Raw genomic sequence first — 214,918 nt, forward strand, 5'->3', positions numbered from 1 at the left:
TTTATATTCTTCCATCTGATTATGCAACTTAAAGAAGCAAAACACTCTTGAAGCTCTGACTTTACCGGTTACCATGACGACCCTCTTGGATAAAACATTAACTTAGCAACCATGCAGCTGCAGAACTGATTCATTTCTCCTTTTCTTGCAATTAGCTTAACTACGAATAATGTAGTATAAATGCCAGGTTATATGCGTGACTCCTACAGACGTGCTCAAATTTGTTGGTACCCTTACAGCTCATTGAAATAATGCTTCATTCCTCCTGAAAAGTGATGAAATTAAAAGCTATTTTATCATGTATACTTGCATGCCTTTGGTATGTCATAGAATAAAGCAAAGAAGCTGTGAAAAGAGATGAATTATTGCTTATTCTACAAAGATATTCTAAAATGGCCTGGACACATTTGTTGGTACCCCTTAGAAAAGATAATAAATAATTGGATTATAGTGATATTTCAAACTAATTAGTTTCTTTAATTAGTATCACACATGTCTCCAATCTTGTAATCAGTCATTCAGCCTATTTAAATGGAGAAAAGTAGTCACTGTGCTGTTTGGTATCATTGTGTGCACCACACTGAACATGGACCAGAGAAAGCAAAGGAGAGAGTTGTCTGAGGAGATCAGAAAGAAAATAATAGACAAGCATGATAAAGGCAAAGGCTACAAGACCATCTCCAAGCAGCTTGATGTTCCTGTGACAACAGTTGCAAATATTATTAAGAAGTTTAAGGTCCATGGAACTGTAGCCAACCTCCCTGGGCGCGGCCGCAAGAGGAAAATCGACCCCAGATTGAACAGAAGGATAGTGCGAATGGTAGAAAAAGAACCAAGGATAACTGCCAAAGAGATACAAGCTGAACTCCGAGGTGAAGGTACGTCAGTTTCTGATCGCACCATCCGTTGCTTTTTGAGCGAAAGTGGGCTCCATGGAAGAAGACCCAGGAGGACTCCACTTTTGAAAGAAAAACATAAAAAAGCCAGACTGGAATTTGCTAAAATGCATATTGACAAGCCACAATCCTTCTGGGAGAATGTCCTTTGGACAGATGAGTCAAAACTGAAGCTTTTTGGCAAGTCACATCAGCTCTATGTTCACAGACGAAAAAATGAAGCTTTCAAAGAAAAGAACACCATACCTACAGTGAAACATGGAGGAGGCTCGGTTATGTTTTGGGGCTGCTTTGCTGCGCCTGGCACAGGGTGCCTTGAATCTGTGCAGGGCACAATGACATCTCAAGACTATCAAGGCATTCTGGAGCGAAACGTACTGCCCAGTGTCAGAAAGCTCTGTCTCAGTCGCAGGTCATGGGTCCTCCAACAGGATAATGGCCCAAAACACACAGCTAAAAGCACCCAAGAATGGATAAGAACAAAACATTGGACTATTCTGAAGTGGCCTTCTATGAGTCCTGATCTGAATCCTATCGAACATCTATGGAAAGAGCTGAAACTTGCAGTCTGGAGAAGGCACCCATCAAACCTGAGACAGCTGGAGCAGTTTGCTCAGGAAGATTGGGCCAAACTACCTGTTAACAGGTGCAGAAGTCTCATTGAGAGCTACAGAAAATGTTTGATTGCAGTGATTGCCTCTGGGCTGCCCTGGGCTATAACATCACTGCAAAGAGCCATGCCTGCTACACAATGTGCAATGTGAGTGGGTGCTGAGGAGTCCTGAGTCAGCGACCCTCAGCAGCACAGCAAGAAAAAGAATCGATCATTCTGGAGAAGGGACAGAAAGGAGGTGTGCAAATCTCAAGACACTGTTCTGAGTTGTCAGGTTGAAAGTGAAAAAGTGGAAAATGGTTGAGCTACCAGTTTGTAAGCACCCTCCGTATTTACCTCTTTCATTTTCCTACTTGAATTAACTAGTGAATCAACGAATCAGCTATTTCAAATGACTATGACAGAATGTGAAAGGGGCATGCTTTTCAAAGATCACAAGAATAAATACTGTTTGGTCGATGATGATACCTTAGTGCAGGGGTGGCCAAACCTGGTCCTGGAGAACCACAATCCAGCAGGTTTTACCCTTAAATCATAAGTTTCTGAAGAATGTAAGTTGTTGATCAATTTATCAAGTTCATGTGTTCAATTAAATCAGGAGTGGTCAGCTCTGGTCCATGAGAGCTGCAGGGTGTTCAGGTTTTTGTCAATTACTTAACTGAACAAACTACTACTTAAATTGAAAAAATACTGCTTAACTAGTCAAAATGAAAGTGTTCCAAGTCTTTAGAAATTGATGATTAAGGGTTACCTATAAAACCTGCTGGACTGTGGCTCTCCAGGACCAGGGATGGCCACCCCTGACTTAGTGCATTATATAGATTATTTAAATACATTGGATTGTGCAGCTGGACTGGAACACAATGTTAAATAATGTGTATAGTACTGGAGTAAGAGATTATCTTTGCATTATGAATACAGTACACTTCAAGTATGAATGAAAGATATTTTTGTGGTTTCAAATGACTTATCACATTGAAACAGTCTGAAGTCCCTGGTTCAACTCCCCAAAGACTAATTACCTGTCAGTGTCAGAAGCTGAAAGAACTTGCCTTCCACCAGACTGGCAAACTCTTAGGTAAATATATAAAAAGGAAATCTTTAGTGAGAATAAGATTTCAAAAATGTCATTTAATAACCCACTGATGCCAGTGTCCATGCTACACATCTAATACAGTACAGTACGTTATCGCTCTTGTAACATTGTGGTGGTTATGCTGAAGACTGGAGACATTATTATTATTATTCTTTTTTTTTTTTTTTTTTGCTGGGCACAGGTTTGTTTTAAGAATATAAATTAATATAGAAAATCGTGTGTGGACATTTTATAAGTAACATATCCTCTGTCTTTGTCACACCACTGTCACTCTTGTATTAAGGTCTTGAACGGCCACTATTATGTATAGAAGCAAATATCTGTCATGCTTTGATATGATATAGATAGCCCCCAGGTTTGGGGCTTATCTTTTGTCTGCATTTCCTTGCTCCTCAACCTCTGCAACAGTGTTTTGCTCTGCGGGTCCTTACCTATCTGAGGGCGTCTCTCCACTGGCTAACGTCTAGCTAATGCCTTGTGAATAATATTAATACATTTAAATGTAGTTCTTCTGGTTACATGGTTTAATATAACTGGAGCACTAACATTATTATCAAATGCCGAGTGGCATTTACAACAACTCTATTAGAGGTAAAGGTTACAAGCTTTGCCTTTTTGTTAATATCTGCTATATGAGTCTCAAAATGGATGGCATTAAGCATATACAGTATTATACAATATGCATATCTCAGTCATAAAGCTGGTCTATTTTAATTTAGTATCCATTGTTTTGATAATGGGGTGTGTGCATTGAATGTGTTGTATAATCCAATTATGGGTAATGGAGAGACTTCTGTATAGACATGCACTTGCCTTAGACAATATCGAAATGATATGTAAAAAATGAATCTGTTTTCTGATAGTTTAACTTCATACAGGCGTTGCTGTTGGTCTTTTGTTCCATTGATCTGCACCTGTTAGTGTTTATTCTTGACCGAGACGATTACATAGGATTGCATAACGCACCAGTATCTGCGAAAATGCTCCATTAAAGTCAAGTCTTTCAAAACATGTTCCCAGGCAGTGTTCATTCACTAGAGAGCAGCTACTGTACATGTCCTGTCCATTCCTTTTAGGATCTCTGTGAGGTTTATCAGCTGAATTTACTTGTCAGCAGAGACAGGACTAGCTATCTGAAACAAAATAGAACACATGGATATTGATTGAGAGCCCACGTGGCAAGAGCAGAGATTGAAAGCCATCGCTGTAGTACCCAAGGCTGGCTGTATCAGATCCCTGGCATGGCACCGAACTAACAAATAAAACAATGTAATATACAGTATTTATATGAAAAAATGGCTGTACTGTACACTATACATTTTTTGACCTACAGTGCATAATATATTTAAGATCACAAAACCATTAATACAGATTCCATCACGCTTGACTTGTTGCAAACTACGTATTCAGATCTTGTTCCATTTGCCAACATTGTCAGTGGGTGTATACCGCATGTTTCTCAAACGAGATAATCAGCTCTTAGTGTTGTTGAAATTTGTTTGGGGTAACACATTTCATGAGACTCCACTTGATTGTGGTTAACTGCGACACAAATAGTTTACAGAGCTGTACAGTATTTGAGCATTCCCTAGACTGCTTTATTGGTCTGACATTTTCCCCCTGTTTTCGTCCAGATATGAAATCCCCAGTTTCACTGCTTCAAACCATGACTCTTTCAATCGAGCACACCCAAGCAGAGGATGTTGCCAAGTTACTAAAACCCCAGAGGTCTGACATTTTGAGTAAAGTTACCGTTCTTACCTCTAACCAATCTGCTTTGTTAAAAACAAAGAGACATATTGATCCCAAACCAGCTCCGCCTAAGAATGGCACTGTTTGCATTAGATGGGTTAAGAGCACAGGAGGGAGCCATTATTGTAACAGTTCTTAACAATGAGGACCCTGGAGAAATGGAAGTAGATGGAAATTCTCTTCCGTTTACCTCCTTTTAATATCCACTACCACTCCATTAGCTTGTCTGTCTCAAGCTTCTCAATTATACATCTTATACGATATATGTGTCTGACGCATCAAGCATCTTGTGAATACATGTCCCTATTTAGTGATATACACTGCCTTATACACATTTTAAAGGGGGGATCAGTTAACCCTATGAAATGTTACACAGCGATTCAGAATGTTGCCTGTGCTTCTAAGAATTCGCTGTAACGTTTTTCATAGTGCTTCAGAGTGGAGTGTATGCTGTTGTGAGGTAGTCAGCAATCAGTGCTTGTTTAAAATGAATCCTGTTTGATTCTTCCACTTTACACTAGCTCCTAGATATTCTCTTCACATACATTCTAATCTACCCATTATAAAACAGTAATTTAATGAATTATGCACAGTACAGGATTCTGTTTATTGGAATCCTTCAGGATTCAAGTGGGGATGCTATGGTTCAGGAGAACAGCAGCAACTTCTTTGAAGAGCATTATTCCTACTACTTCGTACAATAATTCTTTAAGACCTGAGATTGAATATTGCTTCAATTTAAGATATATATTGAATGCCAGTAAAAAAATACAGTACCTTTAACAGATAAAAATCCCCAAATCCTTGAAGCGTAGCCTTCTACTAGAATTCTCTATTGTGTCATTGTTGAGTGCGGATCCACCAGTCAGTCTACCACTGCTGATCTTTCCAAATCAGTAATAAAAGGTATACAGAATGAGATTAAAGTGCTCCCGCTACATTGAATAATGAAACTGGCCAATATGATTTCCATAGACTGTCACTTATATAACCTATGTAACAGGGCGGGCTGAGGACCACACACTCCGATGGGCATCTTAACCACTGCATAACAGAACTAGGCTCATTTAATGTGTCTATAAAAAATTTTTAAAAAGTTTGCATGTTTTACTAAAGTTTAGTTTAATGCATATAGTATGTGCTGTATATGCTGTCACAGTTTCATGGATGCAATTATTTAAGACAAATAGACAACAACAAAAACAAAAACGAATAGGATTGAGTTCCCCGACATAAATGTATTTGTGCTGATTATTAGTCTTCTGTGTTTGGAACATCATACATTTGATTCTAGAAAGTCAACAGTATTGCCTCTTCTGATTTGTGTTTATAAAACAGAAGCATTCCTCTTAAGCGCTTTAGCTGTTGATCCAATAAAGCTTTGAGATGATGTATGGTACATCTTACACTGTACCCACGCTAAAGACGAAACCTCCAAACCTCCCCATTTTTTCTTCAACTAGCGTTCTGTATTAAACTACTGATTGCCTGGGGGAAGGTAGATTAGACTTCAGATTTATATTTACATCATCCTGACAATCAATGATTTATTCGTTTTATATAAGAAAAAAATTACCTGTCCAATGTAATACAATATAGATTTAACTTGTGGCACAGCATCTTTTTTTTTTTTTTTTTTTTTTTTGTGTGATTAAAGCCGGATCCCTGAGCCATCTGTCTCGGAAAAATATCAACTCCAAATCTCATTTCAGAGACATCCATTCTGCATCATTGTAGCAGAAGCGGCAGCGGAAAAGCACTGGGAACCTGTATTTGCCATCACTCATTGAGTTAGAATGAAAGAATAGTGCTGATTGCAATGTTAAGCATGTTTGGAGGGGACGAAGCAGTCAGAATCATTTATTAAGAATAGGTGTCAGGTTATTTTTACGTTTGAGTGTGCAATGATCCAAGCCCCTTTGGTATGCAGAGGGAAAAACAGTAACAATAAATAGTGAGAGTAGAATGCAGATTCGTTGACTGGTACAATAAGTATAAGAAAATACCTTTACAACCTGGCCTAGTCCTGTCCTTGTTTTTTTCTGGATAGATGACATGGTTTGTATAGTTATTGACATCGCAATATATCCCTCTATTTATTAAAACCTTTTTTTAACACACATTTGTGCTCTACATTGTAAGCCCTCAGTTCTCCCTTAGACAAAAGGCATGTCTTTGAGAAGCCTGTGACGATCTGTAGGTAATGTCTATCTTTTCATAGAATCAAGACATCCAACTATAAAATATGGTGCAAAAGGTCATGAAAATGTGTTTAAGCACCAAAAACAGATCTAGTGCAGTTCCAAAGAGTACATGTGACAATCGTTTACAGCTCTCAAAACGCATTTATTTTCTTGAATAAAAAGTCCATCTTCTGTACAGTGAAAAGTGCTACACAAATTCAGTGCTTGTTGGATTAAAGTGACGTTGGTTGAAAATGTTGCAATTGAACGTCTCTTTATAGCTTGTACATGAAAACAGTGATATGCATCAGCAGTGTTGTTTGTTTACAGTCCATAAATACCAAACATTTCAAAGCATGCAATAAATGACACCTTTTTTTAGTAGTCACCCCCGCTCAACTGAGTTAAGGTGCAAGAAACTGGTAGTTTATCTTGCAAAAACACGGCTCACAAAAAGGCCAAAGGCAATGCAAAGCTCTTGAAGAAAGTATATCCTTCCGAGATGGCCGAAATATATATAACCATTCTTTCAAGTAATAACCCCAATGGTCACCCAGGATTAGAAAATTCCACTGCATCGTATTCTAGTTTTATTCTTCAAAGTAACTTTAGTTATTTTTCCTTTAGTGCAAATATAACATTTAATGTCTACTAGTCATGTACTCTTTGTGCATCATTCAATTAAAGTACTGCATTGACATTCCAAAACATACTTTCAAAATAAACTGCAGGTTATGTTCTACACTTTACACAGATCTGCTGAAGGTATCAAATGCTCGATTAGGTTTTTCCGACAAATGAAAAGCACATTACATTGCCTTTCGCTTTTATAATACAAATATATACTTTGTGCTTCACCTTGTAGAACAAAATAACTCATAAAAGATCATTCTTCCTCTTCTGCTTCCCTGCTACATGACCCCAACAAGCAACCAGTGGTTTCAGCGTGACAGACACTGAGCTGAAAACAGCCACCTTTTCTAAAACATTTGCCTGCCTACAATGCACACAATGCCATTATGCTTGATGTGTACAAATATTCTATGTGTGTATTAATCATAATTACTTTGGTTGGATTGGTAAAAAAAAACAAAAACAAAAAAAAACACACAAAAACTAAACCAGCTAAAATAGTATAGCTAAAATAGTATAGTAAAAAAGTTAGACCGAAGCCAATATTGTGGGATACATCTGGGCTGCCTAAATATTCCCATTGAGGTTGCTGTTGCAAGCTGTTGTTCAAAAAAGTTGGCTTAAAAGAGCAGAGCAGGCTTAATGTAATCCTGTTTGAACCAAGAACCACTGATAAAACAGTGTAGCCTCATTGTTATCTATCTTGATTTCCTAATGCTCAGAGGACCAAATGAAGCCTAAAAATCCATATATGAAACCCTTTGGGAGTATTGCAAGGAGACAAAAAATAATTTAGCTGTAAGAGAATCCTGGAGAAAAAAGGGAGTTCATGGGGTAGTACATCATATTAGTCTTTAGTGCAAAATACCAATACAAAATATTATCAATGCAATATTAAAATGACACAACATGTGACATGCATTACTAATCCTTTCAAAATGCTGAGCTGTGTGCATAGCGCTCAAGACAAGAACAATGATTCCAACATACCTGTGGCGTTCTTTACCTAACCCTTCAGGGCAGTTTCATTTCTTCACTGCTCTGAGGATCGAAAAGGATTTTCATTCAGCCTGAGGTCTTCGGGACCCTTGGCTCATAAAGATACCTCAGGTCACACCCTAAATTATTCAATACACATAGACTTTAATAAACATGTTACATCTAGTCTCTAAATATATAGTGTTAAACTATAAATTCTCCTTCTTATCTGCATGCAGTCAACTGCATAATTTACAAGCATTCTTGAATATGATTTTTTGGGCAGGCCAGAATCCAGCTGGACATGCAAAACATATTTACAGGACATTTAGTTTTTTTTAAACTGTTCTCTCAATACAAGACGAAAGTTAAATAAACTGAAAATTCAAAACTGTACGTCGTCCTTTTCAGAGTCAGGAGTTACGGGCCTCGAGACGGTGAAAATGTCCTGGCATTTTATTTTGGCTTTCGGGGTTGAAGTTTGCGGCACCCCTGACTTTTCAGACAGCAGTTTTAAGATTTCGGCTACTTGTGTCTCTAGCGTAGCCATCCTGTTGCTAAGCAACTGAATGTCTTCTTTTAGTTCTAGTTTGACTTCCTGTAAAGTGGTCTGCAAGGCCTGCTCGGGGATGGGGTAGAAAGGGTGCTTCACTTCTACTTGAAGGGGGCTGTGTTCAAAGGGACTGCGTGCCTCCCCAGCTTTATCTATCCGGAGGTCACTCTTGGTGATCCCACTGTCACACGAGTCTGTTTTCCTCAGGGGGTTCTTTTTCACCCCAACGTCCGACTCTTGGCTTCTTGAGTCTTCCGAAAGCAACTCCATGGATTCCGCTTTCGTTACATTGTTCCACTCTTCCTTTTTTTCCTCTCGAGACCCTTGGTTTTTCAGCCGGATCCAGCCCCTGTTATTGACAGGTTTCATCCTCATGGGACTGTTGACCTTGAGACACTTTTGGTCACTAACGCAGTTTGGCTTCAGCTCCATTATATCCCGGTTGTTCTGCTTGTTCGGTTCACTGGTCTTCACGTAGACCAGGGAGTTCTGAAGGGGGGTGATCTGGGATACGGTCACTACACTGGTCCCAGTGGTGGAGGCCCCGTTCTGCAAGGGGTGATTCTCCATGTGAAACTGGTTCTTCTCGGGGTCGTGGTGCGAGGAGCCCTGGTTCCGCATCTCCTTCTGCTGCTTGAACTTCTGGAAAAGCTTCCTGACCGGATGGTCCACTGGAATACTGAGGGTCACCTCGTTCTTTTGCCTCTGACGTTCTTCTTCCTCCTTTTTTACATCACTTATTTTCCTGAAAATTATCTGGGAGGAAAAAGAAGAAACAATTAGTATACTGGAACAATCGTACAGTAAACTACTGAATAAGAACTGATGATAAACAGGGTACACAGGATACAAAACAGACTAGTCCATCTATAAATCTAATGATTTAGCACAGGAAACACATAGAGGATACACCATGAACTGATAATCTGACTGGTTATCAGTTGTTATTTTAATACATTGTGTTACATATAGCATATTGCTTGTTGACCAGATCACTTTATTCCATAATAACAGGATCTGTATAAACTCTAATAAAGACTTTACAACGGCTCACACCTTAGTCTCTTTAGACAATTCCCCCTATTTTGTTATTGAAATGGGTTTAAAATATCCGACATAAATCTGCCTGAGATGCATTCTCTCCTAACGGAGGGGCCCCAGTGGTCACAGCTTCAGATTATAGAGATGAGTTTCACTGAATGATGCAGATGCTAAATCTTCTAAGGTGCCATTAACCCCTTCTTGCTTCTGCATGCTCATTATATGCGATGAGTGTGTGTCACATGGATTCCAGCTTAGACACCAGAAGGCCACGTTTGAAGATCATCAGTATCCAAATGCTGGATAAGAGTCATGTGGGATCAGAAAGAGAACAATGTGTTTCTGATGGTGATTGCAACAGCACTTAAATAGGTGGAGTGTCTGATTATTAACATTTTATATTTCTATCTTTTACCTATCTTTTGAATATCTTTAGAAAATGTTCTGAATTGAAAGCTGACCACATATGTAGAATTCTCTTCACTGCTCGTCTTGTATTAGCTTAAAACATTTAGTAAACGACTGATACCTTTAGAAATTCTGCATATCTTGATCTTTGTTTAACTTAAAATTATAATGGCCGGGCAAGAAATACCATTGTTATAAGATATTACAAAGTAATTCTGTAATACTTTATTAGCCCCAGCCTAAACCAAATAGCTTTCACATGTCAGCTCCTCATTAATCTGTAATGCTAAGGTAATTATACAGTGGGGTAAGTTCTTATGTACAGTTGACACTGTGGTCTCTGACTTTTATGGAGGTATTAAGTATGTATTTGAATAGATACAGTATATGGTACATATTCCATGGAGGTTTGTTAGTTCAGTTATTTTTTAACAGAGTTAGGTCTATTTTATATATATATATATATATTCCTTGTAATTAGAGTTTTATGCCTCTGTTAAATCTCTGGAAATTACTTTACTCTCAGTGGGATTTCCCCAATGTTAAATTAACACAATTAAATACATGAAAAGACACATACTAGTTGTGATCCACTTGCTTAAACGTGGCTGCAAAGGAATATTGTATGTTTATCCATTGTAATATAATATCAAATATAAATAGTAGAAAGCTGTAGAGTGCCCTCACTATCCCCACAGTCCCCACTTAATATTTCTGAGGGAAATGATTTGTTTAATTATACATCAGCACTGTTAATTATTTAAGTTAAGATATTTCACTGCAAGCATATTCTCAAGATGTGCTTATATAGGTTGGTGGTAAGGTTTCATATCACTTAACATATCACTGCTTCGTGAGAAACTGCTATAATCTTGTCACCATGTAATATATTAAAACATTCCCCTTTCAAATTGAATATCCTCCCAAAGACAGTTTAATATGACATTCCAGAAACATTATCCCCCCACCATAAATGTATACATTGATCACGGTCCTGTAAAGAACAATCTGATTAATTCCTGAATAAACAGCGGATAATAAATGAAGAAATAAATGTACGATGCCATAGCTGAGCCTGAATCCCCCGCTTGAAATCTGCACTCTATCACTCTGCTCTGTCAGTCAAATAGTATGAGGCTTTGAATGACATTCAAGCTTTGTAAAGTGTGTCCCAGAAAGCATTGCTGGCCATGATTTATTTGTAGTGTTATTAACCTTTAAATAATAGATAACATGTTACAACAAATGTGGTTCTTTTTTATCAAAGGTTAAATAGTATATATAGTTGTAAACTATTTATAAAATAATAAAAAGGCTAGTTAAACTGTCCAGCAGTCATTGGAGCCTTACTTTGCAATTATCGGCTCCAAACAGGGTTAATTTGCTTAAAGGCACAGCACGGTCCCAATGACAGTTTGGACTGTACAGTGTGTAATTACACAGTGAGTAATTAATATAAAAAGCAATGTGCATGTTTGTGGAATTGGGCGGGTCACCCCCTACCTAACATTCAGAACAGGCATTCCCATTGAAAGTACTGTTGAATGTACTGAAATTCCATTATTTGAATTACTGAAATGCCTGAATAATAATAGGCTGTTCTCTTGTGATTAGGATCAAAGGAATGCAGAGGTTTCAGAGGAAGTAAATGTCAGCAGTGCCTGTACTGACAGATCAGAGGAAGATTTAATTGAACAAGATACATCGGTACTAAGAACTCCTCCAAGTACAGACACTCCCTGGAAATCATCCACAGAAACAACAGGCTCTCAGATTAAAGAGTTTCTTCACTTTCTACTAGGCACTGCACTTGATGTAAATGTGCCATACTTCTTGACATTCACCGAATGGATTATTTATTTATTTTTCCAATTGAAGGTACTCAGCTAAACAAATTCTACAGCAACTTCACCTACTTCAACGTTTATATTATTTTCACCTTAAACATGCTACATTTATTTTGTAATAATTGACACTGTTTTCCAGCAGGATTCACGGAAGAAAAAGCAAAGCATTCTTATTTAGGGCAGGAGACCAGGACTCCTTAGGGCTACAAACTGGTACTAATCCTCATTCTTGTCAGGGCCCCCCTCCCCACTTTTGACAAATAAAAAAAACAATTTACAGTCGGGCCTACATTCGCATGCTTCTCTTTCTTGCCAAGATTTTGGCCTGAATGGTAATACAATATTAAATATCATGCTAACTGATAAGCTGCAAGTAATGTGATTCACTTTACTTTCCTGTTTTACTTTCATAACTCCAGTATTGTCTGAAAGTGAGGTCTGTGTTGTATTGTCACAAAGACAGCTGGAGTGGGTGGCGTCAGACCAGAAAGGAATACACAGACAGACGGTGGTGATGAGAAGCTGAGTGCAAATGGTAGCACTCAGCCTTTATTAACAAAGTAAAAGGTTTAAACAGAACACAAAACAGGACACGGCACTGGAGCCAAAATAAACAGACAAACAAAAACGTACTAACACACAAAACAAGTGGACGAACGTTAACAAGTACCGTGCTGGCACTTCCAGCACGCTGTAGCAGTTGTTATCTTTTTAGTTTCTTTTTAGTTCTCCTCCTCTCTCTCCCGTTCTCCACTCACGAACACCCAACCCAGAGTGAGTCAAACGTGCGTCTATATATACTGTTGTGCTGGGATTCAATTACTAATTAATTATTCACTTGAATCCCAGCACGTGAATTAATTCTGTGCAACCCCGTGCTCACATACTATACTTTAAATGCACGTGAAGTGATAGTGCAATCCCGTGCCTAAATATAATTATACAATTTAAATACTCGTGCTGCACACACCCATTTATATCCCGTGTACCAACTACAATACACCAACATTTAACACACCACACACAACATACAACATATAACACACACATGCACACAGGGGCGGGGCACATTGCCACATGTATCCTAATGATAAAGTTGACTAAAATGTAATTTAAAAATGGACGTCTTTGCCGCATGCAACAGCAGTATTGGCACTTATGTGGTGTTGCTATATTGAAGAATGGGGGAATACCAGTGAAGGTGGAATGTGAGTCATTGGTGGGGTAAGAAGAACTAAATCATTTTAACATTGGTCTGAATTTCTAAATAGTAAATTGCTTGCGCAATTGTTTGTCCAATAACTTGTCACCACGTCCACAGAAAATTAAAAAAACGTGCTGTACTTTGTTGTTTCAGGCAGAGATCTATTTTATAACTTATGATACAAAGAGATGACATCTATAAAGTGAGGACATTTAGGAGGAAAGCTACAACGTGACCACCTGAAAATCAACCTCTGTTTTTGCTTGCTTCTTTTCTTTAAGCAGTGTCTGGTGAGGAAATGGTAAAGTATAATAATTATTTCATGAAGAAGTTAAAATGTGGTCATTTCACGCAAAACTGCTCAGAAACGTCTTCTTTTTGGACAAGGACCCAACTCAATAATGCTGGCAGGTGTCAAGCAATAGATATTGTATCGGTGCACATTTTTAATAACACTCTGCTGCTGTGGGGGTCAGCAATTCAATATTCTTTCTGTTATAAAAAAATCTGTCACTGACTGGAAACAGCTTTGCTCTGGGATTTAGGTAAAAAGGAGCACTTGCAAAGACTCATGGTCCCAAGATCTATCTAAAAAATATGTGTGAAGCTCTAACCAAGTGGTTCTGCTACAGAAGACCAAGTCCACTTTTGTAGGAAAATATCTTCAAAACACAAGAATACATTTCCAAAATGAACGATGCATAGCTCCAAGGGAAACACAACCAGGCTACTTCAGTATGAATGCATCTACGTCATACATCTTAGAAATCTTACATATCAAAGACATCCATGTCAAATTAACAGCGAGCCCTCCAGGTCGGCACCCTAAACATCTCATTTTAATTGGTCACTTTTGTATAGCTACAGTGCAGACAGGACTAATCATAAAGTTACAACGTGACGAATATGAAACCCAGTTCAGTCAAGTCTACAAAGAGATTGAAATGGCATTGTTTTAACTGAATAATAACTTTATAGTTGTATTTTAACATTTGCTTTTGCTCATCCCAGGACCCCCTAAAGTCCTCACGGGGACTAACAACTATTTTGTAAAATATATAAATAAAGAAAATAAACTTAGTAAATGGCGTTGTTGCTTACAGAGCTGTTACGTGGATATTGAGCTGTCTTTGGGTGTGAATTTGTAGTTGTGTTACCAGTTGCTCCCATTAATTTTTTTCTAAGCAGTGAAAAGATGAATTCAGCGATTACTGCAGCAGAGCAATGTAAGCTCAGCTGGTGGGTGTCTCCTGGCTGTCGTACTTAAAGGTTCCCCCCGTTTCACTCATAATTCCTTTGAGTTACCGTCATGCATCTTGGAGAGGCTATAATGGAGTCAGGAATACTTAAATACCAGAACATTGGAAATGATTCATCTTTATACAGCTTCCAATTTATGTTTTTTACCTACACCATTTTTTAAACAATCTCCACTAAGAACGTGTTACCCAAGCAAAGCTGCACAAGCCAAATGTCTTCAGCAGTTATTTCAGTCAGATTTGCCCTTTCTGTCTTGTTATGTGACAATGGCAAGCACTTTAACACTCTTGGCAATATTCTTCCTACAATGCCCTTGCAAAGCCCATGGGAGTATAATAATATGTTTTCCCCAATGAAAAAACAATCGCCTCCGTCCCCAGAATTAATTTTGTGGTCTGGTCAGACTTCAGGAGCCTGAAGATTCTTAGGATAATCGCTCTTACTAAGTCTTGCAATTTTCTCCAGCAATATCCCCACATCATCACGCAAACTCTGCCTTGCTTTAAAGCATCTAACACACAGTGACCTGAAATTTATTTTTTATTGAGGTGGCTGCACCTCATATTAAATCTATTGCATCCTGCGAAAAAGGCTCCGGGCATTTCTCAGAAGCGGCACTCTGAACTGAAGGGGACACAAGATATTGCAAAAAAAAAAAAAGAAAAAAGCAGACAGAGGTTGTAGGAATTAAGCTTCCCAGTAAAATCGAACTATTAAGAAAAATCTCTGTAGTACACCATCTCCCTGATATTTAAACAGGGAACTGTCCTATCAGTTGTGTAAACCAGTTGAGAGAGAGCCTGGAAGAATTGAAGAAGTAATTATTCATTTCTGTCAAATAAAAGATTAATTGGTTGTTGTTGTTGTTTTTTTATTTATTTTTTTATCTCCACACAATTTAAAAAAAGGTAAAAGAAAGGATGACATTTCCCATGTCAGCTCCATTTATGCACTCCTGTCAGAACAGTAATGTCTGGCAGGTTTGTTGTCAAGGCAGATAAAAGGTCAGAAGTGTCACACACTGCACTGAATGTCCCCTGGAAGTCTTTGTTTTTGTTCACAAGTATACCATAGTGTACAGGCCATTCATGGTATGTTACTGTATTTGTATATCATGAGTAATATGTGTAATGTAAATGTGCCCAATAGCCCTAACCCTCCCAAAGTCTACAGAATATTTTAAACTGCATTTTTTTCTCTTTTCTTTAAAGGTTATGCAGAAAGGTAAAAGCATGATTCAATTGTGCTACAGAAAAGTAAGAGTGCTGGTAGGCATGAGGCTGTCAGAGCTCGATGCTAGATACCGAACACGCGCCACAAAGCAAGATCACAGGAACAGATCAGAAACCTCCCAAGGAGATCCCATTAATAAGAAGCAGAAAGATTCAAAGATGAATGTACATATTACATGCATTATGTTCAAAATCATTTATTTTACAAAAGACAAATGTAAATGTAAAACATTTCCAAAACTGCGGGCACTGCATTTTTTGAGCTAAGGAATTTTCTGTCTAGGTGTCTGAAAAGACAGATATCCAGTGCACACTACCTATCTGCACCACTACAGTATGTTAGGTTCAACGCAATGCAAAGCTAGAGGACTGTATACACCTGTAGATTACGAAATAAAGGCCAGGGGCCATATTTTCAAAGCTTTTTCCTTCATTCTTTAATTAACTGAATTCACACGAAGGGGCAGAGTTCAGGTGTTATATAGTGAAAGTTACACTATGATTACTGAGGAAGTAAGCAAGGTATCTGTGCATATGTCTATGAATATTGACAAGCAAGAAATTAAAATTACTGTTCCCCAACTATAGGCATGATTATATATATATATATATATATATATATATATATATATATATATATATATATATATATATATATATATATATATATATATATATAATCTGATAGGCACATTTAGTTGAAAGGTTGGCAGTGCTTTTGGGCATGATTGTAAAAATATAAAGGTCATGCATTTACAAATGAAGCAACTGTACAAACTGATGTATGAAAATTTATAGCATTTAGGATGCATGTTTTTCTGATATTCTGCCATCCATGTTTCCCATGTTCTCTGCCGCTTGCTCTTCATCTCTGATTAGATGGCTCAAGTCCGCATAAACAATGCCAAATACCAACCCTATCATCAAGCTACAAAAGTAATTAACTCAATAAATGTTATCGATTACAAGCATTATCAATCCCAACAGAAATGAAAGACATTCAAATTTGGTCGCGCTGCTTGGCCAATGAAGACATTTTCTGGTTAACTGCCAAAGCCAACACATGTACATTAAAACATTAAGCGACTGCCATGCTCAGCGGTTTTTTCATTTAAATATGGCCAATCAGCAACTTAACAAATTCCACGAGAAGCACATTTTATATTTGATACTTAAGAGTCAATAATAGCAAAGCTTAATAGCATTCATTGGCAGTCAACCATCCAATTTATTTCCCTCTTAACGAAGACCTTCAGTTCTGAATATTTAGCGATTTACAGATGTACAAACGTCTGCAAAAAAAACACAAAAAAACCGCTCAATTTAGCTAAAAGCTACCTTCAGGATACTCTGCTATAACAAGACAGAAACTAAATCTGACCAGGCTACAAACTCTTCTAAAGCACATCTCATTCTGAACGTGAAATATCCCTCTTTTTCTACAGTGGTTTCGTACACTAGTCACCTGTTTTCGTGATTCATTTTGGTTTTTACTACTCCTTCCAGTCATCTAATATGATCCTTGTTCAAGTGTTTAACAACTTCACCATTGCTGGCCCACATCTTGCATACATTTTTTATCTAGCATACAGTCATACATCAAATAACTGATTATATTTTATTCAGAAAGACCTAATTGTCCTAGACGTGTAAAACAGAATATACAGTACTACCACTTCAAGTACTTTAAATAGAGGAGGAAAGAAGAACAGAACACTCAGCTATTCAAGCAGTGCATGGAGGAACTGGGGATTCATTATGGTTCAACAATGGCATGTTAATTCAATCTCACTGCTTCAAATTTGAAATTTATTATATTAACTTATATATTTTTCACAGAATGCTTTCCTTTTCCCAGGAAACAGTTTTATTGAATCTGGCACAGTGCCACCCTTATTTTAGGAACTCTGAAACACCAAGTTCATTAGCTGTGCATTTGAAGTTTCGATTTTATACCCAGTTGTACTAGTAGCCGATGAAGAGACTCTGAGTCTGCTATCCACAGTAATACCTGTCATGTACAGCTCTATAGGCAAGGGACAAGGGACTGGTTTAGAAAAATTATATCAAACAAATTCATCAGTGTTCTTATCTCCAGGTCGCTACCTGTCATAGTCTTTTAAAATGCAACATTGTCTCTCTGTGCAGGAGCTTCCCACAAGATGACTAAACTGTGGAATCTGAAAAAACAAAAATAAATATGTCACCTCGCGTATGTGATACTCGCTCCATTATTTAGCAGAAAGGAATGGAAAAAAGTGTTTGCTGCTTCACTGATCTCTCCCTCTTTTCTCCAGAACAGCTAAGCATTTAATGCTCGGAGTTATTACTCATTTCTTTGCCTCCAGGGTCCTTTAATTTCCTTCAGGCTGGGCCTGCAAGTTTATTCCATTTCACTGCTGTTAAGGTGACAGACACATGGCAGGAACCTTAAGTGGTTAGATTAACGAGTCTCTCGTATTGGGGTCTGTGTCTGCAAAATCGCCCCTGTATCAACTTGCTGTGCCAGTAACCATCACTCACCTGAGTGCTCTACCTCTTTCTTATGGGACTGTCTATAGTTACGAATCACCAAGTTTTGACATTTGAAATGTTTTGCCCAGAGCCAGTGACACAGTATAAAAAGAAACAGCAGCAATTCCTCTTATTAATTACATCGAATTCTACAGTCATCGCAATTCTACATCATCTTTTTTTTCAGAGCAGTTATCTTATTGATACCCTGCCCCGTGCAAAAGAGAGAAAAAAAAACACGGTTTTCGTGAAATCTATTTTTAAAAAGGAAAGTTAAATACTTGGCTCTCTAATGCAGAAAATGTAGGTTACTTTTTTGCTATTTAAAGCCTTAAAGCCCCTCCATATGTCGGGGGTACCTGTATACTCTAGAATTACTGTATGTGGTATGTGGGCTGACTCTAAACACTCTCTCAAGCCAACGTTCAAGATTTATTGACAGCATTTCCATTTCTGCTATGTTTTCTCCATTCAGAAAAAACAGTTATTCTTTTCTGAAAAGCACAATACATCCATATTATTATCTTTAATTGAAGGTTTACAACAACCAAGGTAGTAAAAGCACTGTTATCGCTAAAGGAAAACCCTTCAATACACCACATAGATATTCCATTCCCATGTTTAAAGAGTGATTTGCTGCAAATGTAGGTTAGAATGCGGTCTGTAAAATGCGACTTAGGAAAAGGGTTCTTAAAAACTGTTAATGAAAAAGTCATGTGTAAATAATGCATTATGGGCTTTATTCCCAAAGCTTTCCATGCAGTGGGCATAGTCCATCTATTTGAGGTTTCCACTTGGAAACCTTAATCCACACAGTCCGCAGGCACCCTGCTGTTAGTCTGGAGGGCTGCCTTTCACTGCTGTGAATCACTCAGAATAATCTGAAGCAATTCTGCCATGCAGAGCCTAGGGATCTCACCAAGCTGGGTGCATGCTTTTAATTACAACATCAAAAATCTGAAATCCACGCTTAACTATTTGTCATCAAGCAAGTTGATGATTTGTATTATTTAAAGGGAAACCATTATAAATGATTAATACAGAGTAACACAGGACTCCGGCCACGGATATATGTAGTTTTAAATGTAACACGCTTGAAGCTCTTAAAATATCTGACAAAGTTGCTGGATTGCTGGGCTTGCTTATTAATACATTGAGCATTTGTTGCTTTTCAAGGGGAAACAGGTCAGTCGAATTGCTAATTTTCAGCAGGGTGCTCTGTTTGGTATTCATGAGTTACTGTAACGTGGTTTATGAATCTAATTAATCTAACTATTATTACTTATTCATGACAACCGTTTGAAATACCTAGTTATTCCTGATTTACCCAAAAGCTATGTTTTAAAAAGCACAAGCGCATTCTTATTGAATCAGAAACCTATATTGGACTATTCCCCTTAACTTACGAAACTTTTGTAACCGTATTCTTTCCCCAATGTGCTTGATTCTAATGTAATTCTTATTGCTAGTTAATGCATCTATTACTTGCAGTTGCAGCTTTTGTCATTCAACATACACTGTAAAAGGGGTATTAACTGAATGTATAGACATGACCCTTAAGCTTCTTTTCTATCTATGAGGACAGATACAGTATAGAATCCTGAATTCACTGCTAAATCCCCAGAAGGCACACTTTAGGTACATGCCCAGGCAATCAGGAAGAGTGGAAATAGATCATCTTTACTTCAGTGAGGAAAGAGATGACTTAAGGATAAAGCTGCTGCACTAGGAGCTAAAAATCTGAAAATTGAGATATTAGCTCCGCCTCTGCACATATCAGCAAGTAATTCTGAAAACGGGTGAGAATGCAGACTGGGTATTTATGAAAAGAACACACGAAATGCTGCACACATTTTTAAGCGTCTCTAATTGCTTCTCATTGACGGTGCTGTAAGAAAACTTGCTAACGCTGATGCTTGCGTGCGGATTTATGTGCGTTTGTAGGCATATTTCATTAGTGAAGTGTTATTTACAGAATGAATATCATTCTTTGATAACAGTTCTGTAGAACAGTAACATACTTCTCAGTGGAGTACCATCTTGAAGTATTCTTTATTTCAACATAAACGTTTTATAATGAAGGTTGAATATGATAATACTCTATGATATGAATGAGCTTTACATTACTATAGAAAAGTGGTCCTGAAATGTGTCAACCTTTGAATACAACATGGGCTTAGAATAATATATAATACTGAAGTATATTATATGGCTCTGACCTATTCGAGTGTAACCGAAGCCGGTTTTCGCTGGCTTATTTTAATCAAAGATGACTTTTCAAAGCAAATAAATAATAGGAGTTCAAAGACAGCAGATAATGCCTCAGGCCCTTGACCTCCAAATGCATGCTTTCTAGACCCTAGACAGGCCAATTTTCCTGACAGGTTCCCCACAGACAGTCAGCATTGAATGCTACCCTTTAACTTTTGGGTGTACTAGAAATAATATTTTAATTCTTCTCCACAGCTACCAATAAAATATTTTCTGCATGCGATACAGCAATTGGAATAGTTGTGACAATCCCCCAAAATTCTTGTAAACTTTGCTCCTGTATATAGTCCATGTTATATATTTCACTCAATAAAATAATTAGTTTTAATCAGAACTTGGATGGATTCCCTACCACGACTCTATATGTAGTTTATGGGTTCTGAAGAGAGGCTCAAGCCCTGCAGATACTATTAGACACCGGGAAGAAATAGAGTAGCCTCTAGCTGCCACCATAGGTGCCTTCAGCATTGATTTACTCGGAACTGGAAACAGTAAGTGTTCAGCTGTAAATCACTTTCAAAGAAGCATACTTCACTCTTGCAGTTTTTATGGCTGCATGCTAACACAGTGGAGGCTGGGTACGAACCGGCAACCACACACACCTCAAGGATCTCTAGAAACGGAATGCCACAGTACTCTTTACCATTATTCAAAACAGCCAGGCACACTGGATTAATTAATTAGTCATTTAGCAGATGCTTTTATCCAAAGCGACTTACAGAGGCTAGGGGGTGAACTATGCATCACAACTGCTGCTGCAGAGTCACTTACAATAGGTCCTTGGTTTTACGTCTCATCCGAAGGTCGGAGCACAAGGAGGTTAAGTGACTTGCTCAGGGTTACACACAGTGAGTCAGTGGCTGAGCTGGGATTGAACTGGGAACCTCTTGGTAACAAGCCCCTTTCTGTAACCACTGGACCACCAAGATTACAAAAGGCTTTCAGAATCAGGATCCTATAATGAAGGTTGAAAACAATTGTACTCTGAAATGGTTTATATTCTATAGAGAAGTAGTCATCAAGCTGCTTCAGGGGTGCAATGATATGCTGTAATTGACACTTTAAAACCTGAAATACCCACGCTACATCGATGCATTTGACATGAGGTAGGCCAAGGTTTTGCTTGCCAGCCTTTGAATAAAACGTGGGCATAACAAAGGATGAGAGTCCTGTTAGTCACTGATCTAACTTGTCAGCACAGAGCACAGAATGAGGCTGTGATAAAATGTAATTAACACTTTAATAATTTAGAGATCTTATTATACCCAAAGCTAGCTGGATCAATAAAGTTATTTCAATATTTTTTGCTCTTCGTGTCTCCACAATTTTTGAAGAAAAGTGTGTTTTTTTTAAACAGACGAGGCAGGACATTCATTTAGATTTATAAAGCAGTCTAAAAAAGTTTTAAAATATAAAATTATATTGCAAAAATCCGTCATAATAGTAGTACAGTATTTCATGTTAGATTTTGAAATGTTTTTGTCAGTTAAGCATATGGAAAACTACAAAGCGGTATGTAATTCAATATGTTAATGTAACATTATTCAGCAGGTTTCATTCAACTGAACGAAGCAAAATTAGTTAATTCTATAGGGGGATACAAAACTTTTGGCCATAGATGTAGGTCTGTGAAACCAGCCAAAAATATGCAGTTTGAAAACTAAACCCAAAGAACAACTCAAGTGTCTATCTTTAATTAGGTATGATATCATTTTTAATTTAAAAGCACAATCCCCATGGGAATAGTTTACACCCAGAAGGTTCCCTCTTAGTTCCTCAGATTAACTAAAACACATTGCGGAAAGTTTACACTTGTGCTATCTTCTGTTACACATCCCATTGGGCTCTCAATACAAAAATATGTGTCTTTAACATTTATGGAAGTCTGTCAAAATGACTTTATAGTATAGTATTACAGAAGTATACATTTGTTTTCAAAGGTGCATACACTGCTTTCTACCTGCAATACTTTTTATAAATGAGAAAAAATAGATACTGGAAATGCTTAAAGTAAATGGAGCATCAGAACTCAAACTAAGCCTCATACAAACCCATAGTAAAGGTTAATGAAATAAAGCATTCAATCGCAATACAGCACTGCAATGTGTGTGCCAAGGGAACTGTCTAAACTCACCCTCTTCCGCAAGCTGCAGGTGAGAATGAGGTTGCGTGAGAAAGAGTTGGCAAAGGCAGTGTAGAACTCCAGCACTTTGAGCAAGGCATCCCGCTTGATAATGTGCAGGTCACAGTAAGTCAGCGCCCTCACGTTGGCACAGGCGTGAGCTATAGTTGTTTCTTTCCAAAATACATCCCCAAATACGTCCCCCTTACCTGGAAGTGAAAATAATCAGAAGGAAAAATGGTAAATGGACAATGGGTCTTGTTTTACATTTACAATAGGCTGTGCCAGACTTTTTTTAAGCAAGTACAAAGCCAAACTTTCTGAGAATAATGAAACAACTTCTAGTCAATTTGCCTTTGTGCTTCCTGACAAAGGTTTGAATAGCTTTACTGTAACATACGGTGCACATTTGGCTGACATGTGACAGGTACTGCACAGTTACCTGCTGAGCCCTGCAAATCACTATTACCTTTCTTTTTTTTTTTAATCTGATGACAGGATTTTTTAATGTGCAGCACTTATTTAAGTCTTGCTGGATCTTGTTCAAAGCTATTAAATTCAAAGCCATTATTGCTAGATCTGCTTCATGTCAGCATTCTCCAAAAATTACAAATCACTTAAATTAATTTTTGGGCACAACAGATGAAGACATGGCCAGATTATCACTGACAGGATAACACTAATTTAATTCTATTTATGGGCACAGACAGGCACAGGATGATACCCACAAACGACCAGTCAAAATGGGCACTGTGGGTGGCAGTGGTAATCAATTCTTGGTATGTAGAGGAATGCTGAAAACAAAGCAAATTTGGTAACACTTTACAACGTGTCTCTAATTACTATGTATTTACATAGTAAATATATGTGCACTTACACATAATTACAATGTTATTATTCATACTTAACAGGCTCCAACTGGCTCTACAGCAGATTGCACACCAGCAGATCAGCTTATTGTACACCAGGTACCAAAGCAGGCCATGTTTTTGTTACAACCAGATAGGGCATACTTCCTGGAATTTTAATACTTTGTCGGTTTCTAGTTTTGAAAAAAAAAAATATATATATATATATATATATATATATATATATATATATATATCTTTTTTTATCACAGAGTAAAAAACAAAACTTGAAAATAATGCATCATATATTCTTTTAAAATGCGCTTTGGTTTTTAGTGTACAGCACGTTAGAGCTCAGGGTTTATCTTGGTGAAGTAAGAATGATATCATTGATTAACTAATCAATCCATGCATATGAGGGTATCATATTTTTATTAGGGTCCTCATTCAATGTATGGCGAGCACAATATAACTGCCTTGAATTTGCTGTCATAGTTGCTGAACCAATACAGATAAAACCTAAACTATAATGACAGCGATTTCTCATAGTACACATACAACTCTCTCAACTATAATAAACTGTACAAACCATAAAAGTATATCTCTACAAGAGTGCACCTCCACACATGCAGTGTTTTCAATGGCATTGTGAGTCCTTGTGCTCCATACTGTACTACCTTTGACACAGGGGCATATCAGCACAATTCCACTAAAGATACTGCTGCTACGTTTAAAAATGAGCTGTTGGCTGGTGCTGGCTACCTAAAGTGTTTGTTTATCACAATGTGGATCACGCTCGAAAAATCAAAAGCAAGTGGATACGGTTCTGCTGGGATCAATGAGATCAATGCCAACTGTAGCTGTCGTTCCCCATGGCTCCATGCTTGTGTCACTTATTTCGAATTTATTTTATGGCCCTGGCAGTCTTGAGTTTACCACAGCTCTTTCTATATGACAATTGATAAATTCAATTATTATTTCAGGGATGCAATGAAAAGCGTTACATGTAAGCCTTTTCTATATTCATATAATACATTTAAATCAGTCTCCAACTTGTAAAATCCAACGGCAATTCTTCCGAGATAAAATGCAGCATTTTTCTCTTTTCAGTGGTTTATTGCAAACAAAACGGCCACCAAGACAAAATAAAATGTTTTCCGTTCTTCTGAAGATAAAACAAATCGAGTTAAATATTATTGCAAAAAGCGAGAAACTTAGTTGCGTATACAAGCATTAATTTGTTTGAGTGATAGAAAAGTTTTCTTCAAAAATAGGTCCCAAAATCAGGCAGCTTTTACCCTGGTATTGCAAAATACTTCAGGTGTACAAGGATATCATGGTCTGTCAGAAATCTCCTATCATTAGCCATCACTGTTATCAATTTGAGCTGTGATTAAAATACTCAACTGAATCCCCCTTTAACCCATTTTACATTGTATTATGGCTGCAATTAGCTTCCTGAAAGGAAATGGAAAAAAAACAAGGTCAATTTTGAAGAAAAAGAGTTTACAGCTGAGCTCACAATTCTTCTGCCCATGGGAACTGGCACAAATTGACCAGAATATGACAGGTATATGTGGGCAGCAATCAAACTACAATCACTAGTCATCTTAGTGTCCTGCTAATAGCTAAACATGTTTTTTTTTTTTTACTGTATGTCCTTGAGAAATATTATGATATGCCTAAGGTTAAGAATGTGGTTATCCATTTCTGCAGAATTTTGCAATTTGCTACAATTATGTCTTATTTATGAATCCCATTGCAGCAGAAATCGGAAGGGAAAAATCTTTACATCTGCTCAAGAGACCATAGAATGTTTTTTTCAGCCCCAACATAATGTCTCCTTTACCAAATGGACAACAAATTACCAGTCTGCTTCATTAAAAGGCTAAGTTGATGCATTTACACCATAATGAAACCTCTAAGTGCACAACAATCAGGAAATACAATTACAAATGATTAAGTGCTGATTATAAAGTTGTAGTAAATAGTTGCAGCAGAGAAAGGGGGGGCGGGGGTGCACATATTTTATTTTGGTTAATTCTTACTTTATAATAGTAATACAAATAATAGGAACAAGTACATGGAAATGAGCTATACAGTTAAACCTTTATTATCCAAACTAATTGGGACTGTGGGGGGTGGGGGGGTGGGGGGGTGGGGGGGGGGGGGTGGGAAGGACTGTAAAATAGATTTGTTTGGATCCTGTCAAAATGCTATTACTTATGTATGTCTTTCCCAATCATGAAAGCAGCAGACATATATGCAATACAACCGCTGTGCTTTTAAAAATAAATAATCATACAAAAATCATACTTTTCTTAAAAGTACATTTGAAATTTGGAACCCCAGTTTATCCTTTCAGACTCTGAGCCAGAGTCTGCAGCTTGTTTAGTTAGCTAGCTTTAAGCGATACTGTAGAGTGCTTGTGTACTAATGGCAAGTTTAACATACAGGACAGAACAATTCCCTTGGAGAAGATTTGATAAAAGTGAACAAAGACTAATGATATCATAGGGGCGTTCAATCCAGCCTTCACCATCTAGCACTTACTAGACGTTCATTTACAGGTTGGGAAAATAAGCCTGCAAAAGGCGTGGAAGGTATGCAAATTAAAACAGCAGCTCCATGAACCGAGCTAGCAGAGGTACCTCATGTTGTCACGTACTCCTTCCACCGAAGCAGAGGCACAATAATCAGCATCAGGAACCTCTATTTGACATGTTATACTACATACATTTTTTTTTTAACCTTAGGCAACACTGACAGTTCCTCAAATTTCAATATATAATTGCCAGTGCAGCGGTGAGTTTCAAATCCGTGATCCCCTGATTTGTAGGCAAACGCTCTGACAAGTTAGCAGAGGTATAGAGTACTTTATATGGTTCGCCGTGGGAGGAAAAGCAGCTCATATTAAGTCTAGAAGGCAAAGGGCTATAATTTACGCCCAACGAAGTCCAGCAGTATCTTGGTTATCTTTCACCTAACATATCCTATTGGGATGGAAAAACGTCTAAGTGATTAGATACATTTCAATAGTACATATAACACCGCAAGGCAGTGCTTCAGTATTTCCTTTCACTCTTTGCAAAGAAAATCAGTTTTCTTCATACCGTGGGATCCCTGAGGCTGTTATTAATAAAAATGGATTAAAAATGCCTTGGGAAGCTAAAACTCTAGCTCAGTGCTCATGGCTCTTGTGAGTGATTGCAAAGGCAGAATAAGCAACACATTTAAGCATTAATCCGATTATTCTGTGTGACAGTGGCATTTGTGCACACATCGTTAATGAAGCTGCAGGGCCACAGACAAAATAAAATGAAGTATATACAGTACTATATAGAGGAATACATAACAAATTGGTTATGGCTAGGGCATCTGCCAAATTCATTTCAGTCCAATTTACTTTTATTACATTTCCAGCTACAGCAAAATCCTTTTCACAGCATTACAGATATGTACATAAGGTAATTATCACTGTGCAACAAAATAACTCTTGGCTAAATGGCACTTAACACACCTCAATTAATCCCTGAAAACAGCCTTATGAGCATTATGATAAGGGGTAAGTTTTGAGCAGTTTAAAACAGGTGCAGGCATGTTCAGGTTAGCAGTTCCTGGATGGTTTTTGTTTTGGAAGCTCTAAACTCTATTGGCAGAGTATTCTCAATATAACCGCAAACATGCGCCCACTGTAAAGAGCAAAGAATATCAAAACCTGGTTATCTTGTAATAATAACTCATTTGAATGTGTATCTGTTTTCTAGGAACCAATCAACGCATATTGGAAAACCAAGCGATATCTGAGCTGCTTGACTCAAGTTCAAATGGAAAGCCTTCGGGTCTCCTGTTAAAATGCAGCTCAAGTTCACCCTTACCGAGAATAGCTATAACCTCGTCGTCTTGAATGACCTCCAGTGACCCCGAGACCACAAAGCACAGCGAATCCAGGCTCTCTCCGGAGTGATAGATGAGGTCGCCCGGGGCGCAGTGGGTGGTCTGGAACTCGACGGCCAGGGAGCGGAGGCAGCCGTCGCTGGCCAGCCGGAAGGCAGGGTGCTCGTTGAAGACTTCCCGGTTCAAGTGCACACAGATATCGGCCCTCATGTCCTTGGGGCAGATGGAGAGAACCTGCAGAGTGGAGAGCAGGACAACTGGTTGTAAACTTTTTAAAATCCTGTGTATCACTGTCTCTTAAAAGGAAAATCAAATCCACATAGCACTACAATGTCACCAACACATGAAGGTGGGAGATGGAAGATGAAGACTTCTCGTTGAAATGTTTGTCTTGTATAGCCAAAATGTGTGTACCGGTATAGACAAAGGGTTTGCATCGCCCTATAGAATTAACACATTTTGCTTCATAATGTCGAATGACACTGACTGAATAATGTTATGTTAACACATTGAATTACATACCGCTTTGTAGTTTCCCATATACTTAATGAAAAACGGACACAAATTGAAAAATGTAACATTTCGAAATCTAAAATGAAATACTGTACTATTACGGCTTCTGGTAGACTTTTGTGATATAATTTTGTTGTTTCTTTAATTACATGATGTAAAATAAAAGATCTAAATTCTGTTCATATATTTTAGTTTTTTTTTTTTTTTAATTATGTCTCAATCCTAAGAGTCTAGGTGATGCAAAACTTTTGGCCACAGCTGCACACTATAGTTTCATATAGCTTTACCTTGAGCTGACATAAAACCTTCGGTCTGCATCAAAACCTTCAATCTGTATCAGCTTGCTAACCATGTGTTTAAAGTAGTGGAAATCAAGCAAGCACTCCCGCTTTTGCTTTCTTAAATTGCTCATAACTGTACAACCAGCCTTGTGTATTTTTGATCAGCTGGTGAGCAGGGACACTGGAAGACTGAGGCTTGCTGACAGCCCAAGTAGAATACTGCAAGCTCCCTGACATTGTGAAGATTCTGCCGATGGGGGCGGTGTGCTGTAATTGAATATGCCTGAAGAAAGTAAGTGTCTTGCCTCCTCCCTGTTTCGGGTCTAATGGCTTGACTCCTGCATGAAGGGGGCAGTAATGGATCAATTTTTCATGCACTGTCAGATTTTGTGGGCTACAATAATGTAAAAATAAATACATACAACCCTGCATACAGTAGTTTGCAGCAAGCAGATGGTTTAAAACTTATTAGAGATTGAAGCGATAAGATCATTAATCAGCAGCTATTGAAAGGCGGGTTGACTGTTTCTCCTCAGACACACTCCTGTCCTAACCATACTGGCGGTGAACTCACTCGAGTAGTTTTTTATCTTTCCAATCATCGAGTGACTCAATTGTCATACATTTTTATGCTCTTCAAAAATATATACTGTACAAAACACATAATATAATATAATATAATATATTATATAATATAATAAATATTAACTCAATATGGTGTATATCGGTATACCTAAACATCATTTTTGTTTTACTAAACCAACCATAAGACTGCTGCTGGATATTATTGTAGCTTTCTAACCAGGAATATAATTCACCAGGAATTATAATCAGTCAGCATCCATTTTGAGAGTAACACAATGAGCTCAGACACAGAGCTGTAGTTTTGGAGAACAAAAAACCTCTGAAACTCACTTCAGTTACAGATGTTTCTCCATTCACATGCTAATTCAATACATTAACCTGTCACATTCTTTAGTTATAGATTATAGATAATAAGGACTTAAGTTTAATAGAAAAACCTGGTCCCAGTAAGTATTTTTTAAATGTATATTATTTAACACGCACAGTATTAGATGTTAACCCTTGCTGTCCAGTGTCCAATACATCTGACATTGAGAAAATAAACATTAAATAGGTATGGGGACCTACCCAGGGCAATAAATGGCTTCTTTTTTTTCTGGCTACAGAGATTCAAACTGTCAGCATTTGCTGTACTTTTTTGTCTTGCAATGCGTCCTTGTTACTTTCAGGGCGTGGGTCAATTAAGCAGAAAAACAGCTAACCAGATTGCTAACACCCTTGTCCAGTAACATTTTCTTTAGAGCCATGAAGGGAACATAACACCCTTGTCTGCATGACCCCACACTTTTACCAGAAACATGTAGCAAGGAACAACTGATATGCATGTACAGCTAAACATGGCCACAGCGGAGATGTTAAGATGTACTGCAACAATGCATAAGCACTTTCTACCTTTTCCGTGTCAATGCCTTTTGACATGGACCATGTGGACACAATGTAATCCATGACGCGCTCACTGAGGCCCTTGGGGACCTGGTAGAGCTTGAGGAAGTCCCGCACATTGTTCAGCATCTCGTGGTAGCGGTTGGTGTTGGCATACATTTGCTGGAAGATGGTGGTGACATTTCCGAAAATGGTTGCATACAGGAGAGCTGCAAAAAGAAGAAGAAGAAGAAGAAGAAGAATTCTGCGTTTAAATAAGGATCAGGGCAGATGGTTTGCAACAGAAATATGTCAGCAATTATTTCCATAGGATGTCTGAAGAGGTTAATTCGAGACTTTCTGATTCACCTAAAGTTTTTTTTTATTTTTTTAACAGAAGTAATACGCTGTATACATGTTTAATCTCGATAACCATTGGGCCCTTATTAATTATTAAAACAGTGGCAGTGTTGAGATCCACTGTACTTCAGAGCTATACCCCTTTGCTCCAAAAATATGCCTGTAGTCAAATGCATCTAAAATTCAAGCCATCTGGAAGGAAAGAGAAGTGCTATTTTTACAACTCCTGCGCCTAAAAATACTTTAATATCAAAATAACAAAATAATATTCAGAAACAGCACTTGAGTGTTAAAGCTAACTTAAGAGTCTTTTCTCTGCGTAGATTAAAGTGAGCACCAACACAGGCCCTATTTCACTCGCATGCACAGTTAGAGATGTTGGTTTTCACAACCTAAGTACATAAAGGTGTTTATTTTAAGTGTAAGCAGTATTTTGATCTGACGCTGTTTAGAGCTAATGTATTGGGCTAAGAGGTTTTTTAAGAGTGCAGCAGGATATTTCTGATGTTTTGATATTTCACAATCAAAGCAGCTTTCTGGGGTTTATTAGTCTTATTCAGATGCAATAAGTATTGCTAAGTCATTACTTCAAACTCTCTTTTGGCAAGCAACCCCCACAAATAAGTGTAGCTGTCTACTTTGCCTAGCACATGTATTTTTTACTTCCACATTTATACAATATTCCAGTATCCACTTCTGCTGCAAAAAGACTTGGATGTTTATTCTTAGCTTCCACAGTCGCGTTGACTGACACTTACACTGAATAAAGACACAGTTCCCCTGGGCAATGTTGCCATAGAAACAGAACCCAAAATAGTTCCTAAAATAATTCCGCTATTTTCTAATGTGAACGAGCTTAAAGAAGCAGTATTGGCGCGCTGTTAAGTGCTCAATTTATCTCTGTCAATGGTGCAATAAAGGCAGGTTAACAATTTATGAAGGCTATACAGCTATGGAATTATTGATTCACTTTGTTCATAACTATGTAGACTGGGAATACCAATTATAATATTTAAGATGTTTCTTCTGTGGCCCTAATCAAAGTTTTTTTATTATAAATGAAGATTGATATTCATGGTAATTCAGTCAAACTGCAGACATTCCTTTGGTTATATTACTGTAACTACAATTAAATGACATTATTGGTGGTGTACTATAATTATTCAGTTCAGGTTAAATGCACATACTGTGCAGTGAGTCATGTATGGTCCACAATTAGCAGCACAATTGTAAAATTAATGCGCAAATGAGCTTCTGCTAGAGGTAATGATCAGGTGAGTGTACCGTATTTAATGTGAATGAGTATTCTGGCTACAGTGTTTCATGCAAATAATTGCAGCTGGTCTGGTCTGTTATCAACCAAACAATTTTCAGAAAACGGAATATGTTAAAATGTTCCATAATAGTTTTTGAAGAGGAAACGAATAGCCCTGTTATGTCTCTATTATTAATTGCTCATTGAGCAAAACAAAAAAAATGAAATTTAAGTTCCAACAAATGCAACGGATAGTTTTGAGTAAATGTACTTCGAATGAACTGGCAGAGTTTTGAAAATCAAGCCTTAAGTTGTCAGGGTTTTTCTTGTTAGTTTTATACCATCATTGTTGTTTTTATTTCTCTCAGATGTGCCTTTTGCCCATCGAAACAGGGTCCTCTGTCACTGTTTTGCTTGTATATCCTCCAAGACATTGCCTGGCAGCATTATATTTTCTCTTGTGGTATTACAAACTGGGAAAATCAGACTTCAGTAGATCAAAGCTAATCCCACATCTCCTGCTGCATATTTCAATATGCTAGAGCCGTTTACATTACTGCAAAAAAGGAAACAATCTATGAAGCCATGCTCCTGGTGATCAAGGGCTACAAGAATGACAGGAGGTCAAAATTGACAATTTGCAAGAAGTAGCCTTGCAGACTGCCTTGGACGCTGTCAATTTAATTAACAGTGGGGTATGGATTTACAGAGTTTGTATTTAAAGACCCTGGAAAAACCACAAGAAAAACGTACAGATACTGAAGACTGAAACTGAAGTACCATATCTTATTAGCCATTCAGTACGGTGTGTAAGTGCACATTTATTATCGGTTATTAACAACCGTAGGATAATGCAATCACATCTAATGTGTATGAATTTTAATGGCATGGTCATTTTCATTGAAGGATTTGTGGCCATTACGTTATCAGTAGTGCACACTGTAAGTGGAAAATGTATGTATAATTTAAACTGTTCACGTGTTGTACAATAAAACCAGTTTATGCTGTCCTTGTATCATGCCTGTGGTATGCAGGGTTGTATTACAATTAGAGAGTATTACACCAACCATTAGAACGGATTCTTCTATTGAAATTTCATTACAATCCCCCAGGCCATTGTTTTTACAATAAGTGAGCTAAATCATTAGCGCTTTTTGTAACACAACACTCCCTTATTAAATTTGACAATCTTTACTCCTACTTTTATAATGACTACATTTTAATAGCTAATGTAATCTAATGTGTTAAAATGCACTGAGAATAGTTTACTAATACTTAGTTTTTAGGCATCTTGTTAAAATTAAAAACCAGTGAAAGGAATGCCTTTGGAAGCGTGTTGTATTGTGATTTGTCGCACCCAATCAGAATGCATAACAATCTGTTATTATTATATTATATTATATGTTCATAATTTATGTCTATGATTGCTTTGATCAGCATAGCAAGGATTCAATTCAGTAACAATTTCTATGAGACAAAAGTTATTTATTTTAATGTCATTTAATATTCTGATCTGACTGTAGATCACTGTAAACTACCTGAGTCATTAAATTAAATGCACCCATGTGAATTAATTAATACAATGTTACAATGCAACAGTGGTTGAAAAAATAAATTATTACCCCAAGCAAATAATGCATAAAAAGCATTGACTGGACTGAAAATACATTAAGATTAATCAAATTGAATGTTTATTCTAAGTCAGACTAAAGGTCTCATTTTGGTGGTATTTGTAAATCATATTCAAAAAGTGGTCCCTATCACACACAGACACAGTAACATTTATTAAAACTGAAATACAATATTCATCTGTATTACTGGATCTTGAAAGCATAAGCTTTGGGAGCTAATTAAGGGTAATCACCCCAATTTAAAATGGACCATAACAAACACCACATTAGTGTTGAAACTACAGAACCCAACGTGATCTGGAGAGTCCTTATAGCATTTTACAGCAAGGCTAAAATAGAAAATACATATCAAGTGGTATCTCAATATTACGTAGAATTTGATTTTATTTTTTTTTAACAGTAACATATACAGTACATATAGTTACAGTCAGCAGTGTGCAGGAAGGGGAAATTAGAGTTTCTATATAGAGCTCCCCCTCCCCTTCATTCCTGCAGCAGCCTCTGTTTGACATGGTGGCATGGTGCCAGTTGTGTCGTGTGGTGGTTGCTTATTGATTTGGACTAATATCCACTAGGAGCAAAGCTGAGATCATCAAAGAAGAGCTGGGCTAGGGCCTCCACAGATGAAGCACATGAAAGGCTGGTGAATTAGCCTGTCCTGCATCCTTGCCCATGGCGCAGGGAGATGCATTTCTCAAAGCTCACACACTCTTTATCAATGCCGAATAATTCATTGTATTTAAATGCGCCTCATCTTGCCTTCAAATTTACACCTCTACCAACCATCAGTCATTTCTTAGTTTTAAAGAGAATTTTGCTCTTTATCCAGTGAGCATAACACAGTACAGGCTGCTAAGATGGTGCTCCACAGTCATGTTACAACACACACTACTCGCAAGAAAACAAAAAAGAGGTTCTTATGACATTCAAGTTTATTCACTGTGTCAAATAGCCACTGAGGGCGACCACGCAACATTACAAAAATAAAATCAAGACCATGCTCATTCATATTCTGCTGAATGTAAAGTCTGAACTATAACTAACATATATCTATATCCATATACTTAATGTGCCTGTGTTGGTCCTTTAAGTTTTCAAAAAGTAAACATAAGAAACAGTGCACAGACATTAGGAGTAATGGGTTGTTAAGCAAAAAAAAAATACACTAAGGAAAGATATTAATTTTACATTATAAAGTTAACTGTGCATGACTTGGCACAGTCTGGAAAAATGATTGCAGAAGCTGGAAGCCTATTTGGCTCATAAACACGTTCCTAGAAACTTGACCATTTCTAACCCCCTGGAAGAAACTGACTGGGTGGCATTTTAATCCCATTATAATGATGTAATTCTTGCTGTCAGTACCATGCATAATAAAACTGTAGCTAGTTTAAGATTAAGCTGTTGTCATTGGTTTGTCAAATACAAAGCATAGAGTTAAGTGATTTAGACAGTCCAAGGTTCCTGATTTGCACTTGTGTCTGTGTTTGTGTTTTTTCCCCTCTTTTCTTGGTTGTTATGAGATTAGAGCAAAATTCAAATCCAGACACTTGGGAAATGAGGCTCTTTACAATGGGGTTACTGACTTTCAATAGGTGCTTTTGTTGACAGTCATACTTCTGAACAATAAGGCTGACAGAAATATGCTCAAATTTCAAGAGCACAGCAGTTTTTACCTGACAATCTGACCATGAAACATTTTCAGGGAAGAGTAAAACAATTGTAATGGTATAAACTTGCGATAAGGAGCAATTGAATCATTGTTCTCATTAGCTTCTTTGATAGCGTTCAGATTGAGGCACGGTAAAATAAAATGATGGTTTCCATCCATCTGTTTTTCCATTCTTTACATTCTGTATCTCGTAAACTAAGCAAGTCATGGAGATCACTGTCACAGAATATATATATATATATATATATATATATATATATATACACAGTGCTCCCTCGCTATAACGCGGATCACGGGGGACACACAATATGAGCGTTATAACTGAAGAGCGTTATAAACGGGGGAGGGGGTGGGGGGCGCCACAGGACACATAACACACATCTGACTAAAATACAAAATAAAATAACTCCCTCTCTAGAATGCACATATAGTGAAGCAAAAATGTAACTTTCTGTGAATTAACGATGCATAAAGCACCACCAGTTGGTCACTGCATGGTCTTCTAAACCACACCAGCTTTCCAGGATTGACAGACCTGTAAGCAAGTACTTATAGTGGAACAAACCACAAGGGAAGAACATGGTAGAAATTGTAAAACAAACCTGGTAACACATCCCAAGAAGCATGGGATTTTGAGTTGTGCAAGAAGCCTCTAAGGAGGAGTCTATCTCTTAGCTGAACAGGTTATATGCCTTTTTGCTAATAATACATTGGGGAAGTCTGGAGCTCCTATATCCACATCCAGACCTTTAACGTAATCCTAACCTTAATGTCCAAATCAGATTGCACATTTGCAGTATACTGGACACATACATTGGAAAATGAAGAACTTAAAATGTTTTTGCTGTATCTCATTGTTTACTGTACAGGATGTGTTTTTGGTTTGGAAAACAGAGTAACTGGGGTTTGAAGACGTCCTCCATTAAAAAACACTACTGGTTTGTGTACGAAGTGTCTTTGAACGGAACAAGTTGACCAAAAAACTTATCATCTATGACAACCACAGAGGACATCTTCAAACCTCAGCTCAAAGTTATGCTGTTTTCTCATTAGAATCAATGTTAAAGCCAGGTTGCCTAGAGCCAAGTTTCAAACACAGTACATGCTACAGAAGTTATTGACATCAATTTATTATTTTCTGTGAAGGGCAAATTGTTAACCATCAGTTGACATACATAGTGAGAGTTTTCAAGAAATTCATTTTTTAAACCTGTCCTGGGCCACAAAAATACTTTATTGGCACTCATTCGGGGATGCTAATCAATTAAAATGCCCACTGTGAAGCAAAAACACACACACACACACACTGATATTCGTATTGCATGTAACCAAAAATCATTAATCTTACTGTACTGCACAACAAATGTAAGTTCTTACAAAGGTCACAAATCAGTCTAATGGAAAATGTAACAGCTGTGTCATTTTTTTGCTCCTATATTGCTGGGCGGAAATTACATTTCAAAAGAAACAAGAAAAAAAAGACAAGTCATTTCAAAACACTACTCTCAATGTTAGGAAGACAGTAGTGAAGAGACTTGTTACACAGTTTTTCATTTGCAATCTGGCCATTCAATAACATGGTTCATGGTTCAAACCCACAAAAGATTGCATTAGTGATTGTGAAAGGGTAGAGTCACTGGCAGGACTGGTTACTGGCAGGAGGGAGATTCAGAGACAGAGAGCTGCAGTTAAAACAGAGAATTCACCTTCACTAAACCATCTCTCAAGTAAAGTATTTGGTTCCCCTTTATACCATGTGGCTGGGTCTTGAGTGATGATTAATTATTCAATCAAGACCCAGCCATATTCCACATGTGGATTTGGCAGGGATGGAATTAACCCCAGCCCTGCCAAACTTAAATTCAAAATAATAAATCTTTATTGAAAAACAAAACACCATTTACAGGCAAGGATTCTGCCCTGTTACAGTCATAAAAACCTTAAAGCTTCATCGTGACAAGAAATCATAGCTACTATGCTGTTCAGATGTCATCGTATTTCATTGTGGTTGTTTAACAGCAACGTCAATGTGCATAACTTAAGTGGTGACTAAATCATTTTAGAATGTAGTTGGTGGCAGTGATTCATAAAGCGAGCATGCCACTTCTAATTGTTTTTCTGTGGATTTTGATAAATACTGGCAGGAACAACATCGGCACTCGCACTATCTGGGACTCTTGGAGGGGCATCCTTTAAAATGAGTTCATGCAGCATTTGAAAGGAAAGTTACATTATCACAGAGGAACGTGAGGATCGGAGCAGGAGTGGACAGAAGCTGAGCCATGAATCCCCTGTAAGCTGCTGGTGACGGTGGCTATGGTACACCGCTATGGGAGAAAGTAAAAATGATTGATGGCTTACCTAAACTGTTGATAAAGGACACAATGCACAATCCTGCACAATCCCATCAATTCCGTAGTTCCTGGGGGCTGTTTTTTAAAATCAAACTGCAGCAATAGATACCCATGCTTGACGTCCCTGACTTGGCTACTAGGCAGTAGTTTGTGCATGTCTAAATCCTCCTGTATTAAGTGGAATCAGACAGTTCCACACATTTAAATATATCATGGAGGAATGTCAATAAATCAGCAGAGATTGAACCTTCTTGGCAGGACAACCAAAGCCCAGAAAAGGAAGAGATCAGCACTCTTTACTTGATGTATGTATGGTATTTAAGCTAATTAAACGAGCGTGTAAAAAGTGAAAAGGTGGCGGGAATCCTACTATGGTTTCTACTAACAGGCTTTACTTTGCACTGAACCACAGAACATGTTTTTCTTTTCTTTTCTTTTTTTTAATAAGGAAAAATATACGCCATGTTACACCCTTTTTTGTTTTTGTTTTTAACCAACTGAAAAAACACTAGCATATTACTCCTATAACATCCATACTTACTTACATGATCATACAGGCTTACAGTATAGAATCATATACTAGATTTTAACTGTGTGCCCATCCAGCCTTCTCCTGGAGCACATTATCTTGACTCTCCATGAAATATGAATTCGTAAAAGGCTGTTTCCAAACAAAAAGGTCTTCTGCTTTTATAGGTCAAGTGTCAAGATGTATTACCTTCATCAAGAAGTTCTGAAAAATATGACAGCTTTAAAAAAAAAACACATCAACGGAACATTTTCATTTTACAGTCTTGATTTATAATCTAAGATGACACAAAGGTAAAATGTTCAAGAGCTTTAAGAAAATACTTGTCTAAACTGTCACTTAATTAAGACATACATTTTTTTAGAGATTAAACATTTTAACTCATGTTAATCGCATTGCTGTGTCTTGAGCCTCTCGGAACACTGTACTTCAATCCCGGCCGCGGCAACATTGGATTGAGTTTTTAATGTTCTGACAGCTCACTGGACAGAAAGACACTTAGGCCAGTTTCAGACGGACTCAATGGGTACATTTCCTGGTTAAATAAATACATAAATAAATATATTTTAAACTGTATTTACAGTTAAGGATAATAACAATAATAGCATCAGTAATAAAACTACTGTAATACAACTACAGTACAAACAGCTCTACAGTCATGTTAAAGATCGTTACTTCTTACTGTAGCGTGTTTGTGCGGCAATAAAAACAAAAATTTCCATTTTTGGCTCCTCAGGAGCTTTTTTTGAGCTGCTCCAACAGGTGCTCCCAGAACCGCCGCCCCCCCCACTCCCCCCCCCCCCACACACACACACACATGCACGCTAATCATATCACCATCACCTCCCAAAGAACCCCCAAACACAAAGACTGCAGTTCAAATTGCAGTAAAAAGAGATATTTGTATAGAGAGAACGTTATACTGTTGAAAATATATATTCATGTTTAGATTAAATAGGAAATTTAATCTAAACATGAATATTTCCTAGATTAAATAGGAAATCAAGCCGTTGATGAATTGAGCCCTACAGATTTAAGTAGGTTGTGATTCATAAGTTATTTAGCAGAAAAACCTGAATGAGGTCAGATATTTTAATAAGTCTGTTTTATTAGGGTGACCTTTTTAGGGTAAGCAGCTGGAGGTAACAGATTCGCTTGTTGACTGTTTGGAATTGCATCCAATTATAACTCGTCCTATCAACTGTGCATTCATATTGCAAAGGTTCTGCACTTTATTTTATGGTCATTCTTGACATATACAGTACCTAACAGTGACATGTAACTGTAACTACAAACCCTACAAAAACACAAGGCATTGTCCAGTATAGAAGGCAAACCCTGAATAGGTACTTGACACCCTAGGGAGCACTGAGCAAGGAAATGCAACTCATGTTTTACATTGCTTTGAAATGACAGCCAAAGGATGACAGATGATATTTAGACACGGTTTGCTCTGGTGACCTTCTTGGGTAGAGCTCAGGGGTCTGAAATACTTACTTCTGGCACAACCTGCCTGTCATTTGGTATCTTGGTTGGTGCAAAAGTGAGTGTGACAATTACACAGTATACAATTACATTAAGGCAAAATCTGTGGTGACAAGATATAAAGAAAAAAAGGTCACTGTATTTCACTACAGCATGAATGGTGTTCTCAAGCACTAGCCTAGAATCAGGCAGAAATCCATAGCTCTAATTACATGGCATTTACAGTAACATTATTTGTGGTAGACTAAGGGAGGGGGGATCCATTTCACCAAGGCTTCAAACAAACTTTGCTTTCCTTAGTTTAATTGAAGCTAACCATTGCCAGCCATTGACGCAGCAATGTGTATATTACAGCATTTTAAAGGATTTAGATTTAAATAGAGAGATTTTCATTAGTTTAAGAAGCTTTGTGTATAATCTGCCATGTGATAAATATGATACAGCTTCTACAGGCACACGTAGGCTTGTTTTTTTTTTTTAGATGAGCTTTGAAAGTGCTCTTATATTATTATGGTGAAAACCATCATATATTTCTAATATATTGTTTGAAATGCAGAATGCATCATATAGACAGCCTGCCTGATTCATATAGGTGTCTGTGGGAGCTCTTGGTGTTCCAGGGAGCACTGTGTCTTTGAAATGAACAACTCTGCAGTCAACTGAATAACATTCTTCTGCACAAAACTAAAAATAACTCCGAACAGCACACAGGTTTAGCTGACATTTTATAAAAGCTGGCTTACTTGTCACCAGTATTAAGGATCAGTTTATATAACCGATGCGTTACAAAGATGTGTTATTAGGTACCTTAACTCCAAATGACTAAGTTTGACATATACTGTATAAGCTAAGTGAGACCATTGTCTTTGTATTCAAGGTAAAGCCTGAGAGAAGGGCTAAAGTGTATGTTTGACTTGTAACAGGGTGCTGGGTCCAATTTAGCAAACAAACCATGGCACATACAGTACATAATTGAACTGCTTTATGCCTCTACAGTGAAATAAAAGAAATAACAAAACAAAAAGCATGTATGGAAGTGCGCCAGTCACATAAAAAAGCCCAATTTCTCCAAGGTTCCTCTTTAATCAGAGCTCTGAGGATTTCAACAGACCAGGTTCAGAAACGAGAGCTGCCTAAATCAAAGGAAGCAACGGAGCAAGCTTTTCAGAAAAATGCTATTCAAAAGGAAATTGCAAATGAGCAAAATAGCATTGGCTAAAACTGAAGCTATGCAGAAAACTACAGTTGCCTGCGAGATGAAGATTCATAATTGTAGAATTACAGGGTAACAGCAAAACATAGATTGTTATTTGGCTGAGTGGGACTAGAATCAGTTGTTAGATAGCGGTGTCATGCTGCAGTGACTGGTGATCAAAGAGTGGCTGGTTGAGTCGTACAGCCGTGGGGCAATCAGAAACAATTATGGAAGAAATGTAAGCCAATTAGCCCCTGGAGGAGGTGAGTTACTGTTTTAATGAGCCAGCCATTAAGCAAGGTCTATATAACTGACAACAACAACAACAACAACAACAACAACAACAACAACAACAACAACAACAACAACAAGTAATCAGAAGAAAGTTAGCAAAACATTTTAAAGATTTCCTTCCATAATTATAATATGTTAAAATTGTTTCCAGTTATAGGTAGACATTTTTTTTTACTTTGCAGTATAAGCGAAGAGGGCCATTCCACTCCTGGTTTAACTCCATGAACAGCTTGTGTCAGGTTATATAGGTAAAACATGAACATGGATTTTACGCCTGATGTGGAATTTGAGATATTTGTGTTCTGGGATAGTTTTTGTAAATGTTATTAAAACATGTCCAGCAGCAATTTGTGTAATTTGATGGCAGTACTTGCTGAGAATACAATCCCTCAATTTAACTGCAGCAGGTAGTACAGTGGTTGCCAAGCTGGCCAGAACCATGTTAAACACTGGTTCCTCACATAGCTGTTGGTTTTCCCATTTGAGCCTTTGGTGATGCTTTAACTGCATTGCTGTTAGTTGCTATAGAAAGTGCTGCACCATATAACCCTATCACTTCAGGGCTGCTTTTGTAAGCACATATTGTTATTTAGATTGAAAATGAATCCCTGCGAGTCTGTCGAAGTGTTTGGCTGGAGCCTTGCCAAAAAAGCTTTGCTGTTTGAGTATTGCAGCATTTCTCTCAAGGAACACAGTTGTTTCATAAAGGGATTTCAGAGAGGTCATGCATGGGTTCAGCCTGGGTGGTCCCACATGCATATATTTAATTCTGCGCTTGATTTCATTCAAATCACGCACTCCACACTTATTTTGTATTTAAACTATTCAATGGCTATAGTACAGAATCTGCACTCTTCTGTAAACCGACAAATATACAGGTTGCCAGTGATATCGGTAATTTAAAACACCAATTGCAATACGAATGTGTTTTATAAAATAGCAAGGAAACAGTTTTGTCGATGGCTTGTAAGGAAGAATGAGACGATTTTGAATGCTGTGTGTTATTCCCTCTTAGAGCAGCTTGCTATCAGTATGAACAATCACAGTTATCTTAACTAATGTATTCTTCTCCTTGTTTAGGTTCACTTTGTATATCATTTTCTGGTTCTATCATCACACTCTAGTTGCCTCAAGAGGGTCTTTTCATGTCTTTTCTCTGCGATCAGCTGTTAGTGTATCCATTAACCTGGAGAAGGGGGACAGTCCATTCACTGCAAACTGACCTGATGACCTGGTCAACTGCTGCCAATGTAAGCTCAAGTTACATTGCCATAGCTTACAGCAAATCTCTTCTGAGATCAGCCTGCTCATGCCATGTGAGTTCTCATTCAGTTTGCAGACAATACAACACAGAAGAAATGAAGAAGATCTCTTATGCTCGTGTGCTGCAGGCGACACAACCGCAAACAGCACAGCCACGCAGTACATGTCCTCAGTGTTGAATTCCGAGTGACAACATTATGAGTTTTAATAATGTCTCAGTAGACAAATAAAAGCAGTACCTTCTAACAAGTTTAACTTAATATCACCAAAACAAAATCTTGCACAAATGAAAAATAAAAGCAAATATTACCTAGGAGTTGTGTAGTTCTGAACAGCTAAAGTTTTCTAATTAAAACTAATGAAACCTGTCATTACTCATCTTTATATTGATGCGTGCCACATATAAAAAAGGCATGCTCTGTCTATTGTTTATACCTAACAGCACTCTGGGACAATTTAATTGAATGTAAGGTACCTGACACAACTTAACCACGCATTTGTATTGAGTCTTCCTAGAGCCTGCAGATTGCTTCACATTAAAGTTAATTCTTGGCAAAAGTTGTGGATTCACAAGAACAGAACACATCATGTATGGGTCTTATATTGGTCAGTAAACGTTAAAGCACCAGGTCTAGGGTTTCATTGAATATCTGAGTAATACAAAACAGGATAATGTCTGTCCACACACTACCTGTGAACTGCAGGATTTCGAGTCACCGTTGGATCCAAAATCTATAAAGTAAAAAAAAACCTCAAAAAACTTAACCAATGCAGACTAAACAACTGTTGACTGGACATCACATACTAGAATCAGATACTAACAAAAAAAAAAAAAAATCACAATTAAAAAAAATTGGAGAAAATATACTTACAGCCCACCATCATCATGGCCACAGAGAATATCTTTTCCCCATCAGTGGTTGGTGCAATATTTCCAAATCCAATTGTGGTAAGGCTTGTCATTGTAAAGTAAAGGGAGGATATGTACAAGGAGTCTTTGCTTGGTCCTCCTTCCCACTGCCCTGAGCCACTCGCATTGTACCGATACGGGGACCCAATGCTCTCGGCCAACTGGCACAGCCAACTGTCAGTCTTGATGGTGTTGGTCACTTCATCTATGACCTCATAGTCCCCGATGCTGTACCATATGCATGCCAGCCAGTGAGCCACCAGCCCAAACACGCAGACGAGGAGAACAAGCACTGCAGCTCCATATTCCAGGTAATGGTCAAGCTTCCTGGCAACTCGGCCCAGTCTTAATAGCCGGACCACCTTTAAGGAACTGAAGAGGCTGCTTATACCCTGAAAGGACATAGGAAAAAAAACAACAGGTATCAGTATTGCATATAGCACAGGCTTTCATTAGATTGTTAGTGCCGACCAGAGAACCAAATCCGGTTTAGTTTCATCTCATGTGCTTGTAATAATAACCGCTTATAATTGTGCTAATAAGTAATTATTAGCATGACATTATACATCTGCTGTGTGAGACCCAGAACCATTGGGCTCATTATTTATTATGTATGTATGTATGTATTTATTTATTTATTTATTTATTTATTTATTTACACACTTCAAGGATTACCATATTAAAATGTATCCATTTACCAAGTGGGGCTAACATCAACATCATAAAAACCTTGGATTTAATGTTTATATATAAGAACTATTTTTAAAAAATATACTGTTTGCATAAGTATGCTGAGACAAGGAACCAGCTATACAATGGGAAGATGAAAATCTGCAGTTTTACTAATAGTGGCACATGTCTAGTAATTGCATTTGCAGTAGGATCCCTGACACTTTGCATAAACAGCACTCAGTGTCTTTTTGACACACAAAAGAGGGCTTTTTCCATGTATTTAAAAATGCATGTATTATGCATTGGCTGCATGGGTAACCACTTCACATAAATAGCATTAATTACAGGTTAGAGAAAGTAAGTTTAATTGTTTTTTTATTCTGTATGCCAAGCACATTCCTATTACATGACTACAGGAATACATTACCACCATAATAATATTCACCTCAATTAGATTCAAGCTGTTTTTAGCCACGTTTTCTAATATTTTACCCCAGTTTGAGCTTCATTTGTTTTTTTTATTCAAGTCAGGGCTCAATTTTATTTCAGCTTGACTATAAAGTAGTTTCGCGAAGGCTATTCAAGGTTTGTCATTATATAGTAATTTATTCTACGGTACCACCAAACAGGTATTACAGTCATTATTTAGCTTTTTGCACCGATTTGAAATTTGCAGAGGAACAGTTATGTCTAGAAATGGATTTGTATCTTGTCTCCTTAGAGTCCCGATCCTATTTTTAACCATGAAGCCCTGGCACAGACTAACATCAAGATGCACTGTAGTAATGCCAGCTTAGATTCACAGGAGATACAAAAAAACATAATGAACATTTGCATGGAAATAATGGTTTGCTGATTTTGTTCCACAAGTTAAAAAAAAAAAGAAAATCCTGACTGTTAAATGTAAAATGAAATGTGATACCTACACAATCCGTACCAGGTTCTGAAATGCATCTAAAAAGACTCATTTTCCTTAAAGAGGCAATAATCTGAACCCAGTCACCATCTTTTCTATAGCTCTCCCCTGCACTGTGATCATCCGAATTGGAAATAAGATACTTGATGATGATTTATTCCTGTTTGAAGTGGGCCTAATTGAGTGCTTTTTTAACCCCTTGTCTCTTAGGAACTGCTTGAATTAAAAGAGTTGCCAGGCAGAAAGAGAAGCTGTATGCATCTGTATAACATCAAAGCTGTTGGAAGACGCTGTCAGTTTTTCATCTGTTGTTTAAATTTCAGGGTGTTTAATAAGATCTAATAAGCTAGTTGATGTTTGGTGATTTTAAAAGTGCTGGGCAAACCATTTCTGTAACTGCACATTGCTGGGGAACATAAAAAGAGACTGCAGTCTCTCTCGCTGTCTTTAAATATTTATATCCATTTGTTCTTTTTTGCTTAAGGGATCTTTGTGAACATAAAATAAAACAAGAGAGTCGGTGGAGTTGTTAGGGTTTGTTTTGTGTAGTGATAAATTAGATTTTGATTAGAATTAGAGTTCACCCCCAAGTCTCTGTAAGTTGCTTTGGATAAAACCGTCTGCTAAATGACTAAATAATAATACAGGGCGCTGAGGTAAGTCAATGTCATGCAAGAGTTTGTTAGTAAGCTGAAAACTTTATTACACACACAGTAAAGTATTGTTTATGAGATCTGTGAAGTAAAATATTTAAAATATACTGAAATTATACTTTTATATAAGCTTGATGGGCTCAAGAAATCACACCTAGACTGTTTTAAAAAACATTTTTAAAGTATGATTGTAGAAACAGAAAGTAGAGCAAGCCAAACTAGCCCACACTGAATACTAGGCTTTGTCTGTTGATCCAATATGAGTGGTCACATAGTATTATGTCACAAAGCAATATATATTTTTTCAGATCCCTGTGATCAATCACAGTCCAGCTACACATTACAAAGTACCACCATCATTCAAGTCAATGGCATTGCAAAACTCCAAAAACGGCACAGCATGTCCGCCTCTGCAGCCCTTATAAAACTGCACAGTATGTTGGCAAGGTCTTTTGTCTTTGACTGCATTATCAGGGTAGGTTGTTGCACATTGCAATTTAAAAAAAAAATCAGCATTGTTAGCAAAATTCTGTCAGAATTATTATGCTGATATAAGAAAATACCTACACTGTCCAAATGCCCCCACCGCACACATACACACAGACTTTGCCCTCACATTAGCCAATGCCATGCATCATTGCATCACTAAGCTGAGGGGGGTAATTATATTGTCAAGCTCTAATTAGATCCTAGCCTCTGCAAGTCGAGAGTTATCAAAGAACATTATAAACCCGTCAGTATTAAATTATCTTCACTGTGTGGCATCTTTCAATTGCACAGCTCCTGATTTTTCACCATTATCGAATTAGCAAGGTATTAGGTGCTGCTGAAGCTGACTTCCTTAATTCCTTCAGAGCCAGTGTCATTGTAGGAAGATACTCTTTTGTTTTTGAGGCTTAAGCAATTGACTTAGGGACACAAAAGTGTGCAATTATTCTGATCTAATTTATGTCTCATAATTTACAGTATATAAACAATAAAAAAAAAAAATTAACAGCCCTTCTAGCATTACAAGTGTTCCGAAAAGTGGAACCGTTTTTTAAAAAACAACATTTTGCATTCATTTCATTAGCATGTTTTGCATTCACAATCCCAGTACTTTTTAAATTACTTGTATGCTTTTTTGTCCTTGAGAGTGTAATTAGTTTTCATAAAATCATAAGCAGTGTTTATAAGACTGGTTTCCTAAGCTTGAGAATGTAATAATCTCTCCGCTTTTGGATACACAGTAAGACCTAACAAAGTGAACACCATTGATTTTATACAACTCAGGATTAGTTGGTGTGCTGTGCTAAAGTTGGATGCTGTACACAGAAACAAATTCAATACTTGCAATACTGAGGAGCTCATAGCCAACATTTAATGTATGTTTTTAAATATAGAATTGTCATGTAGCTAATATCGCACACTGACTATTTTATTGTACAATTATTTCCATTACCGGGTGCTCCAGGATCAATTTCCAAAATATCACATTTCTCAAAAATGTGACCGTCTGGCCAAAACGTTGCTTTGTTTTTAACTTAATATAGAACTGCACATGAATGAATTGCAGTATTAAAATCATTTCATTCGTGTGCCTTTTTTTTATTTTTTACAAAATAATGACAGTTGAAGTAGTATCCTTAGTTAAGAGTTAATTCCTCAGGCAAAAATTATAATATGGCACAGGTGCCCTGTAGTATATTCACGGATGAGAAAAAGCATATTTGAAAAGGCAGAAAACAGCTATTAAAAAATCAGGACATATAGGAAAACATATGGGCATGACAGACTCTGACGTTTTTGTTTTTTGTCTTTGCTCTGGGCTCAACGCTGAGTAAAGTGTTGCTCCCTGATAGGGTTAGTCAGCTGGAGAATTGCACAGACAAGAACAAACACAAAGCTGTTAGAAAACACAAAAGATTGTTTTTCCCCCATGTACAAGTAATTTATCTCCCCATCACAGCTGTGCTTTTTTATTTTTGGACAACAAAGTACTTGGGTGGAAAACAAAACATACATATCTAAAGCGATGAACTTGTTTTTAAAGAACAACCATTTTGAGCATAGCAGGGCTAACACCAGCACGAGGCCTGAACTCAGTGTTCAAAGCACCAGGGTCAATTTTTTCAGAACCTGAACATAAGGAGGTATGGCTTCAGGTCTCTCGCAGTCTTCTTTTAAATATTAATAATCTACATTTAATCTAAGTAAAGAGAGAACACACACAATCATATTAACATTTTCCTCTCTGTAATAAGCTATCTAAATTCCACAATTGCTGACCTTTTGTGTAACCTTTTCGTGTTCCTTATTTGTGCCTGACAAAAATAGAGTTATAAATCAAATTAGTAGAAAGCGAATATCTGGGTCAGCGCTTTGTTATGAATTGCTTTTTTTACATGCTTTGCCGATCTATAAATACACATCACAGTGCGAGTTGTTTGATCCTCTACCAAGGCTTGATTCAGTAACGGTTTGCAGCAATCTTGTCTCCAGAAAGGCTTAGGACCCATTTGCCAAGAGCCTGCATGGTGCATCCTTTGTAGCGCATCACCCTGGGGGCCTGGCAGATACACCCTTGCCCACCACAGCATGAAGAACGGGGTCTCACCTTTTACACAAACATCCTTACTCTTAGATGTTGTACAGGGGTGGAAATAAGACTCCCATTGCATACTAGTTTGATCCATTCCTTGTTTTACTATGAGTTTAATAAGACACACCTGAGCTTGTTACATACACACTCTGGCTAATCAAGCTCATATTAAACCTGGAATGGGTGAAACTGGCATAAGAGTCTTATTTCCATCACTGTTGTAAATTGTTCAGGGGCAAAATTTGAATTTGAGGTATGCTCAAAGCCATTGTTTTCCACTGGGGTTATCAAGCCAAACAGATTCACGATTATAAGGACTCACAGAAAATTAAGTTGAACACAGTGAGTATTTTAAGTGTAGGTGGTACCACAGACTTGACATATGCTGCCAATTGAATTTAAGTAACTGTATAACTTCTAGAACTGTATTTTTTTTTTAATGAACTGCCACCATCTTGCTGAAAGACTACATTTGTTTCAATTTGTTTTTCAGATTTGCTCATTAGGAATTCATACACTTCTGTTTGATTTGGTTTGTTCCATGCACAAAATATGATTTAGAAATGATTTAGGGTCGCCTATAATTGAGATGTCCCATGTTGTTTACACAGAATTGGATTGAGTTTTGACAGTACTGTATTTCATCAGGCACCATAGACTGTTAATTATATCGTGATTGTATCTGTCACCTGTGAAAAAAATATCTTCTTAAGCACCATGAAGTCTGCCCATTTGCATCGCAGGGGACAATGTTGCCCAAGCCTTTTGGGCATTAATTAGGTTTTGCTGAGAGTCTGATCACTGCATCCTGTGTGTAGCACTTGGGGGTGTATTGACTTTCCCCAGGTTTGAACCATCTGAGCCAGCTGCTGCATTTATTAATTCATTCACTCTGGAGTTTTTTTTTCCATTCTTTCATGCAGGGGTCTGTTTTTTATTAGCACAGCCACAAAACAACAATGCAATTTGTGCCTAACCTGTATATCTCTGTACATCTCCCAGTCATACCGTACATGCTATAATTACAAACAGCAATTAGATGCACAGATTTGAAGAAACAGGCACCAATTAGTAATGATATACAGTAATTATACAGTGTACATGTAGATTGTACTTTTGGGTATGGTGCTGTGTGATACAAGTTTCAAAAGCTGAAATTATGTGTATATGTATATATATATATATATATATATATATATATATATATATATATATATATATATATATATATATATATATATATACACACACACACACATATATATATATATATATATATATATATATATATATATATGCCTAAATTACTACACTATATTACTACAGAGTTGTGTTATAATGTTAAACCTTGCTGTTTACATCACAGGGGTTGAGGGTATCTTTAATAGAATATTTTTTCAGCATACTCATTTAGAGAAATGACCTTTGATACTTCAGCACTCCACACTGAATTCATTTCAAGAAACAGATACCAATACAATGTACAGGATACAGTTATGACGTCTGTGCACAGAAAGGACATAGTGCATACAGAGGTAGCTTTAAATGTACCTGGCTTGAATTAGCTGCTTAATGATATGTATATACTGTGTTGAGACACGTGCCTGGACCTGTGTTCACGGTTACTGCGTTGCCAGGGTGACAGAGTGACCTGTCTGAAACACTGCTCTATCTCCAGTTCCTGGTATTGTTTGAATGTTTTGCATACCTAGTTTAAAATGTAGTTGATGACAGATTGTTTTTCCTTCACCCACTGCAAAAGGGTTCAACATTTTAATCTAGTGTTTGAAAATGTATGTATGTTTAGGACCCAGGCCAAATACAAACAGTAATATTGTCATCTATAATTCTGAATTATCTGCAGAAAACTGACTTGTCTAAAATAACATCATTAATAATGCAGTGGGGGGAAATGTGCAAAACCCAGAAAAGCTGAGAATAAAACTCTTACCTCACTCATTGCAAATTACAAAATTGACAGGTGCCATTTCTAATCTCTGATTGGCAACCAATGAGCTTAAACCAGCTCCTACCCTAATCCTGACACACTGGGATGGCTTTGTGTTTGGCACTGGATTTCTGACAAGGGCACAACACGAGCACGGTTTTGTTATTTAATGTCAATATCGTTAACTCACATATGCTGACAATCTAGGCAGTCAATACGGCTGATAAGGGTCTGGAACATTTTCTTTAATATCAGCATTTAATCCATCAAATCAGACATTCTTTCAATACATTCAGGAATAGGGCCTTTTGTAATATAAAGACTTCTATTTTAGGCGCTTACATCTAAATGATTGAGTGTTTATGAGTGTTTATGAACAGCCCACAATATCCTACTGAAATGGCTACTCTGCATCTGTACTTAAAACCCCATGAACCCTCTTTTTAACCTAGGTCCTTTCCATAAACAGAGACCAAAGCTAGAACCACTACATGCTTAACATATCATAATAATATTCTTCTAAGTGCATTGAAGCAACTCAAAGTGCTGTACTTTGTAACGTGTATTTGGCAACAGTGATATGATGTAGCCTAGCTTTGTCACAAAGCCAGAGACACCCATTTACAAACAAGCTGCAATCTCAATGGAGGCCTCTGGGTTTGACCCCTGGCATCCTAACACTTTTAGCTGGAGATTGGTATTTTACTGCAGTAGAAAGGAGCAGTTACAGTATTGCTCTTTTTGTACCCTGACGCTCGATCAGCTCTTTGTGGTTTGTATTTTTCTGCTGTATCTAATAATACTGTACTTCCCATTTTGTGCTCTTGCTATTTTACAAGTTTCCCGATCGATTTTTTTTTTACCACAAATGTTCTCCCCAATTAAGAATGTCCAATTGTGTTCCCTCACTACAGCAAATTCTCACAGACCTGCACTCCCGTGACTATATGACTCACCCTGTACAACACGCGGCTGTGCCTTTACCAGGTAAGCCACTCTGGGACCCACATGCTCTTTGTATCATGTGACTGCCACCAACGGTTCACAACTCCTATTATAGGGAAATAATGGAGGCGATTTTCAAAGTGATTACTCCAGTAATCTCCAATTTACTCCTATTATAGGAAAATAATGGGGGCGATTTTCAAAGTGATTATTCCAGTAATCTCCAATTTACTCCTATTTCTTGATAGCAGAAAAAAGAGAGAAACAAACAACTTCAGAATGCTTAAGAGACTTATTTTATAGCAGATAATGTTTTTTACTAGCGTAAGCCTAGTATTCCCTTGTAACTAGACATTCAGAGATTTAAGGGTTATTTGTATTGCTTCTGAATCAGTCAAGGCTCAGACTAATATAATATTATTTTCTGAATGATATTTTCATATTTATATAACTCCCATGTAACAGTGCACTTGTTTTTAATAAAGCCTAAATTGGAGCAACAAGGTACAGAATTGATCTTTCAATTAAAAATCTGTTAAGCTAAAGCAGTGGCTAGGCTAGTCCAGCCAGCATAGTTGATTGCTGCCTCTATAAATACGTTTTTCCACTTCATAACAGTAATAACACACTCAGCAGGAACCGTTACATGCTAGATAATTGACCTTCTCTTTCCAGTATTCTCTTGCAGCATGGGGCCATTGTCTGTTGCTGCCAGTCAATAATCTAGCAAGGTTTTCATTGTGCATCTTGTAAAATTGCCTAATTTAAAAAAAAAGTAACAACGGAGAGAAGCTTCAAATCCACAATTTGTCGACCACTAGAAAAACATTTAGCTACCTGAAGTTTGATCTCATGCAGCTAATATGGTAGTAAATGCTAGGCTTGCCACTCTTGAAGAAATCATGGGCTTCTTTTACAGCAGTTTTATTAATCCTGAAAAATTCAGTGCAGAAATACTGCAGCAGCAATTTTGATCAGCTGTCATACCGTGTCGTCATGGAAACGTGAAGCATATGGTACAGCTCTCTGCTTAAATTACACAAGTACATTGAGCCCAGTCTGGTATAAGATCCAACTGTTCAAATACAACATGCTAAATATATCTTAATTAAATATGCAAAATAAATATATCTTAATTAAAAAAAAAAAACAGAGAACACGACTAATCCATAGAGCTGATATGCTACAAATATTCTTTATAGAATAAACTGTTTCATCGCATTGACATTGCATTTATAATTACTTAATTACAGTAGTAAATATGGAGCTACCATTCAAATAGCTTATTTTATTGTTGATGCCTTTTAATTAATAGGCTTTTTTTACTATTATTATTCAGAACTGCAAATCCATGCAAGACCCTGAATGTTCTGAATGGAGATTCTATTGCTGTATAATAATATAGCCGTTTCAACCATGACTCCATCTTTTGTCCACAATATAATACCCGAAGATTATACTCTGGGGGGTAAAACAAACCAACAAAAAAAAGATTATTCTTTTTGTTTCAATTATAGATCATTTATCAGAATGCTATATTTGGATATTTTATTACATTGGAGTCATCAGCTGATAACTAACATCACATCCCCAAACTTAGAGATATGGTCACAGTAGGGTTCATTGAATCTTTCAAATCATAACCCCATCAATAGAAAGGGCTAACCAGAATGAAAGAATAAGTTCCAGGGACTTATTCTTTTTCATATACTAACAAATTGTGGCTCTGCATACCGGTATCAGATACAGTTATCAAACTGCATATTTTAAACATTTGGTTGCTGTGGTTCTAAAACATTTTTATAGTGTGGTCACAAGAGCACTGTCCTAGTCTCAGACTAAGAACCGTACATCCAGGTTCTACTGTGTTTGTACACATTTACTGCATTTCCCCTACAGTTAACTGCAGGCTTTTTATTTATTTCATATAAGTTTAAATATGAAATCGTAAACACTTTAATACATAGCACCGCCAATATACATTCCTATTGGAGAAAGCCCCTCTAGAAAGAGCCATCATTACAGTTAATACAGTACCTACTGTTTATCACTTACTGTACTTACACCATGCTGGACAAAATCTACTAATATAAACTATAAGCATAGCTATAGTACATATCATTAGCGGTAACTTACCTATGTCCTAATCTATTCTTCAATAATGAATTTCTCTGACAATGCACACAGGTAAGTCAAAGCAGACCATGCCTTCACAGGATTACATATGGTATGGGATAACATATTGTAGGAGATGTAATGCAGAGCTCTATTTCAACAGAGTCCAGATGATAGCATAAGCTCTAGCACTTACAGAAAGAAATGAGAAGTCTCAGGCTATTGTAATTACTCAAATATTGTGTTAAATTTACTGTAGTGACCTACATTTATGCAGCTTTAGTTGCCATATTAGCTTTACCTTAGACACGTTTAACACAGACTAGATTAGAAAAGTGTCTCTATAGTTATGAGCGCCAGTGGCTTCTAGTCATCAGGTTTTGTGTACTGGCACTGTGTATTGACAAGAGTACAAAAGAAAACTTGATTTACTAGAAGGCACTGGCTCTAAAACTGAAACAGACACTTTGCGGATCTACTCTGCTACATGTCTATGAACTAAACACAACATTTGAGTAACTGAAATTGTAAGAATGGCTGGACACTAAATGAAAGGTAAGCAGATAGTAAAAATAAAAATAAAAATAAAATCAATTTTATAACCATGCCCTACAGCTGCAATACAAATCTGTAGTACACTGCATGTCAGCAACACAAGAAGTCAGCTTTGACTCCGTCCTTGGCAACATGAACGTCACTAACTATATTATATTGATAAATGCAATGCCTATACTTTTGTGAGTGTAAGCTGGGCATGTGGAGACAAGAAACATGGCCTGTGCTGCAGTTTGGTCTAAATTGAACTGCACTGCATGATCCAGTCCCACTATTCACACCAGTCTCATCAGTCACCGTAGAATCAAATGGACTGCAGAAAATGAAGGCTGCCCTTTGACCTCTTTATCAGGTCATTTTCATCAAATCAGTTAGGAGGCTTTGTGACCCTCTGTGGTTCAGAGGCTTGTCATCAGTCATTCCACCGATACTGATGGACAATCATAAAACAGAGATGCCTTCCAACCTTCTAACCTCTTTATGAGGACCATAAGACATCAATTCAAAGAATCCCAGCCTTCAGATGGAATGATTTTAGGAGAAGGAATTCAGTTCTACTTAATAATCCTTTCTTACTCGAAGGTAATTACCACAATCACTAGGTCACTATATATCTGTAACTTCAGCAGTCATGGAAAGTGGGTCAGCATATTCGTTTCTGAATTACAGAATCCCACTTCTGGTATTACTGCAGGCTAAAAGATGTCAAATTCACATCAGTGCTGCAACTGTAGTTCAAAGACAGTATGTCGTCACTTACATTTTTACTTGTGTCCCCAAAAACAAGCAGAATTCTACTTCTATCTGTTCTTGTTCTAACTGGAAGACTTTATAAAAGTGCATGTATCTGCATGACACAAAAAAATCAGCACATCATCTTTACTCTTCATATATTGTCATTCCAGTAAGGTTTCTTCCTTCAATTAAAACAGTGAGTAACTAAGACAAGCAAGCACTTATATGCACCTATTTTTGCAGCAGTGTCACATATTTCAGTTAAGAGGTCTCTGAATTATTCATTGTGTACCTCAGAAGCGGTGCCATTAACCACAGATACGTTAACCTTGATACACAAACATGTTAAATGTTGCTGTGTGTAAATGGGGGGTGGGGGCAAAGGTTTCTACTCCTCACAAAGGTCCCAAAGTCAAAGCTCATTACTGGGCTGAACTGACAATGCAATTGAAATGCAAAAGAAGACGAGCTACTGACATACAGCTGGAGGCTAATTAATTAAGGACTAGTTCCTTTTTTGCAAAGACCAGATAAACCCCAAAACCGTAATACAGTAATTAAAATATTTGCCCAACACACCATTTAGGCCACCAAGCACCAGTTAAAAATCCTGTTGGATAAAAGGAAAAGGATAACACCACAATGGGGGAGTGGCTATGCCCTTACCTCATCCACATTCTCGAAGGCATTGATGATGTCATATGGCAGGCACGACAACAAGTCTATGACAAACCAGGTTTTCAAATAGTTCATTCTGATCAACTTGGGGTCTGATATAACTTCTCCTCCGGGACCAACAAAAGTGGTGTGAAAATTAAGCACAATGTCCACCAGGAATATAACATCCACTACGCTGTCCAGCACGAGCCAAGCGATATTGTTCTGTTTCGTCTTGAAGGACACGTTGTAAGGGACCATGATTGCGGTGTAGAAAGTCAGGATCAGTATGACCCAGTCCCACGTGGTCTTGAACGCACAGTAGTGTAAAATAATATGCGGAGGAGTCTTTGGGGCTTCTTGCTTGTACTGTGGAAGGATGTCTGATCCCAGCTGAAGAACCTGCAACACGAGAAGAGCACAGATCGGTGATGGCTTTGTATTTGGTTACTACGCGACCAGGCTTCTGTTCTTAACTGTTTTTTTAGCAGATTGTAAAAATATTTTCACCTTGTTTCACACAGCCCTCGCTAACATCTCTGCTAGGTCATGTCTTCAAGTCAGTCATGGACAAATCCAAGGCTATCGAGAAATGACATTATGCTTAGAAACCTAACACCAACCTACTGTACTATGATCAATATTCACACTGGGAATTAAAACGACATTTTAAGCAGTTAATTTTCCCTTACCTTTTTTCTGCTAAACTAAACAAGTCTAGTTTCGTCAAATCAAATCTAACTGCAATAAAAAAGCACATACAGATACCATCAAAACTGCAAGTCTGCTTCATCCATTCACTTTTGCAGCTAAAGCTCATCTGTTATAAGAGCTATCTTATCTCCCCTTACAGTAGCTGACAAGATATTGTGTGCATCTCTCTTTTGGTATTATAAGAAACGTAAGCATGTGTAGTTTTTTATTTCTGATAATTACAATTATTTGATATCAGACTCTAGCTAATCCGAACCAGTTGGGATCAGACCCTGTTGAGATTAGTCATTTGTTCAGAGTACTGATCATAATCCCAGCTGTACTAATAATACCTTGCTTTCGATTTTTGATACTCCCCAAACAAATAACACAAACTGTTTTTTGCACACTAATGCCTTTAAAGTTAGGCTTCTGCAGCTACTATCAGCATGCATTGTGATATTGTGGTTCAGATTATAGATCAGTTTGGACCAGCCAATCTACTGTATTGTGAACTAAGTATAATTAAAGATGGCCAGATAGATAGATAGATAGATAGATAGATAGATAGATAGATAGATAGATAGATAGATCACAGAGCAGCAGAGCCTCTCATTGACTGCAACACAGTTTATTCCTGGTCAGATAACCGATTGAACTGGGAATGCATGGCAGTAAATGAGATCCCATATGAATCTTAAATATTTATTATAGCACAGTATTGCTGCTGCACTCAATACCTATAGAAAAGTCTACTTTGAGATGATTCAGTCAGGTAATGGTAGAGAGAGGAGCTCGATCCACTCTGTCATTCCATTTTAATTGGTCATTCACTCACAGTGGCTGCCAGTTTTGCCATTTGTCTAATTCAAAGGCTCTCAGCCTAGGAGGTTGGTGGGCGAGTCACTTGGGTGAACAGTATTATTGCTTGTGTAAATGGCTGGACTGTCAGCATTGGACTCTGACTGATTCTCTGTACACAGAAAGCACAGCGTGCACGGCCAACAGCCTGAAGCCATATCCATTTGGTTTATTCTCTTGTCAGATCTGAGATGCTAAGCTGGGCTGAGCCTGTTCAATTGCTGGACAGGAGACTTTCAATGAACAGGAGGTGAAGCAGGCAAGAAATGGTACTGGTGGCTCACGGGGTATTTTTGCATGGTATTTTTGCAGTTTTACCATGCTTTTCCCACGGTTATACTTTGCATTTATCATAGTTTACCCTTATTTGCCATGTTTATTAATATCCTTTACCATACCTCGCTATGTTTTACAATACTTACCTGTGCTTTAGCATGCTTTCGCCATGCTTTGTTACACTTTGCTCTGCTTTTACTATAGTAAACATTTATAATGAATACCTTGAATGAATATTGTCCCCTTGACATTAGGGGACACATAGTCAAACCATTAACTCAAGTCTTTAATCAGTCAAGGACTCTTAAGCACCATCATGTTGTTTGTTTCTTATTTTTATCTCCATTAAAAAAAGTAGTAAGATTGGAGCAAATGCTTCGTAAAACTGTCTTAGATTGAAGGTGCAGTTTAAGGAGAGTGAACTATTTTGAGGCAACAGTATTTTGAAGATGAATAAGTTATCTCTATAAATGCATTTCTATCAATTGTAATTTGCCACTGCTGTTTGTGTGGTCCACTGGCCACTATACACACCCAGTTGTTTCAAATGCCCAGTTTAGAGTTTGGGGGGTTTTGTATTGGGGTGCCTGTCTTTTTCTGGGGTTTGAAATGAACATATTCCATAAAGCACCTGACTCCAGCCATTCAGGAACTCACCTCTGCCAGCCTCGAGTGCTTGTGGCTCACATCCGCCTTGTTCATTGGTGTCAGCTGCTGGATAACGCTCCGGCTGTTTGTCAGAGCTCGTGTCAAACGAGCAAACTTTGTCCACCCTTAACGACAAAACATCACAGTTATCCATAAAATTCCTGTTCTAAATCTTTTTTTGTCAAACTGGATCCAGTATTCTGCACCTACACAATGAATGAATACATTTTTAAATAGTATAAATAACCCTCGTAAAATTTGTTGAAGTTACGTTATGTATATAAATGATTAGGCTAGGGCCTTCATCAGTGTAATTAAACATAAAAAGAAGCAATGAGCCCTTATTAGAAAGCAGCTTGTTTAAATTCACACAAAAAGCAGCTTGTTTAAATTCACACAAAAACAGATAATTAAATAAATCTTGGTGTATTTAATACATCAATAAAGGTGCTGCCATAAACTTTTACATTTTACAGGATGTTGTGATTAGTCACTTGACAGAGTTGCAGGCTTTACAGTTTTAAATGCTGCAATATATCACTGGTGACAGCTGTGGGAGAGGTCTGATGCCAAACCAACTAAATGTGTCTTGTAGAAGCCACCATCATGACATTTCTGCAAGAAGACAGCAGCTTTACAAATTTGGTTCAATTTTAGGACCAATAATGCATTTCGTTCAGCTCCACTATTTTGCAAATAGTAACTCATCTACCGCTTTGGCCAAAAGTTTTGCATCATCTAGGATTTTGGGATTAAGACATCATTTAAAAAATACAGCTATATTAACATAATGTAGATCTTTTAATTAGCATCATGTAATCAAAGAAACTACAAAATGATATCTCAAAAGTCTACCGGAAGACATAATGGTAGTACAGTATAGATTTTGAAATGTCACATTTTTCAATGTTTTTGTAAAAAAATTTTGTTAAGTGCATGGAAAACTACAAAGCAGTATGTAATTCAATATGTTAACGTAACATTATTCAGCAGGTTTCTTTTGACTTTATGAAGCAGAATTAGTTAATTCGATAGGGCGATACAAAAAGCCTTTGGTCATAGCTGTAAGCCGTATTTGTTTCTTTATACCTTCAACATCAATCTTTTCCTCCCCGGCCCACGTTATTAAATTACCGGTAAGCAAGCTCAGCTTATTATATTCACAGGGCTCTGGCGGATCAGCAACACGATTTCATCTGCAGCCACTTCACGTTTATTACATTTGTCTCTTTCTTGTGCCACTGAGCAAATGTAAAATGCACGCAGTCCACAGGAGATTTCATTAGATTTTCACTGCACGTCACTACTCCATTGTCTGTGTCAGAAGCTTGTTCAAAGTTGTTGTCATAAACACATACATATAAAATGTGGTTACAACATTGTAAATACTAATTTATGTAAAATAATCTTGTAACAGAAATATGTGGTAGGGAACAGACAACGCATCATGTACAGTATACTGGGGTAAAAATAATGTTGCAGTGACAGCATTTTCAAACGGATTAAGCCAAAGGTAGTTCAAATGCTGTGGAAATGTAAGAGATCTAATCAGGTTAACTCACAAGTTTATCCTGTCATTATTCCTTCTCCAGATGTCATATTTTTTCCTCGGGTGGAATGTGATTTAAATATAATGTATTGTCATGCACATCAGTAACAGTGTTTGGAAAATTGGATTATTTCATAAGTAGTGTACTAACTAAGTGTTAAGATGATGTTTAGGGATGAACCCAGGAAATCTGTATTAGCCCTGTAGAAAACTACAGCATAACAGAGAGTCCAATTGTGGAGGCTTAGTGTGAGAGAAACTCCAGGTAAAACAGAATGCATAATTAAAACAGACTAGCTAAAGGGCTACCACCAGTGTTGTGTGGAGTTATGAAGTCAGTTGTCAAGCCAGACACTAAAGTGACAGGCAGTGTTACGTGGCAATTCCTTACCCCCAAGCCTCTCAGGGGTCAGCCTGAATGATTATTATTATTAGTTATTTCTTAGCAGACGCCCTTATCCAGGGCGACTTACAATTGTTACAAGATATCACATTATTTTTACATACAATTACCCATTTATACAGTTGGGTTTTTACTGGAGCAATCTAGTTAAAGTACCTTGCTCAAGGGTACAGCAGCAGTGGGATTGAACCCACGACCCTCTGGTCAAGAGTCCAGAGCCCTAACCACTATTCCACACTGCTGCCCAATTCATCATATCGAGCACAGTTCCCACTATCATCAATGACAGACCGTTTGTAATGCCAAAAAGGAGAGGGCACCGCTGACCTTGAGATGACATAAGAATCAGAGTGTCAAGGAGTCGGGCCCAGAGAGTCTGTTAGGGAATAACAGCGAGAAAGGCCAGTCAGGGACGCAGAGTGAGTGTGAGCAGACAGAGCTAGTCATGGGATCAGGGAGAGGCAAGGTTAAGAAGCTCTTTAAGTAATGAAGAAATCATTCACAGATGCCTCAGGCAGTCAAAGACATGTCCAGAACAGCTGAGTAAAAGAGGGAGCATGGAGATTCAATAAATGGATTTTGATGATGGGAATTCACTTAAGAGTTTGAATTTTTTTTTAGCTTATTTATAGTAATTCAGAAACAAGAAAACAGAAATTCAGCTATGCATGCTATTACACATGACTAGTCTCAAACGCCCTGTCATCAAAGTCCTTGGACCAAGGACATCCGAGGCCAGACACTCAAGCCAAAGTCAAGTCGAGTCTAAAGACTGGCCTTGAGTACTCCAATACTGCAAAACACTAATACTTTTTGAGATACTGTATATTGAAGTTTGTAGGTATCATAACCATCTGCTGCATGCGACAAAAAGGTATTCTTGTTAGGCTCAGGGAATAACAAAGTGAAAATCAGCTTCAAGAGGGGAAGATGAACTGTTCAATGTTACAGATGGCGAGATTGTACAATGGTTTTCCATAGATCTTTAGAACTCACTTTGCTTCTTACTTTGGATACAAAGCTGTCCAGATGTTGTATTCAAAGACATTAAAGTCATACTTGTGCTTGCTAGAACCAAAGTCATTGTATTTATCTTGCTCTTAATTGTATTATTAATTGTACTGTAATTCTTGAAATGTATTTTTATTTACGACTGTAAGTCGCCCTGGACAAGGGCGTCTGCTAAGAAATAAATAATAATAATAATAATTAAAGAAAGATGCATTCATCTGCATTCACTTTTTATCTTACTGATATTCCACTGTGGGCACATTTCCATCTAAATGGTGCTAAGCAAGGTACCTCATTTCCAGCAGGGATTTTGTTTTTGCCTGGCAGACAAGGACATATGTTAAGCTTCAGCATCTCTTTCTATCAATCAATCTGATGCCTGTTACATAATATTATACAGCTAACCGCAAACCTGTTTGGCTCATAGAGGTTCATCGCACAGAGCTGTTTACAGGAGAGTCTGTATGCTTGATTATTCCCCGAGGGCAAACATCTACACTGTAATAAAATAGTTATCTGATAAACATGTTGAAGGATATTTCTTCTTTTGGGTACTGCAATAACATTTACATTAAAGACTATAAAATCTTCCCTTCCTGTGATCCCTCCTCATACACATGTATATCCCCTAAGGTCCATTTATACATAATTTATTATTATTCAGCTGTTGATCAAACACAACACCTACCTTTTGTTGACTCATCTTCAATAGGCTGTTTGAATACAGTGATGTCTTTGAAAGTGCACAGAAATAAAACCACCTTGTCATTTTCGTTTCTTATTGGGGCAATATGCATATAAAACCAGACCGGTGTCCCTGTAATAATCACAAAAAAAGAGAGTGTTGCATCGATAATCAGAAATATTGATCAATCAGCCATTCCTGGTTCAACAAACAGTCACTGATGATGATAAAAACTAGACATTGATCATTTCCAACAGTAATATTTGACATGCAAGTTCAAATAGACCACCATACTTGTAACAGCACGGAGTTTACATGCAGGCTCATAAGGGAACTCACTGAACAAAATCTAACCTGCAACATAGACTCACCTCTTCAGAAAGCACCTGTAGAACTCCTCTATTTTTCCCCTGGGACACTTATCACCCTTCCTTAAATGTGCTTTACTTGCTCTTATCTGTCCCCTATTTTACTGCATTTAATCCTGTACTTTAGAGTACTGTAATCTGCCAAATGTTATTTAATCTGTAGTATTTTGTATTTAATTATATCCTGATGTAACTATCACTGACACTGTTATCTGCTGTATTATTGAATCGTATTTTGTCACACTTGTACTTGCTTGAACCAAAGTCATTGTATTTATCTTGCTCTTAATTGTATTATTACTTGTACTGTGATTCTTGAAATGTATTTGTTTACGACTGTAAACCGCCCTGGATAAGGGCATCTGCTAAGAAATAAATAATAATAAAATAATAATAACATTTACACTGGAAAAACCTTAAGAAAGGCTGTACCAATTTTAGCCTCTGTGTTTTAACAGTGGATTTAACGTATATGGGAGTATATAGCACTGGAATAGTGCCATGGGATTTGGAACGCTTGTAACGTAGACAGGACCTCAGATTGATGTCTACTCAGCTCGGACAGCACCTCCAATAGCATTACATTTGAACAGTAAACCAGACACCTAAATGGGAGAGTAATGTATGGAAATAGCCTTGCTAGCATTACCAGTTAGATCTCAGTTGGTGAGTGGACACGTGTACTGAAATCCAGAGCTATGTGGAAAGTTGGTGAGCATTTGGGGCCGGTTTTAAACAAAATATTGTGAGATGCAATTTTTTGACTGCAGTGCTTTCTGAAAGACAACAGGAAAATGAATGAGCCAGATGATTTCTCTGGCTGAAAGCTTCCAATACTCACTGCTCTTCTTGTAAAGAAGGACTTCAAAGCAATTGGACTCATAGTTATCAAAGGTCTGTCTGACTTTCTCGATAGTCTTCTTGTCAGACAACTCACCATACATAAAACTAGAAGGAGACAAAGGGATATTTTAAAAGCAAGCTTTTAGAAGTAAGCATGTATTCCTACAATACATACACTCCCTCTGCAGGACTCCAAAACAGGGAGGTTATACAGGTTTGCATCTTTCCAAAAGGTTTAACCCTTTAAGGTATAAGGGACACGTGTGTCCCACAAATACAAATGATGTTAACGTTCTTATTTTTGCAATGAGGTGCATGAAGCAGGTTTAAAATGCACTGACAGGTTGGATCTGTCATCCAAACTTTCAGTTTCCTCGTGATACTTGAGTCACTATCAATTGTATTTTAAGAAGAAACCGTTTGAACAACCGCTCAATTACTTGTGTACCTTTGGGGGAAATAACAGATTATTTTGATTTGCCCCGAAGTGAGTTGAAATGGACTGGCAGCTCTGTTACCTGCAGGTGCTGCTTTTCTGCATTACGTCAGCCCGGTGATATCCAGAAAGTTTACAGAATCCGTCATTACTATAAACTATAGGCCAGTCCACAATTTGGGCATTTCCAAGCAGGAAACTGGTTTCTGAAAAAAAGAAAAGAAATCAATCAAAACGGGGACCGGTAGTTAAACAGTGTATCCTGCCAATAATATCTACGCTAAATGTATTCTGAGACTTTTTAACAATTCAAAGGAAACTAAGTGGGTGGTTTCTGTATATTGGGAAATGTATAGTATATGTTTGTGTATATTGGGAAATGTATAGTAAATGTTTGTGTATATTGGGAAATGTATAGTATATGTTTCTGTATATTGGGAGATGTATAGTATATGTTTGTGTATATTGGGAAATGTATAGTAAATGTTTGTGTATATTGGGAAATGTATAGTATATGTTTGTGTATATTGGGAAATGTATAGTATATGTTTCTGTATATTGGGAGATGTATAGTATATGTTTCTGTATATTGGGAGATGTATAGTATATGTTTCTGTATATTGGGAAATGTATAGTATATGTTTCTGTATATTGGGAAATGTATAGTATATGTTTCTGTATATTGGGAAATGTATAGTATATGTTTCTGTATATTGGGAAATGTATAGTATATGTTTCTGTATATTGGGAGATGTATAGTATATGTTTGTGTATATTGGGAAATGTATAGTATATGTTTCTGTATATTGGGAGATGTATAGTATATGTTTCTGTATATTGGGAAATGTTGCCTTTATTGACGAATCGCTGTACAACAAATCAAAACAAGCAAAGCATCCCACAAAGTTACATTTGAATAAATACACCAATTTCAGATTCCTGTGGATCGCACAACACTTGATTTTTGAATGATTTAGGTTTCATGAAGCATGCTGGTCCAGTCTGTGGGTTAGCAGGACCTCTAAAATGCTGACCATCCTGGCTTCTCATCTGTGCTGGGGACAAAGGGGGTTTTCAGCTAAACAAAGCCATTTTCACAACTGTCAGGCCCTAAGGCAGTTTAACCAGCTGTCACTCTGATAAAATACACCAATAAACGAGTCCCCTTTTACAGGCAAAGGGCATTACATAACACACCAATAAAAAACTTTCTTTTTTGCGTTACAAGGCAATTAAATCCACAACACTTTTCAGTACAAAAATAAGACTGGATTACAAAAATGGTACCTAATTATACAGTAAAATATCTCCTATATATACACAGTACCTGGTCTTAAAGGAGAGGTTTTACTGTACAGCATATTCACATTAATTGGACAACTTTGGGACAAGAAGTAATTACAGTTCCTAATGGATGTGCTTTAATATTAGACTATTCTAGTTTCCATCATTTCTGTTAACTTAGAAGGCATATCACCTGTACTAAACTACCGACTTACTACTTTAATCTTGTGACAGATAGTATAGTATAGTGTAGTACAATATAGTGTACAACACAGTCAGAATTACAAATGGATGTAAATTGCTAATATATGACACCTTTGGCACAATAGTTTTTTCCTTTTTTTAATTGCATGCTCGATGTGAACAAACATAATGGTGTTTTGCGTTCAAGTAGAAGTGGAATTATTTTATATTTTAAGTAGAATAATACATCATAGCATAAGAAAAGGCAATGAAAATGAATTAAATATTTATGTGACAGTCGGGAATATACTGGCTCCACACAAATTTCCCCCCAAGCCTGTCAACATTACAGTCTAGTGTGACTATAAATCAATTACTAAAGCAGACATGTTACACAAACCTCATTTCAATTGTCTCAAGATACCAATAAAATAGCCTCTCGAATTACTTCATTTTATTTCCTCAGTCACTCCAAGGCTACAAGTAGTATGTTGAGCTCCCAGGCTACCAGCATATGAAGAACTGAGGTAACAAACTAAAGCTATCTGTATTAAACAAGCACTGAAGATATGGAAAATGAATCTACCATAAATACCATAAAACTACCCTTTCAGCCAATAAAAACACCCAGTTTCCAGTTCCATCTAATTGTCTCTTCCTTGGAACTGACAAAAAAATATCTTAGCAGGTCCAAAGTGTTTTCAAGTGATCGGTAAAAGCACACTTTAAATTATTAAGTAGCCTAGTTTAAATTTTTTTTTAAAAACACGACTATTTTGTGATGTTTGCTTCAATCATTCTGAGTGGTCCTGGGTTCTAGTTTGTGATGTTTGCTTCAATCATTCTGAGTGGTCCTGGGTTCTAGTTTGTGATGTTTGCTTCAATCATTCTGAGTGGTCCTGGGTTCTGGTTTTGAGCTGATTTGTGTTTGTCTGGAGAATCAAGCAAAACAGTCACTTGAGTTCGAGCCAGGTTCAACCCCAGCCCTCCAGCGTGGGGCGCAGTGGGTTGAACTGTAATAATTGAACCCACTACAACACCTTTACCCGATTACATTACATGAATGGAATACACCAGGAGCAGTGCCAGCTTTACTTTGGGATTGGGAATGATTTATACGAGCCTTGTGTTTTCCATGGTGGCCTTGGAAACATAAGGGTTTATGTAATAATCTGAAATTAGGTTTTACTAAAATAGATTGTATGGGGAATGAGAAACAGCTTCATAAACAACAGTTCTAAGTGCAGATACTAACAGCATTCTGTAATACATGTACACTGTAATAGTGTACTGTAGAACTAAATAAAGATTAAGCATTATTCATTGTATCATTTAATCCATTAAGAAACAAACATCTCAGTTAAGGGAAGGGAGGAACTGAGAATGTATTCTTTGCTGTTTATGAGAACGGATATATATTTAAATGTTAAATGATTCAACGATTTGTTCATATTTAACTGTTTATTGTTCAATAATTCATAGTCTTACTTACTGGCTGTGAATTCCCTGCAGCAATCTAAAACATACATTACGCAACTCGGGGAAAGCTACAGAAAGAGCCATTTCTATCATTCTTGGGGACACACTCATTCAAGCGAAAAAAATACAGGCCAAATATGAATAGCTATAAAACAGGACATTATTTGTATATTGGCCAGAGGAAAAATAGCTGTTCACAAAAGAGATTGTTTAAAAATGATGTCCTTCGTTTGGGAGGTGGTTATTATTTTATTTGTTTCTTTAACAAAGAACCAACCTTTCCTGCCACCCCATTTATCAGTGTGCTTTCTACGCTAGCGCCCCACAACTGTGTACGGACGCGCTTTCAAAGTGCCTGCTGAGTTTGTAATGTAAGTCAGGGAGATTAAAAAACAGTCATTCATAGCCTTTACAATATTGCTGGGAAAACACACAGAGGATTTTGATGTCCTACTTACAGGTCATTATAGAAAAAATTGAGTATTATGGAATGGTATACTGCGCAAAACCAGTGGCAAATGTTGTAAATGCAGTTTTTAATAAAAACAGAAAAAATTGAACAATCCTAATTATCTGAAGTATACAGAGTATGTATTCCTAATAAAGTGGCCACGTCTATTACTAGGTGACAATCTACACTCTTTAAATCCGTGGGCACGATTCGTATTGCCGCTGTTTATTTGTCTTTTAGGTTCACAGTCCACTGTAGCCATTATCTTCCCCCATCTGTTGCCAGTTGCTTCCAATCAAACGTACTGAAGACCAAACAGGAGTTGTCCCCTAGGGTGTTTGCCATTTTTTAAAGACAAACGACACAGTAGCGACTGACTTCCCAGTTAGAGCTTAAAACAGATGGTCAGGCACTCCCAATTACTGTTCAGACTGATCAATGATTCAGTGCTTTTGGTGAGGCAGAAATATCAAGCCCCAGAGCAGTTAATTAAACATAACATCAAATAAGAATTTGGGCTGTGGTCACTTTGTTACAAATGTGAATGCACTTGCCAAGGTAATAACTGCATTTTACTGTTTTTCTAATGCCTATTGAAATCTAGCTGTTTCTCTGACTACAGCGGACAGAGACTAATGAGCCTCAATGTGTCTAAACTGCTTACAATACTGAGTGTATCAGATATGTAGTGCGGGCTGCATATGTAACCTTACACAGTAAACCTTAACTCAAAACCAACAAAAGGTGAATAATAGAAAGAAATATCCGAGTGCTTAATGCGGGGGGGGGGGGGGGGGGTGCAAGGCTCTGTCCATCTGATGAAGAGTGGTGTGTTTAGGGGATAAAAAGGGGGCAGTGGTCACTTTAAATCCCATGGGGAGAAGCAACTAAAAGGTGTGTTGGAGGCTCAAATTAAGCAACCGAGTAGAGTTTTGTGAATCTGGACAATTTTCAATGACAATCCCTGAGAACAGATCTTTCTTAGAATGCTATACTCTGTAGCAGTCAGCAGCAACGAACGTGTTGGTGCATAATATAGAACAGGTAGAGTGAAGAGCACTTAATCGGATCCTTCACACACCTTTAACAGAGCAAGCAGCTTCCAGTTGGGATGAACAGGAAGACATTTCTCTTAGTAACCTAGGTAACCAAAAAGAGTGCTGTTTTCAGATGACTAATGCACGGTTATGTTTAAAAGCGGAAAGAGTTTAAATAGAAAACAAAAAATGTCCAGCCGGTACCGAAGAGCATGTGAATATACACAGGTTGTTGTTCAGTAATGTTTTTATACATACTGTATATCATTACTTCGTGTGGGTTTGATATAAAATTAGGTCATCTATTGTTGCTGTTATAAACAACATCAAGCATTTTACTGGTCATAGGTCAAAACTCTTAATTTCTTAAGTATGTTATGCATCACGCTTGTCAAAAAAAGTAACATTTCACAACAGGTAACAGTGACTAGAGATGACTATTCTAAATTGTGATAGGGCGCAAGCCTCTGTATATAGCCTCTATTGCATATAGTTGTGAGATACTTAAAGACACAGTAGCCATTTATTTTGATGAACATTTTTTTTTTTTTTTTTGTAATTAAATACGCACAAGGGTGCTTAAACGGCCTCTTTTCGCCTCTGCCTGCTGTTTTTACAGCCGTTAAAGGCTGCACCACAATACTGCCTGTTCACATAAAAATACATTGTGATAGACCTTTTATTATAATACATGGTCATGTAGAGTACAGTATTTTAGTAATTATTCAAATGGAATCATAAATAACTGAAATGATTTCATCGTTTTGATTTTCAACTTTGTTTAATATTAATGATGTAGCTGCCTATGATGTTAAACATTTGAATCGATTTTGCTTTTACACACCTAGCAAAACTCATAAAATCTATTACTGAGGTGACCGTTTAAAAAAAGGCTCACATATTGCTAAATTTTCTGTTTAGCTTCCCGAAATTAAAAAAATAAATAAATAAAAAATAGCTTGAAGATGGCATTGGACCTCCCAGTGCTGCAAGTGATTGCAGCAGCTTGCTTATTTGGCTTACAGAGTGATGAGCTGGCACACAGTTTTCAATGGGGAGCATGTAAACGAACTGGACCGTCAACATTTAACAAAGTGTACAACAGGGTAAAACAATGGAAAACTGCAGTACACACTCCAGAGAGCAATTCATTATATTTCTGTGATACATTGCTTGTGTGGATACTAGAGCTTTACCACCAGCAATAGAAAATAAGATTGCATTGGTATTGATCTTCTACTACAAGTGATAATTACATGTGGTTATTACTGTGGATTTAATGATCCGTTTCCAAGTGTTCAGTTGTAAATTCCAGGCAAATATTTTGTAATGACCTCATTTTAAATGTAAACACTCGCTGTGTTTAATACACAGACAACAACAGAAACGCCTGCCACTACACTGATGATGATGATGATATGTGACCATCGCTGATGTTAAATCACCTAGCGTTCCTTCAAGGAAGGCAGGGGTGAAATCCTGCAATGGTGTATAATCCAGAACAGCCCACAGGGTCACACTTTTCAACAGAATAATGTGTGTGTTTTGGTATATCTGCTCTTTAGGGAGATGCATCTTTTATGTATACAGTAGTATATAGGCTATATAACATATGACAGGGATTCCATTTGCTTTACAATTAATCTATTCTGACAGGGACCACCAATTTGTAAAAAAGAAAAGTGCGTCCACATTACATCCTGCAAAGGACAGATATCAATAAAGTTACAGCTATTCTTCTGTGTGTGATCTGCTGCCTAGTGAGCACGTTCCAAAATGTTAATAAATTGATCCTATGCAGCAACAAAAATGATGAGCTCTAACCCGCAGGCTAAAGATGAATCTCTCCAGAGTGCTTAATTCTGTGACTGTACATTCCCTGTATTGCAATGGGTATTTTACCACTGCAGCTTTGAAATACGAATAGTTTAATCGATCATTTATTCCGAAACGTTTCTAAAACACGTGTAATGCGGTTAGTTTTTAAATAGAAAACCCCGCTCCCCCGTTTCAATCGCATGTAAAATAAAAGACACGTCAATAGTGACAGGGAGCACATCAGCGCGCAAATCGTTTTCTATTGGACATCTCTGAGCGAAAAGTGAGGAAGTTAAATATATCTCCATGTGCTTACTCGGTCATTTGATTTGGATATCATCTGGAGCTTTGAGTCTCATTAAAGGTGACAATTTGACAAGTGCCCAGATTAGCCACACAACTGACCTCTAGTGGCAAGCACACTGCAGGCCTATACTGTAAGAATGGGTCATTTTCTGAAGTTTTATTTATGTTTCCCTTGAAATCTCTACATTGCGGACAATAAGAAGCGTAACATTGTGCAAAATACGCACGACCGTAACAACGAAAGCTCAAGATGTACAATGTTAATGATATACGTTTTTTGTTTGTTTACATTTTTCTATTCTATTAAAAGTTACGATTAAAAAAAAAACTCCAAAGCATAACAATGTTATCTTTACATTGAATACTGCGTTGTATTGTCAAGTAATCATAATGTGTCAAATAAACCAATGTTTTCAGCATATCATTTCTATACAAATACATTCAGAAGTATAACAACTACATTGAGTTATAGAAATTATGCCTTGTCTTTCATTTCTATAACAAATACATTCAGAAGTATAACAAATACATTGAGTTATAGAAAGTAAGCCTTGTCTTCATTTCTACAACAAATACATGCTGTTTCAAGTTATTTAATGGCAAGAATGCAAGTGTTCTGTATTTCGTGTTAGGTTATCATCGGAGACTTTTGAACAGAAATATATTAAAGGCGCTATCCAACTATCTTCAGAATGACAAAAACAATCGACTCCAAAATCGACAAGCAGTAAATACGTCCAGAAAATCATTATGCTTTAACAAAGATTGAATGAATCCTAAAGTATCGTGTGGCAAGCTTAGGTTTCACCAGAAATTGAGTAAGCATAATCAATGATCATTAACGTACGGTTTGGTGGGTGTCTGTGTAGAAATATAACTGGCACATCATTTTCAAGCAGCTATAGGAAAGATACAGCGACTGACGGTGGTTTTAGTGATTTCCTTTTTAAGTACCGTACCTATAGTCTGCTTGACTAACACTTGAATGCAGGTATCTGTCTGATTGAAACAATACCACCTTATTACGCATGTCATGGATTAGGTACAGTATATATTGTTTGGGAGTTCAGACGTGTGTCCTAAATTTGTGCAAGAGCTGACAGTGAATAATTGTGGAGTATTTCAGGGACTCGCTCACATTCGAGGTCATTCACTGTGTACATTACTGTATAACCCAAATATAGAGATACAACCAGTACCACACAAACAGAGTAGTTTTGTTTTTTGTCCAGCCTCAGCTTGTTTGAAGTTTAGAAAGAGTTAAGAAAAGCTTTTGAGAAAAAACTTTTATAATGGTGGATACGTTTATCACAGTATGTTTGCACTGTATTTTTTTCACTTTTCCCATGCTTTATTCCATGGTTATGCTATAAATTTACCATAGTTTACCATAGTTTGCCGTGTTTTCTGTATGCTTTATTACACTTTTTACTATGCTTTCACTATTGTAAACTGGTTTAGATCCTACCTCTCTAATAGACAGTTTTTTGTTTCACTGGGGGAGTCAATGTCTTCTTTAGCAAATATCAGCTGTGGTGTCTCTCAGGGTTCTATCCTTGGTCCAGTTTTCTCTTTATACATGCGACCTCTAGGCCAGATTATTCGTAAGCATGATGTAAATGTTCACTGTTACGCAGATGACACGCAGTTATACATTTCACTGAAACCAGGTGATATCACTACAACATCAGTCCTTCTGGAGTGTTTTACTGACATAAAGACTTGGATGTCCCAAAGTTTTCTGCAACTTAACCCTGATAAGACAGAAGTTTTAATAGTGGGTGCTCAGCAACAACTTGACCTGTCAAAAATAAACTTGGGTTACCTAACATTTGAAAGTGAGAAATGTGGGCGTTTTTGACTCTACCTTAATTTGAGTCACACATCAAAAAGATTATAAAAGTTTCTACCGTCTCAGAAATATTGCCAAAATTAGATCTTTTCTGTCTTTTTCCGATGCAGAGAAAGTAGTCTGTGCCTTTATTTTTTCAAGATTGGACTACTATGAATCTCTGTTTGCTGGACTTAGATGCCAAGCCGTATCACGACTACAGCTTGTGCAAAGTGCAGCTGCAAGGGTCCTCACCAGCACAAAAAAGAGAGCTCATATAACTCCAGTTCTGGCTTCTTTGCACTGGCTCCCAGTAATATACAGAATTGATTTTAAAATCATTTTGCTCGCCTTTAAAGCACTGCATGGTATGGCATCTGATTACTTGTCTGAGTTGTTGTCCCCTATCAGCCTCAGCTTGCTGAGGTCAACGGATAGTGGCCTTCTCTCTGTTCCAACGGTTAGGCTCAGAAGGAGAAGTTGCTTTTTGTGTTCGTGCTCCGCAGCTGAGGAACTCTCTGCCTAATCACGTTAGAAGTTTGACCCCAGTGGCTATTTTTAAATCAAGGCTCAAGACCTATGTTTATAATTTAGCCTACTGAATTTATATATATATATTGTTTTACCTATCTTTTATATTACATTGTCTTATTTTCTTATTCTTTTTACAATATGTAATTACTGCTTTTTGTAAGTCTGTGTGAAGCGCCTTGAACCTCTTGGTATGAAAGGCGCTCAACAAATAAAGTTTATTATATTTATTATTATAAGAGTAACTATAAGGTTGCAGAATATAGCAGGTGAAGTATTATACTGAACTATTCAAAGATCAGTCGTGGAATCTCTTCTCATTCTTCTTGGATCATCGTCTTCTGCATTGAAACCTAAACAACCTTTTGTTCCAAACAGGTTGTCACAAGACAGATTTTAACAAACCAGTATCACATGTTTCAAGCAAACAGCACTGAAAGGTTGTCCTGACACACTAGCACTGCGGCTAATTAAAAAAAGCCTCTGTTCTACAGCAAAGACTAATAAAAACCTGCAACCTGATTGTACCACCTCTTTGGTTGTATCCCTATAGCTATTAAATAATTCATATGCGACAGTCAAATGTTGCTCTCAAACCTGAGGGGAACAGATTACTCTCACTAAATGTGTGTGTGTGTGTGTGTGTGTGTGTGTGTGTGTGTGTGTGTGTGTGTGTGTGTGTGTGTGTGTGTGTGTGTGTGTGTGTTTACATGTGAACTGCACCATACTAATCTTGCGAAGCGCAATATAACTTTTAACGGTCTTTTTAACAGTATGGGTGCAGTGCACATTGAAGTACTGTTTGATTAATGAAGGCAGCTGAGCTTTAAAGACAGAACTCTCAAACTGAAATACGTGCACAATTCCCAATTGCTCTATGAACACAGATGACGTCAAGACCTTCGCTTCGAAACCTATCCCGCTGATCGCTTCAATTGTCAAAATGAGAAATTGGTTATTTTATAATTAATAACGTCTACCTTAGGTAGAGGAATTGGGCTCTTTACATAGCTGTCATAACTGTGCTGCTTTTACATTTACATATTTATTTAGGAAGTACTTGGGGTAAAAAAAAAACTGATATTAGACCCTAGAAGTTGTATTAGGGGGGCATTTGAGATGCCAGGATAGCAAACACGGCGAGATATTTTCTGCCAATATTTTTATATAAAACACAGGTTATTACTGATCTTCCTTTATCCCCCACAGATGTAAATACATTAAAAATAGACTTTTGTTAAAGCATGGTTTGCCTAATATCTAGTTTACCAGGTACATAAGCTACATAAGCCAATCCTTCACAAACAACAACAAAATAGTATACTGCATCAACAATTGGAATATGGGTGTAAAATACAGAACGCCTCAAATAAAAAATAAAACAAGAAGCCAATATAGAAAAAAAGTATTTTTTTTTTTAAAATAGTTTTCGTTAACATAATTTCACATACATGGAATCCAGTATTGTGAATAGAAACTTTTTAAACCACTGAAAAGCTCTTTGTTCTAGAAAGTATCTGCAATTACTCTAAGTGCAGCGGAGGTATGTCCCAGTCTAATTCAGAGCTTCGGCAATTCGGGTTACAGATTGAGCACTTTAATTTAAAGCTATCAATCGTTTTGCATATGGCCCATGCAACTCATACACCCACTCAAAGTTTGTAAACATTGAGAGAACACACGCATCCAGGCATCACTTGAATATTCTTTAGTAACCAATAATAATAATAATAATAATAATAATAATAATAATAATAATAATAATAATAATAATAATAATGTTTGATTTAACTAAACAAGCTATTGAAAAAGAAGAGATTAAAACCTTACCATTTGAACGCCTGACAATATTTTCCAAAAAAGTATTTTGCGGTGCCACCAGCCCTCTTTTTACCCCTGGCATCCTGTGTTCGGAGAGTATTGGTCAGGCTGGATTGAAGTTGATCGTGAAAGTGAAAAAGTCTGGGTGGGTAGATTTCTGTAGGATGATGAAGCTCATGGTAACTCTCCTCTGTTGATGCTCAGAATCAGATTGTGGCATTGGCGCACACGGCTCTGGAACTGCGGGCTCCCGGGCTTGGGCGCGCTTGCGCATTACTACACACACACACACACACAGAGACACACCGACTGACATTAAGAATATCTACACAGCAAGTGAAGAAGCACCATGGAGAGAGGAGTGCGACCAACTACAGCAGCTCCCTTGCAATTAAGGGAATTAGATACGAAAAGGGAGTGTGTAGAAACAACACCGCGCTGCACCAGGATTTTGTAATACTGCAAACTGAAATGTCTTTGCAATCATTATGTTGTTTGTCTCCTAGTTTTTAAACAGCATGCTTTTTTGAAAGCCGTATACAGCATCGGTTTGCTGACAAGTGTTTGCAAAAAAATGCCCCGTAGTTTGTTGTTAATGACCACTGGATACTATCGGTTTGGTTTACTTTGTAAATAGTGTATCTTTTCTGTCCCTGTTATAGAACGCATGCGTACTGCTAGATATGCGCCCACGTTATCACGACAATGAACGACCAATCACTGCAATATTATTGTGGTATTTTATCTTTAAATGTTAAAGTCTGATGCCAATTCCGAAATACTGCACTGAAATGTTTTTGCATTTTTGTATGTGTTTGAATAGGATGTTGCTTTCCCTCATCGATTGCTAGATTTGTTGGGAATTGCCCAGACTGCTGACTTCAAATGTGAACTGGCAACTGACAGGAATCGGGAAGGTGCGCAGTGTGCAAGTCGGTGGAAATTAAACAATCGTTTTTAGTCTAAAATAGTTTAACAACCCAGCAAACAGCGGATTGTGATGAATAATACAGTTAGAAATGATCAAATACAGGAGATGAACATTACAAATATGATATTATATTCAAATAATTTCAGTTCGCGGCTGCTATTGACTGGAATGAATTTCAAATCAAATTAAAACTACAGAGTTTTGTTTCGGAGGATGTTTTTAATCGGAATCTGAATTCACTATTGTGTGATGCATGCGTATGTATTTGTTAATCTGTTGTTTATTTATTTATTTTTCTATGTTGTATTTGTTTCCTTTGTACTGCTGTGACGTTTGCCTCTTGACCAGGTCGTTGTTGTAAATGAAAATTTGTTCTCAACCTTCTTATCTGGTCGAATAAATGAAAATGGAAAATAAAAAATACAAAAATAAAATAAAACAATGTGCAACAATTAAGATAATTACGTGGCATGTTAATAAGTATGATGAGTCAGATACAACATGTAATTGAAAAACAAACGAAAATAGTTAATGGCTTACTACACTCCATAGCAACAGTGATTTTTTAAATAGAAAACTGTTGCTGCTAAAATTAACCCATCACAGCATCCCTAGTTGTTGCATAAATAATATAAGTAATATTATAAAAGTGCACCTGTTAAATTTAAACAGGAATATACAGGACACTTGCTGGTAGCAGTGGAAGTGTTTGATATGAGACTGAGTCTTTCATTTTTTTTATTTCATTTCATTCCCCCCCCCCCCAAAAAAAAAAGCCCTAGCATCAATTCCCACAGCGTTCCCCAGCAGTCTTGTCTGCCAGTCTTAATGAGGTAAACCACCAGAGGACATACTGTAGTGTGCCAGCTATTTGCTCTTTAACAAACACTGAACTTGGCAATGTCAAAACCGCAGATAAGGGACCCTGATTTATAAAGATTTTTTGCACCTCTGGCAAACTGGAACCCTTTTTTTCTGTAGGGGAATAACACCTCTTACCAAACTGGTAAGAACAAGATTAGATGCATATAGAAGACCCTAAATAACCCCACTTTTTATATACAGAAAAGTTACTTTGAAAGATCTATTTCACGGTAGCAATTACAGAAAGATTTTAAGAACCCACCACACTCACAAAGCCTAATATCACAGCTCATTTAAGGTAGTGACTTAAAACTTGCAGGACTTTGAGATATTGTCTTCATATTCTCTCTGTCAAGTTCGATTACAGGTGTTTTCCAGTAAGACCTGTAAGAATGTACTGTTTTGCAGACCACACAATTTGAGGTTGTGTATTCACATTTGGGACATAACTGTGTTCCCTGATTCTCTCAGTCAAATGCCATTACAAGTGTTGTCCGGTAGAAAAGGTTTCACTTGTTTTTGCCTCTGGTCATATATCAATACTGACATGTTTTCCCATCTCCACAGTGCAATAGAGCTGTGAACAAGGTAAATCACAGAGGCATGGTAAGGGTCCCATAATTCCTTAAATGTAAAAAAAAGAAAAATATTAAAAGCTTATTTTGATTATTGTTGTTCTAATACATATTTATGAAAGTGACGCTTAATGGGAATTTCTTTCAAGACAGTCTAATACATGCTGAGTAAATGCCTGAAACTCCAGTTGATGACAGTAAAGCTTTTTATTCAATTTAAAATTACATGCCATACAAATATGAATTCTGAATTGTGTTCTTTGAAGGAACATGCGGTTATTTATGGAAAATAAGTCCTTGCATTTCACATGTATTTTGTTTATAAAGAAAGTTTGATGTGTGAGGTAGGGCAAAGAACAATTCTGAAGTTACTTTGTGAGCTACAATCGCTAAATGCATATGCCTATATCAAAGAACACTTATTATTATTATTATTATTATTATTATTATTATTATTATTATTATTATTATTATTGTTGTTGTCGTTGTTAATAATAATAATAATAATAATAATAATAATAATAATAATAATAATAATAATAATAATAATAATAATATATTTAAAAGCTTTGTTTTCAAAAAGATACTTATTAGAGCACTGAAAAGGTAAACCACATGGAAACGCAACCTTATTTTTCATATACAGTATTACACATAAAAACAAAATATTTGGAAACTGTTACAGTAATACATTTTCGACACAGCTACAGAAAATGGGGCTGCGTGTTTATAAAAGCATATCCTATTTTTTTGTTTTTTTAAAGGAAAGTGGGTTGTCCCTGGTGTCCAGGGATTATCTAATCCCGGAGCTCTAGTTTAGTGTAATTCCCGTACCGGACATACACAGTGCTTCCATTGTTCCCAGCCTAATATGGAATTCAGTATGAACCCCATGATTTCCTGACACAGTCTAGCGAGCAGCAGAGAGCGCACGGAGAGAAAAAACACACTCAGGGAATTTTTTAAAACTTGGTTTCAAACTGGGATACAAAAAAAAACTATCGAAAGAAAAAATGTATCTTTGTTTCAAACTGTGATGAGAAAAACTGCATCGAAAGAAAAAAAAGTTAAACTGGACGCAACATTTTCCTCAGTCAAACTGGAGGCGTTTTTGAAGTTGCTGCTGAAAGAAACATCGTGAATAATCAATATGAAGGTTTTCTGAGTGCCAGCCCGAAAGAGCGGAAACTCCCAACACTTCTAATATTTGCTGTCAAAAGTTTGAACACCGTCAAGAAAAGGGAAAACGAACTGAGTCTAAACACACACTCAAGAAAACGCCGTCTTGAGCGAAATGAAGTTTACCCAAAGAAAAGCCGGACATCAGCGCTGGTGAACCGTTTAGTCCACGCTGTTCGTGCGAAAGAGCCCGAGGTCATAAGAATGAGTAGAGAGGAAGATGGCAGCAGCTGCAGCATTGGGAATAATGTAAGAAAGATGTTGAAGTGCGTGGTGGTCGGAGATGGTGCGGTGGGGAAAACCTGCTTGCTGATGAGCTATGCTAATGACGCTTTCCCAGAGGAATACTTGCCTACAGTCTTCGATCACTACGCAGGTAAATCTTTCGTACCACCTGGTAATGTAAATGCAGTGTACTCAGGTATTGATCGCCTTGGGGTTTCGGGCAAGTGGCTGTTGTAGCTGAGAGTTACTGTGTTAGTCCGAGGATAATATCCAGGCCTGGGTCTTGGCTAAGGCGGTTTCCTGTTTGGGAATTGCAGTCACTGTACAGTTATTTTAAGTGTCTTAGAAAGTCCACAATTTCGTACCTTTTGTATAGGGGTCAAACGGTGTGGGGTGGTGGTGTTGGTGGTTGGTGGGGGTGGGGGTGGGGGGGTGGGGATGTCACAGTTCAATTTCTGTGTTAATTTTTGTTAACTTTGGCCATGCTTATTAATAATTAATGTTATGCTTAACGTAGAAGACACACCTTAAAGTTATGATGTGGGATTCAACTCAGAGGTCGTTGGAATTGTATATTGTTTGGTTTTTAACATATCTTGGCACACATAATCAATAAGTGACCCATTTAGATTTGTGTCTATCTACTATAAAGGCTGCTTTACAATTATACATGATGTAACATGCACGCATGCCAGTGACATACATCCCCAATCATGCTTGGAAATTCAAAGTTAGAGCTATTATTGACCTGCATCCACAGTTAGCAACATGTAAATTTGACATACAAATGGATAGCTGCTTTCATATATCCCCAGATTTTGATGCACTCAATAGCTTGTGATACAGTATTAAAACCTAGTTTTATCGCAGTTGAGTAAGTGCGTTTCTTAACATTTAAAAACTCATTGTGAGAGAGAGGCAGGCAGACAGGGTGGCATACAGATAGACAGCCAAACTTCATATGCACCCATAATGTGATACTCTTAGTAGCTTGGGCTAAAGAATATCCTTTTCAAGTTATATCACTGTTGGATAAGCGCTTCCCTAGATACATGCAACACTAAAACAGGATTTCAGACAGCCAGATGGACAGACAGAAACCCTTCATATAACCCAGTGGGGATATGCATCCCCAGCAAGGCATTATAAAGACGAGTGTGCATAACCCAGTTTACTTCATTGGGTGTTAGGGCTTGCCACTGTCTCTCTCTCTCTTTCTTTTAAAAATATTTTTCATACAGAATTCATGCTGTAGTATTGCATAAAGTGCTTTTGTTAATGAGCTCTATCCTACCAGATCACCACTGGAGTGACTAAAAAGTTGAACCCAATAATTGTAATCTCCCTAAACTATATTCAAATAACTAGTGTATTATAATTAAGCCATCAAAATGTTTCTACCTGATGTGGAAATATTTAAAATTAATTTTAATTAATTTATTTTTATATTTTTACAGCAGCACAGCACAGAAATAAATTAGGTAATTTAGTGCTAACTGAGTGTGGAAACCCTTCTGCAGTCATGTGAACGCTAGTAACACTCAATAAATATCACTAAAGCAACAATAATTAGTGTAAAGTTAGCATACCACAGCAATCTAATTAATGTAACAGCTTGAATCAGAGGTAGCGCTTGCAGCTTTCCAATCAAATACCCACATATTTATAGATTTGAATCGTCTTGTAGCGTGGGTAGGCTGACCTACACATTTAGTATTCGGGTTTAGAACTCTCATTCCTCCCACACACACGCACAGAAACATAATATAAAGATAATCAGCAAACGGTTTCCATTCCACTGAGAATTTAAAATTGCTGCACCTCTGCAGTTTTCTGCACAAAGAAAATAAGATACAGTTTACACAAAACAGAAAGTGTGTTATGTTACCAAGTTTATTGGCTGCTCAGAAGCAAATTGCAGCCCTATCACATGCAAATATCTGAAACAGGAAATTAGCTACAGTTCGCTTGAGTTCAATTCCGATGAGTCTCTTAACCTTTAAAGTTACACTTACAAAAATTTTGGTAAAACAGTTTTTTTTTAAGCATTCATTCAAGTGGATACCACAGTATAACATGATGTAACACAGCAACTAACCAGGTTAAATCAACTGTAAGATTAAAAACAATGTTATAAAAAGTTTGTAGAGTGCTGTAAAAGAAAACCAGGACATGATCCCTTAGTCCTAGGAAAGATCTGGTTTATTGAAAATGGCAAAAAGTACTGACAGAACCGTTGAACAGAAAATATCTTAATGTTTACAAACTCCCATCAGGATATTCTGTGTGGAATATCCACCGTTCTGAGTTTTGTTGCAGAATACTTTTATTTCTCATCTATATTCTGTGTGAGCCTGTGTGCGGATGTTGTACAAAAAGGGATACATGCTACCTATTGGGATGCTTCCCACTCAACTTTATCTGTCTTTCAAAAGCTCCCAGAGCGAACAAACAGTGAAAAAAGGTTCAGCGATATATACTGTCCATTTGTGGAAAAGGAAATGGCCTTTTAGTTGTGGTGGCACTCCCTGGATTCAACCCACAGATACAACAGAGGATTGTGATAAGCAGTGACCCCTTCTACTGCCAGCGAAAGACATGGCTGAGCAGACTCTTCCAAAAGTTTACCATAGAAAAGGCATGGTAAAGCATAGTAAGGTATTGTAAAGCAGGGTGAACTGTGGTACATTCATAGTACAATATAACCAAGGAAAAGCATGATAAAACTGCAAAAAGTACTGTTGTAAACGTTTCTATGGAGAGGTGCAATGTTGTGCAGCACATTCCCCTTGAACACATGAACACTAATAAGAACTATGTTTATTTTTGTTAAATATGCTTACTGTATGAACCACTGGTAATCACCAGCAGAGGTGTGCTCGCTTCGTAAGAAAGGCATTCCAGTTACATCAACAGATTGCAGCCGTCATTCACATATTGGCCTGCTGCTGTACACAACAAGTATTGCAGCATAAACCTGGACGGTAGTACAGTTAACAATACCAGGATAATCCACTGCCGAAGCAATTCTCATGAGTACTTATGGACTTCATTATGATCGGTGTAAGAATGTTACTGTAGTTAGAATTGCTTGTGAGTTTATTCCTGTACAGCAAGGAAACACGTAATGCATAATTAAAAAAAAAAAGCATTGTTCTTTCAATAGTACTTATTTTTCAAAATCCATTCCCTCCTTTAAAACTGTTATTTCATGTAATAAAGCCATTACTTCACGAGAAAACAAAAAAAGTAGTAGCTTTTACTAAATAGCGTTACAAAGCCCACTTGTGTTAAGCAATAGTTACTGTAGGAGTAACAGCATGTTCAGTCACGTAAAAGGATGCTGTGTTTTGTATCATGAACTTGTACATTGCTCAGTATATGAAATAAACTCAATGGAAGAAAGGGCCTTCATTCCAGCCACACAGTCTCACAATACAGTATATGTTGGTTGCAGGGCATAATTAGGTGAGAGGAATATGAAATGAGAAAATAGGATTGTGTGGGCCAGTGTTTTGCCATAGAGATTATCAATTGCAGCAGATAAAAAGAACAAATGAATGGGTGTCTGTTCTTGACATTTCCATAGAATCCATCACCCTATAGAATTAACACATTATGCTTCATAAAGTCAAAAGAAACCTGCTGAAGAACGTTAGGTTAAAATATTGAATTACATACCGCTTTGTAGTTTTCCATATACTTAACGACAAACTGACAACATTTTTTAAAAATGTGACATTTTGAAATCTAACATGAAATACTGTACTACTATTATGTTTTGTACTTTCTTTGATTACATGGTGTTAAATAAAATATCTCAGTTATGTTCATATAGTTTATTTTATGTCTCATTCCTTTGTAAAACTTTTGGCCACAGCTGTATGTATTCAGAAGATACATTTTAGTTATGTTTCAGAAGACGAACTAGAGAGTAGCAAAACAATTTTGCTACTAGAGACTACGAAAAAAAAAAAAAACATTAAGCGCCAGAGGGCCTGTCCCATTCACATTGTTCTGTAGCAGGATAATGATTATATAATGCCACCATTGTGCCATAATGGTTTTCTGTCATGGCATAATACAATGCACATACCAATGCTAAAATCCTGTGTAAAGAAGTATTAATAAAGTAAATTATGCACCATTTCTCCCGTAGTTTGGAAGCTAAATGTGGTTGCAGGAATTTACATAAAACAGTATGATTCATTTTAAAATTCAAACAATTGCTGAAAACAGTAGGCAACAGAGAGGTTGGCACAAAAACATGTTATGTTTAAAAGTAAAAAAAAGGCATAAAAATGATAAATGATCATAAATTCCCCTTGTGTACACACAGTGTGACTGTCACATGTACTGCACGCATTCATATCAAGAACGCTAGAAAATGCTATAGGCATTATTACAAATTTCAAAGTAGATTTATGTTTAAGAAAAGTGAAATTGTGTTATCCCTTTCTATCCCAGCAGTATCTTTGCAAAAGAGAGTACAGTGGGTTTTTTTTTTTTTTTTTTTTTTTTTTACAGATTAAGTACAGTTCGTCATACCAGAGAAAATGAATCTTTTCATATTTAAATAACACTGAAACTCAATTGGCACATAAGTGTGTGGCACTGCTATCAGGACAACAGATGTGAACTCGAGTGCACTGCTCTTGTAACGTGTTGATATTCTGTGATGTATATTTACCACAAAACCAATCAGAAATTGAAAAGCATCTTTTAAACAATATGTATCGGTGACAATGAATGGAAGGGATTAAAGTGATGCAGAATGTGCGTCTGCTCCTAACACACACTATGCTCAAGGGATCAAGAACAAGGCAATCTAGATGAGTGTTTACAGTGTAAATGTAATTTATTACAGATACTTCGAAATAGCAACACCGTGGTGGTATTGGTTACCGCTATTTACACAAACCTATACCTTCTAGGGAATTGCAAGGAATATATTTAAAGGAAGTTACAGTGAAACTCAGTATATTCATATTCACGTATCTGTGTGTTCAACATTGTATATCTTGGTGCGAGATTAACACTCACTGTACCCATGAACTAGGCTGAAATGTTTTTTGAATGCTTGTAGATATGCATTCACTGCTGTTTATCAAATGTTAGACAGCAATTCTGGGATTAGTCAGTGTTGGCAATGTATCAAATTTAAGATCTCGATATTGACTCATTATTATGAAGGTATTATTTTTAACATATTTGTAATGGCAAACTCAATTAATCTCTCAGGTATTGGACTGTAACGTTTATAATGGGTTTGAGAGGGTCATCGGTGCAATGGGCTGTTGGCTCCATTTCCAAGGACCAGGTGGGATTTACCCAGAGCTTGTTGTAGCAGGTAGTTAAGAGCCTCTGAAGAGCCAGCTGCGTACCCTTGCATAGCCAGCATTGCAGCATTGATGTAGCACGGACTGGACACACTGTGAAGTACAGTAGCACATTAAACAAACCATTCCAAGCTTGATTTTATCAACTGGTTTCCCAAGCTTTCTCAGCAGCGTTTGTCTTTTTTTTTGAGAGGTTTGTGTTTTTTGGTATTTCAGAGGAGTCCCTCTCGGGTTATTTGTTTGTATTAAAAAATTCCTGAAGCACCATTCAGTATTATGAGATGGATTTTTTGTACCGTTGGGATACAACATTTTGCATCCGATATACATATTATTGTGATTGTTTGCCAATAGCTGTACTAATTCATCCCAGTGCAATTGTCTGAGCAGCAGAGTGATTCGTAATTAGGATCATTTAAGCTTCTTATTAAATTTTAAGGATCCTCTGATTTCAATATTTGCTGGAACTGGTATATATTTTATTTGTATGGATACTGTGTGTGGCGACAGGATTCTGATTTGTGGAGTCATCTTCAGTATAGCTAGAAGCTATTCAATGATCTCTGATATAGTCATACCTGAAATGCACACAAAAAGTATAGCATAGTGGAATAAAGCAAAGTAAAAACTTGAAATGTGAAAGCTTGGTAAAGCATGATTAAAAAAAAAAAAAACAGTAAAGAATGGGAAATGCATCGTGCAGGTACAGTACAGGCATTGTAAATGGCAAAATTATTGTGATTAACTTTTATAAAGGGTATGTCACACTCTGTTTGGAATAAGTGACTGACAGAAAAGCTGTGGTGGGTTTGTTCACCGCTTGTTTTTCTTTTAAAGGCACGATCTCCTGTTACTGGGAATGAGCTGGTCTTCAGAACAAAGAAGAAACGCACAGAACCTAATCATTGCATAGATGGTTAGAATACACACACAGAACCTAATCATTGCATAGATGGTTGGAATACACACACAGAACCTAATCATTGCATAGATGGTTTAGATGGACCTCTTATAGTGCTGCCTTGTCCTGTTTGTAAACCTCATTCATTTTAAGCAAACTGGATACCGGCACTAGTCTTAAAAGTGTAACAATAGTTTATGAGAGAGCCCAGTTTGAATGTGATATTTATAAGCTAACAAAAAATGTATGGCATATACTGTAGATGGCCTTCTTGTATTACAAACAGTAAGCTGTAACTGTGAGGGATAGAACCTGACACAGTTAGTTAGATTTAATGTATTAACATAAAGATGATCTCTGCATGAAGTGTATTTTCCAAATTAAGTGCCGCTCTCCTGTATTATAAAACAAGAATGCTTTCCCCATGCTTATTCTGTGAATTAATGTACTGTGGTTTACATTGTGGTTTACATTGCTTGCCTCTGCTTAACCATGCTGCCACTAAGCTTTTCATAAACCCTGTAGCTCAGGTTTAGCTTTGGAGGTGGGTGGCAGTGGTTTGTCTCTTGAGCACAATTGTTTTCTTTTGCTTAATTAGGTGCTGTCAGTGACAAGGACTGAAACAATAACCGACACGCGCAGTTTGTCTATTTTTTCCTTTATGTCACTGAAAAAAAAACGTTTTACAGGAAATAATAAAGGCCTGGTTTATTACGCACGTGTTTTTCTTTGATATATTTTTAAACAAAGGCTAATTACCGCAGCCTGTATGATCTGTACAGTATAGCCAGAATGTGCGTAGACTTCACAGCTAAAATGTCACACTTATTTTGTTTGTTTTTTACACAAAGTAATCAAGTGGATATTCTGAATTATAGTCAGTCTTAACCATTTCAGTCCTGAATAATGAAGAATGGTAAATTAATTGATAGAATTCAAAAATGAACTTGTGTATAATTTATTGAGTCTTGAGAACTCTAAACAGCGCTAATATGAAGTCCTGCCAGGACTGAAAAGGGTTAATTAACAGTACATTAGGTTTTGTTTTCAAAGATTTTACAGCTGAAAGTACTATAGTAAATATTAAAGTTATCTACATTTGATTCCAAGTATTTAAAAAAACAAACAAATGCCCAATGATCTAGTGTACGTGTAGAGGACTTCAATGTATGACTTAACATTTTAATGTGAGCAGGTTTTTGATCTGTGCTGTCTGAAGGAAGCCAAGAGATCTAGCATTCACCCAGCTGAACAGGACTTACATGTAGGGAATTTCAACAGTGCATACCTTGGGGAGTTGTAATTTGAAACCTAAAAGCATGAAAATTCAACAGCATTGTGCTACATCTGCAGGAAATGAAATGGACTTCATTACATAGTTATTTCCTGTTTGGTTGAAGCGATCTGTGGCTCAAAGCTGCTCATTTTGTCTTTCAGTCAACGTGACGGTTTCAGGGAAGCAACACTTGCTTGGACTCTATGACACTGCCGGACAGGTAGAGTATGAAACTATAATTGAACAAGTTGTTTTAAAGCATTCCGAGTCAATATTTGTTATATTGTTTTTTTTAGTATGGTCCAGTACTTTACATTGTGCACATATGCACACCAATTAGCCACAGTATCTATTGCAACACAATACAGAACATAAAGAAGCAAAATACATGTGGTTTTGAAACATTAAAACACCTGGTATTACATAACAATGAAGTACCTTAATTTACGGATTCCAACATTCACACTATATGCAAACAAATATTGATAACAAATATAGACATTGAGGTTTCCAAATTGTATTTCTCATTACAGACTCCTGTGATACACTGTTGAAATAGCAGGGTGTACAGTAGCAACTATGTCACGTTCCATATGTGTGCCTTCGGAGCTGGTTTGGAATCTCGTAATTTCAAAAACATATTTACATAGTAAACTTTCCTGTAACCTTATTTAGTCTAGTCTGAGTTTCTCTGTAACACAAGTCAGGATATTTCTAATGCAACCAGAGCTAATCCAGTGGGCATAACCATGTTTCTGTGACTATTTTGTTTGCTAGGTCTGCTATATTTGCTATATTTGTTATCAATATTTGTTTGCTATATTTGTTATCAATATCCAGAGACTAAACGATAGGAATAACAGTGCACTAAGACGATCACATATCATTGACTAATTTGACCGTTTTTAATTCTTTTTCATTGCATATTGTGTTTTTATTCTTTAAAACAAAAGTGCAGCATACTTCTTTGTAAATTAAGTACAAAAGTATCCGCTACTATTTAAAACCTATTTCCCACAATTTGTCATTTCCAGTTAAGCCAGCAGTTCAGGATCTGTCCCATAAATGCATGCTAAATACATTGTAACTATCCTTTTAAAAAAGTTAAACTAGAATATGGCAGGTGTGCCCTTAATAGAAGTCTTTCTCAACAACCACCATGTCAAAATCATTTTCATTAGAGTTGTAATCTTGCCCAGATGTTGTCAGAAAGTCCCAAACGACTCTACAAATTGGCAATCTGATACACAAAAAAAAGATCAGGCTTCGCTTCAAATGAAGAAAATTGCTTGGGCTGTGTTGATTGCGATTTGCAATATCAGGTCATGTGACTGTCACTAAAACATATAGTACCTATAAATCTAGGGAGTTAGCAGCGGTTCTGCATACCCAGTGGTCTTATTATTAAGACACATTATAAGGCCTGGCTAATGTGGGGGCTGAAAACAAGAAGAACAATGTCATGTATTGTTTGTCCAATAATGGGCTCTGCAATGTCACTGGCATATGAATTAGAGGGGGAAGATTCTCTTCAGCTCCTTTGTGCGATTTTACAAAGAGAAGTCCTTTACTCACAGAAAGATTAAACCACAGTAGACTTAGATCTGGGGAGTCAAACTGACATACATACCCTGTTTCTAGTTATAGACCAAGGGCTGCAAACGGAGCACAATCAACTCTCCCAAGTGCAACATACTATTGTCGTTCTTCAAGGGGGTCCGCAAAGTCAATTTGAATACAGCAACCCCTATAGTTGGGTGAAAGATTCTGAGTGACCAAAGTTGCTTGCTTTAGCTTGTAATTAACGCGTTAACCGGAATGTGCAATTCCTATATATTTGTAAATATCTGTATACAGCGTTACAGCGTTATTCAGTAGGTTATAGAATAATGCAGCTGATTGCTGCTTGTGGATTTAGGTTTCAGTAACCAAAAGTCGTGAGTGCGGATCATTTTATACAGCTGTGCAAACAAACTTGTGTATATTGTAGTGTATTCAAAAGCCTTGTCGGTAACGTTGAATCATATGAAACCCTGTCCAGATCTTACGAGTTGAAATTCTCTGTCAACAGGCATGCCTGCATCCTGGAATCCCAACCCCTGCTGTGTGCAATTAGTGGGCAGGGCTTAAAGAGAACAAGTTTGCAAATGTCTACCACTCAGATCGTATGCAGTACTGATTTCTTCCCACAGGGGGAGCAGAAATCACTCTGCTGAAATACTGTAAATGGCATCTGAAGCAGTTTAAAATGCTGCTGCCATCATCTGGTGTTGGATTTTAGGATGAGCATAACAATTTAGTTTATTCCTCTTTAAACACATATCTTTATGAGCCAGCTTGAATTGCAACTAATACTGCATATCTCATATTTTGGTCGTTCTATTATATTAATAAAGGGAAATCTCGATAAACTGCAGTAGGTTCTAAAAAGGAAAAGAAACACATTAACACATCAAAATAACAGAATTACCTTACAGTGTGTTACGCTTTAGTTGTTGCCAAAGATTAGACTGTGTTGATATCTTAATAACTTTTATTAAGATAATATTTATCACGTTTATGCACACAAGACCAACAGAGTGCTCTTCATAGTTAGTACTGTATATGAAAAAAAAATAAGATTGTGGTTCGATGTGGTTCACCTTTTCAGTGCTCTTTTGTAATCCCTCTATTTTGAATACATTTCTTTTTTAAAACAAAGCTGTAAATGGGGATGAAATCAGCTTTTTCATCATACTGATAGCTGTAATTCTGAAGTTATAGCTGTGGTCGGGGATGTATGTCACTGTAATACTTGTTTCATTTAGGATATGTTTTGATTTTTCATCATTCTCCAGGGGGAGCATTTTTTTATGTTTAATTTCTTCCTCATTTATATTTGTCTACAGTGCAGAAACAATTAGGGAAAAGAGCAATACTCCCTTTTCTATTATGTTTTAAATATTGATTAAAAAGAAAAAAAAATCAATAACTCATGAATCAAGGATTGCAAATACCTACGCCAGTTGTTGGCAGTATTGCACACTTCACACTTCAGAGCCAGAGCATTTGTCTACTTAATTCAATGATTCCCCTAATAAGCACAGATCTGTGGGCCTGCTTGGAGTGTAGGAATATTAGGGTTATATGAATTCCATAAAGAAAACAATCATTGCAGCATTTTTTTTTTAATCTCAGGAAACCCATCATGTGTTCAAAGCATTTTTTAAGCCTCTGAATTTTTGGGACTGTACTGTACTCCAAATTTAAATTTCATTGTCAGGTGTTCATTAAGTATATGGAAAACTACAAAGCGCTATGTAATTCAATATGTTAACGTAACATTATTCAGCAGGTTTCATTTGACTCATATGAAGTAAAAGGAGTTAATTCTATAGGGTGATGCAAAACATTTGGCCATAGCTATATACTGTGCTGGACAGTTTCACAGTTTTTTCCATTATGAGAGCAAACCGATTTTACAAACACCCCCCAATTATTAATTACTTTCTAAATGTGTGGCATGTACGATTTGGTCATTTAGTATTTTTTCCATTTTGTTTTGAAAGTGTTAAACTCCAATTCACAGGCAATCAGACTTATTACAGGTCTAATGTCAATGGTAAAAGTAGATGTGCCAATATTGGTCACTCACTCCACTGTTGATAAATATTTCAATCTCTAGGGTTAAGAGCACATTACATATATGTCTTCTTAACTGGACTATATGTTTTTTTTTTCTGCTACAGGAAGACTACGATCAATTGCGACCACTCTCCTACCCCAACACAGACGTGTTTCTGATCTGCTTTTCTGTGGTCAATCCTGCCTCCTATCACAACGTCCAGGAGGAATGGGTGACAGAACTGAAGGCTTGCATGCCACACGTGCCTTACATTCTCATAGGAACGCAGGTGAACCCAGGCTCCTTATCCATGTCATTATGTCCTAGTGTAATATACCAAGGCATTATTTCACAGATTAGTCTCCTGTGCCCAGTTTGTTATCTGAAGCTGCAGTATGTAACATGCAGGGACTCCCCCATTCCCCTAGAATGTGCTTACCACTATGTGTGCCAAAACTGAGAATAAAAACATCACAGTTGACTTGTCAGGTAACAGCGCATACATTATTAACAAATACAACTTTTTTGAAACCATATGGGGCTCTGTATTTTTAACCACATTGTTTGTATGTAAAATGTTCCGTAGGTTTATTATGATACCTTTTGTTTACAGATTGATCTGCGTGATGACCCAAAGACTTTGGCTCGACTGCTTCATATGAAGGAGAAACCCATGACGTACGAGCAGGGAATTAAATTAGCAAAAGAGGTGGGTATGACGGGTTAGTCTCCACAGCTATTTAATCATTATCTTTGGTACACAGACACGTAATTCTGAGTTGCCGAAATCAGTTAGGTGTACAGTCGGTGACCTGATGTAAACTCCATGCCTTATGTGTGTGTGTGCGTGAGTGCTTGTGCGTGCGTGCGTGTGTGTATGTGTATGCAGCAAGCACCAAGCACAGTGAGCTTATTTGATTAAATTACATTTTTGGAACAACTAGAGTGCATAGTCACTAGATAAACGTATTAATCGTAACCACAAGAGGGCATTGTGCATTTGGTAATTGCTTAAAGATAAAGCTAATAAAGAAATAGCATATCATTATCAATTCACAATGTGTCAGTTTGTGCTGAGAGAGAGAGATCAGTATGTGCTCTAAAACAGGAATTGCTAAAGAACTGGATAGAGATTTCAGAATTAGTTAAGCTTACTGTATTCATTTTTGTAACAGAATTACACATTGTGAAACTCCTGAATTAACAGAAACCCAACATACAATAAAACTAGGGTTGGTTTAGCTTAATCTATTGTCAAAGTTATCAGAAGAATTGATTCCACTTTGGGTTCTAAGCGATTTCTCCTTGTTTCAGATCGGAGCCCAGTGCTATCTGGAGTGTTCTGCTCTCACACAGAAAGGTCTTAAAACTGTGTTTGATGAAGCCATTCTTACTATTTTCAGCCCAAAGAAAAAGAAAAGACGGTGTGTGCGTTGCCATAGCTGCTGTGCCATCGTGTGAGCTAACTGGAGAGGAACCAGTGCTGCAGCGCCCACAGTCATTCTTACAGAGAGGAGCTGATGGTGTTTTTTTAAAAAGCTGCAAAGTCAGCCTTCTTTCTTTCTTAATCCATGGACTGCTCCTGTACTGTACAAAACGGGAGCTGTGTCTCTAATCATGTCCACTTCAGTATTTCATAATCACTTCAATAGGTTAATAGCCTAGTACACTTCTTTGCTTAGACACACGGCCTGTGATTTTTAAGAAGTCTACTACTACCAAGGGCTGTGAAGAGAAAATTCCAGATGTTTCCTAGAAGATACACAGCACTGCGATACAGACAGAGAAACGTTTGGTTCATCATTACAGCCTTATTATCTGTGTCTATGACTGTAAGCAGGCATAATAATACCCATTTCTGCATCAGATACAGATGTTATTATTATTATACAAAATGACCACTGTGCTTTTAAAATGCTGTGGTTACAAACACATTTAACTACAGCACTGGAGTTTTTTTTGTATCCTCTTTCCAGAAAATGTATTTTTCATACTAATGTATGGCTTTAAATAATTCTTCTTCTTCTTCTTCTTCTTCTTCTTCTTCTTCTTCTTCTTCTTCTTCATCATCATAGGGTTGGCTGATTCTGGCTGTGAACTATATCTGAGCAACATATGAGTTTCTCACAGCATTAGAATGTCTGTTTATGAGCCATGCATACACAAAGGAAACCATGGTTTCGTGAGGGTCATCTTAACCTGTACCCAGGTTGACTAACGTGGTGTTCATGCATTTGAAATCCTGAAAGCAGGGTCTTTCATGCTCTGTGATATATGCCAGGTTTTTAAATCAACTATTTAAAAATGAACACCCTACTCTATGTAGGTCTTTAATAAATGTAATTTGCATGTATCTAATACAGTACTTTGTGTGGTCTGTTAACTAGACTTGCACACACAGCTCCTGCATATAAGGTTAAGTTATACTGTGGATCCCAAAGGAAACGTGATTTAACTATATTACTGAAACACCACAGTGGCAAATGACAGCTCAGAATAGACTTGTTTCCACTGATGCATTCTTACTTCCTAAGATCAAAGGCAAAAATAAATAGTTCCACTACAGCCCCACTTTAGTGCCTTTAAGTAATGTGTCTCTTGAGTGCCACCATGACAGCTAGTTGCAGCACTTGAGACTTCATGTGATAGCTCTTACTTGGACAAAGATTGACACTCTTTATTTGTGAAGAATGTGCTGAAATGGTTAGTTTTCCTGTTATTTCCTGTGCATCTGATTTCAGTGCACCATTTCTTGTTTAAGTGGATTTTTGTCCTGAGTCGGTTGAGTTAGGGCTGTCATAAGGTATAGCGTCATTTTTCCATTAGTGAACAGTAGTGAGCGACACCTGAGATCAGCCTGTGACAGATGAACACTAAGTGACTTGTCACAGTTGGTCCTGAGAAACAAGCTTTCTTGCTTCTTTGCTCTTAGTCTGTGTGCAAAATCTATATATTTTTGTTCCAGTTTTAAGTGCCTTATTATAGCTTTTAACAAACATTTGCAGAATTGTACTTTGAGTTAATACATATTTAATTGGTGCATTGTGTTTTCAATTGCTAGTATTCAAAGTTTTCATTCATTTTTTTTTTTTTAAATGTATGTATCGGATTAGATTAAGCAAGCATAATTTGTGGTATTTTGCATTGTATGAATATTGCTATCTTTACTGTGAGCAAAGAGAACAATTTACACGTGGCTCGCCAATGAGATGCATTTATAGAAAACGAAGTGCCGGGTTTACATTTACATGACTCCATTAAGAAGGGTCATTAGTAGCTATGGTTCCATGTATACTGTGTATTTTAATAAGTCATAATGCTGGCTATTTGTCAAGTTCCACAATGACAATATAGGACTCACCAATGCAGATAAATACAAACAGTATGTTCAATCATCTCTCTTTATTTTAACAAAACACAATCTGTTTTAGGTATTTTGATACACAATGAAAAAATATCATACGCCAGAAACAACGAAGTGGGCAATGCCTGCTTCTTTGATGCAAGATGGATTTTTTTTTTTTCTTTCTCCATCTCTTTGTCTCATCAGCTTTAATATCCATTAGAGCTCAATCAGAATCCATCCTGACAACTTCCATTTATTGCCGACGACAATCAGTGTAATTGCATTTGAATCCATTGCATCTTGCAGATTATTACTTACAAAATGAATGCAGTTGGAAATGTTAAAGTACTCTACAAGTATTGTTTGTAACTTGCGTATTATATAATGACTTCCCACGTTTGCCTTTTAGACTGCTTTACTGTACTGCTGTTGTTACATAGGAAAGGTCAGCTGAACACACTGCAGTCTGTTATCAGTTGCCATCAGTATAATGGCAGCATACTAATATGTTTACAGACCAGTGTTCATTTCATACCCCCTCTGTTGAACCAGTAGTAACAGTTAATTCGCCACTGCTTTTGAAGTAGCCAAAACAAATGTTGATGCTTTTATAATCATTTACTAATAACCTTCTTAGGAGAAAACACTATTGTGACAAAATACCTGCATTTTATAAAAAGAGGATTATTTTGCCGGATTGCTTTTGCCAATGAAACAACAGTTTGTGTCTTTTGCTGAAAGTCTGTTTGCCCCGTGTTACGTGAGGAAGGAGCACACTAGGACAGAATATAAAGCAGTTTTCATACCAATTTGAATGCCAATATAAAGTTAGCATTGAAGGTAACCTGGTTTGAAATCAACTTCCTGGGACATATCATATTTACCATTTTTAAACAGGCAGCATTTTCTATATCTGGACTATTAACGAGACGGGGTTTTTCAGAATGAAAAAAAGATATTTTGATGTACGAAAAATGTATTGTAACTCTTAAAGCAGAAGTCATGTGAAATACAAAAAGAAAGTTAAACACGTTGTCAGTTAAACACGTGAACTCACATTGGGCCAAATTCAGCAAGCAGTTGCCATACTGTTGGGCTGGGTTTGCACCGCCTTTTCTGAATGGAAAAACAAACTGGTAATGTTGCAGAACATTCAATACATTTCCCAGTATGTTAATTCAAGTAAATGCTTAGTGAACAGGGCGTGTTCTGTACAAGTAATGCCAAAGGTAAATAAGTCAAGCCAAGCACTGTAATGGCCAGCATTGCAACACATGCTTTGTAATCCTCTGTAATGTACAATATTTACTAGCTAGCCTCCAGTTGCATATGTGTTGCTTTCTGTGCTGCCAGTCGGTTCTGTAATTGTTTTGATTGGTACCAGTGTTTAGTTATAAAAATTTTAATTAAAAAAAATACAATTCTTCCTTTTGAACAAACAAGGCACTACAGGGTTACATGGCTGGTTATGTATGGTATTTTCTTCAGTGTTTTAAGTAGGATTCAGTGAACACCAACGCTTGAGTACTTTTAGAATAAGGCTGAGGCAAAGTGATTTCTTTAAATGAAAGGCAAACAGATGTCTTGAAAAGGGTCCTGCTCCGCTTTTTCTTTTCATTGAAAAGCATTGCAGAGTTCTGCACATCCCTGGTTTGTGCTTTTGCAAAACTGTCTATGCAACTGCCCGTTATGTTTCTATGAAGGCTAGGCACAACACTGGTAACAGCAATAACTTGAACATAAAATGCAATGTAGACATTATTTAAATATCTTATATGTAGAAAAAAAAAATAGTTAACATGAGTATAGCAGTTTTTAGTTTTATTTCCTGTTTAGCCATTTCATAGGTTTTGAATTGAATTCCCACTTACTGTACATACATTGTGGTGATTATTAAACTTTATGATAATTCATGCAAGTACTCGAGTGTTTTTATTCATCTGCATTTCCTGAGTGACGGGGTCGTAAACAAGCTGATGTGTACGCCAACAGTTACGCAGCAAATTAATATTTCATTGAATCTGTGACTTTGTCTATCCACTCAAGGTGTTAATCTTGTTGATATAGAAGTGTTTTATTTTAGCAAGCTCCCTAAACTAGAAAACTGTGAGTGGATTAAGTGTTCGAAATGGAAAAGCTTAGAAGCTGATTTTAAAATCATTTGTAATTCTTTATGGATAAAAAAAAAAAGCTAGATCAGCATTTAAGTGGTTTCAAGTAACTTCAAAAACAACATTTACAGTGCAGACTGAAATGCTTGAGTTGGAAAAAAAAACATATTTATAGACAGACCATTTAAACCAAGCAGCACACACTCTTAGGGATTTCCAAACGGCATAACACATCATTAAGAACATTATTTAAAATGATTTAATTATTGAAGGATTACACCTTAAGAATCCAAAACTCTGGTTACATCAGTATTACAAAACATATTCAGAATAATAATCAATGAATGCTAATAGTGCCTTTATTGTATTTTAAAGTGTTTTTAGATTAAATGCATTTCTTTACTGTTGCAGTTGACTTATACTGTACATGAAACCATGAGCACTCACACAGGAAACCATCTTTAATAATATACTAACAAACACGTTTTGAGCACATCATTTTAATACAAACGGAACAAGGCTGTCCTCTTTCCCACTTTATAAAGTAAGTATTGTCTCTAATAAGAGTCTACTCCATGGAAGAATGCAATAGCCTGTGCTGCTCCTCAGTTTATAAAGTCTCACATTCAGTAGTGGTGGTTGAGCACACCCCACAGTCACACCTTAAAGCGACAGGATATGTGTAGAAGGGGTCCACATCAGGCAAGCAGTTGGGCAGCTTGACCGTGACCATTCTGGTTTCATTGTAGGTGCACACTCGGTGGTGTGCTTCAATGTTAGGACGATCCAGGACTGGCTTCTGTCAACAAGCAAAGAAAATGGATTCATCTTGAATTTACAAACAAGCCAGTTTGCTGCAATTATCTAAAAACTTTCACTGTATATGCATATTTATTGAGTGTGGAGGGTGGGGAAGCACATTGGTTTTTAACCCAGTGCAGTATATTCTCAATATGGTAAGTTTATGGAAAAACACAGATGCAAACCCTTATTCCCAGTGCTCCTTCTGGTTTCCAGGAACCACTGATTTTTTTTAGGTCCCATTCCAGTGCATATAGAAGTGCACTCGCAATCTCGTAGATTTAAAATCCACTGTAGAAATTATTCAGTGCTAATTCTTTTTTTGTTCTTTTTTAAACTGAAGCGTTTGTCCCTTACCTCCCATGTCTCACAGCGCCCCCAGCAGGCATCGGTGGAAATGCGCTGCCCTTTGCAGCCAGGTTTCTTAGCGAGGAAGGTGAACTCTCTCACTGCACAGCCTATGAAGGTGCGAAGGTTAACCCCAGAGGACTTGGCAACGGTTGTGGAGCTAAGCACCAACTGCAGGGCAAGGATGCCCAGAACAATGTGATGGAGGCTCATTATACTGGAAGGGAACAAAACAAACAAACTAATATATATATATATATAACCAATTTCTGAGAATCAGCTGAGACTTCTTATAAAATGTTTGAGTCTGTGCATCATTTCCATGCTAAGGCTGAAACATGTTATGTTTCTTTTTATTCCGTTCTATTGCTTTATCTGAGTAAAGACAAGAATAAAAGACAAACAAATATAAATTCTTTACATTTCAAAGTTAACTTTAAACTTAAAACTAAAATTGTAAGTTCAGTTTTGCTTTGTCTAAAAACATTTCATTTCCATTTACAGACTGGCATGTAATATGCCAATCTTCTATATTCTGAACACACTTTACCACACTGATGTAAGTCTGCCTCTATCTCAGAGTCGCCTTTGAGTTCTTCTTGTAAAAGTGCAGCTCTGGCCACTGCTTATATATGCAGCCGGAGCGTTATTGCACCATAATTGACTATTTTTTCCAATTGGTTGAACATTGTATAGACGGTCTCTTGTCAATCAACATAAAGAAAAGGCTGCTTCTTTCCAGATATTAATAAAAACATGAAAGAAGCTCAATTTTACAATCCTGTGGCACACCCATTTTAATTTAATTACTCTTTGAACAGCAACTCGCTTATTTTACCTTGTAACCCACAGTAATCCAATGACACAATGCCCTTAGAGTTCTGGATACCAGAATTGAGTGGCCACTATTACCTAGCTATATTATTTCCCTTCCTTTAATGTATAATCCTAAATGTGATCACGTATTGCCAGTATCCCCATGTCCCATCCCCTCGATGTAATAGAAGATTTAAAGACATGTTTAAAACCACAGTATAATACTGTAAGTCCAAGTACAAGGAAAGGAAAATGACTTTTTTAAAAGGCAACATGGTCTGTGGTCTGCTCAGGGTTCTGTTAGGGTTTCTTTTGTCTAATTCTCTAGTTGTAGTATTCTAAAGGTTAATTTTCTGTAAGGAAAGATGGACTAATCCATTAGAGCTCTCAAGTTATCACATGGCTTGTATCATAGAAAAGAAGCGCATTTTCAAACAAGACTTGAAACCTGTGACCTAATTTGAGGGAATGTAGAAATGATGACTAGCCTTGATAAAGTGAATCGACTCTTGGTCTTTATTTGAGTTTTAATTATTGTAAAGTGCCCCTAGCACATTTTGGCTTTAGCTTTAATCCCTGGAATCCCTGTGTTTCCTTTTTAAATTAAAACATGAGTCACAGTCCAGATGTTTTACTTACAAAGGACAACAAACAGACCGGTGTCAGTATGTATCGAATCGATGTTCTCCAGACATTCTTTGTCTTTTATTAATGGACTTTTCAGAGAAAAGTCTCCCTTTGTGATAGTGTTATCATCACTGAGCTTATCGTCTCCCTCAGGCTACAAACACAGGAGCAGGTTAATTAAATTAAGCAACAAGGCTGAAAAGGTACATTAGCTTAATTGGGAAAATTTTCTTTTTTGTAACTAGTTCAGTGGAAAAAAGGTACTTTTTTCTTTTCTAAGTCAAATCTGTTCACAAAGTCATATTTCTCTGATTGCCCTGGTGATAATGGAACAATAATGTTCCATCTGCGCCTGAGCCTAAGCATTCTAACAGCCTGGATTAAGACAGTGTTACAGTGTTTTCATTAAGACAGTGTTACAGTGTTTTCATTAAGACAGTGTTACAGTGTTTTCATTAAGACAGTGTTACAGTGTTTTCATTAAGACAGTGTTACAGTGTTTTCTTTTTGAAAATGAAAGCACATTGTAGTTATTTATGCTTCTGCATGTTTAATTATGGGTTGGAGTGCTTTGAAGTGGTTAAATACAGTGCTTATTACAAATACCAGTGTGTATAGGAACCATTAGTATAAATTGATTAACAGGTTACAGAAATATCAAATACAAATAGAATATTTACCATAGGCAGGATATGGAATCAAATGTGCTTGTGTGTCCCAAATCCTTGAGATATTATCGACAGTAAAACCTGTAAAAGAAATATTAGAAAAACTGACAGCTGATGTCATTCATAGTATAAACATAGCTCTTCATGATATAGAAATAAGTTTATCAAGAAATTCTAGATCAAAGATATATTGAGGATACAGAGAAATATGTCAAGTGCAGTATGTTTCATTTGCAGTGGGTCATATTTACATAGATTTAAAAAAATACAATTTGTGCACGAACAGAAATGAATAATAATAATAATAATAATAATAATAATAATTATAATAATAATAATCACTTGCATTTTACAACACTAAAGAGAGGAGCTTCTTAGACTTTGCTGAGAGTGTTTTCCTAACCACCCACCTATTACACTCATTTACTTTACTTTGTACTGATTTATATGAAACAGTCAGTACAAATAACCCCAAGGCAGCGCCCATGTCAAATAACAGCACTGCACTGTGCTGTCTGTGTGTGAAGGAAGTGATGTGAGAATGATTCGACGAACCTCTTGCCAAAAACAGCACTGGAGATGTACATACAGATGTACTTTGTTCCGTCTTTCCGGCTCCACTTGATTCCCCTGAAGTGTTTTGTTATCTTTACAATGGCTCACACAATGATCTCTTGTGTGGAAAGAAAAAAGGAATGGGAGCATTGCACTTCAAGTGCACCAGATGTAGAAACATTAGCACAGAGAGCACGCAAATCAGAAATCAAGTCGTATTGCTTCTCAACTAGATTAACTGGTGTTGTTTTGAGTGTAAAACACTTGATATTAAGACTACAGTGTTACATAATCATGTCCATCTTTTACACTTATATATCATTTCTTTGTGTTTGGTAACTATGCTTTAGGGGAAGGGTGGCCATAGCTCCTGATTCACTGGGACACTTCAGTTTTTTAATTAAAAAAATAATTACAAATTTGAACTGTCCCTAATTGTGCTGGGGTTGGTTGCATGAAGATAGGACCATTTGCTTAAATAGGCTTACTGTAGACTGCTGGTCGGTCCTACCTGAGTCTAACCCTCAAAGCATTCTGGGAAAATGAAGACATTGGGGAAACAAAACATGGTCAATGTGGCAAGACACAAGCCCTGTAAATAGTGAATAAATCTGTCCCTGCCCACAATCACATGTGTGGCTATTCACCAATTAGGTAACTGGGTGCTAATTGGGGAGTGGCCACATGTATAAAAAGGTAAAATGCTTGGTTTGTTGGGGTTGTGACTTGAACTGTAGTGAATACTAATAAAGAATTTACTAACTGTGCTTGTATCTGCAATCCGTGTCTGGAGTCTCTATACTATTTCCTGGGCTGGTTTAACATCAAACCAGCCTGTTCATCAGCTCCTGGAATGTTGTAACACACATACACTTCAGTACCACTTTCATCCCTTTACCATTATGGAGCGGCACTTTCATTTCTCACATATTTTCTACACTTTGAAATGTCTGGTACAGTACAGTAAGGCAGCTGCTGCAGGTACCACCTCATACAAGACTACAAATACATGGAGTTATAGAATTATAAGGCTTGTTTGGACCTGTAGGTTAAATATTATGGTAGTGAGTGCTTTTAAAGGTCAGATATGAACAGTATTGCTGAGATCAGGGCCAGCTACAGCTATAACCCTTCTCCTTTATAATGGCAACTCATGTTCATTTCATCCTGCTCCTGTGGATCTCTTTCATGTCCATGATGGTAATGACTAACTGAAATCTCATCAAAGAAATATCTCCGCGACACGGTTTGCGTAACATGTTTTCCTTGGAAATTAAGCCAAACAGAGACTTTCCATTTTAACTGTCAAACCCTAATGATTATAACACAACTATCCACCATTATCAAATTAATCTTCTTCGAAAAGTGTTCATTGCATGCATCTCTTGCTACCTTCCAGCATCTGTAGCAGAAGAAGTTACCACCACTATTGTCAGGAGCAGTAAGAAATAAGAGACCTTAGTTGATTAGTTATTTTTAGGTATTATTTGTGACATAGCTGCCAAGTCCATAGTGGTTATTGCTAACAACAAGCCTACTTAAGGTACTGTATTCTGAGCAAACATATACCACCATAGATAAAGGGATTTGTCCACACATGGTGAAGAGTGAATAATTTCAAGTGCTATGTTGTTTGCATTTGTTCACATTGATTCTAGGAGAGTATTGAGAAGATGGGACCAAAAGAGTGGAAGAACCACATACTCACATGTCTGAACAGAAGGGGAAAGTTAGAAACAAGGCAGCTAGCATTTCTATTGAAGGGAACATGTTCTTATTAAATCAGTTATCCACAGGGGCAGGCCTGTATTATTTTATCCTATTTACCAAACATGGTGTCATAAGAAATGAAAACTAATACCAGCCTGCCACAGCTTGCAGTATTTCTTATGAAAAGCAATGTTTTACACCCACACATGCATACTAAAGGAATATTTTCACAAGTCAATGTGTTTTTGATTAATTACTTTTTTTGTTTTTAGCTTTTTAAAGTCTCCTATACGCTTTCATCCTAAGGAAATGAGTTGGCTCTGTATTCGAGATACACACTGAACAATGTAGACTCTTTTTTGCTTTGTGGCCTTCGTCACTTTTAACTGTCTTCTTAAAGGAAGAATAACATTAATTTGGAGCTTCTCCAGTTTGCATAATGTAGAGCATTTGAACCCCTTTAGCTATGTGACAATGCTCTATCTAGGCAGTATAATTGATAAGATGGGGATCCCTTTTCAATGGCATATACAATAAACTGCTGGAGGTCCTTAAATGAATTGCTTAGTACAAAGGAAGTGCAAATTCAAAGCAGGTAGTTGTTGAGTCAGACAGTCGGCAAGCCTCGGGCATCATGGAATCATGCATCCACTTGGTTGATTCCTCTCTTCTGAATTCTTTGTTCATTGAACGTTTTCTTAATCGAATAAAAACAAAATAATGCCATGCACTTGAACAACAGCTATATTTATAACCAAAATGAAAGTGTGTTCCCTGTAGGGTAATGCTTTCGGAGTGGATTAAGAAAATCATGATCCCATTTGTGTGAATAGCAAGACCCTGTGGCACCCCAACAATTGCAGGGTTAGTAATGTGTCCCCCAATTTTTAAGTAACAACTGGGTTAGGCAACATTTATAATGCTAGCATAAATAAATAAATAAATAAATAAATAAATAAATAAATTGCAATTGTTTAAAATTTTACTTCGTATTTTTTAAAGAAAAAATGTAATGGGCCATTTTTTTTACATGCTATGGGATTATACAGATAACTAAATATAAGAATATTAAAACAACATTGGAAAATCAATGCTTTATTCACAAATAAAACACATATATGCTGCAACACCAACTGCTGGAGGCTTTGCTGAGGGCCCCAATGGTATTGCAATAACCCTCAGTGGATCTCATCTGCCAGCAATTTTATTCAGTATTTTTAAATCAGTATTTCAGCAGCTTAAATCGTAGGAATACCTGGACTTTACCCTTTGGAAGATTTTTTGGACGAGGTTTCAAATCTATATTCCAAGTATGTTCTGTGTACATCTTAATTTCTCCTTTATCTGGCTCCAGGGTACAAAAAGCTTGAGAATCACCAAACAGAAGAAGATAAGATTGATAGTTAATTGAGTGGGAAGCGATTCTTCTGCCCTCAATGAAGACGGAGGTCTCGCCCTCACTTTCCTATTGTGTGTAGCTGGGTTTATTGTGTTTGATTCCTTTATTTCAGGAAATTGAGAATTGCTGCATCTAAACACTACAGCATATATTTTATGAAGGGTTCAGCTAAGGTGACATTTGAATTTTTTTATATATACAAGACAGGAAATGTGTTACTGTGTTGCAAAGTGTAGCACACACTGCAGAAGCAATCTGTAAGCCAGGCATTCTCTGTGTCTCGTTCCATAAATTAATTTGATCTTTTTTCTTGTTATTTTAAACTGAAGGCTTGGTTTTTTTCAAGGAATAGGTTGCATCTTTCCTTGTCACAAAATGTTTCATATTTTACACACTGTATAGCTTTTTTTTCTATAAATTGATATTTTTAAAATATCTATTTTTTAAAAATTGCATTTTTGCTTGTTTCCTTTGTTTAGTACTAAAAGAAACCAATTTCAGGACTTTCAGGTTGGATTAAGTTCATTTAGAATTATATATGGGACAAAAACTCTTCATTTATTCTGGCACTTAATAGCAACACTGCAAAAACCTAATTGCACTGGCGGTGGAAGCAATGCTGTTTCTCACTCATTCTTCCTAAACAGACAGTCCCATCTCCCTTAACCTGAGTGGATGCCTCAAGATGGACTAGAATGGCCTTTAAGTCAAATAAGTACACACGGGCTAGTCCATTAACCCACTATGCCACTTTGCCTACTCTCCCAAACCTCACAAAACACCTTCACACCTAACAAAAGGATACGTTTTGACAGGCCATAACATCAAACACACTCAATCAAAGAATATAAGGTGAAACTAATAAGTAGACAAATGTCATCGGCAAGAAGCTTTGACAGGGTGCTTGCACAGCAACAACATTTACAGTGCAAACCTTTAGTAAATGGGATAGTATTGTGTTCCATTTGCCAGAGGTGCTGTCCCAATTAATGGTACATAAAGTCCCTTTGCTTTAACTGCTCCAAGTGCACATTGCAAGAGGGGTAGCACACAGTCAATTAAAGGATAGTTACAAATGCCATTTAAAATGTTGTTTCTTTTTTACCCCTCTCTTACCCATTTATCACATTCTATTGCTTGCATGCTGAGGTTGTTCTCTATTGCTTGCATGCTGAGGTTGTTCTCTATTGCTTGCATGCTGAGGTTGTTCTCTATTGCTCAGGATAATCGGATGCCACTTTGTTTGCTGGTCTGTGTTTATGTGCCCTTTATTTTATTTGCTTCCGAATCTACAGAAGATGTAAGGTGTCAACCTCAGGCTGAAAGATGTTTTTTAAAAAAAAATACACAACCACTGTTTAAAATAAATAAATAAATAACACAGCATTTAAAAAGTCTCTAAAAGCCCAAGGGAGATTAAACAATTTTAACTTCATCGTGTATTTCATTTAAGAACACAGCAGAGTAAATATTTATGATTATATTGTTGCTTTGCATACTTGGAGGCTGCTGCTGCTGCTGCTAGTGCACGTACCAGCGATAGCCGAGCAGTTATACATAAATCAATAGGAAGCCAGATGTAACAAGAATAGTAATGTCTACAGAAATACAATCTGGGCACAGTTTAAGGATTTGTTTATACAACATCTTGATATGAATTATTAAAAGATTGGATTTTTACCAACAAGGATTAACAGTTTATTATTGCTAATTTAAAGTTTTATAAAAGTACTAGCGATGTTTTACAAATGTTTTAGCTACAGCTATGTATATCCAGTTAACTCTTGTTTATAACATATTTACATATTCTTTAGGGCTGTTTTACCTCAAATATGCCACACAGTAAACTTTGTAATAGCATGTCTTCCAGTGTAGATTCTAGACCTTTATAAAATGCAACTTGCTGCACAGCTAAAATGCCTCATTTTCATTTTACACAGATAATCCATATTAACCAGTGGTGGGGTTGTTGCAAAAACTTTTTTTCAATCTTTAATTTGAATTTCCATTAGGGTAATTTAATAAAATACAAAGTGTCTGAGAAAGACACCACAATTTCCCTGCTATCCACAGTGCCAACACAGCAATACAGGTCTTGCAGGCACAGAATACTACATTTACTTTATTTTCAGGGCTTCTTGTACTGTGCAATCTTTTCACCGACAGGAAATGTTTGATTGTGACCAAGTAAGTTTTTGCTGCCCTCCTGTGGCCAACCAATTTATAACATTTACATCCCATAAATGCAATACAGTACAACCAGCAATAAGGTTTAAAAAATACTCATCTATCGCTGCATACACAATTACCTGAACGAAGTATGAGAAATACAATATTGCCAGACCTGCATTGAGAAAGCTTCATCAGTACACAAGTTATTTACTCTAAAAAGTGGTCATACCTTTAATAGTGTGAAGATTTATAAAACTGTTGCAGTGGTGTACACATTCCCTGCATATTCCAGCGATTTCTGCCATCACATACATTCTAATAAGCTGTGTAATGGAACTACATCCTTGACTGCATGAAATATATTTAATCTAATGTGCCTTTCACAAATTCAATTCAAAATACTCCTGATGTCCTCCACTTGTCTGTTTTTAATAATAATTGACAGCTTTTGGTTTCTTTCATCTAATGCTTTTTCCAAGCCACGAGTCCCAATCAGACATTTTAGCAATAAAAACAAGAGTGCCCCAACAACAGAATGGCATAGACTGATTCCAGGTGGCAGTGCCGAGCTGGGTTCAGATCCCTGAAACTATTCGGTCACAGACTTCAAATGGATACAAATTGTCAGCTGAAGCAGTGATCCTCTCATGACCAAGATCACTTGGCCTCATTTTGGCAAACCGCTCTGGTTCTTGTTTAAGTGGGACAGAACCTCTAGCAAGTGGAACACAATACTAAAAGAAAAAAAAAAACTGTTTTATCCCATTTACTAAAGGCTTGCACTGTAAATGTTGTTGCTGTGCAAGCACCCTGTCAAAGCTTCTTGCCGATGACATTTGTCTACTTATTAGTTTCACCTTATATCCTTTGATATAGAGTTTTTGATCCAAACTTGCCCTTTTGTTAGGTTTGCAGGTGTTTTTTTGGCTTTGTTTTGTTGAAAGTGCTGCAATTCTGGGTCATCAGCATCGTCTTGCCCCAGACACCTCAAGGGTACTAGCTTACTTTTACAGTTTGCTTCTCCTTTCACATGTCTCACCTTGGCTTCTGCAAATTGCTTCCCAGGATTATACATGCTTTACAAATTCCAACATTACAGAGTTTACAGTTTATACAAAAGTTAATATGTACAGAAATCCTGGAAAAGTAAAAATGTCATTCACAACTTTAAAAATATCAAATATTTATATAAAACAGATCAAGTTAGGGTAAAACAGCTGTTCAAACATTATCTAACTTCTTTAAAGAAAAAAAAAAATTCAGATCTCAAAGGTACCTCTTATATTAAACTAACACTATCCATACCTACATAGTAACTTCAAACACTAGAAGAATCACAATACAGCAAGATTCCAAAAAACATCAGGGCTTACCATAGAACACTGGGGACGTAAGGTTTGCATTACGCAGCAGAACATTAACAAATTGAATTAGTGAAGATTTAAACTGCGATACATTTTTTAAAAGTAAAGCAGTATTTTTATTATTACCATTAATTAACAAGTGGCCTGGCAAAGACAGGTTGTTTAGAAGGAATACTTTTCTTTTATTTCATTCTTACAGTCATCAGATTTACATAGTTGCTCTCAAACCCTTTAAAGAATCTGTCTTACAGAAACAATTACATTTCAAGATTACATTCAATCCAGTCTTTTTTTTTCTTTCTATTTTTATTTTTTGTTTAGCCCCAATCTCCCTTGAATAGCTTAAGCCTACATTCAGCATAAAATGACAGTGATATTACCAGCACTGGTTGCTGTCCAAGTACAACATTATCCAGCCGCTGGCAGGGTGCAGCCCCAGCCTGTCCAGGCCTCAAGGGGATACTCACGATCAGGCAGCACCTAGACAAAAATATCCACAAGTAAAAGAAACATTCCACACTGTCCTGACACTGTCAGCACACAAGATACTGAGGCTGGAAAACAGCTAAAAACAAAGGATTTAGATAGTCAACACAAACACACCTCATTCTACATTAGTTGTGCAGTTGTGTGGTCTTTTCCAAAACCTCACTGCTTGTTTACACATTTAGCACTCCCTGAAGTATTTGGACACTTCAAAAACAAAAATGCTACAAATGTTGTTGAAAATAAATGGCAATTGGTACAGATCTGTACCAGACTGGACCAAAGCTCAGTCCTTTACTAAGAGGCTAACAGTTGGTAATACTGGCGTCTTGTCACTTAACATCAATCCTTTTGATTCAGCTAAAATGCTGCAGTTTTACTGTAACCTGCAATCTCCCTATATCACCTAATATGGAAAGTTTATCATCAATGGTTGCATAATAAAAAAAACACTTATAGCCTACCCTGGTTATATGCCAGTAGCCGTTTAAGAAATTGAAAGCACCAAAAACACCACAGCACTAATCTATTGTGTTTTGTTTGTTTTCTTATCACAAACCAGGTTTAATTTAACATACCTTTATTTTTTTAAAATAATTAGACATTTTAGATTGATCCAACCATTTGTTTTCACATCCGAGTCATGCTAAAAGCACACAATGAGTCTGAAAGGGTCAACGCAGATTTAGTTTTACTGTATACCAGAGCACGAAGGTGAGAAGGTCCCGAACACTCTCAGGAACCTGTTTTCAAATGGCATCAGAAATACCAGCAAGTTTTGTTCCATTATACCACTTTTTTCTCTTTTTTTTATTTATATATATATATATATATATATATATATATATATATATATATATATATATATATATATATATATATATATATAGATCTCAACGTTCCTATGAAAAATAAGCTAATAACTACAAGATACAAGATATGAATGTACTGTATTTAATAACAATGTTATACAGATTTGTAATACTGTGAAGTACTTACACAAGTAGTGTTCCTTTTCACAATAACAGGAGTAGTACAAGTTACTTACTGTACGTCATTGACCTGGGAACCTCTATGGTTATAGGCTTAATATATATATATATCGTTTTTTTTAAATAGGTTATCGATTCAAGGTAACAGTGCCAGACTGATACCAGCAGGGACTGCTTAAAATAGTGAACCAAACCTTGACAGAACTAATCCAATTGCTTTGGAGCTGATGCACAGAGACAGCTTGACTTGTTTAAAAAGAAAAGAAATTGCGTGCAAAGACTTTTTTCCTTTTTTGTTTTCGTTAAATCATCTACACACAAACCTTAAAATTCCACAATTAATAGAACCTTTCAAAAACTTGTAAGAAATAAATGATCTGCAGCAGTTTTCGGAGGGGATAAAGGTTTGAACATGATCCTCCAGACAGGGGTATCCTCTTCTAATCTGCCAAGGATAAACACTGAATTCTTTATACACTGGATCACAGAGGCTGCAGTCTTCTCCAAACATTTAATGCAGCACCCATACAAGGACAAGAAAAAAATGCTTGAAGAACGGGGTTAAAACAATTTCTAAATTTACAGAAGAGTTTATTTTTCTTTTTAATGTTCCTCTACTGTCCAAACTTTGGACCAAAGTCCTTTTTCTTTCAGCGTAATATTTAAGGGAAGGAAAGTTATTTACAGTGCTGTTGAAATAATGAAACAGACGTGAGAATCTACCGTAAAGTAAGTTGCACAATACAGAAAACTGTTGCTCCATCTCATACTACATAAATGTGTATCCACAAGCTAACAGCGCAGCAGTTTCTTCGTTAAGTGGGGATTATCCCGTCGCTTCTCAGACCTCTCTTCAATTCTAGATCCTCAAGCTTTTTCCACAGTTCTTCCCGTTCTTTCTCCTTTTTCTTCTCTCTGTGGAGGTGCAAAAAAAAAGAGTCACTTACTGATCTGTACAACCCTTCCTCTTAGGACAGATCTACAACATATGCAAAAGCTGAACTATCATTTGGAAAACTAAAAAAATCACAAGTCAGGAATGGCTGACTGTTCATGATAGGAAGATGGTGGCAACACTGGAATGCATCCACATGGGGAAAAAAAAGAATCAATCAATAAATAAAACACAGTGTAACAAATTTCTTTTTTTTTTTGTTCCTGGGTAGTAAGTATTATTTCCTAATTGCTTATGCCTCAAAAGTATAGAAAATGGCTATTATTCCCCACAAACTTTGCTTTTGTGACCAGGACAGTGATATTTTGAAATTTACCTAATTTTCCAGAACATTCCAGATAGATTCAGTGCTGAGTAAACTTGGAGTAACTTCTAGAACTTTCTAGTAATATAAATAGTAGTATAAATACAGGGGCCTTAAGCCCACCAGTTCAGTTTAGTTCCAGCTGCCTAAGTGGGTACATATCTGCATTTTTCTGAGATGGCATCAAGAGGCTGCAAGCATCCGGCAGACGCATTTTGCTATGTCTGCGGCCAATTTATCAAGACAAGAGCAAAAAAGTACTCCGTGGAAGCATCTGCTAAGATGTGTGAGGCCTACAAGGCATGTTTCGGCATGCCTGTCGGGGATCAAGACAAACCCTGGGCACCTCATTTCACCTGCGAGCACTGCAAAAAAACTCTGGAAGGAAAGATGGACAATTGTTGCTCGTTATTTTATGTTAAAAAATGTGTTAATTTTTAAAATTGTAAAAGTTTTTAATTTTAAAATGTTTTACAATTTTCAATGTTATTAAAAAAATATATCATATATGAAAAATGTTGCGAGAATCTCTTACACATTAGTCATGGGTGAAATAAATGTATTTTTGTAGGATGGTACAGAGGGGAAAAGAGAGCCATGAAGTTCGCTATCCCAAGAATTTGGTGGGAACCCACTGACCACTCAAGCAACTGCTACTTCTGCATGGTGGACCCTTCCAAACGTCGGACTGGCAAGAATGCACCTGCTATCACGTATCCGGACCTTCCTTCATCCATCGCCCCGGTGCCACACTGCCATGAGCTCCCCGTACCCACTCCTCCGGAGAGAGAGCAGCCGTCTTTAGAAGAGAGCAGCAAGTCAGAGAGCGAGGAAGACGTTGTAGATCCAGATGACAATTTCAGAGGTGGAGCTGAGGAGAGAAACCCATACTACCCCAACCAAAAAGACCTCAACGACTTGATTAGAGATCTTGGTCTCACCAAGTCCAATGCCGAGCTTTTGACGTCTAGGCTCAAGCAGTGGAACTTGTTGGATGAAAGTGTGCAAGTCGCAGATCAGAGGAAGCGTCACCAACCTTTTTCCAGCTTCTTCACCCGTCAAGATGGGCTCTGCTTCTGCCACAATGTGACTAGTCTGTTCGAGGCAATCAGAATCGCCTGTAACCAGAATGAGTGGCGCCTCTTCATTGACAGCTCATCCAGGAGCCTCAAAGCCGTGCTGCTCCATAATGGTAACAAGTACCCGTCTCTTCCCCTGGCTCACTCGGTGCACCTCAAAGAGGATTACAACAGCATCAAGACCTTGCTGGAGTATGATGAGTACGGCTGGGAGGTCATAGGAGACTTCAAAATGGTGGCATTCCTGATGGGTCTCCAAGGCGGTTTTACAAAGTTTCCCTGCTATCTTTGCCTTTGGGACAGCAGGGACACCAAGGCGCACTACCACAGGCGGGACTGGCCACAGCGGACCGAGTTCTCTGTGGGGAGGAACAACGTCAAGTGGGAGCCACTGGTGGACCCCCGGAAGGTGCTGATGCCACCACTGCACATCAAATTGGGCCTTATGAAACAATTTGTCAGAGCTCTAGATAAGGAGTCGGCAGCCTTCAAGTACCTTCAAGACTTCTTCCTTAAGCTGTCTGAGGCAAAGGTCAAAGCCGATGTCTTCGTCGGACCACAGATAAAGAAGATCCTGGAGTGCAATGAATTCCCCAAGAAGCTCACTAGTAAGGAGAAAGCGGCTTGGAACAGCTTTGTCGCAGTGGTTCGGGGCTTCCTGGGCAATCACAAGGCCGAAAACTATGTGGAGCTGGTTGAGACTCTGGTGAAGAACTACGGCACAATGGGCTGTAGGATGTCCCTCAAAGTCCATATCCTTGATGCTCATCTTGATAAATTCAAGGAGAACATGGGAGCGTACTCGGAGGAGCAAGGCGAGCGCTTCCACCAGGATATACTGGACTTTGAACGCTGCTACCAAGGACAGTATAACGAGAACATGATGGGAGACTACATTTGGGGGCTGATTCGTGAAAGTGATTTACAGTATAATCGTAAATCTCGAAAAACTACTTACTTCCAAATCTTTTGTAGTCATTTTTGTATTACTTTAGTATAAATACATGTTAATTTGGATTCATATGTTGTTTTTTTCTGACTTTATGTGAACGAAAAGACACAAATTCGCCCGTTTTCTCATTGGAAATAGGTAAATTTTAAAATATCACTGTCCTGGTCACAAAAGCAAAGTTTGTGGGGAATAATAGCCATTTTCTATACTTTTGAGACATAAGCAATTAGGAAATAACACTTACTACCCAGGAACAAAAATTGTGTTACATAGTGAATCAGTCATCAGTGAGTTAAGCACGACTGGAGTCATAGGGCCCCTAGGAGTTTAGTGTGTTGGTGGTGGGGGTACACCATTACATTACAATTCATTCAAGACTTCACACAGTCTTTTCATTTGGTTTGAAAATAAAAAAGCAGCTCTTCAGAAAAGATGCAATGAAAATTAGAGAGAATCTATTTGTGCCCACAAAATAATCCCCATTCTTCTAATCTCACTCTGCACCTGAGACATCATCATACAACACAGTCTCACTAACAAGGGGCTTACTTACCGCTGACGATCAGACTTATAGGTGGCTGTCAGATCATCAAACAGGGTACTGTTCATTTCCATAAATGACTTGAGTACATTGTAGACTAATGCAACTATTGCCCTGAAAAAAATGCACATGTAAAGAATGTAAGTTTATACAATAATATGCAAGGGATTTCCAGAATCAAATCTGGGATCATCACAGAATGGAGTTCCAAAGCAGTAGACTGGCAGTGGTACTTACGGATTCCAGTGCTCTTTGGAGATCCTATAAAGGTTAGCGAACATTATGGGCAGGATGACGTTCGAGTTCTCCTCTAACAAACTCATGATATACTCATTGTTCCAGTAATACAGTGCCCTTTCAGCAACCTACGTAAAAAAAAAAACACAATAGCACAGTATTTTTATAATTTATTATTATTTCCCCCAAAATCTACTGATTTACGATGATGAAATAACTAACTAATTATGTGCAGCTATGCATAAATAAACCAACAGCCGACCTGGAAATGCGGGCTGGACACACATCTGGAGATCTGTTTGAACAGTGGTTCTTGAATTTTTACAAATTGGGATGGTTCGATCACATCCAAGATCTCTTCTAGCTCTCCAAGATACATGACCTGTGAAAAGACGCAGGAATGGTGCCATGAGAACAGTGATAACCTGAATCACACACCACAAGGGGCCTTGCTGAAAGCTAACCCCAAGCTAACTAATCACATGAATCCCCAGCACTGTATACAGAAGCACATTACAGAATGTTTCGAGTGGAGGTTTCTTTCCTGCAGCGCACCAGTCGTCTGCCATGGACTGTATTTACTTCACTTAGCCATGCAGTGTTAACATTACAAACTAAATGCCTTTGTGGTTGGCCTTACCGAATATGGACTCGCAGAGCAATTCTGCTGAAGGGAGTGATGGGTACCACCAGCAACGAAAGGCCAGAGCTGCATGTCATTATACCAATGGTGCCTTGAAGCAGTTTCTGTACTGCACTAGCACCAACAGACAACTCTGCATTGAACAGCAAACTTGACATTTAGAGGAGAGCAATGTCAAATACTTGCTTTAGCTCCAAAACAGCACCCAATATAAGCTAATTTGTTGTTTTACATTTGATCAGACTAAATTGAGATGAATCCCCCACAATTACTTTTTTTTTTTTTTTAAATGCCATTTTGACGTCTGTTTGGATCCTTCTGAGACTATGTGCTATCAACAGTATTTGTTTTGAAATGTGAAGCAAGAGGTTAAACATCTGAACACTACTGTATCAATGGAAAAAATCCTGCCAACAGGGATTTTTATAACAAACCCTGAGCATGGATACAAAACTAAATATTACCTCTTTTTGACTGCAGGTTTTCGGCCAGAATTTTAGTAAGCCTCTGATAACCTAAATAAACAAATACGAAAGGTTATCAGACAACTTCATATACAAATGACTTACAATCATATACAGAGCCAACGAAAAAAGGAGAGATAAAAATACTTACTGGTTCCGTTAATGTTGGGTCTTTCTCTAGAAACTGTACAATGCAATATGCCAACTGAAAAACAAAATAATGACAAACTTTACCAGTATGGAATTGAATATTAATAGGGAAGTTTATGTGACATATGTATTGGTAACTTTAAAAACATTAACACCGTGCACATTATTTCCATTTGAAAATAAATTCATAGCTGTCGTGTTAACAGAGGCAGACATTAACACTTCCTCAATTAACACATTTTTTAACACAAAACAGTAGTGCTATTTGCTGAACAGTGTAATGCAATCTATAGAACAACAGGCAAAAAAATTCAAATAAAGCCTACTGGTCTTTTTAACTAAGCATTACTGGGAATGCAAATAAATAGTACATTAAATGAACTGCAGTTGCATAATTAAGCTACAGGCAATCCTAATAACGTGCCACACCTGTGCATGAAAGAGTGATAAACTCCTAACAGTGTGCAGGGGGATCAGGACTTTCACCAGGAACTGTTTGTGCTCAGCCTTCAGAGGCAAAGCAAAGCCGTTGATTATGCTGAAGAAATAAGGGGAGAAAAAAAATAAAATAAAAACAGCTTTTACATTAAAAAGGGTTCAGCTACAGTAAGTAGACATACAAAATACTGTATATAGCTATGTCTATATATACTGACTTTGGTGTCTTAATAAACTACAGCTCTTAATATATAGTGGATTTACACCAGACCATGACACCCATAGCAAACCAAGGAGGTTTTCTAATTGCTTAACTGGCATTTCAGGAAAACAGCAAAACGAAGTCATCAGTGACAAGCACGGCACATACCTTCCCAGTATCTCCAGAAGTTCTGCTACCCCGTTGAAGTGCTCGGTTTCATAAACAAAACTAACCAACAGGGAAACAAGAAAGAAAAGCAATGATTTTAATGAACTGGTTTCACTTCAAAAACAAAACACTTAATTAAATGCTTCAAATGAAATGTTTGCTTACCGTAGAAAAATATTATTTATCTGTTTTCGTATAAAAGCCCTAAGACCAAGAAACTTTCCGTAAATTCTGTGCAAGACTGTCTTCAGGTAGTCTCGTTCCCGTGGGTCCTCGCTGTCGAACAGCTCCAAAAGCTACAGACAAAACAAGCAAAGCAAATACAATAACCAGTTTGAAAGCAGAATAAGGCAAGATAAAGCGTGGTTTTACTTCAAGCTTTTTTACTCGATACATTTGTTCAGTCTGGGGTTGGAACTGCAACCTACATCGATGCACATTGGGTTAACGCACAAGCTTTTTATCTGGGTCTCTGGTTTGAATCCAGCTTATGCCACCTCTAACGAATCTGGAATGAAATTGGAAGCAATCGTGGTGGCTGCTGCATCTTAATATTTATATCACAAAGGCTGCTAGAAGGAATCAAGTGTAAACTAACAAGACATCCAAGGTAAATGATGCTTCTTCAGACCTACAAGCCTCCCAGAAAATGCTTCACAAGAAATAATAAACATATTCCTTGGCAAAGATCCAGCAGAAGGAAAGGTTGAATTTGAAATGTATCTGCTCTGGTTAAGTCTGTGCAGGATTAAAAACTAGCAGCACTATCTGTCACAGCTCTTACAATGTGGAGTCTTTAGGGGGGATTCCACAATGGGACAAGGGATCAAACAGCTAATATTCATATTAAAAGTATTGTTTTAAAGTGTCTTTCAGAGAGGCACCGATTAACATGTTTCTGACAATGCAGCTTCCTATTGATATGTCTACGATGGCAATGTAATTAACTCCATTAAAATGGTAACTGGAGAACGTAACTGGTTTGCATGAACACAAATCCCAGTCCAAGCAGACACACTTTTAAACAAGTTTCCTGTGCTGTTCTTCTGCATGTGTGCTAGACAATATATACAATTAGTGACACACTGTATAGAGCCAAGGTACCTTGCCCAATACACTATTCCTTATGCAACAAACTGGAAATGACTCATTTGAATGGCTTTCTCCATTTCTTAATTTCCCTGATAAAAGTTTAACAGGGCAGTGAACAATAACTGTAAAATAAAATGATCTTACCTGTAGTACAAACTTCTGGTCTATATATTTTTTGGCAATGCTGGGCTGGAATTCTTGACTCTCCAAAAATCTTATGAAAAATTCATATACAAGCTGCAGAAAAAATACAATAAAGTAAGGTGTATTAGTATACAGTATTAAAACTGTGGTTCTCTTAAAGATTGAAGGCTCTATAAAAGGTGTATATGGTTGTGGGATATATTTTTGTGCTTATGTAATGATTTGATGATTGCTTTTACTCTGTAGGATTCCTGGAAAACAGCAGCAGATAACGCACACCCCTCAACATCATAAAAAGAAATACTAATTATAATTATAAGCAGTACAGTTAACAAAAGGGTGGGAGGAAATGGTTGTACAACAGAATGTAGATTGAATGAATGAGCCATGAATACAACTTTGCAATAAAGAACATTTAATGTAGGCAATGTGTGTCTGAAGTCAGGACCTTTTTTTCCTGGTAATAGTAATTGGTCACATGTCTACCTGTAAATGTGGCCAAGAGGCTTCAAGAGTCGGCTCGTCCTCTTCTGGATCGAATTCATTACTGTCGCTGGGAGGGAGGGTCCTGAATATATTGTAAGAAACCTGGCAACATAAAAGGATGTTTTTCAGAACCCTGCCTTGGCCTTAGACCCCTATTCTATACATCAAATGAATGGGCTTTTCTTTCATTCTGCACACAGTAAAAACCTTCAGTAGTCATGTATTTGTTTACATCAACTCAACTTTCATTTTCCTACAGTATAGCAGTAAATACAAATATCATTTTTTTCTGCAGATTTAATACCAAGGGGACAGTGAAGAATGCTACATCTTGCATAGAGTTAAAGCTAACGTTTAAGCTCTTTATTTACAGTAGTATACCCCAGATGGCTTCTCCTCTGTAACTATGACTTAGGATATGTGATTCTCCTAGGACTCCATACTGAATATTACATGGTTCTTTCATAACAAAGACTTTTGCACCCATTTAATGACTATGTCCACATCTCCAGAGATGCAAGGTTCTAAATGAATGAAAACTGACCTCCAATTACAACACAATTAAGTTGATTTCCTCAATTAAGTGAGGACCTGAAGATCTGTATCTTAAACCCTGCAGGAAGCTGGTCTTAAAGTAGAAAAGACACTGAAAAAAAGACTAATGAGTGATGCTACTGTAATTATGGATGGTCTTAAAGTAATCTAGTCACATGAATCCTGTTTTAACATACTGTGGACATGTGGAAAATTAACTATCAGCGCTGGCCAACAAATGTACATACAATACAGTTTCTAAACCATCAAACAAACAGCTTTATCGTGACATTTCCGAAATGTGTGGTGAGGGGGGGTGCAGTGCAATACAGCCTTACCGTTCTTACTACTTCGGGGTACGCCTGTTCTGTCAAGTAACCCCTGCTGACGGTGACGTAGTCCACAAGCTCGTTAAGGGTGGAGCGTTTGTACTCTTTCATCTTGAGATCTGATAAAGTATCCATGAAGTCAAAGATGAAGCTGCACTGCTGGAGTTTCTTGAGGAACAGCTCCGGCTGCTCTGCGGCTAGAACATCTGCACGAAAAAAAGAATAAAGGAAAGTCTGAGCTGACGCGTTTAAAAAAGACGCAACGATGAGACATCAACCGTCAACGAACAGGAAAACAACTCTGCTGTGGACATTTCCTGCTGGACAAGCAAAGGAAAACTAAATGGAGGTGTATGGCTTTTTCCATTCAAATGTGCCTGTCTAAAGCAAATGAATACGAAACATAACAGGAGGGAGCACACTTATCGCATTATACGCTGTTTTATATTTCTGTTAACTCGGCCATTTGTTGTTTCGACACTTGAACATATATATGTTAAAGCTATATCATCCACAGTTTTAGATATCTGCAAAAGAAAGCTTATTTCTGTGAGAACAAAACCAGATATGATCTGATGCACAGTCATGCATTCCACTGGTTGAGTTAGGAGTAATAGTACCTGATAATGAAGTGGATAGATATGAATATCTTTACTGTACAAGACTCCCTGGCAGTATCTACCCTACATCACAGCTCTGTCTAGCTCCAGCTGGAGTTACTTGGAGTGCAGTATGTGAATTTGTACATTATGTTCTACATACAACCAAGCTGAATTACACAGATACAATAAACATTCATTTAAGCTTCTGTTAACTTAGGGGGGAAAAAAAAAACACAATTATTTCCTCATATACAGTATGCATATTCGATGCATTTCTTGCATTCTCAAATTCACTTCACACTGTATCTTGAATGAAAATGTCACAGAAAGAAGGCTATATTCATTATTTAAATTAGTACTTACATTCATGTTCATATTTTCTTTCCAGATAAAGATTTGCATAGTGCATGCTTGCATGGAATTTATATGATCAGGTATACTCTCTACAATGGGTTGAGAAAAATAATGACTATACTCAAGCTGGGATGGTATCTCATATAATTAAAAGCTACTCACCTAACCACGGCTATTTAAAGAGAGACAGATAAAAATACCCGGATTAGTGCACCGATTCACTTTTACTAACTCAATAGACCGCTTTTCATTTTTACATTGTTAAATCAGACTTTCTCCATGTATGAAAAGCATAGCTGCAACATAACTGTATGAAGTCAAGCCTCTCAGAAAATATTTTCTGCTTTGTGTAATTACAGTACTGTACCAGAAGATTTCAATGGGTCCTTAACCTAAAAAAGTATGTTAAATGGGCTTAAATGGATCTAAATATTGATAATTACAAAAAGAAGAGCCGTTTCAAATAAAGCATCTAATCTGTTTACAAGTCAAACATGAAGCACTGCCTTGTGCCGGGACAGAAACAGTTCCTTTTTGCCCCTGTAGCGTTTCAGCTGACAGATTAAAACATCTTGCATGAGCAGTAACTTCATGTTTGTGTGCTTCTACTGTACAGCGATGGCATTCATCTTTCTCAGGGTCCTGTCAGTGCTTGAAGCCACGTGAACTTCTTTCCCAAAGCACCACTGCCAAAAGGCTACTGCAACATTTATATTGACTATAAATACCAGCAGTTTCATTGAACCTTGAAAACTTTATTTAAACATACAAGTAACAACTTTCTGGATAAATGACACTTGAGACTTTAGAAATAGAAAGACCGGGCACAGAAAATAAGATTGCAGGGTGTTTGCGCAGCTGCTTCCAGTCTTTAGTTTCAAAATGCTAATATATATACATCTTTGTCCTCCAACTATGACTAGTAGTCATGACTGTTTCCTCAAATCAGATTAATTAGAAAAGGTTTTTACTGTGAGAAATACAGTATGTTTGCTAAGCTCCAAAAGAACAAGTATACTGCAATGAGAAACCTGGGCTCAAAACATAGTACAGCACCAGTCTGCATAAAAAATGTGACCCTATGCTGACACTTTAGAAACAAAATGAAGATACAATACCAGGTTAAATAATGAATGTCTTCTTCACAGCTAACATTTCCAATTGGACTTCCTGAGTTCAGTGGAGTATGAACTCACTGTAACCATGGCTTACAGATCATATGGAAACTGCTGCGTATGAGGCTTCGGAAAATCCTGTACATAGCAGACCTGCTTTAAAAAGCAAGTTTAACTTGGTAAACTGTCTTGTAAAAGGATACCCTCAAAGAAATGCAGAGTGGATCAAGTTCCCCCTTGGATACTAGCTGCACATCTGAAAGAGAAGCTTGAACCGTGCACAGTATGAACACACATCTCACCCTACGGCTGCATTCTCATTCTCAGCAAACTCTCTTCCATTTTCATTCAAATTGCTCGTCCCGTTTCACGTTTTGCAATCTTATAAACAATTTACCCACACATAAGCATGGGGATCTCTAGCCAGTTCAAGACAGTCACAACATAGAGTGTAACACAAGCTACAGCAGAGGGAACTTCATTTGCGGTGTGATGCATTCATCTTATCTCTACAGTTGTTAGGGAGCGCAACATGCAATTTTATATCACCGTTGTAAGTGTGCCCATTTTCTGCTTACTGTATCTGGTATTTTGAATAAAGGTTTTATACATCTGCTTTCATTGATGAGCATCAGAAAATAACTTTTACTGAAACACACATGAAATATCTGTGTGAAAATTACTATGTGCTCTGTTTAAAATGAATATTAAAACACCAGATCAATATAGTTAGAAAAAAAAGCCAGTGTGTATCTGTCTTGAAAAAGGGTTACAATCAAATTCAATCAAAAAAATGTCAGTTTCTATAACACACTTCATTAAAAAAAAGCAACACAAATATTCGCATGGAGAGGATGGCTATCCTTGGTGCAACTCCAAATATCAATTCACATGGTTTCATTCAGCTTATAGATACACACATGTTCTGCATGCACGTTACTTTTTCAAGATTATCCTGTGTCATGGTGAGTCAAGCAAAGATCTAAAGACAAATTGTGTCCAACGGCTGTTACGGTGTGTGGTGTACAGGAACGTTACATGAAACATCCTAGTGGCCCAGGATAATATATTGATATTACTGGATTTATTTAGCCATTTTATTCCACAAGTGCCGAGACACAGGAGAAACAGAGTGTTAAAGGGCCACCACAGTTATGTGAAAAGGAAATAGTGTCTATCCTAACGATAGAAATGACCTACATTACTGGTAATCTGTTTGCAAAGGCCACTGTGTCCCCAGAGCGGAAGTTACTGATGGATTTGTTTATTATGATTTTTATAATGCAATTAAAGCGGTTTACAAAACTAAAACTGATTAGCAACATATTAATTAGGTAGGGCATCACTGTTCGTATTCAGAAGTAGCACTGATTGTTTTGGCAAAAAAGTGAAAAATCATGCTTATTTCTTCAGAGAGAGACTACTGATTGAATACATGATTCGCACATAATACTCTTCTACCATTTCTAAACCACTTTTATAACAGACAGTTATGCTGTTTTGCTAGCCTGGTATCAAATATTTTCACTGGTTCATGTTGTACTGGAGTAGGTTTGACAAAGACCTAAAGTTACAGTAGAAAAATAAAAAGTGACCAGTGATCATGTTCTAAGTGGCATTATGATGTCAGAAAACAGATTTTCAAAATGAGCTTAACTCTTAATAAAATAGGTGTGTCTTGGATGGATGACTGACTTGATCATTACAATAGAGAATTCTGGTTTACAAATGTATTTACATCTTGGAGGAGCATTTAAAAATTCCAACCATCTACCCGTATCTACCAGCAAAACCTCACTTCTCAAGCACTGGCATGTTCTGGTTTCTCAGGCCTCTCACCCAAAACTAAAAGCACTTTAATGAGGGAACGGCCAGGAGGGAATGGCAAGTGGAGTTGCCCTTGAAAAGCCAATGAATTGCATTCAAATTTATGTACAGCGCTCAAGCTGAAAATAGGACAGTGAGATTCGGGAATTCGACTGTGGGACTGCATTAAGACCGTCCGAGGAAATTGAAAAAGGCACTCTTAATCCATACAGGCACCACAGTCATGACTCAGGCCTTAACAGAACAAGATCAGTCCTATTCTTACCATGTACTGAAGTCTGTCTAATTATATAGTGAAACTAAGCAAAGTAAAATCATGTTACTGATACAGTTCAAATCCAGGCATGGGAAATATTTAAAACTGAAAGGACTACAGAAGACAATGGCTACTGATCTATATACACATCATACTATCGTGATACCGCATCACACGCAGTCTTAGAGCCTGCTTACAATAGCAACACAACTGTAATTAACTATCAGTTTCAATGTAGAGCATTGCATACAAGGTTAATGAAAACAGAATTTGTAACAGGAAGGTATCTCCTAGTAATGTAATATTCCATTCAGGGAAGGAAAGACTGATGTGTCAAAACACAACAGTAAGAGAGTATAAAGTGAAAGCCATTACAAACTGTGAGCGGCAGAGACCAATATAAAATCAACCTTTATGTCACGCTTGCCTTATGATTCTGATGTGGCAACAAGACTTTGAACCCAAAGTTTTAGATAACTGATTATGAAGACGTGATGATCAGCGGTATTTAAAATAAGTGAATTATTCCAGAAACAAGGAAGTTGTTCTGATACTGTAGCACCGCCATTTAATAGCATTTAAATGATCAGAATGCATCAAACGCGAGTGCAGAGGTACTGATCAGAATGAGACTTAGAATTAGTCATTCATATATATATATATATATATATATATATATATATATATATATATATATATATATATATATATATATATATATATTACACACACTGTACTGCATATGGTGCACACTAAGAATAATTTGAAAAATCTGCCCCCAGTTGTGTAAAGCAGTGAAAGCATATAGAGCAAGACCAGACCAGTGGAATTTGCAATGCTGCAACAAATAAACCAAAACAGCCTGCAACAGGATGTGATGTTACTGGTAGGTGCACTGAAAAATAATGCAATGAAAACAAATACTGTAGACGGCTGTAGATCAAAATACACGAAAAGCAGGTTACCTTTAAGCAGAGGCAGAGGTGTTAACTCTATAGCTTTGCCCTGGGATCTGAACTGTGAAGAGCTCTGCGACCTCTTCTGCTTGGCCTTTCTGACGGACTTCCGAGAAAATCCATCTACTTTGTCCACTGATGGAGGAGTGGTGGCTGCCGAGGACATATCCCTACTGGGTGGGAAAGAAATAGGAGTTATGAGGAATTCCATTTCTTCTTATTTTTTATATATTTAGCAGATGCCTTTTATCCAAGGCAACTTACAGAGACTAATCGTACTGCATCAGTATTTAGCAGTGTCAGGTTGTGGTTTTGAAATATATGGTATATGCAAAACTCCTGCACATTCAAGGGCTGTATGTTCAATGGCAAAAACGAGAGGTGCTTTGTTTTATTTATCACAATACAAATGACAGCGACACTAAAAAAAACAAAAAAAAAAAACAGTACAGCACACACAAAACCGAAGTTGTGCTAAGGGCTCACAAATTATTATTATTATTTGTTTATTTAGCAGACGCCTTTATCCAAGGCGACTTACAGAGACTAGGGTGTGTGAACTATGCATCAGCTGCAGAGTCACTTACAACTACGTCTCGCCCGAAAGACGGAGCACAAGGAGGTTAAGTGATTTGCTCAGGGTCACACAATGAATCAGTGGCTGAGGTGGGATTCAACCAGGGACATCCTGGTTACAAGCCCATTTCTTTAATAACTAGACCACACAGCCTCACTCAAATGTACTTTTCAACTTTCGAAATACACTTAGAAAAGCAACTCACATTCACAATAGTACATTTTAAATAGTTTATTCACTTTTGTAACACAATGTTACCCAGTTTCCCACTACAATTTCCTTCTTTAAGATAGTAACTCTTTCAGCATTACAGTAAGCAGTTAGATAGTTTCATGGTTTTATAAGAAAATTGAATCAATATACATATTAGAGTTTTACTAGTCTGCTATTTAAGGTGGAGTCATCCTTCCTAAACTCAGCTTCCTGTACTAGGCTACTAGAGCTGTATGCATTTCAGTGGAGTTATCTTTCCCAGATCTGTATTAAGCACTGCAGGGTTGATAGTTAATCACACCTCTATTAAGGAAATGGGATTACACAAACACCACATAGCTACTGCATCCATTAACACCATAAGATGGCGAGTCCTGGAGTTGCTACATCAGCAAATACATGTTGTCCCATTGACATAAATAAATCAAGTACAGTGTATCAGTTTCAAACTATTAACGTTATAAATCACTCATGAGGTTTAACAGTAATCAATGAGAGAGAGAGAGAGCTCATTCATATACCATGCAGTCAGATTTGGAACTTGTGTATCTTGAAATGAGTCACAGGCATGCACACTTAAATTATTTCTGCAGCTAAGCTTGAGCATGTGCTGCCCATCTAGTTAAACTCTACAAGTCACTTATGTGGAACTTCACTTGCAGTTAAATCATAAAAGCAATACATCACAAATACAGTTATTGTATTGAAATGTGTGCCTAAACGAGGTTAAAGCTGTAGTAATGTTGACTTTTAAACCATGACTACTGCACAGATTATTCATAGATAAATATCCACCCAAGCATGGACATGCAGCCTATGCAAATGTATTTTTGGACAAAATCTTAAGATCACACTACAGTACACACTTGAGCTATAAAATTACAAGTGCAGTACTCAACATGACTACAGTATGACACCCTTTGCAAACAGAAAATTGTACAGTAAAGATCATTTAAAAGGAACTAGCAGCTCAGCCTGCATGCAAATCCTGCAACATTATTGTTGTATTGCAGGAATTTCATAAACGTGCTCAGCCATTACTATGTGAGAAGAGGCGTGTGCTAAGGCAGCACGCTGAAACAGGACACACACATCTTGTACATAAGCCTTCAAAAAGTTAAAACCGGGGTGACGTTTGTACAAATTTCTGACATAGGAAATACCTTAATGCATCAAGGCAACCTTCTTAAATTCCTAAAAGGTGTGAAAGACTATCAATGAGATTTGATACAGTCTATCGCATAGCTCAATGGCTGGCCTAACTGATGATGAACTGACATGCAGGATGTACTGCACCTTTTTTTTTTTTTTTTTTTTAAGAAAGGTAGAAACAAAACAAGCAGTAAGTTAGTAACCCATCCTTTAACTAAAAGTTTCGACTATCTGGATGGGTCTGCAGTACATCACCGCTACAAATGCAACCTGACAACTGTAATGCTGTCGATACGATACAAAGTCCAGCAATCATAAAATACAATCTGTTCAAAGAGATAAAAAAAAATGTTTATGCCTTAATTATTTCTAACAACTTTTTTTTGTTACAGACGGCTGCACTTGGTATACAACCCCTCTCGTCTCATTAATTTGTTGCATTTTTCAGCAACTTTTAATTTTCTTTGCGGACTACTCAATTAAAGTAAAAAACAATTTAGTGAATATTTCTAAACTCATTGAGCCATGAATAAAACGGCTTACTCCTGTAACGTAGGCCTTCAACACAGTAATCCAAGTAAACAGTTTGCATTAACTACGGCACTACACTAGTACCGTTGTATTTGTATAATACAGTAAGTTAAATCACATTTAATGATTCTGCATATAAAACGCTACATATGCCTATTGATGTTTTGATTATGTTTGAACCCGTAAGGACATATCTATTATATTAAATGGACATCCTATCAGCACGGCTCTAGACGTAAGGAAACGTATTGCACTTTACCTTGATCCTCTTGTGTCTAGGAACAGAGATAATAAGATGTAATGATCCCGGTTAACTCTATCAACACTTGGATGTTTTTAGTCCTGTACAATAAGCCTCTCCCAACAGCAGCAGCAGCAGGAAAGCAATCTTGGCCTTTTCCAGAAAGCCAAACCCAGAAGCACCTCTTTTTTACCTTCTAACGAAATAATCCTCCGAGTCCCATTAATAACGAAATATATAAAAACGAATCTAAACTAATTACATTCCCTGATGAATGACAGAATTTACTGCTTGCAGGCCACCTCTGTATTTTTCTTTTCTCTCTATGTGATTTGGGGCAATTTCCCTTCACCCTATTGTCAATATTACTGGGCTGAGTCCATGGCACACATAACACAAACACACTCTAGCCTGCTGCCGGGGTCTGCCCCACGTACGATAGCCATTGGTCGGTTTGAAAGAAAGACGAGAGGGATTGGTTGATTCAAGGCGTCCATCAATTGTCTAATGCAGAGACCCTCCCAGAGAGATGAATAAATACGTTGGGTTGGAGCGAAAGAGACTAGGAAGGAGATTGGGTAGGAGGCCAAGGTGGAAAAGGACCCGTATGGAATGAGGACGAGCCAGTTGCTGGCTTAGCCGTCTGGGTCTGGGCCCTACCCATGCCGCCAAATAACCAGTAGCGTAAAAGGTGCAGGAGTTTACATTGTAGCTTCAACCAGGAAGCACCTCATTCAGGGTTAGAGAGGTTTGAGAGGAACGCTTTATTTTTTTATTTTATTTATTTAAACGAAAGCACATGTCGATCTTGTTCACAATGAGTTTATTGGAGCATCATAAAAGCATTTGTTTTTATTATTATTATTATTATTATTTCTTTGTGAAGCAGTTCTCTGCCGTCACTGCTTAAATGGTTTGGCCAGCGGAAACCACTTTAGAGTCACAGCATTGACAAGGATAGACCTCTAAGGAAAAGGTGCCGCAAGGAAGTGGTGCTGGTGATATCAGAGTACAACAACACGTCCCACAGCATTGAGTTAGTATAAATGTAGGTGGAAAAGCGTGCCTGTATTGTATTGGACTGTGCTGCCAACAACATTGTGTGTGCGTGTGTTTTGTGAAATCGGTTTTCCTTTTATTATTTATAGTTTGCTGTGTCTGTTGCATAAATTGTTATGTATGTTATGTTCCGAAGAAATTGGCATTAAACTTACTAACAGAAATGGTTGAGGTACATTGCTAGGTTTAATTATGATCGCCGTTTAAAATAGTTCAATGTTTTTTCATGGTGTAATTCCTACTCGATTACCAAACACATAAAAAATAAAACGCGGACGTCAATTTAAAAATACACATGTTACCTAAACATACAAAACAACTCGCCGTGATTCAATAGCTGTAATGTAGGTGATGAGAAAAAATAAGGGAAAAATCCTTCTTGTAGGATTAAACGTGGATGATTTACTTAGGCAATGGGCCAGTGTTTTATTGTTTTTACTTTTTTTTTTTCTTCCAGAATCTTAATATCATCAACTAGCAAGAAACAATTGTGATGCGTATATGATGAATTCAGTTTGCATTCTGTCTGACTTTCTTCATGCAGACAAGACAAATAGGGACCATTCATTTAAACCCTGTCCCCCACTACATTTTTCATGGTATTTAGCCAGCACTATATATATAACCGTCTTGCTATTATACTGTTTGCAGATCTGATCGTTCTCACTAGTCTTGCTAGTTTTCATCTCTGGCAGTTTTTTTTAAAAGTTGTTTTTCAACCCTTAAAACATACCTTTTATTTAATGACACCAGAGAGCAAAAAGGGATGCTTGCAGCTGAATACCTGATTAATGGCTTGGCCTAAATGTACTGTTTTTGGCTGGATTGCTACTACTTAAGGGGAACATCTCTTACAAATAAGCAGAATATTGCAGCACTTTCAGCAATTAATACTTAGTCTTTCTTCATCACCAAGATCACCCTACTTAGTGTATACAGATCAGCATCATTTTCTTTAAATGCAGAAGATGTATTGCAGTATGTGGGATTGTGTGCTGTGATTTACTGCAAATGTTCTCATTTTCCTTAGTTTTGGAACTGATAAGTTATGCAGTCTTCCAGCTTTAGCAAATGCGGCAGAATATTCTCCCACTGTCTTTGTTCACTTGCAGGACGGGGTAGGATGACAGGGTAATCAGCAGGTTTCCATCTCTGGCATGATCTTCACATGTGATCTATTATCATGCCGTCAAACCAGCGTGGCCATCTTCTGAGCAGCTCCTTTCTCTTCTTTAAAGAAACTGTTCTGTCTTTGTTTTAATTACCATCAAATCTAAGTATCAGTTTTCATGGTGCACCGTCTAACATATTTTTGAAGGGCATTTGGAACCCTGCTTTCAGACTAAATAGTTTTTGTATTGATTAACACTTTATATTTTCAGGAAATTACAGCAGATCTACAGTTCTTTGTTTATAAATTTAAAGCAAAGCTCTGTTTTGTAGCGACTTTGGCAGTCGCAATTCACCATCAAACCTCATTTGCACAGTAGCTTTGGACATGATCATCTGGAGTCAGGAATATGAAATCAATAGTGGGAGTGCCATCACTGCACACTGTGTTTTAAGATAAACCCTTCAAATGAGGTTCAATTTGCTTCTGTTGTTTCAACATAGGGTTTTAATATTTGAGCTGTCTCTAACTGGCTTTAGTTCGAGCTAAATACAGTACACTGTCTGCTGTCTGAGATTGTAACCTTCCCTTCTTGTAGTATATAAGGACAGTATCATTGGCAATTTAAAAAAATAAGGGTGATGGTAAATCACAAATTGAACATATCCATTTTTGACACGGTTGACTAAACAGTGAATGTCAGCAGTTATGGCACTCTTACTGTTCATTTTGAGTTTCTGTGAATGGGTTGATAATGTTTCCAAACCCTAAAGTTGTGGTTCAGCATAACTGGGGAGGTCTGCTGTGGAATGACAGCCCTTCAGAGCCCTGCCCTGTGGGGCTTTTCTTTTGCAATGCATATGATGCATGTCACAAAGGGGATTGTTGTTCGGTCTTGTGAAATCTGCTCTTCTTTAGCATTTCCTTGGTGATGCATTTAGTGATGTGATGAGAAGATAAAGCTTGTGCTATTCAAGTGTTTGTCATTTGCAGCACTAAGATTAATGAATCCAATATTGTGATACGGCCAAAAACAATGTTGCAGAGAAACGTTTTTTTTTTTTTTTAAACTTGAAATGTAACTATTGAGAGAATAATAGAATACAGCTCTGCAAAGACACTATCTCAAAGCCTGTGACAGGTCAGAGGTTAATGTCAAGGTCAGCAACACAGTTAGCATGCAGAGCTCACATCTCCCTGCAAATACAGTCACTACCTCAAATGGTTTCTTGACCAGGAGAATCACAGAATATAACTCTACCGAGTATGAAGCCGTTATCTGGAAGCATTAGGGCAGGGGTGGCCAAAGTTAAGTTTTCCATGCCTGGTCTTTGTTCCAGCTCTGTTCTAAATTGTTTAATTGAACCAATCAAACCTCCATCCTGACCCTGAAGTAGTTCATTATATCATTTAACCAGTTAAAACCTGGGGTGGAATGGCTCTCCAGGACTGGGATTGGACACCACTGTGTTAGGTCTTTAAAGCAAAATGGTAGCCATCTTAGGTAACAGGTCAAAGTGAAGGGTGCTGTTAGATTATGGGCAGCAGTGTGGAGTAGTGGTTAGGGCTCTGGACTCTTGACCGGAGGGCTGTGGGTTCAATCCCCAGTGGGGGACACTGCTGTTGTACCCTTGAGCAAGGTACTTTACCTAGATTGCTCCAGTAAAAACCCAACTGTATAAATGGGTAATTGTATGTAAAAATAATGTGATATCTGTATAATGTGAAATAATGTATAATGTGATATCTTGTAACAATTGTAAGTCGCCCTGGATAAGGGCGTCTGCTAAGAAATAAATAATAATAATAATAATAATAATTAAGGGCTTCCAGATCTACATTGTGCAAATATACTGGTATTTGAAAGCAGCACACATACACACCTTTACAATCATGTCTTTTTATGTTCGTAAAACAAATAGAAACTCTACCTGTATAGAAATTAAACATCTCTATCTCTATTCCATGCAATAGCTAAACCATGGACACTGAAAATGTCACACCCTGCTGCAGAATGCCCCCACAAGACAAAGCTCCTTGCTGATGCGAATTTCCTATGACCACACTAATAAATCAGCAAATTACAGTATAACAATCTTATAACCTATGTACCATTCATTCTGTTAAACTAGTCATTTGAACACATTAGTCATTTTAAACAGTTGGTCATACAATGTGTAGTTATTTGGTTAAATGTCTGGCTTGAGAGAGTGACTGTAACATACATTGTTATTTGATCTGTTTACCACTTACCGTAATTCCACTGCAATCAGACATACACAAACGTCAGTTCACTTTATTTAACAGAATGGTTTTATGATGTTTTAGTGGTCTTGTTTTCGGATTTATTTCACATACCAGTAACTCCGTTCCAGACTGAAATAGAACATATATTTAAGTTCCTTAGTTCTCATGATCTCTGACCACTGCTTTATTTGGTTCATTCATACCAGTGGCCGTGTCCCTTAAATGACTTCCATAAGGGATCTAATTTGGACTTTTTGCTTACTTTTTCTATTCAGTACATAACATGTGACTGAAAGCATTCAAAACAAGCGATTAAAATATATACTTTGAAACCCTTTTAATATTAAAACTAAACAATGTTTTTTTTTTTTATATAAATTACTTTACTTTCAGATGGGGCAAGATAAATCATTTCAGGGCGACATTAAATTATCCTAACTTTTTTTGTTTGCAAGTTTCAAGGTACAGTTGATTTTTTACACCTGACCTGGGACCACACAGTGCCTGAAACTTCCTTTAGTACGTGTGGGAGCGGCTGTTTTTCTATGACTATATTATGATTTAAAGCTTGTGAGGCTTCGGAACACCATGTTGGAATGATCTGAGAAGTCTGTACATATCGGTGAGGTATGAAACATTCTAGTTTGTAATGCACTTTACATTGTTATATAGAAAGTATTCAACAGAAATCCCAGTGTTGCGAATGGGTGCAGTTAACAGTGACTACAAGTCCATCTTTGTTCCTGAACAACAGCATTTTTTAAAACTAAACAAATGCCTTTTTGTTGCCATTGTAAAACTGTGTACCTGAAAAACAAGTCTTAATAGTTCACTGTTATTCCTTAGCAAAAACTGGTTTTAAATGTTTGTACTGTAATTTGGTGTTCAGCAGGTGAAAATATGTATTTTTTAAAAAACAGGTAACAATGGAACTCATAGTGCTGCTATGTTCTTTGATATTCTAGCCCCAGGTCATACTGCCTTACATCACAATGTTCACTTTCTGAATTGAGGCACATTTTAAATAACTATTCTGCTGACCAAACACTTCTTTAGGTCCGTGGTCATTTAACTTTATTAATGACATTTCAAGGGTGCAATCAATTCATTCAGGTCTTACATCATGACTGCAAGATGAGATTTTATCAACTTTAATAGCACATGTAATAGCTGGAGGTGACATAGCTGCCAACTGTATCCTATTGCTCATAATTCATAAAGACATTTCATAAAATACATTCTTAAAGGTTTATATGCAGTATGTGAACCTGAATATTTTGAAAATATAAGACAGGCATACAGTACAATTCAGGAATACATTTACAAATGTAAATATCTTAATTAATCCAACACACAAAGTTTAGGCCAAATTAATCTTACTGAAATTCAGTAAATAATTCAATATACAATTAGGTTCATAAAATGAACTCCAGAGGGAGCAAATATTAAACCAAAAGGGAAAGTTCTAAAGGAAATATGACAGTAAGAACGATGTGATGTATTAGCCTCTGTTTCAGATATTAATGGATGGTGGAATCAATAAAACCAGTCCAGCAACAACTGCAAATAATACAAATTGATGGCTGCATTTTCTCTGGTGGCATGTTTTATAAAGGACACTGGCCCATGTGGTTTAGTCTTACAGTAAACGGGTCTGTTTTCAAAATTGTGAGGGGTTTTCTTCTGTTCTTTTGTAGGTTAACAACCAAATAACACAAAATCCATGTTACACTGCGTCCTTAATGTGATTCTTGCAACACATGATCTGAAAGAGCCAATGCAGGCATGCTTCAAGCCATGAAAACCTTATGAAGCAGTATTATTTTTTTATTAGCCAGTAGTAAGGTCCATATCATTTGCCAGTCCCCAAAGCTAAAATAAAAGTTTAAAGTAAAATTTCAATAAACTGTAAACAAGTCCCAAAAACATTTAAACAAAAGCACACTCATACTATAACCCCCCTGCTTTTGTATCACTACAGATATCTGCAGAAACTGTTCATAAAAAATAGTTTGAGTTGTTTTCAATCACTTCTTCCTTTTGCACATTGTTTTGCTGTGAACCCTGGTTTTCTGCTGGATGGAGGAGGCACTTTTCATCAAGCCCTTTTTTGCAGTGGAAAGTTCTACAGCACCTGGCTTCCAAAGCAGGAGCTGTGCATCCTCCCCAGCAGTGAGCAGACAGTCATCTCCTGTATGCCAGTGGAAGCAGCGCACGGTCGCGGAGTGGCTGTCCTGTAGAGCACACATATGCCTCAGCCCCTCAGCTCTGCAATCCAGAAGATGAAGCTTCCCGGTGTTCGTTCCACCAACAACGACCAGCTTCTTCGCTCTTTCATGGTACATTCCTCTGATCAAATAGTCCAAGCGCCCACCTTGTATTTCTGTTGTTTCACGGGCATCCTGAACACTCAACAGTGTAATTGGCTCTTCTGTTTCCAGCTGTGCAAGGTCCCACCAGAATAAACCCTCATCGTGGGTCAGACAACAGATCTGATCGTACTGCTCCCCAGACCAATTGATGGAACTGACTGAAGAATCCGAGTTGCATGTTGCAAGCAAGGCGTCATCTTCGGTGTCTGTACCGATATCGAACACATTGACCAGCCCATCAGTGGAACCTGAAACCACCATGTCTGGTTTGCTGGGGTGGAAACGTACCTGAGTGATGTCATCGTTGTGTGATTCGGAATAGACCCCTAAAGGCTGAGGCCCAGCTGTGCTGTTACTTTTAACAACCCGTGCATCCCAGAAGACCATGAAAGTGTCTTCATGCACTTTCTCTGTGCCTGCACAGATGACCAGATCACTGCAGTTCACATCGAAACTGCTAAAGACATTGGAAGGGTATCCTCTAAAGACCTGTACAGCGTCTATGCCAGGTGTGCGTACGTCCCAGCACCTCACTGTACCATCACCAGAGGCGGAGAACAGCAGATTGTCAGACGTCTGGGCAAATCTGACACCACAAATTGGACCAGAATGGCCACTGTACTGTCCCACTAGGCCCAATGTTTGTTTGTTGTATACATGTATTGATTGATTTGAACAGGAAACTGCGACTAACTGCTGGTTCCCTGCTCCAGCTGCTGTTTTCGAACAATCGATGTCCAGCAGGTATGTAGGGTCTTTAGTCTGTTCTGATCGTTTCGCAATGGAAAGTGTGGCAAACTGTCCTTCAAAATCCTCCATTGTTAAAGCTGCTCTTGCCAGATCTGAGACAATCTAGTGCACCTATAACAAAAAAAAAATCAATGAATCACTTCAGGATGTTTAATAAATATTTAATGACCAAATATTTCAATAAGCTCACCGCGCCTTGAGAGTACTGTAAATACAGAACATTTATTACAGACCACATAATCTCACACAGAGAATATAGGCCTCTACTGTGCGGAACACCTTAAATCTTATCTACCTAATGTGATTTTGAAAACAATGACTAGGCCTACTGTACCTTGTGCAATCACAATACTTTTTTTTAATAGCTCATTTATTTAATCAGCCTGTTTTCATTTTGGTGAAGTTGCATTTATTTACAGCATAATAAATGTACACCTAACTGAAAGAAAGAGCTACTGCATTTCAGAGTTGATATCTGCTGTGCTGTGCATGTCACAGGAGTCACAATAGGAACCATTTGAGATGGTGAGGATTAGGGTGATTCAATCACGTGACCCTCCGAGGTCCTCTACTATTTTATAGGTACGAGCACATTTGGAAACATTACAAACCAGTAGGCAGGACTTTAACAGCCTTTCTGACAAGGGAAGGGACACATGACAGACAAGGAAGCAAGACATTTTCTGTAGTCGACTTATATCATGTGCGGTGTGCCAAAAAAAGCGAGGTGGGGTAAAGCTACAACATACTGTATGCGGCGCGGTCACAATTATACACTCAACGTTTACAGAAAAAAAAAACCAACAACTATCTATAATAATCGCCGAAGCAGATACATATAGAATGAATAGCAGTAATTCATTAACAAGATTTACCTTGTTTAGATTACTATACTACAGACAGTACACTCGTCGAGATCGTGACAAGAAATACACGTTTCATTACTGACATCATGCTGTAAATGTATTTAATATTCTAGATACTAATAGAACATGCTCGAATTTTAAAAACTCTATTTTTTCCCCAACACTACCTGTAATCCCACTTAGATCACTTTGCTTGTTGCTGGGGGCGTGCTAACTCTCAATTTTCTAGAACTGCTGCGCGCATGTGTTTTTGCTGTGTAACAGCACCCAGAATCTGGAGTGAACTGCTACTAGACAAGTTAGTTCCGCCTAAAAATCTGGTCGGCTGAATTGCCCGTACTTTCCGACGACCCGTCTTACTGTTTATTAACGTTTCACTCCGCTTATTATTAGGTGTCAATTCACAGGAAACATTGTAACAGTATGTAGAGAGAGCAAGCAACAGCAAGAAATGTGATACATTTACAAATGCCAATATAATACACGATGCTCGCACTGTGCCAAAAACGAAACGTTGATATATATATATATATATATATATATATATATATATATATATATATATATATATATATATATATATATATATATATAAGTAGAACACGACAAATGAAATAAAGGCACGTTACCCAAAAATATTCAATTTGTGTTTCCTTGTAGTTTTGAATATAACCACCAGGGGTCACCTGCTCACTTATTTCTTATTGCCAGGCTCCAAGTCAGTGGAGAACGATGATACACACTTATAATGTAGTCAGGATAACACGCCTGAAGTCGTGGGAAATATAGAAAACTTGGAAAAGTATAGTCCAGTAGCACTATCATGGGCATGTGTCATGTCCCGAATAATTAAAAACATTAATAAAGTATAAACTTAAATACTTACATCTTTATAAACAAGAGTCCTTAATATGCATACAGTATAGCACATCTATATAGCATTGTGTTGTATTTTGGACTCATACAAATGTCGACCTTGTTTTTTCCTTTTGAATAAAAAAGGGGGTTTAACACGATACTGCCATCTATAGGTAATTGCTGATATATCGGATATGGCCACAGACCGTTTCCCACTTGAGTGGTTGACCACGTCATGGCCACATTCATCACACATTGACATTTATATTTTATTTTATTTCTTAAAGAAAAGGCTCTAGAGCATATGAAACAGGCTATAGAGTTTGGATTCAACATGAAGTGAATCCAGCCTTCTTTCGGAACCTATGCAGTGACTGGTCTTATGGGCGCATGCTACAATGACAACGTTTAGCTGAAATATAAAATCTTAGCTTACATTCATAAACGTTGTGCAGCTCCAGTTCCAGAAGTCATACGAGTTTGTCTGCACAAAGGTAACGTGTTTCGTTACAGTCAGTGGACTGCGGGTCACTGAGTCAGTAGATAAGATGAGAGCTTGGCGCATGACCAATTCCATGTGACGTCTCTGAATTACCGTTATTACATTCTATCATAATGACAAATGCGTTCACATTCTACTTTATGATCGTGCTGAATGTGCTCTTTTAGTAGAACTTTCTTTGCGAGAGAGAACACAACGCTATTCTGTCATGAGTAAACATGCTCTCAATTTGATATAATGGTTGACATTACTACTTAGATAGCTGGATATTGACATGAGTATCTTTCAAATGGGGGAGGAGGAAGAGGTTGTGATGACAAGGCCATCATTGTAAACTAAACAGGAGCTCAGAGCAGCTCATCAGCTGTCCAACTGTAATATAATATCTGTGACTGAAGATGTTTGAGTAACAAATGAAATGTGTATGAGCGAACACCATGCTTGTATACAAACCTGCTTTTCCCTGACAGCATGTGGATTATAAGCAGGAGGACAGATACCAACAGAACTGGAATGGGCTGGCTCTAGCAGCAGAGCTTTGTTCCCTTTTAAATGTTTTGTTTTGGTCAAATGCAAGCCCTTTGCAGTATAAAGCACAAATACACAGAGAAGCCTTGCCCACAAAGAAAATGCCCCAGACACTGAAGACAGTTATCCAGCAAGCAGTGCAGGTAATCAATTATATAAAAGAACGGCCACTTAATGCATTTATTTTCAGTTCTGTGGCAGGAAATGGGATCTGATCATCAGCACCTACTATTTCACACCGAAGCAAGGTGATTATCACGAGGGAGAGTACTTCTTAGCTTTTTTGAGCTACGTAAGGAGGCTAATATTCCCAACCACATTCATGATTGCTCTTGGCTGGCTCTGCATGCTTATTTTGGTGATATTTTTGACCATCTAAATTCATTAAATGCGTCTATGCAAAGAAGGACACAAATATCCTCCTCCTTACAGACAAGGGGACAGCCTTTGTTCAAAAACTGTACAGGTGGGCCTCTCGACTATCAGATGGAAACTGAGACGTTTCCCACATTTTTAGATTTCGTTCAGGATTGTGGTGGCACTGTGGGTCACAATGATCTGAAAGCTCCCATTGTCAAACACGTGACGGGACCGAAGAACAGTTCCGAGACTACTTCCAAGAAGATTGTAGCTCACTTGCCTGTGATCCGTTCGTCACTTGTTAGTTCAACCAGTCTTTCAGGGGAGGTAGGAGAACAGCTAATTGAGCTGAAATGCGACAAGAGATTGAAACAATGTTTTGGCACCTGTTCTCTCCCAAATTTCTGGCTAAACAAATCTTGCTCAGGTGGGGCATGATTCAAAAAAGGTTGGGGACCCTAAAATTAGACTATTCAATTCATGGTTGGGACAAGGCTCTGGACTGGTCAGTTAAATAATCAAGGACCTTATTAGAACAAGGCCCTGGACAGAAATTAATTGAAAGAGACTGGTCTACCAGGGATGGAAAACTCATGCATGTTCAGACCAGGTCTTGTTTTAAATGGTTTCATTGAACAAACTGACCTTATAGCAGTTTATTAATTACACCTGTTCAACCTGATGTAGAATGGCCCCAGTGTTCCTGGTGAGAACAGGCTTCAAATTATGCATCCGGTAAACAAAAGCATTTCAATCTCAGATTAAAATCAAACATTGCACACTTTCAAAACAATAATCAGAGTTTGTCCCCAAAATATTAAGGGCTCTTTGTGCAAATTTTATTAAGCAGGCTAAAAGTTAATGATGATTCAAGACATACATTATCTAACATGAACAACAAAAATGCATCAAGATGATGAACAGATATTATTTTTTTATATTAGTGTTTTGGAATCAAATGTGGAAAAGAGGGTCAGTTAATGACATAGTTTTTTGATATGATCGATATGATCACAGACATTTGGTTTGAAACAAAAAATAATAATGTTATTCATAAGACCCCACACATTTTTACATTTTGTTATTCAACACATTCTACAGGTAATCACAAAGGTGTAATACAGCCCACTTTCTCACAAGCATTGACAAATATATACCAGGTTGCAATGCTTCTAAACAAACAAGAACCATCTCACAGTAAAGGCACTAGGATTTCTATAAGAACAGAGCTGACCTAACCTTCTTAAAACTATGGGCCTGATTCCCTCTTTATTTGGTCAACATATTATTTCAAACAGCAGTGCTTATTAGTTGATCCATTTGGACCCAATTCCTGTATTTAAGCAGCCAGTCAATGCACGTATTAACTGGGAATGCTTTAACCTAATGAGAGTCACAGAAACATGAACATTTCACTACCAAAGACTTGGCTATGGCTATAAATTTAATTCTAAGCCCAGCCATGATTGAGATAATGAGTTTAATTTCATACCCGTACCTGGGAGTGTCTATTAGCCATTGACTCTGCACCCACTTGATATTCTGGGTCTACATCTTACTACTGTTGCTACCACAAATGTGCTATAGGACTGGGTGTAAATCTGTGGTCTCAATGGGAACTCATATGCTAGGACATTGCTATATTTTTTGTTGTTGCAAAAAGCACAATTACTTTTATGAATATTGTTGCATGCTTGATCTGGCAGTAGGGACATATAGTACCACAGCATTGTACTGTTAGACAGCTTTATATAGTTCTGGTGATATTTAAAGCATCTGAAGTAGGCTTATTAATAAGGTGCTCATTCTTCCAAATATTAGGAACAGAAAGCCATCCAGTATCTTAAATACCAGGACATATTTTTGCAGGATTCTCCACTGCTGGTGGTGTTTGAGTGCTCAATCTTCAGGTCACCTCTTATATCACATGCTATTGAACTGCCACAAATGTGGCTGATCCAAGATACAGATTACACATGCTCATTTTGACAGTACTAGTTACAACTTCGGCACAACAAAGTTGGTATATCTTACTGACATTTGAATTACTGGAAGAAACGTACACAAGTAAAAACTGGAGATATACAGACAGTTAAAAACCTATTGTTTTTCCCCTTGTTTGGTAAAACAGTTTTTCTCAGTTAAGCTGTAGGATCAGCACACAGCCGCCTTGGGAAAGGGCAGAGCACATGCACGTAAGAGCTTTACAGCGGAGAAAATGTGGAATAATAATACATGGAGAAGTCTTCATGGAATTAGTGGTTAACATTTTTCATTCTGGTCTCAGAAATACATTCTTAGTACAAATAACAGTGGCTTTGTATTTCGTACTTATTAAAACAATCGATCATTTTTGTTCTGATCAGAACAGAGATATGTACCGTATCAAAGCAGCGAAGTTGATGGTCATTTGGGAAAGAGACAAGGACTACTTATTGAAAACAATAAGACTTTAACAACAAGCCCTTCATCTCCATCTGTTACCTAGTGTGTGTGTGTGTGGGGGGGGTTACTATCCAGTCAATTAGTTGAGAGTTCAAGCTCCCAGACGGTCAATTTGGACACAAAGTGAACATGTGCAAGTGTACGGGAGAGGGCCCTGGGCTAGCCTTTCTTTAGATGAGCTTGCTAGATTATACATCTCTGGTCTGGCTTCTGACATGACAGTGCTGTTTTTATAACCTGGAGACGTTCTACACATCTCTCAGTATACAGAGTGCTAATCACAGGATGCCACTGTCTGTAGCCTGGGCCATGCTCTGTACAAACAGGAAACTGTCGACTGCCCGGCCCTGATACCAACGTTATGATTAGTGATGGGTAAGCAGGAAAGCTGGAGATGCCTTCCTTCTAGACGCACTGAACAGCTTTCTTTATTACTAAAGGAAGTCCACAACAAAACAAAATGCTTTGGCAAGTTTCTGTATTTGCAATTCCTTCCCCCCTCCCACATACTTTATGAAAATCTGTTACTTGACGCTGTTTTTTTTTTCAAATGCATTTTTATCTCTTTTCCAGAAAGAGTTGAGATTTTTCAAATAAGCTGAATTTATTTTCCTTTTCAAAGAGTGTCCACTGTGACTATTGGACATGATTTAAAAAAACTGGTGATATTAGGAAATAAATGAGGGACCACTGAAAAATGCAAAGATTGACTGTCTATTAAACAGCTAAAATTTAGCAAATTATAATTTATGTAGGTCAGTTAAATATTGAATATGTTTATCTGAAATTAAAATGAGTCTGCTTGGACCTCATAAATAATGAAATGCTGTATTCAGTGGGTTTGATTATTAAAACAGTATAACAGATGTTTGATACACAGGGTGGATTACCAGTCTCACTCAAGTTTTCCATACTTAGTTCTTGGATAATAATTCTTTGTTAGATGCTACCTCCACAAGACACATTTCGTTTCAGCGGCTTCCTGTTCTCCTTGATAACATGTCAAACATTTAGAAAAAATAAATGTTTTCATAAGATTTTGTAGCAGTAACATTTGGGCATGTGTGTTAACCAGTATGTGGTTAAATGCTTCGTACCATCCTCTTTCGTAAAATGCACAGCACTCTGTCTTGCTGATTCTTTGAGAACCAAAATCTTTATAACATAGGATTTACAATCCTGGGAAAATGCTGTTAAGTTGCTTACGTTGCTAACTAAAAGGCACAAATGAGTCAGCGGACAGCATCTGAAGATGTGGAGTTATGTCTGATGCCTGGTTTCAACACGCAGGTTTTCAGCGATAAAAGAAAGTTCAACCAAAGAAACGTTCTCCAAGGTGAAAAACTTATTACAAAACTAAAATAAAAGCAAAACAAAAAGCAACATTAAACAAGCAGGTCTTAGTGGTAATGGTTTCAGTTATTCAGGTACCCGGTTCTTGGACATGGTAGAGGGGGTAAGCAGGTTAGAGGACAGGGAGAAGTGGCTTTGATCGTTATCAAGACAAATGTAGGTAGCTGAAGATGCAAGGAACCAGAAAGAGGGCGCTGAAGCCCACCGTGCCGTAGGTGATGTAGCGGTACGGCAGCTCCACCTCCATGCGCTGGCGGGCCTTCCGGATGTCCTGGCAGGGGATGCAGAAGATCTTGCACGCCAGGGGGATGGTCAGTGCCTTCATGACGGCCCTGATGACCAGCAGGATGAGGATACCCAGCACGAAACGCAGGACTGCCTTCCCCACCAGGCCGGCGGTGAGGGCCGGGGGGGAGAACGGCAGCAGCTCCAGGGGCGGGTCCGGCATCAGTCCCAGCGCGTAGTTGAGGTGGGAGGCGCAGGCGACACCAGCTCCTGTGCCCAGGATCTCTGCAGTGTCCCCCCGTGACGTGCTCCACGTGTCCAAGGTGAAAGAAAAGAGCCCCATGGCCAGGTGCAGGCTGATGATAATGAGGGGAGCGTAAGTACAGGTCAGGTTGAAGTTGTCTATTATTTCCAGTGCTGGTTGGAAGACTACTAATATGAGGATGCTGTACAGGAATCCAGCGATGACATCCTGTGGCAGAAAAAAAAAGAAGCAGCAAAGTCAGATTCATTTCACTTCTTGCAGTGCGGCCAGTAATAACACTATAAACACATGCTATGATTTTAAACTAGTAAAAAACAACCTACACTAGATGTATGTAGGGGCCCTTTAACACCAAACAAATACAGTAGTGTAAAAGCTAGGCAAAACTGGCACTTTATCTTGTATAGAAAAGTTTGAATAAGACCTTGGTTGAGAAACAACTCGCATGCTATCATCAATCATTGATCAATGAAACATTAATTTTGGCAAGCTCTAAGCAAGATGGAATAGATAAGCAGTAACAATTGCACAATAAGTACAGAAGATACGGTTATAAAAATAACCCTTAGCTACTGCAAGCCTTAGTCCACACAAAGGAACTACTGTTAATTTGCATCCCCTCCCTGTCCCCAAGAAAACTAGTGCCAAACAAAGAGAACTCTTTATTCTCAATGTTTAAATGCTCCACGAGATTCCATGGCAGTGGGGTGTGGTAACACACTCAGTGATTCGGTATAACTGTCAAGTGATTTACATATTTCTAAATGTGTTTTTTTTTTTTTTTTTTTTTTTAATTGTGTACCCCAGTTGTACCAAAATTCAAAATCTGACAGTTACGGGTTAAAAACACTGTCTCAGTACTCTGAGAGTGACTAGGCTGTTTAATAATTCAGTCTGCCTGCCCTTGCTGGGATCTGTGGGTGACTGGTCTCAGATTATATCCTTCCATGTAACAGAAGCTCTTCTCTTTCCCTGATGCTGACTGGGTCTGATCGATGACTCAACTCCTGCATCGAAACAGCTTTACACAGGGATCAAAAGGAACTGCTTACCTAACTTTATAACCCTACTGTTCTCACCTACAGTAAACTTCAATCACCATTAAAGGAAGTCTGAAAATGTTTGCGAGCAGAGTTACAGACTGCTTTCTACTTTAAATATTTTGTATAAAAGCATATTACAGCAGTCCCCCATGTTACATAACTTTAAGTACATACCAATTTGTAACAACCCTTAATAGTCTCTACAAAAACAAAACCAATAACGTATTTGGTTCCAAAGGACATACAAAAGGACAGACCTTTTGGAAAACATCTAAGAATCAGATAATCTCTTTCAACAGGCATAAGGAAAGTGCTTTTCAAAATGGATCACACATTTCTCCGACTAAAGCGATAACAGCTGTTACCCATTAAAGTAAACCATGCCTCCATGCCCCAAGCATTTAAATGGTTCAGCAAAGAAGCAATGCAGCGCAGGACTTCGTGTCCTTTCAATATCCACTCCATTAGCGTGCCGCTTGTTCACTTCATTCTGTAAGTCAGCTCCATGCAGCAGGAAGAAGAGTAGACTGTGCAAGGCTGCAGAGACCTGAGAGAAAGGTCTTGCTGTAATGCACTATAGTCTGTGAAAACAGCTCTCGTATACTTTTCATCTGGTGCAATTGAGAACATTTACACAGGGATGGTTCCCATGCAAATAACAATGCATCACCCAAATGTGCTTTTACAGCACCTGCTTGGAGTGGGTTTCGAGTCTCCTACTTCAAGCAAGCAAGTCAGATAAATGTCTTGTGAAAGGGGACTGCTACGTCTCTACACACTCACTGGAACACACCACAGATCATTTTTTTTACTGTAGAAGGCAACTAAAATAGTGCCCATCAACAGTATAACAGGAAATCCAAACTTGTGTTGACCCAAATGTCATTCAGATATTTATTAATCTCCCCAATGTAATATACAGGCAATGCATACTGAACAGAACGTATGCTGTGACGTCAGAAGCATTGCTTTATCTCCTCACATGTTTATAAAGGTTAGCCAGTCCTTTCACATTCTCAATTACACGTTGTCCTCCTTGCTTTGGATTGAGGAAGCAAAGGTCTTAAGATTGGATTCCAGCCAAAATACAGTATCTGAGCTTGCTTAGCCAAGTTTCAAGCACAATGCTACAGGAAAGAACTGTAGACCAGCAATAAATTATTATTCACTATGAATAGCTGTGGGCCCCTTAAAGGCCAAATGGAAATGGGATACACGTCCAATATTCAATGCTCTCAATGGTACCACACTGTACTTCTCTGTTCAGTGTGAAATTCAACAGGAGAACCTCTACATGGTTTCTGTGCACACACACATCAAACTGCGATTTAAAGTCATCCAGCTATCTCAGTGGCCTCACGGACCACAAGGGCAAACTAAACCTTTGACCGGGACAGCCTTCAATCAAGGCTCAATGATTTTCAACGCACTTTTGACTCCTGTACTTTGGACACATTTGATTAAGTTCCTGCTGCTGAGTTGGCAAGCTGAATAATTCAACCACAGCAGATAATTTAAGACACTTAAATCAGGTGTGGGGGCATGCAGGAGCCTGTTGTCTCTGGACTGAAACTTCAGAGAGAGCAAGCAGAGCTGTGGGTGTGGGTGGTTTAGAAATCACCTGGTCTAGAGGGAGTCAGGGCATGTACTGCATATTCAAAGTCTGAAAAATATAACTCTCATAAGCACAGGCTAGTAAAAAAAAAAAAAAAAAAAAAAAAGGAAAAACCCTTATCTTTCTGTTCTCAAGTTATAAGCATCTAACCCATTCATCACTAAATTTACTCACACTCACATAAGGGAACAGTGTTGTGGCAGAAAAACTATAAAAAGATCAGCAGTCTGAAGAATGTTGTTATGCCTTGTTTATTACATCTCTAAGAAAAATAAAACACGATAAAACAGATTTATGATACTATACTGAATCCCCACTTGGAATATCTCAGTTATAGAAAATTAGGTCAATAAAGAAAAAAAAATCTGCCTATTAAAATTCATGCTAAACCTAAGGATATTCTAGCTGTTTTTCATAGCTATTTCTTTTGATCCAACACCAATTTGCTCTTTTTTTTCCTGAAAGTTATCAATGCTGCAGTTGAAGCGCCTAGAGGCTCTCACTGCAGCCCAATCCGACACAGCTCTGCAGCTTGTTTTATCATGAGATGTAGCAGCTCAGCATCTGTAAAGGAATTTCAGCTTCTTCATATTGCCTGTGGTGTTCGTGATATGTGACCCTTTCTTCAAACTGGGGCTTAGCATCAGAAATCTAGCGACAGTATAAAGGTGCTGTAAACTGACATGATGAACTGGTATAGCACATGGAAGACAGCACCATATCATGGTTGCTATATCTGCAAGCTGCACGTTAGATGCAAAGCAATACAATCATAATAAAATCAGAATGCAAGATGACAATACACAAGCTATTTACAGTAAGTGAGGAGTAAAGCAAAACATTGGGGCCCAACAACTGATACTCTTAGCAACAATTTATAGCTCAAAGCAGTGTAGCATGGGCATACATCTAGACCTTCAAGCATCATAAACACGACAAGCAGACAAACCTTTTGGCTGATGTCATTAAACTCAGGGAGACAAAAGCACAATACTACACATGTATCTGGTCAGATATTACTGACAGCTGAAGTGATCTATCAAAATGAATGTCTTATTGATGTGCTACTGTATTTACAGGCCACTTAAGAGTAGCTCTGTTATTAACTACAGGATCCACCAGTCTTTTTGAACAGTAGCTAGCCAAGCGTCACAGAGGTGGTCACTGTATTTTACATTTCACAATAAGATTAGTCACTCTGGCAACACGATAAATCCACACAGCGGAATGTTACATTTAGGAGAGAAAGCCACCTCTCAACTGCCAGTATATTTTCTCTATGCACAACACATAATAATCATAGTACTGTTTTTTCTTTAAATGTTGACTTTAAGAATTGCAACATACTCTCTGAAAGTTGAAATTTTGAACTATTTGGCTTGCCACTAGATTTTTACTTAACATACTGTAAGGTGTTGTCTAGAAGAAATACACATAGTGCTGACTCATATTACCAGCAAATTCGTTTCTATTTCCAGCCAAACTCTTGTCAGACACACATTTCAAGAGAAAACACATTCCTGTAATGAATTATACAGTTTCAACACCAGCACACCTTTTTCATTTTTTTTTTTTTAAATCTTCTTTCCTGTAGGGGGTGCAATAATTTAATCATGTAAAGCTTGTGTATTAATGGAACACCTTTGCAGTTCAAAGAGGAGAAACCAGAGAGGGCAATCTTGGCTGTATTTTCACTTTCAGTGAAATAAAGCATTCCACGTGCGCTTCAAAAACAGACTACACACTCAAAAATCAACAATTGTTCTCTTTGATATAATTTAATTTCAATATGGTTCACAGCCATTTCCAATGGTGGGGGGTTATGAAATCCTCTGCAGACTAATCACCACAATATGCTGCATGCTATCTGCTCATTTAAAACTAAAATGCAATATGTGGATGTTTTCTATATGTTAATATAGTTGTATAAACCTCTGTCCTGCTTACCAGAATGGAGTGCATTCCCATGTAGATTCGGCTTGTACAAACCAGAGAACACCAGCACAAAGCAAGAAGCAGTCCAAACACGAAGGGATACTGGAGAGAGAAGAGAGGGAAATCAAGACAGCCAGTCAGTAGCTATTTTATGAAGTGAAATTTGCTCGCTTTGTTGCAGAATTGGTTTCACACATACAGCAGGTTATTTCAGATGTCTAAAACTGTGCAAATAACCTTCTCAATTTAGAAAGCAATTTAAGATGTAAGTGTTCTTGCTGTTATGACAATGGGGATTTGATGTCTGACAGACAAAACATTTTCAGCTGTCATAACTGCTTACATAACCTGGCTGAAATCTACATGGGTGACTACTGTACAAACGGGTTGGTCCTCCTATTTGCATGATAGAATAGTACTATGTACTAGAGAGAATATAAATAATGCTCTCATGCACAGAGGGCTAATTTTGTCACCATGGGGAAATTTTTTTTTTCTTCTTTATATTTATGTATACAGTACTTGGATGTTGCGTATTCCTTTAGTTTGCATAAAAGCAGAATAAAATGTTCACTGCTACATGTAGTACATATATATGCACGAAAGGGGTCTGGTAATGAGAGCAAAAAATAATCTATGAACAGATCTTCATATCACAATGTCATTGCTTTTGTCAATGAACTTTTCCGTAAGCAATTTATTCTAAAGCAAACACCAACCCTTCTGACTTATAATTGCTCAATGGTTTCCTGTGGCTTATTGTGTTCATCTGCAATGTTTATCTAGGCTTACTCAACCACGCTTGCTGAATCATGTAGATAATGCATGATTAAAAACACTATCCCATACATATACATTACTGTGGGCAGCAGCTGGATATGCGTGGGGCCCCATGCTGAGGCTTGAGGCTTATTTTGAAACTCCCCTGATGGAGAAGGTGGAAGAGGAACCAGTCACACTTCCATCTCCTCAACACAACTTGCCAACAGGGTGCGTCCAAACACAGTCATCCGCAACATCCAGTTATAGATCTATGGTGTCAGACCACTTCTACATTTACTGGCCTTACACAATATATTGAACTGCAGTATACTGATATCACCAAATCTTTAATTTTAGCATGCAAGGACCTTCAAGTGAAGTAATTCATTTCTTACTTTTTCATAAAGCTTGTATACAAGGCATATACAGTATGTGTGTTTTTCGTGGCGAGGTACTGTCATGTTACAGATTGCTCTAATTTTGAGTGTACGCTCTGTGAGTGTCACTGACATGCTTGTTTTAATTGCTTCTGACACCTCCAGTGCAGAAGAAACAATCCACAACACCTTTTTTCAAGGGAGGAAAGATCAAAACCAGCAATCTACAGTACTAAGCTGCATAAAAGCACTCTTACTATGGTGCAGGCTATAATACTTTGTCCATATTTAATATCTCAGAGCAGTATTAGAGACCAACAGAAACCTAATGAAAACACTTCACGTCCTTATCTCAAACAAACACAGACCAGTCTCAGTGTAAATGATTGCACAGCTAATAAAGACATTTTACACTCTCCTTCACTCAAGTCAGAGTGGTTCTTTGCTCTGTCACAGGGCCAATGCTTAGCAAGCTACACTACTGTATAAACGTGCTAAAATGAACTTACTTAGGGAGTTCTTAATTAGACACGTTAGATCTTAGCTTACCAGACATGCAATACAGCACATATTGTACTCACTACACAGTCTTAACACGACAAGGTCTACGTGTTTTTTTTTTTTATAGTTTACTCTATCATAAAGTATACTGTATGACCCTATGGTATTATAAAACACACTTTAAACTGTGATTTCTTAGTCATTTCCCTTGCTTTGTGCAATCAATGCCTCAATAAAAGGAGTGCTCTATCAAGAATCTTCCATGAACACTGTGCTTCCCCTTATATGGTTACTTGGTGCTGCAGTAAGCAATTCCTTATCTTAGAGCGAGTTGGTTCATCACTAATATTCTGTGCAAAATACAGTGTAGGATTATGACCAGGTAAGGCATTACATATGCTATAACCCAGGTCCTTTGCCAGAGAAGATAGCTGGGTGACTGGTCCTACAGCTGTCCAGATCGAGAAGCGACAGATGCCCTCAGTCGTGTCACGATGAGCTCATAAAAACTCAGCAGCACTACATGACCTGAAGCTCTGCAAGGAAAGAAGGGGGCACAGTATGCTTTTACGCTGCATATGTTTTAGCATAGCTGATGTATTTTTTTCCATACAGCACAGCATGAATGCTTGATTTATGTCTATTACAAATGCAGACCTGCAATCTCATGACTGACTTCATTACCTTTTGGCTTTTTATTCTGCGTGCTACCCCTCATTGTCCCAGGCTGTGCAGAAGACTGGTTCCATAAAGGATGCTACTAATTAACAAGAGCACACGGCAGATAAGAGCTGCCAGTGCAGCCACCATGGGCGGAAAATATATATTTAATCAAAATTATCACCTAGTTAAATCCTAGAGCAAGAGATCATGCTGAAAGAAAAAGCACTGATGTGATTCCAATGATCTTTTATTAATTTACACTAAAGCATTGAAGACTTAAGTCATCTTTATCTATAACAAAGAACAATGAAGACATTCAGGCTGCAACAATACTTCTTCACATCCTACCCTGAGGCCATCCTTTTGAGGTGGTGACAGGATAGTTACAGTGATGCGTGCCCATGTCTATGCCCTTGCCATTGACAGAATGAAAACAGATTGCAAATGTGTCAATTGTGACACTTAGTGACCATTCTACCAGACTGAGTATACTGCTGAATTTCAACTGGTGCCCCCAACAGCCACCAAGCTGACCAGAGTTTGATTACTACATCTTAGCTGGAATTAAAAAAGCAGATTGAAAGTTAAAGGCTTATATCCCAATTCCCCACACAGACAGCAACCCAGCCCTTTCCAATTATTTTTGAGGCTACCACTGTGTTTAATGTCTGTTTTCAAATTGCTTGGTGCTGCAGTGGCTCACCGACTTTTCACTTTCTGAATTTCAATGAGACAGCTTTTGTCCTGCTGAATTATAATACAGCTGAAAAAACTTTTCTTGCATGTGACTCTTGATTTAAAAGAAAAAAGGTGCATTACATTGTACTAATATTTTTACAGTACCTAATAAGATACAGAGATATATAATTGGGCTTGAAGGGATGTCTTGTGCAGGAATATGGGCAGAGGGGTAACCAATAAGATGATTTGTCCTCGAATGAAGCCAGGACACAGGGTTAAAGTGGATTATCATTTAAATACTTAGTCCGTACCTGACAATGCAATACCCTGCCTCCTAACACCATTCTGTGATAGCGGGTGATAAAAACACCCAGGGTTTATTTGAAGCTCTTCCATGCTTGATTGGTATCGCATCAGGCAATGGTTGTATATTAAATCCATGCATTGAAGTGTTACCATGGAAGCAGCCAGGGTCTGCCTCTTGCTATGCCCAGCTAAAAAACAAACAGCTCTGAGCCAAAAACATTTGAAATGTCTGTTGCAGTCTGTGCAACCATCAATTCACTTTGTGTTTTTTCTTTTTTAACGATGGCTAGGGGCAAGTGCTGCTAAGTTGTGAATCATAAAAACAACACAAGTTAGAGGTTCACATTCATTTATGGCAGTGCAATGTCATAAATCATAGAACACATTATGGTTTCTAATTAAATTTCTATTAAAAAGCAATAAGCTACTGTACTGTGAACTGCAGTGATTTTTATAAACTGGGAAATAACAGCAATTCACCTCTTACTGTGGGCCATCCATAAGAGAGAATATGGGCACTAAAGACCATGTGCAGCATATTCTAGCTAGCCCCTAGCATGTTTGATTTACACATTATTTTTTATATGGTTTCATTTCTCTTTTTAGAAATCGATGGAACTGCTCAATCTGTCAATATTGACCAATTTTGGCTTGTTGTCTGGAAGTCAGCAAGTTCTGTGCCTGGACAGGAAAATAAGCAGCTAAAAAACTGCAAGCATGGAAGATGAGAAGTAACTGTACAAAGTAGTGTTTTCAACATAATACAATAATAAAAAATGTAAATGAACAAAAACTAGAAGTACGATTTTGGGGAACAAAAGCAAGGCTTCCTCTTGTACAAAATGCGAGTGGAATTGGCATATCAGATTAAATGGTTTGTAAGATTAAATAAAACAATGCGACAAAAAATAGCTCATGATCCCAATATAGTAGACAACAGTCACAGGTCAGAGTTACGGGTACAGTTCGTTTATGAGATATTAGCAGTTTTGCTCAGCGAGTGATGGGTTTACAATAACATACAGTAAGCTCCTTTCACTGGGATGCTTAATAATAGCAGCTGATTTGAGACAGACCTCATCCCGTCCCTCCCTTCTCTGGGATTTCATACTCCTTATCAATAACGATAACCTTAACTCAAGTTTAACACTAGAGGATTGAGCAGGAAACCTATCCTACATCCGCTTTCTTCAGTTCAGGAAGGTTACTGCGTGACACAAGCCACAAGAGATACTGGGACATTTGTCTTTGTAACAAAACAAGTAGAGAGACGTGATCGAGGGCCAGACTGTTCTCTTGCTGGCTTCCCATTGTGAGCAACTCAATGTGTGCCAAGAGGATGAGACGGCTCAGGGCAATGTCAGCACAGTGGGTACAATTAACAGATCCCACAGAGGGCGTCTGTATCGTCATACACGTACCAGTGTACTGCGTCAGAACTAGGATGGAATACAGCACCGCTGTGTTGTCTGACAGAGGATTGTACAGGGAAGAAAGATGTGAACTAGGGGTGTGCCGACACTCGTATTTTGCAAGTCATTAGCTTTAAGAAATTTGAAGTTGTTCGGTATTAATTAAATGGGATAAAATGTGTTAATTACTTAACACAAAACAACGTGGCCCCTTGCTTTCCCTTATTTACACAATTATTAAATGTCAATTAATATCAATCTGACAGCTGACAGTGTTGTTTAATATGGAACTTATTATTGTTGCTACACAACAGAAGCAAAAGAAAAAAACTTGAGTTGTGCACAACATGTCAACATGTCATATTTGTGTGCATTTATGTCATGTTGCATTGATTGCTACTGGTAGATGGTTTTTAAACTGCATGCAAGCAAGCTGAAAAATAACATCTTTACACACAAAAGTAAACACAACCTTGCCCATACACAGCGACATTTGTTTTGTGGTAATTACGAAACATGTTCCAGAAATGTGCAATAGTAAAGACCATTTATTGAACCCAGTGACAATCAATTTTAACTGGAAAAGAAGCAATTTACAATTCAACTATAGCTGCCTAGAAACTCTTCCAGTGCTGGATATAAGTGTTCAGAGACAAGCTGCACTGTCAATAACAAGGAGTTGCCTCAAAATTACCATTGGGTGATTAAGGCTGCATAGGTAAAAATAGCTTTTAAATCACAGAGGTACTTAACACCTCTGTGATAGAGTAATCCCTAGTCTACTGTAGCTACTGTAAAACCAGTATAAATTGGATCTGTCAAACCACTGTGAGCACTGAGCAGCGAATACAAAAATAAAATTCACAGTTGCACACTTATGCAGCACAGTGTATTTCTGCAAGACGTTTTCACACTGCATTAATAAGACTGCTTAGTGTGACAGCATTAGAGGAGCATTCTAAACATCAAATACCGAGTCAAGTATGACATCCTTGCAGAGCGAGATGGGAAACAGATCTGCAAGTGGACATGTCTTCATTTACTGTACCATCCGCAATGGGACTGCAGAGTTAAAGACTCAGGCATCCAGGTCACAATAAAAGCATCCGGACCCCAGTCTCACACCAGCTGTTTGTGAAGTAAGATGGTGGAATGACTTGATTGAAAATGTAACACACAGTAGCACACAGGCACATAAGATAGTGTCTTCGTTTTGAGTCCCTCTCCTCTAAATATCGTACCCTACCAGAATAGTGAGGATTGCTGTAATAACAATATGAAATGGAACAGAAGCAGAGGTAAGTATGTATATATATATATATATATATATACACACACAGGGTTCTCCCCAGGAATACTCTACAGTCGGGAGGCAGAACATTATAGCCGGGAGCACTTTTAACGGAAATATAAACTTGCCTTACTTTAAATATATAATGCGACAAAGAATGTGAATAATGTGTTGTCTTTCGTTGACTATCTGGTTGTGCTTTTTTATGTTCTACATTTTCTTTTTCATTACTTGTTTTTACTTGTGGTAAATTACCGTGCTTATTTAGGCACTCTACGATTTGACAGGGGAAAGAAAACATAGGTTTATTGGAGTTCACAAAAAAAGGTAACCTTTTCACTTCCTTTTTAGCTTAATTATTGAGCTTATTGCTTCATTTAAATTGTTTTCTTTATGTTAAGATGCAGAGAAAAGAAAAGGCAAACGTTAAATACTGCATAATGAATCGCCACTGGACAATCTCAAGAAAAAGAAGAGCTTAAAAAGCTAGTTCCTTTTTCAAAAATGGCAACGCTCTCTATTATTCTTTATGAGGCACAAAAGGACTGGCAGCAAATGAAGATTTTCAACACTGGTGTCTGGTTCATTTCGAGTTCCTTTAGGGGAAAAAACAGCATCCCATTAATCATATAATACTGCACATGCACAGCCTTACATTCAACCCAAATCCTTAGATACTACAGAAACGTCTTCTACTGCAGCTGAAGCACCACCAAATGCTGTGTCTGAATCAAGTTTTCCTCTTAGACACTTTTGCATAAAGTCCAGGAGACCCATGGTTACTGGTTGGTTTGTCTCACAGATTAAAAAAAACAATAATTCTGATAACCATTGAGGACTTCTATTACCTGCTTCCTAAATGCTGACACTGTATCAATGAGGGACATAGGCGACACTCCACAAGTATGGTTTATAGTGTCTGATTGTTCTCTTATCTGTTATCTTAAGGACCATGGGCTGTGCTCACAGCTTGACCATGATTAAGGCCCATACTATCAGGAAGCTGGTAACAGGTGGGTACATTAAGAAAAGTGAACCCAAGGTGGGGTACCTAACTGCAGCAATAATCGGACAAGAAAAGTCTTGCCTGTCAGTTGCACATAAAGTGTCACTATCGAAACGATCAAAACTGATCAGACATGCGTATTTATTACTATTTGGTTGGAGTAACACCTAATGACTTGCAGCCTCTGCATAACATGTGCAAGCCTGGTGCACTAGAACTACAGCGAAAACAATCCTCTCATATCCCTTATCAATGCACATATGAAATGAACAATTAAATATGTTTGTTTGTTTGTTTGTTTGTTTTTACCTCCCATCTTCCATAGGTTAGCAGGAAGAGCGAGAATGGGATGGCCGTGCCGGACATGGCGTGAGTGGATGGCATGCTGTACTCCGAGTTATAGAACATCTCCACTTTGACAACCGGGGGCGAGGAGGGCCTCGACCACCTGATGAGGTCTTTGGTACACTGTCCCAGGTACATGACCCAGACCCAAATGACAATCAGCCTCCTGCTCACGTAAGCGTCGATGTTCCAGATGAAGAAAGGGAAAAAGGTGATGTAAAAGAGCTCGTTGCCAAGCTCGGTGCCGAAGGTGAACATGTAGTATAGAGCCCTATTTCCAATGACGAATTCCTGTCCGGCTTCTCCGGTTAACGAATTTCTGCGGAGGGGTTTTTTCTTTTCCTCGGCTCGTAAATCACCGCTTGAGCTAGTAGGGCTAGTTATCGGACTTGCTCCCAAATCAGAGTAGGATATACTGTCATTCTCTGAACCGTCAGAATTCTGCACACTACTGTCACAGCAGTTTTCATCGTGTTTGTTAAAATCACCTCCAGCCACAATTGTCCCGTCGACGGGGCCGTTATTACAGCCCCCTTGTTTAAAATTATTTCCTGACGTGGCGGTTTTTCTTTGTCTGGGCCAATTGCATTTGTCTTTCTTTTCTTCTTCCTCCTTCTTCTCATTTTTATTAATAGAGTGATTGTTGAAATTTCCACTGTGGACGCCGAGCCCATTCTCCTTTTCCGTCAGTGTCTCCCCTTTCCCATTAAAAGACGCTTTCACTCCGCATATCTCTTGAAACTTGGCCACTTTGTAAGGGTCTTGCAAATATTCGCATAACTGGAGGATTCCGGATTTTATTTCCATCGTTATATAATATTTACACAAATAACCACCAGTGCTGTCTCTCGCTAATGCCGGTATATATTGCGAAATGTGAAGCGTGTTCCGCTTGCCTCTACGTTAAGACAAAAACCCGTCCCTGTTCCGAGTTCAAAAGTACACAAGATATAATATTTAAAGTCCCAGGTTTGTTATCGTTTCTGGTTAATTTTCAATCCGTCTGCTTCACTCCATACTCAGCGCGACACCGTCCTCTATATTCCTAACCCCAGCTTCTCGTTCTCTATCCGGTCCCTCAGTCAGCGTGACTGTGGTGGGCGTGGCACGGAATGATGCGGGAACGCGCGCGTGTAAGGGATGCTCACTGGTTGGCGGGGAGTCGTTGGTTGTGTGCGCGTACCAGGGTAGAGATTGAGGGTGCGTTTAGAGTGATTCTGTGCAGATTCTGTGCAGCATTATCTCTGTGAACGCACCCTGAGAAAATGGGTTTTTTCACGGAGATCATTCTGCGCAGATTCTATGCAGAATGTGACCAATTCATAGAAGATCATTGGCTAAATTGGTCAGATTCTGCACAGAATCTGCGCAGCATTATCTCCGTGAACGCAACCGATGAGTTTGTTTAATTAATTGCGGCCTCAGCTTCAGTTGTAGTTGACGTCGTTGTTTCATCTTGGTAGTCACTTTTATGTTAACGAGCATATTTTGAGTTGTTTGTTTAACACTTTAAGACTTTTTTTCTTCTCATTTTTGAGCAGTCGACCCACATTAGAAAAACAAATTATCGATGCATCTGCATAACACTACCTGCAATATTTTAGACGGTTTACTTAACCTTGACTTCTCATACATTGTTTGGAATGGCACTAAACAATAATAGCTAATAACAGCTAAGTGTCAAACCCATTGTTAACCTCAGGGGTGACACACACTGCAAAGCCCTTCAATAATGCCACACATGCAAGCAGTCACTTGCTTGAATAGTGGGTGTTATTGCACACACATAATTTTTCAAACACAAAAACTGCATTCAGCAGCCTGTGTGATCTGTTGCAGACTATTATTGAAGAGCGCGACTCTACTGTTAAGAAGCTTGGTTTTGCAAGCCAACATACGATCGACAATACTGACATCTACCGATGTCACTGTTATGACTCAACTAAGTATAGCAAGTAAGCAGATGAACACAAATATGAGGCTTTGGTTCAAATTGAAAAGGCATCACAGGCACACTCAGCATTTATAAAAACTCAGATGCTGATTATAGTATTTTTGTCTTTTTTTTCCCAGCTTTATGTAAATACGCAAACACGTGCATGTTTTAGTATTGGTTATTAGGCTTTCTTTTTATTCTTCACTAAAGCAATTCACCGCTCCGTTTAACACTATTTCTAGGCTTTGTCTTGTAGGTTTTGTTAAAATAATTTGGAGCTCTTCAAGGGTGGTGGGTGGTACTACAGCCACACTATAACCCACAGCACCTGGCTTAAACAGCGTTCACACCGGACACGGCGTGCATGCTACCTCCTTGCCCGCCTCTCTGCAGTCTCCGCAGACAACTGATCACAGAGAACGCGGCAGGGGAAGTCAGTGGGCGGTCTGTTCTTACGTCACGCTGCATGTACAGTGATATTTGGTTGCCATGCAACAAACAATAAATGCTAGCGAGAAGGGAAATTCTTTTTATACAGAAGACACAAAGCTTAGTAAATAAATAAATAAATAAATGTCATGTGATGAGGAGCGAAACGGTATATATTTTTTATAACCCCCCTCCCACACCATCATAATCCCCCACAATTACCCCAAATATCAGGCAATTGTGTTGTTTAAAATAAAATAAATATTTTCTTTCTTTCTCCGTGAGTTTTGTCTGGTTTGCTGGGTATAGGCAAAGAGAGTGTGAGTTAAAGGCATCGTTATACATTGATATTATTGAGCATATCGTATACACATGAGTAAAAAATGCAACTACTACCATCCCATCATATCAAACTGTTTTTTTTTTTTTTAAATCGGCAACAATCAGTGGTACTGTGCATCTGACAACACAATACCTGGAATAATGAACAGCAAACAAAAAAGAGAGTTGCGATCGCCCTGCCTCCTGCTTTCCCGTGATTGGCTGCTGCTAGTTTACGTCACGCCGCAGCGCTGCGAAAGTTGAAAATATTTGATCTCCTGCGGCTTGAGTGCCGCATCCCTCTGAAGCTGCGCTTGACCGTCTTCATTGAAAACAATACCAGCTTTCAGAAAGTTGAATACAAACCATACAGCAGGTTGAAATACTTTTTTGGTTTACAATATGCACAGGAGCACGTGCTTAATAGTTTTTACACCGGCGCCACCATGTGTCAGGAAATGGCAATGTGTTATTATTTATCTGCAGTTGTGATGATACTGTGGTTTATACAGAGTGTTTTAGTTTTACAAACTATTAAAAACAAAAACTCACTGAGAGAGTGTCATAGTATCAACCGAGACTGTTCATGATGTCATAGTATCAATTGAGACTGTTCATGATGTCATAGTATCAATTGAGACTGTTCATGATGTAACAGATACCTGGAAATGCCCTTCTACCAGTTTACCACAGTGTTTGCATGCTTTTCCCATGCTCATGCCATGCCTTTACTGTATTTTACCATGCTTGAGCATGTCTTTTATCTGTTTATGCCAATGTATCTTTTTGCTGTTTATTCCATTAGCTAAAGAGCTAAATTATTGAAACCGAGCTTTACAAGGTCAGCAGCAGGTTTATTTTTCACACAGGAGAATACAGTTATTGCACAAAAACAAAAAAAACGGTCGGATATAAAAACAATACTAATATAATTAAGCATACTTTTTGCCAATGTTACTGCCAGTACGTAAAGATGACATCATCATTCTATATTTAATGGTATTGCAGTAAAATAAATTCACCGCAAGAGGGCACTTGAAGCATTTAGTTCTGAGCAATTTTTCGATTTATTGTTATTAGAAAACATGATATTTTTATTGCAATGGGAATTCTTGGAACATATTTATAATAAATAGTCATTGTCTTATTAATATGGATTGTTAAGATGAACCACTGCTAAACCAATATCCTACAGTACACGATCGAAATAAACTGTAGAATCTCCTAAAAAAAAAACTTTCCAAACATAGTTTTGAGGGACAACATATAATGGATCACTAATAATATATATTAAAGAAAATAAATATTATTTTGAGAACTTTTAATATAATTAGAGATTATCTTCTTTGCATAGTGCCTGTTTTTTTTTTATTTATTCATTTTTAAAAATGTATTATTTTTTTAAAATTATTTCCGGCTGTACTGTATGACATTTTTGATTGAAAGTCAGTGAGTTATTCACGTAGCCTACATACTGTAGAAGATATTTACCATTGTGTTTACGTGAGTTACTTTGAATTCAAATGGATTGCTGCACATGCAAAGCGTGAATTATAGCCCGCTATTGGGTATAGCCTACAGTATCATATTACTGGGTCATAGGATTAAGAGCCTCCCAGTTACTCTGGCACAGTTCAAGGAAAGGGTGTTTTGTTACAGTCAGATAGGACTGAGATAATGATCTTACTTTTCTATTTACAATTCGTATCTTATTATAGATCAGAACAGATATTACAGTTTGCATATTTAGATGTTTCCTGTTCACCTTGAACAGCAAATGATACAGCCCGCATTGTAGGACAGTGTGTTATATAAAGTATGCAGCTTTAGCACACGGGGATCATATGTGATAAGTTTTACATTTGAATCTATTTTTACCGCTGTCGTTTTGTAAGGCGATAATGCAGTTTAGCCCTGTTTGGACTATTCATAGACCACGCTTTATTGTGATTGGTCATAATTCAGTCTTCAAAATGTTGCATTAAAATGCAGTGATCATAGTAAATACTGGATTCTGCTTCAACTTTGAAATTAAATACATCCTATAACCATCGCTTTGAAGTATAATAGTAGATAGTAGATAAACTATTGTAAATGCACTTATTACTCAAAGTATCCAAGTTAGTAAATTAGGGTTGAGTACGCTGGCATGCATTTTTGCATTTTGAATAATCTCGATATACGTGTAAACATTAAAGCTTCACGCCCACCCTGATAAAGCAATGTTTTTCACATTTGTCCTGGAGGTGTGGACCTCTCAGTAAAGCAAACACTGTGCATCTGAAAAGGCAATGTGGGTGTGGTTACAGCTCAAATGAGTTGCACAACCTTTCACTGGATTAGAATAGCGCTTAGTGCAACACACAGGTCTAAACTTTGTGTATTATTGTTCTTCTCGCGCCAGGTTTCGAGAGCACGAGAGAACCCCACACTCCTCACGATTTTCCTTTAAAAAAGTAAGTAAACACAAAACAGAAGTCGTGCACAATGCTACTTTTTGGCATAAACCGAACAAGTTTTGGTAGTCTTTTTTTTTATGAGACGTTTCACAAAGGTTATCAGGACAGGCATTTTAAATATTGTAGTGACTATTTACCTGAAACAGTATTTCGACTTTTGTTGGAACTGTTAATTAACGACAAAACTTATTTTCAAAACTGTAATGTGAAATGTAGCAAGCGATGTATATGTATGCTGATGTTGTGTGGTTGGTATACTGGAAGTATATTTGGCAGTGTTTAAAATGACAATTTCATAACTTGCATGCCTGTAGTACAGTATTTATTTCCCCGTTTTTGCACACACATTACATACTAACATTACATACTAACACGCCCTTAAACGTTTTCCATTAATGATAATTTGCACGGTAATTTAGCTGTTTTGCAATGCAGGTGTTTTCTGTTGTTGTTGTTAATAAAATCGGTTCTGTTTGTAAACATTACACTCTGTTGTTAAAATGTGACCTTTGTTAAGATATGCAGTTCTTCACACAAGGTAGGTGCTGCATTCAGAGTGTGTTCGCGAGTGTCCGGTAAGAATTCCATTGATAATATCTTGTTGCTCTAATAGTCGATGCCAGTATCAAGGCTCACGGAGCAGGGCATGCTATTTTGAGATGTGACAGTGATCTGACATTATCAATGTGGCTTACTGGCTGTCACGCATAAGTTACTGTATTTTCCATTTCAAAATGGGGTGCACACCATTTCCCTTTGGTTTATTAAAATAGATACTCAGTCTGGATATAAGCGCTAAACACAATTTGTTGCATGCTGTTTCTCTGGACTGCGCAAATGATAAGATGTAATTTGCATGGAATAGAATAATGTCACGTCAGACAGTGATATGTTGCGATGGGAGTGTCAGGAGCGGTGGAAGGCGGTTGGGGAAGAGTATTTTCTGGTGCTTGTAGCCTGATATTCTGTATCAGGGAAGTCTCCCTCCAAACAATGTTGTCGTGTGAATTTGGAGAGGGGACATTAAGGAGACGCTGCGCCAGAGAAGTGTGGAATTACCCGACTACAGAGAGGAACACCACGTGCTTCACTAAAAATAATCCGGCAGCAGTTTTCCTTTACACTCATGAATGTCTGTACACGTATCAGTACAATATCAGTCCAGGCTTTCATTTTGTAGCAGTGATTAAAGGGTTAAATTGCACTGAGTTAGTGTCAAGCAAAGACAGGGTGAGAGCTTCATAATGTCCTTTCCAATGTTTTTTTTTTTTTTGTGATCTTGACAAGTTGGTATTTTTCCAGTTTCAATGAAAGTACATACTTAACAATGCTGCAAAAGCTGCACACATATAAAAAGTTACGTTTTTGTTTTACAGTGGGTTGGTATTATCCCAAATAATCAGACAAACAAGAAAATGAATCAAAACAAAATGACTTATTATATTTGCATTGAAAACAGCGTTTGAAATGTTTAGTGACTTTGCTTCACGCGTGTACAGTGGTGTGATCTTGGGGGTGACTTTGTTGCAAGCTACTTTTAGGAAAGAGAAAGCAGCTGACCAGTAGGCTAGATGTCATAGATTCCGATCCATAGCTGGAAGGTCAGATAGCTGGAAATGAGGGGCTGGTTACCTCAAGGTCACTGTTGTATGTTTTCAATAGGAGTCTGAAAACCTGCCACTGCACCATTGTCTATATCTGTTATGTAATATTCTATAACTTAAAGTCTGTCCTTAAGTAACAATAAACTGGCGATGTTTACAATTCTTTAAGTTGTAAGACTTTAAGAATGCTTAGAACTGAATCACCTAACAGGCAAGGGGTTTGATTACCCAATTGAGAGATTAGTGAAAGTGTAAACACGTCATACATAATAACCCATTTCTGTGGTGTCTATACGTTAATTCAGTTTTCAAGGGAAACTGTACATACAATGACAAATCACACAAAGTGCTTTCAGGTTATTAGAATATGTCTCTTCGTGTACCACGTTATCTTTCAGTGCATGCAATTCTCTACAGCACATTTCTGTCTGTAAATAATGTAAAATAGGAGGGAGTGTCCTATTTTAATTGATTTAATCAACAGCAGTATATTATGTTACAGTACATTCAGTTGTACTGTAAAACTATTTGTTTTAGAACAAATTGAATGTTTCACTAAATTTTAAAGTACTTTAAAATTTAGTGAAACAGTTAAGCGAGGTAATAAAATGTTTTTTGAATCCCAAAGTCTAGTTTATTTGGTCAAGTATGCAGGCTAGTGAGGGTTAAATCTGCAACACCGGTTTTAAATTTAATTTAGTAGACTGGTGCCCTTGGTATCATGTGATTACACTCAGAGGACATCTTTTTATAAAAAAGTGATAATGAAAACCCTCACTCTTTAAAGCCTATGTGTCTACAGATTAGATTTGCTAATTAGATTGGCAGCTAAATGGAATCTACAAATATTACTTTCCTAAAGCTTAATAGTGCAGTTTTCAAAATGATTTCTTTACCTCTCATCGGATCCCTCTTAGCATAATAACAAGATTCTCATTGCTTTTCTGTTGATGTAATTGTTTTCCAAACTTTTTAATTAGACTGGCGAAGCCCACTTGCAGTGTTCTGTCATTTCCCTCTACCATGCTATAGAATTCATGTCCTGTGTTACAGCTAATAAGACCCCCCCTGAGCCTGTCACTCGTTCTATACTGCCTGTGGTTAGAGGGGTCCTATTACCTGTTACACAGGAAGTGCATAATGTAGACAGCCTTATAGCATATGTTATTGTGTGTGTGTGCCATTTTTGTCTTTCCTGTGATGTCATTCCCTCCGCCTGTGCAGTGGTTTTAAGATGATGGGGAGAGTTGGTTAATACAATCATTCTGTCAATATTTTTTTAATACTAATTGCATTTTTGAACCCAGTTTGTTTCCTATAAGTGCTTCAGCTGCACCTCTGTTGGACTGAGGTGCAGGCAGTACTGTAACACTGCTTGCTTTGATTTCAATGACAGAAAACATGTTTGTGTTCAACGTAAGTAAGTATTATTTTGTCCATTGTTGTTATGTACCTCATTGTACCACTGTAGTATTGCAAAGTGCATTTTGGTGTGGAAACCTTGATAAATCTGGCCCATAATAAGTTGATGGGGTTAAAAAACAATATTAAAATAAGCTCTGCAAATAGGGGCCATCTTCCTCATCACATAGAGCTTTGCATAATGAAAACATTTGGCAAAAAACAAACAAACAAAAAAAACCCTCCTAGTTATTTACTGTCTTTATTTCAGCTGTTGCCTTGCAGCAATCTTTTTCTGAGAACTGAATGGCAGAGCAATGCATATTTAGCCTGTCAGTCAGGATTAAAACAAATGAAGTCAGTGAGAGCTGAACTCAATAGTGATTTGGTTAGTATAATTTGAAGTGCATTTCAGTTGCCAGTGTAGGAGTTCAGGGTGCTTGAGACATTCATTTTGACGCCAGCTTTGACTGCTAATAACCCTAATAAAGCAGTACACACATGTTTAGATTTCAAACTAGACGAGTATGACGTCATGCCTCAACTCAATACGAACCGCATTTCATTTCATGTACTCTTGCTGTTGGTGATAGTCTTTAAAGAAAAGGCTTATAGGAAAACTGTGGGCCTTGCAGATATCAGTGTCCTCCCTGCTATGTGGCATATCCTCATAGGTTGGTATTAAATCGATGAAACCGGCAAAGAGAATCTTCTATATGAAAGCCTTGTATGATCCCCAGATTAAAGTTTTTTGTGTTTTTTATTTGATCCCTCCCTTAATCTGTCCTCTTTACTTTTACTTTGATGTATGTTGGCTCATTTCCTACAGCTAGGCAGCCAAATCCAGAGATTTCCGAGGGTTGGAAAAAAAGAAAACAAGGAAACATTCAGGATAAACCAGACTGTTTAATTAGTGATTATCTATAGTTTATTTTTTCTACGTTACTTTGAAATAATTAAAAAAAAAAATGTTTTTAAAAAACCATGGGTGCTGCACCAGCTAAGCACTATGCTTATTTAAACAAGTTTCTATGGCGATAGCCTACTCTAAAGCATTCTGTATTCTGTTTTTGTCTGCAGGTAGTACTGATATGCTTCGCTGAGTTCTTTGATAATCTCATTTTCATGGAAAGTATGGCATCTGGCGGTAGATCAGAAACTGCCGGGGAAGAGGAGGGGCAGATTCCTCTCGACATTGATAACGTTCATCTGCTTCTACAAGGTAACGATGGGGACTAAACAGTATGTACTGTACACAGGAGGCCACCATAGACAGGTAGACATTCCCTGGACGTGGGTTTAATGCAGATTGTACTTTTTATTTCAAAGCATCTTTTCAGTGTCTCATTTGGCTATTTCTACTGTTTGAGTCTGCATTTGGAATTCCTTTAATGTATCACAGTTTTTTTTTTTAACCCAAACCCACACAGCTCCACACATAGAGATATACAGATACATTTTCAGCTTAGAAGATGTATAATTTACTGTACTCAGGACTTCCAGCTCCCATTCAAGTCACCCTATTGCAGGACGCATAGTTACATTGTATACCGCTGATAAGAAGGGCATTGTTTGTTTGAAGCAGGGCTTGATAGATTTCACATTCAGGCAGTTTCTACGACTAGAAAAGCGGAAGTACATTAACTAGAAAAAAAAACATTAATTGAAATGTGTAGCTCCATGCTCTTTAGGGTAATGGAATAACATAAGGCCTGTGATCTTTTTGATCATTAGCCCAGTTCTTGCTCTACAAACAGATGTGTGCAGTGTAGTTTTGAAAGGATGTATTCCCAGCAAAGAGAAGTAAAGACTTGCAACTTTTTTTTTTACTGTTCCCTTTTGATGATGTGGTGCAGCCATTCTGAGTGGTCCTTACTGCAAAAAAAACAACACAAATATTTAATTTTCTGATAAGGTTCTTTCATCAGAGTTCAAGAGTTGTCTGCCATAGAGATATGTAACAACATAGACAAAAGTGTACCATCTTATGATCTGGCCCTTTGGATCCTTTTGTTTTGCTGGCAATTCACTTCCTGTGCACTAGATGGTGCTGGCACTTACTAATATAAACACACTTCGGCTGATCTATCCTTATGGCACTGTCATATGTCTATGGCACTTTCTTTTCACTTTGCATCTCTAGCATGTTGGATAGGGAGCAAAAATGTACAGACTTCTGCACTCCTAGAAAGCTGTTATGTACACTGTGAAATCAATTGAGCAGACTTAGCTGTGACTAAATGCATGAAACACACTTTTGTTAAATTGGAATTTATGCTGGTCAGAGTCAATTCCAGGTAATCACTTGATAACAAAACACCCGTTAAAATGTTTTGTGAATAGGGTCCCATTGAGACAATTACAGTGCACTTCCATAAGCATAGCGAAATCAAGTTGTTGCCTTCGTGTTTGTTTATGTTTTTTTTTGTTTTTTTTTTGGAGTTTCAAAATAATCATTTCCAAGTGTTTTATGGGGCAATATGATTACATGTCCTTCGTCTGCCAAGGACTCTCAAATTCAATACAAACAGGGAATACTTTCGAACAATAGGCCTGGCCTCCTGAGACACTAAACAAAGCTGCTATGGCTACATTTCCTTGTATCTGTATTTAACACAACGGTTTAATTACAGGATTAGAACAAATGCATTAACAGCAAGAACTCACTGACCGTAATACATGATAATTACTATAATAAATAACAGATCATTTGGATATGCGTGCCAACTCTGGGATAAAGAGGGTTTTTGCTTCTCTGACAGAGAAGTACTGGTTCTCCTAAGCTTTAACTTGTGGTACTTTTATCTGTTTTTTTTTTTTCTCCAAAAATTGTTTAAAAAAATTACAATAAAATAAACTTTCTACCAGTAATATCATTGTAAGCAAGTTGTTTAAGGTTTATAAACAAAAAAAGGCACCCCTTCAAATTAAGCATGGCCACAGAGTATACGGTGTTAAAGAAATGTCCTTGATAAGAACTTTGTGTTTTTTTGGCTGTGGGGGGCAGTGTTTCAGAACAGCTGTCACTAAAAGCTATAACGTGTTTTTGTTTTCTATTGTGACTATGCTTTGAAATTTGCTTTGCACAGTGGATATATTAGTCAAGCAAGAGAAATTGTGATCCTGTGGGGAATGTGATCAAAACTGAAAATAGTACTTGCAAATTGGATTTCACAGCTGAGTGAAAACAGAAAACAACCCTATCCCTCACCCGAAGTGTTTTGTTGTGATCATACTTCCCTCAAGGGCCATATATTTGAATAAGTAAATATACACAATAATTAATAACAATCAGTAACAAGGATTTCTGTCTGGCCTGTTGGTTAATGATAGTGTTCAGCCGTCTGCAATGGAGTACTGTTCTGTGCTAACGTGCTATCATATAGTATCCCTGAATAGGTTTGTTGTTTTCTTATCCTTGGTTGTTATCAAAATGTTAAGAGACTCTGTCTCTGCCAAGGGCTCGTTAATTTGAAATCCTTTTTCTAGCTGGCTTTTCTAAGAACGGATGCTGCATCCCACACTGATTTGGGCCAATTTTCTATCAGTACAGTACTTTGGGTTGCTAATAGCATTTTTGTAAAATCTTTCATAGACTATGAAATGAGTGAGAGTGAGATGCAGTGTATGTCTTATATTAAGGACCAGTTTGACCAGTTAGTGGTTCAGTTGTGTAACATGGGTGCGGTATTTCTTTTTTACTATATGGCAGTGGTGCAGTCTTTACATGGGTGGGAGACAGGGAAGTACAATCTACAAAATAATGTTGGGTGAACTCCCTTAGCAGCACATTTTCATTGCTTGTGTTGTACTGAAAACAAAAAATTCTTAGGGTCGGAAACCAGTGTTTAGACAAGTGCCCAAACGTTAGTCTAACTGATTTAATAGTTTTTTTCTTTTTTTTTTTTTTGGCTTTACACAAGAAGTTTGCTTTAGCTCCATCCTGCTATAAAATATGTAGAAGCTGGGCTGGAAGGGTGATGTAGATTTTTTAAATGTTTCTTATTCAAAGTAATGTACGCAGGTTAGTCCACTGAAAAAAATCATATACAAAGCAAGGAGAAAAACAATGGAAAACAGTCCTAAGCAATTCTTTAGAAAGATTGGTTATACAGTAAAGTTATTACAGGTTTAATGGGCAATGTTCTGTGATGCACGTCCATTAAGGAACCTCTTCTGTGAGAAATTAGGTTTAGAAGCCACGTTACGCAATGATCACTAAAAACAAACACTGTTGGGCAATGTTTATTTAAATAAAAAATGGATTTTTTCAAGATACTCTCAGTAGACATCTTGTTCATGTTTCAGGAAAGATAAAAAATATGCAGTGAAGATACATTATCAAATTAAATAAGACCACCTGGAACTGGTATTATTGTCATTATCTTGTTTAAAAAGACAGTTGCTTAGCAACCTGGTGTTTGCTATAACCATATTCAGTACCGTAAGAACTGAAATATTAGCCCAATGAGCACCTGAGTAATAAACTGGGTTCTTACTGCTGCAGCCAGTGGGATAGGAAGGGGAGAGATTGACATTGTAAACTCTCTCAATTAAGGATTTGTGTGGAATCAAGTCCTCTCCAAGGATACTGTACGCTACTTCACCGTGTCTTTTTTAATGGCTCTCTCCATACAATGCCATGTTCCTGAGTTTCTCTATCATCCATGATTTATATCTTGACTAGGGCTGGCTATGCTTAATTTGAACACAGGTTAATTCCAACCTGCCTGTCTGTCAGCACAGCAAACCTCGGATATTGTCAAGTGAATCTATGAAAATGAGGCCTGGAAACATTCATTCAGGGCCAGTTTGGAAAATGTTCAACTGAGGTTTATCCCAGGACAAAGGAGGCACACCTGTTGGAGTTGTCAGATAGGAACTGCAGTAAACAGCAAACCCAGTAATGTCAATAATCTTTACAGTCTTGTTATCATGGGGTTGCCTGTGATTTAGCTTTTAATGGGGTAATAAAGGGTTTCCCAAGAAAATATTTTACACCTCTATTGGGAAAATAACTGGGACATGGATAATTTTAGCTGCTTGAAGATGTCGTTCATCACTTAGATTGGATACTCATGAAAAGGGAAACCGGAATGGGTGCTTTCAAGCAAACCTTCTTGCCTCAGCTTATTAAACTGGGTGGTTCTGTATTGCACAAAGAAACAAACAATATTATTAAACCTGTTCTTTTGATGTCCACAGATAGCAACATGTAAGTAGAGTTAGCATAACCTATTCATCACTATCCTTACACTACTAATGTATTATTGCACTATGTCATTGTAGTTGTAATCCCAAATTGTTGCATCCTATTTCATATTGTATTCTATTAGTATTATTGCACTTACTGTAAACTATACAGTATTTAAATATTAATCGTGCATTGTAACCCAGTACTGCCCTGTAATACCTGTAAGTCACCCTGGATAAAGGCGTCTGCCAAATAAATAAATTAATAATAATAATAATAGTAATAATAATAATAATAATAATAATAATAATAATGGCTGTAATTAGCAGCCTTCAATGACTCTTGTGTCATACAACTGTATATGATTACCAAAAACCATGCATTTGTAGATAGCTGAAAGCACTCACCTTGACCTTTTCAAGTTTCAATTGGAGAGAGTTACTTTGTTATAATGATACATCCTCTCACAGCTAAATGGTTAATTAGAGATTGGATTTGCCAGATTTTCTGGTTTGCAGTTAGAACAGGCTTGGCAGACGATTTCTTAATTCCTCAGGCGATGCTGATCTCACGTAACCTACTCCTTCACTCATTGAGACAGCTCGCTTTCAGTGTGCAGCAAGGTAACTGACACACTACAACAAGGTCATGTTTTTAAGACCACTTTTCTTGCAAATCAGCAGTTGTATTTAAGAGCTGCCCAGTTCTGTGCAAGCACAAACACCACAACAAAATGAGCTGTACATTCTCCCTGTAAAATACAAAAAAGTTACAATTTTAAAGCACCTTTAATGCGTACGTCATAGCTGCAGCTGGTTGTTGTAGTCAGAATTCAATGTACACATTTCAAGCATATAACCAAAGAATAAAGTTTGAATGTTCAACAACTGGTTTTAATGGGATAATAATGTGGAAAGCGGCCATTTTAGTAGATTCACATTAATCCGACTTGCTCCCTGTGGTCACTTTTTCATTTATCAAGGGCAATCCAGTAGAAAAAGGTCACGGAAATGGCATTCGATGGCCCCCTGAATGCCACTCATTCAGCACAGAACAGTTACTACCGTGACTCAGTCTCTTCATGAAGGATTGGACGCCTTCCTACTGTGTATAACATTAGAACTCTGGAAGCACCAAGCTGTCAAGCCTATTTTAAAAAAGGTCACGTACAGAAATCCTTTCCTTATCAGTGAAAGGCCCCCAGGAATATTCCAATGTAGTATTTCAACCTGTAGCTGCTTTAACTGTTGGGTTCAGATTTGCAGCCTGCGCATCATAGAAGGGTTTGCTTTTTAAATAAAACAAATTCTCGTTTGAAGTTGATGGGTATTCTTTAGAGATGGACAATTTCTCTTCTTCCAAACACATTCACCTAGTTACTGATTTTGTTCAGTTTAATAGTGGTAAGTCTGCCTTTTCTTATTCAATGCCTAATGTAACATGGGCGATAACCTTACACGGTTTCATTTACGTTTATTGGCAGTTATTACTTCAGGGTAGTATTTCTTTGTACAGTGTAAATGTATTTTTCTGTAACACAGGCCATGTTGATCACTTTTTAAGTTGTGAGTTATTTATATACAATTATTCTTTAAATAACTGATTCATTGAAGCATTTTGGAGAGTGAACATTTCCAAAGTGTTGTGTTTCGTGCACAGCTTGTTTTCTGATACATTCTGCACGTTTTTCATTTTGGTTCACATTTGCAATTACAACACTTTAGTGTTGAGATTAGAACCAGGGTATTTTGTTCTTCACTTGTGAGTGATACTAGTTTTAAATAATAAAAAAAAAAATACTGCAAACGAATGTATTTTTCACAGAGGTTAAACATTAGGAAAACTGTATTGGAAAGTACATGGATTGGCGCTCTGCTGTCTTTGCATGCATTGTAACATTGTTTAAAAGTGTGTGCAGTCTACATGAACTTTAACATACATGCTAACTTTCCTCCTTGAAAAATATTACACAGTTGAACAGGAGCAAATCCAGAAGAGGACCTTTACCAACTGGATAAATGCACAGCTAGTAAAGGTAAGACACAATTCATTGTTTAAGTTTATACTAAAACATTTTAAAACCTTACCTTTGTGCTATAGTCATCCTAGCAATGCATTCAGACCAGCCTCTTGTAATTAAACATCATACTTTTGAAACAGTGGGCAATTGTCAGTGGAGTAGCTTCATAAGAATAGTCATGCTGTTTGTTTTATTATTACTGCTCCATTTAGTAGCAGTCGCTGGTGAACTGTCAAGTCATTTAGCAGAGCAGAATCCCCCTTTCTCATGCAGCATGGGCAAAAGATTTATTTGTATGTCGTATGGGTGTGTATTAAATATAGAGCCACTGAATGAGCAGAATGTGCAAACAGTCAGCAACATCAGCTCCAGTGACAGCACTTCCTCTGGCTCGAATCCAGAAGGGGTTATCTGCTGAAGCCAGGGCACTGGTGCAGTGTGGAGTGTAGACTGTGGAAACAATAAAAGCACTGGGATATGGTGAAGATCGCGCAACACTGGTGTGATTGGTTCTGTGAACGCCATTTCCCAAAGCTCATAAATAACCTAATTAGCAGTTCCTTAAGCTCCTTTTTATTAGCAAATTATCAAGGAAACAAATGACACATGCATGTTTTTACAATATGGTGGGTGTTGAATAAACAAATAAATGAAATGTAAACTAGTACTTCGGCTAAGGAAAGAAGGTAGTTTGAGAACACATTATCTACAAAATTACGGTCAATAGAAGAAACGGTGCATATGAGGAAAACGGAAATAAGCTAGTAAGTGGTACTTTGGGGGGAAAAAAAGCTGGAGGAAATGGCAGACGAGGTAGAAGAATATCTTAATGGACATATCTTCCGTGAGGATCAAATAACAACTTTGTGGGAACCAAGGCTGTTGTCGTTGTTGTTGCTGTTGTTCCATGTTGTTATTCCATTCAAACGTTTCTTCATGATCCTCCACAGCACAGACCCCCCACAGTTGTTCTGGACTTGTTCACAGATGTCAGGGATGGAAACAGGCTTCTGGATTTACTGGAGGTGATATCTGGACAGCCAATGGTAAGAGACCCAGCAGTGTTAAGTCACGTCAAGGCTTTTCAGTTGAACATTACCAGTAATGTTTGGTAAATACAGATTAACTCAGTGGATTTCTCAAACGCTACAATTTTATGGGAGATACTTGCTTAGGAGAGGCAGGATTGGAACAGCTTACCCCATAGCATCTGTGTTTTCATGCCTTGATCTAGTTTGATACAGGCTGAGATGTATCAAGGATTTGTCTCTATTAATTTGAATTTGGGAAGTATATTAACCGCTATGCAAATGAGCCGGACTTGTCTGCTCATCTGGTTAGAGAACTTTTAACCTCATCTCATCTCACCGATGGGACAGAATCCATAACGGGAGTCCCTGTATGAACCATAGTCACTTGCTAAAGCTATAATTCTAGAGTATTGACACAGCTGGAATACTTTAGTGCACAGAGCTACCCAGATAATCGTCAGTAAAGTATGTTCAGTGTTGAAAAAATACCTGGTGATGTAAACAGAGTAGGTGAAGGATTACCTTCAAAAGCCCTACATAATGCGCTTAAGCCAAGCCCTGTTTGTGTTGGAGTGCTGTTTGTAAAGGTCTTTATCATACATTCTTACCTTTGTTATCTAGACAGTTGTTTTACTGTTCATGTTGTTCCTGCTTGTTTATAAGTTTCCTGTGTTTATTGATCTTTCTTCAGAGTCGTGAGAGGGGGAGAAGCATTTTCCAGTGCAGAGCCAATATTGAAACCGCCTTGACATTTCTGAGGAGGAAATCAGTAAGTACAACCTTATCTTGTGGGTTCTTTGCTGTTGGGTAAGTGCTGGTACTACAATACAAACATGACATAGAATATACACATGGTGATATATATGCTGTTGAGTAGGATATTGAGGTGTAATGTGGGTCATCTTGTATGTGTGAAGACAGTAATCAAAATACATCCTCCATTGTTTTCCCCTTTTATTTATTAATTACAATGCAGATTTAGAATACCTTAATTAGGATCTACCTGCATGCAGTTGATCGGGCTACTTATCCTTGGTTTGTATTGTGCTATATAACAATTTAGTATTAAACATATGCAGTAAAAGTATCGTAGACACATACAGTATGAGAAATCAATATCTGCTTTTTCTCTGTAGATAAAACTTGTCAACATTAACATTCCTGACATAATTGAAGGCAAACCATCTATTGTTCTTGGCCTGATATGGACAATCATTTTGCATTTTCATGTAAGTATTTCTGTAAAATTCTTTCCAGTGGTGATTAAATATATGCGGTGTTTCCCCTGTGTTTGATCTGCAAAGCCAGGCAGGCACCTTAAACAGCAGGTTGGGTGAGCTAGCTCTGGATAATGAGACTGCACATGTACTGGTGGAGCAACAAAACCAATTCCATTGCTAATCCATTCTTCAATCGGTTATTAAAAGATATTTGTGTGTACTAGGAAATGACGACAGCATCAGAACATGGACACGCCCTGGTCGTTTGAACAGTAAACAAATGTAATAATATCCACTGTGTGCTTCTGAAGGTGTAAACGCATTTTAATAAATCTGGTTTCAGATCGAAGAGCTTGCCAACTCTCTGGCATTCAGTTCCAGGCAGTCCTCCATGGAGTCTTTGGCCAGTATAGATTCCTGTTCTACCATTGACAGCTCATCATCAAGAAGGAGTGGCACCCTACACACCAAGTTCAAGCTGTCTGCAAAGAAGGCTCTCCTCCTATGGGCTAGGGAGCAATGTCAGAAGTATGAGATTCAGGATATATTTGCAATATAAAGCATTCATTGTTACTGTCTGGCTTGCAGTAATGAAAACAAAGCAACTTTAGCAGTATAGTGACCATCCTGATGGAGATTCTACATATAATGTTTGATCATTTGTTTAAGTATATGTTAGTATTAATTTGTTTTTTAAAAGTTTTTATTAATTGATTGCTGTTCTCGTTAGGGCCGGTGCTAACATCAGCATTAAAGACTTTAAGTCCAGCTGGAGAAGTGGCTTAGCGTTTCTGGCCATCCTTAATTCCCTGAGGCCAAATTTGGTGGACCTGCAGAAAACAAAGAGCAGAACAAACCGAGAAAACCTGGAAGAGGCGTTCCGAACTGCAGAGCATGAGCTAAAGATACCAAGACTTCTGGAACCAGAAGGTAACAGACAGCTTCCACTTCACTGAAATATGTACAACGATAAAACACTGAAAGAAAATACAGGCTTGAATTCAGAGTTCTGTTGAGAGCTTTGTTCAGTAAATCCTAATTAAAGTCAACACTAACTACTGTTTTAACTAATATTGACAATTCCATCTCCTCAGATGTGGACATCAATGACCCTGATGATAAATCCATCATGACTTATGTGGCACAGTTCCTGCAGTATTCTAAAGATTTGCCCGTGTCCGAAGAAGAAATGCAGGTATGGGGTTCACTTATGCTGACAATACACCTGTCTGTCCTGTCATTTTTACTTTTGTAATGTATGCATTCAATAATAATACGAAATAAGATAAATTAGCTTTACTCCAAATTGTCAGTTGTGTGATTTTTTTCAAAAGGGGAAACCTTGCCAGTAAATACCAAACTGTATATAAACAATGAAAAAAAAAAAAATATATATATATACAGTATATATAGTTGCATTGGTGTTTTTTTCTGGCTCCATATATAAAGATAAAAAGATAGAACACTGATTTTTGTTTAAACGTTTTCTTTTCCACTGGGGAGGAGACACTCTTTACCTGCAGTGATAAACTAATAGACTTCCTTTCTCTATGCCAGCCTTTGAATGGTAAACAGGTTTCTTTTCTGTTTCTTGTCTTTCTTTCTGCTGAAGCAGCTCTATGTCACTTCTCCTCAAACTCCTTCTCCTGTCAGACTGTCACCTCGCCTGACACAGGCAATCTCCTCCCCTAACCTCCAAAAGGTACATTACCATTATCAGAACACAGCTGCGTGTTTCAGGCTACACGCAGTACGTGTCACACTTACCTATAGGTTCTTGTTTTCTCTGTGCTCTAATAGTTAAGTACATTGTACTGAAGGACACATTGATTTAAATTAACATTATGTGTGTTATTGTCAGTAGTAGTAACCATTTGCATTAGTACGGGTCCAGGGTTTACAAAATATATCATTTTATATCATTCTTTAATCCTGAAGACACCCGCCATGTGTGGGGAAGTTTAAAAAAAGTATCATCACTGCAAGATGGTTTGCAGTAGTCACATGTACAAGGCAATATGTGGACATACCCTTTCATTCGGTTGTGTTAGGGGTAGGGGTAGGGTTAGAGGTAGGGGTTGAGTTAGGGTTAGGGTTAGGGTTAACACAAATGAAAGTAAGGGGGGTAAACTATATTTAAAGTACTCCATGATATTTATATTTTGCATGCAGCTCTTTTTAAGTGGATTGAATTTACTTCTTGACAGTTTTTATTACAGTATTTAATGGCACCTAATATCATTTGGAAATGTGACCTAGCAATGTAGTGTGTGTTTGTTTTTTTTTGTTTTTTTGCAAATACTGAGCAGAATCTTTCTTTTGTTCTTTTAAACGCTCCATACAGTAAATGCTAATTTTATTCATCAAATAGGCACACCTGCTTCTGCCTCCATCTTTCATGTATTCTCACGTAAAGACTGAAATTTCCCCATTTCCACCAGCAAGGGTAAATCACTAATAGCATATGCATCATTCTGAACTTTTATATTTCATGCTTGTCTTTAATATCATAATATTGCATCCTGCTAATATCACTTCTGCTTGTATGCTTATAGGTGTTATTAATTATTGCTTAAGGAGAGGCAGTACAGGTACGACTATAGAGAACTTTACCCAGCCTTAGGGCACCTCTGCAATGATCATGTTCACTTAAAAATCAACACAAGCCAGTTTAACATGCTTTTATTTTAACTTTCCATTGACTGGCTTTTCAAGCATGGACCAGATAGAATATGCAAGGCTGCAGTTTGAAAGATGTGCTGAAAATACTGGAGAGAGCTGATGTAACAGAAGAAGCAGTTAGAAAATGGATTTGAAAGGTGTGTTCTTTGTTGCCTAGGGAAATCTAAACCAGAAAGTCAAAGGAGTCATGTCCTGGCTTACACAAGCAGAGCAGGAGCTGGAGGGGTCCATTGGAGAAGCAGATAAGGAAAGCTATGAAGAGAAATTCCATGTAAGGCATTTGCTACATCCATGTTCTTTCGCCCTATAACCCTACTGTTGTCTGCACTACCCAACAAGAGCGCTCATAAGCAAAGAGAGACAGTGCACTTTGAGTTATTGGTCCCATTTCACAAATTATTAAGGACTTTTTTAAGGAATTATTTATTAACTACTGGTTTTGAAAGTGTTCATGAGCATTCGCTTAAAATGAAAACCCTTTCAAATACAGTTGAAAAAGGTTTCATCAACTGCACACTTAATTTAACTAATCAAAATGGGCTTTTCAAAACATATTCCTTAAAGCCGTCCTTTTGTGTTTTTTTATTTTTTTTTTAAATAGGGCCCAATATATGATACATGGCTGCAGAATTTCCACATCTCTTTAACCTATAGCCATATCAATGGAGCCTTTTCCCCTTACACTGTGCCACCGGGGGATGCTTTGTTTTTGTTCACAAGTTTAATCAGTGAACTAGTGAGCTAGATTTTTCTGAGTTTCTGATTCCTACTTTATTTCAGGCTAGTTTGAAAGGGTACAGGACTTTCAGTTAAGAGCAACAATTTTGGCAGGTGTCACTGTACTTCTTAAGGAAGTCTGAGCTAATAGAAAAGGTATTTTAATAAGTTCCCTGTGTTACAGAAATGTGAGGGTACTGTTATTACTTTTAAACAGCAGTAGATATGGAGATATGGACTCTGAATCGAAGAAACAGCACAGCTTTCATTTTAACTTTAGACCGATAAATATTAGGATCACAATATCAAATCCCCTAATCTGTGTAAAACTCCTTCAGAGTCAAGGGTCTTGTTATAGATTATAGACACGGCGTCATCCACTGTAAGGTGTCCTTTTCCCTAGCATGCAGTCTCAGTAGCTGTTTTTTATAAATGTGTTATTTTTTCACAAATGTTTTGCCGATTCCAGCACTACTGTGTACAATCACTGCTCTTACATCTTCCAGGCATTTCAAACTTTTGTTACAACATTTAATGAGCAGAAAAGACCCATTATGCCTTTGCTGACAGCCATGAGGAAAACCACACAACTGACTGAGGATCAGGTTCGATTGAAAGAAGCTTGGAATAAAGTCACGTCTAAGGTATTTCATCATCGAAGAGGGGTTCAGACTATGATGAAATAAAGAAATAGGGCCCAAATAGCATTGTCAAAGGGTGAAAGGTCAAGATGGAATGTGAATTCCTCTGGGGATACATGGCACTTTAAAATCTAAATTTACACAGTGCTTTCAGTGCACTGCTTTGTTTAGTGCTGGTGTGTATTACTGCAGTGCAAGGCCATTGCTGTATGAACAGTTATATGGGTGCAATTTTGATCAAATGTATTAACAGTCCTGATTGATTCCTTTGGCGAGCTCTTGTTAGTTTAGTACTTGGATCTAATTGGATTATCAATCAGTGTAACACTAATATGCTCTAAACACTGACTTGCAACAATCTTATAGGGAAATAAACACATGAAAAACAATGTTTAACAGCAGTACAGTAAAGGGTTAATCATGGATATGTTTTCTTGTTGTTTTTTATTTATTTTATTTTTTTTACATAAAAACTGCATAAAAGGCTAGGATGTTGGATTTCTGTATCTTTGGTTGTTTCACAACTTAAATTGTGTTTTTACATATTGTCGTTTGACATGCATCTTTAATGGTTTTTGCCAATAGATCAGGGAATATAAAGTTGCTCTGGACCTTGATTTGCCTTCCCCCCTGGATGGTGTGGGAGTCTGGCTTCAGAAGATAGAACCTGTCTTGGGGGAGGAGATAGCCGAGTCCCAGGACCATGAAGAGGTTGCAGGCCGAATCCGGGACACACTTCATCTGCTAAAGGTTTTACAAGGGAACTGTTCGAATACAATTCAATACAATTAGTACAATTAAAATGTCTAATGGGGGTTTATTTTAGACTAAAAAGGAGTGGGTGCTTCTTAGTTCTCCAGGTATTGAGTTCCAGAGTGGAGACACATACTAGGCAAGCGAATGGTCATCAAAGGGACACACTATGGGTTGATTTGATAAAGCTATGCGACAATCCACAGCTGGATTTTATTGAAGCATTTTTACAGCACTGGGAACTCTCCCTGGATTACACCAACTAGCTGTCAGGCTATCCTGAGATTTAACCCTCAAAAGAGGAGAGGATCATGCATTTCTGGTAGATTACCAATAGTAATTTATTTTAAATAATGTAATAATTACACTTCCCATCTTCTCTAGTCTTTGATGGAAGAAATGGATGTTCACTGGCAAACCCTTCAGAAATTCCCAAATAAAGATGAAAATGGAGCCACTCGAGTACCACAAGAGAAAATAGACGAATTGAAAAGAAGGTGGGCTGTTATATATTTAAAGCCGTTGACCTTTTAGACAGTATATGATATAAGATACTCGCATTCTTTCAGACAGTATATGATGTAAGATACGCAATGCATTCTTTCAGAAAGTATATCATGAAAGATATGCAACGCATTCTTTTTTTTTTCTTCTGTCCTGCAGGTTTACTAGTGCGAGGGTCACAGCCAAGTACCATGGGATTAAACTGGAATACCAGGAATCAAAGCACTCTGTGCAGGCTTTGATATGTGCAGTGAACAGCAAATTAAATACGTGGAAAAAAAAATATGGGACTAAAGAATCTGTAAAGCTGCTTCAACTGGACTGGCATGTAAGATTGTATCTGTGTACATTTACATTCAGAAGATGTATTATTTTATTCATATTTTTATATTTATAATCCAGCCCTGGCAATGGAACATGAAACAAGCAATGTGAATTTAAAAGTATTGGATGGTAGCCATCTTGCTTTTACAGTTACAGATGTACAGCTGTATGAAACTGAGTGACCAATTACCTGCAAAAAATCCCAAAGTAATAAGTAGACAAGACGATTTGGGTGAGGAACATTTAAATGAACTGGAAGAAAAATCGCTGTCTTTAGACTCAGTCACCCCAACTTTGTCACTTAAAATAATGTATCTTTAGCGGTTTTTAAACGCTACAGAAAAGCACAAAAAGACACTTGTGCACATTATCCACCCCCCTCAGACACATCCCTTGAAAAAATTCTGAAATCCGAGACGTCGTTGTGTTTATTTTTATTCCTCCTGTCTGTTCTGCTCAGCGTGTCTGCACTGTCAGTGACAGGGGAAAAAAATAACTCCGTGCTGTATCAACTCCGCCCCCTGGTGCATCTTTTCAATGGCAATATCACAATATCATAAATACAGATGTACGTTCTTTTGCATGTTCCAATACAATTAATTTACTCAGCTTAACTTAGTGTGTAGTTCAAAGTTATAAATGGGACTACTTTATTGGCATAAGGATATTTAATAAAAAAAAAAACCTAATAATTTTTTGCCCTAAACATGATTTATGCTTTTTTTTTTTTCTTTAAATCCACTGTTTGACCCGGATTATAAATACAATAAGGCCCTTCAGGGAGTCCGTATACGTTGAATATACAGACTTCTCAGGGGTTGGAGGCACTCGACTTCGTCTCATGCTCCACAACGCACCGAGGCATCCGTATAGTCGATTTATACAGATGGCCTGTCGGGCCTTTATATATCTCAAAAGTCTTACCAGCCTTGTGGTAATTCTAGTCCAAGAGGTTGACTGCATTTGAAGGCTTTTATTTTTTTTTTTTTTTATTGCCTAGTCCTAAAATGGCAACCCTTTTCTGACAACCAATCTCTTGCATCTGAACTGAGACTGTATTAGGGCATTTGACAGGCCTCCAGTGAAAGTTTGAACTTGCTGAACCAGCAATCTAGTGAATGTATGATAACTAATATTTTACTGGAAGGCGTAGAATTGATGCAAGTGTGCCCAATTTTCTGCAAGAAACAACAACAAAAAAAAAATTCTTACATTACAAAACAAGCAACACTCTAGGTTATTTCTTGCTAGTTTTGTAATATTCATTTTTTTTGGGAGGGGGGAGGTGGAAAAGTACACTAGCTTCAAACTAAAACTTTAGTGTACATTACATACAAGAAGTAATGTGAAAGCTGCAGTATTTTAAATCACTATTTAGGATGTTTTTAATTACACAACGCCTACAATTTCCTGTGATCCTATAGCTTCCTAGAAATCTAAATACTCTTTAAGTTGACTTTGCTCATTTTAAATGCAGCTGGATTACAACTACATTATAATCAGTATACAACATGATCGCAGTTCTTCCTCCTACAACATAAATTACTTACAGAAATGATGTAATGACATTTTAAGTAGTAAATGGGAATTTTCAAAAGGGTCTCCACTTAACTAATTGCCCAGCTGTGGAACACATGGCAGAAATCCAACACAGCACTTCATTTTTAACATCAATATTCATTTTACTATTAGTTGTAGCTAACTAGTGATTTGGATTAGCGTTCCCATACTAACAATTTTCACTGCAGGGTTGAGTGAAGTGGAGGACATTATTATTTTAAATGCAGGTTGAAAAACAAAATGCCTTGAAAGTGCATTCCATTTTAGGCGTTCCACATCCTACACCTGTATGAAAATATATATATATATATATAATTACTGCGTAATTGCAGACGTATTTTTCACTTTCTCCTAGGATTTCGTAGAGAAGCAGAGCTTTGTTACCTGCCTGGAGGCTGCCACTGAAAAGCTGAAGTTAGTTGCCAGCAATTACACAAGCAGGACTGCTTTAGGTAGGGTGTGTGTCTTCTTGAGAATGTAACATTTTAAAATGTTTATATTAACTAATGTATTATTCCTGTTTAGAATAACTTACTATCCTGCTGTGTTACATACTTTTATAAGCACCTCTGTGGCCACTCAGAGAGAAGACATGCTTTAGAGAACTTTAAAGGCCACCGTGGTGCTTTTAACTAGTGAGTTTTAAAAGGTTAACAGGATTTGATGATTGAACCAAGTTGCTCTTTTAAGATATTACAGTACATAGGTGGCTGATTCACTGAACACGTGATAGCCTGTCTTCAAGCAAACATAGTTGGGAATCAGGCCTACACAAATTGCAAATCGGCAATGATATCACTGAAAAATCCCAAAGACAGCAATGTTTTGGGTGCATTGTGTTTGTTTAACCGTTCATTCAAAATACATTCGTAGCCATCATGTTTCATAATAGTCACCTGTAACTACAGACATGGTGCATTGATATAATGGGTGGACACTTCATTAGGAAGGGTGTATTACAAATGAAGAGGAAACACCCTCAGTGCTTGAGGAGAATCCCTCCCATGTAACTCCCTGCACACTGCTCTGGTCAATGAAGCATGCTCACTGCCTGCACTCAGTGCCTGGCTTTTCACGATGGTGTCTAGTGGTTCTTTCTTTACCAGTTACAGTCTGGATGCAGATGCTTCAGCTTGTCAGGCTGGCACCTTGTTATTCCTCTTTTAAGCTTTGCTTCTGTCTACTCTCAAGCCGCCCGCTGTAGGCCATAAATATTGCATATATGCAGTAGTTGAGTAGCTTTGTATAATGTTGACTAAATGTGTGCCTCCTAAAATGACCTTATCCTGTAGAATGCTCTTTTTACACTAAACTGATAGAAAGTCAACCCCAACCCTGGCTCTGTCTGATTGTTGTAGCCCCTTTCCCCCTCTCTTGTGATGATCTTTACCTTTATAAAGTACATCCATTTGTCTACTGGAGTGCTAACTGTGCTAGTGAGTGTGAGTCGGGATGCAGAGTCCAATTCTCTTAGTATAGAAGACGTTTCCTAGTGGAATATTAATTGGAAACGTCAAAGCTGAAAATGTCAGTGACTCTTCCTCTGTCAAGTCAATTTCTCCTTTCCTGATTTATCAGCTGCCGACTCTCAGTATATCAACAAGTTCCTGAAGCAAGTGGACTGCGACTCCTCTGTTTCTCTGGCGTCCATCAGGAATGTGAAAGCCATTTTAGCTCGAGTTGTTTCTGGCTGGGACACCTACACAGAGAACTATAATTTGCTTCAGCAGTGGCTAAAGGATGCACAGGCCCAAACACAAATACACACAGCAGAGGTAGGCTGTATTATTTAGTTTCTTTCCATTTTTGCCAACTGCTCTGAAAACCAAAAAATGCTGAAATAAATCATAACATCTGATTAGTGTAGTTATAATGGCAGGTGAACATATAACATTCCTTTATCCTGTATTGATTTTAGAAAGAAGTGCATACTGGGTTAAAAATCTGACCAAAGTATATTTGGTTTTTGATGATTAACACAGGACAAATGTTGATACTAAATACTAAATGCAGGAAGTAATGAATCATTTACTGAGCAAAATGAGAACATGTCTAAACATTAATTGCACAAAGAGACTGCATTCAATATTGTGCTACAATTATGCAGTGTTGAAACAGAGCCATTTATTTGTATCCAACTTGTCAGGTCATGTCAGACTGGAGCACAAGACACGGTCGCTTGAATGAAGCTGGTAACTTTTTAATGGAGGTCACCAATGAGCAAACCAGTTCTCAACTCTCTGAAGAACTGAAGAAACTAAACAGACAATGGGCCGACTTCATAAAGAGAACTACATTTGTAAGTTTGAAGAATGTTAAGTGTCTCTTAGAATGATGGTTTACTGTTTCCTATCCCATGCAAATGAACAAGCAAACCGTGATTTATAAACCACCATTTTACAAATCTGCTTATGTTGTGATCCTTCAGCTGTAAAACCACGCTATGTTGACCGATTTCCATTACTTCATTTGGTTTCTTTGAGCAAAAAGAAAATTGTCCGCTTTAGACCAGCGACTTTACAAAATAAAATGTAAAAACACTGTATGATGCTTCAGAAGTAAAATAACATATAAGCAATGGATTCTGGCTACTCTAATGTGTTTTCTTTACAGGAGATCATTCCCCAACCCTGTGAAAGCCCAAGGAAGACTGATAATACCGCAGCCATCAATATCATGATAGACGAAGCAACACAGATCCTGCATGAGCGCGTCGATATATCAGCAAGCTCTCTCAGGACCTATATTAAGAGGCTAGAGGTATCCTATTTACATGTGTTGCACTTCTTGTTTAAAACAAACTCATGTGAGCAGTAAAGGAGTGGCCAGTGGATGCCCAGTGCATCATGGGTCATTGTGCTTGGAGCACTTTGAATAGGAGCTGGTTCTGCATTAATAACTGGAGTTATAAAGGGCTTTTGAAAATACGCAGCTTTTGCAATTGTAATTATAAATAATGAAGCCCCGCTCATCTCAGCCAGTAAAAACGTGCGGTTGTCTAGTGCAGAGTGTTTCAGCTCTGCTAGCCTCAGTAGTAATGGTATGGAGAAGGTGGTCAGGTCAGTGTTTGAAGACATCGTCACTTAAATAAACTGACCTATAAAGTTTATGTCACCCAAAGTATGCATGCCAGGTAGATTCTAATGCATAGTGTAACCCAGCGATTGATGAATAGACTGTGGGATATGTTTAAACTTATGGTATCATATATCAGTGCTGTCTGCAGAACTCATTAACAACTGCAAACCTACTGCTTTTCAGGACTTGAAAAGAAAAATAGAGGAGGTGGATTTGGATTTCATCCTTCAGTCCCCAGAAAAATCACCTGTAGAGTTTCCACCTGTGAAGAATGTAAAAGACACTCTTTCAGAGGTATCCATAAGATTACACTGTTATTACTGGCATTTTAAACTGGGTGTTATACTTTTGAATTAACCCTTAGAAATGTTTAACATGATAAACTTGCATGGTCATTTTGTAGAGTACTATGCTATATCATGCTTATGCAATGCACCATGCCTGCATATGCCTTATGATTTCAGTATGCGTTTTACTGTACTTTATTACACTTTGCTGTACTTTTACCATATACATCGGTGTGGCATGAACTTTTGGTTAAAATGTTTGTAGTTACTTTTTTGGTTGGTTGAAATGATAGGACATTGGTACTGGCTTTGAAATCGGTATTTACTGCTGAGAATACTCTTCAGCATATTTATGAAAACTGTTTCGTTACTCAATCTAAAGCTGCAGCAATCCATACCATTGTGAGCTAAGGAACAAGTTGACAGCAGATTACATATATTTATAGGCTTCTAGCCATAGGGTAAAACTAGATCTAAAACTAGAGTGAAAAGCCTTCTTCAATTTGTTTCCTCCCTCTATCAAACCTATAAGATCACTTTCAACTTCTTATATAAAAACCGACAATTCCTACAGTGCTCACACTATATAGAGCATGCTGCAGTTCACGGCAAGTTTAGGAAAAAGCATAATGGTTTCCCTTTGCCCTTTACAGCTTTACTGGCATGCATTGATGTTCGGGTAAATGTATCTTCTAGATTGCAGATAAGTGTTCTGGAGTTCAACAAGACTGCCAGCTCTTACTCAGCCATGTGGTCACCCTGGAGAGCAGCTTAGCTTTACTGGAACTGTGGGAATCGGAAGCAGGAAACATTTTCAATAGTCTGAACATGAAGCAAAAGGGACAAGAAATCGACAAGAAATCTTTACAAGTAAGATTGTAAAATATATATACAGTCGCAGACAAAAGTATTTGGGCAGTTAAAAACAAATAAAAAAAATAGAAAAAACACAATGAAAGTGATTTCTATAATTTCTAATTGTTCTATTGAAAGATATAAATTAAAGTAGAGATTCAGCTTTATAATAAAACAACAAATGATTACATAATATGAAAAATAACAAATATGAAAAATAACATGCAAAAAAATAATGTAATAGTTTGACAAAGTGTTAGTTTTCAGTCATAATTGTCAATGATTAGCAACGAATGGGTTTCATATGAAATATGTTGATTGCCCAAATATTTTTTTCAAAGTAAGAAATTGTATGAAATATATATAGTTTTTTTTTTTTAAACAAATACTGTTTTCATTTTTAACCTATGGCATTTCAACCTATGCCATTGTGTTTGTTTTAATTGAAACCCCCGTATAGAAAATGAAGCTGGAATTTTATTTTTTAACAGAATGTGCCTTTTGTTTATAATGTTGTTCTTATGAAGGAACCCTTTCAGTGCCTATACTAAACAGCAGTTAGCAGCCCTTGTGTGATTGTAGCATCGTGTTGTCCATCACGTGGTGCCTCCACCTGTGCAGTCTCATTGCTGAGTGCCTATGTTCAGGTAGCAACATTCATTATTACCACCCTGTAGATGCTTTAAAAGATGGGCTGAACCGGCCAAACAGGCCATGTTAAATATGAGCCTAAGGCAACTGGAGACTTTTAAACACATTGAAACACTGACTTCAAATATTTTTTATCTTATTCTTCCTTTTTTTTTTTTTTTTTTAAAGCTCTTAATCACCAGAGGCAAGGAGTTGGAGAGACAAGTTGCAACAGCCCAGGAGATTGTGCTCATTGTAGCAGAAAACATTGCAAAGAACAGGTCCCTTCATCACCTCCAAGCGTCTGGCCTACAGTCAAGAGTGAACGCAGTGAAAGACACTCGCCAGGTCTGAGGGTTGTTTTGGTTTTTTTTGTAATAAATGATGTAAGAATATTGTTCAGGGGTAACCAAAATTGGCAAACACATCTTTAAAGAACATACAGTAGTTAACATTTTGATTACTGTAATTGGTTAATGTTTCATACCCTCCAAGGTATTATTATTTGTTTATTTAGCAGACGCCTTTATCCAAGGCGACTTACAGAGACTAGGGTGTGTGAACTATGCATCAGCTGCAGAGCCACTTCATATAGTCCAGATACCTTTGTGGTCTCATATGTTGTTTAGCCTTCCCACCATGTAAATACTGTTGCTTAATAGACATTCATGGAGTATGCTTTGTGTATACTATAGGGTGCTTGTGGGTTCAACCCCAGGCTTAGGTAAACAAGAAAAATCTTGTTTTGAGGTGACGACAAGCGATATTTCACATTCAGAATGCTGTGTTGTTTTTTTTTGCCTTTAAAATATGATCCTCAAGTTATACTCCTTGGCTCTATATCTTAATTATTTTATGTTTAAATTATTATTATTATTATTATTATTTATTTTTTTTTTTAAAGGTGACAATGACAAATTTAAACTCTGCCATGCAAACAAAGGAAGCAAGCTCCTCCTCGGAAGCTGACATCAAGATAAGGTTTGAAAGTTCAAAACAGAAACTCCAGGCCTACATCACGGATGCTCTGGCACTTCTCAGTGAGAAGCACACCTCTGAAGAAAGAGTGGCAAAACACGAGGTGGGCATTTTGGAGGTTGAAATGCAACTGCCATTCAGATCTGTTGTCTCTCAACTGATGCAACTGTAAATATGATTTAGAAAAATGAATACAGGAGATCAGTTAATGGCTGGGATTAACTGTGGTTTTATGATGATTGGATTTTGTGTTGATTATTATTATTATTATTATTATTATTATTATTATTATTATTATTTATTTCTTAGCAGACACCCTTAACACTTGCATTTGTATGGCTCGTGTTTTGTGTATGGTTGGGTCAGGCTGGAACTAATGCATTTTTCCATGTAGGAAACCCTAACAAGATCTGAAACAAACATCCTGGAAGAGTTTCTGGAAGCAACTGAGCAAATAAAACAAATCACTCCCTCAAATCAACAGCAAGAAGTAGAAAAAATAAGCAAATATCTTCGGGAACAGTGGGAGGTAGGCTCAAAATTCTAATTATAGATTTAAAAAAATGAGTGCAAGCTTTCAAAATGAATGCTAGCTCTCACAAATCTCATGTCCTTGATTTTTTAGGCTGCTATATTTAACAAATATATGAATGGATGTTTAACGGAATGTGTTTTTTTTAATTGTCTTCATTGTGCTAACATGTTTGATTAAAATAATACGGCATACAGCATATGCTTTTTACAATAATCTGCACTAGCAGCTATATTCTATCACCAGTCTTTCTCTCCTATGAAAACATATTCTTTTGATATGCTAAACAGATTTCTATTTTTTATTACATAGGCTATTCACGTAGAAATCCCACTCTATTTACATCTGATGAAATTTGAGGTTGAAAAAGGAAAATGTAATGGAGCTGTTTCACAGTGCGAGATGCAAATTAACAAAGAAATCAAGCTTATTAATTCAGCCTGCATAGCCGGTCTTATTAAAGAACACCAGGTATTGTGTAATACTAGTAATACTTACTGACTTTCTAAGCTTTTGCATGCATGCAGTATGGCACAGCTTTGGTTTTTTAGTTTAGGATGACACAGCGCTTGGAGATACTACCTTCAAATCTCTACATCGTATTCTATGGCCGGGTTTCCATGTAGCTTAGAAAGTCATCGCTCTCTCTCCACAGTCATTATTTATGTAACGTACCACGCACATACCACGCGCATCCCACGTGCTATAGGAAGAGTGCATCTAAAACATTGTACGACTTTAAGGGGTGGGTAAATTGTCTTCTCACGCTAAAAAGCCGTACAATTGACCAAAACTTTTTATTTTTATTTTTATTTTTGCATGGAAACATGTCCAGAAGTTGTACATTATGTTTACAAGACTTCAGCAGTGCAAATCCCATTTGTAACCTTGCGCACCTTTCTACTATAACTGAAGGCCATGCCAAGCAATCCTTTATTGGCAAGCTTCTTTGACCAAATAGGGGGAAAAAAAGCATACAGTGCAATTCATTGTGCATTAGCTTAAGTACCATCTATAACGGGTACCTAAAAGTCACATTTGTACCAAAATTCACTGTATTATTGCTGCCGTCTACCGACAACACTAGGCTTGAGCAAATTCATTGAACAAGATTTGTTTTTTAAAGTACGAAAACATGAAAAACAAAAACAAAAACTTCCACACATTTCTTAAAGACAAATACAGTTCTTAAAAGCAGCTTGTTGCAAGACTAATATACAACATAACCAAGTTCCAGAAGTCCCGGTGGACAGCATTGAGAAGTGTGTTGAACTCGTGGACTACCGATATACTGGCTCGTCAATAACAACAAGAACAGAATCTATTATATTATAACCACATTCTACTGCAAGAGCCTTGCACTGTCACTGCAGTATTTGGATTCAGGTATTTCTTGTTGTTATAACAATAATATGTAGTGATAAACACAGCAAGTAGGGTAGACTGATTTACTACCAATATGTAAACACATTTACTGTACTAAACATTTGGACTGGATTGTTTTTATACCATTTAACCTAAAATGCTTCACAGCCCTTCAAATGCTATGGAAAGAATATTCAAGAATATTCTGGCAGTCAAAGTTATTGACTCATATTTCTGTATTAACCCAGCCTTCAGGTTGAGTTTGAACATGTTTGCAGTGATTTTGATAACTTGAGGTTGTTTTTGTAATGGCTAGAGTATATATTTAGCTTAAACATGGAAACCATGGCAATGCGTGTGTTGTGTTTAAATATGTTAAAATCACAATTAAATGCCTATCTGAGTAGGTCAAAACACGAAAGGCAAGCACATACAGGCAATTGAGGGGGCGGGAGGGGAAAGGTACATTTTAAGGTAAATTTCATGCCCTTACAGTAAGATACAGATAATCAAATGCTTATTTTGTTGTACCTGAGCAAGTATTACAAGTCAACAGTGTCATTCTCACTTGAAATGCATTTTTACCATATTGACACTTTACTCAAATGCTTTGCAATATCATCATGCTGATGCGATGTGTGACAGCGCTGATCCTTCAAAATAACTCTAGTCCTTGCTACTCTTTCAGGCTTGCTTTTCCCCTGAGGGCAGTCTGGGTCAGGCCGATGATCATTTACAGGCTATGAAGGGGATCTGTGAAAAACTGACCGCTGACAGCAGCTACAGTCTCACCAAAACCCAGCTTACTAAATGTGAGCAGCGAAAAGAAGAAATCGAACAGAGAGCAAGACATGTATATGAGAATCTACTAACTCGTCACAATGAACAACAGTCTTCTGAAAAGAGGCACGTGTTTTTATTATGTTATCAAGTGCTCATATGGCTTTTAGTGGCACTCTTGTGTTTTTATGATGTTTACAATCGGTCTTCTGGTTTTTGGTGCCATTAAGCTCAATATCTTTATGTTTTGTTATAGGGAGTGCTTTGAAACATAAGAATATGCTAAAAATGCTCATTAGAAACAGTCGATCAAGGTTACCGTTTGTGAATAGAGCATTAGAAAGAGCCATTGTAAAATATATTGGTTTTTTTGCAGACAATCTTCAGGACATGCTGAACTCAAGGTAGCTGATGTTGACAGCCCTGTAGAAGCTGTTTCTTCAGTTTCATCTAAAGTGCTGCTTACCACTACTCAGGTAAAAAGGGTTGGGTGCGTGACAGATTTCTGTTTGCGCTTATGCTTCTTTTTCAGTTTTGTATCCTGTAATGTATATATGAATGCCAGTTTATAGTTTTTTTTAAAAGTTTAAGCTGTTCTGCATAAGCGTTTATCCTCATAACCCACTATAGGAGTCCACATAAACAGCTGATTTAAAAACAGTACATGCTGACACAGAAGCTGTACGTTCATTCATAGTTACTGCCAGGTAAAGCCTGCTAATGTATTCATCGTACTGGTTTTAAGTTCTAGGATATGGGATATGTCTGATTTTACTCATCACTGAAGAAGGTAACAGCCAGCAGTGGCTGAAATCTTGAAACAAACTTTATTCCTTGGATGCCTTTATGCATCAGCACTGCAGAAAGAACTGGTCAGTTCCATTCCTGGATGGTATACGCAATACAATTCAGTCATTTTCTTAGATTTGGAAATCAATGCTTGCCTCTGTTATTGTATGTAGCCTTGAGGTTTAAGCAGAAGTTTTTCACAAAATCTGTCCTTCTTGTTTCAAGGTAACGGTGAGGGTTGCAAATATCCCAGTGGTGCAACAAGCTGTAAAACTGAATGTTGAGGAAACTGTACCGGCCGTTCAAGACAAACAGGACTTGACTGAGACTGAGGTTTTGAAGAGGTAACAGCCACTGACAATAGAAAAAATTGTGAATGCATATCTTGTGTTCTTCATGTTTATGATTGTGTTTCATATTCAGCTATAGAGAGTCAAAGAGTGTCTTCGAGGTGCAACTGAAGAAGAACAGAGAACTCATTCTCTCTGAATTTCCTGAAGATATGGTGGATACGTCAGTCCTGCGCATCAAGTGTCAAGAATTACAGGTTTGTCAAGCTGATTTAATATAGAGTTAAAGAACCCACACTATACATTCTGATAACCTAGATTTAGAACAACAATATTGTTGACTGTTTCTTCTAATCTCACTGTAGGCAGCTCAAGAGGAGACTGAAACTTTTTGGTTTGAGTTTGAAATTCAGTCTTCACAGCTTAAAGGAAACATGAGGGAACCTGAAACCAGGAAAAGAATAAACCACGAGTGGAGAGAACTCAAGCCAAGCCTCCAAGCCAGGTAACTCACTCTTACAGACAGGCAGACAGACTCAAGAACCAGGACTGTGTTTGCACATTAGCTCAGCTGGTCAAGCACTGTGACCCTATCCATGCATGTGACATTTTACCAGATTATTACAGCAGCTGTTATATTTTGCATTCGTGCAAATACGGAGATCTATAATATTGATTACTTGCCATACATAAACAACAGTGTTGTTTTTTCACAGTGGTTTCAGAAGTCAGTTTTAGTTAACCCATAACAATGTGCAGCTAAAAACACATCAGGTGATACATACCTGTAAAAGAGTCAGGTGGTTGTCTAACTATGATTATCTTCCTCACTAACATGAAGAGCACATTGACCACATTGGGAGGGTAACAGTCTGAGCTGTAGGTGAGGTAATGCACTCTAAGAAGAGTTTTATTGCGATTAGAAACTCTCTAATGTACAGATTTATTTTCATTGTTTAATAGAGAATCCTTATTAATTGAAGGAAGTTCTGAGGTTTCTGTTAATGATATAATTGATCTCTATTAAATGCCAATATCCTGTATTTTCACAGACTGAAGTCCATGGAAACTACAGTAGGAATCCTTGTTCCTGTGGAGATTCAAGTTACTCAGCTTTCTGATTTACTAGACCAGTACCAAAAGAAGCCCAAGACTTTGAAGCGGTTTACAGTGACTGGTGCTGACTCAGTTCAAAAGGATATAAAGGTATGGCATGTCAGCAGAGCTTTTAAAAACATGTGTTTTAAAGTTCAGCTGAAAAGGGTATTTTGACTGTTTTCATTGTATTCATTGGGTGACGTGCACATTAAATACAATACAGACCCAACTGCAACGATGTACCATATTAATAACCCATTCCACCTTCGGTAGAGCTGACAAATGCCATCAGAGAATGTAATACACTGAAACTCAGGCTTGGTGGTGTGCTGTTATTGTTTTGACTTAAAATACACACATAAATGGGTAATATGGCCAATTAATAGCCATTCTAATTCTCAGCTATTCAATTAAACTAGCTTGCAGATACTTGCTTTCACCAAATGCTTTTTTTCTGTTCCTTATAAGAGTTCTTATTTGATTATTTTTTGACAAATTATTTTATATATACTGAAACTTTATATGCTGAAAACGATTTATTACCAGAATTGTATTTTTATTTTGAATCTAAACTGTTTTTAAACTTTTCTAACAGGAACTTCAAGAACGTATCCAGCGCCACATAGTAAACAGCAGTGTTTTAGAGAAACCAGGGAGCCCCTCTGTTGCAGGATTAGACTCCAGAGACCAACTGGCAATCCATAAGATTGTTCTTGTCTGCAAAAAGAAACTACAAAAGATGATCTACAGCATACATGACAGCGAAGTGGTCATGAAAACCCTGGAAGCCTTTTTAGCGTCACTGAGAACGGCTGAAAATGATATTGATCGTTTACCAGCTGCTCCATCTGCGGATGTGGATGCCTTGCGTAAAAGCAAAATAAAGTTAGAAGTGATCCAGAAAGATATCAACTTCATGAGGGACAAAGGTGTCCACATAGATGAGCTGCTGAACAAGGCTGAGATCTGCCTGCAGGAGGCTGAATCCAGTAAAGCAATGACCTGTCAACAAATGATTGCAGTACTTTCCCAGAAACTAGAGGACACAAAAGAGTTTATAATGAAACGCGAACAAAGTCTTCAACAAGAAGAAGTGCTCCGGCCAATCCTTGTTAGAAAGGAGGACCTGATAAAAACTCTACGGGATGTACAACAGAAAACCGACAGTGAGGGACTGAAGGAACCGACATTACCTGCACTTCAGCAAAGGTTTGTCATGGTTTTCATTATTTTGCCAAAATATTTTTCAAAAGACACTGCTACATGGGAAAATCTGTGACCAATATAAGACTAGGATAGTTGAATGCCAGTGCAGCTACAGGTTATGTTAATAAAGCATTGTTTTTACACACAGGTTGAGGTCCTTAAAAGAACTAAGGAACAATCTGGGTTCCTTTGAAGGAGAACTGCTAAAACTCAGAGAAACAGCCAATCAGCTTGTACTGATGTCAAGTGAGGAAAAAACCAAGCATCTTGTGGACTTGGATACCCTTTGGGAGGAAACAGAGAGATCAGTAACTGAGGGGTAAATGAAAAATAGGCAGAAGTCAAAATATGTATCAATGTTGTATTACATAACATCTGCATTTATTCATGCTATGACAAGTTAACAGACTTTTGGACAAAATGAAGCTTAAATGGTTTAATCTGTATTTCAAGGCTCTCATCTTATATTTTAACAGATTGAAATCCATGGAAACTGCTGTTGGATTCCTTGTCCCATTGGATAATGAAGTCGCTCAGCTTTCTGATTCACTAGACCAGTTCAAAAAGAGGCCCAAGACTTTGAAGCGGTTTACAATGCCTGGTGCTGCCTCTGTGCAAAAGGATTTAAAGGTACAGCAAGTCACCGAAGCATCAGAATCTGGAGATTAAACTTAAGGACCTGTCTGTCTGTCTGTCACACTTGCATCTTTTAAAGTCCAACACTTTCAAATGAAATGTTCTTATTTTTATACTATTCCATTACCTTTTATGATGTTTGAAGTCATTCTTAGTAGTTCTCATTGCAATTACTTAAATAGTGTGCTTTATTTTTGTATTTGTTTCAATAAGCCTTTGTTAAGGTGCTTTAACATCAGTTCAAAACCTGCTTTTCAGTTCTAGTTGCCTGCCATAGATATACATGTAATGTAGGCTAGATCTGCCCGAGTGTCTTTTATATTAGTAAGCACCAGCACCATCTAGTGCACAGGCAGTGTATTGACAGCAAAACAAAAGGACATTGTTTTCAAAGTGGCAGATCACTAGATGGTGTCAGTGCTTCTTAATGTTAGCCTTTAGGCGTAATTCGGGGGATGCCGTAGAGGGCGCTCTCCCGCTTTGCGCTCCTTTTTTTCTTCTTATCCTATTTCCTTTTCTTTAGCCTGTCTTACCTTCCCTCCGTGGCATCCTGCCCGGTAGCGTCCGCGATCTCTTCCGGGTGGAAGCTGATCCCAGTTCAGCCTCATTTAGTATTTCCAGCCAATCGCACAATGCAGCGCTCGCCACGTCAATTATTAGGGCATGGCCAGCACTGCTCCACGTATGTGTTATTGGCTGCCCCTCCTGTCTATCTCGCTCTCTTTTTCTACTTTAACCCAGCACTATTTCCGCTTCCTTGTCTGTGTTTGTTTTTTGTTCCTGGTCTGTGTTTGTTTTGTTGTTCGTTTCTTTCACTGCAAGCCGTTTCTCTGTCTGCGCTCGCAAGATAGTATCAGCTATTTTCCTACCTGCTCAGTCTGCGCCGTTCAAAACGCAGCGTCATTCTCAACTTGGTCTGCGTTTTCATCAGAAAGACTGTTTCAATGTCACCGCTGCACTGCAACTGTTTTACACCGGCGCCTCACAGACCATGGTTACCACGGCTACGCCTCAGCGAGTGACTACTGGGAGTGGTAAGTTGCTACGGCGACCAGGCAGCTTTAACAGGCAATGAGAGCCTGTGCCTCACGACTGCAATTTTCTGGCTCCTGCTGCAGCGCTTTTGCAACATGAGAGCTTCAACTCGCCGAATTGTGACATCTAAATACTGCAGGCTCCTCTTCTAGACCTACATTAACTTACTTATATCATCACTAACTGTTCTAAAGCAAATGCTTAATACATAGACAAGGATTGTAATCGCAATAACCAAATATATGCTACCCTGCTTCACTGAAGCCAATAGTTTCAATTCCAATCAAAACCTCTAGATGGCAGCATAACACCACAAGCTCTACATAATTTAAGATGATTTGCTATCGCTGCGAATCTGGCACTCTCCAAACCTTCTATCAATTCCTGCAGTTCGTTGTCTTTTTGAGGGATTCTCAGTCCCCTCCTGCCTCAACCTCTTTTTCTACATATATTAACTGGAATTTTTCAAATCCAAACTCCTCCCCTTGAGAACCTTGTCATGAAGCCATGCTTATCAGCTTTCTGAGATGTTAAGAATCCACCGTCACATTAATTTACAGCTTCCCTGCATCAGGCCATTCCTGCAACCTTCTTGTTCCTGGATTTGCTCTTCCTTATTTGCCCCCAACTTCATCAAGGCACTTAATATAACTTTCAAAGTCCATTTCATTCAATTTGAGCTACCAGTCACATTCGGAAACTATGTGCTACGATTATCAACATTTCAGTCAAGCGTCCTCGTATCCCGCAATGGACAATACACTCTTAGACTGCTCCTGATCAAATCAATAGGTTTTGCAGCAGCCTCCGAGCAACGCATTCCTATCCTCTCAGGTTCTGCAGCGGCCTCAGATCTATGCATTCTTCATTTCTGCCCAAAGGCAGCCCCATCGCCGACATCATCTAAAAACGCCTTAACTCTCAAATACCAATTTGCACCGCATTCAGCAGCTCTCTGCTCTCTACAGCAGGCCACTGCAGACTACTGACAGCATTCCATCATTTACTCCCTCAGATCTCTGCCCGTTCAGCAGATCTTGCCTCTACTGTTAATATCTCCTCATTACAGCAAATCTCGGCTCCCTCTTCAGATCTGCTTCTATTGCAGCATACAAAAGTGGCTTTAGTTTACTGTTCAAATCTGCAACTGCTCTCCTCCAGAGCTTCCAACGCTCCAGCTTTCCTCCAATACCTGGATCTAAGATATATATATACACGGAGAGCTTGACTTCCTCAGCAATTTAGTCATATATCCGCTCATCCTCTCAGATACTACAAGCTTTAATATATGGTACGAGACTGGAAATCTGTTTGATTTATGAATTAAGGAGTTCCACTATTTGGAGAATGATTGGAGTTGTGAAACCCAAATCTCTGATTTATGAGTTCACCTTTTCCATTCCAAACAGACAAGATGGTAGCAAACCGCTGATCAATCCCGTATTAACTAACACAGGATGGTTGGCATCTCAGCTCTCTGCCTTCGTTTTAAAAACATCTCAGCAGTCGATTTCATATATTTGTTCAGGTCCAGCTGCCACCTCAGCCCTCATCAAACTCTGCAACACCAACATCTGCCGTTCAACTAAATACAACACTCCAACCTTCTGCAATCTGCTCATCACTACATGGCCACACTCTTAGTCCCAGCGACCAAATCTTCATTTACCTCTGGATGGAAAACATTTACAACTTTCTGCACTCAAAATACATCCCATTCTGATTTAATGAGCAATGGATTCTAGCCTCCATCGCCCATGCAAGGGATTCTCTTCACTTAGCCCCCTCTACCGTTAAAGCCTACATCTCCGGAATTTAGTATTTCTGCCGCCTCATCTCCGTCCCTTCTTCAACACTCCTATCCATCCCATCAGTTTGCTTGACACTTAGAGAGATCCTCAAGAGCCCCCCCCCCCCCTGCTGCTCCCTCCTGGCTCCCTATATCAATAGACATCCTTCACTCTTTAATATCTACCCTCAGAAAAAGCTGCTCTGTCTATGCAATGACCTTACCTTGGAAGTACTATGTCTAACTGCTCTTGTGAAGCACTTCCTCTGCAGGATTCCTGAAGGAACAGAGTGCACCCTGTGAACTTACCGTGACAACACCTGTGATTTACCGGTTTTTAAAAAAAAAAAAAAAAAAAAAAAAAGCAAGAGTACCAAGACATCAAGGGGAATACAATGGATAGACTCTGAGCGTTAAGCCATTTCAACCATGAGGTCTTGTGAACCATTCCACGCACCCAGATACTGGACTTTGGCCAGCTGTAGTAATTTTACTACAGAACACTACACCTTGCAGTTAAAATAAAAAAATAAATAAATAAATAAAAAAAATAAAAATCAGGACTTCATCAGGACTTCAAAACAGACAGTTACATCAAGATCCAGAAGTTCTGCAACCTGGTCCCAGGAGCAGACCCCAACCCTCGTCTCGTACTACCTTTCAGCAAAACAATATTCAACTGAATAACTCTCTCTCCGGCCTCCTTCAATCAGCACGTGGATTCATGGAGAACGCTCTCGCCCCATCTACCCGTTCCTCCTACTCGACTGCCTGGTCTTCATTTACTCACTTTTTTGCGAGTAAAAAATAAATAAATAATTAAAAAAAAAAAAAAAAAAAAAAACGGATCTCATACCTCTTTCAACCTACAGCACCTCCTCGCCTTCATCACTCACCTCAGGCTGTCTCTACGTTTAGCCCCCTCCTCTATTTAGATGCTACCTAGCGGGCATTCAGTATCAATTTCGCCTCCAATCTTTCTCCTCTCGTCCGTTCTAGAGAGGGCGGATCTCTAGAGAGAACGCTCAGAGGTATGGAGAAAAGCCTGCTCCCCTCCTCTCCATCAAGTTAATCAATCTCTACTGACCTTCTCCTTTGTCTCATCACTGCTCTCCCGCAAGGATGCTTCAACCTATTCAACGACATCGTCATGGAAACCCTGTGCCTGACCGTCGCCTTTGGATTTCTCCGCTGTGCAGAATTCTCAACTCCATCAATTTCCAGCTTCCCAGCTCTAGGCCTCAAGTGCTCAGATCTCTCTCAAATCCCCGGAAACCACTTTATCCTCTTCATCAGATCTTCAAAAACGGTCCAATTAAGCCGAGGATTCAGTATCTTCTGTCGGATCCCCTCTTCATCGACAGCTCCAGATCTATACTTACGAGTCACTGGTTCTCATCCCGTTTATGCACCCTCTCGTCACGGATCGGACTTTCTTCTACTATTTTTCCCCCCATTCATTCTGGATCGGAGCAGCTGCCTCCGCGGCCAGGGCAAGTATCAACACTTTGATTAAGTCTATGGGGCGCTGGATCTCTTCAGCTGTGAACTTTATATTAGATCATCCTCTGCAGACATCGCCACAGCTCACCAAGCACTTGTTAGCTTGCCCGGAGTGGGGGGCGCCCTCTCCGCCAGGCCCACCAGAGGTTTCCTCCCTGCAGGGGGGTTTTTCCTCTCCACAGTGCGGACGGCTTATAGGCATAGGTTGTCTACTAACATCTCTTGTCTTTTCTCTTTTCTTCTAGCTTTTGTTTATGTGTGCGGCTCTGCGATCTCTTTTCTATCCCACGGTGTGGTTCTTGCGGGGAGCCGGGGGTCCTCTTTTGGGGGGAAGTGAGTCTCACTCCCCCGGCTGTCCGGGTCGGCCTCTCGTCTCAACCACTGCCGCCCGGCTGTTCCTCGCCGGCCTGAGGGGACCCCCGGCCACATCCTATTCTTCTGCTGCTTATGCGCTAAGCCTTCCAGGCCTCAACCTTGCTGTCCCATCTCCTCTCTTCTATTTCAGGTCCAGGACCATTTCAGCCCCCTCATGCAGTAGGCCGTGCCTCCACCTGCCGAGCGGGCCCCGACCGAGGGGGGGGGGGTTTCTCTGTTTTCGTCTCTCCTAAACGGACCCGAGACACTTTTTCCTAAGCTCTCCACGCCGCCCAGCTGCCAGCTTAGCTGCCTGAGGATGCTGCACTGAGTTGCGAAGGATCTGTCCTTTTGTCCTGTTCGTCCCCTTCCTGTCTCTTGCTCCACTAAACGCCCAGCAGCCAGAGGATGCTGCCTGACCCGTCGGGAGCGAGAGTCAGTTTGTTGTATGTTATATGTCTAAACTTTGCTCTCTCTCTCACTTTTACGTCACCCAGCAGTCGGAGGATGCTGTCTGACCCGGCGGAAAGTGTTTATATCTAATCCTTTGCTCTTCTCATGTCTCCCTCTCTACGTCGCCCAGCAGCCAGAGGATGCTGCCTGACCCGACGAGAAGGGAAAACTCTTCGTCCCCCCTATCTCGTCCTGCTATCAGTATCTAACCTCAATGTTACTAAGCACCATTCCCAAACTCCAGCCCTCAATCTCGCCATCCCTCAAACTCGTCTCACTCTTAAACTCTCAAATGTCTCACCCCTCTCAAGCCTCCTAAGCAACCGGAGAAATCCTCTCATCTGGTCTCATTCTTAATATCTCACTCCCAATTTCGCCTCCTCTCAAGCCCTCGTAGGCAACCAGTGAAATGTTAGCCTTTAGGCGTAATTCGGGGGATGCCGTAGAGGGCGCTCTCCCGCTTTGCGCTCCTTTTTTTCTTCTTATCCTATTTCCTTTTCTTTAGCCTGTCTTACCTTCCCTCCGTGGCATCCTGCCCGGTAGCGTCCGCGATCTCTTCCGGGTGGAAGCTGATCCCAGTTCAGCCTCATTTAGTATTTCCAGCCAATCGCACAATGCAGCGCTCGCCACGTCAATTATTAGGGCATGGCCAGCACTGCTCCACGTATGTGTTATTGGCTGCCCCTCCTGTCTATCTCGCTCTCTTTTTCTACTTTAACCCAGCACTATTTCCGCTTCCTTGTCTGTGTTTGTTTTTTGTTCCTCCTCCTCCTCCCCACCTCTGCTCCTTTCCATATCGCACTGTCCGCACAGGGCTCCCTCAGGGGGGGAAGTGAGTCTCACTCCCCCGGCTGTCCGGGTCGGCCTCTCGTCTCAACCACTGCCGCCCGGCTGTTCCTCGCCGGCCTGAGGGGACCCCCGGCCACATCCTATTCTTCTGCTGCTTATGCGCTAAGCCTTCCAGGCCTCAACCTTGCTGTCCCATCTCCTCTCTTCTATTTCAGGTCCAGGACCATTTCAGCCCCCTCATGCAGTAGGCCGTGCCTCCACCTGCCGAGCGGGCCCCGACCGAGGGGGGGGGGGTTTCTCTGTTTTCGTCTCTCCTAAACGGACCCGAGACACTTTTTCCTAAGCTCTCCACGCCGCCCAGCTGCCAGCTTAGCTGCCTGAGGATGCTGCACTGAGTTGCGAAGGATCTGTCCTTTTGTCCTGTTCGTCCCCTTCCTGTCTCTTGCTCCACTAAACGCCCAGCAGCCAGAGGATGCTGCCTGACCCGTCGGGAGCGAGAGTCAGTTTGTTGTATGTTATATGTCTAAACTTTGCTCTCTCTCTCACTTTTACGTCACCCAGCAGTCGGAGGATGCTGTCTGACCCGGCGGAAAGTGTTTATATCTAATCCTTTGCTCTTCTCATGTCTCCCTCTCTACGTCGCCCAGCAGCCAGAGGATGCTGCCTGACCCGACGAGAAGGGAAAACTCTTCGTCCCCCCTATCTCGTCCTGCTATCAGTATCTAACCTCAATGTTACTAAGCACCATTCCCAAACTCCAGCCCTCAATCTCGCCATCCCTCAAACTCGTCTCACTCTTAAACTCTCAAATGTCTCACCCCTCTCAAGCCTCCTAAGCAACCGGAGAAATCCTCTCATCTGGTCTCATTCTTAATATCTCACTCCCAATTTCGCCTCCTCTCAAGCCCTCGTAGGCAACCAGTGAACTTCTGTAAAAGGTAAAGGGACAATAAAAAACAACATTTTAAGCTACAGTACTTTCTATTCAAACATGTAAAGGTTTACAGAAATACAAATATATTTGCTTATGACTAAATGTTTTTCACCTTGGGTCAATTCCTCACATTTTTTTCTTTCTGTCAAAATCTGAGTAGTGTCTCGAGTGACTTCCATTCCAACTAAGGTTTTTTCACTCGATTAAACTCACAGAAGCCACACGGAGGCTGAAGGATACATACTACTTGCCAGAAGATTTCACGTATATATTTTTAAAAACTTTGTATTATTTAACAGGAACTTCAGAGACGCATACAGCGCAACATCAGAAACAGCAGTGCGTTTGAGAAACTAGAGAGCCCGGCTGCTGTGGGATTGGACCCCAGAGATCAACAAGCTATCCAAAGCACTGTGCTTGTCTGTAAAAATAAACTGGAAGAGATGGACCACAGCATGCATGACAGTGAGGTGGCCATGAAAACCCTGGAAGCCTTTTTAGCGTCACTGAGAACGGCTGAAAATGATATTGATTGTTTACAAGCTGCTCCATCTTCTGATGTGGTTTCTATACGCAAAAGCAAAGTAGAGTTAGAAGCGATCCAGCAAGATATAAACTCCATGAGGGACAAAGCCGTCCACATAGATGAGCTGCTGAACAAGGCTGAGATCTGCCTGCAGGAGGCTGAATCCAGTAAAGGAATGACCTGCCAGCAAATGATTGCAGTACTTTCCCAGAAACTAGAGGACACAAAAGAGTTTATAATGAAACGCGAACAAAGTCTTCAACAAGAAGAAGTGCTCCGGCCAATCCTTGTTAGAAAGGAGGATCTGATAAAAAATCTACGGGAGGTACAACAGAAAACCGACAGTGAGGGACTGAAGGAACCAACATTACCTGCACTTCAGCAAAGGTTTGTCATGGTTTTCATTATTTTGGCCATTATAAGACTAGGATAGTTGAATGCCAGTGCAGCTACAGGTTATGTTAATAAAGCATTGTTTTTACACACAGGTTGAGGTCCTTAAAAGAACTAAGGAACAATCTGGGTTCCTTTGAAGGAGAACTGCTAAAACTCAAAGAAACAGCCAATCAGCTTGTACTGATGTCAAGTGAGGAAAAAGCCAAACATCTTGTGGACTTGGAGACCCTGTGGGAGGAAACAGAGAGATCAGTAACTGACAGGTAAATAGGCAAATAGGCAAAAGTTCAGATCTGTGTCAATGTAAGACATACTGTAACATCTGCATTTATTCATGCTATGACAAGTTAACAGACTTTTGGACAAAATGAAGCTTAAATGGTTTAATCTGTATTTCAAGGCTCTCATCTTATATTTTAACAGATTGAAATCCATGGAAACTGCTGTTGGATTCCTTGTCCCATTGGATAATGAAGTCGCTCAGCTTTCTGATTCACTAGACCAGTTCAAAAAGAGGCCCAAGACTTTGAAGCGGTTTACAATGCCTGGTGCTGCCTCTGTGCAAAAGGATTTAAAGGTACAGCAAGTCACCGAAGCATCAGAATCTGGAGATTAAACTTAAGGACCTGTCTGTCTGTCTGTCACACTTACATCTTTTAAAGTCCAACACTTTCAAATGAAATGTTCTTATTTTTATACTATTCCATTACCTTTTATGATGTTTGAAGTCATTCTTAGTAGTTCTCATTGCAATTACTTAAATAGTGTGCTTTATTTTTGTATTTGTTTCAATAAGCCTTTGTTAAGGTGCTTTAACATCAGTTCAAAACCTGCTTTTCAGTTCTAGTTGCCTGCCATAGATATACATGTAATGTAGGCTAGATTTGCCCGAGTGTCTTTTATATTAGTAAGCACCAGCACCATCTAGTGCACAGGCAGTGTATTGACAGCAAAACAAAAGGACATTGTTTTCAAAGTGGCAGATCACTAGATGGTGTCAGTGCTTCTTACTTCTGTAAAAGGTAAAGGGACAATAAAAAACAACATTTTAAGCTACAGTACTTTCTATTCAAACATGTAAAGGTTTACAGAAATACAAATATATTTGCTTATGACTAAATGTTTTTCACCTTGGGTCAATTCCTCACATTTTTTTCTTTCTGTCAAAATCTGAGTAGTGTCTCGAGTGACTTCCATTCCAACTAAGGTTTTTTCACTCGATTAAACTCACAGAAGCCACAATGGAGGCTGAAGGGTACATACTACTTGCCAGAAGATTTCACGTATATATTTTTAAAAACTTTGTATTATTTAACAGGAACTTCAGAGACGCATACAGCGCAACATCAGAAACAGCAGTGCGTTTGAGAAACTAGAGAGCCCGGCTGCTGTGGGATTGGACCCCAGAGATCAACAAGCTATCCAAAGCACTGTGCTTGTCTGTAAAAATAAACTGGAAGAGATGGACCACAGCATGCATGACAGTGAGGTGGCCATGAAAACCCTGGAAGCCTTTTTAGCGTCACTGAGAACGGCTGAAAATGATATTGATCGTTTACAAGCTGCTGCATCTTCTGATGTGGTTTCTATACGCAAAAGCAAAGTAGAGTTAGAAGCGATCCAGCAAGATATAAACTCTATGAGGGACAAAGCCGTCCACATAGATGAGCTGCTGAACAAGGCTGAGATCTGCCTGCAGGAGGCTGAAACCAGTAAAGGAATGACCTGCCAGCAAATGATTGCAGTACTTTCCCAGAAACTAGAGGACACAAAAGAGTTTATAATGAAACATGAACAAAGTCTTCAACAAGAAGAAGTGCTCCGGCCAATCCTTGTTAGAAAGGCGGATCTGATAAAAAATCTACGGGAGGTACAACAGAAAACCGACAGTGAGGGACTGAAGGAACCAACATTACCTGCACTTCAGCAAAGGTTTGTCATGGTTTTCATTATTTTGGCCATTATAAGACTAGGATAGTTGAATGCCAGTGCAGCTATAGGTTATGTTAATAAAGCATTGTTTTTACACACAGGTTGAGGTCCTTTAAAGAACTAAGGAACAATCTCGGTTCCTTTGAAGGAGAACTGCTAAAACTCAGAGAAACAGCCAATCAGCTTGTACTGATGTCAAGTGAGGAAAAAGCCAAACATCTTGTGGACTTGGAGACCCTGTGGGAGGAAACAGAGAGATCAGTAACTGACAGGTAAATAGGCAAATAGGCAAAAGTTCAGATCTGTGTCAATGTAAGACATACTGTAACATCTGCATTTATTCATGCTATGACAAGTTAACAGACTTTTGGACAAAATGATGCTTAAATGGTTTAATCTGTATTTCAAGGCTCTCATTTTATATTTTAACAGATTGAAATCCATGGAAACTGCTGTTGGATTCCTTGTCCCATTGGATAATGAAGTCGCTCAGCTTTCTGATTCACTAGACCAGTTCAAAAAGAGGCCCAAGACTTTGAAGCAGTTTACAATGCCTGGTGCTGCCTCTGTGCAAAAGGATTTAAAGGTACAGCAAGTCACCGAAGCATCAGAATCTGGAGATTAAACTTAAGGACCTGTCTGTCTGTCTGTCACACTTACATCTTTTAAAGTCCAACACTTTCAAATGAAATGTTCTTATTTTTATACTATTCCATTACCTTTTATGATGTTTGAAGTCATTCTTAGTAGTTCTCATTGCAATTACTTAAATAGTGTGCTTTATTTTTGTATTTGTTTCAATAAGCCTTTGTTAATGTGCTTTAACATCAGTTCAAAACCTGCTTTTCAGTTCTAGTTGCCTGCCATAGATATACATGTAATGTAGGCTAGATCTGCCCGAGTGTCTCTTATATTAGTAAGCACCAGCACCATCTAGTGCACAGGCAGTGTATTGACAGCAAAACAAAAGGACATTGTTTTCAAAGTGGCAGATCACTAAATGGTGTCAGTGCTTCTTACTTCTGTAAAAGGTAAAGGGACAATAAAAAAACAACATTTTAAGCTACAGTACTTTCTATTCAAACATGTAAAGGTTTACAGAAATACAAATATATTTGCTTATGACTAAATGTTTTTCACCTTGGGTCAATTCCTCACATTTTTTTCTTTCTGTCAAAATCTGAGTAGTGTCTTGAGTGACTTCCATTCCAACTAAGGTTGTTTCACTCGATTAAACTCACAGAAGCCACAATGGAGGCTGAAGGGTACATACTACTTGCCAGAAGATTTCACGTATATATTTTAAAAAACTTTGTATTATTTAACAGGAACTTCAGAGACGCATACAGCGCAACATCAGAAACAGCAGTGCGTTTGAGAAACTAGAGAGCCCGGCTGCTGTGGGATTGGACCCCAGAGATCAACAAGCTATCCAAAGCACTGTGCTTGTCTGTAAAAATAAACTGGAAGAGATGGACCACAGCATGCATGACAGTGAGGTGGCCATGAAAACCCTGGAAGCCTTTTTAGCGTCACTGAGAACGGCTGGAAATGATATTGATCGTTTACAAGCTGCTCCATCTTCTGATGTGGTTTCTATACGCAAAAGCAAAGTAAAGTTAGAAGTGATCCAGCAAGATATAAACTCCATGAGGGACAAAGCCGTCCACATAGATGAGCTGCTGAACAAGGCTGAGATCTGCCTGCAGGAGGCTGAATCCAGTAAAGGAATGACCTGCCAGCAAATGATTGCAGTACTTTCCCAGAAACTAGAGGACACAAAAGAGTTTATAATGAAACGCGAACAAAGTCTTCAACAAGAAGAAGTGCTCCGGCCAATCCTTGTTAGAAAGGCGGATCTGATAAAAAATCTACGGGAGGTACAACAGAAAACCGACAGTGAGGGACTGAAGGAACCAACATTACTTGCACTTCAGCAAAGGTTTGTCATGGTTTTCATTATTTTGGCCATTATAAGACTAGGATAGTTGAATGCCAGTGCAGCTACAGGTTGTGTTAGTAAAGCATTGTTTTTACACACAGGTTGAGGTCCTTAAAAGAACTAAGGAACAATCTGGGTTCCTTTGAAGGAGAACTGCTAAAACTCAGAGAAACAGCCAATCAGCTTGTACTGATGTCAAGTGAGGAAAAAGCCAAACATCTTGTGGACTTGGAGACCCTGTGGGAGGAAACAGAGAGATCAGTAACTGACAGGTAAATAGGCAAATAGGCAAAAGTTCAGATCTGTGTCAATGTAAGACATACTGTAACATCTGCATTTATTCATGCTATGACAAGTTAACAGACTTTTGGACAAAATGAAGCTTAAATGGTTTAATCTGTATTTCAAGGCTCTCATCTTATATTTTAACAGATTGAAATCCATGGATACTGCTGTTGGATTCCTTGTCCCATTGGATAATGAAGTCGCTCAGCTTTCTGATTCACTAGACCAGTTCAAAAAGAGGCCCAAGACTTTGAAGCGGTTTACAATGCCTGGTGCTGCCTCTGTGCAAAAGGATTTAAAGGTACAGCAAGTCACCGAAGCATCAGAATCTGGGGATTAAACTTAAGGACCTGTCTGTCTGTCCGTATGTCACACTTACATTGTTACATGTACATGCAGTGGATGTAGGTCACGATGATCCTCTTTTCCAAGTGTACTGATAGACCTAATTTTGTATTGACAGCACAGTGGGAAAAAAAGACCTCAGGCTTGAGGCATATTGTTCTCTTTTTGACTACTGGTATATGGAGGTAAAACCCTGATGTGGAAGAAGGTGTTTAAACCTCTGTCTACTATATCTGGTCAAAGGAAATACTTCATGCTGAGAAGGAAGTGTACCGAAAGCATACAGTTACTAGAACAAGTTTTTGAGTGTGTTTTAACTTCTTAATTGCGTCAATACCAAAACATAAATACATCGTCTGAGGTCCACAAAGTCTTTCTGTCAGTATTTAACAAGTGTCTTGAGTAGCTTGTTTCATTCGATTACACGGAAGCTTAAGGGTATAAACGAGTTGTCACCAGAAGATCTAATGTTGTTTCATTTTCTAAACTGTATTATTTTACAGGAACTTCTGGAAAGTACTCAGTGCTACATCAGAAACAACAGTGCCTTTGAGAAAACAGGGAGCCCAGCTGTTGCTGGCTTGGACCCCAGAGACCAACAAACGATCCAAAGCATTGTGCTTGTCTGTAAAAATAAACTGGAAGAGATAGACCACAGCGTGCATGACAGTGAGGTGGCCATGAAAACCCTGGAAGCCTTTTTAGCGTCGCTGAGAACGGCTGAAAATGATATTGATCGTTTACAAGCTGCTGCATCTTCTGATGTGGTTTCTATACGCAAAAGCAAAGTAGAGTTAGAAGCGATCCAGCAAGATATAAACTCCATGAGGGACAAAGCCGTCCACATGGATGAGCTGCTGAACAAGGCTGAGATCTGCCTGCAGGAAGCTGAATCCAGTAAAGGAATGACCTGTCAGCAAATGATTGTAGTACTTTCCCAGAAACTAGAGGACACAAAAGAGTTTATAATGAAACACGAACAAAATCTTCAACAAGAAGTTCTCCGGTCAATCCTTGTGAAAAAGAATGCCCTGATGACACGTCTACAGGAGGTTCAAGAGAAAGCAGACAGTGTGGGACTGATGGAACCAACATTGCCTGCACTTCACAAAAGGTTTGTCTTGTTTTTTATATAACTCTGCTTTTCTTTAGTTAGTGTTTTTTTGGTTTCTGCATTTTTTTTTTTTACCTCATTTAATTATTTGTTTGTCATAGAAATGTAAAGGATGATTGCAGGTTGCAAATAATACAGAAATCCATTTGAATAGAGAATATGATATTTATAATGTTGGAATATATATATATATATATACAGTTCCAATACAGTTCCAATGTTAATATATGATAATAAGTACATGTATGACAACAATAAGCATGTAGCAGCAATCGAAGTCCGGGAGGTGACCATTAGAGTTCTTCAATGCCATTTTCATTCAAATAGATTTTAAAATGTGTATTATTTGGCTCCAGTAATGCTCCTATCCATTGCTAACACTGGCTTTATATCCAGGTTGAGGATCTTAGAAGAACTAGAGAACCAGATGCGCTCCTGTGAAGGAGACCTGCAAAGACTAAGAGAAAGAGCCAATCAGATCCCTCCGACATCACGTGAGGAGGAAACTATGAGCCTTGTGGACCTGGATACCCTGTGGGAGGAAACAGAACGAACAGTAACCGAAGGGTAGGTGAAAAATAAACCGTTTCAATCTGATACACACAGAAGAGAGTGTGCATTCCACAGACCACCTCCTTGTTGTTATTATTATTATTATTATTATTATTATTATTATTATTATTATTATTATTATTATTATTATTTATTTCTTAGCAGATGCCCTCATCCAGGTACAATTGTTACAAGATATCACATTATTTTTACATACAATTACATCATTTTTTACACATCATTTTTACATACAATTACCCATTTATACAGTTGGGTTTTTAAACCTTGTAGTTGATTGCTCTGATGTGCAGCCCTACCTCTGCTCTCTTAAACTGTTCCTGACGGGACCAACCTGGTTTTAGCTTCAAATCACAGCCTTCAGTGCAACCCTCAAATCTACAGTTACTCAAATGAATGATGGCAGCACTTACTGTAGTTTATTGTCCTGTTCTCTGATTTAAATGATCCCATTAACCAAATACTAATAAACCAACCTGAATAATGAATCATCTTAATTCATTTAAATTACTTTTCACAAAACTAATTAACAGATTCACAGAGTATCCAATTAACTGGTTCATTTTAACAGTCCAGTAAATTAGAGTCTTAAACATACGGGTATATATTTGGAGTATATAGATTTGGAGGAAACCATGCTTCTGTGTCTATCCACTTGAATCCGATTCCAGATCAGGTAGCTTAAATTGTGCATTGTGCATACAGTATAAAAAGGTCAGTTTAATCTGTACCATTGTTGAGTGAAAAAACAGCAAAATGAACAGCAAATTCATTGTGAGAGAAGTGGTAGATTATATGTAGTACAGCTACATTAATATGTATAGACACAGGATATATTAACTGTTGCTCTCCTCTAGGCAAGAACAATGCAGTGTGTTGATGGGACTGCTGAAGAAATTTCAAGGCTACCGAAGTGATCTATCCAACACTTTGCAGAGAGCAGAAACCACCATTTCAGAGCAGGCTTCTTACATGGGAAAGGACAACTTGCACCGACTCATAGAGAAGGTGAATGCAATGGACTGTGAAACCATTAACACTGCTCATTCAGATTTCCAGTTGTTTTTTTGTGCATTATTATTTTGAGTGAGAGAGACTGCTTGTCATCCAGTCGTCATTGTATTGATAGCTGTATTTTATGTAACAGGTCAAATATCATTCAAATTTAAAGTGTAATATTTCTGTTTGTCACTAGATGGCAGTCGTCTCTTTCTGTCATTTTACATTAAATCTAATGAATATTAAAACTGAAAAGCTGTTAATTCGCACACTAATCCTTGCCATGATCATACACGTTGTAATATGTACATATAATTATTTGTTCTTTAAAAATTTGTTTCATACTATATGTTGTCATTCTTTGTGCAGATTTGTAATTTGGGTACATTGAGCAAACATAAATTAGAACTGTTTGTGCATCCAGGTTAATGTGAGACTATTTTGAGAGGCTGCAAAAGTGTATAAGACTTTGTCTGTAAGTCCTTGTTTTAAGTCCTACTTTTTTGCAAGCGTTTTCATTGTAGCAAAAGTTGCAGGTTCCTCCTCTACATAAAGCTTGGAGAGGTTTGATGACTGTTTAATCTACTTACAGGCCCTGTAATATATCGGACAGCAACTAATACACCAAAGCAACTAATTTCCATTCACTATGAAGCCCACAGATTTGTCTTAGAGCCCTGTTTCTTCTCCCTTGTAATCCTCACTTTAGCCCTGTGTTCTGTGTTTCTGTTTATGTTTGCAGGTCGGCACAATGAAGGAGGAGCTGAGTGGCTCTTCTGACCACATTGATGAAATCCGAACCGTCTGCAGACAGCTGCAGTCACAGCTGAAGAAAATCCAGAGCTGTAAAGACACTGCATTTGAGAGCGAGGCAGACTCTCTCGTCGACCGGTGGTTAGATGTACGTTTGTTTAAAGATATTGATTAACATACACATCTCGTGGTAAACCGAATGGATTTCGCCTGGGCAGAATTTATAAATGTGACGTTCAGTCATGTGTGATGTGGTGCTATAAGGATACTGTACATGAGACAAAGTAATGGGTCACGAACTCAAAAAAAAAAAAAACCTAAAGGAGGCCCTGTCCATGTGCCTTGATTTGAAAAATGATTTTCTTTGTTTCTTCCCAGCAAATGAGGGTTGCTCCCCAGCTGTGTTTTGGGATCGCTAATGACCAAAACAATGACACAGTGCTTGCCTAACCTCCGCATGCCCCCACAATGGGTGTTGGTAGATAACATGTCAGCATTGTCATGTAGGGTTGAACCACTGACACTCAGTATTGCACTTCTGTAGCTTCTAAGTCACCATAATCCACTAAAAAATTAACAAATAAAACTGGAAATGTCAAGGCCAAAATGCAATTTACATAATTTTACTAAAATAATGCACTTTTTATGCATTTTTTTAATTTGTTAACAAATTGATTGTTAGCATTGAGTGAAGTTAATAATAAGACATGGTACAGAGGGACCAGTTTGTATGTTTTACCTTTATTTTACTATAGTAGTCTCCGGCTAAGAGAACACCACCGGACGCAATATGTAAGGCCACTCACAGTAATTATGAATTTGAGAATTGAATTTCAACGCAATGGTTATTAACACAGCGCCCCTACACACACGTTAAAAAATGCAGCAGCAGCTCTAGATTACTCTCTTGATGACAAGTCAGTTTTAAAAAGATTGAATAGGGAGCTCCCGAGTGGCGCATCCAGTAAAGGCGCTCTGCGTGGAGTGCAGGATGCGCCCTATAGCCTGGAGATCGGAGGTTCAAATCCAGGCTATGTCACTGCCGACTGTGACCGGGGGTTCCTAGGGGGCGGCGCACAGTTGGCCGAACGCCGCCCAGGTAGGGAAGGATTAGGGCAAGGGAATCCACGGTTCACCGCGCACCAGCAACCCCTGTGGCTGATTGGGCACCTGAGGGTCTGCAGTGGAACCATTCAGATCAGTGTTGTCCTCGGCACTATCGTTCTGGTGGCTTTGTTGTGGATCCGCAGTGCGAAAAATGACGGATTGGCAGGAACGCGTTTCGGAGGACGCGTGTTTCAGCCTCCATTCCCCCAAGTCGCCAGGGGGTTGCAGCGGTGAACCGGGATAAAAATGATAATTGGGCATTCCAGATTGCGGAAAAAACTGGGGTAAAAACCACTGGCGACGACTAAATTAATTTAAAAAAAAAGATTGAATCTCAATGAATCGCTATTGGTGCCAAAAATGTGTTCTTTTCAGCAACGTTCCTGTTCCTTTAGGCGGAGCTTTTACAATGGGAACATTCCGTTTCACCACTAGGTTATTCCCTAAGCCGAAGTGTTAACTTAGGAGGTGTTCATATACGCGGGACTACTGCACTTTTATAAATAGGTTACAATATATTAACTAACCAGAAACAAAACATTTGGTAACATGATAGTACACTGAAGGTTAATTGTTAATCAACAAAAAGAAGTTCTAAAAATTGTTACTGTTACAACACTAGTAACAAAAACTTTGTCTCACTTTCGAGTCCTTTTAATTTACTTGTTTTAAGAGAGAAATGCCATGGGTAAAATATGAAAGGATGTCACAATTCAATAAACATCAAAAATCTTGATTTTTAAATAGTTTTTACTGTTTTGATCTTCCATGTACTATTCATGCCAGGTGACTGAGAAGACTGACGTCTATCTGGATAATATAAAATGTGGTCTGACACTGTGGGAGAAGCTCATTAGTTTAGCCAGTGACATTGAAGAATGGACAACGATCAAGCTGGGGGCATTTTCAGAGCATCATCGCTTCAGAAACCAACAGGAGATCACAGATTTGGAGGTAATGTGATTAGCATACACTCATTCATACACAGAAGCTGGGCCAGCAACTTTCATAGATGTCAGTTCCCATTTGTTTAAGAACTTGTAAGCTCCTAATTCTGTTTTATAAAACGTCTCACTTTACTTGGTCTTCAAAACAGTTCTTGAAGACATGCAGAATGCAATATGTGTGAAATGTTAGCAAATAAAACCTTTTTATTTTGCGTGTTATTTGAACCTTAAGAATTCTCATTTACTTTATGTTATTATCAGTTAAGATTTAGCCCTAGGTCGAGACTGAAATGCTTCTGGAACTAAAACCGTCAAGTATTAACAACATGCAGTTTTTATTGAAGCATTACTGGATTTTTCCAGCAAATATGTTCCACACCTGTAAGCTGAAATGCATAGATGGTACACAGTTCTGGGCATCTTAAGGAACCCCCCTCCACTTACTGCACTCATTTAACTTTGAATATATACATCACTGTACATCTGCCAGTACCCAACCCAGAGATTTCAAAGGTAACTCCCTTCCTGTGAAGCCTCAAAAGAGCTACATGTTGATGCTTGAAATCATTAATCAGATGGTGTGACAAACATGCAGATAATAATACGCCTAGCAACGCCACGTAGTTTTATTTTGAATATGTCGTTTTCTTGTGATTTATTCTCTGTGTATGTATAACACTGATTAGCCCCTCCAAGACTTGGAAAATACAAATAATAAGGGTTTCTTAAAGGGTTATAAAAGATGGGTCAACATTTTTGTTTTTATGCAATTATTATCTTCAAGGGTTCTCTGTTAACTCAGCCTGTTAGCTGCATCTCTAATTGAAAATACCATTGCTCCATGGCAGTGGTGGAAGGCCTATTGTGTGCTACATTTTAGTTGGCTTGTTTTTGTGTTTGACCTTAGTTCAGTTTAGCAGAGCTGTTGTGCTCTCATGCACTAGGAACCAACACAAATTGGCTGCACCCTGAGAATGTTTATGTTACATTTTTTTTTCTTCAGCCAAAAAAATACGCTTCAGGGCGTATCTGAAACCATAGGGCAGGTTGGGTTTGTATTCTAATGGCATTTGCTGCTTGTGAATCTCCTGTTAAGTTGCTTTAGATGATTATATATAATATTGTCAAGCGTTGTTTAATTTAACTCCTGGAATTGGGTCTTGCCAGATATATTTGTCCATTGAATGATTGCTAACCAAGCAGGTTTAGTAGATTCATTACGAGAAAAATCAGTGAAGACACCCCCAAACAGTGTTTGCTAGTATTGAGAAAAACAATCCTGAATCAGGATCGGGACCATTCCGACACAGGTTTGATTTAAAAAGGTAAACTTTTTTTTACTTTATTTTTTTTTACGTGCTTAAGTGTTTGGCAGTGGTGTAAGGTTTTCATTTGTATATTGTAATTCCGACTTGGCATTTTACATATAGTCATCTCTGCAGACGTGTGCAGATCTGTTTAAAAAAAAAAAAAACATGCAAGTTTAAGCAGGCTTTCAATCTGTCACGGAAAATGCGATGCATATTTTCCATTCTAAGTGCTGATGCTGGAATTCCACTTATTTTTTGAAGAACTTTTTTTTTTTACTTGCATTTTTATTTAAAGATTCTGTTGCAAACATCTCCTTATAAATCTTTACAATTCCACCATTTTATGCATAGAGCTTCGTTGTGCACTTTGATGGTATCTTCTTAAAAAAAAATGTTTAATCCTCAGGATGAAATACAGGCTCAGGAGAGGAATATTGAGCGTTTTCACTGTAGAGCTGCTGAGATACAAGAGCTTCTGCAAAGCAAAGAATCTCCTTTGGAGCTACAGGTGAGCAACAGACTGGTTTCTTAGTTAGATGTTGAAAATGCAGACTCGTGGATTGTGATTCAATGCATTTCCTTTATTTTTATATGCAAGAATATTGTAGTTCTTCTTAAAACCTGACCTGGCCAGTCCTTAAGTGGGACACTTTAAAAAAAAAATTGGTGGCTCAGTTAGTTTTTTGCTGCTGAGAGTGTGTGTATAATATATATATATATATATATATATATATATATATATATATATATATATATATATATATATATATTGTGGTAAAGTGATGGGTGGTCAAGGTTGGAAAAACTGCGTATTTGCACTATTATATTATTTACAAAATAAACTAACACAGGAAAAGTTTAGAACAAAACACTTCTAAATAAACACAGCACCTTGCTCTTCGTCAATACTTGTTCAGGCTTGTCAACGCCTTCAGCAAACGTACTCTCCTTTTGCAGCGCACAGCTCCACACACTCTCCAAACATTTGTTTCATCTCTTTTTATAGGGTGTGGCCAGGGGTTAATTGACAATCAATCAATTACCAGCAGGCCACATTCAACACTTTTCATTTAAAGAATGTCTTCAGCTGTAGGGTCATTCCAAGGGATGAGGCCACACAGTAATCATGCTTGATATTGTTCTAGGTCATCGAAACCCAGCTGAAGAAGAGGATGGAGCACGTTAAAGAACTCTATGAAGACAGCAGTGAAGTGTTTCAAGAGTTCACTGCTGTCAAGAAGCACATTGCAGACAGACTCATCCAGTCCCATTGCTGTCTACAGGCTATCCAAGAGTCTGTACACAGCCTTGCTGTTTCTGACCATCCAAACATTTTTGATCGATTAAAGGTAGTGTACATGTCAGGCGGACTAGTAGTTTCAATGCACAAGGGGAAAAATATTTACAGTTCCCAGTTTGGCATACTTTTATTTTTTTAAAGAATCTACTACTTGCAAGTACTGAAACCGCTGGACTGCTACGACTGCAGGTTATAGTATTGATCTAAGTAGATTACTAGACAGGCATCATATAGGGACTAACCATACAAAAAGAGGGTCAGTGGTCATAAGAAATATAAATATAAATACCTAGGTAACTTTCAGAAACTGAAACTGTTTCAATTTATTGCAATTAAACATGTGGCTCCATTGAGCTGGAATGACACTCCGGTCTCTTCTTGCATGGTACTGATAAAGCATGCTGTAAGAAAAATATGGGGTGCTGCAGGCACAAGATATCCACACAAACAGTAGAAAAATGCCACATGCTCCCCAAACACTAGCAATCATGCTTTCATGTTTTATTCACAAAAAAATATTTCATTAGAAAATTCAAAACCAGAGCTAAATACAAAATAACAAAGCGACAATTCCAGGTCAAGGCAAACACGTTGCAGCCACAGGCCTTCATCAGCCCGTCCTTTAGGAAACAAACCATACTCTACCTAGAGCATTAAATACAATTAACACAGATCATTCAATTATTAGTCATGTTAATTGATCTATTAGTAACATCAATAAAATCACCACATTAAGTAATACCCCTGTGTTGTGTCCTAATCCATGTCACTGTATTCTGCTCAGCACATCAACGAGGACCTCCTGAATCAGACAGAACAGGTGGATTCTCTTCTGGTAGAGATTAACCTCCTGGCCAGCGTGGCCAATCCACAAGACCTGGAAGAATTGAACAGGAATGGAGCAAAACTAACAGAAAACCTTCAAAGTGTCCAAGAGTTGCTCCTTGAAAAGGTCCACTCCACTGAGGACCATTTCATCCACCAGCTAAGTGGTAAAAAAAAGTTCACGTTATCAGAATGAATTTACTGCAACACCAGTGTTGTCTTTTAATTTGTAAATGTCTTCTTTCTCTTTTTCTAACTTGGGTTATTTATTTTTTGTCGCAGATGAGGTTAAAGTGAATGAAGACTGGCTTCAGGATATTCAGCTGTCAGTGAATGAATGTTTTGAATATCCTGAGCAAAGGCAGGATGTTGAAGCTTCTCTCCATAAACTAAATGTAGGACTTTCTGAAGTTTTCATTGGTGGGCACTTCTCTACAGTGGGGACCAACATGAGATATTTCAGTGTAGAAGCAGTAGTCAATATTCCTTGCACTCAACCTGCTACATATTGTATTCTTTCAAATTGTCAGCAATTAATATTTCAGTTACATAGTTCTTTCTGTCTAATTTGTGCAGTGAACAGGTAGAATCCAATATCCGCATTAAACTGTGATATGTGGTTCATTCTTAAAGGATTTCCTGATGTCCGAAGATGGAGAGAAGAAAATCCATAACATTAAAAAGCGCTTCAGTGAAATAAGAACCCATCTGCCTGTGAAACATGTGAACCAGATCAGTGGCTGGCTGCAGGACCAGGAGGCAGAGCTCAAGACATTTACATCACACTGCCAGCAGAAACACAGGGATCTCCAGGACTGCCTAGAATCACTCAATAAGTAAGATCCCCTATACCATATAGCAGCATGCACCATAGTACTGAGTGATCTTTCACTGCTGGTTTTAATAGTTCAATAGTAATATAGTGATTGGGATTTGTAAGTGACCCATTCGCAAGTCTGTGTAGAATTGTTCTCTCTTGAATGACCCTGTGTTTTATCAATTGAGGCTGCAAGAAGAGTACACGCTTCTTGATCGGTGGTTGCAGAGCAAGGTACAGAAATCCCTTCCGGCTGAAGGACTGGAGCAGTTCTATCAGGAAATTGTAAAAGAAAGGTACAATTGGCAATCCTTTTTCCATTGCAAGTAAATGGAGGTATATAAAAACAATACAAAATAAGTGAATTGAAATCTGTGTGCCTTTTATTTTATTACACAGGGAAAAGTTTGATGGCCTAAGCAGCATAGTTGATTCCTTAAGGAAGCAAGGGCTCACCTATGACCAAGCTGTCAAAGAATCTTCAAAACTGATCGAAAGGTATCAGAATCTGCTGGTGCAAGTCGCCGCGGAAACAGAAGCACAAGAGGCTCTTTCCAAAGATCTGGAGGCTTTTGATTCTCTCAGAGACGGCACACTCGCTTGGATAATGGGTTTAAAAGAAAGCATTGACACTGTGCGATCAACAGAGGGCAGCAAAAGCATGATCGAAGAAAGAATACAGCGCACAGAGGTGAGGGTGTGCAGAGCTCTGTGTGTATCTTTGTCTTTTAAAGTGCAATACATGCAGCCTGTTTCGGTCAAATAAAATCTAGAGTAACTATAGAAACCCTCATACACAGATAGAGACGTTCTACCCCTGCCTCTTCACTTAAACAAGTGCCCTAGTCTTTGAATACCGTAATTATATAAATCTCTTTAACATCCATTAACCATCCTTCCTCTGCCAACACAATCTCTTGTTTTTTTCATGTTGTAAATGTATGACCTTCTCCTTCTCCCCACAGCATGTTTGCTTCATTGGTCAGTCAAGTGGATTTAAATATTCTTTGGAGCTGAGGATAGATAGTGGAGACTGATATCCTCCCTGTTTAGCATAAGAGCTACAGTTCAGTCTCTGCGTCCATTAATACTCCAGAATGATGCACATTACCAATAGTGTTGATTTGTGTGGTGGTTTTGTGATGTACCCTACTGTTCACTGAGGTCGAATTTTAGACAACAGATTATCAACCCCTTTTTTACACTGCGTTGCAGCGAACTATAAAGTCTATTAAGCCAGGGCAAGTTCTAAGAGCCTTACAAGGCGGCATGCAAGTATAACTCTTGACCTTCTGTCTCCTGGTCACTTGACATCCCTAGACCTTAGTGATAATGCAGTCACATGACTATAGATTTTTGTGAACATGCGTCAATACCATTTTCTATCAGCACTACTCTGAACTTCTGCTGTATCTTAATATAGGAAATCCTTCAGCGTAAACCTGAAGGGGATTTGAAAATACAACTCTTGAACGATGCAGGCACTAAACTGGCAGAAAAGATGCGCCTTGACAATAGGAGAAGGCCTGAGACCAAGCAGACAATAGTTGAGATCACAGGACAGTGGAATAGTGCTTTACAATCTGCAGAAGAGCATTGCAGGTAGGGTGTCTTCATTGTACAATCCACTTACTAGACCCCAACCCTCTTTTATGAAAATAACAGCTATGTTTTCCTTGTTTGTTTGTTTTTTTTCACACTGATATTATTTATTGTGTACTTTTTCTGTATTTGAGCTGGAACCATAGCAATATTCAGGTAGACGCAATTGAACTTTACTGATTTACTGATTGGACGTCTAAAGTTGTGGAAGTGTATTCTGTCTTTATTTTTGTATGGCCTGTTCTTTCATAGACGTGCTGTTGGTCTTGCTGACTCATTTTCCTAAATAAAGCATGCCTTAGTTATGCTTTTTGTACACGGTTTCTTAAGTTATGTGAATGTTTTTTCCAGCCACTTAAAGGAAATTCTAGGTCGATGGAACAGTTACTTGGAAGCCAAAGAAAAAGTTCAGTTAAAAATAAGTGAAATCTCGCAACAGAAATTAGACCTTTCTGTGGAGTTCGTGTGGCCGGACCTGACAGGGAAATATGAATCACTGGAGAAGTGCAGGATGTTGCTACAAGAAGCCCACAGCATATTAACAGCATTTGATATGCTAAAAGTGCAAAAGGATGCCCTTTTTCACCTTACTCATGATGTGAATTTTAATGAAGCATCTTGGGTTGAAATGTTAAACCCTAATTACTGTCTCCTGAAGGATTTAAAGGTTTGTACCCAGTATAAACACATGTTTTTCTCTCTTGTACCAGTTGTCATGGCTACATGAAGTAATAATAAAGGAAGCATAGTTGCTGGTTTTCTGTAAAGTCATTTTCAAAAACAACAGTTTTTTTGTTGCAACGAACTTTTAAAAGAAACTGAATTTCAATCTGAAATACAGATTTATTTTTTTATTTGAAACTGTTTCCCCAGACTTCATGAAGGCCATGCATACTATTTCAAGATAGTTCACTTTTTGTTATGTAGAACAATCAACATGTACTCTGATTCAATGTAATTATAGGGTTTGGTTCATACATTGGAAGATAGCATTGAGAGGCACCATCACTATCAGAAGTTACTCAAGGAGTTCCATACCACTCAAGACTCATTTAGTGAAGAAATCCCATCTCTCAGAGCTACTCCTAAAGAAAGACCAGCATTGGAAAAGACCCTTGATAGATTAAAGGTAAAAATGAAATATTTTAGATCCTAACTGATACATAAAAAAAAAATGCAATTTACATTCAGAACCTGTTTAGACCTGGCATTGACGCTCCGTTTAAAAAAAAAAACAGTAATGGAAATAAGACACTTGCATTCATAAAAGTTTGAGCCGTTGTTGGTTTTATATTGAGATTTTTATAATAGAAATTATACTCTTGAAGCCTAGAAGGGATAAAACCCCTATACAACTGGAGTCTTATTTCTATCCGTGAAATGTATTTAAAAATCCATATTTCAGGGAGGACTTCTGGGAAGTACCTATAGCATCTTTTTAGAAGCCTAGAGATCCCAAGATGCATTCTCCATTGTATTGGTTTGAGAAGATGCTTGTCATTGGTACTTAGGAGTTAACAGTGAGAAAATGCCATGGTGCTCGATTTAAGAGCACTTAGAAACAGTACTAAAAGTAAGGAAGTTATAGACCACAATGATGGTGAAGGATATTAGTGAGCAGTTTTATCTTGGTAGTCATGTATGAAGACTTCAGTGCAGAACCTAAACTGTGTTTGTGTGATGAGTCAGCGCTGTCTGTTTCACAGGGTATGCTGAATCCCATCTCCCGTCAAGAAGAAGTAATAAGAGACGTAACAGCTCTGGGTGATTCCCTGAAGAAAAATACCACTCGGTCCGGGCAGACAGCGATCACACAGGAGATTCAGAGCCTTCAGAGCCAGCACCAAGACACGAGAAGGGCAATAGTGCAGATGGAGGAGCACTGTGAAGGTTTGCTGAATGAAATCCTCCTGTCCGAGAAGGAGTTTACCAGAAGAGTACAACGGATGAAGCAAGATGCTGGTGAACTAGAGGAGGAGTTGAGTGTGCTTTCCCAAACACTGAGTCCGATACAGGAAAACTCCAGCTTGGATGAGCTAGCAGAACATTGGCGGGTGAACATGGTAAATAGTCTTTCTACTCTTATCTCTCCTTTTAAATTGAGAATATGAGCCTGGTTATGAGTCCATCGCCAGTGTACAGTAGGTCTTCCAAACATCAGTGTCCTGTAGCAAATCCTGCTGGGAGAGACAGAGTTTTAACAGCTACCTGCCTCTGGTTCAGCTAAGGAAAAAATTCCTTAGAAGTGCTACACATTTTAAGGTCAAACTTTCACAGCAGACTCAAAAAGGAAACTGCTTTTAGTTATTACTACCTGTTTATTGCAAATACTGTTTTACTGTGCATTCATTGTAATGTTTTGTACCTGATTAATTTTCCCTAAAACTAACAATACATATGTATTTCAGCAACAAAAATGAACTGCACTGTGCATTTTTCGTATGTGCAACAGCAGGAGTTCAGTTTCAGTGGTATAATTTCCTCGAAACTAGTGATGAATATGATTTTTACTTCTGGTCTGTGTTTGAATCCTATTAACGGTGATCTTTTAATGAGGTGGGTGTGAATGATTGTATTGATGTTCAGTGTGATTACCTCACTGTAAAAGTTGGTATTTTCCTGTTCACTGTTTAATAAGGCTTCTCCTTCAGGGCACAAAGAACACTTTGGATCGACTTGAAAGCAGAGTGGAAAATCTTAAAGCTGACCAACAGTTTTGCACATCTCAGCAAATGCTTCCAGAAGCAACTGTGGCTGCCGCTGAAGTAATCCAAAAGTATTACAGGTAAAGAGGCATTAATGCTGTTCACTGGAACAGATATCATAAATACATTGCCAATCTATCAGATTCCAAACAATATTGTAGCAAACATTGCATGTTAATGTAATGTAAACACTTAAATGTACCAAAGGATAATGTATGTTAATGCATTGTGTGTGGAGTCTTTTCTTGTAAAGTCATCTCACACAGCTTAGGCTTCACTTTCACAAGTTTGGATTATGATGTCAGTGATATAATATGATTTCCACCCCTGTGTGTTTTATGAAGAACTTAACTGAGAGCTAATTACTGACTGAGTTCTGTTTTTCTGTTTAAAGCTTATTGTCGCAAACCTCAGATGGGTTGCACAGTAGTAAAGTGACCCTAGAAAATCGTTTCTTCAAGCCTTTACAAGCTTTACAGCAGTGGACACTTACAGTCAAGTCAGCATTGTGTGTTCAGACCCACCTGTCTCCAGACTCTGCCCTTGCCACAAGTACCATTCAGGTAAACAGCTGGCGAAATCATAATACATTCTGGGTAACAGAACGACTGACAAGAAGGTGGTAAATAACAAACACTGTTTCATGCAGGATCTTCTCAACCACCGTGAAATGCTAAAGAAAGAACTGAAGGATGTTCTGCCATATCAAGAGCTCCTGATGGATGCTGTAGGACAGGAGCAGAGTGAGAAGCTGGCAACAGAAATATCAAACACATTACAAGAGGAGAATCAATATACCAGCACTCTCTGTCAAGAACTACAGGTAAGAGAACTCAGGAGGATCCTGATGGACAAACTGAACCAATTAGAACTGTGGAGGGGAACTATAGGACTGTAACTGAATTTTTTACATTTATTCAACATTAGGCTCTTGAGGATAAAAAGAGACACGAAGAGGAAAGCAGATATCAGCTGTCTGATACATTAGCTAGAGAAACTGGAATTGAAAAGGAAACACCTCAGCCTGAACTCCCAGAGGAACATCAACAGATTCAAACACCTCCGGTATTGATAAAAAAAAAACATAAGCTTAATGGTACAACATTGTGATGTATGAACTGCTTCTTAACAGCTTGTTGACACAACAGTAAAATGCAGTTACAAAGAGTGGAATGTTTCATGAAACCCTTGCTGTATGTACAGTAGTGTGCTGCACATTTATTAGAACACCGCAGTGATTCTGTTTTGATTTGTTATGCATTTCAAATCAAACCACTTGTAACTGAAAAGCTTGGAAAATTGTCAAAATAGAGAAATTAGTGATTGTCTCATTTAATTGATGACTTTAATAGGCCACACACATGCAACTCATTTAAAACCGTGAGATACATGGAACACATAGCCACTCATGGTCAAATGCATGTGACTTTTTAGAAGTTGTTTAAGTTGCCTAATTAAAGCACAAAGTGGTCTAACATTTTCACACATGAGTGTCTATTGTTTCTATATCACTAACTGCTGACCGAAAATTCAAATTCTCAGACCCAGAAGTTTTCATGCAGGTAGGTCTATAAAGAATATACATGACACAACTTAAGGTGTTCTAATACATTTTCACATTAACTGTTTTAGACAATTCAGGATCAAAAGAAACACGAAGAAAAAGGCAACTATCAACTGATTGACTGTCCAGATGAAGAAGTTGGAGCAGAAGTGGAACAAACCCTTCAACCAGACCTCCTGGAGCAACAGATTCAGACATCTGAGACCCATCAGGTACAGTTCTTCATGCTACAATACTGTTTGACTTGTCTGTTTCTAAAAGTGAGGTCATGCATTCAAACAGGTGGAATGCATCTGTGCCAAAAGCTGTTGGTTCTTTTGTGTAAATTCTCTCAAAATACATAAGGCTGAGAATGAGCCCTGCAATCCTTTCTTTGAAATCATGTCTATCTTGAAAACATGAATACTCTGCTGTGTAGAGATATTATAGCCAACCATTCTTATCAATACATCTGCTGTGCTAAATGTTTGGTAGCACTGTAGAATACGGGGCAGACATAACCATGCTATAACATGGTAATAACTGTGTAACTCCCAATGGTATATGCTCTTATACATAAACTACTATGGAATACATGTTTAATGACATGGTAACGGCCTGTAGATTGCTGTTACCGTGTAGTTACATCAGGTAACAAGCTGTAGTTTACAAGGCCATCTCTGTAATCTAAAGTGCTATAACAATGTACGGGTGATAATATACTCAAATGTACAAAATACATTGTTTCTTTCTCTCTAGGATATTCTGGTTCCGCCTGGTGAAGGTCAAAAGAAGCTAATAGAGGTGAGGTCAGTCGAGCAGCTACAGATAGACACTGGGGGGCTGGAAATGTCTTCCTCCATTGCCAGCCATGGAACCTTTGGGGTAAGTGTATCTATAAGTGCCTTGTACTACAATACCTGACAGATAAGTGACACCCAAGTGCAAGTACTGGAGCAGTAAGCCATTACTCTTGTGAGATGTTTTTGTTAAATCTGGACACATTATATACCCTTGTTTTATTGAGATTGAAATGACTTCAATTGATAAATTAATCCTTCATGTAAAGTAGGTCCTGCTTTTTGGTTTCATGACTCTTACATTTTGATGAAACATTGAGAGGGAAGACTTTCAAAATGTCTCGTATTTACCCCATGTGATCCCCTTCCCTAAAATGTATATTTGCA

The 214,918-nt window shown here is 38.0% G+C and overlaps 7 protein-coding genes across 13 annotated transcripts in view; 2 read left to right on the top strand and 5 right to left on the bottom strand.

Annotated features, from left to right (window-relative positions):
- Positions 1-6,145: 6,145 nt before the first annotated feature.
- LOC117416996 (potassium voltage-gated channel subfamily H member 5) lies at positions 6,146-73,115 on the bottom strand. Its single transcript, XM_034905375.2, has 11 exons — positions 72,837-73,115; positions 62,169-62,292; positions 61,649-61,755; positions 60,443-60,571; positions 56,801-56,916; positions 54,323-54,715; positions 42,499-42,928; positions 29,619-29,818; positions 27,330-27,582; positions 22,616-22,812; positions 6,146-9,460 (listed from the first exon to the last, which is right to left on the bottom strand). Exons 1-11 carry the CDS (start codon positions 72,907-72,909, stop codon positions 8,537-8,539), a joined length of 2,946 nt encoding a protein of 981 aa, XP_034761266.1. The 5' UTR covers positions 72,910-73,115; the 3' UTR covers positions 6,146-8,536.
- A 2,920-nt stretch (positions 73,116-76,035) lies between these two features.
- Positions 76,036-92,980, top strand: LOC117422121 (rho-related GTP-binding protein RhoJ). 2 transcript variants are annotated; one of them, XM_058991953.1, is made up of 5 exons: positions 76,036-76,752; positions 84,279-84,337; positions 87,846-88,010; positions 88,335-88,430; positions 89,125-92,980. In XM_058991953.1, the coding sequence occupies exons 1-5, from the start codon at positions 76,581-76,583 to the stop codon at positions 89,161-89,163; spliced, it is 531 nt and encodes a 176-aa protein (XP_058847936.1). In that variant the 5' UTR covers positions 76,036-76,580; the 3' UTR covers positions 89,164-92,980. The 2 variants fall into 2 exon arrangements, with proteins under 2 accessions (XP_058847936.1, XP_033892680.3); XM_034036789.3 differs by having other exon boundaries at positions 76,037-76,752; positions 89,036-92,980.
- Positions 92,981-93,034: 54 nt separating this feature from the next.
- On the bottom strand, positions 93,035-94,920 carry LOC131698691 (glycoprotein hormone beta-5-like). Of its 2 annotated transcripts, XM_058991955.1 has the most exons (3): positions 94,878-94,920; positions 94,337-94,544; positions 93,035-93,977 (listed from the first exon to the last, which is right to left on the bottom strand). In XM_058991955.1, exons 2-3 carry the CDS (start codon positions 94,538-94,540, stop codon positions 93,789-93,791), a joined length of 393 nt encoding a protein of 130 aa, XP_058847938.1. In that variant the 5' UTR covers positions 94,541-94,544; positions 94,878-94,920; the 3' UTR covers positions 93,035-93,788. The 2 variants fall into 2 exon arrangements, with proteins under 2 accessions (XP_058847938.1, XP_058847937.1); XM_058991954.1 differs by lacking the exon at positions 94,878-94,920 and having other exon boundaries at positions 94,337-94,833.
- Positions 94,921-105,064: 10,144 nt separating this feature from the next.
- Positions 105,065-122,155, bottom strand: LOC117422740 (serine/threonine-protein phosphatase 2A 56 kDa regulatory subunit epsilon isoform-like). 2 transcript variants are annotated; one of them, XM_034905755.2, is made up of 14 exons: positions 121,677-122,155; positions 118,954-119,114; positions 113,844-114,040; positions 112,972-113,073; positions 112,486-112,578; positions 111,415-111,545; positions 111,250-111,309; positions 110,871-110,979; positions 110,443-110,496; positions 110,292-110,342; positions 109,447-109,566; positions 109,185-109,312; positions 108,960-109,061; positions 105,065-106,031 (listed from the first exon to the last, which is right to left on the bottom strand). In XM_034905755.2, the coding sequence occupies exons 2-14, from the start codon at positions 119,108-119,110 to the stop codon at positions 105,932-105,934; spliced, it is 1,404 nt and encodes a 467-aa protein (XP_034761646.1). In that variant the 5' UTR covers positions 119,111-119,114; positions 121,677-122,155; the 3' UTR covers positions 105,065-105,931. The 2 variants fall into 2 exon arrangements, with proteins under 2 accessions (XP_034761646.1, XP_034761647.1); XM_034905756.2 differs by having other exon boundaries at positions 118,954-119,117.
- Positions 122,156-127,210: 5,055 nt separating this feature from the next.
- Positions 127,211-130,323, bottom strand: LOC117422199 (WD repeat-containing protein 89-like). Of its 2 annotated transcripts, none has more exons than XM_034036910.3 (2): positions 130,231-130,323; positions 127,211-129,308 (listed from the first exon to the last, which is right to left on the bottom strand). In XM_034036910.3, exon 2 carries the CDS (start codon positions 129,264-129,266, stop codon positions 128,103-128,105), a length of 1,164 nt encoding a protein of 387 aa, XP_033892801.2. In that variant the 5' UTR covers positions 129,267-129,308; positions 130,231-130,323; the 3' UTR covers positions 127,211-128,102. The 2 variants fall into 2 exon arrangements, with proteins under 2 accessions (XP_033892801.2, XP_033892802.2); XM_034036911.3 differs by lacking the exon at positions 130,231-130,323 and adding an exon at positions 130,073-130,213.
- A 2,784-nt stretch (positions 130,324-133,107) lies between these two features.
- On the bottom strand, positions 133,108-149,729 carry LOC117430327 (sphingosine-1-phosphate phosphatase 1-like). Its single transcript, XM_034050314.3, has 3 exons — positions 148,501-149,729; positions 141,205-141,294; positions 133,108-136,806 (listed from the first exon to the last, which is right to left on the bottom strand). Exons 1-3 carry the CDS (start codon positions 149,341-149,343, stop codon positions 136,255-136,257), a joined length of 1,485 nt encoding a protein of 494 aa, XP_033906205.3. The 5' UTR covers positions 149,344-149,729; the 3' UTR covers positions 133,108-136,254.
- A 3,771-nt stretch (positions 149,730-153,500) lies between these two features.
- The window catches only part of LOC117416750 (nesprin-2-like), a 147,074-nt gene continuing 85,656 nt past the window's right edge, over positions 153,501-214,918 (top strand). Inside the window, exons 1-66 of one of the 3 annotated variants that reach the window (XM_058991956.1) lie at positions 153,501-153,678; positions 157,767-157,908; positions 163,854-163,915; positions 164,851-164,946; positions 165,623-165,700; positions 166,068-166,160; positions 166,495-166,679; positions 166,882-167,081; positions 167,246-167,346; positions 167,764-167,853; positions 168,523-168,597; positions 168,991-169,104; positions 170,057-170,194; positions 170,777-170,941; positions 171,329-171,441; positions 171,608-171,776; positions 173,688-173,784; positions 174,911-175,107; positions 175,479-175,631; positions 175,946-176,092; positions 176,594-176,704; positions 177,394-177,567; positions 178,372-178,530; positions 179,087-179,263; positions 179,555-179,689; positions 180,005-180,163; positions 181,746-181,963; positions 182,214-182,313; positions 182,852-182,970; positions 183,050-183,173; positions 183,282-183,421; positions 183,969-184,122; positions 184,610-185,223; positions 185,369-185,539; positions 185,697-185,850; positions 193,013-193,626; positions 193,728-193,898; positions 194,059-194,212; positions 194,954-195,567; positions 195,669-195,839; positions 196,000-196,153; positions 196,896-197,509; positions 197,611-197,781; positions 197,942-198,095; positions 198,643-199,253; positions 199,650-199,820; positions 200,681-200,831; positions 201,565-201,723; positions 203,469-203,636; positions 205,346-205,447; positions 206,085-206,288; positions 207,024-207,231; positions 207,347-207,459; positions 207,698-207,900; positions 208,070-208,177; positions 208,281-208,572; positions 209,305-209,483; positions 209,835-210,150; positions 210,448-210,612; positions 211,190-211,546; positions 212,135-212,268; positions 212,583-212,751; positions 212,838-213,011; positions 213,116-213,253; positions 213,821-213,964; positions 214,491-214,616. In XM_058991956.1, the coding sequence (XP_058847939.1) occupies positions 157,812-157,908; positions 163,854-163,915; positions 164,851-164,946; positions 165,623-165,700; positions 166,068-166,160; positions 166,495-166,679; positions 166,882-167,081; positions 167,246-167,346; positions 167,764-167,853; positions 168,523-168,597; positions 168,991-169,104; positions 170,057-170,194; positions 170,777-170,941; positions 171,329-171,441; positions 171,608-171,776; positions 173,688-173,784; positions 174,911-175,107; positions 175,479-175,631; positions 175,946-176,092; positions 176,594-176,704; positions 177,394-177,567; positions 178,372-178,530; positions 179,087-179,263; positions 179,555-179,689; positions 180,005-180,163; positions 181,746-181,963; positions 182,214-182,313; positions 182,852-182,970; positions 183,050-183,173; positions 183,282-183,421; positions 183,969-184,122; positions 184,610-185,223; positions 185,369-185,539; positions 185,697-185,850; positions 193,013-193,626; positions 193,728-193,898; positions 194,059-194,212; positions 194,954-195,567; positions 195,669-195,839; positions 196,000-196,153; positions 196,896-197,509; positions 197,611-197,781; positions 197,942-198,095; positions 198,643-199,253; positions 199,650-199,820; positions 200,681-200,831; positions 201,565-201,723; positions 203,469-203,636; positions 205,346-205,447; positions 206,085-206,288; positions 207,024-207,231; positions 207,347-207,459; positions 207,698-207,900; positions 208,070-208,177; positions 208,281-208,572; positions 209,305-209,483; positions 209,835-210,150; positions 210,448-210,612; positions 211,190-211,546; positions 212,135-212,268; positions 212,583-212,751; positions 212,838-213,011; positions 213,116-213,253; positions 213,821-213,964; positions 214,491-214,616 (12,288 nt within the window). In that variant the 5' untranslated portion in view covers positions 153,501-153,678; positions 157,767-157,811. The remainder of the gene's footprint in view (positions 153,679-157,766; positions 157,909-163,853; positions 163,916-164,850; positions 164,947-165,622; positions 165,701-166,067; positions 166,161-166,494; positions 166,680-166,881; positions 167,082-167,245; positions 167,347-167,763; positions 167,854-168,522; positions 168,598-168,990; positions 169,105-170,056; positions 170,195-170,776; positions 170,942-171,328; positions 171,442-171,607; positions 171,777-173,687; positions 173,785-174,910; positions 175,108-175,478; positions 175,632-175,945; positions 176,093-176,593; positions 176,705-177,393; positions 177,568-178,371; positions 178,531-179,086; positions 179,264-179,554; positions 179,690-180,004; positions 180,164-181,745; positions 181,964-182,213; positions 182,314-182,851; positions 182,971-183,049; positions 183,174-183,281; positions 183,422-183,968; positions 184,123-184,609; positions 185,224-185,368; positions 185,540-185,696; positions 185,851-193,012; positions 193,627-193,727; positions 193,899-194,058; positions 194,213-194,953; positions 195,568-195,668; positions 195,840-195,999; positions 196,154-196,895; positions 197,510-197,610; positions 197,782-197,941; positions 198,096-198,642; positions 199,254-199,649; positions 199,821-200,680; positions 200,832-201,564; positions 201,724-203,468; positions 203,637-205,345; positions 205,448-206,084; positions 206,289-207,023; positions 207,232-207,346; positions 207,460-207,697; positions 207,901-208,069; positions 208,178-208,280; positions 208,573-209,304; positions 209,484-209,834; positions 210,151-210,447; positions 210,613-211,189; positions 211,547-212,134; positions 212,269-212,582; positions 212,752-212,837; positions 213,012-213,115; positions 213,254-213,820; positions 213,965-214,490; positions 214,617-214,918) is intronic. The other 2 variants (XM_058991957.1, XM_058991958.1) reach the window with 2 other exon arrangements.

The sequence above is a fragment of the Acipenser ruthenus genome, chromosome 18 (assembly GCF_902713425.1).
Source record: "Acipenser ruthenus chromosome 18, fAciRut3.2 maternal haplotype, whole genome shotgun sequence".
Classification (NCBI taxonomy): Eukaryota; Metazoa; Chordata; class Actinopteri; order Acipenseriformes; family Acipenseridae; genus Acipenser; species Acipenser ruthenus.

Bases quoted from the DNA above. Each gene is read 5' to 3' on its own strand.
- LOC117422199 (XM_034036910.3), bottom strand. From the start codon at position 129,266: ATGGAGGATTTTGAAGGACAGTTTGCCACACTTTCCATTGCGAAACGA.
- LOC117430327 (XM_034050314.3), bottom strand. From the start codon at position 149,343: ATGGAAATAAAATCCGGAATCCTCCAGTTATGCGAATATTTGCAAGAC. The intron at 141,295-148,500 runs GTAAAAACAAAC...TTCTCTCTCCAG, and splicing joins TAACCTATGGAAGATGGGAG to TATCCCTTCGTGTTTGGACT. The intron at 136,807-141,204 runs GTAAGCAGGACA...TTTCTGCCACAG, and splicing joins TGGGAATGCACTCCATTCTG to GATGTCATCGCTGGATTCCT.
- LOC117422121 (XM_034036789.3), top strand. From the start codon at position 76,581: ATGAGTAGAGAGGAAGATGGCAGCAGCTGCAGCATTGGGAATAATGTA. The intron at 76,753-84,278 runs GTAAATCTTTCG...TTTGTCTTTCAG, and splicing joins AGTCTTCGATCACTACGCAG to TCAACGTGACGGTTTCAGGG. The intron at 88,431-89,035 runs GTGGGTATGACG...TCCTTGTTTCAG, and splicing joins GAATTAAATTAGCAAAAGAG to ATCGGAGCCCAGTGCTATCT.
- LOC131698691 (XM_058991955.1), bottom strand. From the start codon at position 94,540: ATGAGCCTCCATCACATTGTTCTGGGCATCCTTGCCCTGCAGTTGGTG. The intron at 93,978-94,336 runs GTAAGGGACAAA...GCTTGTTGACAG, and splicing joins GGCGCTGTGAGACATGGGAG to AAGCCAGTCCTGGATCGTCC.
- LOC117416996 (XM_034905375.2), bottom strand. From the start codon at position 72,909: ATGCCAGGGGTAAAAAGAGGGCTGGTGGCACCGCAAAATACTTTTTTG. The intron at 54,716-56,800 runs GTGAGTTCCTGA...CTCGTGTTGCAG, and splicing joins AGCACTCGAGGCTGGCAGAG to GTTCTTCAGCTGGGATCAGA. The intron at 22,813-27,329 runs GTAAGGGTGAAC...TTTCACTTCCAG, and splicing joins CGAGGTTATAGCTATTCTCG to GTAAGGGGGACGTATTTGGG.
- LOC117422740 (XM_034905755.2), bottom strand. From the start codon at position 119,110: ATGTCCTCGGCAGCCACCACTCCTCCATCAGTGGACAAAGTAGATGGA. The intron at 114,041-118,953 runs GTAACCTGCTTT...TTTTTCGTGCAG, and splicing joins ACCTCTGCCTCTGCTTAAAG to ATGTTCTAGCCGCAGAGCAG. The intron at 112,579-112,971 runs GTAGACATGTGA...TTTTTTCTGCAG, and splicing joins CCTCTTGGCCACATTTACAG to CTTGTATATGAATTTTTCAT.